The sequence below is a fragment of the Mastigoproctus giganteus genome, chromosome 10 (genome assembly GCF_048544385.1).
Source record: "Mastigoproctus giganteus isolate SK-2022 chromosome 10, ASM4854438v1, whole genome shotgun sequence".
NCBI lineage: Eukaryota > Metazoa > Arthropoda > Arachnida > Uropygi > Thelyphonidae > Mastigoproctus > Mastigoproctus giganteus.
Window position 1 is genome coordinate 227,726,364 of NC_143584.1, and position 204,461 is coordinate 227,930,824.

The 204,461-nt window shown below is 37.5% G+C and overlaps 2 protein-coding genes across 3 annotated transcripts; both read right to left on the bottom strand.

Annotated features, from left to right (window-relative positions):
• Positions 1-23,030: 23,030 nt before the first annotated feature.
• Positions 23,031-44,621, bottom strand: LOC150080008 (TNF receptor-associated factor 5-like). The gene is made up of 7 exons (XM_090383444.1): positions 44,597-44,621; positions 43,827-43,852; positions 41,571-41,648; positions 40,456-40,512; positions 37,286-37,546; positions 26,736-26,948; positions 23,031-23,142 (listed from the first exon to the last, which is right to left on the bottom strand). The coding sequence occupies exons 2-7, from the start codon at positions 43,833-43,835 to the stop codon at positions 23,128-23,130; spliced, it is 633 nt and encodes a 210-aa protein (XP_090239570.1). The 5' UTR covers positions 43,836-43,852; positions 44,597-44,621; the 3' UTR covers positions 23,031-23,127.
• A 38,725-nt stretch (positions 44,622-83,346) lies between these two features.
• On the bottom strand, positions 83,347-203,722 carry rept (RuvB-like helicase 2 rept). 2 transcript variants are annotated; one of them, XR_016547576.1, is made up of 12 exons: positions 203,709-203,722; positions 192,342-192,452; positions 188,177-188,318; positions 160,630-160,759; positions 142,008-142,074; positions 131,057-131,163; positions 126,208-126,425; positions 123,836-124,169; positions 113,835-113,964; positions 109,122-109,236; positions 101,406-101,604; positions 83,347-83,461 (listed from the first exon to the last, which is right to left on the bottom strand). XR_016547576.1 is itself a non-coding variant. In XM_090383890.1 (11 exons), the coding sequence occupies exons 1-11, from the start codon at positions 203,715-203,717 to the stop codon at positions 83,433-83,435; spliced, it is 1,392 nt and encodes a 463-aa protein (XP_090240016.1). In that variant the 5' UTR covers positions 203,718-203,722; the 3' UTR covers positions 83,349-83,432. The 2 variants fall into 2 exon arrangements, 1 of the variants encoding a protein (XP_090240016.1); XM_090383890.1 differs by lacking the exon at positions 101,406-101,604 and having other exon boundaries at positions 83,349-83,461.
• Positions 203,723-204,461: the final 739 nt, after the last annotated feature.

A 204,461-nucleotide genomic window follows, 5' to 3' on the forward strand; every position in this document is an offset into this window, starting at 1 on the left:
CCATTGTTTTCTCGGCTATAAGAAAAACAAATGCATTTCCTAAATCTTCTTCAAAATCTGAAGGAGTGGATGAACTTTAGTAATTTATTTCACTTGAGCTTCCCCAAAGAGAACAACACATATATAACGCATCTCCTACTACCGATTTCATAGTACTAATATTTAGTACCGTGCATGGGTTGGAGGTTGTGAAGATGAAAGAAGATATTGGTTTACATTAGGTTTGAACTTCTGTAGATTGTAATTTTCAGGAAATGAGTATGAAGGAAGATTGTTCCAGTAAACAGCAGTTGAAGAAGAGAAGTTGGTTTCGTGAGTTTGAAGTTGGACAGTAAAAGGATGTTGACTTGTTGTGGCATGTGTTCGGACTGCTTTCAAAGAGAGCGAGCGGGAATTATAGAAGCCAATTCAAAAGAACAGTGCTCATGGAAACATCTATAGAAAACATGCAGCATAAACAAAAAAACCAAAACCAAACTATTATTTTTAGGCCACCCGAATAATTAAATTAATCTACCGTGCTGTGTATCTTATGTCTGTAATTGCGTGTGTTCCATGGTCGATTTGTCTGTTTTTCTGGACGAAAAACCCGTTTCTATGGGAAAAACCTTGCTATCTACGCCTGAGACCGACTAACCCAGCCACTGAGTGAAAAAAGCCTATTAAAGTTCCTCGCATCATCGATGCAGCAGAAACAGGACGCCTGTTAGAGATGATTTTGAATGGAATCTAGAAGCCTAAGATAGGTTTTGGGGCACCGCCCCAGATCCCGGAACAAAATTCCATGGTAGTGCGGATTTGCGATTTGTACAGTGTGAACAGCTGTTGGGAAGAAAAGTAACGCTGAGAGCGAAAGAGAAAACCAAGTTTTTTAGATGCACGGGAAGCAATATTTGTAATGGGCTTATGCCAAGAGAGATTAGAAGTCAGGGTAATCCCCAATAGAGATAAAGGATCTTGCCTAGAAATCGGGATGTCACTGAAGATAAGCATTGGAACAGAAGAGTCCATTTTGTGAGATATAAGACATGACTGGGTTTTAGCAGGATTGAAATTAACTAAGTTTTCTTTGCCCCACTGAAGAATTACCTGGAGATCAGCATTTAAGCAATTGGTCATGGATATTCGAGAAGTTGAAACTGGTTGAGCAGGGCAAGGTTTCTCAAACTGGAAGGTGGAATGCAATATGCTATTATTAGCAAAACTATGGATAGGATTTCCAGTCATTGGAAAAAGATCATTACTATATAAGAGAAAAGAGTAGGAGAAAGAAGTGAACCTCGAGGAATACCAGCATTAATGGAGAAGTTAGACAGTGAGCAGAATGAAAATCGGATACCAAATACAAAAACACAATTGACAAACCATGAGGGACCATATCTATGTACTAAATGCACCATTTAGTGCATAGATAGATAACATAAGCCAGAATATCATCAGTGGATCGAAACCAACGGAATCCATAATGGTGATCGTTGATCAGACGGAACATTTCTAAATAATTTAAGAGTTGGCGGTTAATTGGTTTCTCCATTATTTTAGAAAGAGTAGAAGTAATTGCAATGGGACGATAATTGGATGGGGATTTGTTACACCTTTTTAGTAACTGGCTGGATATGAACAAATATCCAAGCAGAAGGAAACAACTTTGGAAAGAAAATGAAAAAAGGCGACACAGAACAGGAGTAAGTTCAAGAGCACAGGTTTGGAGAACAAGTGAAGAAATTCCATCAGGACCTGCAGCTTTTTTAGCATCCAAAATCCTGCTGATATACTTTTGACGGAAGACCACAGAAGGCATTGAATGGAGCGCTGGGAAGGGTGGGAGGTGGTTTACCAAGGTCATTAATACACGAATTAGAAGAAAAATAGAATGCTAGCTGATCAGCTTTATCTTTGGCTAAAGTGGCAACAGAACCATCTGGTTTTGACAGAAATGGGAACAGAGCTGGGCAAAAGTTGCTGCTCAGAGCTTTGGCAAGATACCAGAATGATCTACTACCATTTGGGCAAGAAGCAAGTTTTCGACACTTAGCCTGTTCGAAATCTAGTTTGAACTGATTAATAACTGCTTTACAATTGTTGCGAACTTTGGTGTAGGCAGAAAAAAATGAAACTAAAGATTTGGAAACAAGCCAATTACGATATGCAACATTCTTCTCTTTCGTCCTTTATCTGAACTTGGTTAAGATAAAGGAAATGATTTTTAGGTGGCGTGTAGAAGAAAGGATTCCATCCCTAAAAGAATAATTTCACTGACACGATGTGAGCAAATGTTGACATCAGAAGTTTTGATACAGTAATCCGACCAAGGAAAAGGAGAAAAGACATCTCGCAGATCATTCCATTTTGCATTCTTGTAATGCCAAAAAACACGAGGTTGGGAATGTCCATGAGAGAAAGGCTCCATTGGAGAAGAAACCATCACCAAGTATCTAAGGTGCCTAGAGAACTACTCACCTCGACTGTGTAGTTAGGTTTGTTTGTGAGAAAAAGATCAAGCGTATTGGCTGTGTGGTTAGGGTTGCCAGGTATTCTGATAGGTAAATGAACAATGTGTACTAGGTCATTAGAAATTGTAAAAGCCTCAGCATCTCGACCAGCTGGATCTGTGTGACTATAAAACGAAAGCCAGCCGGAGTTGTGAAGATTAAAATTACCAAAGAAAATTACCTCATTGTTTGAAAAGTTGGACTGGAGAAAGCTAAGTTTCAAACAGAGGAAGTCAACGAGTTCCAAGTGATTAGTGGAAATGGGAGAACGATAGCGGTAACGGATTTGACCGAATGTGGTAGAGAGATTTCAAGCCAGAGAAGTTCGAAAACAGGAGATTCCTAATTACTAAGTCTCTGACAGGGATTATCACAGCAGGCATACAGTATTTACAAATACCACTTTTGAAACGAATGGAAACATACAGCGAATAATTTGGACAACTGAGATGAGCTGTCAACTGTTTATGATGATGAAATGTTAAGTCGTACTTCTAGTGTATCTGAATGGTATAAGCGATTCACCCAAGAAGAGGGCGTCGTCAACCTCTCGAAATGCGGACAGAGCTGCAAAAGTTCAGGAACTTGTGGCACTGGATCATTGTTTTAAAAGGAAACGATTCGTCAAATTCTGAATGAAGATTTAGGAAAAAGAACAGTACGTACAAAATTTATGCCACACAGCCGCACGGATGAACAGAAGCCGCGAAGAGTGTCATCATGCAAATATTAATCCAGACATTTCTTCGAATGTATTGTCTCTATAGATCGGTTTTAGGTGTTTCAGTGCAACATAAAGATGAAGCGTCGGCGCGTGCAGTGGATTTCAAAATCATCACCAAGGCCCAACTAATTGAGACCGACTAATCCTACCAACTATGCTATCGCGAGGGCAATTCTTTTAGTACATTTTGTTCTTGTGACATAATGGCCAATCCATTAATTATTTCTTGGCAAATGATGCTCGTGAATATGTTTTAATCATTTTGAGTCTAGAAAAACTCTCTCCAGACTTGGCAAAGTTAATAATATCCGAAGAGAAATGGTGATGCTGGGATATAATTCAACAAAGTTTTTATTTTTTTCCTTGAATAAATGTTAATAATTCTAAGCAACCAAAATTTTTTATTTTTTTAAAACATGCTGCAAAGATTTCTTGACATAACTTTTTGGCATCGATATCGTTGCTCCTGTCTTCGTCAGTCAGAATTCCTTCAAGGTGTTGACATTTCGTTTCTATTGCACTTTCAAATAAATTCATGAAATTTTCTGATTTTAGAATAAGATGAAAAGCCGAGGATATTTCATTCATCTGATCAAATCTTTCTTGTAAGCTAACGATAGCTACGTCGATCATTATATTAAAAATTCCGTTTCAAACCTTTTAGTTGGATCAATGGAGAGTTCATCTGATGAAGTTTATAGGTAAACTCGCGCTTCTTGTAGTACTGACGGTACTTACAACTATAGCTTTATCCATGCACAAATTTAATTCCTGATATTCTTGATTCGTTTAGTTCACTAAGAGCACCTCTCAATATAATTGCAATGTTCATGTAAATTGTATTACTTTGCATGGCTTTGCTTCCTTTATTTATAATACTCAATATTTCATACCAAACAACTAGGCGATATGACGTCACATTCAGAGCAAAGTGAACAGTTTTAAATGTGAATCCGCATTATTGTGGATTTTTGTTACATTAAAACTAGGTTTAAATACACTGCCCTACCATTAAATACACTGCCCTTAATATCCGGACACCTGCCTTTAGATAAAAAAGAGCTTTTATTGTGTCATTTAATATTTTGTGCTGAAACATTTTGCTTTTATGACGGCCCTCTATCTTCGCGGCATACTCTCAACCAGCTTTTTATAAATGTCAGGTGATCTGTTCCTCCACTCAGCCTTTAACGCACACACCAGTTTGGCCTTGTTCTTTGGCCGATTTCAACGTGCACGTACTGGACGATTCAATACATCCCAAAGATGCTCGATAGGGAGAGAGTTTTTCTAGACTCAAAATGATTAAAACATATTCACGAGCATCATTTGCCAAGAAATAATTAATGGATTGGCCATTATGTCACAAGAACAAAATGTACTAAAAGAATTGCCCTCGCGATAGCATAGTTGGTAGGATTAGTCGGTCTCAATTAGTTGGGCCTTGGTGATGATTTTGAAATCCACTGCACGCGCCGACGCTTCATCTTTATGTTGCACTGAAACACCTAAAACCGATCTATAGAGACAATACATTCGAAGAAATGTCTGGATTAATATTTGCATGATGACACTCTTCGCGGCTTCTGTTCATCCGTGCGGCTGTGTGGCATAAATTTTGTACGTACTGTTCTTTTTGTAGGTATTATTCTCTACTATGGCTAATTCTTCCAGATGCGCCTCCCTGCTTTAATTGGCGGGAGTCCTAGTCCTACCTTATGGATTGGGCTATACAATTGTACCTTATATACTAGGCCCTTACATTGTACTTTATATACTAGACCTCCGTAGCCGAGTGTTCAGGAGGGGGAGTGCAGTAGCACATGCTCTTTGAGTTAGACCGGGGTTCAAGCCCCTGACTGCTAAATACGGTCGATCTGCCAACCCGCAATGGACCAGCGTGGCAGATTATGGTCCATTTCCCTCAGCATAAATTGTTGAGGAGGCTTCCATCCTGCAGTGGGTTGATAATGGCTGCAGTTTACTTACTTTACTTTATACTAGGTCCAAACTCGCCATTTGGCTGACTGCAAGAGGGTTAAGTTCATAGTTGAGCAGAGGAACAAAATAATGCACAAATCCATACTAAATTTAATTAGTTCTTTAATGAGACATTTTAAAACAGTATATATATATATATATATATATATATAGTGCCGCCCCGTGGGTAAGAGGCGCCTTTGTTCAAAATTATATTTCGGCAACCCCATAAAATAGAATTTGCAAATAAAAATGAAATTAATTTCAAGAATTTTTTTTATTTATTTAATATATAAATATAAGATATACATTTGTGTACATAAAAATAGAGCATCTCAAAAAAAATAATTTTTTTTTTTCAATTATCAAAAAAATTACAACATAATAATACATTTTGGACTTTGGTATATATGATATGTCATTTATTACATATTTATCCTCCTAGCTTTAGCCGCCACAAAATTAGATCTTTTATATCTAAAGTATCCAAAATATTATTTTCTATTGATAAATCGGTAAGACTTTCTTCGGACATTGTTGATCGTGATTTTAGCTTTGAAAAACTCCTTTCCCCGGAAGCTACGGATACAGGTAACATTAAATAAATACTATACAATGGCAGTATTTGGAAAAGTATCGATTAATTTTTTTTTTTCATATACATGTATATAGTTTAAAACATCGTGACGAGCATATCTTTTTTTATAAAACATTGCAAAATCTTCATCACTCCATTCTTTTAATTTGCTTGTGTTGTGGTTAAGTTTAAAGCCTTCATTGTGCTGTTTCAACTGTAAAAATCTTTCTGTAAATGATGATATTGTGGTGTCTAAAGCCGGGAAAAAAAACTGGATCTTAAAATCTTGTTTACCATCATTTATTGACTCATCTGATGCTTCGTATCCAAACATTCTCTTTTTTTGTTCTCTTTCAATTTTCTAGAAAAACAGGATCGATTGAGATCGTTTGCCACTTCCTTTGCACAAGTAATTCTGTTTTCAAAATTTTGATCGGTCCTGTGACTCTTCAAAATCCTTTGCAATGAGTTTCTGTAACTGTTTGTAAATTAAATGTTGGAGTCTGCATCATTTTGCTTACAAAATTTACGAGACTTAAGATGATAATCTTGCACTTCAGTGTCGCGAGTCACCGCCAGCTCTAACCTGGCGTGAATCGTATTCTGACTGGCAGTTCCGACTTGACTGAGCATGCGCGACACTGACTATATACAATGTCCGGTACTACATACGTGCAGTAATTTTTTTTTCGTTTTCAGAAAGAATAAAAAACAATTTCCTGACTACATAAGAATTTGACTATAAAAATAAAATTATAAAACCAATAATGGACAAACCTATATACTTTTTTTTTTCTCGTTTTCAGAAAGAATAAAACAATTTCTTCGCTACATAACAATTTGAATATAAAAATAAAAGTAGATAGTTATAAAAACGATAATGGAAATAGGTAATTATTATTTTCAGGTAATATGTTTTGTATTGCCTGAAAATAATAATGAGTATATTTTGCGATTATTTTTATATATTTGTAATAATTTGTGAATTATTACATTTGTGAAAAGGTGAATTAAAAATACATGCAATAGATCCAATGATTTTAACTTTCTGTGTATACACAGTATATATATATATATATATATACACACAAATTCAATAGATATAGCATAAAATGGTACCTATCACGACAAATTAAAATTCAAAAACAAAATTGGCAGTGAATATCTGCAACATACAAGGACCCTATCAGCCTCTATATAAAGCAGAGCTAACCCCGGGAGCTCACATCTAGTGAGTATGGGCTTGGCACACCCAGGGTCCTGAGCTGGATATTATTATTCTTCTCTTTCTTGGTGATTCCCTACTCTCTCTCTCTCTCACAGGGTAACTGGAGACTTTTTTTTTTTTTTTTTTCTGGCTGGTGCAGCAGAAGCCTCAGGTTTCCTTCCACCATATAGCTAATAATAATAATAATTCCATATTTACAAAATTTTACCAGTTATTATTGAATAAGGCTTACATTGAAAGGCACGTCATATATATATACACGTACATATAAAATATTTTGTATAATATTGAAGATAATAATATAGAAGGTAATTCAAGCAGACAATACCAAGCTGGATTTAAAGAAACGCAAGGGATATAAATATAAAAAAAAAAAAAAAAATTATATATATATATATATATATATATATAAGTGTCACCGATGAAAGTAAAATAAAATAAAAATAAATATAGATGGAGAAGTTATTAAACACAAAATGCCGAGCCTAGTTGAAGAAAAAAAGAATGTTAAGAATCTATATAAAATTAAGTAGAATTAAATCTGAATTAATGCCGAATTAACAGGCCAATCATATGTACAAAAGCTGAAAGAAAAAGAGGGGAGGGTAATAGAGATAAAAATTATAAAATAAAAATTAAAATTATAAAATAAAAATTAAAATAAAAATTAAAGAATTAAAAATTAAAAATTGGTACATAGATCAGGTATTTCATCAGGGGGCTACACCTGATCATGTACCAAACACTGTGTTTCTATGCAAACTCTTGCTGATGGAGAAGCTATAGAAATGAAATGGATATAAAAAAATGAAATAGATATAAAAAAATGAAATAGATATAAAAAAAATTAAATGGATATAAAAATAATTTTTTAAATCTCCAGAAACATGAGTGAGGTAGCCCCAACGCAGTGTATTTAGATTAATAAATTATGTAACGTAGTGTATTTAGAAATAAATTGAGTCGATAGTCTGTAAGAACGCAAACGCAGTGTGTTTAGTAAATTAAGTGTGTAAGAACGTAAGTTTAAATCAAAAGTATGTAAGTTAAATAATAATGAATAACAAGATAACGGTATAGAAAAAGGAAGCAATGCAAGGTAGGGGAGGGAAAAGAAGTTAAAAATATAGAGGCGAAGATAGTGAGAATAAGAAAAGTGAGAATGTCCGAATTACCCTCGTATTACACTAATAGTCCAACGGACGGAAAAACGAAGATCAGAAAGTAAAAAGATGTAAAGAGAAGGAAAAGAGTTTAAAGGATACTAGGCAAGCTGGGTGTGTAAGTACCCAACCTCATAGAGAGGGCCTTGGCTGCGAGAGTGTTAGTAGAAGTGGAAATTAATACCGCTAGCTTGTAGTGTATATTTTGAGTGATAGACATGAAATATAATAAAAAATATGAAGAAGAGAAAAATTAAATACCTATGATATTTGGCAGAAATAAGTTGAGTGAAATATAATCAAGAAATGAAGATACAAATTTGCGATCATGATTAATAAGATACAATTATGCGAATATGATTAATACGAATGGAATGTACACAGAGGGAAAACTATGACAACGATGGTGGAGTTGCTCAGAAGAGAAGAACTGTGGGAGCCCTCTGTGGTTAAAATAAAATAGAGAAAATAAGATTGGACTTAAATAAATACTGATATTAAATTTTAATATCAGTATTTATTTATGTTAAATAAATGTTAAATACGTAGGCCAAACCACAAATTCTCTTAACATCAGAATTAATGGGCACAGATCTAAAAGTAAAAATCTTTTACTTGATTCCATTTTAGATACTGAAATAGAACTTTTCCATTTTCACCACCATGGCTTCAACAACGTTAAAATTAAAATACTTGCCATTATCAATGACAACGTTCTTCGTGATTATTATGAGAATCTATTTATGTGCACTTATAAATCTTTATATCCCTACGGCCTAAACAATAGATTTTTTAACAAAACTCTTTTAAGCAATGGTTGTTTAAACACCAGCCACTGCATTTACAATTTATTCCATCTCAGTCATTTCTTCAATAACAATAAGCGTAGATACAAACGTGGAAATAAATCAAATCGTCATCATAGGCATATTCGGCACAATTTTCGTAATATTATTAACTCCTGGGACAATACCATACTCGATGTACACAACATTTCTCTTTTTCTCTTTAATATCAAAAACTCTATACTAAAAGCGTTAACTTTATTTATTAGCAATTTTGAATGTAAAAATATTCAACTTAAGCATATTATTTTAGATATCTCTCTCTTTAGACTAGGTCGCATTACTACATACAGTAATGAATACTGTACTATTAAATTTATTCACAGTTGGTTCGATAAAATTCCTTGGCATTATTTACTTAATAATCGTAATAATTTTCTCCCATTTTATAATAATTTCAAGTTCAAGATCCATCACTGCTTCAAATATGAATCTCCTATTGGACTCAAAATTTGTAATTATAAAACTCTAGCTACTAATTTAGGCAACTTACAAGCTTTAGATCTTCCATGTCATTGTGATGATCCCATATATGCTCCTTACGTTGATCAACATCATAAACATATTATTACTGGTAACCTGGACATTATTAACAACATTCCACTAAAGTCCGCTATGGAAAAAGGTTTTAAATTCAGACCAGTCCATAAGGCCAACCTCAATAATATATATAAAGATATTTATCTGAATATCTTGAACTTTTGCAACAAGTTAGCATATAAATATACAATACCCCACAAAGCTTTTTATAATTGGATAAATGTTACATTTCAGGACATTAAAAAAATTATTTCTAAAACTTACTACCTTTACAATAATTCGCATATCAAGTACTTTAACCTGAAAAAAGCCATCTCAGATTTACAACAAAAATTTATTATCACTCCGGTAGATAAGGCTTCTAATAACTTTGCTATCTTTTGCAAGCAATTTTATTACACCACCCTCAAAAAGGAAGTAGAAAGTAGCTCCACCTTTTTACGCTGTAATCTCGGCATTAATACAATCATCAAAAAAATTATAGCCTTGCATAAAAAATTGCATACCAAAATTCGCAATTCTACTTTGCCTTTCTTGTATATGATAGCCAAATTCCATAAACATCCAGTTGGCTTCAGATTCATCACTAGTGCCAAAAAAAGTGGCTGTTATCATCCAGGTAAACAATTTTTCAAATTGTTAACTACCATTCTTATTAATATCCCTTCCACTTGGATCATTAACAATAACCACAGTATCATCAAAATTTTTAATTCCAATTCCAATACATATTCCAGCATATTTAGTATTGAAACATATGACTTCACCAACTTATTTACCTCCTTACCGCATCACTTGATTGTTAATGTACTTCATCAATTGTTCCTCAAATACAAAAACGTTATACCAACAGATGAGGTTACTTGGAATAACTACATCAACCTCTGTATTCTAAACAATTTTATCTACGATGGTAAATATGCTTATAAACAATCCATAGGAGTTCCCATGGGTTCACAAATTTCTAGCATAGTAGCTAATCTATTTCTTCATTATTACGAACATCTATATATGCATAACAATCCGAACCTTAATTTTTATGCATTCCGCTATGTTGATGACATTCTTATTCTCAACATTGATTTTGAAAATATTGCTAAATCCATATATCCAACTGAACTCACTCTCAATAAAGAAAACCTTGGCAACCGACATGCAAATTTTCTAGATTTAAGTATTACTCTAAATAGTCCTCCTCTTCGTCACAATTTGGAACTATTCGACAAAAGAAGCGAATTTAATTTTAATATTATCTATTTAACAAATTGGAACTAGAACATTTCGATTAAGGTTCATAAAAATATAATCTACACACAAATTATCCGTTTGGCTAATATTAGTAGCAATCAATCACTTTTCGCTGGTGCTTTAAATGATCTTTATACCAAACTTCGCAATAATGACATTCCCATTAATTTTTTAAATTTTATTATAAAAAATCTCTCTGATTTCATTAAAGAAAAATTCGGTTTCACCTTGCTCCACTTTCATTAGGGTTAATTCGATACCTGTATAGTTGTACATTTGAATGGTGGTATTTCCACTGCTTGGAAAGTGATCACACATTATGATTTCTATTAGAACGATGTTCGTGTTCTTTCACTTCCTAAGTTTTTCTTTTCATTTTTCGTAATTTAATATCAGTATTTATTTATGTCCAATCTTATTTTCTCTATTTTATTTTAACCACAGAGAGCTCCCACAGTTCTCCCACAGTTCTTCTCTTCTGAGCAACTCCACCATCGTTGTCATAGTTTTCCCTCTGTGTACATTCCATTCGTATTAATCATATTCGCATAATTGTATCTTATTAATCATGATCGCAAATTTGTATCTTCATTTCTTGATTATATTTCACTCAACTTATTTCTGCCAAATATCATAGGTATTTAATTTTTCTCTTCTTCATATTTTTTATTATATTTCATGTCTATCACTCAAAATATACACTACAAGCTAGCGGTATTAATTTCCACTTCTACTAACACTCTCGCAGCCAAGGCCCTCTCTATGAGGTTGGGTACTTACACACCCAGCTTGCCTAGTATCCTTTAAACTCTTTTCCTTCTCTTTACATCTTTCTACTTTCTGATCTTCGTTTTTCCGTCCGTTGAACTATTAGTGTAATACGAGGGTGATTCGGACATTCTCACTTTTCTTATTCTCACTATCTTCGCCTCTATATTTTTAACTTCTTTTCCCTCCCCTACCTTGCATTGCTTCCTTTTTCTATACCGCTGTCTTGTTATCTTGTTATTCATTATTATTTAACTTACATACTTTTGATTTAAACTTACGTTCTTGCACACTTAATTTACTAAACACTGCGTTTGCGTTCTTACATACTATCGACTCAATTTATTTCTAAATACACTACGTTACATAATTTATTAATCTAAATACACTGCGTTGGGGCTACCTCACTCATGTTTCTGGAGATTTAAAAAATTTTAAAAAAATTATTTTTATATCCATTTATTTATTTTTTTTTATATCTATTTCATTTTTTTATATCCATTTCATTTCTATAGCTTCTCCATCAGCATGAGTTTGCATAGAAACACAGTGTTTGGTACATGATCAGGTGTAGCCCCCTGATGAAATACCTGATCTATGTACCAATTTTTAATTTTTAATTCTTTAATTTTTATTTTATAATTTTAATTTTTATTTTATAATTTTTATCTCTATAACCCTCCCCTCTTTTTCTTTCAGCTTTTGTACATATGATTGGCCTGTTAATTCGGCATTAATTCAGATTTAATTCTACTTAATTTTATATAGGTTCTTAACATTCTTTTTTTCTTTTTTTCTTCAACTAGGCTCGGCATTTTGTGTTTAATAACTTCTCCATCTATATTTATTTTTATTTTTATTTTATTTTACTTTCATCGGTGACAGTTATTTATATACATGTATCCTGTTTTGCTGCTTTGCGCATTCAGGTACACGTACTGTTTTTCCTGTTTTTCCTTTTTTTCCACTTCGTTTTCATATATATATGTATAAAAGAGTTAAAATAAAATAATGCCAGCAGTATGGTAAGACAAGAGCGAAAATAATGAAAATTAAACCTAAATCAAACCGGGGGGGAAGAGAAGGGTAACAAGAGTAAAGATATTGCAGTAGAAACTCTTAAAATAATTTAGAAAATCTAAATGAAAGAATAATAATTGAATTTTGAAAGCCAATTAAATAGAAATTTAGCAGTACCCCCTCTGATGGGTACCAGGTCCAAATTTATGTGAAATATCACCAACAGAGGTGTTAACCACTACAATAAAATAAAACAAAAATAGACTGACCATTATGCCTCATCTCGACAGAGGACCACAAGGCCAATAATGGTCAGGGAATCGCTGCATTTCGATCGCTGGACAAATCGCCGCAAAGGAGAATCGATCGAAAGATCAGCCCGCCATCCGATCTGAGGATCAAACCACTAATGCAGAAGATTTGAACAGCGGTGGTCCTGATGCAGCGAAAATTAAAAAATTGAACAGCTACGAGCACTCCAGTGCACAACCACACTACTGACAAAGTAATCTCAACCAGATTATATAGACGAATAATGAACTATGGATGGGAGCCCGCCATCCGACATTTTTTTTTAGCTTTCCACCGCTGCTACTCCTTCGTCACCAAAAAACATTCTTAGAGCACTATTCACAATACATAATAGACTTCTCTCGGCAACCCTTGATCAGCGTCAACCTCCCTGCACCACCCCTGCACTCCACTTCCTGCGCAAGGCTGGCTGCTCTCTCTAGAAAATCCCCCAAAATCTTTCAAATCACTAGCTCCCCCTATTAATTTACCTTTCCCCCCTCCCACATTTTCAAGGTTTCTGTGTTGGTTCTACCCGCTAGACAATTTCTAATATCGGCCTCTTCAAGGACAAAAAAAAAAAAAAAAAAACTCAAACTAAACCAGGGCACCCATTATTTCTAATATATGCCCATATATGCATTTTGTCTGTAAATTGCGTGTTCTCTGGTCGAGTTGCCTGTTTTGCTGGGCGAACCCCCCCCCAGTTTTTATGGGGGGGAAACCTTGCTATCTACGCCTGAGACCGACTAACTCAGTCACGGAGTGAAAAAAGCCCATTAAAGTTCCTCGCGTCATCGACGGGATTCAAACCCGGGCCTTTTCCACCCGGTGTGGGGAGTACGGTGACGATTCCACTGTGCTACGGCGCAGCCTTTCCAAGGACAATGACAACCCTTGACCTTCGTTAACTAAGCTGTGCTCCGCATTCCATACATTTCATAGGAAATTACCCAAGTTAGTAAGCCAAAAGCTTACAGTTCAGATCAGTACTCTGGGTTGGCCAATCCAACTTTTCCACACCCATGTCCTCAAACCACTCTGTTACGACCCGAGCAGTATGGCATGGCGCGTTGTCTTGCTGATACAGGTATGGGCCTTCCCCGAAGTATTGCCAGAAAGTTGAAAGTGCATAATTGTCCAGGCTGTCCTGGTATTGCACAGCATTCGTGGTTTTGTCCATAACGACTAATGGGCCCAAGCCAAACCATGAAATGAGCCCCATACCATGTCAATGCCTCTACCAAACTTCATTGTTGGGAGGATACAATCAGGAAGGAACTGTTTCCCTGCCATTCGCCAAACCTAGGAACGGCCATCAGACTGGTAGAGTGCGAACCTCGACTCGTCTGTCTATAGGACTGTTTTCCACTGCTCTACAGTCCAGGATTCGCGCTCCCTACACCATGTTAATCGGCATCTATCATTTGTTGAAGTGATCAATTCTGTTGACCTGTTGAGGTAATTCTGTTCAACATTTCATCTTGCATGCCCACTTTTGCAATTGTCTGTTCGAAGGCCAGTGTGCATATTTATAGCAGATTCTGTGACGAGTTGCATGCATATGACCTGTTCCCCATCCATGAAGGGGTGTCCAGATATTAATGTTAGGACAGTGTATTAAAAATATGCAAAATTTAATTTCTTTTAACGTCTGATTATAAAATAAATAAATTTACTGTAATAAAAATAAGCCATTATTGAATCCCGGGCTCGGGTGTACATCCAGTATGCCCGTACCTAGGTACGGCATTGGCTAAACTGGTACTTTGACATCTGCGCCTCGCGCAATGGCCAGGCACGTGTACTTTGCAAGCGAGAACGTGAGATTGGCGTTATTACTAACGGACGCTGTGGCGAGCTGGTTCTAAACGTAACGATCGTGACTCACGACATCGTAGCTCACCACTCATGTTCGCGAAACACGATTGCGAAGGGTGCTTCCACGAAACCCTCACGGCTGCATCAAACCGCGTTGATATTTTCAGTCGTGAAACGCGTCGCTGGGAGTGTGTATTTGAATTTTCGATCGCCATGAGTGCTCGTAACAAAAACGGTCGTAATTTAAAAATGAGCGACGACGAGACACTTCACTTTTTACGTTTGTATGAAGGGGAGGAAGTTCTGTGGAATACGCAGCTGGAAAAATATAGAAATCGCGATGCACGCGTGGAAGCTTCGGAGAGAATCGCAAGGGCGTTAAATATCGAAAGTTTTGGACCGGAACAGGTTATAACGAAATTTAAAAATTTAAGGAGTTCGTACTGCCAGGAGATAAGAAAATTCAAGCCAGTGAGAAATCAGGGACTTCCACCGAAGACATATACGTGCCCCAAGTGATATGGTTTTCCCAAATGCATTCTTTCTTGAGGCCTCACGTCATCCCCAGAAACACTCGCTCCAACATGGTAAGTAAATGTTGCCTAACTTAATTGGATATATAAGCGTACATGTAGGGGTATATATAACCACTTCCATCTCATTTGGAATCCATGATCAATCTGATTCAATGCTTCTGCTGTCTTTTCAGGTGTTACTGGAAAGTACAGTGGAGCTTGAAAATAGCAAAGCCGAGCAGACCTCGAATGAACTTGCCGAGGATCAAGAAGAAAGTTATAAGTGCACTCTGGAACCGAAATATGTAACACCATCGACACATGAAGGGTCGAAGTCAACAGTGGAAATCATGAAAAAAAGGAAAAATCCATCGCATACTCCAAATACATCAAAACGAGTGGAGAGAATCATTTCAAACGATGGTGTCAAAGTGGCAAACCCTTGGGAGGAAGTTTCCGACAGGTGTGATAGGTTAGCAAATGGAAAAAGAGATGACAGTTTCGATCATTTCGGTAAGTACGTTGCGTCTCTTTTGCGCAACCTTCCGCTTCAGAAGGCATACTTACTGCAGAAACAAATAATTAACCAAATGCTTAGTGCCCATATTGAAAACGAATCCCCAAGTTTAAATACCCACTCTAGCAACTGAGAATAATCTGATAATGGCTTGACGCTATACACTGATGACTTAGATTTAATGAAGAAGTATCGAATTTAATTCATGTGCCATTCTGTGTTCACTATTTTCGACATCAAAATAATCATTGTATATATTCAAAGGTTAATAAAAGCTTGTATTTAAAAGTGTTTTTTACTCATCTCATTAAATTCTGCAAAAGCTCAATTATGCATTAATTGAGGTGAAAAAGAAAATCGTCAAAATGCGAGTCCAACATTCTCAATCTATTTTTAAAATCTTTTTTAACTTATAAATACTGAACCACCATAACTTTGGCATTTCAGCATTCACATCGTACTCAATTTCATCGTTCCATTTCAATGTAAATGTTATCACGATTCATTGTAGGCAAACGAGTTTTGCCTATTTAGTTCCAGGACTAAGTCTATAGCAGATATGCCAAAGTACGTAGGACCATGACGCACACTCCTTAACAGCTGATCCACCTTCTTCAAGATTCTTTGCATTATTTGTACAGGCGTTGTTATTGATAAGAACAATGTGCGAACATTAAATTTCGAATTGATAAGTTAAGCTGTTCTAGATTCGTTTCGCAGTTTGGCTGATGAAAAAAAGCTATTCAGACTAGAAGCATGCGAAGAGTTGTTCGAGCTGTTGATGATTCCTCCTTTCTCGATTCGATAAAACAAGTGGCAAGTCGTGGCGTTTCGAAACCGCACCTAAAAAGAAACTTTCAGCTTCTTGATAGAGTCCAAACACGGGCAACTCACTGTGAGGTTTCCAAAAGGGCGCCCACGAGAGACTGTAATTATGGGAAAAGAGATTTGGCTGAACTGTGGAAAGTTTTCTCTTAGTCACAGTTGCTAATTGCTGGAACAAGTTGCCTCAATATCTTCCCTGTACTTGTTCCACAAGAGCTCGCACGGTTGAGGGCGCTAAAGCCTACAAGATTATATTGTGTTGTTATATAATTGTACTGCCACATATTCAGGCTCGTAAAAGCTACCAATGAGAAACAACGAGCTTCCCCTTCTCCCCAAACAAAAGTTTTTCGTGCACACTTAAAAGATCATCTGGATAGATACCATGGAGAGAAACACAGATATTTTATTTTTTTTATTTTTATTAACATTTATTTTTTTTTTCGCTGATGAAACAAAAACGTTGGGCTTTCTTGCAGCATATGGCTAATACGAATACTGAATCCGATCCACAAACAATGGCGATCAACATGCTCCACAAACACAAAAAATTTCTCTTTCAAAAATCAAAAACCATAGTGATATTAATTCCTTCAACAGCAAACGAATTTACAAGATGATGAATTAGGAGTATTTTTCACAAGTTTTGGATCCTTTCTGTAAAGGAATTCAAGTAAAGCTTCAGTCTGAACGAGAACTAGTTCCTGTTGCATAATGCTGGGCCGCACTTCCCATATTTGTTGAGTTCTCGGCAAAGTGTGGTGCTGACCCAACTCCCACCCTCCAAAGCTATTTCGCTGATTTAGCTTCCCTGTACTTGTTCCCAAACATCAAATCCACCCTGGAAACACGACGATTTGAAAGTGAAGACATTCTTCTAAAGAATTTCTTCAAATCGTTAAAAACTGCTTCCAGTAGTTCTACGAACGACTTTACAAGTATGTAACTGCTAAAAGCAGTTATTGTACGAAAGAGGAGCTAAAATAAAACCTGGAAGACAACGGTGATGGTCAGATGAAATTCACGAGTTCGTGGGTAGTAAATGGATGGCCATTGCACAAAACAGAAGTAACTGGAAAGTTGATGGATAGGCCTTCATCCTGCAGTGGATTGAAAATTGCTGATGATGACGACTCCAGCCAGCGGATGGTAACAAATATAATATCCGGTGCTTCAGCTACAATATACAGTATGTTGTATCTGAAGCAAGCTATGAAAAATATATAATAATCGGAGGTTTCATTTCAATGAAATTTGGAGTTGTTACACAACTCTTTATAGATTCAAATATAAAAATTCATGAAACCAGTCCATTGGGAGCGGTTTCATGAAATTATGGAATAGGTTATTTCGATAACTTGATATCATATAAAATAACATGGAAAAATACGAATATTTTTATACGGTTTCTATAATTTAATTTTTTATGTTGGTAGGTGAAGCAAACTAAGCAGCCTTCAGTAACCAAATTTTAACCAAGAGGGTAGAAATGCCTAAATAAATCCACGAAAGAATGTCTAGACTGTCTGTGGACGTATCATCCAGTTACGCTACTGTTGCAAGATGATCGACAAATCTTTTTCAAAGAGGACGAGAATCGATTGAGGATAGTTCAAGGTCAGGTCGGCTGAAACAATTGTCATCGTTGAAGAAAAAGCTTTAGAAAAGAGAATAATTAAAGTGTCTGAACTTGAACAAGTACTTACAATTTCCCATGGAAGATTTGGAGCAATAATACATGAGCATTGAGAATTAAACAAATTGTGCAAGATGGGTTCCCACAAACATTTCCATTCATGGAAAATATTTGGGTCATAAAAAAAAGAATTTAAAATTAATTCTTGCTGATCCAGATGGATTTTTATCTCGTCTGGTGACTGGCAATGAAACTTGACTAGTTTTTTTATGATGCTGAATCCAAACATTAAAACGCATGCAATGGAAGCACAATGGATCTCTAACTCCAAAAAAAAAAAAAAGTTTCGAAACCTCACAAAGCACAGCCAGATCTCGCCCCAAGTGACTATTTGTCCAGAAACTTCAAGTCTCATCTTTGTGGAATTCATTTTAAAGCTGGTGAACTAAAACAGGTGGCGATGCCTGGTTTGTTGCCCAACCTGAAAATTTTATTTTTCTCTTTGGATGGAACTCTTTGCAGATTAAATGAAATATGTGTACCGAGCTTCGGGGTGATATCGAAAAATAAAAACGCATAAAATTCTGCACTTCTACATTTTATACTCCGTCCTCTGAACTTTATCTGGGCCTCTGCTGCACCCTCTAGTCTGAAGCCCAGTAAATAGTGGATACTGAAGTGGGCAACCCAAAAACATCGCCTTCCCACCCAACAAACAATCATGAACATGACCACTCAGTTTCAGGTCCCACATCTTCCCCAAGTTATCCTCATACGGAGCACTTCAACACTATTAAAATGCAGGTTGGCACAATCTCCTCTACTGATTTCTCGGACGTGTGTCAATGGTACGCCTCACCACCTATCCAGTTATTTCTTTCCTGCAGCTAAAGAATAACAGGCTGTAGGGCTGCAACAAAATTCTACCCGCCCAGGCGCTTCCAATAATAAAAGCCCTACAAGTAACAGGGACAAGCATCCAGAAAATTGCGTCAACGCAATTACATGCATTAGTAGGCCGAACTGGTTCCACCGTTGTCCCTATGATATCTGTGTCCAAGTGATGTCCCCCACCTGCCATCTGAGGCTGAGAACGGAACCTCTCACGCCTCCAAATTAACTCTCTCTCAAACAAGTTGATGCCGAACTGCATGCTAAACGAAGAGCCTACTTGTATTTATAAATAATTTGTGCTAATGTACACTGGTGTTCAAAGAAAGTGCATCATCTAGGAATTTCACATTTCTAACCCTTTTTCGCGATGGTATGTTACATTACGACTAGCATCACAAATAAAACTATAAACAAAAGATATTTATAAATACGTAAGGCAAAGCTAAGTAATATGTGACAGGCGCTCTTAAAATATTCCAAAATGAGCATTTGCAACCTTTATACAAGTTTTGGTAAACACGACAATTATGGTTGAAATGTTATCAAAATTTGCTTCAGTTTATCATTTTAAATGGAAAACAAAATGAAAAGTTCAGTTTACCAGTGCAAACTAATATTTAGTTGAACCGCCTCTGGCCCTGATTAGCAGACCGTAGAGGCATTGACAAGATCAATTTCTCAAGATAAAAAACTGATAGTTCGTGGTTCCAAACACCAATTATGGCTTCATGAAGTTCACGACGGGTCTTTGGTTTCTTTCTGGTAACTGCAGATTCCACACGATGTCAACAGTTCTCTATAGGATTCAGGTCTGCGCTGTTTCCTGGTCAGCTAACAGTTGTAATGGACCGCTCTTCCAACCATTTTTTCACCTGTAACAAATGTAAACACGTTACTGTCGAACCTCTAACACAGAAATGAAGCTAAAGTGTCTACTTACACTTTTCGCCCGATGACAAGGAGCAGAGTCGTCCTGAAAGATGCAATTACTTGGCAGGTTGAAATGATCTCAAACGGTTGACAACAATTTGCACTCCAATATAGTCAGGTATCCATTGGCATTTACGAAACCTTTTATAAACTGCAGGTGACCTACTCCGTGATACGAAGTGCACCCCCATATCATTTGGCTGGTTGGGAATTTCACTGCAGACACCAGTCTAGAGGGTATTCTTCGCGTCTATGGCGAATCGTTTGTCACCATCAGAGCGATGCAGGTTGAATTTCTTCTCATCCGAAAAAATAACTGACTTCCACTGCTCGGGGATCCATTTGACATGCTCCTTACACGAATTAATCGGGCCTTTTTCATTTTTTGTGTGAGGAGGTGCTTATTCTTAAAACGGTGGGTTACAAGTCCATTTTTGAAGAGGCGTCTTCTGACTGTTACTGCACTTGCTACCACTCCAAATGTTCTTTACGTTCTCTTTTCAATCACAAGAAGAAGCTTTACGGTTTTTAATGCATAAGCGCTTCAGAACGCGATCCTGTTTTGGCGTAGAGACTCGTTTGCGTTCATTTCCCTTTTTCCTATCAGCAGAATCAGTATTCTTGAGTTTGGAAAGAAATCTATCTATAAGCAATATGACGGGAAGATCATCCTTCCTCACGTAAAAAAAAGGCCACCGTAGCCTAGTGGTCAGGCGCGCGGGTGCATAAGTACACGTGCCTTGAGTGACCGGGGTTCAAGCCCGTGACTGCTGAATACGGTGCTGTTTCTTGTATTCTGTGTATCTTGTAAACTCCTCTGACCGGTTTGGTCGTCCTGGAGTATAAACAGAAAATTTATTATTATTTATTAAAGCAACTCTTTATTCGTGGCGTCAACTGCACGTAACTCGCCATCCTGACACAAGCAATAAATGACAAACTTTTGCAGAGCGTGCTTATCAGTGGCGTAGCTAGAGGGGAGCAGACAGGGGGGTTCTCCCACGGCGGCACTTTTTACGTGAGAGAGAATTTTATTTTTCGACGATTCTTTTATTTATGTTAACTTTGTAAGTTTTTATTACTTAATTAATAATTAGTTTTTAACAACTATACTTACAACTAAAATAAATAAAATATAAAAATAACAAAACCGTTACATTTCCCTATCATACTATAATTCAAATTCTTAAAAATAAAACGCATAGCGCGGCGGCTGCGTCTCAGCTAAGGCCATCGACAGGATTTTAGGGCCCGGTAATAATATTTCTGCGGGCCCCTATTATATTAGTTTTTTGCTTAACCCTTTAGATGCGTTTATGCAGTGTATAACAATTAAAAATTTGCCGTCCCTCTCATATAGAGAGGGGCGGCAAACTCAGGGACCGCCCTGTGCTGCAAAAGCTCTAGCTACAGTACTGGTGCTTATATAGCTGAAAGTAACAGCTGATGCAATATTATGTCATCACATATGAGTGTCAAACTTATCTGACGTAATCTGTAAGAAATATTGCCATATCTTTATTCGAATGACAATTACAATTTTAATGGGCAATTTTTAATTTTAATAAATTACGATATTAATATCGTAATTAATTAAAACCGATTAAAATTAACTAATTCATTTCATTTATTTAATGATAATTATTTAATCATTTCTGTCTCCGAAATGCAAAATGATGTTTATTTTCATATCATTAAATCATTTCAATTCATTATACACCGGGTCATTTCCATAATCCCAGAGTAACTTATCAAACACACATTTGATAAGTTACTCTGGGATTATTGCTACCCATATGCAGTGCCTTGCATTTGTCAATGTTAAATAAATTTCAGCTGCCATTTCTGAGTCCATCGACCCAATTTTCCTAGATCTCGTCGCAGTAGCTCAACCCAATTACTGTAGTTAACCACCTTGCCAAACTTTGAATGATCTGCAAGCTTTGAGATTAAGCCTGATATACCTTCATCAATATCATTAATAAATATTGAAAACACTGAACTCTCCACTGAAAACATTAGACCACAGGGAGTCCACATTGCCCAGTGATAACCACTCTGTCTTCTTCCACTTAGCCATCCATTTAACCATATCAGTAACTTTCCCTTAATTTATGTGCAACAATATCAAAATCCTTCCTGAAATACAAGGATATGACATAAAAATTAATTTTTGCATCCAGTTCCTTTGTAACCACCTCATAGTATCTAATCAAATTGATCAGACAAGATTCCCCCTTAACAAACCCATGCCGCGTCTGAAATATAATTGCAGCTCAGTTTTTTTGTTTGTTTGTTTTTTGCCAATATAAAAAAAATATACTTTTAAAAATATGTATCAAAACTACTTAAAAAATAAACGATGTTTAATTATCACTTGTAATTTTTGATCAGTATGAATTAATAATAAACTAACTCGATATTTGTGATTTTTCTACTTTTTTTAAAAGTAGAAAAATCACAAATATTGTTAACAGAATTGAACTCTTTGGGGTCCTAATAGAGTACAGGACGCTGCATGAAATCAAGATGGGGCAATAGTAGGCGTTATTTGAAAGGCTCTTCTGGGCTATTAAGCTATTCCTTATAATAGCTTGTCTGGGCTATTATGGAATATTAAGATAATTCGATTTCCAATTAAAAAGGTTACTCTTTTCCAGATCTCTTAATGTTAATACCTGAAGTACTCTTTTACATGAAGGAAAAAAATTCATTTCAATATAAATTGGAATCTATGCAAATATACGAGTATAGTATATATACAAATTTACATAACGTTCAATGATATTAATATCATTGAACTAATATTTTGCTTGCGAATATTACACAAATTGGGTGTAAACTGGTTAAGACATGCATTTTTTACGATGCAGCATAGTATTTTTTATTCTATCCGTAATAGATTTTTTCCAATAACGACCTTTCCTCTGCCTCTAGAGGTTAAGTGGAGAAATTCACATTTAAGTTCTCTACTAAACTTAATTTCCAGGATTCGGCCTGTAATTAACTTCAATGCAGGCCATTTACAAGAAAACATAATTCCTTCACAAATTGCAATCGTGTAGAATTTATCACCATCATTCACTGGAGAAACCTGGAGGAAGTTAGTTCTGTTAGGATTCTTCAATCTAGAAAATAAAATAAAATCAAAATTAGAATTTTAACTTTTGTTATATACAAAAATTGTGGTGAGGCGCGTGGTTGCACAACACTCCTCACCACTCTTCCGGGGTTCAAGCCGGTGACTGATAAATACTATTAACATTTGTATTGATTTATTTATTGTAAACTCCACTGACGTGGTGGTCGTGCCGGAGTATAAAACAAGAACATTTTTTTTTTAAATGTAGGTTTATAAGGAACTGTTAAAACTGTTAAAACTCCTTACAACTGTTAAAAAAAAAAGAATTTGAGGGTTATTGATATTGAAATATTATTAAGGAAAATTAATACAGACAACCAATTTGAAATATATATGGTCAAAAAACTAATAACTGAAATTGTATAGGATAATTCAGATAAGTCAAGGTTTAATTGTGCTCGTTACGCCTATTACCTTAAGCAAGAGGAAGATTAACGTAGCAACGGGGGGGGAAGCGTTTCGAACACGCGATACAATAGGAAACACTGATGGAGCAGACCGTAGTTAATGAGCTCAGATCAGAGTTAACATTTCGCCCTAAAGAACAATGAGCTGAAACAAAAATAAATAAGATAGAGATGGAGCTCAGTAATGGAGGTATTCATGATATTTAAGTGCACACTTTAAAATTTCACGGGGGCAATTAACGACAGGTGTATCAAGGCCAATACAGGGCGTAGATGGGCAAACACAAAGACGATCTAGAAACTCCAAAATTACAGGAATTTCCATTTGCCTTTCTAAAAAATTCTAGGACAGTTGATTGGTCGGAAAACTCATGTAAGGATCATAAGATGTAATGACTCTTAGATCCGTTAGAACCCAAGGATGAGACACACGAAGAAAATAATGATATGTATATCTATATGTATGAATACTCTGTAGTGGTGAATTACAAAGATATACACAGATAAAGCCTAACTGCCTAACAAAGCTACACATATTCAAGTTCACAGTCAATCGTAGCTATTGATTGGAAATGTATATATATTGTCAATAAATATTATGTTTTGGTACTTAAGAGTCTGTCAGTCATTTTGAACTTCAGCCAATCCAGAGGAGGAAAAAAAAATATTGAGACCCCCTTAGAGTCTAGAATCTTCTGGGAGATAAACAAGTCAGGTGTAAAGTGGGAGGGGACTAAACGGGGGGCACAGTAGAGTACAGGGAATAATTAAATAAGCCCTTATAGCATTGTGGAACAGGTTGAAATAAAAAGAGGATATTTATAAAGGAAATTATTTAAATAAAGTAAAAATAAAATAAGTAATAATAAACATAAAAATAACCCCCCCCCCACAGGTTTGTCTGTATAAACACTTTCAACGAACAGATTGTCGGGCCAAACAAGACACATTTGTTATACTTTAAAATTTATTTATAACTCCAAAAATTGGTACCTGTAGTAATTTCATTGTTAGGGCGTTTAGCTTTTCGTTCTCTATAAGGAGAAAACGAAGCAATCCCCAAATTGAGCCATCGATCCAGATTGCTTCCTCAGAAAGGAAACTAGAAAGATCCCATCTTATTTTTGCAGTTTTGTCGTATAAAATAAGAACATCCCGTCCAGGATCACTTGCCTGAGCGTTTGTTAAATTATTTGTCTCATCTGCGCCAGCAATTCCAAATTTATTACTCAAAGGGAGACCCTTCTGAATTTCTTTCTCAAGAGTAGATTGTGAAACAGCATTACTGGCAACTTTTGAAGATGAACTTTTCTGAGAGGCAATAGTTGTTTCCGGTAGTCGAGTAAGTATCATTTGAGGATTCAGAAGTTTTCAGATCTCACCAGAAGATGGCAGCAGAGGAAAGTCCTCAGTTGCAGAGGGTTGTTTATCGTTCATGTTAAACCAAAATCAAAGTAAATGCTTAGTGCAAATTTAGTCTAAAAGTATTGAGACTGAGACAAAGGAAAAGTTTATCTTGAATCCTCTTCAATCTTCGAAGGAGTCCAAGAAAACAGCTCATCAGTTCAGGTTCTGGCAGCTGATCTTGGCAAAAAATGTGCGTACAGAAGATCTTTATGCGAAAGGTGAAAATTTGCGACGCGTGCGTGCTACAACAACATGCATTACTGCTACTAAGCAACGGTAAGTGTAAGAAAGAAGTGAACACCTGAACAAGGCACAATACGGCGAAATTGATAGCTCCAATGCGACATGCTTCCATGCGACACCCGTACAAGGTCACGGAATGGGGGGGGGGGAAACGGCCCCAGTCAAATTAGCGAGGATGGAACTGTGGCGGTCGGGCAAAGGAATGGCGCCTATGCGGGGTGACTATAGACAAAAGTAATGAGAAGAAAATTGTCAGATACTCAATCATCATCACCAGCCATTTTCAATCCACTGCAGGTTGAAGGCCTCTCCAGCAACTTTCCAGTAACTTCTGCTTCGAGCACTGGCCATCCATTTACTACCCAAAAACTCATGAATTTCATGAGTTTTTGTCTTTTCGCCTTTGTCTTCCAGGTTTTCTTCTAGCTCCTCTTGAGTACCATTCTGTTTTCTTAGTCCATCTGTCATCATGTCTTCGAGCTATGTGTCCTGCCCAAGACCATTTTAGTTCTTTAGTTTTGATAAGAATGTCCTTTACTTGAGTTTGCTGCCTAATCCATGTTTCTCTTCTTATCTAACAGTCTGATTCCCAATATAATTCGTTACACTCATCGCTGTGTAGTTCTCAGCTTCTCTTCCATTCTTTTGGTGAGTGCCCAAGTTTCACTTCCATAAGTCATGGTGGGGAGTATACATTGGTTCATTATTTTACGTTTCAGACAAACTGGGATATTGCTCTTCAGTATGTGACTATATTTCCTGAATGCTATCCATCCAAAATTTATTCTTCTCTTGACTTCCAGCCATTTATCATTATTACAGCTAATAACTTGTCCCAGATAAGTATATGACTCCACCTTTTCAGTTGCCGCTCCTTCAATCATTATGTCCCTTTCTGTGGCATACTTGTTATACTCAATAGAGAACCCTAATAGCATAAAACTATGCTTACCAATTGAATCCTAAAGTTCAAATTATCCATTTTTAACACGAAATAAATCCATAGTACTGACACAAAAAACCAAACTTTATATTAGGGTCACCAGGTAATTTCTTACATATACCCATTGCATGCGTTCTCTTGATATGCAGAGTATACTCTGTGCTTTTCGTAACTGACGTAGCCCAGTGGTCAGGAGCGAGAGTGCATAGCACGCGTTCCTTGAGTGGACCGAGGTTCAAGTCCGTGACTGCTAAATACGATAAATGTTTGTATTGACGATTTATTGTAAACTCTACTGACTTGGTTGTCGTGCCGGAGTATAAACAGAAAATTTATTTTATTTTAGAGTACACCTTCTGCAAATTTTACGACTGCAGCACTGGGTATGGGTCACCCAGAAGTTGACCTGCTAAAACAGTGGGGGAAAACCGAAATGTAGTTTTACCCTTCGTAGATGAGGACTACATTTCGGTTTTTCCCCGAAATGTAAAACTATAGATACTAAAAACAAATCCAGAGGAAGACGACCTTCAGCAATAAATGTGAAGGGCAAGAGTGAACACCGTGCAGCAAACTCACCGTTAGAATAAAGATGAGCGTGTCGTTCACCAGATACTTGCTGTCCTCCTGTTCCAGATTCGTAAACCGTATCAGTTTCGTCCACCCACAGCCAGAGTTCCGGGAGTCTGTCGGCCGTCTGAAGTAAGATTTCTCCTTTCCGTCCAGTCGTGGATCGATAACGGCTTCGATGCTGTCACTTCCTGTTTTTTGATCCGCCAAGAGGATCTTGACCTGCGGGGAGTGCCGAGAGTTAAAGCAGAAAAAAAAAGTTCAAGGACTCAATTGGAATGATTTAATAACAACGCGGGCAGATATACATTTTACGTCAAGGAGCACTACAGGAGAAAATAAACATCCCCCTAGAACAGATACCGAAAATGCTGCTCGAGATCCTTCCATGAGGTCCGCAGGGTTAGTTATATCGGGGCAAATTGAAGGAACGATATACCCTTCTTCAGTGACAGCGAATTTATTAAAAGCAGTGTTATTTTAATAAGATGGCAGATGTAGTTTGCGAAAGGGGAAAAAAGTTTATTCAGAGAATGACAGTCACACTCCAGAAAAGAAGACTAAGTTTCCACTTACTGATAATAATAATATTATTTTAAGGTAGTTTTAGTAAATCTACTAACCAAATTTTAAATTTAAAAGTATTCGAAAGATTTTGGAAACACAAGTACATCGATGAAACAAGTGAAAATATATACAAAGGAACATTCACCCTATGGGACTGGGCGAGTCGCAAATTCTCCTCCGAATCGAGCTTTCTAAAAGACATGCGGAACAAATTAGTTGCATAAAAACAAAGAAGGGTTTAATCTGTATGTCTATGTCAGCGATGTCCAACCTTTACCCCTACAGGGGCCATATTCAAAGTGCGATTTGTTTCGCGGGCCGCACGGAATTTTATTTTTTTTATTTTTATTTTATTAATAAAAAGATACACAACAGGTAACCATTAACAGTGTATCTGAGATCAGATCAATAAACATAATAACAATAATGTGAAATCCTACAGGACGATAAACATTGATATAGATTCAAACAATAAAAGCATATGTACAAAAGAGGATTGTATTAAGTTAAGTTACCGGTAAAACAAGTAATAATTAATCCGTTAGAGAATAGAAAAATAATATAACAAATAATAAGCTACAATAATTAGATGTGAGCTAGTCACTTTGCAGTTTAAGTGAAGAGGCAAACTTGTGGATGGAGTTCATCAGTGATTGGGAGTTGTCAAAGAAGTCAATGCGAGAGTCATTTGCTGATTTGCTGATTCTGTTCAGTGGACTGAACTTCATTAAGTCCGTGTTGGCAGAGTCAAGACGAAACGGTGTAAGGTTCCTGACTTGTCTACAGGGAGCATTGAAGTTTATTTTACTCAGGATATCAGATGCTTCATAAATTCCAGTGATTACTTTGGCTAGGAGGGCGATGTCAGCAGTAACTCTTCTGGTGCACAGAGGCCTTAGATGAAAGTAATCACACAGCGATTCATAATACACTGAGTGATAGAATAGAGGATTGCGGTACGTAAGGTAACGGATAAAGTTTTTTTGGACTGCTTCAATTTTGTTAGTTAAAGTCTTTGTGTGAGGATTCCAGATGGGTGAACTGAATTCAAGGATTGGCAGAACAATAGTTTTATAAAGGATAACCGCATATCTGTAGTTTTTGAACTTGTATGTGTTCCGTTTGATGAATCCCAGTGTTTTGAATGCTTTGCTGGTGATTTTAAGGACATGGGCATCGAATTTAGCACTGCTGGAAAAGAGAATCCCTAAGTCGTTAACTTGGTCACACCTTTCGATGATCACAGAGTTAATACTATACTCCGTATTCATTAGTTGTGGAGATCTGCAAGATGAGAAAGAGATAACTTTGCACTTCGAGGGGTTAGCAGACAAGCCATTCGGAGATAGAGATAGAGATAGAGAGATAGAGCACATTGAAGTTGTTGAGAATCGGTAGTCTCCTTCACTGCTGAGTAGATCTTAAGATCATCTGCATAGAGAGCAACTTGAACATTGGAGGTGTAGATGAAAGAAGGAAGATCATTTACGAAAACAATGAAGAGAAGAGGACCTAAGGGAGAGCCTTGTGGTACTCTGCTTATTGGTATAAAACAGTCTGAGTTCACTTGATCGATTCACTTGATCGATGATAACGCTCAAGGAACGATGCGTAATATAGCTGCGTAGCCATGAGAGCAAAGGGTCACGGATGCCATATAGCTTAAGTTTTTCCAGAAGTTGTTCGTGCGGGACTTTATCAAATGCCTTAGATATGTCTGTGTAGACTGCATCAACTTGTAGGTGGTTATCAAGAGCTTCAGAGGTGTATTGCCAGAAAGGAAGTAAATTTGTGACTACTGACTTGCCACTGCAGAAACCATGTTGATTCTGATCGATAAAAGGCTTGAAGAATTCGAAGAGATGTTTGTGCACTGCTGTGTCGAAGAGTTTAGCCAGGCTGTTTTGCAAGGTTATGGGTCTGTAATCGCATACGTCATTTTTATCATCTTTTTTGAAAATAGGAACTATATTGACCTGCTTAAAGTGCTTAGGATACTTCCCCAGCCTGAGAGACAGGTTGAAGATCCGCAGTATGAGGGGTTTCAATGTAGTGACAGTCCTTTTCCAAAATAGGCCTGGAATGTCATCTGGGCCTCTAGTATAGTCATTTTTCATGCTTTTTAATGCCGAGTTTAAATCTTCATCAGTGATAAAGAGATTAATGAGGATATCATCTTTAACAGGTGTGAAGTCAGGAAATGAGGCAGGTCTCAATGTATCATTTGTTTGAATTCTAGAAAAGTGTTTGGCAAACTCTTGAGCAATACTGAATTCGTCAGATAAGAGAATTCCATCTGCGTTTCGGAGTTGTAACTTTCTACTGGTTATGTTCTTATGCTTCATGAAATTCCAGAATGGTTTGATATCTCTGTGAGTAAGCAGACTATCCTGAACTGACTCTGTATACATGTTGTAGGAGTTTAATATGAGAGTTTTCACTTCTTTGCGGAGTTGGCTGAATATTTCATAGTATTGACTGTCACCTGTTTGCTTATATTTGTTTCTGTAGAATTCTTTGGATTTAATTTTACGTATTAGTTCACTATTATACCAGTGCGGGTAGGTAGAGCGTGCGGTAAGATGGGATTGAGGAACAATGTCAGATATAACTGAATGGACACAGTTAATCAGGTTGTTGGTGAGCACATCGATGTCATCCATAGCGTCAGCGAGCTGCTTGTCTACGTTTCTTAGAGCTAGGTTGAGCAGAGGCCAGTCAGCCTTTCTGAAATTGAATCGAGGAGTACGGGAGCTGCATTTGAAGTTATGAGAAGTCACTGTGATGTCAAAAGTAATTGGTGAATGATCCGAGTGAAATATGGGGTTGTCGGTGTGAACATCTATAGGAGTAGAGGAAAATATTAGGTCGAGGTAGGCATTTTCTCTGGTTGGAAAGTTGCAAATTTGTTCCAGACCATAGCTGTGAAGCATATTAAAGAGAGCCCTAGTCTGCAGTGATGGAGAAGAAGATTCTAAATTGGCCATTTGACAGTTAAAGTCACCCAAAACCATTGCTATGTCGGCAGATTGAATTAGTGGGAAGATTGATTCCAGCGAGCTTTCTAAGTACTGGAGGTCTATATTAGTTAAGGGAGGTGGAAAATAAAGCAACCTTTAACTTGCCAAGATGATGAAGGCAGTATACTGATTCAATATTTGTGAAATTTGATGCAGTTTCACAGAGTATATGGTTAGAATGTATAATAGCTACTCCGCCTCCACGAGATCCTCTGTCCTTTCTATGGATTGTATATTGTCCATCTATAATCTCCTGATCATCAATATCAATGGAGAGCCAGGTTTCAGTGAGCAGGTAAATGTCGTAAATATGTGAGCCTTGGATTGCTCTGAAGTGGTTTAGGTTGCTAATTATACTCCTGCAATTCTGAAGGTAAACACTGAACAGTTGGGATCTGGGGATTCTATGACGAGAGGAGAGCGTAGTATGTGTAGATAGCAGGGTATCTGATTGCTATGCCGGTGGAGAGGAGATTTTGGACTCCCTTGATGGTCTGTCCGTGAAGCGTTTTACTAGAGCCCCTGATAAAAGGGATCTTAGATTCAACACTTTTTCTGTTTGTGATGGAAGGCATGTTATTATAAAAGATGAGTAGGCGGGACATCGTGTCTTCAGAGAACGGACATCTACTCCGAAACCATATTCTTCTTTAATTAGGTTGATAAGATCTTCAGATTTAGTGGAGGGTCCAAGTCTAGAAAGAAAAATTCGGTCTTTTGTGGGAATAATTGTGATATTATACTTGTGTTTGAGTAACTGAGATTTTTCTGCAGTAGTTACATTCTGTGTTTGATGAGTTATGGCTGGAAGCTTGGAGAAAGTACCTTGAGATATAGATGCTTTAATATTTTCTGACGGTTTGTTCTGTTTTGATCTTTGGTGCGATATTTGAGACTGGCAATCAGAAACAGGTTTACTCACTGTGGCGGCAGATCTACAGACAGGTTTGCAGACCTCATTAGATGTGGCAGCAGTTATTTTTGCATATGTTGCCTTAACTGATGTTGAAGAGGATTCCGCTTGGTGACTCTGAGCTTGTAAAATAGAAGTACAGACAGAACTGTTCCGCAGAGGAGAGTAGGTGGGAGGAGTGGTTCTATTTACATCAGAAGAATCATCTAACAGAGTCTGTTTGGCAATAAATTGCTCAGTTGAATGACTTGAATCATGAATGTTAGCAGGCTTGGGCAAATTAATATTTGCAGCAGTAGAACTATTGAGGCCGGTGGAAGGTGAAGATCTGGTCTCAGTACTGAGGGTATCGTCAGTTAATGAAGAATTCGTATTCACTTTGAGCCCATTGGTGTCGAGAGTAGGTTCAGAATTCTTCCTAGCTTCCCTTAAGTGGCAAGACATAACTGATGTGAGATTTTTAATTTGGGCGTTAATGTCAGAAATTTCAGCCTGTTGATTAGCTAATATTGTTTTTATACCACAAATCTCCGTGTATAGCTCGCTGTTTCCTTCATTGAGTGTATTAGAATCCAGGAGAATTTCAGAGTTTGCAGTATGAGGTGCGCTGATTAGATGAGTTTGAATGAGGATTTTCTGCATAGTGTTAAAGAGTAGTTCCTGGAATTCAGTTGATTGCAGAATACCAAAGGTTGGATTCAGAGTTTCCGTAGGGAAGGAGTTAGCGCTGAGATCTTCTGACAGCACAGATATATGTGTTTGAGTTGATGCATCTGAGATTTGATGCGACAACAAAGAAGGATCAGAGGCTTCATCCATGTACGATTCAGAGTCGGTATTTCTAGTTATTGGCATGATATTTGTCTCAAATGTACTAGAGTACGGCATTTCAACTTTGTTAGCCGAAGAGGAGGAAAGTGACTCAGGTTCCGTGCTGTTTGGCGTTGCAACAGTTATAGGGCTTTTCTGAGAATTTCTGAGTCGACATCTATCACAACAGAATGATTTCCGCCGACTTTTATTTAATTTTTTCAGGTCAGAATGTGTACAGTCATTGCATATTAATTGTTTGCACTCAATACATTGGACAATGGGGTCAGAGCTGGTCCCACAGATGGTGCAGACGTTCGAATTTTGACAGGAGGTAGTATTTGTCATATTGAATTCAGTTACTGTAGTTTTACTAGATAATTTAATATCACCACAGTTGTGGTTTAGCAAGCAATAGGCACTGTGACCAGCCGGTCGCCTTAGTTGCCCTGCAGTGAAATCCACAGGGAGCAGGGGACTAAGTAGGGAGGGAAGAACAGAGCGGCTAGGCAAAACTCTAATGCCTGGTCAAGGTCAAGTGTCTGTTGGACACATGTATAAGTTGAACTACAAGATAATGGCTGAAAGCGCTTGTATGGAGTAGCGGAATGAACATGCAGAAATTCATTTAATACTTATCTGTTGTCCGTTCAAATAATACAGTACTTGCACCTGGCAGTCCAAGGGCCTATCCTTATGTGGTGGCACTAATAGGAACTTAATACTTTAAATAAAAAACACACAAAACAAGAAAAGTTTACGGAGCATATCATACAGACAGCCGGACACAATCACCCCCCTAGCGGCCATGATTCGAGAAAATTAGTATTACCTTTTCCATATCTTCTTACATGTCAAAGGAAGTTTCTATTTTCATGTTACCGTTTTCTATTTTCAGGCTATATTAAAAAAATGCAAATTCCCATTACTTTTATGTGCAACAAATCTCTGTCAGTGATCTATTTTTTGGATTTTATTAAAATTATAAAAATATGACTTTTGCTTTTTAATGCTCGAACATATTCGAAAATTAAGTACAATACTTAACATTTGATTGACGCTGGATATTTTTAAAGAAATTGTTCAAAACTTAGTTGAAAATTTGTGAACAATTCTCAATCCGGAATGAAGATGCTCATCTAACATGTAGGTTAGTGCAAATGCATCATTTTAACATAGCTATCTACCAAAGTAGTTAAATTAATTAATTAATTTAATTAATCTTCTCCACTGGTAAAGTTATTTATTCGATGTAGTATACCATGGCAACTCGTGAAGGCAGTCACAATATGAGATATAACCAAAACGATGCCAATTTAATTAATTAATTTAACTACTTTGGTAGATAGCTATATTAAAATGATGCATTTGCACTAACCTACATATTAGTCATTCTATCTCGTAGCATGATGTCTTTGCCCTTAAATACTTTATAGACGCTCATCTGTTATTCTGTTTCTCTTTTTTTAAATATTTATTTGATTTTATGCGTAAAAAAATTTGCTCGCAAACATACACTGCTCAGAACAAATTAGCCATTTCCATGGCCTTTTCTTTTATCAGCGGATTATCTCCAGATGGGAAAGCCTTGTAGAATTCAAGTAGTTTATTTTCGCAGTCCATATACGGTACTTATTTTTGAACCATGTGTTGGCTTGAAGATCAGCAATTCAAGTTGCAAGCCGGGATTGTAGTTTCCAGCCATAGAAGTAAATGCATTCTCAAACAAGCTTGTCTTTTTCAGGGGATCTTATACCAGAAAATCGACTTTCAAACCCATCAAAAAGTAATTGTAATAACGAGAAGCAATGATTCTTTGGAAATATGTTTCTCTTTTCGCACCATACAACGTTCAAAAGGAACTATATTGTCTCGCTCAATTTGGTATTGAAATAACTTATTCTGAAATGATTTGATGTCACCATACTAATCGGAGACAGATTTTCCTTTCCCTTGTAGTTTTAAATTACGAACGTTTGAATTACAAGAAATGTCTGTAAGAATTGCAAGATCAAACATCTACTCCATATTTGATAGTTGTTTTAATGGTTTTCCTTTTTCTGTCATAAAAATATTAATTTCATTCAGAACGGGGTTTAAGGAAACGACATAACTTTGCCATTACTGAGTGAGCCATCGCACTGCACTAGGTAAAATTACACCTTCGTATTCAGCTTCAATTTCTAAAAGGAACTGTTGAAACAGTTCCTTTTAGAAATTAATTCCATGTGATATTATAAAATTTACAGTTGAAACAACCACAGAGAGTTTCTTGATGCAAATTGCAGTGAGTTCCAATCTGAAGTTCAGCTCCGATACCATTTTCTTGGTTATTCTTCCCAATGTTATCACCAATCATTTTTGCACCGTCAGTGTTGACTCCTACCAGATTTTTAATATTTAATCCTAATTTTTCAATAGATTGGCAAAAGTTTTCAAAAAGATTTTCACTTGCAGTTGTTTCGTGCCTACTCTGTAGATCAGCTAAATCAACTGGTACAAAATTATCATTAATTCCACGTATGAAGATGAGGAGTTTGGCCGTGTCATTTACATCAGTATTGTTATTCAGTGCCACGCTAAAATATTTCATTTGTTTTATGTTTTTCAAAAGTTCTTCGAACAAATTCCTTCCGATATCTTCTATTTTTTTGCATAATTGTTTGTAGAGACAAAATGTCTTGTATCATTGTTCTTTTCTCCGGACAAATTTCTTCCACAACTTTCAACGAACAACGCTCAACAGATTCACCATCACCGAATGGTTTACTCTCGAAAGAGATCAAATGTGCAACTTGATAACTGGCACTTACAGCGGATAAATTTCTTGACTTATACGTTTTCAGTGTGTTTTGTCATTTTCTTAATTCGTTTTGTAACTTCGAACACTTTTCTTTTCACAACACTCCTTTAAATCCTAAGATTTTTGCTTGGAATCTGTGTCGTTTTAAATTTTATTCTTTAAAAAGCGACACAGTATCCTTACAAACCAAACACTGCTTTTTCGTGGGCAATCAATGAAGAAATAGTGTTCAGTCCACCTTTGATCAAAAACAACACTCCAAATCGATTCTCTCTCTAAAATGCTGTTTTATTTCACTTTCCGCGCGGACTGTTAAAAATTATTCGCGGGTCGAATACGGCCCACAGGCTATAGGTTGGACAGCATTGGTCTATGCGAAGGTCGCTTACCATTATTTGGTGGACTCTCTACTCTATGGTCCACCTGTACTTTATTCCCGAAATCTGACTCTCTTCACTATATTTCCTGTACTCTTTTCTAATAAAAACTTTTTTTTTTTCAATTTTTTTTGCTCAGGCGACCATGGCAGATGCTAGCCAGAGAATAATCCCTACTGACTTCGCCGCCTCGCCTTTGACTGTGGACAGTAACGTGATATGGCAATAACATATAGATATGATATTCATATGGTTAGGATATGAGAATAACAACAGCAGGGACCCTTTTGGTTATGGCAAGGATGGTAGCTTTCACATTTTAATTAAGGTGTGCGAGTTAGCCTACAAAGAAAACCCCTACAATTGGCGAAAGTTGCCAGCCAGGATATTTTACATAATTGGCACATATGACAGGAACGGACAGAGCTACGAGATAAATAGTTACACTAAAAGTAGAGTTCCTATGCTCCAGTCTTGGATCTCTAGTATTCATGCTAATGATCTGCTAAATTATCCTATAACTACAAAAAAGTGTGTTATAAAATATTTATATGACTTTTAAACGACCTGCTGCCCCGTCTGTAACACCAATTGCACTTGCAACACACATTCATTTTTCCCCAGCAGGGAACTCGAGATAACGTCTACTAGAATAAAAAGCACGGTATACTCTCCGCTTTTATGTGCTATAGAGGTATGGGAATCCTTTAGGCCTAACACAATTAGGCCACTTTTTTCTGCTGATTTTGGCTTTTAAAATAGGCCATAAACGAACTTCCTCCACAGCTAAGGACTACTGAAATGGCCAGTTCCCAACGCTGATTAGGGTGAAACGCCTTACACCGCACAAGTCCCGGAATGATGGTGCCAGAATATCTGCACCATCATTCTGGAACTCGTGCTCTTGAAGACTCCCCCAGCCTTCCCTTAGAGCGACTCCAACTCTGTGCCCACATCTCAGCCGCCTTCATCTATCCGATAGGTTTTCGCTATTTCATGTGCCCAGTCTTTGGATGCCGACCTTAATAAGGTTGCTTGTGACAGGGAATACGGTTGCCGCATCCTTGAATTGTACTTCCCTGTTTCTGATCCTTCTCCTCAAAGCTTGGCTAATGCGCAAGCTAACAATATGAAGATAGCTTATTAACTTTTCATATACTTTTGAGTTTTGAGCTGTATTTCCTTTTATACATCCACATATCTATTTCCATACATTCAATTTATCAATGTTGTCTGTTTATTATTATTCATCCATTTCTCTTGCATATTTTATTATCATTATTAACCCCTGGCCTGGTGGCCATGAAGGGAAATATTGCAATGTATCGATTTGTATTATTATTGCAATAAATATTTCTATAAATTAAAAATTACGACTGGATAGTTCCAAGAATAAGTTCACAATTAAGTTAAAATTGAACTTAATTATTTGCTCTTACCCCTTCACCTGAAGAATTTACACATTCCACAATGATTTCTTCAGAAGTTGCCTCACTAATACCACAGTGCGAGCCGGAACGTTGTCAATGTATTCTTCAATCCACCCTACTCCCTCAATTGCAGATGACCATTTCCAGCTATTAAAACTTCACGGAAAGGGACGCAGTTTTGGTGTTTGCAGACAGTTCAGTAACTTATGTCGATTTAATGATAATTCGAAATTATCGCAACTTCTTCAAAGATCATTTCAACTGTTTGATAAATAATTTAAAAAATTATTTTGAAAAATTGTTTGTCAAATAATTTGAAAAAAATTATATTTAATATCAGCACTCTGGGACCAGCAATTCAGCGCTAATATCAGGACATTTATACGGCAGTCATGCCAACCACACATAAACAAGACTCCCAATTATAAAATTTGAAGACTTGTTTATGCGTGGATGGTATTTAACCAAAGTGGTTAAAGCAGTGAAAAATAAATGACCCAAGTTCTCATTTTAATTTAGTTGAGATATTAAATTTTAACAATTCTTCTGTTTCTCCATTTATCATTACTTATTTTAAAAAAATTAAACTATGGAGGCTGACATAATTATGCAAAGGTTATCAGAAAAAGCAATACGAACCTTCAGCTTGAAAGGCCAGTCCAGCATCTCGTCCGAAACGCCAGCCCAGATGACCATGCCAGCAGCGAGGTAAGAATCGATGTCATGACCGAAACCGTTCAGATACACTCCCATGCCGATTCTGTAACCATCGGCGTACACAGGGGCAGCAAGGCGATATGAGTTACTCTTCCTGTCTAGTTTCTTCTTGCTTGTGTAGTTCCGGATTTCCCAAATGAAACGCTGATCTTCGGCAAGTTTTATTCTTTCCACTTCGCGTACCTCCAGGAATAGAAACAAATGAAGTAGCCCATCGAAGATTTAAATATTTCCACTCTTAAACACAGAGATAAGACAATCATAACCGCTTACAAAATAAACAAAATTAAATTTAAAACAATAAAGTATGACAAAGCAAAATGCATACTTTAAATTCTATCGAATCTTTCATGGAAGATGTAGTATAAGATTTATGAATTAACAGAAGAATGTGCCACACCCGACACCCAATCAGTTCTCACAAAGAGCTGATGCTTACAAGACTAGTGATAAGGCTTTATGGCAATAAATCGCACTCCTCATCAACAGCAAATCTTGGACCATGAAAAGGAGAGGTAGGACCTCTTGGAGAAAGTAGCTTCGCTCAAATTCGTCTGCCTAAAGCACCCCAGACACGCTCAGCCGGATTTAAACTGGAAATTGGGTTGATCATCTCGAAAATATTCTCACTTCGCAGAAATTCGTTGACCAGCTGAGTTTGTCTTGATTCATTTAGCTATGTACAGCTCTCCAGTCGTGAGCTAATAATATTGGTATTAATGGCCCCACGAGTGTGCTTATTTTTGTAACACAGAACGTGTTTTTTATTTATTTATTTTTCGTATTGTCCCTTGCAACATAAATTAGCTCCCATTCTGCACAGAAAATAAAGTAGATTTACACTGAACTCCTGCTTTCGCTTTTCTCAATTCTGTGCAGCGATGTCGCTTTATGTACTTCTTATGGCCCACTTATGATGACGTCAAACAAGCAGTGATCAGGCTTTATCTAACGGTGGCGTCGGCTGAGGGAGTCAATCAGCACTAAAACGCCATGTTTCTAGCCGAAGATCTACACTGCGGCGTAGGATCTAGCGGTGTGGCAGCTTCGCCGGTTTGTAATGCCATATTTTGTGCAGGGTATTCAAAGTATTTTTGTTTTTCAGGTGGTTTCCCTATACACCGCAGTTTCAATTATAAGGCGTATGCTAAAGTCGGGGGATGTCAAAGTGTGTGTGTGTCTGTTGAATGCCGACACCTGGTGGCTTCGTCTCCCGCCCCTGAACCCCATCCTTAGCCACATGGAGGCGCGCCAGGGACTGTGCACCAGACTCTTATTGGAGCTTGCAGGATTACCTGAAAATCCTGATGGTACTTTTGAGAACTGAAATAGGAATAAGTGGGAAAAGTAGGGGAGAGAGGGAGGGGAAGGTAAAAAGAGAATAGAAAGTTGAGGAGAAGGAAGAGACTTACCTCAAAAATGAAAATTAGATGCTTAGGAAAGGTAACAGAAAAGAAGACGACCAGCAAATTAATTCAGCAAATTAACATTCCCAAGTTAAACAAACCTTATATTATCTTAGTATTCATAACAAAACTTATGTTATGGATAAGGAAGAGTATGTTAAACCATGAATAACATACAATAGAAAATTATTTTTTTATGTCAAAGCATTTAGAATACACTGAAATGACAGAATTCACGAGATACCTGGTTTCTGGGCAACGCGACGATGTCACCCCTCTCGCTGGTGGACGAACCCACCACTTGGCAGTTATATAGGTATACTGCATCCACGTAGACAGTAATTCGATGTCAGTATTAACGTCGTGAGTTAACCAACTTTGAAAGAGGGATGATAGTGGGTGCTCGACACATGAGTCACCCTATCGCAGAGATGGTACAGAAATTGCACTATCCCCATGGGAGAGTATCAAGAGTGTATCGATACGCCATTTCCGGAATAAAATCTCATCGTGGACAGCGCTGTGGGCGGAGACAGGTAGTGGATGAACGTGGCCGTCGTTCATCCCTACCTTTCTGTCTCCCGTTGTTTCAGCCAACTGGAGAGCGACAGTGGCGGAAATCACCGCCCACTTCAACGAGGGCAGTGCCAGAAACATCTCCACCAAGCGATCATTAGCCGCAATAGGTTATGGGAGCCGCCGACTTCAACAAGGGAGGTATTAACGGTGGGACCCACCAGAGTCCCATTGTTAACACCACAACACAGGACTCTACGCCTCAACTGGGCGAAAGAACATAGGATGATTAGAGACTGGTCTTCTGGTCTGATGAGTCCAGTTTTCAATTATTTCGAGCGGACAGGAGGGTGTGCATCTGACGGAAGCCGCACGAAGCTATGCACCCGTCACATCAACAAGGAACTGTTCAGGCAGGTGGACAGTCGGTAATGGTCTGTGGAATGTTCAACTGGCACAAGTTGGGACTTCTGGTACGTCTAGACGCATCTCTGAACGGTCTAGGTTACGTGTCAATCCTTGCAGACCATCTGCATCCCTTCATGGTCATTCTGCACCCACTGGGCAATGGACTCTTCCAACAGGACAATGCTCCTCCCCAGAGCAGTGGTGACTAGAACATGGTTCGAAGAGCATCCCGCAGATTTTACCACCATGGAATGGCCTACCCGTTCACCAGACATGAATCTTGTGGAACCTCTTTGGGATGCTGTGGAAAGGCCCATTCGAACTTTGGATCTTCCACCCAGGAATGCGACGGAATTATGGACAGCGGCGCAGCAAGCATGGATGGAAATACCGGTGGTACACTTTCGTGAACTTAATGCCTCGCCGTGTGACTGCCCTTAACCGGGCATCCCCTTTGCTAGGTAGGTATCCCCTGATTTCTGTCCACTCAGTGTAGTAACTAAGCAATTACGAATATTATGGAAAAGCACCATGATTACTACTGTGAAATTATATTCAATTTAATTAATAATGGGAAGAGATGATTGGATTGCGAAAAATGTTAGATATAAATAAATACCGTACATACAACTAATATCCTCACTAGCAGTTCGTTATATTTTTAATTGCTAAAATAGTATAACTTTCAACAGAAAATGGTAATTTTGTTAGAAATCTTAAATTCAAAAATAATAAGATGTTCGCTAAGTAGCGGATAATTACCTGCAGTTCTAGCTTGGGTGGGGGAACTTTTGGAGGGCATCTTTCAACTTCCACACTCTAAAACACAAGAAAAAGAAAAAGCTCATTATGTGTATGTCTATATTTAATGTGTTGATCTAACCCAGCTTACTGCTGGGTAAGACTTATTATTAGCCATATGGTGCAAGGAAGCCTGAGGCTTTTGCTGCATCAGCCAAAAAAAAAAAAAAAAAAATTTTCTGAGTTAGAGAGAGAAAAGAATGATGATATCTAGCTCAGGACCCTGGGTGTACCAAGCCAATAATCACCAAATGTGGGCCCCTGAGTAGGCTGGAACTCAACAGAATTTTTGGGGATGAACTGGACCACACAGAATTTTTTTTTTAAATTATAGGACAGTCAAGTGATAATAAAACAGCGCGGAAGCTATACTGACATTGAGTTAGTGGAAGTCTTCACAGCGACGACTGAATGACAAAGGCTATCATGGTAGTTCTTTGATTTAAGCTGCATGAATCACTGCAGAGTGGTAAAAGCTTTGCACCAAGCTTTTACCACAACTGTTGCCGTTGAGATCATCCTTAAGAGATTCTTTATCTGCCCGGTCTACTCCTCCATTCTCTATGGTATATGAATATGGGCTTCAGATGTACCTACCAACTTAACATAAGATCCCCTGCCTTAGCTATAATATACAGTACTTGGATAGCTTAATGTGAAACGTAACACATTCCCAACCCCACGTCAAGGCGTGGAGGGCAGAAGATGGCAGTAAATGACCTTGAGCCTCCCAGTTTGTTTATACTGTAATAATAATATTTATAAACGTAACAAGAATGTTGTTAGAGTTACGCATAAAATATTAAACGACGACCAACAACAAAAATGCATAATTATTGATAAGAAACTGTTCTTGAGAATGACAACTTTCAACGTTTGATGTGTTCCGGCCCGAAAATAAGTTTGGACGCCTCTGCTGTTACTAAAGGAGTAGTCCATTTCATGAAAGGGTAGGTGACCTAATAACGTGGCCAAGTGTATGGCCACTTTAGGTTTGTAACTTGAATAACAAAATGGATTGTTAGAAGTTTTAATTGAAAAGTGGGGCAAAATATAATTAAATAATTTATAAATACCTGCGTGGTCGACTTGGGTACAGTATCTGCATCTTCTGTTCGTCCAGCTTCTAACAAAGGTCTTCCAAATTCCACGTCCTGAAGCACAAAAAAAGTTCATTAGTTGCGTACATTTATGTTTAAATTGTACTAATTTAAGATAGTATTAAATTAGACCAATAATCGCATATTCCATCCGCTTTTATTATTTTGAAAAAGTCATTGCCATGCGTCTGATTTTGACCCGGACTATCCAGTATTTGAGGTTATTGTCTCGTAAAAAAAAATTGAGCAAACACCGGACATATAAATGTCCGATGTATTCTAACTGAATAAGTTTTATCATTTTATACGTTTGTTAGTTTAATTTTGGGTTACATTCAGTTATCATAATTCCAGTTGTGTTCTAGAGTTTTAATATATTTTGCGACTTGGTTGTTGGTGGACCTGTAATCTTTATTAATCTAACATAACCAGAATAATAAAGTTTCAACTGTCTCAGTGAAATTTCAGTTTCTATGGACAGATGAACACACCAGTTCCTGCACTGAATCTGTGGCAACTGTCTCTCCGTGTGTTTTTTTAAATTATAAATCAACAGGGATTACCTTTGTTTTAGATATAGGAAGCTTCTTTTCCAACTCTCCTAGTTCAACTCGCTAATAATTCTTGAGGATGGCGATATCTATTTTGTAAACCACGTGGGACATCTTCCCCACTGTCAGAACCGTAGTGTTCAGACCGTGCGGTCTCAACAATGAGCGCTCATGGCTGCTGTCTACAAACACCATACTTCTGGCAGCATGGAAACCATTACTTGGATTGGCATAAAATTGGATTTTGTGGTCTAAACTGTTTAATAAATATATAGACCGATTATTTCTTTCGGTCCTATAACTGGACTTTAGAGTTTGATTTAGGGTTCTAATAAAATTGGATATGGGGGAGGGGAGGGGATTATTCTCTACTGAGGTTTTTTTAAATATACTTCATTTGCTTGAATATGAAAGATTTTCATATACAAACATTGATAAACTTTTCAATTTTTTTAGTTCCATTATATATTAATTGGTATTGCTTACTACAATCTACCTTCTCCCAGTGAGAATTTATTATTTTATTTATGCGCATGTCCCGTATTTTTATTGAAACCATCCACAGCAAACCTATTTCTTTTGAAGTAAGTGACAGGAAGTTGCTGATAAAAGAAATCGGAAGCTGCCGATAAAACCAAAGCGTGAAACTAATAGCTTCTAGTTTTTCTGAGGAGGTTCCTTGGAAACCTTACCTTTTACCCATTATGGCCTATGAACTGTTTGTTGTGTGGACTTTTCCATCCACTGTGACATCTGAGGAAAAGTTTCTCTAATTAGACTTATAAAAAATGATGTGCAGTCAAAGATGCCTGCCTCAAGAACTGGTTATAACAACATTATTATTAGCCATATGGTGCAAGGAAGCCTAAGGCTTATGCTGCACCAGCCAAAACAAAAAAAAAAAAAAAAAAATTCCCGGGTTACCCTAAGAGAGAGAGAAAGAAAGGAATCACCAAGAAAGAAAAGAATGATGATATCCAGCTCAGGACCCTGGGTGTGCCAAGCCCATACTCACCAGATGTGAGCCCCTTGACTATTTTATCGATTGAAAATGATACTGGCAACGAATTGGATGGCTAATTTAAGTAAAGCTCGAAAACGTTATGGGTACACCTCCTGACGTCTTTTGCTTGAATCCATCCCGAATTTTGCCATCCCCGCCAGTGAAAAGGTTTACCCATAATCCGGAGTTCAGTCCAGATTTGTTTAAAATCAGAATTCAACTCTGCCGAATATTATACTCTCCAGTTTTAAGAAGTTATTAAAATTTCTCCTGTAAATAGATTTTTGGAATTAGTAATTTATTATTCTGTCGTGGCCCTTGGCTACTCCAAAAATTTCCATGTTTCTGTTTATTTCATACCATATTTTTGGCAAAAAAAAAAAATTGTCTTCCACTGCAAGCGATAATTAATAAGGGGACAGGTGTAAATTGAACCGTACAGGCCCTCCCCCAAACGTGGTTCGCTTTCATCGTGCTGCCTTGGGCTAAATCTAATCTAATGCACTGGGAGGGGAATTAGTTGTGTAATTCCAAATGTGTTGGAATTAATTAATTCCAACACATTTGGAATTACAAATGTGTTGACACGCTAGCTCTGTTAACAGAAACCGTTATCATTTTATCATTGTTTCTGGCTATCCAAAGATTTTAAAAATTAAAAAAAGGAAGAATCCTTACCTCGTACATCTTCTTGAACGGAGTTCCTGAAAATATATGAGCACTTTATATACACAGCACCTAATATTTACATCTTTGCTTTATCGAAGAATCCAAATAACAAAAATACCCGTAGACTAAAAATTTAATGGAAACTTTACTTTAAATTCTAAAAAAATTAACAAAATTAAATTAACCTACCCTCTCCCTGTGTAGTTAAAACATAATACACTGTTATAAGAAATGGGGGGAGGGAATATTTTCCTACGCAAATCACAATAGCCACGTAAACGCTCTTAATTAAATGTGGTACAAGTACAACTTGCTGATAATAAATTCAGTAAGTATTATAATCGCAGTAACTGAATTATTTCTATTGAATTACAGAAATTCATTTTAATTATCTTGACTAATTAAACTATCGCCACAGAACTATCATACATAGAGCGATATTAGCAGAGTCATCAACAAGCACATACAACTATAAGGTCTAAATAACTTGTAAAGGCAGAGAAGCATTTAATATTAAACACTTAAAAGTAATTAATTTTTGTAGACATTATCATAAGTAACCTTTCTTCGACGCTACTTTAAGGACGTAATTTTAGGCTTAACAAGCTAACAGGGCCCTCTCAACGAAATGTCAAAAATATTTCGATTTTCGCCATTAAAAAAAGTAATAAAAACACACGAGAATAAACTATTACTGTCCCTCATTCTATCTTTATGTTATATAGGTATTTATGAAGCGTTTAATTAAAAATCACAAATCCTATTTATGGACAACATACAACGGTTCCTTCTGCACTATACATCCAATAAAGCACCAAATGAAGGCGGTTATTCAGTGTTCGATCGCCAGTAAAAGATAAGGTTGTAATATGACGCACCAGTTGAAATCTAGGAGGCGTTTCCTGTTTCTGTTTTATTTTTTCAGTTACCGCTTGCACTTGAATCATTTCTTACTGTTAGAACGAAAGATTCATATGGATGAACTCATAGTACCAGCTTAAAAAATAGAGGCTACATGATTTCGGGAATCCATGCTGTCCCTTCAGTATGCTTTGCTATCATGTTGTCTGGCTATCCTGAGAACAATTACGTCCAGCAGATATCTATTGCATAGAACTTCTATTTAATAAATGGTTAATAAACGTAGTCGGTTGTTTTCATTCTTTATGTACGGACATTCAAAGGAATGTCTGTACATAAAGAATATTTTTTGTGAAAAAGCTGAGCATTATAGAGTGCTGAACAAAATTAACAGAACACGAGGAAAACATGGTGTAACTCGTGAAGTTTGGAATGAAGCGGGACAAAATTTGATATGGTGGTGTACCATAGATTAACGATGAAATGAAGAGACAGTGAAAAACTTCAGACAGATATACTGTGCTGCCGCTGTATTAGGTAAACCTATCTAGCAGCGTGTTGAGCCTCCTTTAGCCTTCAAAACAGCCTGAATTCGTCTAGGCATGGATTGAACAAGATGCTCAAAATGTTGTACAGGAATGGAGTACCATCAGACATGAGTGTGTCATGCAGTTCCTTGAGATTCCATGGAGGTGTAGGCCTGCAGCGAACAGCCCTTTCCAGCTCATCCCAAAGATGTTCAATATGATTGAGATACAAGGAACTGAGCGGGCCACTGCAGAAAAGAAAAGTCATTGTCATGTTCCTGGAACCATTCCATAGTGATTCGGGCTTTGTGCACCTGCACATTATCCTGCTGGAAGTACCATCTGACTGAGGATAAATTTTCAACATGAACGTATGCACTCGGTCAGCAACGATGTTTAGGTACGATGTGGCATTCAAACGTCAATCTATAGGTATCAATGGACCCAACGTGTGCCAAGAAAACATTCCCCACACCATAACACTGCCCCCACCACCTTGCACAGTAGTCGTCAGACATGACGGGTCCATGGATTCATGTTGTTTTTGCCAAATTCTGAGCCTTCAATCAATATGATGCACCAGGAACTTCGACCCCTCAGACCAAGCAACTGTTTTCCAATCGTCGATAGTCCAGTGCTGGAGTTGCTGTGCCCACAGGAGGCGTGCTCTCTTGTTCTTCCTCGATAACAAAAGTACGCGGTTGTTGTAGCCCATTCGCCACAAAGTGCGACTAGTGGTCCGTTGCGATATTTTATTCTGCGCACCATGGTTGTATTCTGACGTGATGTGCGACATTGTGGCCCATCTGTTTGCTTGCACAATTCTAGTCATCGTCTTCTGACCTCTCTCATCAACAAGCGGAGATGGGAGAAATCCCAGGAGCCGCTAGACCCTCAATATACCTCTCATCAACAACAATTTTCTTCAACAGGAGTGCCGTTGAGAGGATGTTTTCTGTTCGTTGCACCATTCCCGATACACCCTTGAAACTGTGGTGCGTGAAAATTTCAGGAGAACTGCCGTTTCAGAGATGCTTTGTCCAGGCATGATATCTACTGTCTTGATATCTACTGCCATGCCACGTTCGAAGTCCGTTAGATCACTCCTTTTCCCCATCCTTGCTACTGTTTGTACGCTTAACTGATACTAGAAAGGTTGTTCTGCTGCATTTATATCCACAACTGTGGTTATGTGACTTGCAACGTTGTGTGAAAAATCATTTGTATGCTTAAAGCATCTCCCTGAAAGATTCCTCTTCTAATGGGGATTGGCCTGGTTGTGATGTTCTCGACCTTAATGGTGGTACTCCTTCGCCATTGTGCGCACATCGCTAAGCTACCTAAAAAGCATAACACCTTTGAGGGTAGAAAAACCCGCCCATCCCAAAATTTCATCCATGCTCTCGCCGTGGATGGCCGAGGAAGTAAGCCAGTTTACAGAGAAAGTATTAACACGTCTTCCTGTAACACACCTGAAACGAACAAACGGTTTTCTGAAATCTACAACATTACTTCCGTTGCAACCAGAGAGCAAATTTTTGTATCAAGGCTGGGGCCTACAACACAGCCCAGAAACATTAAAGCCATGTGTGAGGGTGAACATGGGATAACTGTGGAAGTAAAACAAGTGAAAACACGACACCCCAGCTTACTCCTCCTTTATAATCTCTTGTTCACCAGATAAAGCAAATCGCCTACAAGACGTAAGTCTTGTAGGCGATTTGCACCTGGCCAGAAGGTACCCTAGTCAAGCCTTACAGAGAGAGATGGGCCAGACCACTGGTTAAAAATGATGCAAGGAATCGAACTTAATAGCAATCAAAAAAACTCTCCCCAGCTGGGAATGCAGAATATCACATCCACTTGTTTGCACAAAACGTGAGGATCATATCAAATAAGCTCCACACCTTAAAAACTATGATGATGCACGAAGACCTGGATTTAATTTGCTTAATCGAAACCTGGTTGGGAAATGGAAAACAGTTAGATCAGTTAACTGTTTTCCGGCAGCAAACTACAAACGTGTGTGAACCGGAAGAACAGATAGACGAGAAGGGGGAGTTATAATTTGCTATCAAAATAAATACCAGCCTATAAGAGAATGAACAACGAATTCAAAGAATTTTGAAGGGGTTTGTGTTACCTTTTCAAAAGAGCACGTGAAAATACAGTTATGCATCATATACTCCCCACCTGAGCACACAAAGGTGACAAGAAATGAACTCTATGCATGACTTGCTGTAAATCTAAATCCATCAGTTGACACACAATAATAACGGGAGATATTAATATGCCTTTTCCGAAAGACAGGGAGGTCAAGAAAGAGCTGGAAGCTACACTAGGCGCATTGTACTAAACGCAGCACCCGACACCAGTGACAAGGGGAATGCAGCAACTTGACCTGTTGTACCATAGTTCCTTAGACATAAGGCTAACACAAAACTGCATAAAATTTAAATCGGACCACAACCCCATTGAAGTAGAAGTAGCACTGAAGATCCATAAATACATGCAGGCTAAGCACACGAACTGGGCAAAGCAAAGTAAGTATCTTTTCTCAGTGAAGTATATTAATGCAGAAGCCATTCGCAATCATCTGCCTAGTTACAACTGGAATGACTTGCAAGAAAAGCCAGTAGACGAAGCTTTAAAAATTATCACTAAAAAGCTATACCAAACAGCATTGGAAGGAGCAGCAAAAGAAATCAAAACATCTGAAAGAACATGTGTGTGTGTGTGTGTGTATAGGTAGGGTGGCTCCTAGAACGTCCGTTCAAATCCACCTCGTTTCTTTGTACGTTGAACATCTGAAAGAACAAAAGAATGGTTCAACCCACAACTGAAAGCAAGTTTCCTTAGGAAGCAAAAACTGTATAGAAAATGGCAAAGAACGGGTCATCCCGCCGATTACATTCGTTATAAGAAGGAGAGAGTGCATTTCATGAAATCAAAAAGACAGGCACACTGCAATGTTGTTCATAACAAATTAAAACGAGCAAAAAGAATTACTAGCAATGGAAATAGCACAGAGAATATGACCGGATGCATTTTCAAGGAATGGGCTAATAACACTTTTGGTAACTTTCCTAGACTGAATCAGATTGAGACCACTGATAATAGTAACAAAATTTTGGACCTCCGGAAAGATTTAAACAAGCGAAACTTTCGATAAGAGAGGAGCCAACAAGACCTCCTTTGAGTGAAATACAAATCACCAAAGAGAGCGTAATGAAAGCAATCAACGATCTGCCCAATAAGGCCATTGTTGGACCAGATAAATTTCCAATGTTCTTCCTTAAAATAAGTAGCCCATTTATAATAGATCTATTACTACATGTCTATTAGGAAATCGTCAAATCAGGAGCGTTCCCACAAGCTTGGCAAAATTACAATGTAACCCCAATAGCAAAGATTAAACACCCAAAATTGGCCAAGGATTACAGACCAATTTCTGTTAGTTGCACCCTACAGAAGGTATTTGAAAAAGCACTGCTTCCCACCATCAATCAACACTGCTTCAGCCATAGACCACCACATTTGCACTCAGTCATTTCGGGAGATCAACAATAACAAACTTACTGGAAACCCTTTTTCGAGTGCAGAAAGCACTAAATGAGAAAAAACAAATTGATATTATTTTTTTGGATATCTCCATAGCCTACGACAACGTCTCAATTCCAACGCTCATTGCAATTTTAAGGAATTATTTTAATGTAAGAGGAAATTTGTTAACTATAATAAGCAGCCTGCTAGAACACAGAAAACGTACTATTAAGCACCAAAAGCTACAGTCTTGCTTTACCATCTCGCGAGGAGTGCCACAGGGGGGGGGGGGGGAATTCTTTCGGCTACCCTCTTCTCGGCCGCCCTGAAGCCGTTTCTTGCACGGTGCTACAATTTTTTAACATATGCTGACGATGTAAAATTCTTCATCACTTCCAAAGACCACGAATCAGCAGAAGGTATTTGCCAGATGGCGAATAGCACAATCCGAGAATTTGAGAACTATCTTGATTGCATCGGGCTCGGTATTAATGCACAGAAGTCTGCCCAAATGACCATAACTTACAAACAGAATAAAAATGACATCTCGATCTCTGTGAACGGGTCTAGTGTGGAAAAAGTGCACTCTCACCTGGACCTAGGTCTTAAGTGGGATGACAGACTCACCTTTGCTCAACATTTCGCCCATATGAAGACAAAAATATTCGGTGCTCTATGGGCTACTAGACAAGAACTGGTAGGAATTAGAGATCGCCAGCTAGCGACCAAGTACATTTTAAAGTGTGTCCTGCCAATTGCAATGTACGCCTCTCAAAACTGGTCCTCAGCTCCCGATTCACATTATAAATCCGTCCTTGGGATCGAGTACTGGTTCTTGAGATGGCTTAACAGAGTTGCTGGCCACCCTTTTACTATCTCAAGGGCCATTCTCAACTCAGACCTTAACATCACACCCTGGATGCAGCGGACAATTAACAGGAACATACACACTCTCGCACAAATGCTCACAGGCAGAGTGGATGTTCCAGCCCTGGATAATATTCTAGTCAAACCACGTGCCACTGCTAGACGTTGCGGAGGAGTAAATAATCCACTGCGTCCAGTCCTGAACAATCTTAGTAGCCTGCAAAGATTCTTTCCATCAAATGCAGCAAAAATATTTAACTCTCTGCACATAGATGCCGAAAAACTGTGTGAGGATGCAACACACTCGAAAGAGATCTTCCAGAATTCTTGCAGACTTACCGAAATATGAATCGGCTGCAAAGTACCAAAGAATTGCGAGTAAAAGTGAAACTTTCTGCTTTAAGAACAATAAAAATTTGCTAAGCTATTGACTGGTAAAATCCCTAACAGTTGTTTAAATATATAAGTTATATATATATGGAATTATTAGGGAATTGTAAATATATGATTTGTATAATGTATATACACAATCGTTAATGTGTAAATACTGTATTAAATATAAAATGTGTATATAATATTTCAGGAGGAGACTACGTGTTTAGTATATGTAGCCCTCTGCAGGTAGTACCTCGTACCCTGATATGTATTTAGCACCCTCCTGGGATTTTGCCTTCCCGGGGTGGTTTCCTTATGGAAATAAACAGATAATAAATAATAATAATAATAATAATAATAATGACAAACGTACTGCGCTGTTTGGAACCCTCCAATCATGTACATGTTGTATCGTACTGCCATCTTTTGACAACCTTCTAAACTAACATCTTAACATTTTCAAAACAATCATAATCAATAATACACTTTTTTTAAATTCAATCCAGAAATAAACCACAGAACAGTCACAAACAAACCAATATAAAACTGGATTAATAATTTCCTATTTAAAAACAGTTACAGAGAGGAATTAAACTTCACGCGAATCGGGTTAATGTTGAGCATAGACCCAGAAACATTATGTCAATAAACTTAATCCTGTTTTCTAACAAAACTAATTTAGGTTTTTGTGTGGTGTTTTTAGGTGGGTATGCCAGGCTATTACTTCTCCAAACTCTGCCCCCAGGAACGGGAACACAATTTGCAGAAGGATATTATAGAGTTTGCACTAATTATTTTGGAGAGTTATGGAAATTTAAGATTTATGGAGTTTTGGATATGGGGTAACTAAATCCTGATTTTATGTTTGCTTATTTCAGCATTAGATATTGAATCAGTTTAAAATTCACCAGATTGGATCGGTTTAAAAGTAAATGTGTTTCTCATGTCTATTTTGTGATTTCTTTTTCCAGAAGAACAACATATTTTAAACTTTTCTATTGAAGTTTGGAGAGTTTTCCTCGATGTATTTGTAGTTCCTGCTCGAAGTCTTATTCTTGTCTTAGCGCGTTCTTGTGAAAAGTAGCTTTGTGAAATTCGTAGAGACAGAAAACAGTGTTTCTATTCACAAACACATATTTAAAATGTGCTTTTTCTCTTGCCACAGTTCTCGCAAGCTGTGAAAAACTAAACTGAACTAAACTATAGGGTCACCAGGAAAGTTAATTCATATACCCATGTGTATTGCCTGTAAATTTCGTGTGTTCTCTGGTCGATTTGCCTGCTTTGCTGGACGAAAAACTCCAGTTTTTCCGGGTGGAAACCTTGCTATCTGCCTGAGACCGACTAACTCGGCCAAAGAGTGAAAAAAGCCCATAAAAGCTGCTGGAACGAATACAGAGAAGGGCAACGAAATTGGTGAATGGAACAAAGGTTTGCTGTTACCAAGAAAGGCTTAAAGTTTGCAAATTTCTGCGTCTGGAGACTAGACACTGCAAGGTGATATGATTGAGGTGTATAAGGCCGTCAATGGTTTGAGCAAGCTCAATGCTGATAGGATTCTTCTATCTCGTACAGAATACCCAAAGCGAGTTAACGATCATTCAAAAAAAAAAAAAAAAAAAAATATATATATATACACACTGTGTTGCCACTTTATTAGTTACTAATTAGGTATTAGCGTGTTGAGCCTCCTTTAGCCTTCAAAACAGCCTGAATTTGTCTAGGCATGGATTGAACAAGATGCTGAAAACATTGGGCAGGAATGAAGTACCATGCAGACATGAGTATGTCACGCAGTTCCTTGAGATTCGACGGAGGTGTAGGCCTGCAGCGAACAGCCCTTTCGAGCTCATCCCAAAGATGTTCAATAGTATTAAGATCCGCGGATTGAGCGGGCCACTGCAGAAAAGAAAAGTCATTGTCATGTTCCTGGAACCATTCCATAGTGATTCGGGCTTTGTGCACCGGCACATTATCCTGCTGAAAGTAACCACCTGACTGAGGATAAACTGTCAACATGAACGGATGCACTTGGTCAGCAACGATGTTTAGGTACGATGTGGCATTCAGACGTGAAACTATGGGTATCAGTGGACCCAACGTGTGCCAAGAAAACGTTCCCCACACCATAACACGGCTCCCACAACCACCTTGCACAGTAGTAGTCAGACATGACAGGTCCATGGATTCATGTTGTTTTCGCCAAATTCTGAGCCTTCCATGAACATGATGCACCAGGAACTTCGCTCGTCAGACCAAGCAACTGTTTTCCAATCCTCGATAGTCCAGTGCTGGTGTTGCTGTGCCCACAGGAGGCGTGCTCTCTTGTTCTTCATTGATTACAAAGGTACGCGATGTGGCCGTCGGCTGTTGTAGCCCATTCGCGACAAAGTGGGACTAGTGGTCCGTTGCGATATTTTGTTCTGCGTACCAAGGTTGTATTCTGAAGTGATGTGCGACATTGTGGCCCGTCTGTTTGCTTGCACAATTCTAGCCATCCTCCTCTGACTGCTCTCATCAACAAGCCTTCCCTATTGACCCCATATTTCTGTCTTTTTCCGCCAGCCTTCCGTCTCTCCCCCCTACTCTACCTATATTGCCAGCGAAAAGCGAATGCCCCACCCCACACAACGAAAAATTTAAAATGCCAAACTCGACACACTTGCAACCTCTTTCGGCCTAACTAGATTCAAGCGTTTACCCCCCCCCCCTTTTATATAGTTCCTAGCCACTGAAATATCAGGAAATTAGGTGGCAAGACCTGCCAGAGTACTTATCTAAAAATACTGGTGTACCTGGTCTGCCTCCACAGGGCCAAGTGTGGGGAACGTTGGGCCTTAGTATGGGTCCAGCGGCTAAACGGCCAGATGAACAACAGAATACAATACTACACAAGTACAATATCCATACACTTTTAAATCTCTGGCCTTCCCAGCGAACTGGTACACCCACAATGAAAGCAACGTGGAGATGGGGGAAACCCCTGGTGCCGTTAGACACTAAATACACTTTATATATATATATATATATATTTTTTTTTTTTTTTTTTTTTTTCTGTTTATACTCCGGGATGACCAAATGGTCAGAGGAGTTTACAAGAAACAGCACCGTATTCAGCAGTCACGGGCTTGAACCCCGGTCACTCAAAGCACTTGAACTTATGCACCCGCGCGCCTGCCCACTAGGCTACACTTTTTTTCTCATCAACAAGCGATTTTCTTCCACAAGAGTGCCGTTGAGAGGATGTTTTCTGTTCGTTGCACCATTCTCGATACCCCCTTGAAACTGTGGTGCATGAAAAGTTCAGGAGAACTGCCGTTTCAGAGTTGCTTTGTCCAGCACGTCTTGTACCTACTACCACGTTCGAAGTCCGTTAGATCACTCCTTTTCCCCATTCTTTTACAGTTTATACGCTTAACTGATACTATAAAGGTTGTTCTGCTGCATTTATATCCAAACTGTGGTCATGTGACTTGCAAATGGTTTGTGGGACAAACCATTCGTGTGCACAGCAGGGATGTACCTAATAAAGTGGCAGCACAGTGTATATCACACAATATTTGTTCCAATTTGTTCAAGCTCTGGGGAGGGGGATACGCTCGTTTTTATCCCCTACCTCCTGGTTCCACCACTAGAGTATGTCTCCCGCGGTCTTCAGTGGAGCAGAAATATCTCCATGATTGAAATTGAACTCAATAAAGCGAACAGATTTTATTTGATTTGAATGTGATGCAGTAAATTAGATCTCAGTTGGAGGGTGTGAAGCTTTCACAGTGAATTATCTGGGTCCTTGAGCCCACAAAACATGCAAATTTGCCCATGAACACTTTTACATTCCAATACGTATTAAATAAACATTACAGAAATGGGCACGCATAGCAACAGGGGCATTATGAGCAAAGTAGTCAAAGAGCCAGATTTCTTATCACTAGGAAAAGAAGATGTATGCTAAGGGTTCTTCAATTCAGATGAGACCCTCGAACTGTAAATTAGAAACATACTTTTATACCATGTCATATACTTATGTTCTCACTTTAACTTATTGATAATATGTAGCATGGCGGCTAAAAATGTTTTCTCCCACACGGTGTAGGAAAGGCCGATATTTTATATCCTAGGGACAAGAGACTTTTTTGAATATTTTAACACCATGGTTTAGTCTAGTTACGCTCAGTCAAAAGTTGTATTATATTTCTTCAACATGTATTTTTCATCCCAAATAAGTGGTATGATATACTTTGGCCTCGTAGCCTTACTTAACTCGATGCCAATTCTAAACAACCCGACCTAAATGCAGTTATTTACAGTACAATCGGTTTGATTTTATATTACAAACACGCTTTAATCTTCTATATGGATTCACATAACTAAGATTACTCCTGAATTGATGTGAATTACTTCGGTCGGGGTTCGAATCCCGTCAGTGGAATTTTCATTAGCTTCATTCACAACACGGCCTGAGTTAATCAGTCGCAGGAGGTAGTTGCATGGTTTTTCTCTTGGATACTCGAGTTTTATTTTCCAGCAAACACACAAATCACTAAATATAAACTGCTCAGAACATGAGCAGTTTATATTTAGAGGATTAATACAGTCCAAGTACCCAAAACCCTACAGCGACAACTTCAGTTGTGCCCGTGATAGATCGGCTGTTTGTAAACCAACCTGTCAGTGCTCATTAAATCACAAAGCTAAAACATTCGAAACATAAAGGTAAAACATCGATACAAAAATACCCCTCAAGTTCTCAACCCAGAACTGGGGAAAAAATAATAAATAAAATAATGTTTATAGCTGTGTTTATTGGGTATTTTACAGGGCCCACAGATGATTTTCCTGTTAGGTTCATCGAAAGGAAATTTGCTCTGTACCTTCGCCTGAGATCAAATCAAGTACTGCTCTAAAAAGGATCTGATGACACTCTCAGAAATTCTTAAACAGAAATCTTTTTTAACAAACTTAAACTTTTGTTCTTAAGAAAAAGTAATAATAAATACTTCAGCCTTCAGTTTCTGCTTTTAAAAACGAAAGCATTTCTCTCATTACTCGCATTGTAGCCGATTCCACTCGGTGAGTGGGCACACTTTCTTTTTTAATTAAAACATTGCATATCTTAGCTTAATTAATATTCTAGCATTTCTAATGTACTCCTGTATCAAATTAAAAGAAACAACATCATTACTAGAAACGAGGAGTGAGGGTATTTTATTTTGATCCACTCGCTTGCATTATTGACCACCTTCAAATCTACTCCATACTGGAATTGGTAAGCATTTTAAATATTTCCTGCTGTCACATTAATGCTCTATAACACTTTTCCGTTCCCTTTTCTAGTAAATTTCGTTTTAGGGAAATGACATCTTGATCTCTTCCCCCACTATATTGGTTGCACAAACCCTATAGATAAAAGTATAAACAAGTAAATATTTAAATTCTCAGTAATACAGACATATTTTTCAGGACGATTAGTACGATGCTGTTGGTTTGGAGTGGGTTGGCTGCATGGGGAAAATATCCGCCGACCTGGTCAAGTTACTCAAGAGACTGAATTCGGTTTGATGCGGTTGGATTCGGTCGCTAATGCCGGTAAATTGCGTATTTCTGTAGTAGGTTTTTCTAGTTTTTCGGAATTAAAACGTGTCTAACCAGGATTATTCAGACCTTGGGTTAGGAGAAATTACCCGATCCCGCTAATCCATAATCTCTTTAATCAACAAATCTTGGTCTTCACCAGAGATCTTAACTTTAGTCACCTTACCTTTGGGCTCTGCGTGCAATCGTTTTTTACCGCAAATAATCAACGGTGACGATGGTCAGAGGGACTTCTAGAAAATCAAAGATTGCTACGATGAAAATTTTTCAATGAGGTATGACACATCAATTAGTGCGATCAGACACCAAACATCGTTTGTTTTATGCAGTCACTAAAGGAGAGTATCGTTCCCTAGATAAAGAAAGCTGGTGGGTCCTTCTTGTGAGTTGTTTGGTCCATTGTCTTAAAAGTTAAAGCTTCTCCTCCCTCCACACAAAACGAACGCAAACCTGATGGTAAGATAGTTTTGGCACCGTGACCAAGAAATTCCATAAATGCTGCTCTTCAGATAATTATCCAATGGAGCAAAGATAACTTAGTTAATTTCAACAGTAAGCTCAGGGGCGACCAACCATTTTTCGTTAGGGGCGAAACAGTTAAAATGATGGAGGTCGCATATGTTCTCGGGGAAAGCTGTTGCGAGGTGCAAAACACAGTACCTTAACTACTTTTCTTTTTTTTTTTCAAATTATTTTTATTAGAGTCACCCAGAATTCCTTCTATATACCCATTTATGTAATGTATCTGTAAAATACGTGTGTTCTCTGGTCGATTTGCCTGTTTTGCTGGACGGAAAAACCCCAATTTATGGTGGGGGGAACCTTACTATCTACGCCTGAGACCGGCTAACTCAGCCACGGAGTGAAAAAAGTCCATTAAACTTCCTCGCGTCATCGACAGGATTCGAACATGACTCGGTGTGGGGAGGACGGTGACGATACCACTGTGCTACCCCTGCAGACCTTACTACTAATTATGCATTTTTCGAAACAGAATTTCATTTTGTTATCAACATTGGTATTTTTTGTTCTACATTTAATAATTAAATGTGCGAAAATCCGCAAATTATTACATAATACCAATAACATTGCTTTTTATGGTTTTAATAGTATTAGTATTAGTAATGGCCATATGGTGCAAGGAAGCCTGAGGCTAATGCTGCACCAGCCCAAAAAAAAAAAAAATATATATAATAATAATAACAAAAATAACAATAAATAAATAATAATAAAATTAAATAAAATAAATAATTAATAAATAATGATAAGAGAAAAGGAAATAGACAGCTTATGCATTTCCCTTCTCCTGTAGGACCTTTAAATTTCCCCCAAACTGTCACCCTCTGGAATAAGTTACCCATGTAGTTAACTTATTCCAGTAATTTATAACTCGCTGGCTAAAATAAAACTTCGTGCAATCCAGTCTAAACAATTCCCGTAACTTGAAATTATGGCCCCTTTTTCTCGAATCATTTATAACCGTGAAAATTTCGTCCTTATTCATTTTGCTTATGCTTCTCGGAGTCAACTCAAGTCAAGTCAATCAAGTCTCCTCTAAGGTGCCTAGTTTCCAAGCTGTGCAACCCACATATTCGAAGTCTTTCCTCATAAGGAAGTCTTTTGTCGATCTCACCAGGTGAGTTACCCATCTCTGTACCCTTTCAAGGAGCTCGATGTCTTTCTTTAGGTGCGGTCTCCATACTTGAACACAGTATTCCAAGCGTGGTCTAAAAATAGCCTTATATAGTGGGATTATGATGTCATTATCTCTACTAGCAAACATTCGAAAAAATCATCGATAGGACACCATGAGTCTTCCTTGCAACCTGTCTACAATGCGCGGAGATCTTCATGCCTGACCGTATCGTAACTCCCAAGTCCCTTTCTTCCACTACTGACTTTAGTTCAACTCTACCAAGTGTATAAGTTATTTTGGGGTTACTGTTCCTCAGGCGTAATATCTTACACCGCCTGACGTAGTCGAGCGGTCAGGAGCGCGAGTGCAGTAGCACACGCATTTTGAGTGGATCAGGGTTCAAACCCGTGACTACTAAATACGATTAACGTTTGTATTGGTTGATTTATTGTAAACTTTACTGACCTGGCCGTGGTGCCGGAGTATAAACAAGAACTTTGCTGGATTAAAGCATAGCTGCCACTTTTCTGACTATCCCTGAAATCTATCTTTATAACCTGTTCCAGCTTATAAAGTAACCGCTCATACGGGACTGGGTGAAATGCTTTACTGAAATCCAAATGAACAATGTCGAAATTATTTTCTAGATCCAGCTCATGAGTGACCCTGTAAAAATAGCTAGCCAGATTTGTTAAACATGATTTTCCCTTTACGAAACCATGGTGCGTATCCTTCAGAATTCAATTTTATCCAAATATGATCCTGAATTCCACCCTTGATCATTGCCTCCATGATTTTCCCTACTACTGAAGTTAGACTAACAGGGTCGGTAATTTCCCAATTTATATTGCCAAATTTATCAATTCATATTGATAAATTGTGAGGAAGATGCACAAACGTGAGAAAGCAATGTAGAAAAATTGAATATTGTTTGGTGATACTAGTTTTAAACTAGGAAGATGGATAACAAGATGTAATCAAGGGGTTTAAGGAATCTATCAATAGTAATCGGATTGTCACTAACAATGGACATCTAAAGGAAATCAGTATTAGCAGAGACAACTTAAAAAGTGCAATCAACAGCCTCCCAAATAAAGCAACAATTGGGCCAGATAATTTCCCACTATTTATGATCAAAATCTGTAGCTGTTACATCATCGATGTTCTACTACACATATTTCAGAGAATTTTGATGGAGGAGAGCTTCCCGACGCTGTGGAAAAGCTACTTTGTAAAACCTATCCCCAAAATAAAAAACCCAAAATCTGTAAAAGACTTCAGACCAATCGCTATCGGATGCTCATTGCAAAAAATCTTTGAAAAAACAATCCTGCACACCATCATCGAGCATTGCTTTAAGCACAGGCCAGAATACCTGCACTCAGTACTTCCGCAGAGATCGACCATCACCAACCTCATGGGCACACTGCTAAGGATCCAGCAAGCACTAAACAGTAAGCAGCAGGTGGACGTAGTCTATTTAGATGTGGCATCCGCGTATGATAACATATCCATCCCAGCTCTCATAGTCATTCTGCGGGACTACTTCCACATTACAGGAAATGCCCTCCATTTATTAAAGAGCACTCTTTGGCACAGACAAATTGCGGTGACAAACGAAAACACGTGCGCAACGTATGAGGTTGATAAAGGTGTCCCGCAAGGAGGAGTATTGTCCGCCACACTTTTTGCCATAGCCCTCGAACCCTTCTTAGCCCAGAACAAGAAGCACTTCATCACATACGCCGATGATATAAAATTTTTTATTACCTCAGGAGATCAGAAATCAGCTGACTACCACAACCAAGTGGCTAATACTAAAATAAAAGAACTTCAAGAGTATCTAGATTGTATCGGACTGCAGTTGAACGAAAAAAAGACGGCACAAATGACTTTCACAAATAAAATAAAGCCAAACAAAATGGCAATATTTGTGAACGGCATCCTCGTCCAAAAGGCACAGTCACACATTGATCTTGGTCTCAAGTGGGACGAAGGCCTGACCTTCCGCCCGCACTTCGCATACATCCGTAACAAAACATACGCGGCGCTTTGGGCAACCAGGCAGGAGCTCACCGGTATTAGAGACCCCGGTCTGATGAAGCAATACATCAACAGATGTGTTACTCCTATTCCCCTATACGCGGCACAAATCTGGTCTTCAGCTCCCGAATGCAGTATCAAAGCCTTTCTAGGACTCGAATACTGGCTCTTGAGATGGCTGAACAGAATTTCAGCTAAGCCTTTTACCATCTCAAGAGCTATACTATACTCCAATTTAGAGGTCACACCCTGGAGACAAACAATAACGTCAAGGAACATAATGACCCTCGCTCAGCTTTTAACAGGACGACTGGACGCACCGAAAGCCCGAGAGTGGATAAAAATACCCGGCGAAAAACCAAGAAGAGTTGCAGAAAAGAAACCACAACTGAAATCGGCATTTACGCAGTTAGATAGCCTCGGAAGATTCTTTCCAGCAAACACCATCCAGCTATTCAACAATCTCAATATCAATCCTGAAAAGCTCTGCAATTGCAAATCCTACAGAAAGGAAGTTCTCAGAAACTCTTACTTGCAAATACAGATGTAAGGATACAGTTCCAGCACCATGTTCGGCCAGACACAAGCCACTGGGCTTTAGGAAACCCGACTTCATCAAGAAATAGATGTCAGGATTGTCCTACCTACACAACTCTAATCCCACAGAAGAAGACGACTGCTGGAAATTTGAACTTTCAAATTTTTTTTATTATTTTTTATTTTTTTTATTTTTTTTTTTTTATTTTACTGTATCGCAGTCATTCCTGTGGTTACAAATGCTGTACGTTGTTTGGCTGTAAATATTTGTGTTTATGTAAATACGGTGAAACTCTCACTTGTGTCTGTTTAAGCAAAAGGTATGCTTCAATTGTCATGGTATTAAGTTCTTACCAGTTTACGGTAGTAAGTAATTAATAACTGAAATATTCTATATTCCAGATAATTATAAATCAGATATTATGTATTTCATGTATTTTATAACTGTAACATAGATGTATGTTTTGTAACATAGTTGTATATGTATGTTCACCCTCTAGCCTGTGGCTGTAACGGGTGTTCTCCTAAGAGAAATAAACTGATGATAATAATAATAATAATAACACTTGAAGGCTGCCTACATGGCAGCGGGCAGCATAACGAAGGTGTGTGTGCAGCGGTGGAGCACCCCTAAAGTCGCCACTAGTTCTTGAAAAATCCTTGAGAGGTCAGCTACACCATACGTGTTAATTCTATCGCAGTTGACATAAAATTGTGCTATACAAGTGAAATTAACTTAAAATGTATGAAAAAAACTTAAAATGTATGAATAAAATACATCATTATTGTACAATTAAAATATATCTCATCTAAATATATCTGATTATGTGCATTAATTCCATACACGCACGATTACAATTTATTAATATAACTGAAAATACATTCAGGTCCGATTGTCAAGTTGATGGTACATAGCTTGTTTTGTTTTTGAGCCAGAAACACAGAAACAAGAAAAATGGCCGGTAATGAGCACAAGTCTAACCTTGCTACCTTCTCAAATAATTGAGAAGATTTAGCAAATTTAAGCTTACTGTCTACTGAAAATAAAGATTCTTCTTAAATTTTTTTTCAAACTCGATTGTGTTTCTATATCTTTATATATATATATTTCTTTTCCAGGATCGGAAGCATACAAGTAGGCACAGCCATGGAAACAGTTAATCTTTCTAATGAATATCAGGTGCCATTTCTTAAAAAGAATAGTGAAGATTTACTATTTAAGTGCCCAATCGACAAAAGTCATGTTTGCAAAGTTTATGAATCCGCTAAAAGTTTGGATCTAGATCACGTGATCCACACATGTCTGGACATTATTGACAAGCATACAGAGAATGTCATCAAGTCACCCGACTTTTTAGACTGTCCCAAAGGCATTGCGGAGATTATAGTGAGCAGGGACTCACTAAACGTCCAATCAGAATACTGCTTGTTTGATGCTATTCATAAATGGGGTTTAAACTACGTCGAAAAGGAGGGAATGAAACTGGCTTTCGAGGAGTTAAGAAATCTTTTGGATGATCTTTTCCGTCACATCAGGTTTCGATTGATGTCGGCAAAAGAACTTATTCTTGTTTTAGAAACAAAGTTGTTTACATTTGGAGAAATTGGCCCGCTATTATGTCGGAAAGTAGATCCTGAAACTTCGTTTTGGCGGATTCCATCCATTGGAAGCCGGTTGAAATGTCCCAGAAGATATCGAAAATACTCTATCTATACAGTTTACATTATTGACAGCGAAAAAAGCGAATTAGTGGAGGCAGTTAATGATTTTAAATCTGAAAAGAGCGGTGGTGGTTCCTCCAATTCTGAAGTTTCTTTCGTAGTAGAAATGTTGGAAGGCTCACTGGTGCTCAGTCATCTTTATGTAACTACAACGCAAAATGAAGAGATTTGTTGTACAAACGAAGTTAACATAAAATCTCTTCATGCCGCTGAAAAAAAAGTGAGATACGTTTGGGAGCAAGGGCCCAATTTTATCCCGTTTGTTATTAAAAAGGGTGAGAAGGTCCTCATAACTGCAGCATTCGACCGCTGTTTTGAAATCTGTTCAGAAAAGTCTTTCATTTACAAAAAAGCATGCGATAAAGGACTCTTCAAGTTCAGTGTGGAACTGGAATGTAATTGGAAGGTCAGTGCATTTAATGTTGTTTTATTCCACAAAAGTTGATTATCAGGAAGTTTAAGTGAAAAGAAAAGAGCTTTTGAAATAGAAGATGACTAAATCTCGATAAATTTGTGAAGTTAATTTTATCTGACCTTGACGTCCACCGTGCTCTTACGATTCGTGATGCATTTTCTTCTACAACTCCTTCCTTACCTCTCGATGCAGTCTCCCTATACACAGTGGCAACTCCTGACTTTGATGTATGGGGGTGCTGCTTCTTTAAAGTTACATTAAATTGCCTCATGTAAAAATGCGTATTGGTAATCCACATTAACTTAACCACTAGGAGCAAAATGTGGAACTGTCTAGCGCACAGTTCCGCCTACAGTTAAACTTAAAAGTTGAAAAACTATTTCGTCTTTTTATTCGTTTATTATTGAAATGATTATTGGAAATATACAGTAAAAATCGCGTTAATACAAGCTCGTTTTATACAAAGTACTCGTTTATATGAAGCACATACCATTCCCCCGCAAAAGGATAGGCTTTTCTATGTAAATATATTCGTTTATTACAAAATTCGGTTAATATGTATTACAAAGTTCTTTTTCACCCCGTGAGAAATAAATATTGTAATTTTGTACGTTTAATATAAATCTTGACAGAGCTGTCCGATTATCGCCCCTATTATTGCCTCTGGCTAACCGGCACCTATTTCACGAAGGATGGCACTGACTTGTTAGAAATTAGTTTCGCGTAAACAAATCAGTTTATGGTAGCTACAACGTCAAGTGCACTCTGAAGGATGAAGGACGAAGGATGAGTTGAACAAAGGAATAAAAAGTTTTTCTAAGTTGTTTACATGCACTCCCTCGCTCTCCAAGGGAATAAGGTCAGTTGCAATCGTTACCCAGTTCAAAGTCTTTTGCTACCGTATACAGCAATTTAATTTTTGTGTCATTTTATCTGAGCTGATGGTGTTTTTTGGAACTTGTCTTTAAATTAATTTAAAATATGTTTAAATTAAATCTTATCTAGCAGTGTTAGTGACAAAATGTAAACTGACGGAATTAAACCTGTAAACGACTGATAGGATGGAAAGAAGCAAAACGGACATTGCAAAGGAATACAACATCCCTTTACCAACTTTATTAACAATACTGAAAAACCGAAAAAGACTTGAAGAAGTGCGTGACACTGGAGCAGCGATGAAAAACAGGAAATGAATTTGTGGTGCAAAACACGAGGAGCTTGAAACAAAACTTTTCGAGTGGTACCAACAAATGCTTGCGTCTAATTTGCCAATATATCAGATCCGATTTTGCAAGAAAAGACAAATTATCTAGCTCAGCAACAAGGAATTAGCGACTTCAAATGCAGCAGTGGCTGGCTCCAAAGATTTAAACACAGGAATAACTTGGTTTCACGAAATGCTTGTGGTGAGGCTGGATTAGTCGACAAAGAAAAGGCTGCAGACTGCTTGTGTTCTGTACGGTCCATTCTTGAAAAATATGAGGCAAAGGATGTTTTTAATCTTGACGAGACAGGTTTATTTTATAATTTGCTGTTCGAGGACAGCCTTGTCATGGTGCAAAATTTAGTAAACAAAGACTCACTGTTCTGTTATGCTACAATTCAGATGGCAGTACAAAACTACACCCACTTGTGATTGCTAAGTTTTTCAAGCCAAGATGTTTTAAAGCAGTTAACCAACTTCCCTGTAATAATGAGGCCAATAGAAGTGCTTGGCTTACACTCAAAATTTTTCAGTCTTGGTTATCAAATATGGACAGAAGAATGGCTTCAGAAAAAAAGGAACATTTTCATGATTCTAGTTCGTTGTACAGCACATTCTGCCAAGATACTTAAGTTGACAAAACATAAGGCTGTTGTTTTTACCCCCCCCCCCCCCTCATACCACCAGTTTAATGCAACCACTGGATCAAGGCATTATTTATAACCTCAAGAGAGCATATAGAGTCTGCCTGATAAGGTATTTGATCTGCAACGTAGAAGGAGGGAACAATTTGCAGCCAAATTGGCATGTCTTGGATGCTGTCCGTAATCTTGTTATTTGCTTGGGACAGTATAGCATCAAGTGTAATAATCAACTACTTCAGAAAGAGTGGCTTTGGAGAGAATATCATTGAAAAACATGGTCCAGCAGATGAATGTGATAGCATTGAGAAATGGAGGAATTTGAAGGAGCATATGGATTTTGTTGGCGAATTTGAAGAGTTTGTGAAGGTGGATGATGAAGTTGCTACTACTGCAATGTCAACACCAGAAGAGATGCTGAGCACCAAACGAATGACAGCGAAAGTGAAGAAGCACACACACTATCATCTAAAAAAGTTGCCCAAAATGCATTGAATATAATAGAGAATGTGTCGGCCTGCAGTAACAGTGATAAAGGAACAACTATTGCATTTCATGTCTGTGCTGCAGTTAAAAATGCATATAGGACAAAAAACTGTGCAAATAACATTGGATTCTTTCTTTAAATTAGATTAATTTATAAAATAGTTAATGGTTTGTATGTCTCATTTTATATTAAGATTGTAATTCTTTTTACTGTTATACTAAAATATTGTATATATCAAAATTTTTACTGTACAATATTTTCATTTCCGTTAATTGTTTTTTTTTTAAATTTTATCTTACAAATAAAATAAAATCTTTACAAAATGTTATTCCTATTAATATATTGTTAGACAGGCTTTTATTTTTATTTTATTATTATTATTATTATTATTATTATTATTATTATTATTATTATTATTAGTCTTAGATATACAATATGTACCAAAACAAAAAAAAAACGGTACAATTTTGAATACCTCGTTACTACAAACCTCGTTATTACAAAACGTGGAAATTTAGGTCTCTTGAACTTTGTATTAACGAGATTCGACTGTAGTTGTTTTCCCATGAACAAACGGCCTTAGACTATGGTTGGGCCTGGATGGCCGGGCTCTGTTTAATGCTTGTATTAAATAAAGCAATTTTTTTACTTGTTTATTTATATATATTTTTTGATTATTGGAAATACACGATCACTATACTATATGCGGGATTTGTTAATAAAAATATTCATTGCGTTGCATTATTCTTCACAAAATTTCATACAACTCCGTTCAGTGTATATTTAGATTTAAAAAACTGGGGATGCTGCAGTTCTGCTGTGCCTACCAACGAGCCACCCATGACTACGCAAGACCTTACAAGAACTAAGGTAAGAGTACTAGACTCGTCTCATTTGTTCTCTGTCTTGTAGACATATATCCCAAGAGTTAATGAAGAAAGACATGTTTTATGACAAATAGGCCTGGTGTACTGGGGTCCATGGTTAAAAAGAATACAATGATATAAACCAGTAAAACGTATTTAATATAGATAATACAATAGAAGCTTTCGAGACAGTCGCGTCTCTTTATCAACTAATTTGACTAAATTTTTGAATACAACGGATATAGCCGTGCGTGCAGTGAGGCGCGTTATTCATTCAAGCTGGTTTTCTGTTGTTGTCGCACGGACATGCGCTGTTTTACTCCACCGCTTGTCGAGTTGTAAAATGGTTGGCTCTAGGATGGGGTGCAATCTCATGCCTTTGCAGCGGTTTATGGCCTTCGGATTGTTCAATATGGCAAGTGACTCTAGCCATAAGCGGCTGCGAAAGTGTCGTGAGTGGTCTACTATTTCGCAGTCATGTTTGGGATTGAGATCGTGGTGGGTGGCCCAAAAATGCTCCGCGACTGCGGACTGGTCCGTCTCAGCAAGGCAGATTGCTCTCTCATGCTCCTTAAGGCGATCTTGAAGACGTCTTGATGTCTCACCGATGTAGCCGCTGTCACAGTCTCTGCAGGTGATGCGGTATATTACATTGCTGCGTAACAGAGGTATGACAAGGGTCTTCACACTGGAGATAAAGAACGTAGGTTTCTGCAGGGTAATTGTATGCATTTGATGCGGTAATCTCTGAGGATTCTTGAGATCCGTCCTGACACACCTGGACAGTGTGGAATGTAGGCAGTTGGTGTATTGTCCTGGTTCGGTGGTCTTGGGTGGGCTGCGAGTTCCTGTGCTTGTAATAGGCACCTGTCTAGCATATGGGTTGGATAGCCACATTTGGTTAGGTCTGCCTTCACACGAGAGATCTCGCTGCATCTAATTACATCAGTGCTGGAATGGCTCCAAGCCCTGGAGAATAGAGTACGGGCAGTGCTGTTGAGATGACTGGGTGCATGGTTGGATCTGTAGTTTGTAAATTGTCCGCACCACATAGGTTTACGGTATACCGAAGTCTCTAGACGTGGGCCTACGCGCTGCACTAAGACATCCAGGAACGGGAGTGACTCGTTGACTTCTAACTCTAGGGTAAACTGGATGAAATTAGATAGGGAATTGAGGTGTTCTAGGAATGCTGTTTCAGAGCGACGTGGGATTACAGTGAAAATATCGTCCTGGATGTCTTAGTGCAGCGCGTAGGCCCAAGTCTAGAGACTTCGGTATACCGTAAACCTATGTGGTGCGGACAATTTACAAACTACAGATCCGGCCATGCACCCAGTCATCTCAACAGCACTGCCAGCACTCTATTCTCCAGGGATTGGAGCCATTCCAGCACTGATGCAATTAGATGCAGCGAGATCTCTCGTGTGAAGGCAGACCTAACCAAATGTGGCTATCCAACCCACATGCTAGACAGGTGCCTATTACAAGCACAGGAACTCGCAGCCCACCCAAGACCACCGAACCAGGACAATACACCAACTGCCTACATTCCACACTGTCCAGGTGTGTCAGGACGGATTTCAAGAATCCTCAGAGTTTACTGTCAAATGCGTACAATTACCCTGCAGAAACCTACGTTCTCTTATCTCCAGTGTGAAGACCCCTGTCACCTCTCTCTTACGCAGCAATGCAATATACCACATCACCTGCAGAGACTGTGACAGCTGCTACATTGGTGAGACATCAAGACGTCTTCAAGATCGCCTTACGGAGCATGAGAGAGCAATCCGCCTTGCTGAGACGGAACAGTCCGCAGTCGCCGAGCATTTTTGGGCCACCCATTACGATCTGAATCCCAAACGTGACTGCGAAATAGTAGACCACTCACGACACTTTCGCCACCGCCTATGGCTAGAGTCACTTGCCATATTAAACAATCCGAAGGCCATAAACCGCTGCAAAGGCATGAGATTGCACCCCATCCTAGAGACAACCATTTTACAACTCGACAAGCGGTGGAGTAAAACAGCGCATGTCCGTGTGACAACAATAGCACCCTTCTAGCCGGTTGGCTGGGTAAAAGGGGTGAAAGTAACCACTTTCTATTAATAAACATATTTAATAATAATAATAATAATAGGAAACCAGTTTGAATAAATAACGCGCCTCACTGCACGTACGGCTATATCTGCTGTATTCAAAATTTAGTCAAATTAGTTGATAAAGAGACGCGACTGTCTCGAAAGTTTCTATTGTATTTTATTGTATTATCTATATTAAATACGTTTTACTGGTTTATATCATTGTATTCTTTTTAAAGACATGTTTCTTTCGACGTTTCAGTCTGTCACTTCAACTTCTTGTTACAGAATTCCATCATCCAAGATAGAAGACTAATAACGTGAACATATTTATGCAACATCATCCTTTTAAAAAACATACAGTCCAACTTCTCAGTCATTTCTCGATCTCAGGTAGCCTACGAGTTTTTTCAACTCTGTTTTCATTTAAGAGAATTTCATTTAAATTAATTTATAATTTTACTTACATTTTATTGCATCTCTCTTCGTGATATGTTATCCAACTTGTTTATGAATAAATAAATAAATAAACCAAACTATTTACTTACCAGAAGTTTTAAACTTTATTTGTACAGACATCACCTTTACTGAAACTACTTGTATGTTGATGAGTTGCAGTTGTGTAAACTGGAATCGAACTAAGCATCCAGCTGGTTATTCAAACTTCGTGGCTGTCCCAAGCATGACCTCTGACCAAACATTTACAATATTCATAAACTGAACTTTAAGCATGATGAATTCTTTAAAGATATAAACAGAAAAACGAAGTCGCATTTCTTGTATCACTGATACAAGGATATCTTGGATAACTGATAAGATAAAAGATAAATTTTTATGCGGACTTGGAAAAAATTTAAATACAATCTAGTCTTTACATAAACAACCAAAATTTTCATCAAACTTTCCTTTATTTTTACAAACTCGAATAATTTTTTTTGCCTTTTTTTTTCTTTTTGGGGATATGCATGCAGGATAGTCCTATTACAATGACCCACTAGGTGGCCATTGAAGTATGTGCCATATAGTAGCAGAATTATTAAAGCTTATCCTGTCGGAAGAACTCTTAGGTACTTTCACTGGATGTTCAGGTTACACCCAACTGGTATCGGATACACTCAGTAGGCCAATGGAAAGTGATAGTGGGGAAAGTTCTGCTTTATTGTGAAAATATATTAACTGATAGAAAAAATCATCAGACATGCAGTTATGTCAAAGGGTTCCTATGAAAATCTTGGTTCAGTGGACGTTTTCGTTACTTCTGAAGTCCGTTAAATTGAGGTCCATTAAAGAGAGGGTTTACTGTATTAAAATAAATTTGTTTGGGTTTTTTTCTATGCTCACCCTTTTACAGCCAACTGGATAGAAGGGCGCACAATAACTGACAAGTGTGCTTTGTATTACAAAAATTCTATTTATGCCATTTAACTATAATATAGTTAAATGTTCCTTTTTTCCATATAAAATTCCCATGCAGACTATCAAAAAATATCCAGAAGAAAGCAATACAATACGTTTCTTTTAAGAGTGGGTTACAATTTAATGAGAAATCATATGAAGACATGTGAATTCTTTGGGCTTGAAACGCTGGAAGAAAGATGAAGCCGATTTACTCTTATTTAATAAGCCATTAAATAAATAAATTCCGTTTATTAGCTCTCGGTCACGAGTTTCTATAAGGCAGATGACATGCCAGTGGTTGCAGGTTCGTCCAAGAGTCATTCTGGACAAAGTGACGGACCAGCGTGGCCGTGTAGAGATGTACCATCTATAGCAGGGGTGGCCAACAAGTCGATCGCTGCTTTAATTTCGGTCGATCACGACGAATTTTAAATATAAATAAAAAATGATTAGTCAGAATCTAAATGTTGTTGTTTGATTTGCAATACTTCCTGGCTATACCCAAAATAGGAAATTTAGAAAGGCACTTCAACTCACTCCATGGTAAATACCAATCGGATTTTCCGCCTAATAGTGACCTTAGAAAAAATGCAATTAAAAGTGCTCTTCAAGATCTGCAATTATCTCGAAATACTGTGATGCAACGCAACCACAAAAATGAGTAAAAATATGAGCAAAAAATTGCGTGCTCATATTGCTAATTGTGAGTCCTTTTCTATTCAACTGGATCAATCTACAGATGTCAGTGATACAGCTGAAATGCTCGTTTTTGTTCGTATGGTTTTCGATGATTCTGCCACTAGAGAAGAACTGCTGGGTATGTTTCGTTAAAAGAAAGAACTAGAGGTCTTGATATATTTAACGCATTCAAAAATTTTATTTAAAACATTAAATTACCACTAAGCTCGTATCAATAACAACAGATGGAGCTAAAGCAGTGGTGGGCATCTTAACGGATTCATCGCATTGTGCCAAAAGGATGATGAATTCCCAGATTTTTTGAGTTGCTACTGTATCATCCACCAACAAGTGTTAGCCAGCAAAAAATTAAATACTAAAAGTGTTACAGACAGCTTTCAAAATCGTGAATTCCATCAGAGGACAATCTCTTCAAAGGAGACTTTTCAAAATGCAACTCGATGAAAATGAACCAGATGTGATATTACACACAGATGTGAGGTGGTTGAGTCGGGGTAAGTCTCTACAGAGATTTCGAAATTTGCTGAATGAAATTAAAAAATTTGGTGATAAAAGGGGCCATGATTATCAGCAGCTACAAGATACAGAGTCGTTGTGTGATCTGGCTTTTTTGGGAGATTTTACCAGTAAATTAAGAGATCTGAATTTCGAATTACAAGGAAAAAATAAAAAATGTAGTGATATGATTGGTAGTATTTCTGCATATAAATATCAATATTTGTCAATGGCAAAGGATCTCAAAGAAAAAAATTCGATCGTTTTGCAAATATGCAAGATTATCAGTAGCTACTTAATATTAATAACTGCTCAATATATTTCTTATCTATTTAATGTCAACTTTAGATACGAAACAAATTTCAGAAAAAATCGCTGAGATTTTTTACATGGAGAAAATACTGTATTACAAAAGACAAAAGACTTTTGGAAATATCTTTGCACCCAAATGTAAAAAAAATTGCAATGAACTTTTAAATTTCCGTTTTGGTTACACATATCTGTGCGAATCGGCCTTTTCTTATGTGAAACAAACAAAGATGAAGAATTAGTCTACTCTTAGGGACTTGCATTCAAAAGATTCTTTACTGTTGGCCTTATCACAGTATATCCCTGATTTTGAAAGCTTGGCAGATGACATGAAGACACAAACTTCACATAAATTAAAAATTTAAATACGTATGCATTTAAAATAAGAATTCTGAATTGTATTTAATTTTAAAATTTATAAACATTTTTCAATAGGTGTTGATTAACTTTTTTAACCATTGTGCAATGAAATTCTTGAGATATTAGATCGTGGCACATTTCAAAGAAAAAAAATAGATATCAGTAGTTAAGATGGTGATACGAACGAGCGTAATGGCAGACGTTTTTGAGGTCTCTTATTGCCTGTTGTGCTGCCCCTACACCTGTCTGTGATTGGCTGTTGAGTTGAGGGAAAAAATATTTTAGCTCTTATTTCACTCGCTGGATGTCGCAGCGCATTTTTTAAAATTTTATTTTGTCTCAAACCCATGTCATCCATGCTGGCTGGCTGGTGCTTATCCACTGGGCTACCTTTAAGTTGTATCAATGTGTGTAAACATGCCTGTTATAGTTATAAGTGTGCATGTGATGTCTAGAGACCTGTATTCTGCAATGAATTGTGGGCCATTCTTCGCAGAGAAGTTTTGAATTTTGCATTGGCCATGCCAGCCCAGACAGGGGAAGCATAGAGAATTTTTGGCTTGATGATTTTGGACAATTGTATTATAATATGGGCAACATGTATATGTTTGAAGGTTTTGTTTTGCCAGCCAAATGGCCCTTGTGAGTTTTTGGATAGGTAGTTTAGATGAGTAGTGAAGTTGAATTTTGAGTCATAGAAAATTCACAGATGGTCAGTTTCGATAGGAATTGTTTGCACATTCAGCGAGGTGGTTATCGGAAAGATGTTCTTTTTTAAGAGAAATTTGGAGGTGACTGGATTTTGAGGGGTTGAGTGTGAGATTGAAAGATTTGAGGTACAAAGCGAACTCTTGGAGGGTGCTACAGATCAGCTCTTCCGTGCAGGGAGCTGATTGACTTGAGTCTAAGGTGGCAATGTTTTTAACATCGTCGGCATTAGACATTACATGTTTAAGGGTTAGTAAGAACAGTTGTAGGATTGCAGAGAACATTATTGCCGATAGTGTCCAGCCCTGGGGATTGCAGATGAGCAAATGGTATGATAGGAGTAGTTATAATATCCATAATTTGTCCTTGCACAAGACAGTTTCTTATAGCTGTGGCGATGCATTGAAGTGTATTTTTTTAGACTAAGTTGGGGCTCTTAATAATAGTACTATTATTAAGTAATAATATTACTATTACTAATGGGGCTCTTAATAATAGTACTATTATTAAGAGCCCCATTAGTAATAGTAATATTATTACTTAATAATAGTACTATTATTAAGAGCACCAACTTAGTCTAAAAAAATACACTTCAATGCACCGCCACAGCTATAAGAAACTATCCTATGCAAGGACAAATGTATATTACTACTATAAAAAAAAAAACAGGTAAACTGCAGCCATTATCAACCCACTGCAGGATGGAAGCCTCCACAATTCATGCTGAGGGAAATGGACCATAATCTGCCACGCTGGTCCAGTGCAGTTGGCAGATTGACTGTATTTAGCAGTCAGGGGTTTGAACCCCCGTCTACTCAAACAGCATGTTCTACTGTTCTACTGCACTCCCGCTCCTGACCACCCGGCTATGGAGGCTAACTACTACAACGGGACAGCAATTAATGAACAAAGCAAATTTGGAGATATTTCATGTGTCTGGATACAGTGACAGTGGGGCTGTCTTCCTCGGGTAGACTCTTCCCTTGTGGTAGCCATCCATATGGATGGCTACCACAAGGGAAGGGAAAGACCATCCAGCCTAACAAACTTGTAATGCTTCCTGCACAACTGCACTAGTGGCCACCCAGAAAGAAACAGCCAATGCATGAAATAGAGCATTGAAATGAATGCATTCATCATGCAAGCGTACTACAAAGTAATGAAGAGAGAGATAGATAAGACAATGTACAGGGGGAACTGCACAAGTGGTTATGGTTCACAACTGTTCAGGAATAGCAGAGCAGACGGACATCATCACGAACAACCTGATAAGCTGTTAAACAAATAAAGCTCCTGCAATCTTGGAAAAAATCAAGCAGGATGTGAGCGGCTAACTACAAAGAATACAATCGAGCCAGAATAAGAACTACAACCTGGACCATCTGAAGTGGAAACAAAAAAAAATTGTGACAAGCACGCATAGCGGAAGTGAAATTTCTTTAGAATCTTTTGAAACGTTTATTATTTCAATGTTACTGTGGTTTAATATTTTACAATTGTTTTACAAGTTACAAAGTTTCTACAGATCACTCCTTTTTACTTAGTGGTTTCGGTGGTCGCATTGCACGTATACTTGGTCTATACGCCTTACAACGCTCACTGTCTTCAACATGTTGAATTATAAATTTTCTATCGAAATTTTTTGAAATACTGTAGAGAATGATGAAAGAAATAGTCTCTTTAATAAACTTCCATATAGCGAAAACGTTTCTGTATAACGAAGAAAATTTTCATATAACGAACTGATTTCGAGAGATCCAGGTACGCACTGTTCGCATTTCTGCCCATCAGGCAATAAAGCTGATGCCGTAGAAAGCACGAATTAAGAGCTAAAAGGATTAAGAATTAATCCCTTTAGCTTTTAATAACTAAAGGCTTTAATTCCACAAATTAAGAGCTAAAACATTTTACAATTTAATGGTGCCTGGGTTCATCCCCCAATGTACCACTCTGTGGTACATTGGGGGATGAACCCATGATAAAGAAGTTTCTCTTTAGCAAGGTCCAATATCTGAAAAAGAACTAGAATGAAGGACCTGGCAGAATTCGAACATGGATGGCTCCCACAGACCCATACCATACCAAAGAAATCCAACAGAATCCTGTGCCAAATCAGACCATCTGCACCGCCATTTACTCTGCCACTGTAGCAGCCACCAGGATGAACGAAAAAAAAAAAAAAAAATGAAAACAAAACGCATTACCAGCCTGAAAAAGGCTACATCACAAGTTAGAAGATAGGACAACTGACCCAGTACCAATGGGGTAACAGATGTAAGAAGCTAATCAGAAAAGTGAAGACTGTCCTCAAGAAACAACATTCGCAGCAAAGACCTATAATCGGAGGAGTAAAGATTACTTGAACACATAAAGCATGAAAACTTGTTTACTACAGGTACACTTCACAACAGGGAAGGGCAATGGACCAGAAGACACTAGTTCTGGATTAACCTCTGGAACAGCAAAGTTAGCAGGAATGGCTGTGTTCCTTGGATAGACCTAGAACAGAAAACCAACGACGTACAAGGGATGACGGAATGGGAGATTGGAGGGGAAGAAGTAGAAGTCAATCAGGAAATCCCCCAACTGGTGAACTCTAGGAATAGATAATATCCACAATTATTGGTAAAAGAAGTTCAGCTTCACACGCAGTTCTCACAAATTATAAAGTAACCTGACACAATCGTGCAGTCTCTGGACTCAAGGAATCACCCACTTGGAAGCTGACAAACACACCACAAACCTGGCAAAGTACAGACTGATACCATAAGACCAGTTATATTCTCATAATCACAAACCATTGAAGTTGTAAAGTTAGTTTTGATAGTTATATGATTTAACAAAGTTCACAATTCACCAAACAATCCAAAGACATCCCTGGGAGTCTTCAATAAGTAGCTGTAGATATCAAGGTTTTATTCCCAGTCAAACTGGGTTTTTTCCATTCAAAGATGAACCATAGACATAAATATAACTAATTTTGATACCATTATGCTTAAATAAATTAACCTGCAACCCAACGCTACATAGAAATCCCTGAGTGTCCTCCGAAAAAAAATGTTACAGGGTCACTGGAATATTAGTTCAACTACCAAAGTGTATTATATTTGTGAATTGCGAGTGTTCTCTGGTCAATTTGCCTGTTTTTCTGTACAAAAATTCCGAGTTTCCAGAGAAAAATACTTGCTCTCTGCGCCTGAAACCGACTAAACTCAGCCAGGAGTGAAAAAAGTCCATAAAAGTTCCTTGCATCAGTGACAAGGTTCGAATACCGGCCTTTTCTATCCAGCGGTGTGGGAAGGACGATGATGATCCCACTGTGCCACCTGTGCAATGTCCTTTGAAAGTGCATGTTTTGCCAACCAAGATAATTGAGAGGCAAACTGATGTCCCACTCACACAGTGCATACGGTGGACTGTTTGGTTCACCACTATGGTGTTGATTCTTTCTGCAAGCAAAGACCTCTAAGGCAAAGTTCTGAAGAGCTGAAAGATGGTTTTTATTCTGTAGTAGCAACTCCTCTTTCTCTGGGGAAAGGGGAGGGGAATGTCATTTCAGTTGTAGGTTGTTCTAAGTTCGTTGTAGATTGCACAGTTAAAAAGGGGGTGACTCCAACCTTCAGTGTTCGAAAAGTGGCAGAAATCAGTGCGATGCAAGCCAAGCTGATTTGAGTTTTTGATTGTGGGAGCCATGTTACCAGAAAGGAAGATTACATAGTTAATGAGTGCCAGGTTTTAACTGATTTAGAAAGTAAGGTCACATCAAGCCAGGATTTTCTTGTGGCAGCTCCAAGTGGGGTGTGTCCCATCTGGTCTGCCAGATACTACTTAGTTTGTCGAAACATCTGGATTTCTCTTTTTTTTAAGGTCTTCATTTAAATTTAACTGGATACCAGGTAATTCTGAAGGTATTATTTTTTGTCAAAAGCAGAGATCACAATAGATGACAAATAGATCCAAAGTGAGAGACCCCGCAATAACTTGCACTGCAGCAATAAAAACTGTTCTACATTCTCTGGGAATAGAGAAGCATGCTCCATTGGATGGAATTCAGTTTTAACCTAATTTTGGAACTGGTGGCTAGTGAAACAAAGCTCCTGCCAAAATATAGGCTTTCAAAAGTGCTGTCTTTTGTCTGAAATAGTTTAAACAATTACTCTTAAAAATGCTTGAGAATTTACCACATGAAGAAAGCCTTACCGGATATTGTTGCAGCCCTTTGAAAAAGGTCCAAACTATCAAGCTCAGATTACTTCCTCTCAAAATGATGGGATTTTATGGGCCTTATTAGACTATGCCTAGTTAGATGCATGTTTTCTCATGAAAATATGTTTTTATTACCACATATCAGGAAACTGAACGTACACACAACTTACAAAGGAAATATACTGACACCTCATGGCCTTAGATGCTTTGGAATCTAGATTTCCATGACCATTCTTATACCTTATGAATATTAAAATACTTTACCGATTAAATCACTATACATTAAGGCAGTGGTTTTCAACCTTTTTTTAATAACGGCACCCCTACTCAATTTTCTGCCTGTTAGATCCAAATCTCTCTCTGTATATACAGGGTGGGCCAAAAGTAGGTATACAGTACTGATCGGGTGTGTGTTACTGTGACACACAGTAACACACAAATCCTGGTCAGCCAGGTGTGTGTTAGTGTCGGGGACAGGTTCCAGGAATGTTGCAACATTGATGAGCACCTAAGAGACTAAACATGACTGATCAGTACTGTATACCTACTTTTGGCCCATCCTGTATATACATCTAACATTAAAAAAATAGGTTATATGATAGTTATTACAATAATATAGTTATAAACAAAATTACAATTCATAATACAAATTATACATATATAATAATTTTGTTCTTTACATAGAGGTGCTAAATAAACATCAATTATAGATCACCATGAAATTAAAAAGATACCGTACACCTTTTTATAATGAAATAAATATATCAATTAAAAAAAAAAATAAGTTTAAGTAATTTAAACCCAAATTATGTGGCACTCCGGTTGAATACCGGAGTGCCACATAATTTGGGTTTAAATTGGGTTTAAATATTGGAGGTCGAGGATTTCCTGTGCGAACGTGCCTTTCTGCCGCTCTTGGAATAGAGAAGTTTTTTCTGATTTATTTTCTGCTTTATTAGTTTAAATTGACATATTAACTTATTTCTAGAGTAGCTTTATATTCCTATTTACGGTACTTAAAGTTAAAATAACTTAGATAGAGATTTTGTAGGTATTACTTAGTATCGGAAAGGGTATCAAATCCACGTGTTTACCGTTCATAAACGGCCGCCATTGCTACGTGAAAATTAATCAGTAAAATCTATTAATCTTGTCGAACTTCATTGGCAATTAAATTGTAATTTTAACTATACATATAACCACTTAGGTTACGGAACATAAATAATTAGTAAAAATAAATAATTAATACATAACTTGATACAGAAGTTATATAAAGGGATTTCGTAGATAACACTCGTTACTGAAGCGCGATACAGCATATCCGGAATTCGATAGCATTAGCTTTGTATAGTATAGTGCATAATATAATATTGTCAATTAATCAGTACATCTATTAATCTTGTTAAACTTCATTGTCAATTAAATTGTACTTTTAACTATATATATATAACGACTTAGAGTACAAACGTAGCAAATAATTAATACATACTTGATACGGAAGTTATATAAAGGGAACTCGTAGATAACACTCGATACCGAAAAATAAATATAGCGTTATAACTGTGTTAAGATACAAGTTTAAGGTTTTAATTTTGTTCTGAAATTGTAATTTTATTGACATTTAAATCGAAATCATGACTCTGACCAGAGCAGCAAAGCAAAAGGCTCAAGCTAATGGGAGTGCTGTGACTCAGGGGAGAACTGAGGGGGGCGGTTGCCCCCTGAATCACGGCCTTTTAAGATGCACTGTTTGCTTGATGTTTGCGGAGCAATCGGGTACGGGACATGATACTGCCATGGGGGATGTCTTTGTGTGTGCACGATGCAAGGAGTGCAAGGAAATTAGGCGACAACTCGGCGTTGTTATGGGCCTATATGAGACCTTGAAGGACAGGGTGGATGCCCTCGAAGGAAATAAATTGAGGGGCCCATCAAGCTCTCAGCTGCCCACATCAACACCAGAGCTTGGACTTGGTCATCTTGCAACACAGAGGCAGCCCCCAAGGCAGAATGCGCTGGTCCAACAGGAACTAGTAGTTGTTGGTGACTCAATTGTCAGGGAAACGGGGAACATGCTTTGTAAAAAGGATAGGTGGAACAGGACCAGGGTATGTCTGCCAGGGGCAAAGGTTGATGACGTTGTAGAGCAGATATCATCTTTTAAGGGCAGAAAAGGTGATATAGTTGTACACGTTGGCACTAATGATATTAAGAGTAGGAGACCAGCGGAATTACTTAACAAGTACAGGTCACTGTTGAAAAAAAGCCGTGAAGTAGGGTTGAATTTGAAAGTGTCTGCAATTCTGCCCAGACACGATAGGAGGGAGTATATGATGAGAGCCTTGTCGATCAATTCGGCCCTGGAAAGATTGTGCAAGGCTGAAGGGGTAGAATTTTTTTCAGCCTGGACTGTACTTGTTAACAGGAGAGATTGCTTCTACAGGGATGGTATACACTTAAATAGAAAGGGTGCAAGAATATTTGCTGATGCTATCGAGGCAGTGTTAGGTGGGTCGGAAAACTGCTAGCTTGGGGGGAGACAAAGACTAATGGATTAACAGTAGCCACGGGCAGAGGTGAAAGAGATTCTTGCACTGCTTCTATTGGAATGAGCAGAAGCCTGAAAAACAAGATGCAGGATATTTCAGAGACTGCTGGAAGTCATTGTGGTACAAGTAAACACATGGGTTGTGTTAGGGTAGCTAAGAATAGAAACAGGTGCATGTATACTTGCGTGTACACTAATGCTAGGAGTTTAGTAAATAAATTTGATGAATTTGAGGTATTACTCAAAACATCAAAGGCAGATATTGTTGGGATATCAGAGACGTGGTGTCACACAGATATAAGGAATGCAGAACTGGAATTTGGGGAGTACAACGTCTACAGAAAGGATAGACAGGATAGGAAGGGAGGAGGGGTTATGCTATTAGTTAAAAAACACATAAAATCCAAGGAAGTGAAGCCAGTTGACATCGCTGGACAGTGCAGTGTTGAGTCAGTTTGGTGTGACATAAGCATAGGTAAATCAAAATTGAGAGTAGGAGTGTGCTATAGGCCTAATGACTCTGATGAGTATAATAAGATACTGTACAGGGAAATAGAGTGGGCCAGTAAATCAGAGAGTCTTATAATGGGGGATTTTAATTTCCCAGATATTGACTGGAATTTGTGGGTTGGTCACTCACACACTAGCAAGGCTTTTGTGGATTTATTGGATGATTGTTTTCTACACCAGCATGTTCGGGAGGCAACTAGAGGGAGTAATACTCTTGATCTGATTATCAGTAGTGATTCTTCATGCATTAGGAATCTGCAGATAAATGAACCACTGGGTGGCAGTGATCACAGTGTGCTGAAGTGGGATTTACTCAAGGAGGTAACTACCATCAGAGGTAAAGGGAAGGGTTTTTGCTTTCGTAAAGGAGACTATGCTGGTCTGAGACAGTATTTAAATTCTATACAGTGGGACCAACTGATGATGTTACCAACAGCAAATTCAAAATGGGAAGCATTCAAGGAACTAATCTTGGAAGCTACCAGGCTTTACATACCAACCAAGAAATATTGTTCAAGGTTCAGGCCTAAATGGTTGTCAGATGAACTAATGAGACATATGGCAGAGAAGAAAAATGCATGGGATACATACAAATTAATGGGTGACGTGGAAGCCTATGATAGATATAAGTTGGTCTGTAACCAAGTCACAAAGGAGATTAGGCAGGCAAAGGCAGATTATGAGAAATCCTTGGCAAAGGATGCAAAGAAAAACAGAAAAGAGTTCTTTACCTATTTAAACTCAAGAAGGAAAGGGATGAATCAGATTGGTCCACTGGATGTTGATGGTTCAACAGTTGAGGATCCAGCTCAGGTGGCTAACAATCTAAATGAGTATTTTGCATCTACATTCACACATGAGGAGTTATTCAGGAAGGGGAATGTCGTAGGTGAAGTAAACATTGGCAGTGAGCTAGATGATTTTCTAATAACTGAGAGGAAAGTGGAGGAGAAATTGTTGAGGATAAACATAAAAAAGGCACCCGGGGTGGATGGGATCTATCCAGTTATATTAAAGGAGGCAGCAAAGGAAGTAAGCAAACCCCTAGCCATAATTATGAGAGCTTCTTTGGACTCAGGGGAGGTACCCATGGACTGGAGATGTGCAAATGTAACCCCAATTCACAAAGGAGGATCAAAGGCTGACACAAGTAATTATAGACCTGTTAGTTTAACTTCGGTTCCAGGAAAATTAATGGAGGCACTGGTTAAAGAAGCACTGCAGGATCATCTGGACAAGAATTCAGTTATAGCTCAGACACAGCATGGGTTTGTTAAGGGCAGGTCTTGTCTGACCAATTTGATTGGATACTATGATGTAGTCACAAAAGAACTGGATGCAGGGAATAACTTTGATATTATATATTTGGATCTTAGAAAGGCTTTTGATACTGTTGCGCATGGAAGACTGCTGCACAAATTGGAGAAGTGTGGCATTCGAGGCAAATTGCTGCTATGGATAAAGGGATGGTTGAGTGGCAGAAGACAGAGAGTGGTAATCAATGGACACTGCTCAACGTGGACCAATGTTATTAGTGGAGTTCCTCAGGGTTCAGTGTTGGGTCCATTGTTGTTTTCTGTATTTATAAATGATATTGATGATGGTGTATCAGGCTTAATGTCCAAGTTTGCAGACGATACAAAGGTTGGCAGGGTTGTTAAGGACACTACTGATACTATGCTGCTGCAACAGGATCTGGAAAGGTTGAGCAGATGGGCTGAGAGGTGGCAAATGAAGTTTAACATTGACAAATGTAATGTACTACATATGGGAAACAGTAACCCCAGATCAACGTATCAACTCTGTGGTACTACGCTGACAGTGGTAGAGAATGAAAAGGACCTGGGGTAATTGTGCAGGCAGATATGAAGTTCTCTGAGCAGTGCAGACGAGCTGCAAGAGTAGCTCATGGTGTCTTGTCAATGATATACAGGAATTTTTCTAGCAGGGACAGGGATGTGATTATTCCCTTGTATAAGGCATTGGTCAGGCCACACCTTGAGTACTGTATACAGGTCTGGAGGCCTCATTTCAAGAAGGATGTAGAGCTGCTGGAACGAGTACAGAGAAGGGCAACAAGATTAGTGAATGGAACAAAGGGTTGCTCTTACGAAGAAAGGCTTAAGGTTTGCAAATTACAGAGCCTGGAGACTAGGCATCGCCGAGGTGATCTGATAGAGGTGTACAAGGCTTTGAATGGCTTGAGCATGCTCAATGCCGATGGAATTCTTCCTCTTGCTCAGAATAATCACCTGAGAGGGCATAAATTCAAATTGAGGAAGGACGGATGTCGGATAGATGTGCGGAAATTCGCCTTTAGCCAGCTGGCAGTTGGTTTGTGGAATAGACTTCCATCGCTTGTTGTTGAAGTTGATAGCCTAAACAAATTTAAGGCTCAGCTGGACAGGTATTTCGAACGAATTGAGGGGTGAAATGGGAGTAGTGGTTGTTTTTTTTTTTTTTTTTTTTTTTTGGCTGATGCTGAATAAGCTTGCTTTTTTGCATCATATGCCTCTACTAATGCTAATGCTAATACCACTGCATTAAGGTCTCAGATGTAAAAAACATCATTTCTATTAGGAACATTTTTTTTAAATAATGTAGTGTTATTTAAAACTAGGGCATAGTTTCATTCTGCATGTAGTGATGAGCAAACTAAACTTAATATGAATTAAACTTCAAAAACTTTTTATTCAACTTTGCTACTTAATGTATCAATCCCATCTTGAGGAGCACTTTGCCATGAGTCGTCCCAGCACTGCATTATTTAAAGTTACCTGTATTACAGTTTTCTAATATCATAAACCATAATATGAGATCAATGTACTAAGCACAAACTCAGTTTGATCACTGTCATGTACAGAATGAAACTATGCCCTAAATTTACTTGATAAAATAGAAGCTAATGATGATAAAGTATCATAATAGTACTTCAGATATTCAAAATTTAAATGCTTCTACATTACTGAACACCTAATGACTACAAGGGCATATGATCACATTCCAAAAATTAAAGAAGTTTAATGAATTAACTTCAAATGAACTATCAAATTCCATTCAAAAGAGGGCTGGGGCTGTTAGATTAATTAATGACCCATATCTAACAGTCTCTCCACTCTCTGTCCCATAGATGTTCTGTTTCTGCTGCATGCCTTTTCTGTAGATACTTCCATGGGCACTGTTCTTCTGAACTGGCTTCTATAATTCCTGCTCTGTCTTTTAAACTAGTCCAAACACATGCCACAACAAGTCAGCAAACTTTTACTGTCCAACTGATCTTCTTCTTCTTCTTCCTTCAACTTTTGCATTCTGGAACAACCTCCCTTCATACATATTTCTGGAAAATTACAATCTACAGATTCAAGTCTAACGTTAACAAGTATCTTCTTTCATCTTCTCAACCCATGCTCTATACTAAGAAGTATAGGCTCAAACACCTCTCATGCTTTGGGTTTTCAAAAAATATAAATAAATAATAATAATGCAAAATAAAATCAGCTACATAAGGTAATGGTAATAAAATTCTTTAAACATAGATTTCAGAATATGCCAGAAAGCCTTTAGGTCCCAGAAGGGTGGACTGTATACATCTAGTTATAGTAAAGGAGGCATATGAGTATAACAAACAATTAGTTATGTTAATGACATTAAAATTAGATTCCAAGATGATCCTCTTGAACTGAAGTAGCACCCTCTTTTCAATACGGAAGACCTTAACAGTGAGGGAAAACAATAGTTTAGTGGGTTTGACTTGGGGGTGGAAAAATGACAATATAATCTGCCTCCAAGAGGTTAAATGTGGAGCACACTGAAGATTCTTAAGTGGCTCAGGATCTGACTGATTCACCCAATGTAACTTTCTTAGAAACAGAAGAGTTTCTAATTACACTTTTAACTTTTATTGCAGCATATTTCAATAACAGTTAATAGTGACTGTACATTTTTTGCTGAACCATTTTAATCCCTTATTCCCCACTTCAGGCAGTCCAGACCCTGGATGCAGATCACCATTGATTTATTCACAATAAGAAGTATAGTAAACAACTCATCACCAGAATACACCACTGTATAGCTGAATAATATAGTATAATATAGTAGTAAAGCTGAATAATAGTTGAACCATTTTATTCCCTTATTTCCCACCAGCACACTTCAGGCAGTCCAGACCCTGGATGCAGACCACCAATGATTTATTCACAATAAGAAGTATAACAAACAACTCATCACAAGAATACACCATAGTATAGCTGAATATTTGCATCAACATGTGGTGATTTGTTTGTTTGTTTGTTATTTGGTTTTTAGGAGCATTAGCAACTAAGGCCATATTGCTCCGGGAATATGCGGTGGTCATTCCCTGATCTTTCTGCATTCTCCGTATTTAGTGATGACGGGCTCGAACCCCGGTCTAATCAAGAAGAGTGTGCTACGCACTGCTGCTCCTTCCCACCTGGCTACGGAGGCACCAACATGTGGTGATCACTGTATGTTCACTTGAAGAGTTCTAGTTTCCTTACTTTTATTTAATTTTTAATATCACTGTATAATTTCTATTTCATTTAAACAAATTAATAATTTAAATCAGAAATCTAGAGGCTTGAGAATTTGATGTGAGTCCTGTATCCATAATAGCTTTTCAATGATGTTAACTGTATGAAGGTAGTGTGTTCAAGGCGACTCACGGACACACATACATATAAGTTCATCCTACAATAAGTACAAAGACAGTGAGTATGTAGAATGACAAGATAATCCTCAGCTTTACCAAAGTTAATGTATTTTTGTTACTAAGCTTCATGAAAGCTATAAAATAAAAGAAGTAATTTCAACAAAATTTACTACAAAATAAATAAAAACTCAGTATGAAACTATTTATTATGGAATGCGATGATCTCTGCTAAATTCAAATGGAACTGGGAAGTATTACATGTGCATGTGATTTAATACAACACGGTGACAAGTTAAGCAGCAAGAGGTATTAGTTATGTCTCCATGGCTTCTTGATCGACACCTGAAATATTAAAATCATTATTAATAGCTGTTTTTTATGTCCATATTACATTTTTATCTAAAACGTTAAATAACTATTGAATTGTGAATAAATCCTTTGTTTCAAAAGATTAACTGATATTCAATAATCCTCAAAAGACAATAATTTATCTTTAAAAGAAAAAAAACAATCATTCCATTATAACTTTCTAGATAGTGAAATCAAAGAAAATATTTTATTTTATTATGCTATCTGTGGCCTTCTATCATGCAACGATGAAATACTCCTTTCAACACATACACACACACCCACCACGGGACTACAATAAATTAATATTAAGCTGTTAGTCACAATTTGGAAACTATCAGTCTAACAGAGTAAGGGTGATATGCTATCATAATGGTTAGACATTATTATAACAACAGCTGATAGCAGTCCTGTGTTTGATTTTGAGTGCATATTGTGCAATAATCAAACGAATGTGTGCTGCACACAACTGTTATACAATATTACCAATTCATAGTAGATGAATCCACTGTGTGAGTATAAAAGAAGTGGTGCCGTGGTAAAACAAGAAACAATCATGTGAGTCCAAAATGATCATAACTGCTAATATTTAGTGTAAATTCCTGCATTACTAAGAAAAATAAACAAGTATAAATAATAATATATGCCCATTAAAGCAAACAGTTGTATAATTAATACAGGTACTAACACTTAACTGCAAGGATTACTATACTGACATTAAAACTGCATTCACGACAAAAATGTCAAGCAAAAACGGTGTTGAAAAGCTACAGAGAAAAACTTAATATACTTTGACAGAAGCATCTAGGCTTTGTGGCAATCACCCTCTCTGCAAAAAAAAAAAAAAACTATCTTGACAGTAGAGGAAAAGAGAATCCTTTCTTAGTTGCAAAATGAATATGTATTTACACATTTAATTTACAACTAACATTTTAATGAAGAGATTACAGACCTATTTATTTTAAACTGATTGCTGCTATCTAAAAGAATCCAGTTTTTCTTTTATTGTCAATCTTTTTTTGTAATATATTACAAACAATGTAAATATATTACTGGCATATGTAACTTGGACTGGGATCTCAATAAAATAAGATACAGTAGACTCGGTTTTCCTGGATAGATGGTAAAATAAAAATCCTGGATAATCGATTTCCCGGACTTCTTATTCCAGGACTTCTTATGTAAGTCGAGTTTTACGTAACTAGAGAATGACTAAATGTTTGTTTATTTGGTTTTTAGGAGCATTAGCAACTAAGGCCATATTGCTCCAGGATATGCGGTGGTCATTCCCTGACCTTTCCACATCCTCCGTATTTGGTGGTGACGGGCTTGGACCCTGGTCTAATCAAGAAGCATGTGCTACGCACTGCTGCTCCTTCCCACCTGGCTATGGAGGCACCAGAATGACTAATAAAATATTGCTCCTATATCCGGGATATGCCAAAATTACAAAAACCCCATAATATCCTCAGAAGAATGAAGAAAAATAGTTATATATTTTTAATTAGTTCAATTAAAAACTTTATCTGGGGACAGCTGTGAAGTTGCTGGAGTGGCACATAAGAAAAGAAAACATTAAAGGAAGAAATTGTACAGTAAAAACTGATATGTATTTCGTAGCCTTGGTTATCATAGTTGACTGGTGCCAATCCCTTCACCGCTTCTCGTATTCTGTCTTTTTCCTTTATTATTGTGTTCACTGTTGACACTGATAAATCTAAATTCTACTTGATACTTGTTCATGTTTGACCATTTTCAAACATCCTTATTTTAATTTTCTGATCTGAATCGATTGCTTTCCTTTTTTTTTTTTTTTTTTTTTTCCGATAGATTTACTAGTACCATTGTCACTTATTCTCTTAGTCAGCACCATGATAATGGTCAAAATGAAAATTTTATGTAGAGAATTTCACAGGGTTAAGGCGTAAACTCACTATTATCACCCCACATGAGCTCACATTTTACTAAAACACCTTTCTGGAGGTCACTACCATAAAACAATTTGCATATTCCGGATTACTGGGCTTTTCTGTTACTGCAATTCATTATAAAAGGATAGTAAACTCAATTGTATTGCATTTGCAACAATACCGATGGCTGGAATTTTGTGGGATTTTACGTTATTATGGTGAAATTGTGTCCCCTTCACTGAAATCTTCAGCCATATAAAAAAAAAACCTAAATAAATTTTAAAAATCTTTTCTCCATTCCTATTTTTAAGCTTGTGACTCCAAATCTCGCATGCCATGATCGTCTTTATTTATTGCTTATTATTATTATTCTGTTTTAAATTTTACAATCCTAAAAAAGAAAAAACAAATTAACGTACGTTCGAAGTTACGTAAGTCGGCGGCTTACTACAGTACAGTGTATCCAAAAAGTTCAGGAACCTACGTAAAAAATATGGCGATAGATAAAAAACTTACCACGCACTACTCGCGTGTCCAATACAATGCTTCCCTTTATTTTTTACAATGTCGCATATGATTTGGTCACCAACATTATACTGGTTCTTTAGAGATTTAATGGATGCACTGTTTTCAAACTTTTGAATAATTTCAAGTTTTTGTTTAATTGAAAGAGCAACTCGTTTGCGTTTACCCATCATTTTTGCAATTTCTAAACAAAAAAAAAAAAAATTTTTGTTTCATTATCCCTGACATAAATAACAAAACAAAATTTTTCTCTTTGTGGTACGATGAAACAGAACAATCGAAGCGATGCACTAAAACAAATTAAACTTTTTTTTTTTTTTAGCATGGAGATCGCAAGATAATAATATCCCAATGACAACTTTATAACGCCCTGCTTGTCGCTTATTTATGACTTGGGAAAACATCTGTTTATACCTATTCTGGTTGGTTTTTTTTTTTTTTTTTTGAGTCTTGAAGTGTCCCGGTAAATCGAGTCTGCTGTATACCCTGCAGCCAAATGTATATTTGGCGTTATTTAATCTGTGATGCTATTGTATTTTTGTAAAAATATAAAACAACAATTTCATGCTTCCCTAGGTTAAAAGTCACCAAGCTATTATTTTGTCTTAATATTAAGAAGAAACACTTTTGATTATTTCTCAAACCTGTCAGTGGGCACATTCCATTTTTTAACATGAGTGGGAATACGATGCTATGTCAACCCTTAGATATTTACATGTTCATTTATGAATTTCCTCAATAAAATCATGTAATATCAAAAATAAAACATTGACAATAATTAACAATGCCAGTTTCTTTAAAAAAAGGAAAAAATTCTTAATCCAAGTGACCTCACATGATGTTTTCTGCAACTCAAGCTTCAAAACATCATATATAAATGGATACTAATGAAAGGTACCAATAATAATAATACTAAAAAATAAATTTCAGCCTATTCTTGATATGGCCAAAGCCAGATATCATAAAATAAGCATTGAGAAATATTATTCAATTAATTTTTCCAGACTTTCTTAAATTTATTAAAACTACCCACTTCATAACATTAAGTGGAAGTTTCAACAACTGTTGACTCACTGGCTGAATGCAATTTCCCCACATCTATTCTGCAACCATTCTTTTCCAATTTAAATTTACGCCTTCTTGTGTTTCATCTGATAAAGAGCAAAAGTGGTATAAGCATTTAGTTCACTTTAAAGATTTAAAAATTCAATTATGGCACAATGCAGATACCTAGTTTCTGGAGACTGAAATTTACAGAACTCCCAGTCTTTCTTGGTAAGAATATCTTTTTTTGTGCCCCCAACTAACCTTACTGTTCTTCTCTATAACCTCTCCAATTGGTCTATACCCATTCTAAAATAATGTTTCACACCTGTATGTAGTATTCCACATGTGGCTTAACCATTACCCTAATCAACAGTATGATAACCTCTTCGTCCCTACTGGCAACTTTTGCCCATCTTTGCCCCCCCACCTCTGTCAAAACCAGATGGTTTTATTGTCACTTCAGCCAAGGATAAAGCTGACCTGCTAGCATCCCATTTTTCCCTCCAACTCATATATTGATCTTGGTAAAACACCTCCCACCATTCCCAACATGCTCCGTTCAATGCCTCCTGCGGTCCAATCAAAAGGATGTAAGAAGGATTTTGATGAATCTTGATGCTAAGAAATACCAGGTGCTGATGGTATTTCTCCACTTGTTCTCAAAACCTGTGCTCCTGAACTTCTGTTCTTAGCCACCTTTTTTCACTTTCTTATTCTTATTCCAAAGGTGTTTTTCCTTCTGCTTGGAAATTTGCTCATATCCAGCCAGTTCCTAAAAAGTGTGACAAATCACTCCCATCCAATTACTGTTCCATTGCAATTACTTCTACTCTTTCTAAAGTAATGGAGAAATCAATTAACTGCCAACCTTTAACTATCTAGAAACTTTCCGTCTGATCAACGATCAAAAGTATGGATTCCGTCAGTGTTAATCCACTGGTGATATTCTGGCTTATGTTATGGACAAATTCAATGGAAAAGTTCAGTGAAACACAAGCAGTTGCTCTTGACATCTCAAAGGCTTTTGATTGTGTTTGGCATAAAGGTCTTCTAAAGAAGCTTCCATCTCATGGTTTGCCAACTGTTTTTTGTAATTGGTTATCCAGTTTTCTCTCTGACTGCTCACTGAGGGTGATAGTAGATGGCTCTCTGTTTTCTAACTTCTCCACTAATGCTGGTGTCCCCCAAGGTTCAGTTCTTTCCCCCACTCTTTTCCTCTTGTATATATAATGACCTTCTTCCATTAACTGCAAATCCTATCCATAGTTTTGCTGATGATAGCACTTTGCAATCCACTTTCCAGTTTGAGAAACCTTGCCCTGCTTAATCAGTTTCAACTTCCCGAATATCTGTTACCAATTCCTTAAATGACGATCTCAAGGTAATTTTCCAGTGCGGCAAAAACAACTTAGTTGATTTCAATCCTTCTAAAACCCAGTCCTATCTTATAGCTTGCAAAAAGGATTCTTCTGCTCCTATGTTTATCTTTGGTGACACTCCGAGTTCTAGGTAAGATGATACATCTCTTTTGGGAATTGCCGACTTCTAATCTCTCTTGGCACAAGCATATTACAAATATTGCTTCCTCTGCATCTAAAAAACTTCTCTTTCACTCTCAGCATTACTTTTCTACCAAACAACTGTTCACTCTGCACAAATCGCAAATCCACCCTACCATGGATTATTGTTCTCGTATATGGGGTGGTGCCCCCAAAACCTCTCTCAGGCTTCTAGATTCCATTCAGAAGAGGGCAGTTAGGTTAATTAATGACTCAGTGTAATGTAAACAAATATCTTTCATCTTCTCAACCTCCAACCCATGCACGGTACTAAATACTATAGGTTCTAATACCTCTCGTGTTTGGGGTTTTCATAAAAAATAAATAAATAAATTCAAGAAAGAACCAGACAAACTATTGGGGAAAAAAGTTGGAATAACTGAAATAGGAAGTGTTGTGGTTTTTTTTTTTGGCACATGCTGTATAAGCTTGCTTTTTGCATCATTTGCCACTGCTAATGCTAATGCAATGCTAAAGCATCCCTTAGTTGGTATAAGGATGTTGGCATTCAAGGTGAGCGGACACGTTTCGGCAGGGCTCCTCAGTTAAGTTGATTGGATTACTGTTGATTATTGTTTTTAAATATTTGATTTATTTAGTATATTGTTGGATTCTTCTGTTATAGGTTTTCCTGTAACAGTTTGATTTTTTAATATTATAGATACCATTTTTTAAAGTTAATTTTCATTGATATTTACCTAATTTTATAATGGTAATTACGAGATCTGCCTTAAACACATCACAGGGTATCGTGACTCACACGGAAATAGCCGATGGCAATTTACGGGTGAGTGATGATTTAATCCGTTGCGGAACCTGTGGAATGTTTTCCAAGGTCGACCTGGTGACTAATCATAGCTCACCTGGGGATTCTTTTCTTTGTGATCGATGTAGGAGTGCACCAATCTTAAATTACAACTTGCTGCACTGATGGAACAATTTGAGTCACTGAAAACACGGGTGCTTGCCCTCGAGAATAATGCATCTGGGAGCTCGTCAGGGACTCAAGACTCTAGCACTCTACCAAGTGATGCACTCCCGATTCGGGCCTCAAAACAGAAAAACCAAGTGCAAACTACTCTGGTTCAAAAGGACTTTGTTTTATTAGGAGACTCTATTGTCAGGGAAATGGAGAATACTTTTTGTAATAAGGATAGGTGGAGTAGAATCAGGGTATGTCTGCCGGGAGCAACTATTAATGATGTCACCAACAGACTGTCAGATTTTAAAGGGGGTAAATAGAATATTATTATTCATGTGGGGACTAATGACATTAAACGTACACGATCTGACAATTTGTTGTAAAAATACAGGACTATGATGAGGAAATGCCACGAGCTAGACCACAATGTCTTATGTGTCTGCAATTCTGCCCAGATACGATAGGAGGGATTATATGTTAAAAGTCTTGTGGTTTAACTCAAGACTTGAAGGACTCTGCAAGGCTTTTGGGGGGAAATTTCTATCAGCTTGGCCCACACTTGTAGGTAGAAGGAATTTGTTTTGTAGAGACGGGATACACTTAAACAAAGGTGTAAACGTTTTTGCCAGTATTATTGAGGATACCTTAAAGGTTCAGGAAAACTGTTAGTTAGGGGAGGGGGATGTGGGTAATACTGACACACGTTTATCTGATAATATTGGTCAAAGTAACTCTTGCACATAAATCAAGAGTTCTTATCTGTTACCCCAACTGGACATATTATATAGATGATATGTCCAGTTGTTTCAAGAAACGTTGGGCAGAAACGTTTCAAGTGAGCGGATAGCTAATGCCAGGGAAGAGAGCCTAAAAAACTTCAAGGGTTGTTAAATATACAAGAACAGTAAGTCTTAATTGTTTATATAGTAATGTTAGAAGTGTCGTCAATAAAATGAGCGAATTCAAACTGCTGGTTAAAACAAGTAATGCGAACATAATAGGGCTTACGGAAACGTGGTGCCACCCTGAAATAGGGAATGATGAGTTTCAGTACAGCTTGTATAATGTATTTAGGAAGGATAGGGTAGATAGAAGGGGTGGTGGGATATTGCTTCTTATCAGAAGCAGCCTGAGTGCGACAATAGCTTTCACAGATTCAGACATTTCACGTGCTAGAATAGAATCTGTATGGTGTGAGATAGTTGGAAACAAAGGTATAATGCGAGTAGGAGTAATCTATAGACCAGGTGATTGTGAAGATTATGACAAAAGCCTCTACATGCAAATGGAATGGGGAAGTAAGCGTCAATGTCTTATTATGGGTAATTTCAATTTGCCTCTAATTGATTGGAGTAAATGGGAAGAAAACTCGACATGGGGAACAAAATTTTTAAATCAACTAGATGACTGTTATTTGTATCAACATGTCAGGGAAAGTACTAGAGAAAAGAATATCCTAGACCTCATCATCACACATGAATCAGATGACATAACAGGGCTGACAGTAGAGGAATCAGTACCAGGAAGTGATCACGGAGTTCTACGGTGGACGATGAAGAGAGAGAGAGGTAGCAGTAGCTAGAGACAAAGGAATGGGTATAATTTCAGAAAAGAAATTACAATGTCTTAATGTGCTACATGGCCTCTATTAACTGGGTAGATATCGCACAGAGAACGAATTCAATTGAACTGTGGTATGCTTTTAATATGCCTTGAATGCATATTTACCATTAAAAATATACTCCACGAGGAGGGTTCCAAGTTGGATGAATAGTGAAGTTGCCACATTACTTGAGCAGAAAAAGGTAGCATGGAAAAGTTACAGAGCAATAAAAAGTACTGAAGCCTATAACAGCTACAAGATGATCTGTAATAGAGCCACAGAAAAGGTTCGACAGGCAAAGGCAGTTTATGAGAAATCGCTAGAAAACAGGGGGGGGGATAAGGAATTCTTCACATAAATGCTAAGAAGAGCAGGACAAACAAGATCAGACCTTTACATAAGGGAAAGGGAATAGTATTAAATACACCAGCTGCCATTTCAGGTGAACTGAACAGTTATTTTGCATCGATATTTACAGATGAAAAACCTTTTGTGGCAATGGGAAACTGTGGGAGCGAAGTTGAAAAATATGTAATTAATGATATTGAAATTTCGCAAGATTATTTAATGAAAAAACTTTCGAGCCTACAGGCCAGTAAGGCTCCTGGAGTTGATGGAATATACCCTATAATCTTAAGGGAGGCAGCAAGTGAGTGCATTGAACCATTGAGGCTAATTATGCGAGCATCACCAGACTCTGGGGAGATTCCGTTGGATTGAAAAAGTGCCAATGTATCTCCCATACATAAGGGAGGTTCTAAGAGTGAAGTGGGAAATTATCGACCTATCAGTCTGTTATTGTTGTTATTTGGTTTTTTTTTAGGAGCATTAGCAACTAAGGCCATATTGCTCCGGTGCGGTGGTCATTCCCTGACCTTTCCGCATCTTCCGTATTTGGTGGTGACGGGCTCGAACCCCGGTCTAATCAAGAAGCGTGTGCTACGCACTGCTGCTCCTTCCCACCTGGCTACGGAGGCGCCTCTATCAGTCTGACTTCAGTGGTAGGGAAAATCATGGATGCAATGATCAAGGGTGGAATTCAGGATCATTTCGATAGAATTGAAATTCTCAAGGATACTCAGCATGGTTTTGTAAAGGGAAAATCATGTTTAACAAATCTGGTTCACTATTTTGAAAGGGTCACTCATGAGCTAGAATTAGGGAATAATTTCGACATTGTTTATTTAGATTTCAGCAAAGCTTTTGACTCAGTCCCACATGAGCGGTTGCTTTATAAGATGGAACAGATTGGAATCACTGGGAAAATGCTTAGATGGATATCGGGATGACTTCAGGGCAGGAGGCAGAGGGTTGTGATAAATGGCTATTCCTCAGATTGGGTTGATATAAGAAGTGGGGGTCCCCAAGGATCAGTATTAGGACCACTGTTGTTTTTAATTTTCATAAACGACATTGATGAAGGGAAAGAGGGCGTGATGCCTAAATTTGCAGATGATGTTAAAATTGGTAGAGTAGTTAATGATCACTGTCAAATTGAGCTGCTTCAGAGAGACCTATATAGACTTCAGGAATGGTCAGAAAAATGGCAGCTATGCTAAGTGTAAGGTATTACACCTGGGAAACAGTAATCCCAGTACTGGAGGAAAGAGACTTTGGTGTTACAATACGGTCAGACATGAAATTCTCTGAGCATTGTAAACAGGTTGCAAGGAAGACCCATGGTCTCCTATCGATGATCTATTGAACTTTTGCAAGTAGAGATAGGGACATGATAATCCCATTATATAAGGCTTTTGTTTGACCACACTTGGAATACTGTGTTCAAGTATGAGACCGCATCTAAAGAAAGACATTGAGCTTCTTGAAAGGGCGCAAAGACGGGTAACTCGCCTGGTGAGATCAGCAAAAGGGCGTCCTTATGAAGAAAGACTTCGAATAAATGGGTTGCAGAGTTTGGAAATTAGACACCTTAGAGGAGATTTGACTGAGGTGTTTAAGGCTCTGAGAGGCATCAGTAAAATGAATGAGGACGAAATTTTCAAGATTATAAATGATGCTAGAACTAGGGGACATAAATTCAAGTTATGGGAGGAGATGTTTAGATTGGACTGCAGGAAGTTTTATTTCAGCCAGCGAGTTATAAATTACTGGAATAAGTTGCCTACATGGGTGGTAGAAGCTGACAGTTTGGGGAAATTCAAAGGTCATCTGGATAGTACCTTTGGGTGAGGGAAACGCATAGGATGATAGGTTTAATTTCCTTTTCTTTTATTAATTTTTTCTTTTTTTTTTTTTATCTTTGTTTTAGTCGTTATTTTATTATTTTTTTTGGCTGGTGCAGCATAAGCCATAGGCTTTCTTGCACCATGCGGCCATTACTAATACTAATACTAATACTAATAAAACAGCATCATCTATGATTACCGCTCTGGGCATTCCCCATATGGCATTTACATTTTTTAAAAACATCATCTGGCCCTATCTAAAAAGAGTTTAAAATTTGCAAAAACAAAATCCCTTCTCATTTTCCCTTGACAGCAGTTTATTTCTTTGAATAAATCCCACATGAATGTTTTAATCACACTCACCTAAAGGTTCCTTTACTTCAACATGTTTAACAAGTTTTCTAAAACAAAACTTAATTTTTGAAGAATAATGCTGCTTCAATAATGAAACTATCTGGCTAGCTCTTTTAAGTTCAGTTTTGGAATCAGTGTTATTCATCAAAGGGTGATGATAAGGACTAATTATCATGGAGATTTTAAAAAGTGATGAAGCAGTAGTAGTAGTAGTAGTGGCATGTGATGCAAGAAAGCAAGTGTATAAGCTTATGCAGCATCAACCAAAAAAAAAATCACACCATTCCCTCCAAATGCCTGTCCAGTTCATCCTTAAATTTATTTAACCTATCAACTTCCACAACGACAGATAGAAGTTTATTCCAGCAATTAACCACCCGCTGGCTAAAGGCAAATTTCCACACATCTATTCTACATCTGTCTTTTCTTAATTTGAATTTATGCCCCCCTTAGGTTCGTAATCTGAACAAGTGGAAGGATCCCATCAGAATTCAGCGTGCTCAACCCATTCAAGGCTTTATACACCTCAATCAGATCACCGTGCAGGTGCCTAGTCTCCAGCCACTGCAATTTGCAGAACTTAAGCCTCTCCTGGTAAGAGGATCCCTTCATTCCCCTCACCAATCTTGTTGCCCTTCTCTGTACACGCTCAAGCAAATCTACATCCTTCCTAAAATGAGGCCTCCAAACCTATACACAGTACTCAAGGTGCTGCCTGACCATTGCCTTATACAGAGGGACAATCACCTCCTTCTCCCTGCTAGCAAAATTCCTATATAACATTGACAAAACCCCATGACCTGCCCTGGCAGCCTGTCTGCATTGCTCAGAAAACTTCATATCTGACTGCACAATTACTCCCAGGTCCTTTTCATTTTCTATCACCTTAAGTGTAGTACCACACAGTTGGTACGTTTCTCTGGGGTTACTTCTTCCCATATGCAGTACTTTGCATTTGTCAAGGTTAAACTTCAGTTGCCACTTCTTAGCCCATTTGCCCAAATTATCTAGATCCTGTTGCAGTAGCACACTGCCATTACTGTCGTTAAGAACCCTGCCAACCTTTGTATCATCTGGAAACTTTGACACTAAGCCTGATATACCTTCATCAATATCATTGATAAATATACAAAACAACAGTGAACTCAAAACCGAACCCTTTGGGACTCCACCAATAACATTAGTCCATGAAGAGCAGCACCCATTAATTACCACCCTCTGTCTTCTCCCACTCAACCATCCTTTTATCCATTGTAGCAACTTACCCTTAATACCACTCTGCTCCAATTTGTACAATAGTCTTCCATGCGCAACAGTGTTAAAAAGCTTTCCTGAAATCCAAATATATGATATCAAAATTATTTTTTGCATCCAGTTCCTTTGTAACCACATCATAATACCCAATCAAATGTCAGACAAGACTTTCCCTTAACAAACGCATGCTGTGTCTGAATTATTGCTGCAGTCTTGTCTAGATGATCCTGCAATGCATCTTTAACCAGTGACTCCATTATTTTACCTGGAACAGAAGTTAAACTAATTGGTCTGTAATTACTCGTGTCACTCTTCGATCCCCCTTTGTGAATTGGGGATACATTTGCACATCTCCAGTCTGTGGGGACCTCCCCCGTGTCCAAGGATGCTCTCATAATTATGGCTAAGGGTTTGCTTAGTTGCTTTGCCGCCTCCTTTAATATAACTTTAAGTTTTTTATAGACACTACTAACAGAAAAAAAAAAAAAAAAAGTCTAATGCTTTTTGCTTGAAAGTAAATTATCTTACTACAAATAAAGTGTATCATTTTAAACATTATGGTACATACAATAGACATAAATTTCTCTGAAGATATAATCAAAAAAATAAAAAAAAACATTCTAATTTAATATTCATCACAACTTCATTGTAACTTTTATTACATAAAGCTGTAATAAAAGTTAGAATTAAGTTGGAAATGCTGCTGGCCATAGTGAATGTATTAGATGTATGTGTGTGTGTGGATTTACATTCTTTACACCAATTGTAAAGGCAATCTATTCTTTTAAATTGCTTAACTAAATGACAAATAGTTATCTTAAGTTGGTGTATTCAGAGATTCCAGAGAAGGAAAACAAAAAGGTGGGCAGAGGACAGAAAAATCCCAAAATATGGAACTGGGATAATATGGGTATGGGATAAGCTACACTAGTCAGATTGCACACACACACAAATATATTTGTGCATTCTAGATACAAAGTCAATATGCCACGTATAGTTAGCACATTTGAGAAGTAACTTATAAGGTTCCACATTGAGTTCTAAATAGGATTTCTATCTAGTAATAGTAATGGCAAATGATGGAAGAAAGCAAATTTATATAGCAACCAACCAAAATAATAATAAAGGAAAAAAAAAACATTCACCCATCTGTACCCTCCAAGAATTTATCTAGTTCTCCCTTGAATTTATTCAATCCATCCACTTCCACAACAGATGGAAGCCTGTTCCAACTACCAACTACCTTTGGCTGAAGGCAAATTTCTGCACAACTATCTTGCAACCATCCTTCCTCAACTTGAATTTATGCACCCTCATGTGCATAGTCTTAGGCAAGTGAAAGAATACCATTAACATTCAGTTTACCCAAACCATTCAAGGTTTTAAACACCTCAATCAGATCACCCTGCACAGTACCACACAGTTGATAAGTTACCCATGTGCAGTAACTTGCATTTGTCAATGTTTAACTTCAACTGCCATTTCCCAGCCCATCAACCCAATTTTCCTAGATCTTGTTGCAATGCAACACAAACCCTTCCACTTCTCTTAAACACTTGTTCTTTGGAAAATTTGGTGCACTAATTACCCAGGCCATTTTCTTATGGTACTCCAGTACACCTCATGGCGAGGGTCTCTACTCCGTCCTGCTGTGATTAGGAATAATAAATTCTTCTAAAGAGTTCTTCCAGTCTGACAGGATTAAAACTGAACTTCTATAAATGAGTGACCAGTGGCAAAATCACTATAGCATGGAGGACCCCAGCAAACACAGCTTGGTTCATAGTATGAGACCAAATATTCCCATGAATCATTCAACATGTCCTGCATGACTTGCCAAAAATTTGCCTTCAGGGCATAGTTCATAGGTTATTCAGCATATACATAATGCTCTGCATGTCCCCCCCCCAAAACACAAAGAAATCAGACAGTGCTATGACTAGTGATTTAGAGGCCAAGCAATAGGTCTAATACAATGAAGCTAACATTCATTAATGTTTCAAACAGGCAATTACAAACTTTTAATATACAGCCATTTGCCTACTTATGTAAGGGTTGCGCTCCGCTGTACTCAACTTTACGTTGAATTTTACGTAAGTCAGAATTTCCCTAAATGTTTATGCAGCACTCGCAACTATGCACGCTGAATTTGATTGAATCAAAAAAGAAATGTTTGACGAACATGTAAATAGAATTATTTATTCAATTTTTTAATCTCATGTGCAGGAAAAATTACAGAAGTGTACAAAATTACAAAAATGAGAGAGGAGACAGGCATAATGTCAGCAAGTTTTACCTTTTGAGCATCATTGCCAGAATTAACTCTCCAGCTGATAAGAACACCGCCGTGGAAGTTGAGGGCTGCGGAGATTTAGAAGAGGTTTTCCCAACAATCACAAAATTTCTCTGCAGCTGCAGAATCAGCACTTTAATGTTTCCAAAACTTACTTTAATGTTTTGGAAACAATTGCGATGCTTGAACCTATTAAATCACCCGTTGCTTTCCATGAACTTGGCTTGGGGTTCGCTGTACTTATCCTTAATATCTTCATAAATACTTGTTGCTTTTGCTTGAATAGCCATTGGACTCAGGAGCACTTGCTTCTTAATCTGATTTTCCATCCTCGATATAGCACCTGAATGCTGTTTGTGATCACTGTTGAAATTAAATGCATTTATTCTTTAACATGTTCTTTTATACGTGCACTGTCCCTTAAAATAGTATTCCCTGTTGAAGCAGTGAGACCTAATTCCGTGCAATAGATGACAAACTTTGTTCTGCTTTGTACTTCTTAATTAATCATATTAATTTCTAAATCAATTTTGTTTCATTTCCTAGCACTACTAGCACTTGCACTTTCTGTTGGTCCCTTTCCCTTTACCATTGTAATAAGTAGGAATGAAGAAAAGATTTTGAAAATGCATTTATGTTTTTTTTATGATTGAAGATTTCAGTGGAGGGGAACTCATTTCACCATAATACCGTAACATAAAAACCCACAGAATTCCAATTATTGGTATCACCGCAAATGCAATAAGATCGAGTTCTACCCGTTTATAATAGATTGCACTAACAGAAAAGCCCAATAAACCAGAAAGTACAAATTGTTTTATGGCAGTGACCTTCAGAAGTGTGTTTTAGAAAAATATCACAAAGGCATTCAAGATCAATTCTGATAACGGAACATACGATAACGATGAAAGTGTAGTGCAATTTCCATTATAAAAATGACCTTTTAGAGAGATAAATAGTTTAGTTATATAGCAAAAATTCCGACTTCTGAGGTCTTGAAACGAATTACCAAAAAAAAAAATGTTATTGGGTTCACATTACAATATTTTCACAATACTTCCATTTATTCCTACAGGATGCAAAATACGTTTCCATGATTTGTTTAAATTTTCACTGGCTGGAAAAAACTTGTGCAAAGTCGAATTTCCGTAAGTCGAGTATTACATAAGCCATGGAGTGCCTGTAGTTGTGTTCCACCTGTGCTAGAAAATGGCCACATTCATGTTTCCCATGTTTGACATGGCATGAGAAACTGTTAGTATTAGTAGTGGCAAATGATGCAAAAAAAACCCTTCCCATTTCACCTATCCACCTCATCCAACAGTTTCTCTACTTCTTTCTTGAATTTATTCAGGCTATCCACTTCCACAACATCAGACGAAAGTTTGTTCCAGCAATCAATCTAATCTGCAACCACCCTTCCTCAATTTGAATTTATGTTTCATCATGCGCATAGTCCGAGCAAAAGGCAGAATACTTCAGCATTTAGCTTGCTAAATCCATTCGAAACTTTAAACACTTTAATAAGATCACCTCGCAGGCGCTTAGTCTCCAGATGCTGCAATTTGCAGAACTGAGCCTTTCTTGGTGTTGAAGCATGTCCAGGAACAGTGCCTATTACACTATTTCCTTGGTTTAAAAAAGGACACAGGACAAGGTATAACATGTCACACCAGATATGCTATATCTTGAGTTGCCCTTTCAAGTTCGTAGATAACATGGAAGTTTCCGGTGCGTATATGATGTTGGATATTCACCCTTTCATTGATGTGAAATATTGCCTAATCTGTGAACTGCCACCTGTTTTAAAAGTTTATATCCAATTTCATTTGCTGAGATAAATAGCAAGCACCACATGTAATGCATACAAATATGAAACACTGATAATTTCAACTGTATAAGGCTTGAATATGCTAAATGCAATATGGCAACTTTTCAAGCACTGCAAACAATGAGATACCACATTATATATATATGTCACACAAACTGCTACAGACTGTCATTAAGCCGCAGGCAGAGGTGGAAATGATTCTTGCACTGCTTCTATTTGAATGAGCAGCAGCCTGGAAAGCAAATTGCTGGGAATTTCCAAGACTGCTGGGAGTCATAGTGGAACAAGTAAATACATGGGCTATGTTAGGGTAACTAAGAGTAAAAACAGGTGCATGTATACTTGCATGTACACCAGTGCTAGAAGTATAGTAAACAAATTTGATGAATTTGAAGTGCTGATCAAAACATCAAAGGCAGCTACTGTTGGGATATCAGAGACATGGTGTCACACAGATATAAGCAGTGCAGAATTGGAATTTGGGGAGTACAATGTGTACAGAAAGGATAGACAGGGTAGGAAGGGAGGAGGGGGTTATGCTGTTAGTTAAGAAACACATAAAATCTAAGGAAGTGCATCCAGTTGACATGGGTGGACAGTGCAATGTTGAGTCTGTTGGTGTGATATAAACACTGGGAAAGGGAAAATGAGAGTAGGAGTGTGTTATAAGCCTAATGACTCTGATGAGAACAACAAACTGTTGTGCAGAGAAATAGAGTGGACCAGTAAATCAGAATGTCTTGTAATGGGGAATTTTAACTTTCCAGATATTGACTGGAACATGATTTGGTCACTCGCACACTAGCAAGACTTTTGTGGATTTATTAGAGGGAGTAATACTCTTAATCTGATTATCAGCAGTGATTATTTAGGCATTAAGAATTTGCAGTTAAAGGAACCACTAGGTGACAGTGATCACAGTGTACTGATGTGGGATTTACTTAAAGATGTAACTACCATCAAGGGTAAAGGGCTTTTGTTTTCGTAAAGGTGACTACAGTGGTCTCAGACAGCTTTTAAATTCTATACAGTAGGATCAACTGATGATGTTACCAAATAGTCCAAATTGGAGGCCTTCAGTGACTTAATCTTGGAGGCTACTATGCTTTTCATACCAACTAAGAAATACTGTTCAAGGTTTAGGCCTAAGTGGATGTCAGATGAATTAATGAGGCTCGTGGCAGAGAAGAAAAATGCATGGGATGCATATAAATTATCAGGCGACACAGAAGCCTACGGCAGATATAATCAAGTCACAAATCTTTGCCAAAGTCAAAGATTTGTGACTTGAGAAATTTTTGCAAAGGATGCAAAGAAAAACAGCAAAGAATTCTTTACATATGTAAACTCTAGAAGGAAGGGGATGAATCGAATTGGTCCACTTAACATAGATGGTTTAACTATTGATGATCCTGCTGAAGTAGCTGATAAACCGAATGAATATTTTGCATCTACTTATACAGCATCAGCTAAAAAAAAAAAAAAAAAAACTTCCTATTTCACCAATCCATTTGCTCCAAAAGTTTGTCCAATTCTTCCTTGAATTTATTTAAGCTATCAACTTCCACAATGACATATGGAAGTTTGTTTACAGCAATCAACTATGGTGTTACACTTAGGAAAATTTTAGACTTCAGAGACATGCTGAACTAGTGCTGCCCTCCCATTACATTCACAAAATTCATATAACCACTGGATACACAGTACTCACTATCATGCACTACATAACCAGACATACACACACGGAACAGATTAATGTGTCTGCTCACCTACTGGTTTGTTTTCAAAATGTTTTACTTTTATTTATAGTCAACGGAATCCCACTATATATTATCTACAATCATTTCTGGAATATCTAAATCATCAAAAAGATTTTGCTGAATTCTATATTCTGGACTGTAGGTGTTAAGATGTGAAATTTCTAAGAACAGTAATAATTGTGAGATAGAGTTTAATTTTTTTTAAGCAATTCGGCAACAACAGATAAATTGTAATTACAGGTAGGAATGCAGCAACCATCCTGTTAGACATCACTTTCTTTAATAACCTATTAAAATTTGACATAGCTACACAGTCCAAATGTAAGAGTATCTTTTATTACTATTTCTCATATGCTTCTATATAAAAAAGGATTGATAATTTACTAACCACTTTACCCCTTTTTCCTTATAGGTAAAAGTTACTTCACTTGAGATGCAGTGAAAGCCAAAGAAACAGGTGTAACAAGGAAGATTATATAATATCATGTGGATAGGAGGAATGCTACTTAATAAAATGCTATGATTTACAATATTCATACAATGTTAACTGTTTCCACTCAATAAACAGTTATACGAAGAGAGGTTTGGAGTGTTTATTCACCGAATTATGCTCATAAACTTCATATCATAAATCTTCTCATTATATGAATATATTTTTGATACTGGCAATTATATTACGTATGTCAAACTTAACTGATTTTGAGGCCCTTTTCTGAATGCATCAGGCAACATGGATGGCAACTATTTGCAGAGCTAGGTAAAGAACAATTGGGATCCTGTCTCTGATATAAATCCAGGAGTTCCAGAGCTCTAATAGGAAGCGACTATAGGTTGAAATTGTCCTGGGCCGATTGAAGGCTTTCTGCAGCCTTGTTTATCTGTAGTCTATTTATCTATAAATGGTAAACTTTAGTCTAGTCATCTATAAACAAAATATACAGATAGAGTACTAGTAATTGAAGAACTTCCTATTAATAAAGGCAGGAAGAAGCCAAAAAAAGTTTACAGTGCTCAATGCAAACAACTGCCCGATTATTCTATTTTTAAATTTACACATTTTTGTTTTATATTTATTTAAGTGTACCAAAATTATTTCCTACTGTGATGAGGGTTTCCTACTTTTATGGGGTATTGAATAAAAGAATAAATTGGTTTATCTATAAAAGAAAAAAGTTATGAAATTTTTGAAAGTATTTAATTTATTTTTAGCCTTCACAGACTGATTCTTGAATAAACATATACTATTTTACATCCCTACAAAATCAAGGTTTTACTTGGCTCAATTATATGGATCATTTTTTACTCCTCCACTTAATTTGAAACCCCGAACCTAATGCAGAACATAAACAATAACTTTCACTATTTTGTAAACAGCATAACCAGAATGGCAAACATGTACAAATTAGATATTTGAAGCAGGGGACCATCTAAAGGGATGATTTTAAAAAAAATTCTGAATTGATTTTCAAATTATTTTATGCTGTAATAATAATATAAATCGTATTAAAACAAATAAGTTTTTCTCATGACCTGCAGATGTCATTTAAAATGAATAAATGTTTTAAAAACTAAATAAAATACAGAGGACATAAAGGAAAAAAACCTTATGGAACCACCAGCAATATATTGCAGTTCCAATGTGCATACACCAAATAAAAGTAAACTGCAGCCATTATCAACCCACTGCAGGATGGAAGCCTCCCCAACAATTTGAGGGAAATGGACCATAATCTGCCATGCTGGTCCACTGCAGGTTGGCAGATCGACCGTATTTAGCAGTGAGGGGTTTGAACCCCGGCCTACTCAAGGAGCGTGTGCTACTGCATTCCCGCTCCTGACCACTCAGCTGCGGAGGCCTTCCACATACACACTTCAAAAAATAAAATTTTTAAAATTTAAAATTGTAAAATAGCTAATGCCATTACGGTGTTTTCAAAATTACAAAAAGGAGGAAAACTTTCTCATTTCTCTCTCTCTCTCTCTCTCTCTCTCTCTCTCTCTCTCTCTCTCTCTCTCTCTCTCTCTCTCAACCCCCCCCCCCTTCTGTGCCTGGAAGGATCCTGTAAATCACAAAGTACAAGAGATGATGAGAAAGCCCTGCTACTTTTAACTTGAAGAAGTAAATTCAGAAAAGAACAATTATTAGTATAAGCTTTAGGTTTTTTATATAGAAAAAAAATTTTGTATAAAAAATAAAGTTTAATTTTTTTCAAACTTATCTTCAAAACTATATGGACAATTCACAAAGTGTGGAAGAATTAAAATTAATCAAAAACTTAACATTTGAATCCCCTGAAAAAAAGGTACACCCTTTTCAATTAGTTCTTAATTATGTGAACTAAAAACATGAGACTATGAAGACACAAATAAAGGAACCAACATTCCTAACTTTTGGTTTTCAATAAACATCATCAGTTGGTTCCACTAAGATGATGAAAAGAAAGGGTTTAAGGGTTTTTATAGTTACTACAATGCATATCCAAGGTACAAGTTGGAAATTTTACATTTAAACTGCCATACTGACAATAGATTAGCAAGTAACTTCATATTAAGAATATTAATCTGCTGAAACTAAGTTGACAACTGTGGCTTTCCACACAAATAACTTACAGTTGCAATTTAATTTCAATAACATCTTAGTGGATTTAATAAGATGGCTGTAGGAAGACGAGTTCACATGTTGCCTAAGTTCTATGCTAGAATGGAGGCTAAACTGATAATAATAGGGGCTAGTATTTCCAGTTTTTGTAGTTCCAAATTTAACAGTTGTGCTACCTACATAGCAAGCATTGCAGTTGTTTTTGGTATATTCGATTAAATATATTACATTGTTATCATCCTAAATAATATACTTGAAAAAAAGCTTCAAAGTATTCAGGATGACAAAGCATTTTTAAAAATGCAAACTGTGGACAAGTCTACAGAGGTTCATAAGGAGGTGTCTGCTCATTCTCTCTACTTTCACTCTGTAACTGAAAAAAAAAAACAAGGGGTACAGGCTTACCCATCATATTAATTCTGATAGGTAAGCTGTCAGAGATGCAATTTTTTCCTCTAGTATTTCTGGAAGCTGAAATAAGCAATTGTGTATCCAGAAGACACAGTATACAGACATACAGGTGGATAAATATTTAATTTTTTAGATCTGCTTATTTGGAATGTGAAAGAGCAAATTTTAAAGGTGAGTTAGAAATAATTTTGTCATACACAATGTTTTATTATTCAGAACAAAAAAATAAATAAATATATATATATATATATTTATTTTTTACCCAGACACGATAGGTATATTGGGAGTCTCCTGATATGACTAAGAACCAAAAGGGGCATCAGGCCAAAAAGGTTTGTATGGCCCTTATCTAAAGAGTACATGCACTACTGCATTTCTTTGCCAATACAGCTACAGTTACATTCAACTTATTTAAAACAGTAATTTTTGTTTCTGTTTGGTAGCCAATTACTTTTGTAGATTACTACTTAATATAGGTAAAACCGTTGTTTCGTTCGAATCTTGCAGATACTGTTTTTCTATATAGGGTGGTAGGGAATTCAAATTTTTAATTGTGGTAACTAGGTAGCTCTAACGTAAAAATATATAGCGTAATACACATAACTGCATTTAGGATTCTATTAGATAGTGTAGTATTGACAATTAATTAATTAAATTTATTGATCTTATTAATTTAAAATATGATGCCCCAGACTAGAGCAGCAAAGCAACGGGCACAAAGTCGCAGGAGTGCTGTGACCCAGAGGAGAACTGGAAGGGGGGGGGCAATTCTCCAATGCATCACAGCTTAAAAAAATGTGCAACTTGTGAAATGTTTGCCGAACTCTCTGGAACAGAACATGATCTAGCCAAGGAGGATGTCTTTGTGTGTGCCAGGTGCAGAGAGTGTCTAGAAATTAGACGTAAACTCAGCGTTCTAATGGGCGTCTATGACAACTTGAGGTGTAGGGTAGATGCCCTCGAAGAAATTAATATGAGGGACCCATCAAGCTCTCAGCTGCCCAACTCAACTCCTGAGCTCACTCCTGGGCATCAGGCAACACAGCGGCAATCTCCAAGGCAGAATGCTATATTTGTATATTTTGTTGTTTGGAGCATTAGCAACTAAGGCCATATTGCTCCGGAATATGCGGTGGTCATTCCTTGACCTTTCCGCATCCTCCATATTTGGTGGTGACGGGCTCGAACCCCGGTCTAATCAAGAAGCGTGTGCTACGCACTGCTGCTCCTTCCCACCTGGCTACGGAGGCGCCTAAGGCAGAATGCGCTGGTCCCACAGGAGTTAGTTATTGTTGGTGAATCTATTGTCAGGGAGACAGGGAATATATTGTGTAAAAATGATAGATGGAACAGAACCAGAGTATGTCTGTCAGGGGCAAAAGCTGATGACGTTGTGAAGCATATATCATCTTTTAAGGGCACAAAGGGTGATATTGTTGTACGTTGGCACCAATGACTTTAAGAGTAGGAGATCTGCAGATTTACTTAACAAGTACAGGTCAACATTGCAAAAAAGTTGTGAGTTAGGGTTAAAATTGAAAGTGTCTGCAATTCTGCCCAGACACGATAGGAGGGAGTACATGACAAGAGCCTTGTCAATCAATTTGGCCCTGGAGGAAAGGTTCAAGGTTCAAAGGGTAGAATTTTTTTCAGAGTGGTCTGTGCTTGTTAACAGGAGAGACTGCTTCTACAGGGATGGGATACACTTAAATAGAAAGGGTGCAAGACTATTTGCAGATGCCATCGAGGCAGTGTTAGGTGAGTCGGAAAACTGCTAGCTTGAGGGGATTCACAGACTAAAAGGTTAAGAGTAGCCACAGGCAGAGGTGAAGGTGATTCTTGCACTACTTCTATTAGAATAAGCAGCGGCCTGGAGTGAGGGGTGCTGAGGGTTTCAGGGACTGATGGCAGTCATCATGAAACAGGTGTGTATATGGGAGGTGTTAGGGTAACTAAGAATAAGAATAGGTGCAGGTATACTTGAATGTATACCACTGTAAGAAATATAGTAAATAAATGTGATGAATTTGAAGTGCTGGTCAAGACATCAAAGGCAGATATTGTTGGGATATCAGAGATGTGGTGTCACACAGATATTAGGAATGCAGAATTGGAATTTGGGGCGTACAATGTGTACAGAAAGGACAGACAGGAAAGAAAGGGAGGAGGTGTTATGCTGTTAATTATGAAAAACATAAAATCAAAAGAAGTGCATCCAGTTGATATAGATGAACAGTGCACTGTTGAGTCAGTTTGGTGTGACATAAGCACTGCGAAAGCAAAAATAAGAGTAGGAATGTGTTATAGGCCTAATGACTCGAATGAGTACAATGAAAAATTGTACAGAGAAATAGAGTGGGCGAGTATTTTAACTTCCCAGATATTGACTGGAACCTGTGGGTTGGTCACTCATACATTAGTAAGACTTTTGTGGATTTATTGGATTGTTTTCTGCAGCAGCATGTTCCAGAGGCAACCAGAGAGGGTAATACTCTTGATCTGGTATCAGCAGTGATCATTCGTGTATTAAGAATTTGCAGATAAAGGAACCACTAGGTGGCAGTGATCACAGTGTACTGATGTGTGATTTACTTAAAGATATAATTACCATCAGGGGTAAAGGAAACGGTTTTTGCTTCCGTAAAGGTGACTACAGTGGATTGAAACAGTATTTAAATTCTATACAGTGGGATCAACTGATGATGTTACCAACAGCAAATTCAAAATGGGAAGCATTCAAAGAACTTATCTTGGAAGCTACTAAAAGTTTCATGCATATTAAGAAATATTGTTCAAGGTTTAGGCCTAAATGCTTGCCAAATGAACTAATGAGACTTATGGCAGAGAAGAAAAATGCATGGGATACATATAAATTATTAGGCGACACAGAAGCCTATGGCAGATATAAGCTAGTCTGTAATCAAGTCACAAAGGAATTTAGGCAGGCGAAGGTAGATTATGAGAAATCTTTGGCAAAGGATGCTAAGAAAAGCAGCAATGATTTCTTTACTTATATAAACTCTAAAAGGAAGGGGATGAATCTGATTGGTCCACTTGATATTGACGGTTCGGCTGTTGATGATCTTGCTCAGATAGCAAACAAACTGAATGAGTATTTTGCATCTACATTCACACATGAGGAGTTAAGGTTTGAAAATGCCAGAAGTTTATAAAATTGTAGCAGGGTGCTTAATGACTTTGTAATAACTGAGAGCAAAGTGGAGGAGAAATTGTTGAAGTTAAAGACAAGAAAGGTACCTGGGGCGGATGGGTTCTATCTAGTTATATTAAAGGAGGCAGCAAAGGAAGTAAGCAAACTCTTAGCCGTAATTATGAGAGCATCCTTGGACTCAGGGGAGGTCCCCCACAGACTGGAGATGTGCAAATGTATCCTCAATTCACAAAGGGGGATCGAAGGATGACACGAGTAATTACAGACCAGTTAGTTTAACTTCTGTTCCGGGTAAAATAATGAAGTCACTGGTTAAAGATGCATTGCAGGATCATCTAGACAAGACTGCAACAATAATTCAGACAGCATGGGTTTGTTAAGGGAAAGTCTTGTCTGACAAATTTGATTGGATATTATGATGTGGTTACAAGGGAAGTGGATGAAAAAAATAATTTTGATATCATATACTTAGATTTCAGGAAAGCTTTTTACACTGTTACACATGGAAGACTACTGCACAAATTGAGGCAGAATGGTATTAAGGGTAAGTTGCTACGATGGATAAAGGTTGGTTGAGTGGGAGAAGACAGAGGGCGGTAATCAATGGGTGCTGCTCTTCGTGCACTAATGTTATTAGTGGAGTCCAACAGGGTTCAGTGTTGGGTCCACTGTTGTTTTGTATATTTATCAATGATATTGATGAAGGTATAACAGGCTTAGTGTCAAAGTTTGCAGATGATACAAAGGTTGATAGTGTTGTTAATGACAGTAATAGCAGTGTGCTACTGCAACAGGATCTAGAAAATTTGGGCAGATGGCCTGAGAGTGGCAACTAAAGTTCAATATTGACAAATGCAAAGTACTGCATATGGGTAGAAGCAACCCCAGAGAAACGTACCCATTGTCTGGTACTACATTTAAGGTGGTAGAAAATGAAAAAGACCTGGGAGTAATTGTGCAGTCGGATATGAAATTTTCTGAGCAATGCAGACAGGCTGTTAGGGCAGGTCATGGGGTTTTGTCAATGATATACAGGAATTTTGCTAGCGGGGAAAAGGAGGTGATTGTCCCTCTGTATAAGGCAATTGTCACGCCACACCTTGAGTACTGCGTACAGGTCTGGAGGCCTCATTTTAGGAAGGATGTTGATTTGCTTGAGAATGTACAGAGAAGGGCAAAAAGATTAGTGAGGGGAATGAAGGGATTCTCTTACCGAGAGAGGCTTAAGTTCTGCAAATTGCAGTGGCTGGAGACTAGGCACCTGTGAGGTGATTTGACTGAGGTGTATTAAGGCCTTGAATGGGTTGAGCATGCTGAATTCTGATGGGATTCTTCCACTTGTTCAGATTACGAACCTAAGGGGGCATAAATCCAAATTGAGGAAAGACAGAATAGATGTGTGGAAATTTGCCTTTAGCCAGCGGGTGGTTAATTGCTGCAATAAACTTCCATCTGTCGTTGTGGAAGTTGATAGATTAAATAAATTTAAGGAGGACCTGGACAAACATTTAGAGGGAATTGTTTTGTAAATTTATTATTATTTTTTTTTGGCTGATGCTGCATAAGCTCATAAACTTTCTTTCTTGCATCACATGCCACTACTACTACTACTACAACAATACAATGTCAATACAATTTACAATTGTAAATTGTATTGACATATAAATAAACAAAATAAATAAACAGTTGGCTGTAGAATTTATGATTCAGTAATTATTTTATAGAATTTACTTATTAGTATGTCATAATTGAGAATTAATGCATATGTCTTACTTTTGAGCTTGCAACAAATAATCATAAAATTTTCATGATGGTTGCAACTTATGTTTTCAGATCATGCTCGGATTCAATTTTTTTCATACTGTTACATATTGTTACTGAGTTATTCACCAAAAATTGTGTAAATAAATAAATAACCAATAAACAACAAAATGAGTGATGAAGTACTCAAATTGTAAACAGTTATTTTCATATACATATTAAATATGCTCACATGAAAAAAGTATATATTTATGTGAAAAAACAAAAATTCCTGTCAAATTTGGATTTGGATTATAAATTTCTCAAGGCAAGGGCAGCAACAATTGCAGATGAAAGTGTACAAAGTCACATTGCACAGTGGGATGCAATGTGAAAGTCTGCACATCTTGTGATCTATGCAATAAAAATATGGCTGCCAATTATCTCAAAGGATGATATTTTTTTCTATGCAAACTGGAATAACTTACCTAATTCATTAAACATAAATTCTTTCTGATATTCTTTCAAAAACTGTGTTGATCTCGATTCATCCAGGAAAAGAGAATAAACCCTCTTCACATCACTGATGTTAACTTCAGATCCCTAATGAAAGAAGTAATGCACTTAAAAGAAGTTATTAAACATTCTCATATAATTAAGTCCAACAGTCCTTGTATTTAACTTGTGAAGCATCAATAACTCTAAATATTACTGTAATTTTCTTTGTTGTATTTATGGCAGGTTACATTTCAGTATATCCTGAACTCCCTTAACAAAACACTTTACAAAAGGTTTCTTTTAACCTATAGTACACTAGTGCTATGTATGGAATCTGCTACTTCCATGCTTACCTTGGAAGCATGGAAGCAGCAGATTCCTTTTTTGCAAGAAATAAAACAAAGATAAATTTCAGGACTGAAGTTAACTAAGTTTTCTTCGCACCCTTGAAGAATTACTAGAGATCAGCAATTAAGCTAGTGTGGATATCTGAGTGGCTGCAGCTGTCTGTGCAGAGCAGTTTCACAGACTGAAAGGTGAATTGTAGTGCACTATCAGCAGAAAAACCATGTAGAGGATTTCTAGACAGCAGAAGAAAGAAAGGAAGGTGGAAAGCAGAACCTTGGGGAACAACAGCATCAGCTGACAAGTTAGAAGCCAGACAGTCATCTATCATCACTCACAGTGAGCAGTCAGAGGGAAAAACTGGCCACCAATTACAAAAAGCAGAAGGCAGACCATCAGATAGATGGAAGCTTATTTTAAAAACCTTTATGCCAAATGCTATAAAAAGCCTAATAAATGTTTGATTTCTCTGAAATTTTTGCCGAATTTGTCAAAAGAGTAACACAAGCCAAGATATCACTAGTGATATCATCAGATGTTACGTTTTGAGATGTGTAAGGGTTGGCAGTTGAATTTCTTCATACCTTTGCAACGAACTGAGAAAAAGTACAACGGGACGACAATTGAAAGAGTTAGATTTGTTACCCTTTTATGGAACCACCTGGATATGTGCAAATTTCAATGCAGGAGAAAAACACCAGTGAAATGCGAGAGTGTAAAAGAGGTGATGCAAAATAGGAATTAGCTCTAGAAGTATAGATTTATGAACATTCAAAGAAACCCGTTAAGTTCCTGGATACTTCTTGGCATTGAGACTGTACAGATTCTTCTAATGTCCATCTGCTGTAAGAGGTCACAAGCAGCACTGAATGGGATGTGTTCTGGTAGAGCAGAAGGTTTACCATGATCATTGTTCAACAGTTATGTTCATGGTCAAGTTCAACAGTTAGAGGAAAAGTAAGATAAGTCACCTTTAGCTTTATCTCAAGTTTATATCAATCCTTCATCGGTACTAATCAACACAAAAGAAAGAAAAAAAAAAAATTAACCATTGCAAGAATGTACTACATTAAACAACAACAGAAATTTCTTTAGTATAACATATTTCTGAAAACTAGTGTCCATGAAGGATGAGGCCATGCGATTTGAATTTATGCCAAGGGAACCAATATATAAAGTACCAATATATCATCTGCAAATTTCATTTATTCTGTGGTCAGTTGGTTATTGTGGAATGAGAAACTTGAATTTACAAGAGGAAAAACTATGCAACTTTCATCTGAGCATGACTAAACTACCACAGCGTCAAACACTGTCCCTTCCACACAGTGTGGAAAGGCGGAAATCATAATTGTTATTTTAACTGTAAGAGCTCTGATGAAGGCCTGTTCTAAACTGCCAAAAAATGTATGTTTGTAATAAGAAATTCTATATAGAGGTCTGCCCAGTGATCTTATGGAGAAAGACACACTCATTTTATAACTCTTCATTTCATTTTTTTAAGAAAGAAATTACAATAATTGTAAAACCAGACTTTATGTCGCAACCTTGACTAAAAGAGAAAAAAACAGTGAACATGGGTCAAGATATATACTGAGTTAGCTTTTCATAGCAACACCAACCTAATATCTCATGTAGCCACTTTTGCTTGTAATACAGACCATGGACTCCATAAGGTGTTCCAGGGTGTCCTGTGTTATTGCCACACATGCATTGCAACAATGTGTCCAGTAATGCCTGCACATTGCCAGGTGGATGGTTATAGCATCAAATGTCCTTTTCCAGTAGGTCCCAAACATGTTGAATTGGGCAGTCGTGGGAGGATGGAGAATTTATTGTCATGTTCTGAACCCAGTTAGTGACCACCAGGCCTTACAGCATGGCACACTGTTTTGGTCATAGCTGGCGTGGCCTCACGTTGCTTTCTCTAAATGCAGGTATTCCTATCAGCAGTTGGAAATGAGATTCATGAAACCAAGCAACAATTTTCCGTACATTGGTAGTCCAGTGGTGCTGACATGTCTACATAAGCCACATTTTCTTGTGCCACAATAATGCTCAACACGAGGAGCCATCACACGTAGCTGTCCCATGTGTTATATTTGGCTGGTTGTTTAACCACTGTTAACCCAGCCACGGTAGACTTGTAACACCACAGAACGGGAGCACTTAACCATGTTGACTGATGTCGAGATACTGGCACCAGCATGTATTGCCATCACAATCATTCCATGTTTGAAGCTGGAAAGATCTCAACACCAACCCATTCTTCTTCATAGACACTCAAAAATTGATTGCCATTTGTGCAAACTATAATTTTATTATCAGCCATTTCTGACTTTGAGCCTTCACCCATATCACACTAGTCCATTCCTACAAAAGAGATGCTACTAATTCAAAGTCAATTCAGTATAAGTACATGTACATAATATATGCTTCACAATTACATGGATACTATAAATGAAAACAACTGCAATTTCCATGACTGATCCTACATTGCTATACTTTATACATAAAACCTCACTTTAATGGGCTATGTGGAGGTAAGACCTCTCCACTAAATCCAATTATCTCTCTTAAACTTAAAAGAAATGCATGTAACCTGACAGCCGTGTGGAATAGAAAGAGTTAACTGATGAGAATATGCTCAATTTGAAATTAAGAATCAAAACTTTTGGAATGTTATATTTAGTCTATATTGCTATAGAGAAGAGAAACCTGGACAGTTATCAAAGAATGACAAAACAATTGGAGGCAGTTGAAATGCAGCAAATATAGCAAATCAAATGGACAAGCAGAGTAAATAATAAAAGATTTCTACAAATAACAAGGAAAGATAGACGCTTAATAAAGATGATACTGAAGGAAAAAAGTGGCATACAAGCACATCCTGAGAGGAGAGAAATACAAAATGAAATACCACAAACTGCACTGGAGTGCAATGGACTGAACTGAATGCCAAGAAAATAATTCATGATAATAGGAACTATTTTTTATTTTATTTTTTTCAAAATTAATTTTTGTGGATGTGGGGTCATCCACAAAATGCCTAACTATGGCAACTCTGCAGTATAGTATGTGAAGACATTATTCTGATAAAGGTCAATCAGTCAATCAATGTCCTACAGTATAATGTTGTGGTGTGTTATTCATGTTTTTGACTGGCCACTTACCCCAGTCAAAATATGCAACCACCTGGTCACCATCCCTGACACAAGGAGCCAGGCCAGGGTCTGCTGTTCTAGCATACTAATCTACCCTTACTGATGAAACTCTCTCTCTCTCTCTCTCTCTCTCTCTCTCTCTCTCTCTCTCTCTCTCTCTCTCAGAGAGAGAGAGAGAGAGAGAGAGTTTCAGAAAGTGCTGAAAGAGTGACATGCACCCAGTACCTCTACTTTGGGAAAGGCTTGAAAGTATTTCAACCCACCCTATGGGAGAAGGGAAAAAATTGTCTGTATGTCCAAGAACATAGCAACTAGTCATCATAACAACACAGAACTGCTGCTGCCATCAATGGCTTCAGAAGACATACCATAATTACTAAAATACATCCAAGAATACAGCAACACAAAGATAGACACAGCTGCTTCTCTCATTGCCTTCAAGCAGCAGCAAAAGAATCCATTCCATTGGCAGTTTAAAAATTTTTGGTAGTACTACATAGCTTGGCAGCCTAAGAGCTCATTGCTGTCTTTCCTGAAGCCATCCACAAGATGCTATTTCAGAAGACATCCTAGATTCACTTAGCAACAAAATGATTTGCAGCGAAGGATCCCATTTTTGGAACCACACTTTAAGGACACAGAAGCTGTGTCCTCAAAGTGTGGTTCTGTTATAGTATGTTCTCTGGTCAGTAGCAAAAGCTGCATCATGACAGAAATAGTTCAGTCATCAGAAGCATTGCAGTACAAGGAACTATAGAGATTTCTATAATTAAGTCATCAAACAGCACCAGGAACTGCAGTAGTAAATCTGCAATCAGAGAAATGTTGCCAGGCAAAATTTATCTGAGCACATTAAACAATTTTTATATTGGCACAGATATGGTTCTGACATTACATTAATATTTTTGTAATTCTTTTTTAAGATTCATATGATAGAGAATGATGTGTATTCTGTCCTGTAATACTCTTTGAGTAAGAATGGTATTCAGAAGAATGACAATTTGCTGTACACAAATTATCACTATTCATTATAGTATTACACTGTTTTAGATACTTTGGATACAAAATGATGTGAAGGCAAGAATACATAATTTCAGTAAATATTAAGAAATTGTTTGCTCTAACCTTCACATCATTTTGAAATAAGAGATCATTTACACACAGTAAATAAATGATTTATTGAAAATATCTTACCTTGCGTTTTCGACACACTAAATTGGAAGCAGTGATTAACTGAATGGCATATCGCAGTGTTGTTTCCATGCCAATCCTTGTCAAAACAGTAAGGGCATCATCACTCATTTCGACATCTTCTTCCTCACATCTAATGTCACAAATTTCAAATTAATCAAAGGAATCAAATGCTGGGTGTAAAAAGGTTATATTATTTATCAAATCTGGTTTTTATAAAAGTTGAATATTAAAAATAAAAATCAGACTTTATTGTTAATATAAGGGTGACACAAAATTTGTGCAACTCACATATCAGTAGTTAAGATTTATTAATTCCTTTATTATCAGATTATGCAATCAAGTATAATAACTATAATGATAACAAGGATATTTGGTATTGTTAAATTCAAATATTTTCTCAAAATTTGGCTCTGATGTTCACATATGAATTTGAACAAAAGTGTAGTTTAACTGTAAACACACGTTTAGACAAGCAATAAGTCATGATAATCTCATTACAAACAATTGGTATGGATAAGTTTGTGTAAGTATAGCCTAAGAAAATCATATCCCTGTACAGATTGCTGACACACTAAATAAATACAGTCCATTCCGGTTATTTGGGACACATTGGGACTAGTGCATTTTGGCCTGATTAAACGGCTGCCCCAATTATCCAGTTTCACATAAATAGTTAAAAATACAATGTACCCCCCCTCTTTACAATTGGTTCACTGTACAATCAAATCACGTTACGATGGAGTCACCATCGTAACGTGATTTGATAGGTAGCATAGTAAAGTACTATGCTACCTATATACATAGTATATATACAATATACATAGTAAAGTACTGTTCACTATACGATGTGCAGTAAGCGCTGGTCATCGTAATCACATTTGTGAATTGAATTTTAATTCTATTAAACAGTGATTCTAATTAGCAAAAAACAGGAGGAATATTATCCACAGGCTATAAAAGCAAAGATATATTAAGCACAAATTTACTCTTTATTACCTTACCAATTAAAAAATTAAATGATACGTGAAAATCGGAAGAATATACGTGATAATCGGAATAATTAATATGTACTGTAATAAGTACATACGAACTAGTTGACATTTCTGTTCACTGACATTTGTGGGTGGGGGTTAAAATTTAAAACAGTAAAAAGATAAGCAATCAATAACAAAGAATTCGGCACACACAAATTGCAAGTAACACAATACGCACAAGTGAGAGCGGAGTAACAAGTTACAAAGCTTTAAAAATAGGAATGAAGAGAAGATTCTGAAAATTAATTTTTTTATACGATTATAGCTGTCGGTATTATCGCAAATTCAGTAAGATCGAGTTTACTGTCCGTTTATGATAGATTTCACTAACAGAAAAGCCCAATAAACAGGTGACTGCTAATTGTTTTTATTGTTTTATGGCTGTGACCACCAGAATTTCGACCGAACCACATGGTACCGTCGGAGACAATCGTAAGGTAATCTCCAGTGCTGCAGTCTCCTGTCCCGATTAAACATCATGTTGTCCCAATTAAGCGAAGTAAACCCTGGCTATTTTCTCGATTGGTTTCTGTTTTTTAAGCTTTTCGCCAAATAAACGGCTGCCCCGATTAACCGGTGGCCCAAATAACTGGAATCCACTGTATTATGCATCTACATTCACGCATGAAGAAGTTTTTAGGGAGCAGTTAAGCTTTTTATTTAGCACTGCTGTTTGAGACTGCTTAGGTTGAGAACCCTCAGTGATATAGAGGGTATTAATCTTCTATTCAAGAAACCTAGCTCCAAACTATTTCTTTTAATTCTTCTGTACATATCTAAAAAAATCAACCAAAAGTGGGCCTTCTCCATTCCAAAACATTTTGGCCATAATTTCTTGTGATATATGGCAATTTGATGTTTTTTCTTCACTGGAGATGACAGATGTGTTCATTCCATAGACTGACATTCAGAATAAAGGTCGTAATGGAAGATTCAGATTTATCGTCTGTTATCAGGCCTTTGAACAAAAACTCATCAAAGTTATTGCACTCTTGAAACAGGTCATTGCAGATCACCTGCCTGGAGAATTTCTACGATATCCATTTGCAGAATATTTTCCTATAATCCAATGTTTCTAAAATACACTTCTCTTTGGAGACCCTAGTGCTTGCTGCATTGCATATGTGATTAATGTTCTGTCTTTTTGCAAGTAGACTTTGGCCTTCCATTCCTTGGCTGGTCATAAATGTCAGTGATTCCTCTGAAACAAGCAAGGCACCTATGAACATTGCTTACATAGATCTTGTTGATATGTTTTACCCAATTTTTCATGAATCTGGACAGCCGAGTTTCCTCCTGACTTGAAAAGGAACTCTATCACTGATTGTTGGTAGAAATGGACATCAGTTACTGTTCATAACTTCAGATCTATAATATACTAAATATATGTCTTAATATCTATAATAGCAGTATATGAGGTGTGGCAATAAAGTTCCCAGACTGGTGCTGTTATTAGCATTAGCATTAGTAGAGGCATTTGATGCAAGAAAGCAAGCTTATGCAGCATCAGCCAAAAAAAAAAAAAATAAATAAAAAAAAAAAAATAAATAAATAAATAAAAAATAACCACTTCCACTTCACCCCTCTGTTCATTCGAAATACCTGTCCAGCTGAGCCTTAAACTTATTTAGGCTATCAACTTCCACGACAAGGGATGGAAGTCTATTCCACCAACCAACCACCGGCTGCCTAAAGGCAAATTTCCTCACGTCTATCCTACATCTGTCCTTTCTCAATTTGAATTTATGCCCTCTCAGGTGATTATTCTGAGCAAGAGGAAGAATCCCATCAGCATTGAGCATGCTCAAACCATTCAAGGCTTTATACACCTCTATCAGATTACCTCGCCAGTGCCTAGTCTCCAAACACTGTAATTTGCAAAACTTAAGCCTTTCTTCGTAAGAGCACCCCTTTGTTACATTCACTAATCTTGTTGCCCTTCTCTGTACTCGTTCCAGCATCGCTACATCCTTCTTGAAATGAGGCCTCCAGACCTGTATACAGTACTCTAGGTGTGGTCTGACCATTGCCTTATACAAGGGGATAATCACGTCCTTATCCCTGCTAGAAAAATTCCTATATATCATCGACAATTCACCATGAGCTACTCTTGCAGCCTGTCTGCACTGCTCAGAGAACTTCATATCTGCCTGCACAACCACCCCCAAGTCCCTTTCATTCTCTACCACTGTCGGTGTAGTACCACAGAGTTGATACGTTGCTCTGGGGTTGCTGTTTCCCATGTGTAGTACTTGACATTTGTCAATGTTAAACTTCATTTGCCACCTCTCAGCCCATCTGCTCACCTTTCCAGATCCTGTTGCAGTAGCATAGTGTCAGCAGTGTCCTTGACAACCCTGCCAACCTTCGTATCGTCTGCAAACTTGGACATTAAGCTTGATATACCATCATCAATATCATTTATAAATACAGAAAACAATAATGGACCCAATACTGAACCCTGAGGGACTCCACTAATAACATTAGTCCACGATGAGCAGTGTCCATTGATTACCACTCTCTGTCTTCTCCCCCTCAATCACCCCTTTATCCATAGCAGCAATTTGCCTCCAATGCCACACTGCTCCAATTTGTGCAGCAGTCTTCCATGTGCAACAGTATCAAAAGCCTTTCTAAGATCCAAGTATATAATATCAAAGTTATTCCCTGCATCCAGTTCTTTTGTGACTGCATCATAGTATCCAATCAAATTGGTCAGGCAAGACTTCCCCTTAACAAAACCATACTGTGTCTGAGCTATAACTGAAGTCTAGATGATCCTGCAGTGCTTCTTTAACCAGTGCCTCCATTAATTTTCCGGGAACAGAAGTTAAACTAACAGGTCTATAATTACTTGTGTCGCCCTTTGATCCTCCTTTGTGAATTGGGGTCACATTTGCACATCTCCAGTCCATGGGTACTTCCCCTGAGTCAAAGAGGCTCTCATAATTATGGCTAAGGGTTTGCTTACTTCCTTTGCTGCCTCCTTTAATATAACTGGATAGATCCCATCCACCCCAGGTGCCTTTCTTGTATTTATCTTCAACAATTTCTCCTCCACTTTACTCTCAGTTATTACAAGATTCTCTAGCTTACTGCCAGAGTTGAATACACCTCTGGCATTCCCCTCGCTGAATAACTCCTCATGTGTGAATGTCGATGCAAAATATTCATTTAGTTTGTTAGCTACCTGAGCAGGGTCATCAACAGTTGACCCATCGATATCAAGCGGACCGACCAATCTGATTCATCCCCTTCCTTCTAGAGTTTACATAAGTAAAGAACTCTTTGCTGTTTTTCTTTGCATCCCTTGCCAAAGATTTCTCGTAATCTGCCTTCGCCAGCCTAACCTCCTTTGTAACTTGGTTACTGATCAACTTGTATCTATCATAGGCTTCTGTGTCACGTGTTAATTTGTATGTATCCCATGCATTTGTCTTCTCTGCCATATGTCTCATTAGTTCATCTGACATCCACTTAGGCCTAAACCTTGAACAATATTTCTTAGTTGGTATGTAAAGCCTAGTAGCTTCCAAGATAAGTTCTTTGAATGCTTCCCATTTTGAATTTGCTGTTGGTAACATCATCAGTTGGTCCCACTGTATAGAATTTAAATACTGTCTCAGTCCATCGTAGTCGCCTTTACGAAAGCAATAACCCTTCCCTTTACCCCTAATGGTAGTTACCTCTTTGAGTAAATCCCACTTCAGCACACTGTGATCACTGCCACCTAGTGGTTCATTTACCTGCAGTTTCTTAATGACGAAGAATCACTACTGATAATCAAATCAAGAGTATTACTCCCTCTAGTTGCCTCCCGAACATGCTGATGTAGAAAACAATCATCCAATAAATCCACAAAAGCCTTGCTAGTATGTGAGTGACCCGCCCCTAAATTCCAGTCAATATCTGGGAAATTAAAATCCCCCATTATAAGACTCTCTGATTTACTGGCCCACTCTATTTCCCCGTACAGTTTCTTATTATACTCATCAGAGTCATTAGGCCTATAGCACACTCCTACTCTCAATTTTGATCTCCCAATGCTTATGTCACACCAAACTGACTCGACACTGCACTGTCCAGCAATGTCGACTGGCTTCACTTTCTTGGATTTTATGTATTTCTTAACTAATAGCATAACCCCCCTCCCTTCCTACCCTGTCTATCCTTTCTGTAGACATTGTACTCCCCAAATTCCAGTTCTGCATTCCTTATATCTGTGTGACACCATGTCTCTGAAATCCCAACAATATCTGCCTTTGATGTTTTGAGCAATACCTCAAATTCATCAAATTTATTTACTAAACTCCTAGCATTGGTGTACACGCAAGTATACATGCACCTGTTCTTTTTCTTAGCTACTCTAACACAACCTATGTGTTTATTTGTACCCCAATGATTCCCAGCAGTCTCTGAAATATCCTGCATCTTATTTTCCAGGCTGTGGCTCATTCCAATAGAAGCAGTGCAAGAATCACTTTCTCCTTGCCAGTGGCTACTGTTAATCTATTAGTCCTTGTATCCCCCCAATCTAGCAGTTTTCCGACCCACCTAACACTGCCTCGATAGCATCAGCAAACATTCTTGCACCCTTTCTATTTAAGTGTATCCCATCCCTGTAGAAGCAGTCTCTCCTGTTAACAAGTACAGACCAGGCTGAAAAAAATTCTACCCCTTGAGCCTTGCACAATCCTTCCAGGGCCGAATTGATCGACAAGTCTCTCATCATATACTCCCTCCTATCGTGCTTGGGCAGAATTGCAGACACTTTCAAATTCAACCCTAATTCACGGCTTTTTTTCAACAGTGACCTGTACTTGCTAAGTAATTCCACCGGTCTCCTACTCTTAATATCATTAGTGCCAACGTGTACAACTATATCACCTTTTGTGCCCTTAAAAGATGATATCCGCTCTACAACGTCATCAACCTTTGCCCCTGGCCGACATACCCTGGTCCTGTTCCACCTATCCTTTTTACAAAGCATGTTTCCTGTTTCCCTGACAATAGAGTCACCAACAACTACTAGTTCCTTTGGGACCAGCGCATTCTGCCTTGGGGGCTGCCGCTGGTCATGTCAATGAGTTTGAAAATAAATGGAAGTTTATTTTCAAATTTTATGTTAGAGTTCAAATTTCTTCCAAGATGGTAGTACATAGATTGTCCAGTAGGCTGACAGGTTGAAAGTAACAACCAGGTTCATTAATAGTGTTAACATTCTGTGTCACGATTTTGCAATAGAGCAACAAATGAATATGAAATTTTGCTTTAAATTGGGAAAATTTTCAACAGAAACATATGAAATGCTATAAACTATTTATGGTGATGAGACATTAAGTTGTAGCAGTGTGTTTGAATGGTGTAAGTGATTCAAAAACAGAAGTGAGGTCAGAGATGAAGCGCCAAAGCATGCAGTAGACTTCAAAATCATCACCAAGACCTAAAAAAGGTTTGCTTACAGAAGCCCAGAATCAAGACAACTGATCATGTTTTTCAACAAACAGGGAGTGATTCACAAGGAAGCTGTACCGGAAGGGAAGACAGTCAATGCTATATTCTAATATACAGGTCCTTCAAAGACTATTAAAGCATACAGTCAGTCCTCGTATAACACGTGTTTACATTACACAAATTCGATCATACACGATTTATAAATATAGGAAAGACATCTTATATAACACGAACCGAATTCGCTTATGCATGATTTGCCTTTGTGTTTACAAGAAATGGCAGTCGAACGCAGAATCACCTCAACCAAACGCAACACGATAGGAATGAAGAGAAGATTCTGAAAATGTATTTATGTGTTTTATATCAGTGAAGGGGAAACACATTTCACCATAATAAGGTAAAAACCCACACACCAGCTATCGGTATTATCGCAAATGCAATTAGATCGAGTTTACTACCAGTTTATAACAGATTCCACTAGCAGAAACGCACCTGGAAATTGTTTTTATTGTTTTATGGCAGTTACCCCTAGAAATGTGCTTTAGTAAAATGTTAGGTGTTAATAGTGTATCACTGCCTTTACGGTGTTGTTTATTCAGTTGCTACATGCACGCAGCTTTGTTTATGTGTATCAAGCGGGCCTCCTCGGTTTGTAATTGTGCTTTATTCCCTAAAAATGAGTATAATACTTAAAAGGTGTGAAAAGGAAGCATCCTGGTGAAGACACTGCAGATTCAGAGAGAAAAAGAAAAGCAATATCGATAAACAGAGGCGGACTGAGTCAAAAATTCTTACCCGGGAAAATTTATAGTGGCCTCATACTATGGTTTATGGCCAAAATCACACTGGCCTCCGGCCCACCGGGGTTTCCCCGGTAAGGCTTATGGCCAGTCCGCCTCTGTCAATAGAGAAAAAATATGAAATTGTGAAACGCTTTGAGCGAAATGAAAGACCATGTAATATTGTACGTGCTACAGACCTAAATGAGGCAACGCCGAGAATTACAAAGAATGCAGAGAAAATAAAAACAACTTTGATAGCAGGAACAACTCAAAGTGTAATTAAAATCCATTAGATTAAGACACAAAGAATTGGAAGAGATGGAACGGCTGTCATCTGTTTGGATAGAAAATCAAACAAAAAACAAGTTTGCTTACGATAGAAGCAAAAGCATTAGCAATATTTTATTATGTAATAGTCGTTATAAAATACGTAAGTATTTTTTTATGATTATTTATTGTCTTTGGTAATGTTTTGGTTACAAATGTGTGTTCAATCTTGGGTGGTCGGCACCTAACCCTATTTTTCCCATAGGGCCTGTTGTTTATATTGCAAGATTTTGCATTGCACAAGGGTTTCTAGGAACACAACTATCATGCTACACGAGGACTGACTGTATTTCCCACATGGTGCCACAATTTCGAGAGAAACACAGCTGGTTCTTGTGCACAACAATGGCCCCACGCATTCTGCACTTGTTGCAAAGACATTTCTGATGAAACATTTTGCAAGATTATTTAATGAAAAAACTTTTGAGCCTACAGGCCAGTAAGACTCCTGGAGTTAATGGAATACACCCTATTTTTTACCCTATAATCTTAAGGGAGGCGGTAAGTGAGTGCACTTAACCAATGAGGCTAATTATGCGAGCATCACCAGATTCTGGGGAGATTCCGTTGGATTGGAAAAGTGCCAATGTATCTCCCATACATAAGGGAGGTTCTAAGAGTGAAGTGGGAAATTATCGACCTGTCAGTCTGACTTCAGTGGTAGGAAAAATCGTGGAGGCAATGATCAAGGGTGGAATTCAGGATCATTTCGATAGAATTGAAATTCTCAAGGATACTCAGCATGGTTTTGTAAAGGGAAAATCATGTTTAACAAATCTGGTTCGCTATTTTGAAAGGGTCACTCATGAGCTAGATTTAGGGAATAATTTCGACATTGTTTATTTAGATTTCAGCAAAGCTTTTGACTCAGTCCCACATGAACGGTTGCTTTATAAGCTGGAACAGATTGGAATCACCGGGAAAATGCTTAGATGGATATCGGGATGGCTTCAGGGCAGGAGGCAGAGGGTTGTGATAAATGGCTATTCCTCAGATTGGGTTGATGTAAGAAGTGGGGTTCCCCAAGGATCAGTATTAGGACCACTGTTGTTTTTAATTTTCATAAACGACATTGATGAAGGTAAAGAGGGCGTGATGCCTAAATTTGCAGATGATGTTAAAATTGGTAGAGTAGTTAATGTCACTGTGACCTAGATTCAGGAATGGTCAGAAAAGTGGCAGCTATGCTTTAATCAACAAAGTGTAAGGTATTACACCTGGGAAACAGTAATCCCAAAATAACTTATTCACTTGGGTGTTACGATACAGTCAGGCATGAAATTCTCTGAGCATTGTAAACAGGTTGCAAGGAAGGCACATAGTGTCCTATCGATGATCTATTGAACTTTTGCAAGTAGAGATAGGGACGTGATATTCCCATTATATAAGGCTTTTGTTAGACCACACTTGGAATATTGTGTTCAAGTATGGAGACCGCATCTACAGAAAGATATCGAGCTTTTTGAAAGGGCGCAAAGACGGGTAACTTGCCTGGTGAGATCGGCAAAAGGGCGTCCTTATGAAGAAAGACTTCGAATATGAGGGTTGCAGAGTTTGGAAACTAGACACCTTAGAGGAGATTTGATTGAGGTGTTTAAGGCTCTGGAGAGACATCAGTGAAATGAATGAAGACGAAATTTTCAAGATTATAAATGATGCTAGAACTAGGGGACATAAATTCAAGTTACGGGGGGGGGAGATGTTTATATTGGACTGCAGGAAGTTTTATTTTAGTCAGAGTTATAAATTACTGGAATAAGTTGCCTACATGGGTGGTAGAGGCTGACAGTTTGAAGAAATTCAAAGGTCATCTGGATAGTACCTTTAGGTGAGGGAAACGCATAGGATGATAGGTTTAATTTCCTTTTCTTTTATTAATTATTAGTATAGGCTTTCTTGCACCATGCAGCCATTACTAATACTAATATGGCTTTGTACAGATCAACCATCCACCCTACTCTCCCGTTCTAGCACCAGCAGAATTCTTCCTTTTTCCCAAGGTGAAAACTGCCCTGAAAGGAAAGAGATTTCAGGAAGTTAAAGGAATAAAGAAAAAACATAACCACTGAACTCAACATCATCCCTTTCAATGCCTTTGCTGACTATTTTCAGAAATTTTTAGAATGGTGCAATAAGTGCATTCAATCAGGTGGTAATTATTTTGAATAAAACTAAAGCCATTTTTGAGCTGTGTCACTTTGTGTTCTTTTTATTGCACCAATCCAAGAACTTTATTGCTACACCTTGCATAAAATTTTGGGAAGCTAATTCAATTACAAAAATCTTATCACTTAACAGGCAACACTTAAGGACCGACCTTGTATATGTAACACATATAAATTTAGAACATTTTATTGTACTGGTGGCATAAATAAATAATTACAATTTATAAATTTATTGCTACCTTATTTTCAGTATTTGCTTGATCTCTTTTTCTTCGTATGGAGATGTAGAAATGATTACAAGTCTGTCTAGAAGATCAATTGGTATTCCATGAGGACTTTGATAATTAGTGCCCCTAATACGTGTTATGCCTCGATTAGTAGCCATAATGAGAACTGGAGCGAGATCACTTTCCATTGCACGATTTAAAAAAGAAAAGCATTCTATATCTAACATGTGGACTTCATCAATAAAGAGAACACCTGGTACAATTTCTGCTTTTCCTTCTTCTCGCCACTCTGCTACTTTTGAATTTATCTGTTCTCTAACCTCTCCTTTAATTTCTCCTGTATCACCTGTATAAAACATACAATTACAATTAAAATAAGAAATATTAGCCACTTTAAGAAAGAAATATAGAGAAAAAATGTGCATACATTTGAATGGATCTTTGAACATGTATTTATATTAAAATAAATCAGTCACCGAAGAAGTGATAAGAAAATACCACAAAATGTTTGACTTCTTTATGTACATATTTCCAATTCAGAAATAAACATAATTATACCAACATAGGTTTGAGTGCTTTATTATCTGCAAACAAAGCAGGCTGACATACACTTACTGTTGGCACCGGGAACACATTTCCTCTTGTCATCATACTTGATGACAAGAGGAAATAGCATTTCCAAAATGTATGGTTTAAGACTCCAGTTTTTCTCAAAACTTTTGAGAAAATGTTGTTTACTACAAAAGCTGTTTTGATGTATGTGTATCTCCGACCTGATTTCCTTACAAGTACATAGAGAAAATAATGAAATATATCAGCTCTATTCCCACAGTTTTCATGGTACAACTCAATTTTACTCTAATTTTAGCATCATCCTGGCTGAGTAAACTTTTTATACAAGAGAAGACCTACACAAACTGTAAGTGGGGAAAATGCAATGGTAACGAGGAAAAAAATTAGAAAAGCAATCTGCACTGTCTTCAGATATTCATTTATTATTTTTCAATAACTCAGTTAAAAATACAATCATCAATAAATGTTTTTTGAGAATAAAAGTATTATTATAAATTATTACAAATATTCTCATCATCAAAAAAGATGCAACATGTTAACCACCATTTGGAATAATTTTAATTATTTTCATCTGATGAAAAATAATGCAACTCATCTTCTTTAGAGCATTGGTAGATTCTTGATTTTCAAACACATAGCTGCTCACTCCAACACATTGTTCAGTCCCACTTGGTGGCACTTGACATACTTAATTTGTTTTTCTTTTCTTCTTCTTTCTTTTTTTTGTATCATTCCTTTTCATATAGCCTTCATCATTATCTATTTTAAATTTCAGTACTCTATGTAACTAAGTAGGTGTTTTTTCTGTCTACAGTTTTTCAAAGTATGCAATTTAATTATAACTACCTACAAGCACAGCCTCATTCTGTACATGGTAGTGGTAGTGAATAATGTAATATAATATGAATGGCATTCTTCCTCTTGCTGAGACTACACACACACACACACACACACACACACACATGAGGGGACGTAAATCTAAGTTGAGGAAGGATGGTTGCAGGATAAAGGTGTGGAAGTTTGTCTTCAGCCATCGGTTGTTGATCGTTGGAATAGGCTTCCATCTGTTGTGGAAGTGGATGATTTGAATAAATTCAAGGAACAAGTAGACAAATTCTTGGAGGGTATGGATAGAGAAGTGTGTAGTGCAGTTTTTTTTTTTTTTTTTTTTGGATGATGTTATACAAGCTTGCTTTCTTGCATCAAAATGAGGTTATGCCCTACTTGTACATTTACATTTTGAGCAAGCTTGCAAACCTAGCTGCCCCTGGGGTTCCACCCAGTTAGTGACTATCATCTTTTTGAAATTCAACAATCAACTCAAAATATAAACATAAGCATGTAAAATAAAAGAACATACTGAGCAGTGACCAATGGTCTCATACTTGTACAATGACATTTTATAACTCTCATAGCATGGGGCTTTCTCATAACTGTAATTAGCTAATCACTCCTTACCTACCCTTGAGTTATTCTGGGTTTTTGAGCCAACACAACATGCAAATCAAACCATGAATACACACACGTATACAGTATACACTGATCAATGGCCTTTACCCTAAAATTGCTTGAGGTTATAACCACATTATATAATAACAGACAAATATATATCATACAGTAATTAGAATTCAGTTATGTAAGTTTTATACATAAAAAAAGGGAGGGGATGTGTTAATCAAGAGTTTACTATAATAAACTATAAAATGTCTGCAACTTCTATCAACAAAGGGTAAAACTAAGCTGAATTTATACATTTCTCCAAAACATTGCATTAATCATTAATAGTCATGAAAAATTATTACATGACTTACCAGAAAACAAGGCAAGAAAACCTTGTGTACGGCTGTTAATAACATCTATCTCATGCAAAGTAACTGTATGTACCACTTCCTTTCGTTTCTGTAATTCCCCTTCAGGGCACTGTACAAATTTTGTCTGAGGACCCATTGCATCATAATCTCTGGCACGAGTAAATGAACGACCAAGTCTAGTAATTTTTCCTGTTGCTTTGTCAATTGTAATGATATCCCTATGAGTAAAAAAAATAACAAGCAGACTACTCATAAGACATTTACTGTTAAAACATCAATAATTTTTTATAAGATCAAAAAGAGACCTTCAAATAAAAAAAAAAAAAGCATTCACATATACAATCATTCATTTTTAAGCTTTTTTGCAGTATTGGAATCTGCTGATAACATCCAATATGATGTTATCAGCAGATTCCAATTATTATACATCTATGTAAAAGTAGATTTTACATAGATGTATAATAAAATGGAAATTATAATTACTTTGGAGTTTTAATTAAGTGGCCCCTAAAGCCGTATTAATAATGTGTAAGACCCAATATAATCATAATATATTTTGTAATAACAGATTATATTACACTGCATAACTGAAGGGGGTTGCTCAGATGAGCAACCAATCTAATGAGAGGCCTTGTGTATCCTTAGCTACACTTGTGGAAACTGACTGGGTCCTTCCCTTCCCTTCCCATGATGTAACTTGTTAACTGGCAACCACTTATATGACTATTGAATAAATGAGGATGGGCTGGCACTATGGGATTAAGCTAAACAGATTACATGAATTATAGGCTGAAACCTTTTCACTATGGCTAGATAAAGCAATGCATAAAATATAGTGACCACCTATGTCAACAAGGCTATGTTTTTCAGAAAACCATATTAGAAGCTTATACAGCAAAGAAGTAGAATTAGTAGAGGAACTATGATAAATGCAGGTAGAGCTACAACTGAACAATAATTACAAACTAATTTATTTTGGAAGTAAGCTACAGCACAAGGCACAGCAATTAGCAATAAAGTTCAACTGGCAAGGAAGCATCCTGTTGAATTTTTATGGGTAAAATTTAAGATGGGAAGTTCAGCGATGAAATTTGCCTATGCATCAATGAAGACTACAAAAAAAAAAAAAAAAAAAAAAAACAAATAAAATAGATTTATTTAATATGGAAGAAAAAGCAGCAGAAATTATTAATGAAAAAAGGATAGTAATAGTCCGACATTTTAAGAGCACAATAGATTACATCTACAGAGATATTTTAAGAAAATTTGGAGAGAAAGAAGTAAACTTATTAAAATAGGAAGGGGAAAATCCCAGATGTGGGAAAGATATACCATAGCAGTTGTTCCCACATTCCAGGCTGTTCAAAAATGAACTATTCTTCTGAGTAGATATTAATTCTGCACAAATCTCAATCAGATATGAGGTTTCTGTAGCAGTTACTCAGAAGACAAAATGGCAGGAATGAAGAGTAGTTTCATTCTTGCCATTATGTCTTCTGAGTAACTGCTGCAGAGAAAGCAATATTTCTGAGAAACTTATGTCAAATAAGGTTGGTGAGGTTAACCAATTAGAGAAATGTGTTCTTGCCTGGATCTCTGGATGTTGTTGAAGATGAGTAAAAGTGCAGGTTTTTCAGACTGGAAAGTGCAACATAATGTACTACTGTTAGTAAAACTATGGATAGGTTTTACAGTGAGAGAAAAATTCAGTGTTGCAGGAGAAAACAAATTATGAAATGTGCATTGTGCTAAATTTCAGGGTGCATTTGATTATCAAATAACATGCCTAAAATCTTCTATAACTGTACTCAAAAAGTGTTTACCAAAATATCACTGCACGATATTTAAGGAACTATGTGTTGGGTAGCCATGAAATGAGATTTGTGCAGTAGTTCTGTTTTTGGTTAGTTAGTTGTTCTGATGTCTTCTGCAACACTACGAACTATGTTGAAAATATAGTTCAAGGTGTGCCATATCTTTTGGTATATTATGTTCCCTGTATAGAAATTTAGTAAAAAAATATGAAGATTAAATATTTGCTCTATTGTTAGTGCATTATCATACCATTACTGTTATTTACAATATGTGACAGATTTATTGGCTTCCTACTCTTTTCCCTAGCTTAAGGAACTTTGTTGACTAGTGTGCTTTTCTCTGCTATATCATACATTTCAAAATTTCATATCATTTGTTGCTTCTGACAAATTCTAACATCATTTTGTCAATTTATAATTTAGTAATTAAATGACAGCATTTACTATGTGAAGTTTGAAAAAAAGAACTATTATATACTTTATCCTCACTAGAAGCACTGTTTATAATTGTGTCCATGTGTTTTCCTTTAATTTTTCATGCTTACAGGCGGTTTTTTAGGTATTTATTTTATACATAGCATTGCTAAATTCTGACCTGACTAATAGTCTTGAAAAACCAGCCAAGACACAAAGTCTTGACTGACTTTTAAATTCTTGTTTCTATATATGGTCAATGTCTGCAAGAATTTTCACACTTAAGTGGTAGATGCTGATTATCTTCAGGAACACAAGGATATCCGATTTATGTTGTTGTCACCTTGGGATGTCTTTTGAGGGTCATTTTTTGCTTTTCCCTATTCAGAGATGTGAAAATTGTTCATTGTTCATATGTTAATTGTTTGGAACCTTGGAGTTCTTTGTGTGTTCATATGTAATGTGCATATGTCCTATCCATATGCCATCAAATATATGAACCACGTATATCTTATCATGGAGTGTTTGTGTGTTTTTTTGCCAGTTGTTGTTGTTGTTGCTGTTGTGCTAAATGGCTGTTTTAGTCGATTTTTATGTTCTATCAGCTTCTTCATTTCCTTTCATTCATTAAGCCTGTCACTATCCATTTAATGTGCTGAACAACTGGATGAATTGCCCTGTTTGTAATTTGTTGGGCTTGAATTACACTTAAGAAATCTAATTATTAGAAGCTCTTCAATAACGTGTGATTCTGATGTGCTACAGAACTATCTGAACTGCTGTTAATTCTGCATTGTATTTACTATATTCTTTTGGAAGGTATGATTGGGTAATTTCTGGAAAGCTACTAATGCTCCCAAACAGCTCTGTTTTTGATCCATCTGTATGTACTTGTATACAATCAAAGTACTGAGCTCGACACACTACACATAGTTTCTGAAAATTGATGTTTCGTATGGTCCTAAACAAGATAAAACAAGGCTGCTCTGGAAAAAGATGCACAACAGATAAAATTTAATCAAAAATAAAGAGAACAGCCTATGATTTCAAGTTAAAATCTACACTCATTTACCACTATGAGAATGAGAATGCAAGAGCTTTGAAAAACTTTAGCTTCTTGTAGTTTGAAAGCCAAACAAGAAAGCCTAGGTTACCAGGATGTTGTTCCAAGAATAGTTCTGCCATCATCTCTGCCCTGAAATGATGGCAGAACTATGAATTGTGAATCATCCACAATGCTTCAGATTACCCAGACAACCTGGATACGATGAATTAGTGATTGGATGGTGGAATGATAAAGTCTGCCTTCATTCTCTGATACAAAATTGATCGTACAGTCCAGAAACCAGAATGTGATTGCTAAATCCAAGTGATTCTACCAAATAATCATATTTGCTAAATGCTGAAAGCTACTGACAAAGAAAAGAGTCCACTTTAAGAGAAATTTGTAAACCTTTGTGTCAAGGATGCAACAGACAATGTCACAATTGCCTGTGATGAAGTCAGCTGCTAATATGAATGAATGCTACATGAAGAACGTTATGGCCTGAATGTTTCATTGATTTCCCTGATTACTCAGAACCTGATTACCTGATTACCCTGAACCAGTTACTCAGAAAGCAATTTCTGAGTAACTGGTTTAAGTTTGGAATTAAAGCCGTGTGATGTTGAAGAACAGTTGGTGGCACACACTGAAAAACTCAGCACTCGAGGCTGGTTCAACTGCAAATTCAAAGCCTCGGAGAAGTTACCTTGTGTGCTTCAAAGCCTCAGAGAAGTTACCTTGTGTGCTATTTGATTATGCATTTCTTCAAGCATTGGGGAACATTGGAGAATGATGCTTGCAAGAATCCACAGCTCCCAAGTTCTGGATTTTAAATTCTATCTACACAGACTGAACATAATTCATTCCTTCAAAGGGTAAATTGATATGGACTTTTTATTAATATTTCAAACAATTGTACAAAGTCTTCTATTGTATGGAGCTGAAACCTGGACATTCAATAGGTGAGTGGAAAACAAACTGCTCTCCACAGAAATGGATTTTTGGAGATACTGAGCAAGAACTTTTAGAAGAGACAGCAAATGGAATGAAGACATAAGAGAGAAAATGGAAGCAAAAAAGAATATTATTGACACTATCAAGAAAAGCATTTAACATGGTATGGACATGTAAAATGGATGCAAGAAACCAGATATCCAAAGGCTATCCTGGAATGGATACCTCCTGAAAGAAGGAGAAGAGGAAGAAGTCCTAGGAGGACATGGATGGATGGAGTGCGGGAGTGCACGACAGCCCGAGGCTTAACTGACTAAGGCACGTTGAACCACACTTTATGGCGGAAAAAAATTCCTACTAAAAAATAACTTGTAGGCCGAGGAAACCCATTGTAAATGGAAACACTCCCCTTGAAGAAGAAGTTTATTAATCTGAAAAATGAGTTCAGCAGTCAAATTTATGACTTCCCTGTCACCAATTATCATAACATGTGAATCTATTGCTCCATAACCATTGCTTCCTTCTCTGTTGGACTTTATTATTAATTATTACTGAGACCTTATTTTTCAATTTCAATATAATCAGACATAATGAAGCAAACTAAAGTCTAAATTACACATACCCTGCTTGAACTTTTTCTTTAGTAAGGCATTCAATCATCTTTTGGCCTAGATCATATACTGTTTCCATTTCTGTAGTTTTTAATGTCAGCTTTCCAACCTTGGCACCCTAAAAGTGTAAGCAATGCATTAAAAAGTGGAAACAGAGAAATTATTCATCATTAAGACTATTTTTAATGATTGTTACAATCAAGTTGCTTTGTTCATAACTGTTTTGCATGGCATCACATTATCAACAAAGAATATAAAAGGAAAGTCTATGCAGCAATTATTTTAAACCATATCCCATATAATTCTAGAAAAATGAATAAATTTCTTTTTTAAAATTAATTAATTTACCAAAATTCTACATGTTATGAACATGTAGAACAAAAAAAATAAAGGATAACAAAAACAAAACACTAAAATATTGAATTGCACAGCATTTGACAGTATAACTACAAATCAATGGATACCCACAAAGCAACAGAATAGTTAGTTGGTTGTTTTCACGCACTAATATTACTACTTCTTTATGTATTCATCACAGTGTACAAGGCAGAGTTGAAGCAAGATTCAGGTGCCACCCTACGTAAAATACCATACATGTCTACAAGCTAACTTGAACCTGATATATAAATAAAAACACAGAATACCTCACAGAGGAAAAGTGTATTCAATCTGTTTGAGATCAGCCAATTACAGCCCCCAGATGAAAAGACCTTTAACTGGCTGTGGTGACGGTAACCAAAATGCAGCAAAAATGGTAGCAGGTCACTTGACAAATGCCAAATTTTTTCTTTACTTTTTCTTCCCTTTTATGAAAATGTTTTGGGTTTTCTGAATTCTCTTTAAAATTTGCCAATATTTCATCTTCCTTAATGGATCGCAATACTTAACGTACACACTTTTTTGAAAATGTTTTGGTTTTTTTAAAATTTTGTTTAAACAGTGCTAATATTTCATCTTTTCTTCTGGATTGCAGTACTTATTGTATGTACTTTTAAGTTTAATAACAAATTATAAAATTTAAAACAAGCTATATATTTTACATCTTTTATTTTCAAAAAATGTATTAATTCTGCTGAAACTTGTAAAAAAATATTTTGGACATAAAAAAAGGAACATCCATCTCTTATTCCCTTCCATTTTCCTGTTTAAAAACTCAAGTGCACAAAAATTGCTTTTATGACGGCTTTCAATCTTCCCGGCATATTCTCAACCAGCTTTTTATAAATGTCAGGGGATAAGTTCCTCCACTCAGTCTTTAAAACATCCCAATACATCCCAAAGATGCTCGATAGGGTTCAGATCAGTATTCTGGGCTGGCCAATCCAACTTTAAACCACTCTGTTACAACCCAAGCAGTATGGCATGGCACGTTGTCATGTTGATACAGGTATGGACTTCCCTGAAGTATTGCCATAATGTTGGAAGTGCATAATTGTCCAGGTTGTCCTCGTATTGCACAGCATTCATGGTTTTTTCAATAACGACTAATGAGCCCAAGCCAAACCATGAAAGGAGCCCCATACCTGCCTCTACCAAACTTCACTGTTACGAAGGAACTGTTCCACTGGCATTCGCCACACCCAGGAATGACCATCAGATTGGTAGAGTGCGACGGACAGTCCAGGATTCGCATTCGCATTTAGCATTTGTTGAGGTAATCGATTCTGTTGAAGAAATTCTGTTAAACGTGTCATCTTGCATGCCCACTTCTGCAATTGTCTGTTCGAAGCCCAGTGTGCATATTTACAGCAGGTTCTGTGACGTGTTGCATGAATAGGACCTGTTTCCCCATCCACAGAGGGGTGTCCAGATATCAATGGTAGGGCAGTGTATATATATATATATTATATTAAAAAAAAAAAAAAAAAAAAAAAAACATATTACATATATTTGATACTACACTGGTGTGCAAAACTTAAGGACTAGTCAGGTTTTCACCTGTAGCTTCTCATAGGAGTGTCTTGGATAGGGGAAAAGCATACAAAAGGAACCTTGTGAGGTACAGAAATGTTGAAGGAAACAACACCGACACAACAACGGAACCATATGCTATAGAGGGACTTTATTCAAAAATGGCAACATAGCACTGGCTTTCATGATACAGATGCATCACTGCAAAAGATAGAACAAAGGGAAGAGATGGGCCTCAGTGGGAGATATGGCCACGCCTAATGTTGATGCAGGCTTTGCACCACCTGTCCATACATAGAACAATGTTGTTGATAAGTTCTCGTGGTAACATCGTTCATTCCTCTGTCAGCACATCTTCAGTTAGTGAACATTTTCTGGTGGGTGTGGACGTGCTGCTGGGCATCTCCCTAGAGCATCCCATATGTGTTCGATGGGATTTAGATCGGCAGAACGGGCAGGCCAATCCATATGAACAATGTTCTCACTTTCCGAAAGTATATTACAGCTGCATATCACAGATGGGATGTGGTGCTATCCCATCATGTTGAAGGATTACCTCAGTACAGTACCACCTCCCCAGACGAGAACATCTTGACAGCCATATCGATCCCTTTCAGTGATGTTTGCGGGGTGACACCATGTGCCAACCTCTCGCCAGATTAGCTGGCGAGAGGTTGGGTAATAAAAGCTTTATTAGCTGAGTAATAAAACTGCACTATATTGTTAAGGATTGGTCGGCATAAGAATTTTTACCTGAGAAAAGTATGTCAAATATGTGACAGTGAATCCTCAGTCTGTACTTTCTCAATTGCATATAAAGCTGCACTTTAAAAAAAAAATGAGATTTTGGGGAAAAAAAATGTGATGGTTTTTAAGTAGTCCTAATATTAAGTGAAGCTTAACTCAAAGAAGAAATCTCCACTGAACTGCAAATTAGAAAAATATTACATGACAGCAGCATGATAGAACATATTTTAAATTCTTAGATAAAAAAGATAACTATAAACAAATGATTGAAGAACTTAAAATGCACTTTTTATATTCATCTGAATTTTTTCCTGAAATAAAGTGGGTGCTGTTAGTGATTTATAAAAGTTCCTTAATGTACACATTACATTTCATAATGTTTTATTTTTTCCTAAGTTAATTGAATTTTTATCCTTTTTTCTGTGATTAATTAAAGTTAAAAATAAATATAGTTATGTTCTTATCAATTAATTACTAAGATTATAATGCTATAGAATACTTAATAAAACTATAGTTTATGTTCTCTAAACTTAGATTTAGTTTAGTGACAACTGCATAATATTTATTATTCTTCTCCCATATCACTTTTTTAAGTCTCTTTTCTCTCTCTCTCTCTCTCTATATATATATATGTTATCTCTTCACAAACAATACGACATTTACAAGTCTTACAAAACAATAAGCACAAAGCATGCATAGACTGTATAAAGCTAATGATATTGCACTAAAACTACATTTAGTCTATGAATTTTTTTCCATAAAAATTATAAGGGAAAAAAAATAATAAAATAATTGCCAGATTTCTATTTGTCCAATTTTAATGAAATCTGAAATGGCCCGACAAATTTTTCTAAAAGAACTAAATATAACAGTTCATGGAAATCCAATAGGAGTACAGGACCAAGGTATGTCTGCCAGGGGCAAAAGTTGATGACGTTGTAGAGCAGATATCTTTAAAGGACACAAAAGGTGATGTTGATGTACATGTTAGAACCAATGACATTAAGGGTAAGAGATCTGCAGATTTACTCAACAAGTACAGGTCAATGTTGAAGAAAAATTGTGAGTTAGGGTTGAATGTGAAAGTAGGGCTTGCATAAAACCGAGTTTAACTGAAGTTTACTCTTAAAACCGGTTTTAAAACCGATTTTCTCAGACTTAGGGAAAATAATTAAAAGCTTATAACACAGGTATTTATTTTATCTTGGGTAGATTGTACAAATCATAATCAAATCTTTTAAACAAAATCTATCACATCTTATAGTAAAAAAAATAAAAAAATTAAAATGCTCCAAAAAAGTAACCAGCTTGAGACTATACAAAATTACAAATTGTATTCAAATCCTTTGAATAAAAACTATCTTCTTGTATAGTAAACAAAAAATAATAAGCCCTATAATAATAATAATAATAATAATAATAAATAAATAAAAACAATGTGAAAAAAAAACAACTTGGGGAAATTACTTTACTATTTATTGCTCAGCTTTTTTCTGAAAATGATCCTTTAAAAAACACAGTATATTAAGCATTTTTCCTGATAGACTTGACCTTATTTTTGTGTTAAAGAGACCAACAATCGAAAACACTCTCTCAGATTGGACACTTGTTGGTTTAATGGTCAGCAGTGCTCTATAAACTTTCTCCAGCTTTTCACTTCTACTGCTAGTTGCCTCCAAAATTTTAAATTCTTTGCTGATTTCCAATTCATTCGGATATTTTGAAGGCTCTTCAGTTAATCTCTTTATTACACTATCATACTCTCGCATGAGTGTATCTTCAACATCGGAACTAGACGAGTCTCTGTTTTCTTCTAAAAGAACAGTTCATTTATTTTCAGTTTCTTCATTCAACGCTAAGACTCCTTCGGAATGTTTTGCAAATAATCTCTGATAAATCTCTTCAGCATGCTTTTTCAAAACTTGCTTACTTGAAAAATCAAAAGTTCTTGAACCTGAATCTTCTTTCCTAAACTTTTTGGGGTTGTGTAGATAGCTCAGCAAAGCCACAGTTTGGCAATTTCGTCTTGCATTGTAACGCTGCAAAAGGCTTTGGTGAAACTTTAAAGCAAATGGGTTTTCTGCTGTATCAAGCTTAGCAAGCAGAAATTCTATTGAAGACTCTGCTTTAAGTAAGTCTGTATCTTCTGAGGTTATAGCCTTCAGAATCATTTCAACTGGTTACAAAGTTTCACATAGCAATTCAAGTGTTTTCCAGTCATCGTCAGACACAGCTTCAGTTGACAGTACTGCACATAGAGCATTTGGAATGCAATTTTTCAATTTCAAAAATCTCTCAATCATATAGAATGTGCTATCCCATCTAGTCTTGCAATCTAATATAAGTTTATATTCTTTCCCATTAAATTTTGCTCTAACAAAATTTTGTAATATGTCATTTTTGGTAGGCGATTTTCGAAAAAGCTTGCAAATTTTTCTGACTTTGTTAATAGTTTGTGCAATATTGGCCATTGGATTGAAGAAATAAATGAGCTCATCGGTAAAGTCGGTTTGATAAAGCATGCCTTGCTGTCTTTCTTCAACTTCTTCATCATCACTACTTTCTTCATTGTCTTTGGGAGACCATAATTGATTGCTTTTTCATAAAGTACATCTATAATGACAAATGTATATAATGGGCTATACATTGTTGATGATTAGGCGTAATTTGCTTGCCAAACTTAATCATCATTGCTGCTCTATCGGTGGTGCAGGCAACAATATCCTTATCCAAGTTCAAACCAAATTCCTTCACAATTTGCTCAGTTCTTCTGCTATCAAGTGAACCATTAATCTCAATAAGACCTAACGACCAATGATTGTCTTTTGAATGCACATTTATATTCATATACCTTTTATTTTGTATATTTGTCTAGAGTCAATGAATACCGTGCAACCAAAACTAATGAATTTTTGAAATGCTGAATGAGTTCTTCTTTCTTAGTTTTATAATAATTCAGAACCATATTTTTAATTCCATTCACTGAGGCTGGTGGTAATTAATTTATCGTATTTATTTCTCTGAAGGTGAAGGCTTGATTGTATAAACTCACTCTTGGCAATTGAATTAAAAGAAAATCCATCTGAAGCAGCTAATTTTTAAATCTCTTCTTCCATAGATTTTTTAACGATAAAGTTTTCTAATGTTCTTACCATTTTTATGGGAGGTTCACTGTTATCTTGTTTAATGTCAATCTGAAGCATTTTCTTTAAATGCAACATCAAAGATGATGTAGATCCTCAGACGACTTCATTATCTTCTGACATTTCGAACATTGTGCTTCATCTTTGCTTTTTCAAGCAAAATAATTCGATACATTTGATTTCATCTTAGACATATTAAGAGTAATAAATATTAATTAGTAGGAATTTATATCACCGACAATTTTAAATAAAAATATTGAAGATGACAAAGGCACAATACTATGAGTCACTCCCGCAAGCACTGAATGAAGAGTCTAAACGAGGCAAGATTCAAAATTTTCACGAAAGAAATTTTTTATTTATTTACTTGCAATTTTTCCCCCCCAATTAAATGTATTGTATTTTCAAAATTACATAAAAGTTAAATTTGGTGAAGCTGCTTTTTTGGAGATCATTTGATCGCAAATTTAATAGGAATAAAGAAGCAAAAAACTTTCTACGATTGAAATTTGAAGCAATATTCAGCGAATCTGTTTCTAGTGAGTAACCATCAATAAGGCGCGTTCCATAACTTGCCTGGTGAACAAGATAGATAGAACGGAGAAATGTTGAGCATTTTCTTTTACGCTATCGCACCGACTCACTCAGGCGTAAATGAGTACACCTGCATTGTGCCATGATACAGGTGGGAAGACAAAAGGTACCCCTCCTAGATTTGGGCCACTTGCCTATGAGATTCGTACATAAACATAAAATAAAATAAAAAATATGTTTAAAACATAAAGCAGTTGAACGATCCAGACAAACAAACAAACAAAAGAAAATGTGCGTAACAAAAAAGTATATATTCAAGGGCTAACTAAGAAAATATTCGAATCCGGTTTTAGAAGCTCGGTTTCGGTTTTAACAACTCAATATGAAAACCGATTTAACCAGTTTTATGAAATCAGTTTGCAAGCCCTATGTGAAAGTGTCTGCAATTCTGCCCAGACATGATAGGAGGGAGTATATGATGAGAGCCTTGTCAATCAACTTGGCCCTGGAGAGATTGTGCAAGGCTCAAGGGGTAGATTTTTTTCAGCCTGGTCTGTGCTTGCTGACAGGAGAGACTGCTTCTACAGGGATAGGGTACACTTAAATAAAAACTGTGCAAGAATATTTGCTGATGCTATCGAGGCAGTGTTCAGTGGGTCGGAAAACTGCTAGCTTGGGGGGGGATACACAGACTAAAAGGTTAACAGTGGCCGCAGGCAGAGGCAAAAGTGATTCTTACACTGATTCTATTAGAATGAGCAGCAGCCTTGAAAGCAAGGTAATGGAGATTTCCAGGACTACTGGGAGTCATAGTGGAACAAGTAAATACATGGGCTGTGTTAGGGTAACTAAGAGTAGTAACAGGTGCATGTATACTTGCATGTACACCAATGCTAGGAGTATAGTTAATAAATTTGATGAGGTTGAAGTGCTAGTCAAGACATCAAAGGCAGATATTGTTGGGATATCAGAAATGTGGTATCACACAGATATAAGAAGGGCAGAATTGCAATTTGGGGAGTGCAATGTATACAGAAAGGACAGGAAGGGAGGGAGGAGGGGTTATGCTGTTTGTTAAGAAACACATAAAATCTAAGGAGGTGCATCCAATTGATGTTTGTGGAGAATACAGTGTTGAGTCCGTTTGGTGTGAAATAAGCACTGGCAAATGAAAAATGAGAGTAGGAGTATGTTATAAGCCTAATGAATCTGATGAGTATAATGAGAAATTGTGCAGAGAAATAGAGAGGGCCAGTAAATCAGAATGTCTTATAATGGGGGATTTTAACTTTCCAGATATAGACTGGAACTTGAGGTTTGGTCACTCGCACACTAGCAAGACTTTTGTGGATTTATTGGATGACTGTTTTCTACAGCAACATGTTTGAGAGGCAACCAGACAGAGAAATACCCTTGATCTGATTATCAGCAGTGATAATTCATGCATTAAGAATTTGCAGATAAAGGAATCACTGGATGACAGTGATCACAATGTACTGATGTGGGAATTACTTAAAGATGTAACTACCATCAAGGCTAAATGGGAAGCCTTCAGAGACTTAATTTTGAACACTACTAGGCTTTTCATTCCAACTAAGAAATATTGTTCACAGTTTAGACCTAAATGGATGCCAGACAAATTAATGATGCTCGTGGCAGAGAATAAGAATGTTGTTGTTGTTGTTATTTGGTTTTTAGGAGCATTAGCAACTAAGGCCATATTGCTCCGGGGATGTGCGGTGGTCATTCCCTGACCTTTCCGCATCCTCCATATTTGGTGGTGACGGGCTCGAACCCCGGTCTAATCAAGAAGCGTGTGTTACACACTGGTGCTCCTTCCCACCTGGCTACGGAGGCGCCAGAATAAGAATGTATGGGATGCATATAAAGTATCAGGTGACACAGAAACCTATGGCAGGTATAAACTAGTCTGTAATCAAGTCACAAAGGAGGTTAGGCAGGCAAAGGCAGATTACAAGAAATCTTTGGCAAAGGATGCAAAGAAAAACAACAAAGAGTTCTTTACTTATGTAAACTCTAGAAGGAAAGGAATGAATCAGATTGGACCACTTAACCTAGATGGGTTGACTATTGATGATCATGCTCAGGTAGCTGACAAACTGAATGAGTATTTTGCATCTACATTCACACATGAGGAGTCATTCGATGAGGGGAATGCCAGAAGTTTATCAAATGCTAACAGGGAGCCAAATTACTTTTTAATAACAAAGAGCAAAGTGGAGGAGAAATTGTTGAAGTTTAACATAAAGAAGGCATCTGGGGTGGACGGGATCTCTCCAGTTATATTAAAGGAAGCAACAAACGAAATAAGCAAACCTTTAGCCATAATTATGAGAGCTTCCTTGGACTCAGGGAAGGGGAGGTCCCAATGGACGGGAGGTGTGCAAATGTGTCACCAATTCACAAAGGGGGTTCAAAAGGTGACACAAGTAACACCTGTTAGTTTAACTTGTGTTCTGGGGAAAATAATGGGATCACTTGTTAAAGAAGCATTGCAGGATCATTTAGACAAGACTGCAGTAATAGTTAAGACAAGCATGGGTTTATTAGAGGGAGGTCTTGTCTGACCATTTTGATTGGATACTATGATGTGGTCACAAAGAAACTGAATGCCAAAAACAATTTTGATATCGTATACTTGGATTTCAGGAAAGCTTTTAATACTGTTGCACATGGAAGACTGCTGTACAAATTGGAGAGGTATGGCATTAAGGGTAAGTTGCTACAATGGATAAAGGCATGGTTGAGTGGGATACGACAGAGAGTGGTAATCATTGGACACTGCTCTTCGGGGACAAATGTTGTTAGTGAAGTTCCCCAGGGTTCGGTGTTGGGCCCACTGTTGTTTTGTACATTTATCAATGATATTGATGAAGGTATATCAGGTTTAATGTCCAAGTTTGCAGATGATACAAAGGTTGGCAGGGTTGTTAACGACAGTAAAGACAGTATGCTACTCCAACTGGATCTAGATAAGTTAGGAAAATAGGCTGAGAAGTGACAACTGAAGTTGAACATTGACAATTGCAAAGTACTGCATATGGGTAGCGATAACCGAAGAGAAATGTACCAACTCTGTGGTACTACACTCAGGGAAGTGGAAAGTGAAAAAGACCTAAGGGTAATTGTGTAGTCAAATATGAAGTTCGATGAGCAGTGCAGACAGGCTGCCAGGGCATGTCACGGAGTCTTGTCAATGATATATAGGAATTTTGCTCGCAGGGAGGTGATTATCCCGTTATACACGGCAATCGTCAGGCCACACCTAGAATACTGTGTACATGTCTGGAGGCCTCATTTTAGGAAGGATGTAGAGTTGCTAGAATGAGTATAAAGAAGGGCAACAAGATTGGTGAGAGGAACAAAGAGGTGCGCTCCTACTGAGAAAGGCAACACCTGCAAGGTGATCTGATTGAGATGTATAAGGCCTTGAATGGGTTGAGCAAGCTGAATGCTGATGGGATTCTTCCTCTAGCTCAGACTAAGAACCTGAGGGGGCACAGTTTCGAGTCGAGGAAAGATAGTTGTAGAACAGATGTGTGGAAATTTGCCTTTAGGCAGCAAGTAGTTAATTGCTGGAACAAGCTCCCATCTTTTGTTGTGGAAGCTAATAACCTAAATAAATTTAAGGCTGAGCTGGACAGGCATTTGGAATGAATGAAGGGGTGAAATGAGAGCATTTTTTTTTTTAGTCTGATGCTGCATAAGCTTGCTTTCTTGCATCGTATATCTTTATTAATGCTAATGCTAATTTGAAAAGACTGGAAACTGGAGTCTTAGAGTCACCAAATATGAATCAAATCAGAATAATGTGACTGTGACAAACACAGAAAACAAATGCTTTTCACAATGTATTTCTGAAAGATTCATTTACAGTACACAGCAATAACACTAAACACAATATTGTCCACAAAGCATTAAGCATGAAAAAAATTTCAGAAAAATGAGTTCCAAAAGATTTGATTGTAAACCAAAGGCCGTGTAGGCTCTGTGAATGATCAACTAGCTTGTGATTGGTAAAGATGTCTCAAAATTTTTTGCAAATTATCAAAGAATGGACAGATCTGCATCCTTTAGGAAGGATGTAGATCTGCTGGAATGGGTGCAGAGAAGGGCAACCAGATTAGTGAAGGGAACAAAAGTGTGCTCTTACTTAGAAAGCTTCAGTTCTGCAGATTGCAGTGTGTGGACACTAGGCACTTGTGGTGGTGATTCGACTGAGGTGTTTCAGGCCTTGAATGGATTGAGTAAGCTGAATGTGAATGGCAATCTTCCTCTTGCTGAGACTACACACAAGGTGGCATAAATTTAAGTTGAGGAAGTGGATAGTTTGAATAAATTCAAGGAAGAACTAGACAAATTCTTGAAGGGTAAGGATGGGCGAAGTGTGTGTGTGTGTGTGTGGTTTTTTTTTTTTTTTTTTTGCTGATGCTATATAAGCTTGCTTTCTTGCATCATTTGCCACTACTACCAGAGCAAGGTAAAAGTGTAGGTCAATTTAAAAAAGGCTTATATACATTTCATCTATATCTGCCAAGTCTTTTTGCCAGTTTTAAATTTTGCAACAGACAAACCAATAAAAAATAACATTTAGAAATTTACTTACAGTACCAGTGGCAGGCCTATCAATCTGAATTTCGACAACTTCACCCTCAATGATTTCTGTTTCTTCCCTGCAAAATATAAATACATTTTTAGCTCTATAAAAAAAGATAAAAAATAAATGACAAGTTTTCCAGTACAAATTTTACCAGAATAATCGTATATTTGCACCTTAATATATTGTAGTTATAATACCTCTATATTATGAACAGGACAAAAACTTTCAACAGTAAAATCCCAACTAATCTGCAATAAGGTGTTATACTTTAACTGATACTGCTCTGGGATATTAAAAATGGCTGCTTTACATCAGCTGCTTTACATTTGGGTGTCTGTTGTCAGAATTTGAAATATTTCTAAAACTGTGGTTGTAAATATTCTTTTACACATTGGAAAATTTACTGTTCACAATTTTCTGCTTCCAGTATCCTTATCTTTCCATTTCTGAGAATAATCAGAAATTAGAAGAGAAAATATGGCAATAGTTCAAAACACAAAAACTTTTCAGCTAGAAAGCAGCTTTCTTTCAAAAATTTTTTTCACAAATGGCAAGCACTTTTAAGTATTCTACATTAGGTATGTATTAAATATGGTGTCTGCTTTTCCTCATTCTATAAGAAGTCTTCATGGTAGATTCAGAATTTTCTGCCTATCCAACTACACACAAAAATTCACATCCCCAAAGTGTTGCTCTGAGACAGATGGTATTCATATCATCTGGAAAAGCAGCAAGATGAATCTGGATAGTTTCCTATATTGAAAGGGGGGGGGGGAGGCACACTATCATCACTTCCTTCCTATCCCCAAACAGAACCTTCTTGGAAATGTAAATGAAGCAACCTCTGGACAACAGATTTATAACATATATGTTAAAGAAAAAGATGCAAATACTAGACCAGTCCTCCATTTTAAATTAAATCACTCAAATAGCCTTAAACTAAGTAAACATAGAAATGGGCCTCATAAACAGAAATGATGGTGGGGATTCAGCCCAGGCTCCAGCTACAATAGAAAACTCAAAGATTCAGTAATACATTCAGGCAAAAATTAATAATATATATATATATAAAAAAAACTTATATAGAGGGGAATTCAATAAATTATCTACCTAAGGTACTTCCCATAGTTATATATCAATGATTCATGATTTATCATGTTCCTACATATCTCAAGTTGAATCATACTAATTTTGATCCCACTATGTTTTTAGGTTGTGCTGCTGTAACAGAAAGAAGGAAGATACCTGTATCAAATTATGAATTTGCTGAAATTGGAGCATCATTCAGTCATTAAGTTTCTCATCAAAGAAGGAAATGGGCCAAAGGCCATTCATGAAAGGATGGTGGCTGTGTACCTTCAACAGTGCACCTTCAGAATACCAGGTGAAATTCTGGTCAAAACAATTCAAGTGGGATTGAGGGTCCATTAAAGATGATCCACGTCCAGGAAGGCCTGTGATAGTGACCACTCCAGAAATGTGCCAAGCTGTGGAAATCCTTGTGCTGAATGACAGACGTTTAAAGGTGTCCCAAATCTCTAGAGCAGCATTTCCCAAACTTTTTCAGTCACGGAACACTTTTCATCTCACAACATATTCATAGAACACTTTTCATTTCACGGAACACTTAGCAAGAGCCAAAGAACTGTTGCTAATATTTTATTACATATGGCGCACTGTGCATCAGGAGCATCTTTATTTTCAACACATGTATAGCCGAAATTCAAATAACTGTCATTATACTTTCGTTTTGGTCTTTTATTAGTTGGTTCCTGTTTTTCCACTTCGGATTTCTGGGGAACAAAAGGCTGCAATTGTTCATCATCACTGTGAAGTGTGACAATATTGTGTTCGTTTTCATTGAGCAAGTTGCACTACTAGAAGTATTTTGCTTCTCGTTTTAAAGTTTCTTTTTTCAAAAAGGAACTTTATATTACAGTGTAAATACACCATAATTTACCCATAAATTACACTACTTATGTAGTTAAATTTATGGGTAAACTATTGTGTGTATTTACACAGATAATATATAGTTAATTTCACCTATAACATATTATGACTTGTGCATTTAGTCTTCAAAATATTATCATTATCATCACCATTTGGCATTATTCATATTGTGGAATTAACTTTGCAACCGTGATGGCACGTCTGCATTATCAGGGTACCTGCCCGCCCACTGAGAATAAATAACAGTAGTCTCCTCTACTAGAGAAGCATTATTTATTCAAAGTAGTGCAATGCCTGGTATCTCGTTTGAAGGTAGCCACAATATGAGATAAAATCAAATGATGCCATTACACTACTTATGTAGGGTACAATTTAGTGCTGTTTGTTATTTGTTATTTGGTTTTTAGGAGCATTAGCAACTAAGGCCATATTGCTCCGGGATATGCGGTGGTCATTCCTTGACCTTTCCGCATACTCCGTATTTGGTGGTGACGGGCTCGAACCCCGGTCTAATCAAGAAGCATGTGCTACGCACTGCTGCTCCTTCCCACCTGGCTACGGAGGCGCCCACAATTTAGTGCAATTGCATCAATTTAGTACACAGCCAACTACTTAAGTAGTTATAAATCGGCATCATCAAGTATATCTCATATTGTGAATGTAAATATCTTCACAACGAGTTGCCATGATGTTGCACTACTTCGAATAAGTAACACTTCACCATAGTAGAAGACTACTGTTACTTATTCTCATCATTATCAGCCATTTTCAATCCACTGCAGGATGACGCCCTCTCCAGCAACTTTCCAGTTCCTTCTGTTTTGAGCACTGGCCATCCATTTACTACCCACAAACTCAAATTTCATCTATGCATCTCCGCCTTTGTCTTCCAGGTTTTCTTCTAGCTCCTTTTGGGTACCATTCTGTTATTTTCTTAGTCCATCTATCATCATGTCTTCGAGCTATGTGTCCTGCCCAAGACCATTTTAGTTCTTTAGTTTTGATAAGAATGTCCTTTACAGCTAGGCCTCGCATAATGCGAGTTCGATTAACGCGATATTCAGTTAACGCTATTTGAAAAATGATACCACTTTTCACTTTACACGATGCAAATTTCCAGTTAACGCAATCTTTTTTTTTTATGCGATAGTTGAAAAAGATTTGAATCACGCGTTAAGCTTACCGCGAGTCGTACGGTCAATAAACAAACGTTTGCCTGCTGCCCGCCTTGGTGTGTTCCATCAACCACTGGAAGAAGACGTGTTTGTCTCCTGCTAATAAAGTCAATGCAGACTTGCATTTAAAAATTCAAATTTTTAAATGAGCCGGATGAAAATGTTATTGCGAAATGTTACTAACCCTTATAGTATATCTACATGTTATACTATAGATTTTCCCTGCTAGTCTGGAATTGTACATATTATAAATAAATAAACATTCAGAATAACTGCAATTTCATTATAGTCAAATACAGCAGCTCCAAACTATCAGAAAAACTCCCTTGTACAACAGAACTACCAGAACTCAAACTTTTGCTGTTGTTTGTCCCTGTAGGCTTAATACAGCAAGCTCCTCTCACTATTCGTGCAAGAATAAATAATAGTTGTATATTTTTCTCTTATTTGTTAGTATTTGTATGTATTGTTTTGGCACCTCCGTAGCCAGGTGGGAAGGAGCAGCAGTGCGTAGCACACGCTTCTTGATTAGATCGAGGTTCCAGCCCGTCACCACCAAATACGGAGGATGCAGAAAGGTCAGGGAATGACCACCGCATATCCCGAAGCAATATGGCCTTAGTTGCTAATGCTCCTAAAAACCAAACAACAACAACAACATGAATAGTTTTTGCTTTAAAAAAATGTTTGTAAAATATGTAAAAAAAGTTTCAACTAGTTAAAATTGTAAGTTAACTGTTTAACCTCTCCAGAAGGTAGGAAAGTAGTAGTAGTAGTAGTGGCATGTGATGCAAGAAAGCAAGAGTATGAGCTTATGCAGCATCAGCCAAAAAAAAAAAAAAAAAAAAAAATCACACCATTGCCTCCAAATGCCTGTCCAGTTCCTCCTTAAATTTATTCAACCTATCAACTTCCACAACGACAGATGGAAGTTTGTTCCAGCAATTAACCACCCGCTGGCTAAAGGCAAATTTCCGCACATCTATTCTACATCTGTCTTTTCTTAATTTGAATTTATGCTCGCTTAGGATCGTAATCTGAACAAGTGGAAGGATCCCATCAGAATTCAGCGTGCTCAACCCATTCAAGGCCTTATATACCTCAATCAGATCACCGCGATCTTAATTTGCAACTCCGCTGAACGAGAAGTTCTTTAGCCATATTTAGCCGCTTGATTGAATATTTTTTACATCGAATTATTTCTGTAAGTAGCTTATAGACCTAGTAAGGATCGTTAGTTTATTCTGAATGGAGACAGCGAGATTTGAAAGTTAATTAATACTTAAGTGTCCGTAGATTTACCGTTCGTAACTTTCCCGCCTTTGTGATACGATAGTTATATACCATACTAGATAGCGTTAGTTGAACTTCGTTAGCAGTTAAATTGTACTTTTAAATAAATACATATAACGACTTAGATTACAAACGTAATATAATTAATTATATTTAACATAATTAATAACATAACATAATTATAATTAATTAATTAATTAATTAATAGAATCATGACTCAGACCAGAGCAGCAAAGCAAAAGGCTCAAGCTAATGGAAGTGCTGTGGCTCAGAGCAGAACTGAGGGGGGGCAGTTGTCCTCTGACTCACAGCCTTATAAAATGCACTGTTTGCTTGATGTTTGCAGAGCAATCGGGTACAGGACATGATACTGCCATGGGGGATGTCTTTGTGTGTGCGCGATGCAAGGAGTGTATCGATATCAGGCAACAACTCAGCGTTCTTGTGGGCCTATATGAGAGCTTGAAGGACAGGGTGGATGCCCTCGAAGAAACTAAAGTGAGGGGCCCATCAAGCTCTCAGCTGCCCACATCAACGCCAGAGCTTGCTTGTGCATCACGTGACACAGAGGCAACAACAAAGGCAGAATGCGCTGGTCCCGAAGGAACTAGTAGTTGTTGGTGACACTATTATCAGGGAAACGGGGAACATGCTTTGTAAAAAGGATAGGTGGAACAGGACCAGGGTATGTCTGCCAGGGGCAAAGGTTGATGACGTTGTAGAGCGAATATCATCTTTTAAGGGCACAAAAGGTGATATAGTTGTACACATTGGCACTAATGATATTAAGAGTAGGAGACCGGCAGAATTACTTAACAAGTACAGGTCACTGTTGAACAAAAGCCAAGAATTAGGGTTGAATTTGAAAGTGTCTGCAATTCTGCCCAGACACGATAGGAGGGAGTATATGAAGAAAGCCTTGTCGACCAATTCGGCCCTGGAAAGATTGTGCAAGGCTCAAGGGGTAGAATTTTTTTCAGCCTGGACTGTACTTGTTAACAGGAGAGATTGCTTCTACAGGGATGGGATACACTTAAATAGAAAGGGTGCAAGAATATTTGCTGATGCTATCGAGGCAGTGTTAGGTGGGTCGGAAAACTGCTAGCTTGGGGGGAGACAAAGACCAATAGATTGACAGTAGCCACTGGCAGAGGTGAAAGAGATTCTTGCACTGCTTCTATTAGAATGAGCAGAAACCTGAAAAACAAGATGCATGATATTTCAGAGACTGCTGGGAGCCATTGCGGTACAAGTAAACACATGGGTTGTGTTAGGGTAGCTAAGAATAGAAACAGGTGCAGGTATACTTGCGTGTACACCAATGCTAGGAGTTTAGTAAATAAATTTGATGAATTTGAGGTATTGCTCAAAACATCAAAGGCAGATATTGTTGGGATATCAGGGACGTGGTGTCACACAGATATAAGGGATGCAGAACTGGAATTTGGGAGTACAACGTCTACAGAAAGGATAGACAGAATAGGAAGGGGGGAGGGGTTATGCTATTAGTTAAGAAACACATAAAAACCTAGGAAGTGAAGCCAGTCGACATCGCTGTACAGTGCAGTGTTGAGTCAGTTTGGTGTGACATAAGCATTGGGAGATCAAAATTGAGAGTAGGAGTGTGCTATAGGCCTAATGACTCTGATGAGTATAATAAGAAACTGTACAGAGAAATAGAGTGGGCCAGTAAATCAGAGAGTCTTATAATGGGAGATTTTAATTTCCCAGATATTGACTGGAATTTGGGGGCTGGTCACTCACACACTAGCAGGGCTTTTGTGGATTTATTGGATGATTGTTTTCTACATCAGCATGTTCGGGAGCCAACTAGAGGAAATAATACTCTTGATTTGATTATCAGCAGTGATTCTTCATGCATTAAGAATCTGCAGATAAATGAACCACTAGGTGGCAGTGATCACAGTGTGCTGAAGTGAGATTTACTCAAAGAGGTAACTACCATTAGGGGTAAAGGGAAGGGTTATTGCTTCCGTAAAGGCGACTACGATGGACTGAGACAGTATTTAAATTCTATACAGTGGGACCAACTGATGATGTTACCAACAGCAAATTCAAAATGGAAAGCATTCAAAGAACTTATCTTGGAAGCTACTAGGCTTTACATACCAACTATGAAATATTGTTCAAGGTTTAGGCCAAAATGGATGTCAGATGAACTAATGAGGCATATGGCAGATAAGAAAAATGCATGGGATACTTACAAATTAACACATGACACAGAAGCCTATGATAGATACAAGTTGATATGCAACGAAGTTACAAAGGAGGTTAGGCAGGCGAAGGCAGATTACGAGAAATCCTTGGCAAGGGATGCAAAGAAAAACAGCACAGAGTTCTTTACTTATGTAAACTCTAGAAGGAAGGGGATGAATCAGATTGGTCCACTTGATATTGATGGGTCAACTGTTGATGATCCTGCTCAGGTAGCTAACAAACTAAATGAATATTTTGCATCGACATTCACACATTAGGAGTTATTCAGCGAGGGGAATGCCAGAGGTGTATTCAACTCTAGCAGTAAGCTACAGAATCTTGAAATAACTGGGAGTAAAGTGGAGGAGAAACTGTTGAAGATAAACACAAGAAAGGCACCCGGGGTGGATGGGATCTATCCAGTTATATTAAAGGAGGCAGCAAAGGAAGTAAGCAAACCCTTAGCCATAATTATGAGAGCTTCCTTGGACTCAGGGGAGGTACCCATAGACTCGAAATGTGCAAATGTGACCCCAATTCACAAAGGAGGATCAAAGGCTGACACAAGTAATTATAGACCTGTGAGCTTAACTTCTGTTCCAGGAAAATTAATGGAGGCACTGGTTAAAGAAGCACTGCAGGATCATTTAGACAAGACTTCAGTTATAGCTCGGACACAGCATGGTTTTGTTAAGGGGAAGTCTTGCCTGACCAATTTGATTGGATACTATGATGCAGTCACAAAAGAAATGGATGCAGGGAATAGCTTTGATATTATATACTTGGATTTTAGAAAGGCTTTTGATACTGTTGCACGTGGAAGACTGCTATACAAATTGGAGCAGTGTGACATTGGAGGCAAATTGCTGCTATGGATAAAGGGGTGGTTGAGGGGGAGAAGACAGAGAGTGGTAATCAATGGACACTGCTCATCGTGGACTAATGTTATTAGTGGAGTCCCTCAGGGCTCAGTGTTGGGTCCATTATTGTTTTCTGTATTAATAAATGATATTGATGATGGTATATCAAGCTTAATGTCCAAGTTTGCAGACGATACAAAGGTTGGCAGGGTTGTCAAGGACACTACTGACACTATGCTGCTGCAACAGGATCTGGAAAGGTTGAGCAGATGGGCTGAGAGGTGGCAAATGAAGTTTAACATTGACAAATGTAAAGTACTACACATGGTAAACAGCAACCCCAGAGCAACGTATCAACTCTGTGGTACTACACTGACAGGGGTAGAGAATGAAAGGGACTTGGGGGTGGTTGTGCAGGCAGATATGAAGTTCTCTGAGCAGTGCAGACTGGCTGCAAGAGTAGCTCATGGAGTATTGTCAATGATATGTAGGAATTTTTCCAGCAGGGATAAGGAGGTGATTATTCCATTGTATAAGGCAATGGTCAGGCCACACCTAGAGTACTGTATACAGGTCTGGAGGCCTCATTTCAAGAAGGATGTAGAGCTGCTGGAACGAGTACAGAGAAGGGCAACAAGATTAGTGAATGGAACAAAGGGGTGCTCGTACGAAGAAAGGCTTAAGTTTTGCAAATTACAGTGTCTGGAGACTAGGCACCAGCGAGGTGATCTGATAGAGGTGTATAAAGCCTTGAATGGTTTGAGCATGCTCAATGCTGATGGGATTCTTCCTCTAGCTCAGAATAATCACCTGAGAAGGCATAAATTCAAATTGAGGAAAGACAGATGTAGGATAGACGTGCGGAAATTTGCCTTTAGCCAGCGGGTGGTTGGTTGGTGGAACAGACTTCCATCCCTTGTAGTGGAGGTTGATAGCCTAAATAAGTTTAAGGTTCAGCTGGACAGGTATTTTGAACGAACAGAGGGGTGAAGTGGAAGTGGGTTTTTTTTTTTTTTTTTGGCTGATGCTGCATAAGCTTGCTTTCTTGCATCAAATGCCTCTACTAATGCTAATGCTAAAAAGCAAGTGTATGAGCTTATGCAGCATCAGCCAAAAAAAAAAAAAAAAAAATCACACCATTGCCTCCAAATGCCTGTCCAGTTCCTCCTTAAATTTATTCAACCTATCAACTTCCACAACGACAGATGGAAGTTTGTTCCAGCAATTAACCACCCGCTGGCTAAAGGAAAATTTCCGCACATCTATTCTACATCTGTCTTTTCTTAATTTGAATTTATGCTCGTTTAGGATCGTAATCTGAACAAGTGGAAGGATCCCATCAGAATTCAGCGTGCTCAACCCATTCAAGGCCTTATATACCTCAATCAGATCACCGCGCAGGTGCCTAGTCTCCAGCCACTGAAATTTGCAGAACTTAAGCCTCTCTTGGTAAGAGGATCCCTTCATTCCCCTCACCAATCTTGTTGCCCTTCTCTGTACATGCTCAAGCAAATCTACATCCTTCCTAAAATGAGGCCTCCAGACCTGTATGCAGTACTCAAGGCGTGGCCTGACCATTGCCTTATACAGAGGAACAATCACCTCCGTTTCCCTGCTAGCAAAATTCCTATATATCATCGACAAAACCCCATGACCTGCCCTGGCAGCCTGTCTGCATTGCTCAGAAAACTTCATATCTGACTGCACAATTACTCCCAGGTCAGATATGAAGTTTTCTGAGCAAACAGTACCACACAGTTGGTACGTTTCTCTGGGGTTACTTCTACCCATATGCAGTACTTTGCATTTATCAAGGTTAAACTTCAGTTGCCACTTCTTAGCCCATCTGCCCAAATTATCTAGATCCTGTTGCAGTAGCACACTGCCATTACTGTCATTAACAACCCTGCCAACCTTTGTATCATCTGCAATCTTCGACATTAAGCCTGATATACCTTCATCAATATCATTGATAAATATACAAAACAACAGTGGACCTAACACCGAACCCTGTGGGACTCCACTAATAACATTAGTCCACGAAGAGCAGCACCCATTGATTACCACCCTCTGTCTTCTCCCACTTAACTATCCTTTTATCCATTGTAGCAACTTACCCTTAATACCATTCTGCTCCAATTTGTACAATAGTCTTCCATGCGCAACAGTGTCAAAAGCTTTCCTGAAATCCAAATATATGATATCAAAATTATTTTTTGCATCCAGTTCCTTTGTAACCCCATCATAATATCCTATCAAATTTGTCAGACAAGACTTTCCCTTAACAAACCCATGTCAACTGGATGCACTTCTTTTGATTTTATGTTTTTCTTAATTAACAGCATAACACCACCTCCCTTTCTATCCTGTCTATCCTTTCTGTACACATTGTACTGCCCAAATTCCAGTTCAGCATTCCTTATATCTGTGTGACACCACGTCTCTGCTATCCCAACAATATCTGCCTTTGATGTGTAAAGAAGCTTCTACACTGCAAGGCTTTGTAAATATCAAAATTCCTAATTAAAAAAATCCAGTCATTAAAATGTAATACAGAATTACATTTTAATCCATTTAAAACAACAATCACCACTTGCAAAATCACTATATATTCCAGGATATAAGCTCATATCATCTGGTGAAATTTTATGGCAATTTACACACTAAGTATAAAATCCTAAGCTTCCGAATTAAATGTGCGAATTAATACTGATATATTTACAATTTTTTTTACAAAATATGCACTTTTCGCACTTTTTAACAATTTTGCTTATTTTTCTATATTTCTATTATTCGTGTTCTACTTACATTTTTTTAAATATTTTTATTTAATAAACAGTAAAATTATTTAATGCTGCATTTATCCTATATACCATCCCCCACAACCTTCAATGGCATATCCTTCATCCACTTAGCCCACACAACTAAAACTTTCAATACCTTTCAACAAAAGCATTTTCTTTAATTTTGCCAGTGAAAATCCCAGAAATCTTTGTTAGTTATCATGCAAAATGCAGGACCAAATTAAGCCTATTACGGGCATGTATCAAAAACATGAATTTAAAATGAGCCACATCTCACTTGCTTACAATTTTCAGCCACCTTCAGCCCATACACGGTACTAAGTACTATAGGTTTTAATACCAACTCCTGTGTTCGAGGTTTTCATAAAAAAAATAATGCCAAAGATAATAAGGGCAATATTATTCAAATCTCTAGAAAAAGAGACTGTAAAAACAAGTCTAAACCAATAGCCTGAGTTGCAAAGTGCTGCAAAGGTGTTTTATTTTAAAAAAATAACTTAAAATGTTTTTAATATAAAAAATTAATTTTTTACTTTGTGCTCAGAAAAGATCAAATATAAATGTGACCAATTTTTGCTGATTTTTAAGGTTATAAATGAATGAGGTAACTTTTCACCACACTAACTAAGTGCATATGTGAGGAACAGAAAATTGCTTGTATATAGCCAAATATTGATTAATACTTGAAAATTTGTTCATCTTCATCAAACAAAAATAGTTCACGGAATTCGTTGAGAATTATATTTATGCTTCAGGTTTACTTTTTGAGTTACTGAAAAGTAAACTTTAAAGATTGTCAGTTTCTTATAGCAAATGTTGAGGCACTTTTTCTGAGGTAAAGAGTTCGCAGTACAATACTTAACAAACAAGAAAAAATAGCATGGTTACATAATCAAAATATCCCACAACACATTTAGCATTAGCAAAGGCATATGAAGCAAGAAAGCAAGCTTATATAGCATCAGCCAAAAAAAAAAAAATAAATAAAAACCCTTATTTCACCTATCCACTCGCTCCAAATGTTTGTCAAGTTCTGCCTTGAAATCTATTTAAGCTATCAACTTCTAAAACGACAGATGCAAATTTGTTCCAGCAATCAACCAACTGCTGGCTAAAGGTAAACTTCCACACATCTATCGAACAATCGTCTTTCCTCAATTTGAATTTATGCCCTCTCAGGTGATTACTCTGAGCAAGAGGAAGAATCCCATCCGCCTGGAGCATGCTCAAACCATTCAAGGCTTTATACACCTCAATCAGATCACCTCGCAGGTGCCTAATCTCCAGACACTGTAATTTGTCAAACTTAAACCTTTCTTCGTAAGAGCAACCCTTTGTTCCATTCACTAATCTTGTTGCCCTTCTCTGTACTCGTAGTGCGGCCTGACCATTGCCTTATACAAGAGGATAATCACCTCCATATCCCTGCTAGAAAAATTCCTCTATATCATTGACAAGACACCATGAGCTACTCTTGCAGACCATCTGCACTGCCCAGAAAATTACATATCTGCCTGCACAATTACCCCCAGTTCCTTTTCATTCTCTACCACTGTCAGTGTGGTACTACAGAGTTGACATGTTACTCTGGGATTACTGCTTCCGATATGCAGTACTTAACATTTGTCAATGTTAAACTTCATTTGCCACCTATCAGCCCATTTGCTCAACTTTCCAAGATCCTGTTGCAGCAGTGTACCATCATTAGTGTCATTAACAACCCTGCCAACCTTCGTATCGTCTGCAAACTTGGACATTAAGCCTGATATACCATCATCAATATCATTTATAAATACAGAAAACAACAATGGACCCAACAGTGAACCGCGAGGGACTCCATTAATAACATTAGTCCACGAAGAACGGTATCCACTGATTACCACTCTCTGCCTTCTCCCAATCAACGGGCGCCTCCGTAGCCAGGTGGGAAGAAGCAGCAGTGCATGGCACACGCTTCTTGATTAGACCGGTGTTCGAGCCCGTCACCACCAAATACGGAGGATGCAGAAAGGTCAGGGAATGACCACCTCATATCCCGGAGCAATATGGCCTTAGTTGCTAATGCTCCTAAAAAAAAAAAAAAAAATAAATAATAAAAACCACAGAAACCAACCCACTCGACCATCCCTTTATTGATAGCGGCAATTTGCCTCCAATGCCACACTGCTCCAATTTGTGCAGCAGTCTTCCATGTGTAACAGTATCAAAAGCTTTTCTCAGATCCAAATATATGATATCAAAGTTATTCTTTCCTCCAGTTCCTTTGTGACTATATAATAGTAAACAATCAAATTAGTCAGACAAGACTTCCCCTTAACAACCCCATGCTGTGTCCAAGCTATTATTGAAGTCGTGTCTAGATGATCCTGCAGTGCTGCTTTAACCAGTGCCTCCATTAATTTCCCTGGAAGTTACTACAGGTAATTATTCTGAGCTAGAGGAAGAATCCCATCAGCATTGAGCATGCTCAAACCATTCAAGGCTTTATACACCTCTATCAGATCACCTCGCTGGTGCCTAGTCTCCAGACACTGTAATTTGCAAAACTTAAGCCTTTCTTCGTAAGAGCACCCCTTTGTTCCATTCACTAATCTTGTTGCCCTTCTCTGTACTCGTTCCAGCAGCTCTACATCCTTCTTGAAATGAGGCCTCCAGACCTATATACAGTACTCTAGGTGTGGCCTGACCATTGCCTTATACAAGGGAATAATCACCTCCTTATCCCTGCTAGAAAAATTCCTATATATCATTGACAATACACCATGAGCTACTCTTGCAGCCCATCTGCACTGCTCAGAGAACTTCATATCTGCCTGCACAATCACCCCCAGGTCCCTTTCATTCTCTACCACTGTCAGTGTAGTACCACAGAGTTGATACATTGCTCTGGGGTTGCTGTTTCCCATGTGTAGTACTTTACATTTGTCAATGTTAAACTTCATTTGCCACCTCTCAGCCCATCTGCTCAACCTTTCCAGATCCTGTTGCAGCGGCATAGTGTCAGTAGTGTCCTTGACAACCCTGCCTACCTTTGTATCGTCTGCAAACTTCGACATTAAGCTTGATATACCATCATCAATATCATTTATGAATACAGAAAACAATAATGGACCCAACACTGAGCCCTGAGGGACTCCACTAATAACATTAGTCCACGACGAGCAGTGTCCATTGATTACCACTCTCTGTCTTCTCCCCCTCAGCCACCCCTTTATCCACAGCAGCAATTTGCCTCCAATGTCACACTGCTCCAATTTGTGCAGCAGTCTTCCATGTGCATACACCTCTGGCATTCCCCTCCCTGAATAACTCCTCATGTGTGAATGTCGATGCAAAATATTCATTTAGTTTGTTAGCTACCTGAGCAGGATCATCAACAGGTGAACGATCGATATCAAGTGGACCAATGTGATTCATCCCCTTCCTTCTAGAGTTTACATACGTAAAGACCCCTTTGCTGTTTTGTTTTGCATCCTTTGCCAAAAAATTTCTCGTAATCTGCTTCCGCCTGCCTAACCACCTTTGTAACTTTATTACACAGCTTATATCTATCACAGGCTTCTGTGTCACATGTTAATTTATATGTATCTCATGCATTTTTCTTTTCTGTCAATTGTCTAATTAGTTCATCTGACATCCATTTTAGGCCTAAATCTTGAACAATATTTCTTTGTTGGTATGAAAAGCCTAGTAGCTTCCATGATTAATTCTTTGAATGCTTCCCATTTTCAATTTGCTGTTGGTAACATCATCAGTTGGTCCCACCATATAGAATTTAAATCCTGTCTCAGACCACCGTAAGCACCTTTACGAAAGCAAAAACCCTTCCCTTTATCCTTGATGGTAGTTACCTCTTTGAGTGAATCCCACTTCAGCACACTGCGATCACTGCCACCTAGTGGTTCCTTTATCTGCAGATTCTTGATGCATAAAGAATCACTACTGATAATCAGATCAAGAATAATTACTCCCTCTATTTGCATCCCGAATACGCTGCTGTAGAAAACAATCATCCAATAAATCCCCAAAAGCCTTGCTAGTGTGTGAGTGACCAACTCACAAATTCCGGTCAATATCTGGGAAATTAAAATCCCCCCATTCTTATACTCTAATTTACTATCTCACTCTATTTCTCTGCACAACTGCTCATTATACTCATCAGATTCTTTAGGCCTATAACACACATCTACTCTGATTTTTCCTTTCCCAGTGGTTATGTCACACCAAACAGACTCAACATTCCATTGTCTACCCACATCAATTGGATGTACTTCCTTAGATTTTATGTGTTTCTTAACTAACAGCATAACCCCTCCTCCTTTCCTGTCCTGTCTATCCTTTCTGTATACATTGTACTCCCGAAATTCCAGTTCTGCTTATGTCTGTGTGACACCATGTCTCTGATATCCCAACAATATCTGCCTTTGATGTCTTGACTAGCACTTCAAGCTCATCGAATTTATTAACTCTAATCCTAGCATTGGTGTACGTGCAAGTGTACATGCACCTGTTTCTACTCTTAGTTACCCTAACACAGCCCAGGTATTTACTTGTTCCACTATGGCTCCCAGCAGTCCTGGAAATTCCCATTGCCTTGCTTTCCAGGCTGCTGCTCAATTGCATTTCAATAGAAGTAGAGCAAGAATCACTTTTACCTCTGCCAGTGGATACTGTGAATCTATTAGTTCGTGTATCCCCCCCAAGCTAGCAGTTTTCCGATCCACCTAACTCTGCCTCGATAGCATCTGCAAATATTCTTGCACCCTTTCGATTTAAGTGTATCCCATCCCTGTAGAAGCAGTCTCTTCTGTTAACAAGCACAGACCATCAAAATTTCATCAAATTTATTTACTATACTTCTTACATTGGTATACATTCAAGTATACCTGCACCTATTCTTATTCTTAGTTACCCTAACACCTCCCATATATGCACCTGTTTCATGATGACTGCCATCAGTCCCTGAAACCCCTAGCACCCCTCGCTCCAGGCCGCTGCTTATTCTAATAGAAGTAGTGCAAGAATCACCTTCACCTATGCCTGCGGCTACTCTTAACCTTTTAGTCTGTGAATCCCCTCAAGCTAGCAGTTTTCCGACCCACCTAACACTGCCTCGATAGCATCTGCAAATAGTCTTGCATCCTTTCTATTTAAGTGTATCCCATCCCTGTAGAAGCAGTCTCTTCTGTTAACAAGCCCAGACCACGCTGAAAAAAATTCTAACCCTTGACCCTTGTACCTTCCCTCCAGGGCCAAATTGATTGACAAGGCTCTCGTCATGTACTCCCTCCTATCATGTCTGGGCAGAATTGCAGACACTTTCAATTTTAACCCTAACTCACAACTTTTTTGCAACGTTGACCTGTACTTGTTAAATAATTCTTTATAGTACCAATAAAAGTGATATTACATCGTCATCATCATCTATGCCTGTAGGTTTTGGTTTCAAGATTTTCTACATAAGGACGATAAAAGTAATAAAGTAAAACAGCAAGTGTAAATAAAATGTCACAACACGAACTTCTAAAGAACAAAAACAGAAATAATTGAAGTAAAAAGTAAACGGTGGGGCTAAGGTAAAGAAAGTCTGCACGAGAAGTATGCAAAAGTTCGATGAAATTTACCGGTAAAAGTACTTTGCCGTAACGCCATTTGTATCGTTGCTCGCTCGGTAAACAGATGGTGGGTGTTATCGCTCTGGAGTAGAAGTTGAATCCCATGGGAGCCTGAAACCCTCCCATGTCACCCCCCCTCCCGTGGGGTGGTGTAACCTGACCTTTTTTTCTTTAAAACCACTAATTGAATCACAAACAGTCATATTGGAAGTTCTGGCATCGTAAAAAATGTTCGTAACGTAGTTTCAACAGCAAACTTTTTCGAAGTTTGCTGTGCTTCTTGTGTGGGCTTCCTTTGGCTTTTTTTTTTTTTTTTTTTTTTTAATAAACAATTTATCCACTAGTGATTCTAAAGAAAAAGGTCAGATTACCCCCTCCACTTTGGGAGGGTTTCAATCTCCACTCCTGACCGATAACACCCACTGTATGTTTACTGAGCGAGCAACAATACAAATGCCATTACGGCAAAGTACTTTTACCAGTAAATTTCATCGAACTTTTGCTGCTTCTCGTGCAGGCTTTCTTTACCTTCACCAATGGTAGTTCTAAAATGCAAATTTCACTTTAACACAACACCATGTCAGATGCGAAAAATGTTTGTAAAAATGAGGAGCAGCAGCTGACATTCATGGCCAATATATGATTAAGCATGAATTTTCAATGCAAAAAATAAAAGTTGACTTACATGATAGAATAGAAGGTAAAAACTTTTCTTCTTCATACAGAATATGAAGATAAACAAACTTAATGCTTCTAGGTTATTAAGTGCAGTATTTGTTAACAAGGCCCGCAACATCTCCAGGCACCTGGGGTGGATGGGATCTATCCAGTTATATTAAAGGAGGCAGCAAAGGAAGTATGCAAACCCCTAGCCATAATTATAAGAGCTTCTTTGGACTCAGGGGAGGTACCCATAGACTGGAGATGTGCAAATGTAACCCCAATTCACAAAGGAGGATCAAAGGCTGACACAAGTAATTATAGACCTGTTAGTTTAACTTCTGTTCCAGGTAAATTAATGGAGGCACTGGTTAAAGAAGCACTGCAGGATCATCTAGACAAGAATTCAGTTATAGCTCAGACGCAGCATGGTTTTGTTAAGGGCAGGTCTTGCCTGACCAATTTGATTGGATACTATGATGTAGTCACAAAGGAAATGGATGCAGGGAATAACTTTGATATTATATATTTGGATCTTAGAAAGGCTTTTGATACTGTTGCACATGGAAGACTGCTGCACAAATTGGAGCAGTGTGGCATTGGAGGCAAATTGCTGCTATGGATAAGGGGATGGTTGAGTGGCAGAAGACAGAGAGTGGTAATCAATGGACACTGCTCAACGTGGACTAATGTTATTAGTGGAGTTCCTCAAGGTTCAGTGTTGGGTCCGTTGTTGTTTTCGGTGTTTATGAATGATATTGATGATGGGATATCAAGTTTAATGTCCAAGTTTGCAGATGATACAAAGGTTGGCAGGGTCGTCAAGGACACTACTGACGCTATGCTGCTGCAACAGGATCTGGAAAGGTTGAACAGATGGGCTGAGAGGTGGCAAATGAAGTTTAACATTGACAAATGTAAAGTACTGCATATGGGAAACAGTAACCCCAGAGCAACGTATCAACTCTGCGGTACCACACTGACAGTGGTGGAGAATGAAAAGGACCTGGGGGTAATTGTGCAGGGAGATATGAAGTTCTCTGAGCAGTGCAGACGAGCTGCAAGAGTAGCTCATGGTGTCTTGTCAATGATATACAGGAATTTTTCTAGCAGGGATAAGGAGGTGATTATTCCCTTGTATAAGGCAATGGTTAGGCCACATCTTGAGTACTGTATACAGGTCTGGAGGCCTCATTTCAAGAAGGATGTAGAGCTGCTGGAACAGGTACAGAGAAGGGCAACAAGATTAGTAAATGGAACAAAGGGTTGCTCTTACGAAGAAAGGCTTAAGTTTTGCAAATTACAGAGTCTGGAGACTAGGCACCGGCGAGGTGATCTGATAGAGGTGTATAAGGCCTTGAATGGTTTGAGCATGCTCAATGCCAATGGGATTCTTCATCTTTCTCAGAATAATCACCTCAGAGGGCATAAATTCAAATTGAGGAAGGACGGATGTCGGATAGATGTGCGGAAATTTGCCTTTGGCCAACGGGTGGTTGGTTGGTGGAACCGACTTCCATCACTTGTTGTTGAAGTTGATAGCCTAAACAAATTTAAAGCTCAACTGGACAGGTATTTCGAACGAACGGAGGGGTGAAATGGGAGAGGGTTTTTTTTTTTTTTTTTTTGGGCTGATGCTGAATAAGCTTGCTTTCTTGCATCGTATGCCTCTACTAATGCTAGATCCTAACATTCTCTTAGTTTACAAAAGGAAAAAAAAAGCTAGAACCTGTTTTTAATATGATGCTGTACGTTGAGCTAATAACAAGTTTTTAGCAATAAATTGTGATCACCTTTTACGTAAATAGCCAATAAAATATTTCAGTTTATTAACACAGTTTAAATTAATATGAAAATCCAAATACACCACAGTGTACTTTTCTATATTAATTTATCATTCCTGCATATAATTAAATCTTCATACATTTATGTCCTTCACATACCACATAACAAACAGCCACTAAATTATTAATTTTTTAAGTGCCCAAGATTATTAGAAACAATTCCTTTATAAAAAATTTAAATTTTGGAAAGTTACATGGATAGGAACTTACTTAATTCTGACACCAATGGATTTTCTGAAGGCCTGAGTAAGTGCCTCTGTTTTAGACATTTCCAGGGAAAATACTTCACTCCCAGAAATAGCTGTAAATGGAGTGTCTGATCCAAGGGCTTGTGCCATTCCTATCAAATAAAAATGAATTTAAATAATAAGTGACTTAATTTTGATTTTTTTCAATTCCTACTATTAGTTCACACTCTCCCTATATATATTTATATATCTTGTTCAAATTTTCAATCGTTAATAAAACTTTTTATTCATCCACTCAAGTTCAAATAAATTTTTTTAAACTTGTAGTGGATGACATGATGTTAATACAGTTTTTTCAAATATTAATTCATTAATTAAATTTAATTAATTAATTTTAGTTTTATATGGGAGAAAAAAATTTCTCTTATATAAGATATTTAGCAGGATATAAATTTAGGAATAAATACCGTCAGTGGCGAAGCGTGTAGATCGCTGGAAAAAAATTTCTTTTTCAGATTCTTTTTTCATTCTGGGTTCTAGTCTGAGTCAAGGAGGGAACAAAATGGAAAATGAAACATGTGAATAAAAATAATAGTCCAACACCATATGTAGAAAGGAAAATGAAAAATTGCAAGGAAATTCGCTTTCTATTTTGCCACTTAATATTGTGATTCTGTCATATGTATATACATATTTATAATAATTGTAATTATTTAATAAAAAGTAACTAAAATAAAATTTTTCTTTGTTGACCTAAGTAGGAATTGACTTAAAAAATTTTTTTTTTATATTACTTGTTTTTAAGAAGTTTGAGATTTTCGTAAACAATTTTTATGGACAAAATATAAATAAATAAAACCATATTTTTTATATGGTTTCATTGTTCTACTGGATATAGATTTCAAAAAAGTAAGGGCAACAGCAGATGCAGCAGGTGTGAGAGAATGTTGACAGAAAGATATCTGAAAGTGAAAAAGATATATTTAGTATAAGACAGAGCTACGATGCTCAATACGTTCTATGTTGTATTTCAATATTTTTAGAAGAATAAGAGAAATTTACCTCAATATAATATATAGAACACTTCCTAATGACACTCTCCAGCAAATATACATCCTAGACTCAATTTTACATTGAAAAGGGAAAATACCAAAACAAAGTCATTAAATTTTCTAAATTCCACTCTTACGCGGGAAGTGAATAAAGTCCAATTTAACATCTACTATAAATCGACAAACACCTGTATGTTGCTGCATTATAACAGCTATCAACCATTCACCTACAGGAGGTCTATTATTTTTAATCAATTTCTCAATGTCTATAAACATTCAAGGATGGAATCTGCTTTAGACTCAGAAATACAGATATTAACCAGCAGATTCTTAAACAGGGATTATCCCCTTGCTAAAATAAACCAAATTAAATTACAAGCTAAGGATAGGTTACCAAAAACTACACCAACCAACAATAGTATTATCAAAAATCTTTATTTCTGTCCCATACGCTGAACAGTGGCACAGACAGCTTAACAGATTCTTTAAAGATACCGAATTTAAAATTGCGGTCAGACCAATACGGAAATTATATACTATACTGAACAATCATCAGACCTTTCACAAAACAAATCAATGGCCTGTATACATTTCTTGCAGCGATTGCGACTCGTCCTATCAGGGCTCGACGCGGTGTATGCTGGATGTGAGATTAAAACAGCACACATCCTCAGTCCATGCTCATTCAGCAGCATCAGAATTGACCTTTCATGCTGTTAAAGAAAACCATACATTTTTATTCAATAAGGCCAAAATACTTAAGTGTCCAATGTAATTATACAAGACTATTAATTGCAGAAACTACTGAAATTAAATTACATGAGAATTCTATTAATGTTTGTTGTCCATATCTAATCTCTGATTTGTGGTCTTTTATATGCATGCGAGAAGACAAATAATCTCTCTATTTAAGATTCCAGCTCACACACACTCGGTACAGTAGAACGTCAGTTATCTGGAATAATTTTGAAAGGCTGATTTTTCTTTCTTTTTCTTTTCTTTTTTTTTTTTTTATTGACAGTAGTACAGTAAGCTCTGGTTATAGTGGTCACGTTTGCAAATTAAATTTCGATTCTAATAAGTGAAAGACCAAGTTTACTATCCGCTTATAACAGATTCTACAAACAAAAAGTCCAATAAACCGAAAACTGCAAATCATTTTTGTTTTATGGTTGTGGCCTCTAGAATTCTATGTGACCTGAAATGTGCTTTAGAAAATATCAGACTACCGGATTTTCTCGAAAACCGCGAGTAAATTTCCGATTAGTTTAGCTCCAGATTCGGTAAGAATAATATTGGCCTGAAACTGCGCGATTTATTATTTTTCTCAATTTTTAACAGTAAAATGAGAATAAAAAGAAAACGTGTAGTTTTAACATTGTAATAAAAAAATGGAAATTATTAATAGAATTAGAAAAGGTGAAAATTTAGGAAATCTCTCGAAAGACTTTAGTGTGGGGACTTCAACAATTTACAACAAGAAAAATTCCAATTCTATAACAGAATTTGTGTCAATTATGGATAGGAGGATCTAGCAGGAAAAAGACGATGTCAAAACCTGAAAATGCTTAACAGAGTGCACTTTATTTGTGGTTTCTTCAGAAGTGAAGTTTAGGTGAATCAGTGTCTAGCCCAATATTGGGTGAAAAAGCATTGGATTTTAATTGAAAATTAATAGGTAATGAAGATTTTAAGGCAAGCACAGGTGGGCTGAAAAACTTTACACTGAGACAAGGGTATGAGCGAACTAGATATTCAAGGAGAGAAACTTTCTGCAGAAGAATCGGCAGCGGTCCTCTGAGAAGTTTGCTGCAGTTATAGCAAATCAAGAGAAAGAAAACATTTATAATGTTGAGACGGGCTTACAGAAATCATTAGTTATTAGTAAACTAATAAGAGGTGTTTACCTCAATATCGTACGTGGAACACTTCCGTATGATACCCTCCAGAAATTAAAACGGAAAAAACGAAAAAAACCGCAACTTACCGGTACATAAAAGTAAAATATAAATAATTAAAGAAAAATATAAATAATCAATTTAACTCAATTCAAAAACAATTAAAATTCAAATTAACGCAATTAAAAGAATCTAACGAAAATATTCAAAACGATTTTCCTTCCTGAAGCTGACAATGCTTTTCGACCGACTGTCGTGATCACAGGAACGAAAATTATCGAATCAGGCTAAACCTGCAACTTAAATAGTGATTATATGTCTTCGCGCATGCGCGTAAAGGTCCACGCATCGGAGATCAAATATGGCCGCCGAACATTAACAGAATTCTCGTGTAATTTAATTTCAACGGTTTCTGCAATTAATAGTCGCGTATAATTACGTTGAATATTAAGTATTTTGGCCTCGTTAAATAAAAAAGTATGTTTTTCGTTAACGGCATGAAAGGCTAATTCTGACGCTGCTGAACGAGAAGCACGAACAGAGGCTTCGTGTTGATATACACGGATATTAAGAGAAAACCGGGTCGAACCTTGGTAAGACGAGTCGCAATCACCGCAAGAAATGTTGTATACTAGATCATTAATTTGTGTTGCGAACGCGGAACGAACCGAGCGATTGTTCAGTATAGTGTGTAACTTCCGTATGGGTCTAGCTATAATTTTAAATTCGGTATCTTTAAAGAATCTGTTAAGCTGTTTGTGCCACTGTTCAACATATGGGACAGAAATAAAGTATTTTTTGATATTACTATTGTTGATTGGTGTAGTATTTTGTGTCCTATCCTTAGCTTGTACCCTAATTCGATTTATTGTGTTAATGGGATAACCCCTGTTTAAGAATCTGCTAGTTAATATTTGTATTTCTGAGTCCAAAGCAGAATCCGTCGTTGAATATTTATAGGCATTTAGAAATTGATTAAAGATAATCGATCTTTTGTAGGTGAACGGGTGGTAGCTATTATAATGTAGAAGCATACCGGTGTTTGTGGGTTTTCGATAGATGCTAAATTGTATTTTGTTCGAGTCCCGAGTAAGCGTGAAATTTAGAAAGTTTAATGACTTTTTTTTTCACTTAATTAAACTGTTAGTTGAGACTAACTACATCACCTTTCGAGACAAGGTGTACAAACAAATTTTTGGATTACCAATGGGTTTGAGCCTGAGTGGCTTAATGTCAGAGATCTATCTCTCAACGATTGAACAGATACATTTGACACCTTTTTGTCCCCGTATCACATACTATGGGAGGTATTTAGACGATGTTCTAGTTATTACCGATAGTAGTACTATCCAAGACATTTTACATTCGTTTAATAATATTCATTCTAGACTCAAATTTACATTGGAAAGGGAAGATACGGATACAAAGTCATTAAACTTTCTAAATTTCACGCTTACTCGGGACTCGAACAAAATACAATTTAGCATCTATCGAAAACCCACAAACATTCTCTGCCACTGTCAGTGTAGTACCACAGAGTTGATACGTTGCTCTGGGGTTGCTGTTTCCCATGTGTAGTACTTTACATTTGTCAATGTTAAACTTCATTTGCCACCTCTCAGCCCATCTGCCCAACCTTTCCAGATCCTGTTGCAGCAGCATAGTGTCAGTAGTGTCCTTGACAACCCTGCCAACCTTTGTATTGTCTGCAAACTTGGACATTAAGCTTGATATACCATCATCAATATCATTTATAAATACAGAAAACAATAATGGACTGAGCCCTGAGGGACTCCACTAATAACATTAGTCCACGATGAGCAGTGTCCATTGATTACCACTCTCTGTCTTCTCCCCCTCAACCACCCCTTTATCCATAGCAGCAATTTGCCTCCAATGTCACACTGCTCCAATTTGTGTAGCAGTCTTCCATGTGCAACAGTATCAAAAGCCTTTCTAAGATCCAAGTATATAATATCAAAGTTATTCTCTGCATCCAGTTCTTTTGTGACTGCATCATAGTATCCAATCAAGTTGGTCAGGCAAGACTTCCCCTTAACAAAACCATGCTGTGTCTGAGCTATAACTGAAGTCTTGTCTAAATGATCCTGCAGTGCTTCTTTAACCAGTGCCTCTATTAATTTTCCTGGAACAGAAGTTAAGCTCACAGGTCTATAATTACTTGTGTCAGCCTTTGATCCTCCTTTGTGAATCGGGGTCACATTTGCATATTTCCAGTCTATGGGTACCTCCCCTGAGTCCAAGGAAGCTCTCATAATTATGGCTAAGGGTTTGCTTACTTTCTTTGCTGCCTCCTTTAATATAACTGGATAGATACCATCCACCCCGGGTGCCTTTCTTGTGTTTATTTTCAACAGTTTCTCCTCCACTTTACTCCCAGTTATTTCAAGATTCTGTAGCTTACTGCTAGAGTTGAATACACCTCTGGCATTCCCCTCGCTGAATAACTCCTCATGTGTGAATGTCGATGCAAAATATTCATTTAGTTTGTTAGCTACCTGAGCAGGATCATCAACAGTTGACCCATCAATATCAAGTGGACCAATCTGATTCATTCCCTTCCTTCTAGAGTTTACATAAGTAAAGAACTCTGCTGTTTTTCTTTGCATCCCTTGCCAAGGATTTCTCGTAATCTGCCTTCGCCTGCCTAACCTCCTTTGTAACTTGGTTGCATATCAACTTATATCTATCATAGGCTTCTGTGTCATGTGTTAATTTGTAAGTATCCCATGCATTTTTCTTCTCTGCCATATGCCTCATTAGTTCATCTGACATCCATTTTGGCCTAAACCTTGAACAATATTTCTTAGTTGGTATGTAAAGCCTAGTAGCTTCCAAGATAAGTTCTTTGAATGCTTCCCATTTTGAATTTGCTGTTGGTAACATCATCAGTTGGTCCCACTGTATAGAATTTAAATACTGTCTCAGTCCATCGTAGTCGCCTTTACGGAAGCAATAACCCTTCCCTTTACCCCTAATGGTAGTTACCTCTTTGAGTAAATCCCACTTCAGCACACTGTGATCACTGCCACCTAGTGGTTCATTTATCTGCAGATTCTTAATGCATGAAGAATCACTGCTGATAATCAAATCAAGAATATTACTCCCTCTAGTTGCCTCCCGAACATGCTGATGTAGAAAACAATCATCCAATAAATCCACAAAAGCCCTGCTAGTATGTGAGTAACCAGCCCCCAAATTCCAGTCAATATCTGGGAAATTAAAATCTCCCATTATAAGACTCTCTGATTTACTGGCCAATATCTTCTATAAATTTGGAGGCGGCTTTTTATAGAACAGACTGGGTTAAATTACTGAATATACTAGATAGAACTGGAGTGAATTGGAAGGATAGAAGGATTAGTAGCTTATATTGGTTAAAAAAAAAAAGGTGATTGGCCATATAATGGAAGGAAGCCACAATTAGTGAACTGGCCAAAAAAAAATTAAATAAATATAAAATAATAATAATAAAAAAAACATTTGTCTACCTCCTCATCGTGTAGGTAATAACTATCCAGCTGACCTTCAATTTCTGCAAGTTGTCACTAAATTATTAATTTACCACAGGGGTAACTTATTCCAATAATTAACAATTAAGGTATATCAGGCTTAATGTCGAAGTTTGCAGATGACACAAAGGTTGGCAGGGTTGTTAATGACAGTAATGGCAGTGTGCTACTGCAACAGGATCTAGATAATTTGGGCAGATGGGCTAAGAAGTGGCAACTGAAGTTTAACCTTGACAAATGCAAAGTACTGCATATGGGTAGAAGTAACCCCAGAGAAACGTACCAACTGTGTGGTACTACACTTAAGGTGGTAGAAAATGAAAAAGACCTGGGAGTAATTGTGCAGTCAGATATGAAGTTTTCTGAGCAATGCAGACAGGCTGCTAGGGCAGGTCATGGGGTTTTGTCAATGATATATAGGAATTTTGCTAGCAGGGAAAAGGAGGTGATTGTCCCTCTGTATAAGGCAATGGTCAGGCCACGCCTTGAGTATTGCGTACAAGTCTGGAGGCCTCATTTTAGGAAGGATGTAGATTTGCTTGAGCGTGTACAGAGAAGAGCAACACAATTGGTGAGGGGAATGAAGGGATTCTCTTACCAAGAGAGGCTTAAGTTCTGCAAATTGCAGTGGCTGGAGACTAGGCACCTGCGCGGTGATCTGATTGAGGTCTATAAGGCCTTGAATGGGTTGAGCACGCTGAATTCTGATGGGATCCTTCCACTTGTTCAGATTACGAACCTACGGGGACATAAGTTCAAATTAAGAAAGGATAGATGTAGAATAGATGTGCGGAAATTTGCCTTTAGCCAGCGGGTGGTTAATTGCTGGAACAAACTTCCATCTGTCGTTGTGGAAGTTGATAGGTTAAATAAATTTAAGGAGGAACTGGACAGGCATTTGGAGGGAATGGTGTGATGATTTTTTTTTTTTTGGCTGATGCTGCATAAGCTCCTACACTTGCTTTCTTGCATCATGTGCCACTACTACTACTACTACTAATGCATTAGCCAAAAGAAACTTCCTACAGTCCAGTCTAAATCTCTTTCCATGTAATCTCAATTTACGGTTTCTGGTTCTGGAATCTAGTATATAACTGCCTGTTTGCTGGACAAAAAACCTGAGCCTCTAGAGGATGGGGATGGAATTGCTAACCATGCCTGAGACTGACCAACTCGACTAGCCATGGAATGAACCTGCACCAATGGGACTTGAACCACTCCCCCACCACACACCTGGTACAGGGATGGCAGTGACAACAAGCACTATGTACCCACACAGACTAGCAAAGTATAGAGGCACTGAGATTATACACTAAGTTATCATCTGGATGCCTCCTAGATGAGGCATCTGGATCATTTTGTGTATAATCGCAGTACCAACAGGTTCAGTCCACTGGACTTTATAGCCAGCCTGCAAAAAACATTTTAGAGCTGTAAATTCAAAATGTAAAGAATACTGGATCTCACTATGTTGTTCATCATTACCTCAAAAGACATCACTCATACTGCATGATAATATAATTCACCTTCATTCATTTTACTATCCCCTCTCAGAGCCTTATAGACCAGAAGAAGATCCTCTTCTAACATGCCTAGTTGCTGAGCTCTGTACTCCACATATCCAAAATCTTTCTTCATAGTGTGCTTTTGCAGACCTTACCAAGTTAGTTGTCCGTCTTTGGACTCTTTCAAGAAGCTCAAAGTTTTTTTTTTTTTTTTTGTGTGGTCACTATACTCGGACAGTATTCCAAGTGTGGTCTTCCTTTATACAGTAGAATAATGACCTCCCTATCTATAAACAAATGTTCACAAACTTATCGACGGAATGGGACTCCCTTGCCACCTGTCTACACTGCTTGGAAAAAAATGTCTAACCATACTGTAACTAATAAATCTCTTTCTTCCTCTGCTATTTTAAATTTAACCCCAAAATAACTTATATACCATATGTATAAGTTATTTTACATATGTAGCGGTCTGTAGCACACAGACCGCTGCAGACTGTCACTAACCTCAGGCAAAAGTGATTTTTGCACTGCTTCTATTAGAATGAGCAGTGGCATGGAAAGCAAGGCAATGGAAATTTCCAGGACTGTTAGGAGTCATAGTGGAACAAATAAATACATGGGCTCTGTTAGGGTAACTAAGAGTAGAAACAGGCACATGTATACCTGCATGTACACCAGTGCAAGGAGTATAGTAAATAAATTTGATGAGCTTGAAGTCCTAGTCAAGATATCAAAGGCAGATATTGTTGGGATATCAGAGACGTGGTGTCACACAGATATAAGCAGTACAGAATTGGAATTTGGGGAGTACAATGTGTACAGAAAGGATAGACGGGACAGGAAGAGAGGAGGGGTTATGCTGTTAGTTAAGAAACACAAAATCTAAGGAAGTGCATCCAATTGATATTAGTGGACAATATGAAGTTGAGTCTGTTTAGTGTGACATGAGCACAGAGAAAGTAAAAATGAGAGTAGGTGTGTGTTATAGGCCTAATGAATCTGATGAATATAGTGAGCAATTGTGCAGAGAAATAGAGTGGGTCAGTAAATCAGAATGTCTTATAATGGGGGATTTTAATTTTACAGATATTGACTGAAACTTGTGGATTGGTCACACACTAGCAAGATTTTTTGGATTTATTGGATGCCAGTTTTCTACAGCAGCATGTTCAAGAGGCAACCAGAGGGAGTAATACTCTTCATCTGATTATTGGCAGTGATTATTCATGCATTAAGATTTTGCTGATAAAGGAACCATTGGGTTACAGCGATCACAATGAACTGATATGGGAATTACTTAAAGATGTAACTACCATCAAGGCTAAACGGAAGGAATTTTGCTTTTGTAAAAGTGACTATAGGGGTCTCAGATAGTTTTTAAATTCTGTACAGTGGGATCAACTGATGTTGTTACCAACGTTGAATTCTAAATAGGAAGCCTTCAGGAAGTTAATCTTGGAGGCTTGATTTGATTTGATTTGATTTGGTTTTTTCAAAGTTATCAAAGTTTTTATGGTGCATTGGCAGCTAAGGCCATAATGCGCCAAGTCAAATTTTAAAATGCTATTAAATATTTTGGTAGCCAAGGCTACCACGTCAAACTTTTGTGTTAAAAGGGTATAATAGTAAAAGCATAAAACTTAGAGCTTTGTATAAAAATTAACAAATTGTAAAAAATTAAAGACGTCAGACGTATTGTGTCTGTCACCTATAATCTGACTGAGTGTAAATGGCTCAGTCAAATTATTAGAAGTGGTAAAATACAAGCGTCGGGCTTCTATAAAAACAGGACAGTCTATTAAAATATGACGAACGGTTAAAATAACATTACACATCTCGCACATAGGTGGGTCATCCGCCCTCAGCAAGTAGGAATGAGTTAGATGACTATGACCTATGCGGAGCCAAGCAAGAACAACTTCCTCTCTTCGGACCCTGCGTAGACTGGACTGCCATTGCGAAATTACAGGCTTGATTTGATGTAATTTATTTGTGGTCTGTCCGTGCCAAGAATCTTGCCATTGGGAAAGCAGTTTAGAACGTATTATTTGCCTGTAGTCTGTATAGGGGACTGACAGGCAATGATTATCCAGGGAAATGGCTGATTTGGCAGCAGCATCAGCCGATTCATTTCCCCGGATCCCAATGTGGCTTGGGATCCAGCAAAAGCGAATATCGAATTCTAATGTCTTGAGAGAAAAAAGAATCTGCTGGATCCTGGACAGGATCGGATGAGGGTTAAAACCCACCGATACCAGAGCCTGTAACACGCTCGATGAATCGCAGTAAATCATATACCTCTGGTAGTCGCAATTTTTAATGTGATCTAGGGCTGTTTGTATTGCATGCAACTCTGCAGTATAAATGCTAGTTTCTTGTGGGATCTTATAGGATATTGTTTTGTGAGGGAACACAACAGCAGATCCCACATGACATTCTAACTTTGAGCCATCTGTATAGATTGGCAGAAAGTCAGAATACTGCTGTCGATGTACTGCAAAGAGTTGCTGGTAGACAGATGGCGGTGTAGTAGCCTTCTCCCAGATCTTAAGGGAGAAGTCGCAAGTTGGAAAATGAGCATGCCTAGGTTTTTCATTTCAACTAAGAAATACTGTTCAAGGTTCAGGCCTAAATGGAGGTCAGATGAATTAATGAGTCTCGTGGCAGAGAAGAAAAATGTATGGGATGCATATAAATTATCAGGTGACACAGAAGCCTATGGGAGATATAAGCTTGTCTGTAATCAAGTCACAAAGGAGGTTAGGCAGGTGAAGGCAGATTATGAGAAATCTTTGGAAAAGGATGCAAAGAAAAACAGCAAAGAGTTCTTTATTTATGTAAAACTCTAGAAGGAAGGAGATAAATCAGATTGGACCACTTAACATAGATGGGTTAATTATTGATAATCATGCTCAGGAAGTTGATAAACTGAATGAGTATTTTGCATCTACAGTCACACATGAGGAGTTATTCAACGAGGAGAATGTCAGAGGTTTATCAAACTAACAGGGAGCTAAGTGATTTTGTAATAATCGAGAGCAAAGTGGAGGAAAAATTGCTGAAGTTAAACATAAGGAAGTCACCTGTGGTGGATGGGATCTATCCAGTTATATTAAAGGAGGCGGCAAAGGAAGTAAGCAAACCCTTAGCCATAATTATGAGAGCTTCCTTGGACTGAGGGGAGGTCTTCATGGACTGGAAGTGTGCAAATGTATCACAAATTCACAAAGAGGATTCAAAAGGTGACACAAGTAACTATAGACCTGTTAGTTGAACTTGTGTTCCAGGGAAAATAATGGAGTCACTGGTTAACGAAGCATTGCAGGATCATTTAGACAAGACTACAGTAATAGTTAAGACACAGCATGGGTTTGTTAAAGGTTTGTCTTGTCTGACCAATTTGATTGGATACTATGATGTGGTCACAAAGGAACTGAATGTCAAAAATAATTCTGTTCATATACTTGGATTTCAGGAAAGCCTTTGATCCTGTTGCACATGGAAGACTGCTGTACAAATCAGAGAGGTATGGCATTAAGGGTAAGTTGCTACAATGGATAAAGGGATGGTTGAGTGGGAGACGACAGAGAGTGCTAATCAATGGACACTGCTCTTCGTGGACAAATGTTATTAGTGGAGTTCCCCAGGGTTCGGTGCTGGGCACATTGTTGTTTTGTGTATTCAATATCATTGATGTCTACGGACTTCAAAACAGCCGAAATTGTACTCACAAAGGATCTTCATAATCTGAATAAATATTTTCATACATGGCGACTTAAACCTAACTTAAATAAAACCGAAGTTAGCTGCTTTCATCTGGATAATCAAAGGGCTAATTATATGCCTCAAGTGGAATATAAAGGTCAACGACTGAAACACAACCCCTGTCCAAAATATCTGGGAATCACAATGGACCGAACACTGATGTATAAACAACACCTTTGTAATATTGCAGCAAAGATAAAAATTAGGAATAACATCTTGCACAAACTCAGTGGAACAGGCTGGGGAGCAAACGCAACGGTGCTACGAACATCAGCTCTTGCCTTAGTCTACCCAGTTGCAGAATACTGCTGTCCCGTAAGGCTTAATAGTGCACACTCTGTAAAAGTTGATACCCAACTGAATGACACAATGAGGACAATATCAGGCACCATTAAATCGACACCTTTAAAATGGTTACCAGTGTTATCTAACACCCATCCCCCTCATATAAGAAGAGAAACAGCTTTGCTGAAAGAATGGCAAAAATGTCACAGAAATCCTCAATTGCCCATACATCAGTATTGCAAACCCCAGAAGCCGGAGAGATTGAAATCCAGGAACCCCCCATGGAAGCTAGGTGAGAAACTTATTAAGTCACAATTTAATGCTGATCAGACCTGGCGTGAAGAGTGGACCACTTCAAACCCCGACCACCTGGGTTTAGTTAATGATCCATGCAGAGCTGTACCAAGTTTCAACTTACTAGGAAAGGAATGGACATCCCTGAATAGAATCCGAACAAGTCACGGAAGATGCAAGTTCTGGCTGCACAAGTGGGGAAAAACTGAAAACCCATTCTGTCACAATGTGCCACAGACCATCCAGCATGTCATCTTGGAGTGCCTAAAGAGGAGATTTGAAGGACCCATCCAAGATCTACATAGTGTTACTGACGATGCTATTAACTGGCTGAATAAACTGGACGTTACATTTTAATTCATCTTAGTAAATTAATAAGAGGAGTTTACCTCAATATAGTACGTGGAACACTTCCGTATGATACCCTCCAGAAATTAAAACGGAAAAAACGAAAAAATCGACAACTTACCGGTACATTAAAGTAAAATATAAATAATTAAAGTAAAATATAAATAATTAAATTTATATTTTAATTATTTATATATAAATAATAAATAATTAAAATATAAATATAAATAATTAAATATAAATAAATAATAAAAAATATAAATAATTAAATTTATATTTTAATTATTTATATTTTACTTTAATTATTTATATTTTACTTTAATGTACCGGTAAGTTGTCGATTTTTTCGTTTTTTCCGTTTTAATTTCTGGAGGGTATCATACGGAAGTGTTCCACGTACTATATTGAGGTAAACTCCTCTTATTAATTTACTAATATTATTATCAACGTAGAACATATTGAGTATTACAGCTCTGATTCATACTATCTAATTTTAATTCATCAAAATGTTATCTATAATTTTCTCTGTAAATATTGTTTTTAGGCCTATTGTAATTTATTTATATTTTTTGATATTGTCTGTTACAAATGTATCCTCATTTTGCCATACGAAATAATAATAATCAATGATATTGATGAAGGTATATCAGGATTACTGTTCAAGTTTCCAGATAATACAAAGGTTGGCAGAGTTGTTAACGACAGTATGCTACTCCAACTGGATCAAGATAAGTTGGGCAAATGGGCTGAGAAGTGGCAACTGAAGTTTAACATTGACAAATGCAGAGTACTGCATATGAATAGCAATAAACCAAGAGAAATCTACCAAATGTGCAGTACTACACTCAGGGAAGTGGAAAGTGAAAGAGACCTGGGGGTAATTGTGCAGTCAAATATGAAGTTTGCTGAGCAGTGCAGATGGGCTGCCAGGACAGGTGATGGAATCTTGTCAATGATATATAGGAATTTTGCTAGCAGGGACAGGGAGGTGATTATCCCGTTGTACAAGGCACTAGTCAGGCCACACCTAGAGTACTGTGTACAGGTCTCGGGAACTCAAATCGGGAAGGAAGTAGAGTTGCTAGAATGAGTCCAAAGAAGGGCAACGAGATTGGTGAGGGGAACAAAGTGGTGCTCCTAACAAGAAAGGCTTAAGTTCTGCAAATTACAGTGCCTGGAGAGTAGGCACCTGCAAGGTGATCTTATTGAGGTGTACAAGGCCTTGAGTGGGTTGAGCAAGCTGAATGCTGATGGGATTCTTCCTCTTGCTCATATTAAGAACCTGAGGGGCATAATTTCAAATTGAGGAAAGATAGTTGTAGAATAGATGTGCAGAAATTTGCCTTTAGCCAGTGGCTAAAGGCAACAAACAGACTTCCATCTTTTGTTGTGGAAGGTGATAGCCTAAATAAATTTAAGGCTAAGCTGGACAGGCATTTGGAATGAATGGAGGGGTGAAATGGCAGGGTTTTTTGTTTTTTTGTCTGGCTGATGCTGCATAAGTTTGCTTTCTCGCATCGTATACCTCTACTAATGCTAATGCTAATATGTGTGTGTGTATATAATTTATTGGCAAATGCAAAATAATATAAATGTTAAACTGATGACTAAACATGGCAAAAAATATCAGTTATTTCATTTTGGGCAAAATTTGGGAAATTTATAAAAGGATCTAGTTGCAAATTGTTCAGCAAAAATAAAGAACTGAAGAATGGACTCTTTTTCTGTAGTCAGCCTAATATTTGATTTAAAAGAGACAAAGTAAGACTGAAATTTAAACAAAAGGAACAGAATAAGTTTCATTTCCTTTGCACAAATTGTTTTTCATCAAAAAACCAAGGTGAGGTACCAATTCAATTCATCAGCTGGTATCTAAGGCTTTCTCACATTTAGTATACAAGGATCTGATTAGTGTACTTCTCTTATGTTATTCACATACATGAAAAACTCCTTGCCATCATTCTTTGCTCTCTTAGCCAGTGCTTTCTCATACTGAGTCTTGGTCTTCCTAACCTTATCTGTGGTATTATTACAGATCAACTTGTAGCTATTGTGTCTTCAGTACTTTTCACTGCTCTATAACTTTTCTCAGTATTTATCCATCCCAGCCTCCTCCACATGCTATATTTTCTTACTATTATATATGCATTTGTGGCTTCCATGAATATTGCTTTAAGGTATCCATAATTCAAATGATTTTGCTCTCCCCCTCTGCAATCTACCCAACTGATAGATAGCACATAGGGCTTAAACTGTCACAGTGCCATATTCTAAAATTAAAACCAGCACCTTTACGTTTAACTACAGCAACATCTTTCTTAATCTTCTAACTAACCAATGTGCGATCACCACCTGTCAATGGTTCCTGTACTTTAAGCCGCGATGTCATCTGATTCATGAATAATGATGAGTCAAGAATATTCTTACCACTAGTATTTTCTCTAACATGCTGGTATGAATAATAATCATCCAGTTTAGTTAATCATCTAGTTCTCCATAGTGAGTTTCCCTCCCACTTATTCCAATCAGTTAGGGGCACACTGAACTTACCCACATTAAGCCATTTATGCTTGCTTGCCCATTCCATCTACATGTAGAGACTCTCATTATACTTTTCACAATCTTCTTGTCTATAGATTACTCCCACTCTCATTATATGTTTGCTTTCAACTAACTCACACCATATAGCTTCTATGCTGGCAGGAGTAACTTCTGACAGCAAATGCTCAGGCTGCTTTTCATAAGAAGCAGACCACACCACCCCTTCTATCTTTCCTAAGTACATTATAAATGAGATAAGGGAACTCATAATCCACAATGTCCAGGTGGTGCCATATTTCTGTTAGCCCTATTATGTTAGAATTAGTTGTCCTAACCAGCAGTGTCCTAACCATCTAATTGAATTTATCCATTTTGTTGACAACTACGTATTCTTCTATACTTTACTACAATGACGACACACCCATTGAAATTATTTAGGCTTGTTTCCCAGGCTTTATCTTCTTGCTCATTTGAATCGGCCTCAGAACATTTTGCCAACATTTTCTGTTGCGACAACTAACAAGAATTCTTGAGATGTGTGCAAGCATTACTTTGACCTACATCATCAGATAAATGCATGTTTATATTACCTCCCTCCAAACAGCAGATTTCCTGAATCCTTAGGATATTCTCAATGATATCGGCAAAAATCCTTGCACCACCTTTGTTCAAATGAATACTGTCTCTAAAAAAGAAATTCCTTCTGCCTTCAAGTGCAGGCCATGCTGATAAAAATTCCCCTCCCCAGAGCCTTGCAGAGTCCCTCAAGTTTTGAGTTAATCCACAAGGCTTTTAGCATACAATCCCTCCTGTGTCTGGATAGAATTGGAGACACAAACATTCTGACGTAATGAAGGATTTTTCAGCATGGTCCTATATTTATCTAACAAATCATTGAGCTGTTGTTGGGTTTTAAGAGCATCGGGGCTAAGGCCATGGTGCCCTGCATATATCATCTGTAAATTGCATGTGTTCTGAGGTCGATTTTCTTTTTGCTAGACAAAAAAGGCAAGTTTCTGGGAAAAAAAACCATGCTACCCACGCCCGAGACTGACTAACTCAGCCACACTGTGGGGAGGATGGCAATCTTACTAACTGTTCTACCCATGAGGGCCCTAACAAATCATTGGGTCATGTTCATTTAATATCGTTAATTCCCAAATAAAGAATAATGCTCTCTTTATTTCCCTTAAAATCTGACAGTCTGTTGGTAGTATCATCATCAACTGTTGCTCCCGGCAACACACCCTAGTTGGTCCACCTATCTTTATTACAAACAATGTTACCCATTTCCCTAAAAACAGAATCTCCCAATAAAACTAAATCTCCTTCAACTATTATTACAAAAATAAAGAAGAAAAAAGAAAACTATTACAAACTATTATTACAACTTTTATTATAAAAAATGTTACCCAGTGCCCTAACAATTGAATCTCCCAATAAAACTAAATCTTCATCAACTAAAGCAGCATACACTTGACTATTCTGTTCTGGGATCCGAATCAGGGGTGCATCACTTGACAGGTCACAAGATACTTGAGTCCCTAACAAGCCCCAGTTACATTTGTTTCTAGGGAAAGCACTCATTTCTTCAGTGACTCTAATCCTTCTCCTAATGCACCAAGTTTTAATTTGAGATTGGTACTCTCTTACATCGAGTTCAAAGAAAAGAAAAGAATCATCAGCTGAGCCAGGTTTGTCTACTAGATCGACAGTTGAATACATGCCACAGGCCAAATAAGCAATGAAACCACGATTCAAACCAGAAATGTCCACAAGCATTTCCATCTGGGTCATGATGTCCTTGGACTTTGCATTGAAAGAGGACCTTGTGACCCGTTATTTAAAATTTACAATATGTTACAGAATTTAAATTTATGATATGTTACAGAATTTAAATTTACAATATATTACAGAATTTAAATTTAAAATATATAAATTTACAATATATAAATAAATTTACTCGAGTCTGCTGACGAGGCTAGTAGGGGCCAGACGTATTCAAAGCCGCTAAGTGGATTTTTATTATTTATTGATTTGAAATTATTGTTTTTCTAAAACTTTTGATTTAAATTTAGTAGTATAGCATTATTTTGTGATTTTCTGATTAATTTGGTGTATTTATTCTTTATTCGGCCTTGCAATTGCATAAAGGTATCGGAAAGGGTATCCACATGTTACAAGTCGCAACTCCGCTGAACGAGAAGTTTTTTTTTTAGCCATATTTAGCCGCTTATTGAATATTTTTTACATCAAATTATTTTTTGTAAGTAGCTTATAGACCTAGTAAGGATCGTTAGTTTATTCTGAATTGAGACAGCGAGATTTGAAAGTTAATTAATACTTAAGTGTCCATAGATTACCGTTCATAACTTCCCGCCTTTGTCTTTGTCATACGATCGTTATATATCGAACCAAGATAGCGTTAGTATGGTATAGGTTATAATATTTTCAGTGATCGGTAAACTCTATTAAACTTGTTGAACTTCGTTGGCATTTAAATTGTACTTTTAACTAAATACATATACCGACTTAGATTACAAACGTAACATAATTAATTAATACATAACTGATACGGAAGTTATATAAAGGGAACTCGGAGATAATTAATACTTGACACTAAAAAATATATATCCCGTTATAACTGTGTTGGGAGATAAGTTAGGGTTATAAACTGAAATTGAAATTTTATTTAAATTAAAAGAAATCATGACTCAGACCAGAGCAGCAAAACAAAAGGCTCAAGCTAATGGAAGTGCTGTGGCTCAGAGGAGAACTGAGGGGCGCAGCTGCCTTCTGAATCACAGCCTTCTAAAATGCACAGCTTGCATGATGTTTGTGGACCATTCAGGTACGGGACATGATATTGCCATGGGGGGGGGGTGTTTGTGTGTGCGCGATGCAAGGAGTGTATCGAAATCAGGCAACAACTCAGCGTTCTTATGGGCCTATATGAGAGCTTGAAGGACAGGGTGGATGCCCTCGAACGAACTAAATTGAGGGGCCCATCAAGCTCTCAGCTGCCCACATCAACGCCAGAGCTTGCACTTGGTCGTCGCGCAACACAGTGGCAACCCCCAAGGCAGAATGCGCTGGTCCCAAAGGAACTAGTAGTTGTTGGTGACTCTATTGTCAGGGAAACGGGGAACATGCTTTGTAAAAAGGATAGGTGGAACAGGACCAGGGTATGTCTGCCAGGGGCAAAGGTTGATGACATTGTAGAGCAGATATCATCTTTTAAGGGCACAAAAGGTGATATAGTTGTACGCGTTGGCACTAATGATATCAAGAGTAGGAGACCGGCAGAATTGCTTAACAAGTACAGGTCACTGTTGAAAAAAAGCCGTGAAATAGGGTTGAATTTGAAAGTGTCTGCAATTCTGCCCAGACACGATAGGAGGGAGTATATGATGAGAGCCTTGTTGATCAATTCGGCCCTGGAAAGATTTTGCAAGGCTCAAGGGGTAGAATTTTTTTCAGCCTGGACTGTACTTGTTAACAGGAGAGATTGCTTCTACAGGGATGGGATACACTTAAATAGAAGGGGTGCAAGAATATTTGCTACCATTAGGGGTAAAGGGAAGGGTTATTGCTTTCGTAAAGGCGACTATGATGGACTGAGACAGTATTTAAATTCTATACAGTGGGACCAACTGATGATGTTACCAACAGCAAATGCAAAATTGGAAGCATTCAAAGAACTTATCTTGGAAGCTACTAGGCTTTACATACCAACTAAGAAATATTGTTCAAGGTTTAGGCCTAAATGGATGTCAGATGAACTGATGAGGCATATGGCAGAGAAGAAACATGCATGGGATACATACAAATTAACACATGACACAGAAGCCTATGATAGATACAAGTTGATCTGTAACCAAGTTACAAAGGAGGTTACGCAGGCAAAGGCACATTACGAGAAATCTTTGGCAAGGGATGCAAAGAAAAACAGCAAAGAGTTCTTTACTTATGTAAACTCTAGAAGGAAGGGGATGAATCAGATTGGTCCACTTGATATTGATGGGTCAACTGTTGATGACCCTGCTCAGGTAGCTAACAAACTAAATGAATATTTTGCATCGACATTCACACATGAGGAGTTATTTAGCAAGGAGAAAGCCAGAGGTGTATTCAACTCTAGCAGTAAGCTAGAGAATCTTGTAATAACTGAGAGTAAAGTGGAGGAGAAATTGTTAAAGATAAACACAAGAAAGGCACCCGGGGTGGATGGGATCTATCCAGTTATATTAAAGGAGGCAGCAAAGGAAGTAAGCAAACCCTTAGCCATAATTATGAGAGCTTCCTTGGACTCAGGGGAGGTACCCACAGACTGGAGATGTGCAAATGTCACCCCAATTCACAAAGGAGAATCAAAGGCTGACACAAGTAATTATAGACCTGTTCCAGGAAAATTAATGGAGGCACTAGTTAAAGAAGCACTGCAGGATCATTTAGACAAGACTTCAGCTATAGCTCGGACACAGCATGGTTTTGTTAAGGGGAAGTCATGCCTGACCAATTTGATTGGATACTATGATGCAGTCACAAAGGAACTGGATGCAGGGAATAACTTTCATATTATATACTTGGATCTTAGAAAGGCTTTTGATACTGTTGCACATGGAAGACTGCTGCACAAACTGGAGCAGTGTGGCATTGGAGACAAATTGCTGCTTTGGATAAAGGGGTGGCTGAGGGGGAGAAGACAGAGAGTGGTAATCAATGGACACCGCTCGTCGTGGACTAATGTTATTAGTGGAGTCCCTCAGGGCTCAGTGTTGGGTCCATTATTGTTTTCTGTATTCATAAATGATATTGATGATGGTATATCAAGCTTAATGTCGAAGTTTGCAGACGATACAAAGGTAGGCAGGGTTGTCAAGGACACTACTGACACTATGCTGCTGCAACAGGATCTGGAAAGGTTGAGCAGATGGGCTGAGAGGTGGCAAATGAAGTTTAACATTGACAAATGTAAAGTACTACACATGGGAAACAGCAACCCCAGAGCAACGTATCAACTCTGTGGTACTACACTGACAGTGGTAGAGAATGAAAGGGACCTGAGGGTGATTGTGCAGGCAGATATGAAGTTCTCTGAGCAGTGCAGACGGGCTGCAAGAGTAGCTCATGGTGTATTGTCAATGATATATAGGAATTTTTCTAGCAGGGATAAGGAGGTGATTATACCCTTGTATAAGGCAATGGTCAGGCCACACCTAGAGTACTGTATATAGGTCTGGAGGCCTCATTTCAAGAAGGATGTAGAGCTTCTGGAACGAGTACAGAGAAGGGCAACAAGATTAGTGAATGGAACAAAGGGGTGCTCTTACGAAGAAAGGCTTAAGTTTTGCAAATTACAGTGTATGGAGACTAGGCACCAGCGAGGTGATCTGATAGAGGTGTATAAGGCCTTGAATGGTTTGAGCATGCTCAATGCTGATGGGATTCTTCCTCTCGCTCAGAATAATCACCTGAGAGGGTATAAATTCAAATTGAGGAAAGACAGATGTAGGATAGACGTGCGGAAATTTGCCTTTAGCCAGCGGGTGGTTGGTTGGTGGAACAGACTTCCATCCCTTGTCGTGGAAGTTGATAGCCTAAATAAGTTTAAGGCTCAGCTGGACAGGTATTTTGAACGAACAGAGGGGTGAAGTGGAAGTGGTTTTTTTTTTTTTTTTTTTTTTGGCTGATGCTGCATAAGCTTGCTTTCTTGCATCAAATGCCTCTACTAATGCTAATGCTAATATTACAGAATTTATTACGAAGTTACCAGAAAGAATTCAACTTAGCAGAAGTAATTTAGAAAAGTTAAGGATTAAACACCTGATGTTACTCCCCTTCAGTTAAGCTGCCACACCCAATTTAAAGCACATCCCCTCTATTCAACTGCCTACAGCAGAATGTAGATAACAAAAATCTTTGGAGGTATATACTATATTTCCTGTAAAAAAATCTAATTTTAGTAGTTATTTTATGGATGCTGTACTTTTCTGTGCCCAGACAGGGACATTTGATTTGATTTGGATTTTATTGGCGCATTAGCAACTAAGGCTATAATGCGCCAAGACCAGGTAATATATAAAACCAGACAGACAGGGACAGCATATTCTAATATCAGCACGAGTATCACAACAAATAAATATCTAGTAAATATTGGATTATGAAACATATATATAAGAATTTTTTAATGAATCCCACTAACTTACAGGTACTCTTAAAAATTATTATTTTTTGCTTGAAAACAATATGCTTAAATCTGTATGAGGGGGGGGGGGGTTTCATGTGAAAATTGATTATTTATTTCATAAGATGAAAAATCATTTTCTATCTAGGATATTTTCTATCATAAGTTACAACTATACATGTATATATGTTTAGAGCCAAGTTATAGTGTTTTGAGTCCATTATGAAAATTTATTGAATGGCTAATTGAGCAGTGCACACTGTAGACTAGAGGATACAGTGACATAAGGCTTAATCACTACGTATTTCTGTCACGACGGATATACTGAATTAAATACTTTATTAAAACAAATAAAATTATTTTATTTGTTTTAATAAAGTATTTAATTCAGTTTAATGGTTGTGACAGAAATACATAGTGATTCTGCAATCTGAAGCTTGAGGTCTGTTTTCTAATAGGGCTTAATGTCATCTGTCTAGGATAATAATTTAATAGATGATGTCTCAAAGTGTATGGTTATATCACTGATATATATATTAAATGGCCATGGGTGAAGCTATGTAAGCATACCCTTCACTAAAGAAAAGATGTTGAAAATAGCATTGTTGACATAAACCTGATATAACCTATCATGAACATAGCTTTGTTCATGATAGGTTATATAAGCTTATAGCTAAGCAGTGGTTCAATTTTACTAATAGGCCTCTATGCAAGTAAAAGGATTGAAAGTCAGATCAGTGTATATGGCATCAACCTGGAAACTTGTGTCAAGCTCAGTCGTGGCATGCTGCCAAAACTAGCACAAATTATAATAGAGCCCCCCCCCCACCATGCAATGAAGATGAAAATAAAGTACTGTAAGAGGCCAACCTTTTCAACGTCAGAAGGATTTCTGCTACAGAATTTAGCAGGTTAACTGGCCCATAATTTTGCAGAAGAGATTTCAAGTCATGATTATAGACAAGAATATATAGGCATGTTTAAACCACGTTTTTTTTTTTTTTTATTTGGTAGTTGTTGGCGCATCGGCATCTATGGCCATAATGCACCTCCCAAGGTTTTTGCAGTACTCTGATCCAAGCCCGAGGCGGGATTCGAACCCGCGACCTTTGGGTTGCTAGGCAGGTACTTTACCCACCTGGCTAGCCCGGTCGGCATTAAACCAGGTTGGATGTATTCTGGTTCATAAGTAAAGAGTGAAGAGATGGGCTATATAGGTAGCCATTACATTCATTACCTTTTTCCAAAAATATAATGGCATACCATCATGACCATGTCCATGGTCCTTTGAAAGTGACTTCATTGCCACATTAATTTGGTCTTGGTAATAAAAAAGCTGCAGATAATAAAACCGGCAGGTAATGGTAATAAAAGAGCAGCAGAGAAATAAAACATCAATGGGTAAAAGAGCTTCTGAGAACTGGTTTAAGGAAAATATTGGTACAATGGTATGGAGTGTGATATTGTAGAGACATGGACATGGACATATTGTAGAGACATGGACACAAAGTGAAAGATTTTAGAAGAATGGAAAGTTCTGAGAAGTGGGTAAGGCATAGGATGAAAAAGATGAGAGAGGAGATGCTTTACTGAAGTAATTAGAAAGTGGAAGAGAAACTGGATTGGACATGTGTTGCAAAGTGAGAGATTGAGAAGGATGTGATGGAAGGGAAAAAATGATAGAAAGAGGCCTGGAGGAAGATTGAGGGAAAACTATGATAGATGAATTGCAGGGGATGGTGTTGTTGTTTTGGTTTTTAGGAGCATTAGCAACTAAGGCCACATTGCTCCGCGATATGCAGTGGTCATTCCCCAACCTTTCCGCATTCTCCGTATTTGGTGGTGACGGGCTCAAACCCCGGTCTAATCAAGAAATGTGTGTGCTATGCACTGCTGCTACTTCCCACCTGGCTATGGAGGAGCAGCAGGGGATGGTGAATACAGGGAGATGAAGAGGGGGGGGGGACTCAGGATAGGGAAATGTAGAAATGTGGCTACTGAGTTGTATGTTTGGCCTTAGCTTGGCTATGATGATCTTACTACAGCTTTGCCACTATCTGTGCGATACTTGAGGCCACTGCCTCAGTAGCATCAAGCTCCTGAATTTCAATTGAGGAATGTTTAGTTGAAATGACAGCACAAACACGGCATCTTTTTATACAGTCCCATAAGTTATCAGTTTCAATTATCTCACCCCACTGCCAAGGTAGTGAAGGTGAAGCATAAGCCAACATGTGCAGATAAATGTTACCACCAACCAATCTTTTTTATAAAAAGAGATAAATCTGCTGATGTGAAATGGAACAAACACGTAATTTTAGGGAGTTTTTTCATGCTCAATGACATGGTGAGAATTTTCAGTGCTCCACATATTTAAATATCATGGTAGTTGACTTTCCCTCTCGAAAAACAGCAGTGGAATATGAGAGTATAAAACGGCAACATAAAACAGGAGCAAGCACAAGTTATGTTGAAAAACCATATGAAAAAAAAAAAAAAAAAGTAACTAGGATTATTTTTAGGAATATGCCCTTCCATATATTTCAGAAAAATATGACTAGGATATCGACTGAGAGGAATAAAAAATCTGTAGAAAACTAGCAAATCTGCAGTGAGGATTGAAAGAAGCACTGGAATATGATTTAAGGACAATTTTGGAATGAGGTGGAGTGCACCTTATCCATTTATTTTTATAAGTGCATGGACCATTTAATAAAAAGTAACATAATAACAAAATTCAATTGTTTTGGACCATTATCACCTGCATGCAGATGATATTGCGCTGTTAAACAGCAGCTTGCAAGATCTTTAAAAATCTGAATAAATTAGCATTAGCATTAGTAAAGGCATATGATGCAAGAAAGCAAGCTTATGCAGCATCCGTCAAAAAAAAAAAAACCCTTCCACTTCACCCCTCCATTCGTTCGAAATACCTGTCCAGCTGAGCCTTAAATTTATTTAGGCTATCAACTTCCACCACAAGGGATGGAACTCTGTTCCACCAACCAACTACCCGCTGGCTAAAGGCAAATTTCGCACATCTATCCTACATCTGTCTTTCCTCAATTTGAATTTATGCCCTCTCAGGTGATTATTCTGAGCAAGAGGCAGTATCCCATCAGCATTGGATGCACAGTGTACAAATTTTGCATGAAATTGTCCACATTTTTTTTTTTTTTTTCTGAAATAGGTTATACAGAAACAGAAGTTATGAATGTTGGGAGACAAGGAAAATTTGGAATGTAGACTAAATAACGAAAAATTGGAACAAACTTTAGTATTTTGAGTATCTAGTATCGTTAATGAAAAGATACCAGATACCAAAATAGACATTAAACACCAGTCTTTAATGAAGATAGACTAAAATGGAAATAAACATGAGAAGAAGCAAAGCAGAAAATGTAGAAAGCAAAGCAAATTCAACTGAAGAAAAAGATACAAGGGTTTTTCCATATGTTATGCCTCTTGGATAACAAAGTTTTTTATAAATGAGTTAGCATCATGATGGTTCATACATTGCTAGTAATGTTCATGAAAAACTGAGGAAAATATACCAAAAAGACACTTGATACAAGCAATGTTCATAAATGTCTTGCATGTTTTAAAAGAGTCAATGATATTTGTGACAAGCCAAGGAGCAAAAGACTGATTCAAAAAGACAAAACAATAACCACATATGCAATGATGCAAGCACTAGGGTATTCAAAGAGAAGTGTATTAACCATTTCAAACACATCAGATTACAAGAAAATATATACTGAAAATAAGTATAAGAGAAATAAAATCCTCCAAGCAGGAGATCTGCTAAGACCTGCAGAAGGACAATAACTTTCAAGGACTTTTAAAGATAATAGATGATGAGACCTTGATCTTCCATTACGGCTCTTATCCTAAATGCCAGTCTATGGAATAGACACACTCATCATTTCTTGCAAAGAAAAAACCTAAAATTGCTTAAAATCATCGCAAAAATCATGGCCACAATGTTTTGGGACCAAGAAGGATATTGGTTGATTTTTAGAGAAATAAGACTGTAAATAAGGAAAGATACTGCCAATTACCTGATAAGCTTAATAGGGCTAATAAAACAAAAAAGAAGGCTCTAACAGGATACAAATTCACATTTAATCATGATAATGCCAGGATACACACACTGCCTATATGACTCAAATGAAAACTGCAGACCTAGAGTGGAGAGTTTTACCTCATCCTGCATGCAGCCTGTATTTGGAACGATATGATTTTTTTATTATTTTTTTTCTTGTTTCCTATTTTAACAATAAAGCGATCTTCGTGGAAATCACTTTTTGAGTGGTGAGGAGGTGAAAAATATAGAGATAGGCTAGCTTCAACAGCAGGATCCATCCTTTAACCAAAGTGACATTGGGAGTTGAAAAGAAAAATAGTAAAAATGCATTGATAAACAAGGTGAATACATAGAATTCGGAGATTGTTTTTGGAGAGTGCTGTTCCCAAACAGCACACTGTTTGGAGTGTGCTGCTGTATGGAAGTGAAACCTGGACATTATGCAAGCAATATATCAAGAGACTGGAGGCTTTGGAGATGTGGGTCTGGAGGAGGATGTTGAGGATTAACTGGACGGAGCAACGATCCAACGAATCTGTCTCGAACAAGATGCAAGAAAAACAGAAGCTACTTGCAACTACGGCAAAAAGACAATCTAAATTTTTAGGATACACCCTAAGGCATAACAAAATTTTAGTGAATATCTCAGAAGGAAAAATATTGGGAAAGAAAGAAAGGGGGACCAAGGAAGAAAATTCTGAAAAACCTGATGAGGAAAATGAACTTTAGGGGATATGAGGAAATGAAATGTTTCAGCAGAAGACAGAGATGTATGGTTGCAGCAACAAGGCGAAGCCTTTTGAGTTTGATGATACATAGAATAATATATACATGCTTCACAGTGTTTGTTTAATAAATGATATAAATTTCAACTTTGTACTGATTTATTTATATTTTTATAGCCAAAGTGGCAATACTTATGGACATATCCTTGTATAAGCCAAAAGAGATATGTTTATCTTCTTCTTTATCTTTGCCTTCTTCCCACATTTATATGGGGTCGGCAAAATTTTTTGTCCTCGCCTCTTCCCATTATATATATATGGGGTCAGCGTTTTTATTGTTTTGGCATGAAATTTTTACGGATGGATGCCCTTCCCGACACCAACCCTCACCCTTTATCCGGGCTGGGGATATGCGGTGGTCATTCCCCGGCCTTCTGCATCCTCCGTATTTGTTGATCACGGGCTCGAACCCCAGTCTAATCAAGAAGCGTGTGCTACACACTACCGTTCCTGCCCACTTGGCTACGGAGGCACCATCAAAAGAGATATGTTTATAAAAAATAAAAACTTTTAAGCCTATTTTAACCTATGGAGCTGAGAGCAGGTAAGCAATAAAGGAACTGTTAAAAAAATTAGAATCTTCAGAGAAATGATAGTTTTAATAATAATAATAATAAAAATAACAATAAATTAACAGATAGAAACACTGGCAAGAAATTGTTTGTTTAGGAATTTATTAGGCGCATCAGCATCTATGGCCATAGTGTGCCACTGGCAAGAAATAGATTACAAATGATATTAAGAACCAGATTACAAATGAGGAAATAAGAAAAAATCTTAAGATAACAAATATTCAATCAAGAGTAAGTCTGCCAAATTTGAGATGGTGTGGGCAGAGAAATGACACAAAAATGGAAATTAGCTAAATGGATCAAATTAAACAAGATATTCAAAGCCAAGGAGAAAGAGAGCATGCCCTGTCTTGGATTAAAGATCTAAAAGGAAATAGGGTAGCAAGAGGAAAACTGATATAATTGTGCTATCATAATGACTTATATACCACTGCACACCTTGCTGTAGATGAGAATGAAAAATTTCCAGTTCCAGATGGGAATAATGATGATAATGATAAAATCTAAATTCTGCACAAGCCAAATACTTTTCTCACACAAGAACAATTAAATTAATAACCTAAGTCAGTCAATAAAAAGATATATAAAACATTTTATCATAGTGATCATCAAAATGTATATGAAATAATGCATTTCCTTGAAAGATATGATAAAAAATTGCAAATAATTCAAAAACTTAAATAATTGAAAAAAGCATTTTTTAGCCAATCTCACCCATTGCAATAGCAGTTTTTCCAGTTCCAGGCTGCCCAGCTATAAGAACAGCTCTACCTGCAATTTTGCCTTCTTTTATCATTTCCAAAATAACTCCAGCAGCACGCCTTGCAGTTAACTGACCTACCATGCCCTGAGACACCTAGAAGAAATATAACTTCATAATTATATGGATTTTAAATTATCAGTTAAGCAGAACAGGCTCCTAATTTTTTTCTAGCTCATGATAAAAGGTGTTAAATTATTAATGGTTAAAAAAAAAAAAAAAAAACATCCATCATAAAACTAAACTATCTCACCTTAGAAGAAACCTGATTCTGGTGTATAAGGCTCTGCAAGGGGATAGGAAAAATGAATGAAGGTGAAATTTTCACAAGTTATAAAGCATTTCAAAATTAGGTGGTATAAATTCAAATTACAGGAGAAGAGGTTTTGACTAGACTGTAGGAAGTTTTCTTTTAGCCAGCAAGTGGATGATTACTGGAGTTTCCTCCATGGGTAATTCATACTACCAGTTATAAGCAATTTCAAGGTTAACTGGTTAGTTACCTATGTGAGGAAGAAAGCACATTAGCATTAGTTGAGGCTTATAATGAAAAAAAAGCTAACTTATACAGGATCACCGAAAAAAAAAAAAAAAACTTTTCTTCCCATTTCACCCATCCGGTCACTCCAAATGTTTGTCTACTTCAACCTTAAATTTATTTAAAACATAAAATTCTAAAACAACAGATGGAAGTCTGTTCCAGCAATTAACTACCCGCTGGCTAAAGGCAAACTTCTGCACATCTATTCTACAATTGTCTTTCCTCAATTTGAATCTATGCCCCCTCAGGTTCTTAATCTGGGCAAGTGGAAGTATCTCATCAGCATTGAGCCTGCTCAAACCATTCAAGGCCTTATACAACTCAATCAGATCACTCCACAAGTGCCTAGTATCCAGATGCTACAACTTTCAGAACTTAAGCCTTTCTTTGTAAGCGCACCCCTTTGTTCCTCTCACCAATCTTGTTGCCCTTCTCTGTACTCATTCTAGAAAATCTACATCCTTCCTAAAATGAGGCTTTGAGACCTGTACACAGTACTCAAGAGGTGGCCTGACCAATGCCTTGTACAAAGGGATAATCACCTCCTTGTCTCTGCTAGCAAAATTCCTGTATATCATTGACAAGATTCCATGACCTGCTCTGGCAGCATGTCTACACGGCTCAGAGAACTTCATATCTGACTGCATAATTACTCCCCCCCCAAGGTCTTTTTCATTCTCCACTTCCCTGGGTGTAGTACCAGACAGTTGAAACTTTTCTCTTGGGTTACTGCTACCCATATACAGTACTTTGCATTTGTCAATGTTAAACTTCAGTTTCCAATTCTCACCACATCTACCTAACTTTTATAGATCCTGTTGCAGTAGCATACTGTCTTTACTGTCATTAACCATTCCAACCTTTGTATCATCTGCAAGATTGGACATTACACCTGATACACCTTCATCGATATCACTGATAAATACACAAAACAACAATGGGCACAGCACCAAACCCTGGGGACCACTAATAACATTAGTCCAGGCAGAACAGTGTCCATTTATTAGCACTCTCTGACATCTCCCATTCAAACTTCATTGCAGCAACTTGCCCATAATGCCATACAGCTCCAATTTGAACAGCAGTCTTCCATGTGCAACAGCATTAAAAGCTTTCCTGTACAAGTATATGATATCAAAATTATTTTTTGCATCCAGTTCCTCTGTGATCACATTGTAGTATCCAATCAAATTGGTCTGACAAGACTTCCCCTTAACAAACCCATGATGTGTCTGAACTATTACTGCAGTCTTGTCAAGGTGATCCTGCATCACTTCTTTAACCAGTGGCTCCATTATTTTCCCTGGAATAAAAGTTAAACTAACAGGTCTATAATTATTTGTGTTACCCTTTGAACCCCCTTTATAAATTGGGGATACATTTGCACATCTCCAGTCACTGGGGACCTCTCCTGAATCTCATAATAATTGCTAAGGGTTTGCTTATTTCCCTCACTGACTCCTTGAATATAACTGGATAGATTCTATCCACCCCAGGTGACTTTTTTATTTTTAACTTCAACAATCTCTCCTCCACTTTGCTCTCCGTTATTACAGAATCATTTAGCTCCTTGTTATAGTTTAGTAAACTTAAGCATTCCCTTCCTTGAATAACTCCTCATATGTGAATGTAGATGCAAAATATTCATTCAGTTTATCATCTACTTGAGCAGGATCATCAATAGTCGAACCATCTATGTTAAGTGGAGCAATCTCTATTTATCCCCTTCCTTCTAGAGTTTACATAAGTAAAGAACTATTTGCTGTTTTTCATTGCATCCTTTGCCAAAGATTTCTCGTAATCTGCCTTCGCCTGCCTAATCTCCTTTGTGACTTGATCACAGACTAGTTTATATCTGCCACAGGCTTCTGTGTCGCCTGATAATTTATATGCATCCCACACAATTTTCTTCTCTGCCACAAACCTCATTAGTTCATCTGACATCCATTTAGGTCTAAATCTTGAACAGTATTTCTTAGTACCTTCTAAAATTAGTTCCTTGAAGGGATCCCATCTAGAATTTGCTGTTTTTAACAGCATCAGTTGATCCCACTGTATAAAATTTAAAAACTGTCTGAGACCACTGTAGTCACCTTTAGGAAAACATAAACCCTTCCTTTGGTAGTTGCATCTTTAAGTAAATTCGACATCAGTACACTGTGATCACTGCCACCTAGTGGCAGTGATCACAGTGTTCCTCTATCTGCAAATTCTTAATGCATGAATAATCACTGAAGATAATCAGATCAAGAGAATTACTCGCTCTGGTTGCCCCTCGAACATGTTGCTGTAGAAAACAACCCTCCAATAAATCCACAAAAGTCTTGCTAGTGTTTGAGTGACCAACCCACGTTCCAGTCAATATCTGGAAAGTTAAAATCCTCCATTACAAGACATTCTGATTTACTGCTCACTTTATTTCTTTGCACAATTGTACTTATCAGAGTCATTAGGCCAATAACACACTCCTCCTCTCATTTTCCCTTTCCCAGTGTTTATGTCACACCAAACTGATACAACATTGCACCGTCCTTCTATGTCAACTGGATGCACTTGCTTAGATTTTATGTTTTTTAATTAACAGCATAACCCTTCCTATCCTGTCTATTCTTTCTGTACACATTGAACTCCCTAAATTCCAATTTTGCACTGCTTGATCTGTTTGACACCACGTCTCTGATATAATAATTTTGCACTTCTCTCATCATATACTCCCTCCTATCGTGTCTGGGCAGGGTTGCAGACACTCAAATTTAACCCTAACTCGTAACGTTTTTTCAACATTGACCTGTACTTGTTAAGTAAAGCTGCATATCTCTTACTGTTAAGGTCATTAGTGCCAACATGTACAACAATATCACCTTCTGTGCCCTTAAAAGATGATATCTGCTCTACGTCATCAACTCTTGTCCCTGGCAGACACACTCTGGTCCTGTTCCACCTATCTTTTTTGAATAATATATTCCCCGTCTCCCTGACAATAGAGTCACCAACAATAACTAGCTTCTATGGGACCAGCGCATTCTGCCTTGGATATTGTTGCTGTGTTGCCTGCTGTACAGGAGTGGGCTTTGGTGTTGAGTTGGGCAGCTGAGAGATTGATGGGCCCCTCATATTAATTTATAGGACATCTATGAGATAGAGATGTGGAGAGACTCTGTCAGAGATGAGTCATTAATTAACCTAACTATGCTCTTTTGAATGGAATCTATTTTGTTGTAAGTGCTAGACTGGCTGTAAAAAAATAATAAAATAAAATAAAAATTCAAAATTACACACACCCAGGCCCAATGGGGGGATAAGAGAACCAAGACCTTAATATTATATTTAAGTAATTAAATTAATTTTTAATAATCAGAAAAAAAATTCTACAAGCTTAAAATAATAAGTTTTTATTTTATAAATTTTTTATTTGATTGATTTATATGTTAGAATTGACATGTTGCTTTTTAATCCTCTACATCTACATGTGAATAAATGCACATGAACACAATAATTAGTGTGACATTAATATCATACAGCTTTTCTATGAAGTTATGCATCTTACTGGATAGATAAATAAAAAAATTATAACTTACCTGTCTTGGTTCTAATGTGTCATCTAAACCCAGCCCTCTTATATGAGAGTGAGCCCCAATTCTTTCTATGCGAGTCACTTCACGAACTTCTTGCAACTTGGTTGTTGTCATCTATGAATAGACATCTAGCAATTATTAGGTTTCATTACTTCATTATAAGAAAAAAAATCATTCTGCATTAACTGTAGAATTAAGTTAGTAACTGTTATTATCTAAATCAGCATTTCCCAACCTGGGGTCCTTGAAACGGTGGTCGACCATATATATATACATATATATATTTAGGAAGGATGTAGATACATATATATACAGTAATACCCCGAAGTTACGCGATAGGTGGGTCCGACGAAAATCGCGTAAGTCGAATTCGCGTAAGTCGGGGTACAACTTTGCATATAAATACATATAAATTTTGCTTAATTGGGACCAAGGACTAACAAAAAGACTAGTTTAGAAGAAAAATATTAATAAAATTGCAGTTCTTTATACATATTAATACAAAATATGTATTAAAAAAACAAATGACTTACGTAAAAAAGTTATTTCGATGTCGATGGCTTCATAAAATCTAACAAATTCGTCTGACGACACAGCGCGTTCTTTTTTTCACGCAGAATTTCTTCGTTGCAAGCTAATAATTTTTTTATTCCTTGCTTTGTAGCTATAATGCGTTCTTCGTTGGAGTCTATGTTTTCTAAAATTTTTAAGCCCTTTACAATTGAGCCCTTTTCAATTTTCAACCTGTCAAGTTTGCAATTGTCATGTGCTTTTCGCCGTTGCTTCATTTAGGCCTGTAGCACGTGCAATATCACATGGTCTTTCATTTCGCTCAAAGCGTTTCACAATTTCATATTTTTTCTCTATCGACAGAGGTGGACTGGCCATAAGCCCTACCGGGGAAACCCCGGTGGGCCAGTGTGATTTTGGCCATAAACCATAGTATGAGGCCACTATAAATTTTCCCGGGTAAGAATTTTTGACCCAGTCCGCCTCTGTTTATCGATAATTGCTTTTCTTTTTCTCTCTGAATCTGCAGTGTCTTCACCAGGATGCTTCCTTTTCACACCTTTTAAGCATTTTACTCATTTTTAGGGAATAAAGCACAATTACAAAACGAGGAGGCACGCTTGATACGCATAAACAAAGCTGCGCGCGTGTAGCAACTGAATAAACAACACCATAAAGGCAGAGATACACTATTAACACCTCACATTTCTAGGGGTTACTACCATAAAACAATAAAAATCCAGTTGCGTTTCTGCTAGTGAACTCGATCTAATTGCAGTTGCGATTATACCGATAGCTGGAATTGTGTTGGTTTTTACGTTATTACGGTGAAATGTGTCATAAAAGCAGCAAAGTTGAATTTTGTTCATCTTTCGCTCTCATTCTCCGCCGTCGCACCGCATATCGATAACATATGAAAAACGACCTTGAAGATAGTGGGCGGCCAAACGAAAAAAATCAAGAACCGCGTAACTCCGAGTTCGCGTAAGTCGGGGTATTACTGTATATATATACATACATGCATATGTATATATAGGGGTCCGCAAACTTTTTTTGATATTTGAAGGGGTCCATGAACGTTTTTCGATTTTTGAAAGGTTCCGTAGATCTCAGTAGTTTGGGACCACTGATCTAAATGACTACCTAATATACGAATTAACTTTGCAAGCTATCAGCACCAGATACATTACGTTACCCTATGGCAGGTTTTCAATGTGTGAGAGGATAAAGAACTCCAAAAGTTTGTTCAGAACTTCCTTGAATTTATTTAAGCTATCAACTTCCACAACAACAGATGAAAGTTTATTCAACCACTCACTGGCTAAAGGCAAATTTCTGCACATCTATTCTGCAACTGTCTTTCCTCAATTTGAATTTACACCCCATCAAGTGAATAATCTGAGCAAAAGGAAGAATCCCCACAGCAGTGAGCTTGCTCACACCTTTCAAAGCCTTATACATCTCAATCAGATCACTTCACAGGTGCCTAGTCTCCAGATTCTGCAATTTGCAGAACTGAAACGTTTCCTGGTAATGGCACCCCTTTGTTCCCCTCAGCAATCCCATTGCCCTTCTCTATACTCGTTCCAGCAGCTCTACATCCTTCTTAAATGATGCCTCCAGACCTGTATGCAGTACTCAAGGTATGGCCTCACCATTGCCTTATACAAAGGGATAATCACCTACTTATGCCTTCTAACACAGTTCCTGTATATTAGCATTAGCAAAGACACATGATGCAAGAAAGCAAGCTTTTATATAACATCAGCCAAAAAAAAAATTTTCTAATTTCACCTATCCCCTTGCTCCAAATGTTTGTCTAGTTCTGCCTTGAATCTATTTAAGCTATCAACTTCTATAAGTTGATAGCTTAAATAGTTCAAAACCTTATACACCCCAATCAGATCACTTTGCAAGTGCCTGGTCTCCAGTTCTGCAATTTGCAGAACTGAAACCTTTCCTGTTAATGGCACCCCTTTGTTCCCCTAAGCAATGCAGTTGCCCTTCTCTGTACTCGTTCCAGCAGCTCTACATCCTTCCTAAAATGATGCCTCCAGACTGGTATGCAGTACTCAAGGTGTGGCCTCACCATTAATATCATTGAGAAGATCCCCATGAGCTGGTCTGACATCCTGTCTAATTATAATATATAACAGAATTATCCAACTAATGCCACCCAAATGATTCTAACTTTAGAGCAATGTATTTACAATAATTATAATATGTGAATTCTCCTACCACTCACTCTATAACTATAATAGAGGGTTCGGATTTTTATGACCTTAAAATTGTCAAAACATGATGAAAATATGTCATTAAATTTAATCAAATATGACCTTAAATATGACTAAATAATTTACCATTACGTACCATATAAATTACAATATTTACTTTTTTTATTCTTTTAAAGTTGTACGACTTATTATACAAATTTCTAACAAGTAATATAATGAAAATATCACAATTTGCAAGTTTTTTTTTTTTTTTTTTTTTTTTTTGAAATATAAACATTAAAATAATTTTTTTTAAACATACAAAAACCAAAATGTATAGGCTAAGGTACTAGGCTACTAACACTTAAGTTGCTAAGTACTTTCCATCGCATTGCGATACCTGTATCCACTCAAAATGTTTTAGGGTTAATCTCCTTCTATCATCTGCTAATATTCGCTTGTAAGCAGAGGACCTCTCAACATCACAAGATGTGATCCGGGACAAAATTAAATGCCTTAATGACATCGGGAGCTAGAGGAAGTCCTTCAACGGCCATATCCTCTAAAACTAGGGAAATTTTGGATATTTGCATATGGGAAAAGCATACCAAAGGAACCTCGTGAGGTACAGAAATGATAAAGGAAACAACACTGACACAACAACGGAAACAAAACGGTACATAGGGACTTTATTCAAAAATGGCAACATAGCACTGGCTGCCATGATACAGATGCATCACTGCAAAAGGTAAATCTAGCAACAGTTGCACAATTAGTTTTATCCAAAACTTTGATGCAAGGACATACGATTTAGATGGTTCATCTAAATCAAGTTTTCCAACAATAAAATCAACTATATCCTTCACAATCCGTGGTTTCATTAACTGAACCCCACACACACAACTGCTTCCAATATCTTCGCGAATATTGTTTAGACACTGCAAGTAATAAGTAAATAAATAAATTAATTAATTAAAATATAGCCTACACAGCATTTAGTCTTTTGGATTTTATTAAATAATAAATTACTTAATAAAATCAATGAGGTCATACCGATTTATAGCAGTCCTCAAGGTACTTTTTCCGTAACGTTGATTCGTCAAGAATTTTTTGGGAGCAGTATTTTTCCAAGAAGCTTTTGAAGACCAGATTGTTCACTTATTTCCAAGGAATGTTTGAGGCAACCATTGCTTGGCATAAATCGGCAAAGAATGGATCTGGTGTATATATATACATATATACATATAACGACTTAGATTACAAACGTAACATAATTAATTAATACATAACTTGATACGGAAGTTATATAAGCGGAACTCGTACATAATATTTGATACTGAAAAATATAGCGTTATAACTGTGTTGGGATACAAGTTTAGAGTTATAATTTTGTACTCAAATTAAAATTTTATTGAAATTAAATCGAAATCATGACTCAGACCAGAGCAACAAAGCAAAAGGCTCAAGCTAATGGGAGTGCCCTCTGAATCTCAGCATTTTAAAATGCACTGCTTGCATGATGTTTGGGGAGCAATCGGGTACGAGACATGATATTGCCATGGGGGATGTCTTTGTGTGAGCACGATGCAAGGAGTGTAACGAAATCAGGCGACAACTCAGCATTGTTATGGGCCTATATGAGAGTGTGAAGGATGGGGTGGATGCCCTCAAAGGATCTAAAGTGAGGGGCCCATCAAGCTCTCAGCTGCCCACATCAACGCCAGAGCTTGCTGTTGTTGTTATTTGGTTTTTAGGAGCATTAGCAACTAAGGCCATATTGCTCCGGGGATATGCGGTGGTCATTCCCTGACCTTTCCACATCCTCCGTATTTGGTGGGCACGAACCCCGGTCTTATCAAGAAGCGTGTGTTACGCCCTGGTGCTCCTGCCAACCTGGCTACAGAGGCCAGAGCTTGCACTTGGTCATCACGCAACACAGCGGCAACCCCTAAGGCAGAGAGCGCTGGTTCCACAGGAACTAGTAGTTGTTGGTGACTCTATTGTCAGGGAAACGGAGATCATGCTTTGTAAAAAGGATAGGTGGAACAGGACTAGGGTATATCTACCAGGGGCAAAGGTTGATGACGTTGTACAGCGGATATCATCTTTTAAGGGCACAAAAGGTGATATAGTTGTACACGTTGGCACTAATGATATTAAGAGTAGGAGACTGGCAGAATTACTTAACAAGTACAGGTCACTGTTGAAAAAAGCGGTGAATTAGGGTTGAATTTGAAAGTGTCTGCAATTCTGCCCAGACACGATAGAAGGGAGTATATGATGAGAGCCTTGTCGATCAATTCGGCCCTGGAAAGATTGTGCAAGGCTCAAGGGGTAGAATTTTTCTCAGCCAGGTCTGTGCTTGTTAACAGAAGGGACTGCTTCTACAGGGATGGGATACACTTAAATAGAAAGGGTGCAAGAATATTTGCTGATGCTATCGAGGCAGTGTTAGGTAGGTCGGAAAACTGCTAGCTTGGGGGGATACAAGGACTAATAGATTAACAGTAGCCACTGGCAGAGGTGAAAGTGATTCTTGCACTGCTTCTATTGGAATGAGCAGAACCCTGGAAACAAGATGCAGGATATTTCAGAGACTGCTGGGAGTCATTGCGGTACAAGTAAACACATGTGTTGTGTTAGGGTAGTTAAGAAAAAGAACAGATGCATGTATACTTGCGTGTACACCAATGCTAGGAGTTTGTAAATAAATCTGATGAATTTGGGGTATTGCTCAAAGCATCAAAGGCACATATTGTTGGGATATCAGAGACGTGGTATCACACAGATATAAGGAATGCAGAACTGGAATTTGGGGAGTACGTCTACAGAAAGGAATGACAGGATAGGAAGGGAGAAGGGATTAAGCTATTAGTTAAGAAACACATAAAATCCAAGGAAGTGAAGCCAGTCAATATCGCTTGACAGTGCAGTGTCGAGTCAGTTTGGTGTGACAAAAGCATTGGGAGATCAAAATTGAAAGTAGGAGTGTGCTATAGGCCTAATGACTCTGATGAGTATAATAAGAAACTGTACAGGAAAATAGAGTGGGCCAGTAAATCAGAGAGTCTTATAAGGGATTTTAATTTCCCAGATATTGACTGGATTTGTGGGTTGGTCACTCACACACTAGCAAGGCTTTTGTGGATTTATTGGATGATTGTTTTCTACATCAGCATCTTCGGGAGGCAACTAGAGAGAGTAATACTCCTGATTTGATTATCAGTAGTGATTCTTCATGCATTAAGAATCTTCAGATAGAGGAACCACTAGGTGGCAGTGATCACAATGTGCTGAAGTGGGATTTACTCAAAGAGATAGGGGTAAAGGGAAGAGGTAAAGGGAAGGGTTATTGCTTTCGTAAAGGCGACTACGATGGTCTGAGACAGTATTTAAATTCCATACAGTGGGACCAACTGATGATGTTACAAACAGCAAATTCAAAATGGGAAGCATTCAAAGAACTTATCTTGGAAGCTAATAGGCTTTACGTACCAACTAAGAAATATTGTTCATGGTTTAGGCCTAAATGGATGTCAGATGAACTAATGAGACATATGGCAGAGAAGACAAATGCATGGGATACATAAATTAACATGTGACACAGAAGCCTATGATAGGTATAAGTTGATCTGTAACCAAGTTACAAAGGAGGTTAGGCAGGCGAAGGCAGATTAGGAGAAATCTTTGGCAAGGGATGCAAAGAAAAACAGCAAAGAGTTCTTTACTTATGTAAACTCTAGAAGGAAAGGGATGAATCAGATTCGTCCACTTGATATCAATGGCTCAACTGTTGATGATCCTGCTCAGGTAGCTAACAAACTAAATGAATATTTTGCATCGACATTCGCACATGAGGAGTTATTCAGCGAGGGGAATGCCAGAGGTGTATTCAACTCTGGCAGTAAGCTAGAGAATCTTGTAATAACTGAGAGTAAAGTGGAGGAGAAATTGTTGAAGATAAATACAAGAAAGGCACCTGGGGTGGATGGGATCTATCCAGTTATATTAAAGGAGGCAGCAAAGGAAGTAAGCAAACCCTTAGCCATAATTATGAGAGCTTCCTTGGACTCAGGGGAGGTACCCATAGACTGGAGATGTGCAAATGTGACCCCAATTCACAGAGGATCAAAGGCTGACACAAGCAATTATAGACCTGTGAGTTTAACTTCTGTTCCAGGAAAATTAATGGAGGCACTGCTTAAAGAAGCACTGCAGGATCATCTAGACAAGACTTCAGTTATAGCTCGGACACAGCATGGTTTTGTTAAGGGGAAGTCTTGTCTGACCAATTTGATTGGATACTATGATGCAGGGAATAACTTTGATATTATATACTTGGATCTTAGAAAGGCTTTTGATACTGTTGCCCATGGAAGACTGCTGCACAAATTGGAGCATTGTGGCATTGGAGGCAAATTGCTGCTATGGATAAAGGGGTGGTTGATGGGGAGAAGACAGAGAGTGGTAATCAATGGACACTGCTCATCATGGACTAATGTTATTAGTGGAGTCCCTCAGGGCTCAGTGTTGGGTCCATTATTGTTTTCTGTATTCATAAATGATATTGATGATGGTATATCAAGCTTAATGTCCAAGTTTGCAGACGATACAAAGGTTAGCAGGGTTGTTAAGGACACTACTGACTCTATGCTGCTGCAACAGGATCTGGAAAGGTTGAGCAGATGGGCTGAGAGGTGGCAAATGAAGTCTAACACTGATAAATGTAAAGTACTACATATGGGAAACAGTAACCCCAGAGCAACGTATCAACTCTGTGATACTACACTGACAGTGGTAGAGAATGAAAAGGACCTGGGGGGTAATTGTGCAGGCAGATATGAAGTTCTCTGAGCAGTGCAGACGGCCTGCAAGAGTAGCTCATGGTGTCTTATCAATGATATACAGGAATTTTTCTAGCAAGGATAAGGAGGTGATTATTCCCTTGTATAAGGCAATGGTTAGGCCACACCTTCAGTACTGTATACAGGTCTGGAAGCCTCATTTCAAGAAGGATGTAGAGCTGCTGGAACGAGTACAGAGAAGGGCAACAAGATTAGTGAATGGAACAAAGGGTTGCTCTTACGAATAAAGGCTTAAGTTTTGCAAATTACAGTGTCTGGAGACTAGGCACCGGCGAGGTGATCTAATAGTGGTGTATAAAGCCTTGAATGGTTTGAGCATGCTCAATGCTGATGGGATTCTGCCTCTTGTCAGAATAATCACCTGAGAGGGCATAAATTCAAATTGAGGAAAGAGAGGTAGGATAGATATGCGGAAATTTGCCTTTAGCCAGCGGGTGGTTGGTTGGTGGAACAGACTTCCATCCCTCGTTGTGGAAGTTGATAGCCTAAATAAATTTAAGGCTCAGCTGAACAGGTATTTTGAAAGAACAGAGGGGTGAAGTGGAAGTTTTTTCTTGGCTGATGCTGCCTAAGCTTGCTTTCTTGCCTCATATGCCTCTACTAATGCTAATGGTGTTTTCTGGTTTTCTGCAGTAAGCAGCTGCTGTGTAGTATGCACCCCTGAAATTCTCCTTTTCCTTATGTTCACTTCATGCAAAGCAGTTGTTTTTTTTTTTTTTTTTTTTTTGGTAGTTGTTTGCACATAGGCTTCTGTGGCCATAATGCACCTTCCAAGGTTTTTGCAGTACTTTGATCCAAGCCCGAGGCAGGAATCGAACCCACGACCTTTGGGTATGCAAAGCAGTAACGTTATGTTGTAACTAGGATACTTTCGCGCACGGAACCTTAATTAAAAAAATGTATTTATATATTTATTTAAGATTATATATATAAAAATTATTATTATTTTCCGATTTATATGAAAAAACTAAATATGCATGAGCATTAAATTTGGAATGTCCATATACCGAAGCATCCAAAAATAAAAATTATGATAGAGCTATTACCAGGTAATTAATTAATTTACTAAATGCAACAAGGCATAATATTTAAGAGTTTAAGATTCTATATAATAGTGGTGTAGATACACCATAGATAACTCTTAAGGAACAACTACGATAGGCGCTTCCGTAGCCAGGTGGGCATTAGCAGCAGTGCCTAGCACACGCTTCTTGATTAGACTGGGGTTCGAGCCCGTGACCACCAAATACAGAGGATGCGGAAAGATCAGGGAATGACCACCGCATATCCCCGGAGTAATATGGCCTTAGTCACTAATGCTCCTAAAAACCAAATAACAACAACGATAGTAGTGTGAAAGGCATCATTTCATCTGTATCTCATATTATGCTCTTCCTTCAAAATGAGTTGCCTATGTATTGCACTACCTCGAATAAGTAACACTTCATTAATAGAAAAGGCTGTTGTTACTTGTCTTACCACCACCCACCGATGAAAAGCAAACTAGCTTTGAAAAGGTGCCCTCTGGGTGATGGTACTCACTGAGAATAAGTAACAATAGTCTTCTCTATTAGTGAAGCGTTACTTATTCAAGGTAGTGCAATACATCGGCAACTTGTTGTGAAGTAAGAGCAAAATATGAGATACAGACAAAATGATGCCTTTCATGCTACTATTGTAGTTGTTCTTTAAGAATTATCTAAGGTGTATCTACACCGATATTATATATATTAATTAATTTCCATACCTCTTTATTGCATGCTTTGCAATAAAGAGGTACGGAAATTGTGTCTTTAGACTCTTCTACAAAAGAAATTCATTTTCTAAAATGCTCAATTTTGCTCGATTTTGGCTTCATTTTGCCAACAGCTGAAGTTTCTACTGTATAAAATAAGTTTATTATTATTATTATTGTTAGCCATATAGTGCAAGGAAGCCTGAGGCTTATGGTGCACCAGCTAAAAAAATTTTCGAGTTACCCTGAGAGAGAGAGAGAAGTAGACAGAATCACCAAGAAAAAGAATGGTGATATCCAGCTCAGGACCCTGGGTGTGCCAAGCCCATACTCACCAGATGTGAGCCCCAGGGATTAATTTGAACGAATAATTCGTTGAACTCAGTATAAGATGAAACTACTGTAAAGTTTTAAATTATAGCTAAAACTACACTATGGTGTCATTGTGAGTGACTAAAGAGTCAATTAAAATAACTTTGGGATTTAGCCGCTCATGCCCGCACACGCTGGAATGTGAAATGATTAAATGTAAATTCCCACGGTTTTTTAGAAATATATTTTAAATCAATTCGATAAATAATTTGTCGATTATTGTAAGACGAAATATGAAAGTTTTACGTCAACAAGTATAAAATATGCTATTAAATATAATATTTTTTTTTTTTGAAATTATGACCTAATGTGTAAAATATGATGAAATATGAAATTATAAACATGCTTCTTTATGATCCTCAGACCATGTAACATGGACACACTTTGTGCATTACGAAGAGCATTTAATAATACATAAAAATCCGAACCCTAATAATAATGATGGCAAGGTTCTACATATATTAAGTAGTAACCTACAAAATCTAAATTAAAAAATAAAATAAGCGTGACTAGAATTATAAAGCTACTTATAGTGTACTATTTAATATGACAATTAGGTCAAGAAAATGGTAAAATTCTTGGAGTTAAAAATTTGTGAATCCAAGTTTTTTTTTTTATGTAAACTAAATACTAGAGACACCTTTATCCTTCTCATGACACACAGAAAGGGACATAAAGTTAAACTGAAAATATGGTTGTAGAATACAAGATGTAGGAAAATTTGCATTCTGCCAAAAGATAACTGATTGTTGGAATAAACTTCCACTCAGTGTTGGGGAAGAGAGTAGTTTTAATAAATTTAATGGGGAGTTGAACAAATTATTGGAGGGGGGATGGGAAAATTATGTGGGTAATTTTTTATTGTATTTTATTTATTTATTTATTTATTATTATTTTTTTGCTGCTGCTGTATACGCCTGCACCATGCTGCCAACATTAATACTTACTTGTGTGAAGCATATAATTTCTTATATGCTTTCCACCTGTGTTTTCTTATCCACTTGGTTGTGTTTTTTTTTTTTTTTTTTTTTTTTTCTGGTGCTTGTTATCTGTTTTTTAGGAGCATTAGCAACTAAGGCCGTATTGCTCCGGGGTTATGCGGTGGTCATTCCCTGACCTATAGTTTGGATTTTCTCATTTCTGAGATATTTTTGGTCCCCAAATTTTAGCCCAGTGCCCAATGGATATCAAGTCCTAATAACAGACAATAAACCACACGTTTTATCGGAACTGCCACCCAAGGATCAATGCAGTCGAAAGGCCAAGAAATCATCGGACATCCGAACGGAGTTACTTTCAAAGATATCTGCCTAGGTGAAAGGAAGGTTGCATGGTCCCAGGGTTGTGCTTAAATCAGCAAACATCTCTTGTTTTAGGTATACATCTAGAGATCCTACACCAACAATTTCAACTGTACAAAATAAATGAATATAAATAAATAAATGCACATTTCGATCACTCATGCTGCTTAACATTGACTACGAAACCGAACCATCAGATTTCGGCAACACATTCATTATTCTCTTAAATGCACCTTATTCATCTCACTCTCTTATATGCAGAACATAAATCATGGTTATGTTTTTAAAATTCTATTCATCATGAATGTTTCTACAGTTCATGTATACATTTCATTCAAACTAATATAAGGTACAACACGAAAAACGTTACTTACGGCCGCCATTTTGAAATAAGTATCCAAGATAAACAGTTGCCGGTCTCAAAACTCTCCATTGCGAAAATATAAGACAAAATAGCCTAGCGAAGCCCAAAGTTTTATTTTTATTTATTCATTTTTCAAGACTTGTTGTAATAAATAAGCATATTTTTTGTAGTAAAATTATTATTATTATTATTGTTGTTGTTGTAGTAAAAATGCAATATTTTTATATGTGCGGCATAGCTAAAAATAATAATGTATTTCCCTAAAAGCTGTTTTATATTCCACTGCGCCTGAATGGGCAAAGGAGTTCTTAACTTCATATGACTATAATGCTGCAGATATCCTAGGGCAACAGTTAACAACGAGCTATTTATTGTTCCATCATACCATCTGAGCGATAGCACAGTGGGATCGCCACCATCCTCTCCACCCCGGGAGCAAAAGGTCCTAGTTCGAATCCCATCGATGACGCGAGAAACTGTAATGGACTTTTTTTCACTCCGTGCTGAATTCGTCAGTCGCAGGCGTAGATAGCAAGATTGTTTTCTTCAGAAATTGGCACTTTTTCCAGAAAAACAGACAAATCGACCAGAGAACACAAATTTACGGGCAAAATAATGTACGTATATGGGTATATGTAAGAAATTATCCGATGACCCTAATATAATTGTTTGGTTCGTTGTAACATACTATCTGTGAGGTAGCACAGCGGTATCGTCACCGTCCTTCCCCACACCGGATGGAAAAGACCCTGGTTCAAATCCC

What these genes read in the sequence shown, in the direction of transcription:
- LOC150080008 (XM_090383444.1), bottom strand. An exon ending in CACCCAAGCTAGAACTGCAG is followed by an intron (nt 37,547 to 40,455) that starts GTAATTATCCGC and finishes CTATTCCTGGAG; the next exon opens with GTACGCGAAGTGGAAAGAAT. An exon ending in ACTGGCCTTTCAAGCTGAAG is followed by an intron (nt 26,949 to 37,285) that starts GTTCGTATTGCT and finishes CACTCCCCGCAG; the next exon opens with GTCAAGATCCTCTTGGCGGA.
- rept (XM_090383890.1), bottom strand. An exon ending in TTTTCTTGCCTTGTTTTCTG is followed by an intron (nt 124,170 to 126,207) that starts GTAAGTCATGTA and finishes TGTTTTATACAG; the next exon opens with GTGATACAGGAGAAATTAAA. An exon ending in ATTTATGTTTAATGAATTAG is followed by an intron (nt 83,462 to 109,121) that starts GTAAGTTATTCC and finishes TTAATATTTCAG; the next exon opens with GTGTCGATCAAGAAGCCATG.